This window comes from Trichosurus vulpecula, chromosome 8 (assembly GCF_011100635.1).
Source record: "Trichosurus vulpecula isolate mTriVul1 chromosome 8, mTriVul1.pri, whole genome shotgun sequence".
Classification (NCBI taxonomy): domain Eukaryota; kingdom Metazoa; phylum Chordata; class Mammalia; order Diprotodontia; family Phalangeridae; genus Trichosurus; species Trichosurus vulpecula.
In genome coordinates, this window is record NC_050580.1 from 74,507,395 (window position 1) to 74,795,752 (window position 288,358).

Here is a 288,358-nt window from a genome sequence, read left to right on the forward strand (position 1 = left end):
TTAAACAGGAAGATCTTAGAGAACAAGGACATTGTCTTCCTTTGAATCCTAGCAGAGCTAAAATGACTTTTGTTAAGTATTTTTTTTTAAATCCAGAGACAAGCAGTTCCATTTTGTTCTATGTTTCCAGATTCCTTGACTCTGCTGGAGGACCAGGTGGAGAAAAGTGCTGGCATCTCCCACCTAGAACAAGAGGGCTTCCCTGATCAGTCCAAGAAAAAGTCTGTTGTGCTTCACCAGACATAAGGTTATCACTACCACGTGGAAAGGATGGGACATGGCAGAGCCCAAGATTAGCCCTGGATGAGTGGCCCGGCTGGCTGGCTGTTTGTGGAAAGTAACTGTCTGATGATATGATGTGAGAGGGACGCAATGATGCCTGAAACTCCATGTTAGATATTCCCTCTTTTGGGTTCATGTAGTTCTTTCCAGCTCAGTCCTACGCCGAATTCCCCCATCTCCCAGACCTGGCTGCTTCCAAACGCCTCAGCCAATCCCTCACTCAGTTTTAAGGGATGACTCCGCCTTTCCTTGCCCTCCAGATCTGACCTCGATAAATTCTCGGCATCCTGTTGCAAGAGCCTGACCTAGAGCCTGAGCTAACTCCTCCTCCGGTCCGAAGGAAAAAGGGTACACAACAAACGAAAACTTTACCCAAATATGGTTGGGCGGTGGAGAAGGATCAGAGGAGAAGGGTCCAAAGTCTCCCCCCGTCGCCCCTAGCAGGGATGCGTTGGGCTCCCTCCTTCAGACCATCTTTCGTGCCTTCTTGAAGGGCAATCCACAAAGTCGTGCTGCCCACAAGGCAATGCTCTCACTTGAGGGCCCCTCGAGGTTGGCGGCCCTGGCTCCTACGCTTCCCCAAGCCGAGGTGCCCGTGGAAGGGTAACCTGCCCCGTCCACCTGCGGCAGCCCTCTAGGGGTAGGGGCATTCCCATCCCCACCCCAGAGCGCGCAGAGACGTCTGCTGCCCATCCACCCTTCGTATTTGGAAAAGAAAAAAAAAAGTGACCTTTCCAAAGCCACCAGAGAAGGAAGCTGTGTCCACAAGGATGGGGGGGGGAGGGGGAGAGGATGCGGGGAAGTGTCCTTCTGACTTGCAGGCGCCAGGACTCGGAGGTCGCCTGGCCGATCCAGTCTCCGGCCACCGGACTTCCAACCTTTGTCCCTTCCCTCCCTCTCCCGCCTCGGGCCCCCCACGTTGGGGCGGCCAGAGGAGGAGCCGGACAACGGGGGCTCTCACCCAGACCCGGGAGAAGAGCCGCGCCACCAGGCCGGCTAATGCGCAGCAGCAGCGGGGACCGCGGCAAATTGGGGCTCACCCCCCACCTCCGGGTGACTGCAGGAGCCGACCTGAGCCTAGCGCTGGAGGCTGCCGGAGCTGGGGGCTGGGCAGGCGGGGAGATGGGGGCCTACGGAGTTGGGGGGGGCGTAGTCTGGGAGAGTGAAATTTACCTGGGTCACGTGGCCATTGACAATCTCTCGCAACGCTTGGCAGCGGCTGTCCCAGCAGAGCTCGCTTCTCTGGGTTCTCTCGGCGTCGTGGCGTCACAATGGGTCGCGTAGGAGGGCCCGCCCCTCCTCCTCTTCCATTAAGAGATGGGCGGGAAGGGGGCGATCTTCAGGGCAGGATGGACAAGGGAACCATCCCCAGGTGTGCTTGGCTAACTAAAGCGCGCGCACAGCTTCTGCATCCCTACGAGCCCTGTGGGTCTCACCTCCTAGCCAGTCTTAGAAGAGGCACGAGGCTTGGTTCCACTCCAGGTCCCTTTTCTCCTCTTCCCCAGGACCTAGCAAGATTATCCCCCTACCACCTTGGAGGCTTGACCCATTGTCGCCTGGTGCTTGAGGGTACATAGTCGTTTGCACCCTAGTCCGTGATGATCCACTGAGGCTGCCAGGTGACTCTAGAAGCTCCTTAGGAGGCCCTGTTGGTAACTCTCAAGCATTGAAAGAGCCTACATAGATGGGAAGCTTTGAGGGTGGGCCCAATATCAGACTATGTGGACCAGCCTAAGGAAAGTGCTAATTTTGTCCCCTCTGTGTTGGCTTCAAAGGATTTTTGTGGTTAAAAAAAAAAAGTCATTACCTGGTGATCAGATTTGTGGTGATGAGTTTTCTACCATGGTCCTTCAAAGTAGAAGCGGGGAGGGGTGAAATCGTGGAGCCTCCTTTTCCTGATCAGTAAGAATGGAGGTGGGAACAAACTAGATAACCTTTTTCATCCTTCACATCTCTAACTCTAATCCTATGATCCTTAAAGTAAAAGTGCACACACAGACTGGAGCACGCACACTCTTGCTGTCCAAGAAATTAGCTCTAACTATTCACTGGAAGGAAAAATATTGAAGTTGAAGCTTAAATCCTTTGGCAGCACAACAAGAAGACAGGACTTGAATGAAAAGACCTTGATGTTGGGAAAGACTGAAGTCAAAAGGAGAAGAGGACAACAGATAATGAGATGGTTGGATAGTGTCATGCAAACAATGAACATGAACTTATTCAGACTGGGAGGGATAGTGGAGGATAGAGGGGCCTGGAGTTCGGTGGTCCATGGGGTCACTAAGAGTTGGACATGAATGAATGAATAACGACAAAAAGCCTAGACAGATAGATCTATAGATTGATTGATCGATCAATAGATAGATAGAATATCAGACATCAGCCTATTAGGTTGTAAACTTAAGGCTTTCTGGAAAGAATGAAATGTATAATACATTCTTGACATAGGTGTACCCAGAAAAAGGTCTTTTTTTTTAAAGCATATCTCCTTTATTAGGTTTCTCTTCCCCAGCACCCACTAGGGAGGCATAAAGCAGGTTAGAAACAAGCTTTGTTGTCATTCAGTTGTGTTTCAGTCATGTCTGACTCTTTGTGACCTTGTTTGGGGTTTTCTTGGCAAAGATACTGGAGTGATCTGCCATTTCCTTCTCTAGCTCATTTTCCAAATAAGGCAACTGAGGCAAACAGGGATAAGTGATTTGCCCAGGGTCACACAGCTGCTAAGTATCTGAAGCCAGATTTGAACTTAGGAAGATGAATCTTCCTGACTCCAGGCCCAACCCTCTAACCACTGCACCACCCAGCTGCCCAGGAACAGGTTGGACGGCATTAAAAAGTCAACCCAGGTTTAAAATTTTGGCATGGAAACTTCAGAAAAGTGGATGAACTATACACATGGGAATTGGAGAGTTGACTGGTTCTATTCAGATGTTGTTAAATGGTGGTGGATGGAGAGAGATGAGAGAAGGGTGAAATCGATGATTTGGCTTATCCTCTGAGATGGAGAAAAATCCTTTGTTATACTTACTAGTGGCAAATGAAATTCATTCACAAACTTGCCACCAGACTCTTTGTTTTCCCTTCATATGCTTGTTCCAGAATTGGTTTTCTCTGATTCATTTTTATTTATTTGCAGCAACCACATTGCAACGCCTACTCAGAGAACAGCACAGGGATTCTCCAGACATTTGGAAGAATAGGAAATGTGGCAAACTAAAGCCTCAGTGCCATTCCTGGTAGTCTTTAGTGTCCACAAAGAGCTTTGAATCCCAACTGGGATGCTTCTTGGCTGTGTGACCCCAGGGCAAATCACTTAACTTGTCAGTCTGTTTCCTCACCTCTAAATGGATAGCACCTGGACTTGTGATTTCACTGATATGGGGAACTCCTGGGTGGGGAGTCCCCCTCTAGTGAAAGTCCGCACCTTTTCTGCAGCTTATCCTAGAGGGTGGTGGAGCGCCAAGAAGTAACTTGCCCAGGGTCACACAGCCAGTGTGTCTCACAGGTGAGAGATTTAACTCAACCAGATCTAACTAGCTCCTAGGTCAGTGCTCCATCCATTACACCTAATTGCTTCTCTTATGACTACCTCATCTATAGAATGGGAAGTATTAATGTATACTCTACCTATCAGACAGGCAAGTGATTTAAATATAAGCAATTATCCATTCTTTTCATCCAAGAAACCTGAACATTAGGATTATTCATTAGCCACTGAGAATTTGACTCCCATGTTATTTATGAGCGTAAGTAACTGAAATCAGACACTCTGGTAAATTCCAGTGCTGAGAGATAAGATTGCCCTCTTTCAGCCTGCAGGCTCCGGTGAGCAGATGGGTCTTAAAGGGATTTATCATCAAAGCCATCCCCCTCGGGAGAGAGTGTAGGAATCATTTAGATGACTCATAAGAGAGGATAAAGAAAGAATGAATCAGTAACAACTAGAAACATTTTCAAGAATGGTTCCTGTCAGGGAGTTTGGGGAAATTACTGAATAAAGCTGAAGGTTTAAAAGACATTCCCAGAAACAGCTAACAAATTACAATTCTTCCAGCTCTGGTCCTTTTCACATTTGGTCAAGATCATCATTATGGTGAACTCTTGGTATGGAAACTCTGCACAGATACAGATCAGTAATTCATTTGTAACGTACACACTTAGAAAATTACTTAGGGCACTCGGATATCATGACTTGCCCATGTTCAGACACCTGTTAGTGCCAGGATTTGAACTCGGGTCTTCCTGACTACTGAGTTTACTCACTATTCCACACTTATTTCCAAAGATGGCCTCAAGTGTCAGTCCCATGAAGACTGTGACAGAGTTACAGTTTATTTGACAAAAGAAACCTAACCCAGTGAATAGTGGGTCAACCTTGAAATAATAGAAGTCTTGGTTCAAGTCCTCCCTTTACAACGTGGTTACTGCTATCTTTGAGACTCTGGACAAGTCATTTAACCTTTCACTGCCCCAGACGACTCTCTAAGACTATAAGTTATTATTGAGTTGGTGTGTCCATTAGCAGAGGGAGTTTGGACAATGAGAGTTTCCTATACAGATGAAAATCACAGGTCCAAATTTTTTAAGAAGTTAACTAAAGCCTGATTTCATTTAGCCCTAGCTTCATTCTTTCAGGCAAAGCTGTAACTAAGAAATGGTGACCACAGCTTTGTCTCCAGGGCATCATATTCAGAAGGAATGATAGCACTTGTCCTTCCACAGGTAGAAACTACAGAACTTAGCCCTAGAAGCTTACATGACCTAAATTCAGGTGTTTAATTAGCTCAGGGCTCTAAGTGCAAATGAGGACCTGAAGAAATCTGATACTGTTATCTCAACATTGGACTACTATCTACCCATTGTCCTGGTGGGAATGAGAAGGCTAGAGAGGACAAGAAGGGCAGAAGTCATCATTTGGATCACATGATTTAGAAAATTTAATAAAAATCAAGATTCTCATATAAATAGGCCAGAAGTTCTCCGGGAAACTGCCTGGCTAGGTTTCAATAGTTAAAAAAAAATTCCGTTTTCCCGCAAATGTTCTTAATAATGGCAAAGAGAGAGAAAAAAAGCCCAGGAAACAGAATAAATGGATGAACTGCTGTTGTCTCCTGCAGGGAACGAGATGATGCTTTCTAAATTTAATTGATGCATCAGGTTAATTTTGCTGATTAAAACAGAACATTTGGGACAATTTAAAGTTTAGAGTATTTCATTTCTCTCATATACAAATGTCATCATAGCCTTTATTTTTTTTTTCATTTTAGATGGATGACCTGGTTTTAATTGATCATAGCCTTGAACCAACAGTTAAAGTGTGGTGTAGTGGGAAGAGCGCTGACCTTGAAATCAGAAAGCTTCAGCATCAGTTGGGACATATCACTTGACCCCTTGTAGGGCCTCAGTTCTCACTCATAAAATAGGATAATAATATTTGAGCCATCTACCTCCCAGGATTCTTGTGAGGAAAGTGTTACATGATGTTTATTACATTTGTGGTGGACAAGGGAAGACTGCAGGTAGGTAGGTGGTGCAGTAGATAGAGTCAGGACTCCAGCCTTAGACACTAATTAGCTGTGTGACCCTGGCAAGTCATTTAACTTATCTCTTCCTCAGTTTCTTCAATTTTAAGGTGGGGATAATAATACCACCTATGTCCCAGGGTTATTGTGATCCTCAAATGAGATATTTATAAAGAACTTAGCTACTACCTGGCACATAGTACACACAATAAATGCACATTTGTTTCCTTCCTTGTGGGAGGTGAGACATCTGTTTTCAAATATTCAAAGAGTTGTTACATAGAAGAGAAATTGCACATATTCTGTTTAGTCCAACAGGGAAGACAAGGGACAGACAATTGGAAGTTCTTGGGAGAGCAATTTTGACTTAATATAAGGAGATTTCCTAATGAGAGCTGTCCAAAAATATAAAAGGCTACCTTGTTAGATGTTGAATTCCCTCCAACTAGATGTATTTAAGCAGCAGCTGAATAAAAACTCATTTGTTAGGAATGTTGCAGACAGGATTCGTGCTTCAGGTCTAGAAACCAGACTAGGTCACCTATGAGGGCCTTTCCAATATGAAGATGCTGTGAACCTAATTCCTATCAATGATTTAAATGAAGGCAAAGAATAAGGCATACTTACCAAGTTTACTGATGACACAAAGATGGGAGGGAGAGGTAGAATGTTGGATCAAAGAGTCAAAACCCAGAAGATTTTCGATATGATAGAATGATGAGGTGAATCTAGTAGGATAAAATTTAGTAGAGATAAACATGAGGTCCCCCATTTGGGTTCAAAAATTAACCTCATCAGTCCAAGAAATGTGTATATGTGGGAGTGGCGGTGACAACAATTTGTGTGAAAAAGATAGGGTATTTTAATAAACAGTTCAATTTGAGGCAATATTATAATGCATCAAACATGGTATTAGGTATTAGGTTCTATTGAGGGGTAGAGCACCTAAAAAGTCTCCTAAAAATTAGAGCTTTGTCAGAGTAGAAAGTTAGTGTTGTGTGTCCTTCATTTTTTGAAGAGCACCAATGACATCCTGGGTAGTGTCTTGACTTGGATTTAAGTGAGGCAGAGTTGCACAAGTTATTAGCCTCACTCTCTCTTCCAGAGTCATCAAAGTCCAGTGGCAGGTGATGGCCCAGGTTACAGTGGATGACCTTGGCATCTTCCATGTCTGACCAAGCTCTAAGGGCACCATAGCACCTACTTCAGCCATCTTCATGATCATTGGGACAAATTGTTTTCATCTACTCATTCCACCAGGGAAGACTCCACATGCTTGGGGTAGACACCCCCCCAACTCACTGATGGGTTTCAGGCCTGTCAGTTACCCCCAACCTGGTTTAGCCCATCGGTTTTACTGGGCTGTGGCCACCAAGCATGCTACAGCTTCTTGGAGCCACAGGTGAGAGTTGAGTGAAAGATGGACACTAAAGGTGAATGAGCAGCCCTGAAAAGGGCTCAGCAAGCCCTCACACTAGAGGCGCTGGTCCTCCCTAAATACCTGATAGACCTCAGTGGGCTCCCTAAGGAAATAATAGATTATCTTTTACTGAAGAACTTCAAATGAAAGCTGGAAGCCCACTTGTTGAGGAATCCTTGACGGATGTGAATTGGAATAGATGGCCCCGGAGGGTTCTTTCAACTCTGAAATTCTGTGATTCTGTGATAGTTACTTGCTGCAGCCTCAGGGATGAATCCAACTCTCTCCAAATCCCAAAGCACTTCTCATATAAAGGCTCTCTTCTCCACTCCTTACCCTGAAAGCAAGCCTCTTTCTTACTTTCTCTAGGCACCATGTCCTATGAACATTTGTCACAGTCTCTCTCAGACCCTGAGATGGGCCTAGTCTTTTCCATGTCAGTTTCAATGAAAGAAACCATCCATCTTTGGGGCATGCATCCACCCTAGAGCTAACACAATTACCGCCTACAAAATAGAATTAGGTCAGGCGGTGGATGACAGCCACTTAGCTAGCTGTGTTCCTCAGTAGCTGACCCCTAGCTATGCCCCCTCCTGATTTCCCCTGGTGTGCCTGCCTTTTGCTTTCAACTCTATTAGGCCTCCCAGTGGCTGAAAAATACACATAATTCTTCTGCTACTAAAATGATGATAATATACAAAATGCTGCTAGAAGATGGTGGTGGGATTGTGCAGATACAGACCAAAACAATAGTCCCTTCTAAGCTGACACAGTGTGCCTGGGAAAAGAATGGGCAAAGCTTGGAATCTAAGGCTAATTAGCCTGTAAAGGAAACATAGCTTTCTTACTATTGCTTCTGGACTTCCAACTACAGAATCCTACTGTCTTCTTCCCTAACTAAGCAGCAGGGTGGTCCAGTGAATAGAGCACAGGGCCTGAAGTCAGCAAAACCTAAGTTCAAATGCAGCCTCAGATGCCTTCTAGTTCTGTGACCCTGAGCAAGTCATTTAACCTCTGTTTGCATCAAGTCCCACAACTATAAAACGACAATGATCAGAGCACCAATCTTCCAGGGTTGTGAGGATCAAATGAAAGAAAATTTATAGTATTTAGCACAGGGCCTGGCACACTTAATAAATGCTTGTTTCCTTCCTTGATGTTCCTTGTGACCTCTCTTTGGGTCACCTTAAGGCAGAGTAGTAGAAAAGTGGCCTGCACTTAAGAATCTGAAGACTGGCTACTTACTATGTGACCTTGGCCAAGTCTCTCATCCTCTTAGAGCTTTTTTCCTCATCTGTAAAATGGAGTAACTGCACTCTTGTTATCATGAAGCTGGGACCATCAAACAAGACAGTAAATGGGAGATATTCTGTAAATTGTCAAGGGATAAAGACTGGACCTATGATTTCATCAGTAATAGGGAGCTCCCTGTGAGGAATGTGCCCTATTAATCAGGTTGGCACCTTCTCTGCAAATTCTGGTGTTGGAGGGCTTCCTTAAAGCACTGAAAACCCGAGTGACTTGCCCAGGGTCATATAGCCAGTATATGTCAGAGACGGGACTTGAATCCAGGTATTTCTGACTTCAAGGTGGGGTCTCTATCCACTATTCCAAGCTGACTTTGTCAAGAGCTATAGAAATTTTAGCTGTTGTTATTTTGAATGACTCCATCCTCACCTTTTCTCCTCCAAGGATCCATCACCACCACATTGTCAAGACTTCTGTGCATAGGGAACTAAGAGCTTGCTTGTAGCTATTAGTATATCCTTCCCAGGAAATATACCTATCCTAGGAGATTTAGGATGGATACATTTTAAGCCCCTTATTATTTGAAAGCAAATAACCACACCACCCTCTTCCTCCAAAGGAAGGAAGTGTTCTCAATCTGTCCAACTTCTCCCATGTCTGTGTTTCCCGGCTCCCTTTGGAGGGTCCCTTTAATGAAGCTTTTGAAGCCACAGAGGCAGTGTCTGATTATAATTACTGAGAGGGGACTGGCTTTGCACTAATCAACATCATGTTGTGTCTCAAAGCTAAAGAGCTTTCAGATGCCAGGCCCCCACTGGGTCCTCTGGCAATTACTAGATAGCTTCCACTGTCAACTTTTGTTCTGATGCTGGAGGAGGTTGGGAGTGTTGGTCATTTATTTATTTATTTGTTTATTTTTGTATGTATTATGTATATACATATATGTGTGTGTGTTTGTTCATATATGTAGGCATTCATTCTCTTAATGGATGCCTTTGAAGCAGACTTTCTAGATCTCTTCTACCTATAAGGGAACATGCTTAGTTTTTAGTTTTTTGTTTGTTTTTGTTTTTTAATACTTTCACACCACATCAGGATTTCCCCCTTACCTCCTTGATAACTTTTGCTTAGCCTTTAGAAAAAGTAGATTAAAAATTGAGAGGCAGAATTCATAGATGCAATCAGGCAAGTTATGGGGGTCAAATGTAGTCAGATGTATCATCATGACTCCTTAGTTTTGTCACTCAAGAACAGCCATAAGGAAGAATAGACAGTATCATCACCCCAGGGCTGATGCTAAAAAAAAGACCCCTGACAATCTTAAAGCCTTGTTTGCTCTTTTTCTGAGTTGGCATCAGGTTGGTGGTGGTGGAAAGGAAGCATCAATTCACTTCAATCCAATGAACACCTATTATGTGCCAGGCATTTTGCAAGGCATCGAGGAATAGAGACAAAATCAATACATTCCGCACCTTCAAGAGCTTACACTCTCCTGGGAAGACATAACAGGAACACATGTATTAAAAATAAACATAAATACAAAGTAATTGGGGAGAGGGAAGCACTAACAATTGGAAGGTTGAGTAAATGCTTCTTGTAGGAGATGGCACTTCAGCTAAGCTTCAAAGGGAGGGAGGGTATCCAAGAGGTGAGGCTGAGGAGAGAAAGACATTGCAGGCTTGGGGTATGACCTATGAAAAAACAAAAAGAGTTAGGAGATGGAATGTCACAAAGGCCACTTTGGCTGGAACATAGAGTGAAGAAAAGTAATGTGGAGGAGTCCTATTTCTGATTGTTCAGGCTTTCTGAAATTTTTTTCTTTTCCACATTTCAGGAACATTCCCCTTGTTGGTCACCCACTTCCCGTACAAGTAGCAGTTCTAGTCACCCCCCACTCCCCACCCCAGCTCTAAAATCACAATTTCTGTGCTAGAAATGGGATATGATTATCAAAGGAGCTTTTAAAAATGAGAGATCCTAGGATTTAGAGTTGGAAAGGACCCTAGAGGTTACTGAGTCCAGTGCCCCCATTGTACAGAAGAGATGCCCAAAGAGAGCAAGTTATTTGCCCCATTTCACACAGGTAGTAAATAGCTTAGGCAGAAATTGAACCCAGGTTCTTGGGATCCCATCTAGTATTCTTTCCACTACATTAAGTCACCTTTGCCTATTAGTTTGCATGGTTGAAGTGGGGTCCTGCCAGCACTAAATCTCTTGAGGCTGAGTGGTAGCATAGAGAGTGATAGATATCTGAAAAATGAGGATATTGGGCTCAGTGATTTCTAAAGTCATTTCCAGCTCTAAATCTACAATTCTATGACTCTTTCCTGAACAAGAGGAACAAAAAGAGGGCACAAAAATTGGAGAGAAGTCAGGGAGCATAGGAAGAGAATGTTCTTTCACCTCTATGGGGGATAAGAATCACAGATCCCTCCTGTGTCCTTAGGAGTCAAATTGGCATTCATTTAGCAAGGCTTGCTCAGCCAGGATGGAATTTTCTATTCCTTTGAGGCTCAGATGGAAGCACATAGCAAAGATGGTGTGTAGCTTTCCTAGCAGACAGAACATCACTTCAAGGACAGAGATGAGATCACCCGCTAGACACATCCCAGGGGACTCTGCTGCTATGAGGGTGAAGTTGCAGGGTTAAGAGAAACATAAAGAAAGCTCAAGTGGAAACATTCCACTCTAGATTCAGAGGAAGCAAGACAGGAGGTTATTGTTGGCCAGTTTTCCAGACCTGCACTTCCTGGGAGGAAAATGATTATTAAACATCCTGGCTCCGATTAGGCCATAGGGCATCCATCAGATCAGCCACAAGTCTGGGTGCTCATTAACTTGCTTCAAACTTCTAATGTTAGGTCATCCCAGGCTCTTCTCCCTAACTCACTACTCTAGTGAATTTAGCAATTATGAATGAAAGTGCTACTTGGTCTGCCTGCCTCTTGCATGATGACAGAGATGAAGCTGAGAAACCCGGCTTCCTGGCATCTTATTAATCCTCATTTTTTCTTTAAAATATCTTCAGGCACAGTGGCTTAGAAGTTCCAACAATATAATTACCTCCCAGTATATAGAAGAGACAGGTGATTTCATGATGGGAACTGGGGAAGGTTTTTGTCTAGTACAGAAGTATGTGGGCTAGAGATGACTGTCTTACTGAAATAATCAATACCACTTTGATCTTATGTTGATGGATTTCATAAGGAAAAACTGGAGCATTAAAACATTCCCTGATGTAGGTTTTCAACAGAATTTTCTAATTGTTCAATTTGGGAGAAGAAAGTCTCCAACATATCCCCACCTATTGAATCAGGAGAGTAAGAAATATATCTAGACTCTGCCACAATTCAAAATGCTTCTCCAAAAAGACATCTAACTCAGAGTTGGCATGTGGCGCCGTGTTGATCTTTCAGGTAAAGCCTACAGTGCACAGCATTTTTCTGTTAAGCTCAGAATCCCAGCAATTTATGCTCTCAAATGAGGGCTTACATAGGAGCTGATAAACTGCTTTTATCAACCTGGTACCATTATTCTCTGGGTGACATAAAGACTCTTGTTGCACTCTGGAGGAGATTTCTATCCAAGCTAATACTGCCAACAAAAGGAATATTTAAAAGGAACAGATTCAAGCTGTCTTCCACCATGGCTAACTATGCAAAGTGTCAGTCCACAAATAGCACAAATAATTCCATCTTGAATGTCTATGCTTTGAAGAACGACGAGCATTTTCACCTTTGTTATACATATGTGAATTAGACAGAGGGCTGGATTTGGAGTCAGAAGATATGGGTTTGTGTTCCAGCTTTTACTCCTTCTAGCTATGTGATTATAGGTAAGGGGGTGTGCTGAAGTAGAAAGAGCACTAGATTTGGAATGAGAGGACTTAGTTCAAATCCCAGCTCTGTCACTTGTTACCTGTGTGGCCTTGGAGAAGTCAGTTCCTCTCTCTAGTCTTTTGTTTCCTCATTTGTAAACTGAGGAAGTTGAACTAGATGACTTCCATGGTCACTTCTAACTCTAGAACTACACAATGCCTGGCATAGAGGAAATACTTCTTAAATGCTTATTGAGTGCTCTATGATCCTATGACCTCTCAGCTTCAGTTGTCTCATTTGAAAGGTAGGGATGCTAATACTTCCATTGCCTACCTTATAGGGCTGATATGGGGAAAGCAGTTTGTCAGCCTTAAGGTACCATATATGGATGAGTTATGAGCTTACTTACCCACTGAAGGATGCATTTTTCTAAAATCATTCAAAGATGGAGTAAGGTAATAGTCTCCAAAAGAGACATGAACTGGGAATGACACAAGTGTATGTTTGTAATTGTCTGAGTGGATGATGTCATTGAATCCCAATCAATTTTCATGGTAAAATCTCACTACTATTATTTATTCAAAAGCTCATCTCTATTCTTCCTCTCCTCCCCCCTCTATCCTCTTCCCCTTCCCCCTCCTCCTCCCTTTCTCTCTCCCCCTCCTCCTCCTCCTCCTCCTTCTCTCTAAAGAATATATCATTGGCGTATTCCTTTTTCCAAAGTATTTTGCAGTGAGGCAGATAAGCAAGCAAGCAGCAGAGACAGCAATGGGCCCAGAGATCTTTTCTACACTGCACTTATGGGGGCTTCTAGCAAGAATAAATGTTGGGATCAAAGTGGGGTGGAAGTTGTTGTTCTGGGTACACACCTCTCTTACTTATATGTGCAGTAAAGTACAATTTAACGGTCAGGACCATGGACAGTTCACCTAGTGTTTTAACAGCTTGCTGCTTGTATTTAGAAAGCTCTATAAGGTTACAAAGCACTATTACATGTATTATTTCATTTGATAATCAAGACAGCTCTGTGAATTACATAGTGCAAGCATCATCATCATCATCATCATTGATATTGTTATTTTTGTTGTTGTTACCATCTGACAAAGAAGCTAAAGCTCAAAGAAGTTATGATGTATCCAAGAATGTACAACTAGTAACTAGCAAAGGTTGGATTAGAACCCAGGTCTATTGACTCCAATTCTGGGGCTCTTTTTATAGCACACAAACTCTTCATAATTCCATCTATTACAGCTGTGACTTTTCACTTCTGGATTTGCAACGACTAAGGACTCTGACTCTGACTTTGACACTCTCCCTCTCCCTCTCTCTCTCTTTCTCACTCTCTCTCTTTCTCTCTCTCTCTCTCTAAATATATATATGTATATACACATACTGTATGTATACATACATACATATATGCATGTATATGTGTGCACATATATATATATATCAAAAGGTATCATTGAATTCTCAAAAGGAGAACTTTAGTTCTCTTTAATTTAAATAAGAAAACTCCATAAAGCAATATTATAATAGGGTTTATATGTGCTACAGAAATCAATCAAATCACAGATCAAATACCCAAAAGGTTGGGAATCACTAGGCTCTATGTGTGTGCATGTGCGCATATGCATATAGCAAGTTCTCTTGGAAAGCCCAATGGATCTGGAATCAAACTATCTGGATTTGAAGCCTGGAGCTGCTATTTATTACTTTTATGATCATAGGAAGACCATTTGACTTCTTTGAGTCTCAGTTTCCTTAGCTATAAGTGAAGATGTTAGAGTACGTGATCACCACAGTCCTTTCTAAATTTCTAAATTCCATACACTCTCGATGTATACATTATATGTGTGAATCTGATGGATATTGAAAACATAGGATATACATACCAGAGGTGGTACACATGATGACTAAGTGGCATAGTCAGGACTATCCCTGGACAAAATTGTAAAACTGGGAACATTTATCTTTTGTCCCCTTAATGTCCTATCTGTGCACCCTTTTTCCTGCCTAAACTATTGATTAATATTATGGTATTAACTGATAGCTTACAGTGTCACCCCTTACAGAGCTATTTGCTTCTTTTAAAAACTGCTGGGGCTAGCCTTTGTTGAATGTATCTGACCACTTGTCATGCCATGGTGGCATCAACATCTCCCTTCCTTGTAACACACACACACACACACACACACACACACACACACACCTTTAGAGAGTGAATAAATGAAGATTTGGCACTGTCTCTTGAAGCTACTTGCTACAGTGAGGGAGAGATATACTGAAGAATTCACAGGATCTAGAGCTGGAAAGGATCTTAGAAATAATTGAGTCCAACCCTTTCATTTTATATGACTTATTCAAGGTCTCACTGGGAGAAAGGTAGCACTAAATTTGCTATACAACCCAAGGATAGAAGCCAGTTTTCTCCATCCAAAATATGGTTTGTTCCCTATTGCCTTAGCTATAGAGGTATATTTGAATAAAAATTGAAATGCAGGGCTGGGGAGTCAAAACCTAAAATGAGTCTCCCTTGTGCTACTGATTCTCTTTGAATATTTTCTTAGGAGCTCATTTTCCCCAAATGTAAAACAGAGCATAAAAACTTTGCATGCTTTGAGTAAGAAAAGGGTGCAATCTTCACATAAGTCACTATTTTCTATCATTGAGGAATAATTGCTTCTGATATGGATAGGTGGATGATGCAAGGTGGTTCTTTGCGCTGATGAATCATTGCCCCCTTTGCTGTGTTTTGAGAACACCATGACTTGCCTGTGTCTGCATTCTAATTTACAAGAGGCATGAGTCATCACGAAAGCAACCCAAGGAAGGAAAATAGCACCTTACAAATTATTAAAGAACCATAGCTCCTGGGGCAGAATCTAGTAGCACTGCCCTTCCTTCTGAAAGGGTAAGCTGATATCAATAGTCACATTAAAAAGGTGCTCTAAATCACTGTTGATTAGAGAAATACAATCAAAACAACTCTAAGGTACCACCTCACACCTTTCAGATTGGCTAACCTGACAGAAAAGGAAAATGATAAATGTTGGTGGGGATGTGGAAAAATTGGGACACTAGTGTACTATTGGTAGAATTGTGAACTGGTTCAGCTGTTCTGGAGAACAATTTGGAAGTAGGGCAATCAAATTGCGCATATGCTTTGACCCACCAATACCACTACTAGGTCTGTATCCAAAAGAGATCAGAGGAAAGGGAAAAGAACCTATTTGTACGAAATATTTGTAGCAGTTCTTTTCATGTTGGCAGAGAATTGGACATTGAGGGGATGCCTACCAATCAGGGAATGGCTGTACAAGTGGTGGGATATGATTATGATGGAATACTATTGTGCCATAAGAAATGATGAGTTTCAGAAGAACCTGGGAAGATGTATATAAACTAATGCAAAGTGAAGTAAGCAGGACCAGGAGAATATTGTACACAGTAATAGCAAAACTGTAATGATGATTAATTGTGAAAGACTTAGCTACCCTGATCAAGACAATGATCCAAGACAATTCCAACAGGATGGAAAATGCTATCCACCTCCAGAGAGAGGACTGATAAGCTCTGGGTGCAGATCGAAGCATACCTTTTTCACTTGCTTTTTTCCCCCAAACATGGCTAATGTGGAAATATGTTTTGCATAACCTTACATGTATAATCCATATCATATTGCTTGAAGAAGGGGCTGGAGGGAATCTGGAATTCAAAATTTCAAAAAATGAATATGAAAAATAAAATAAAAAGAAAGAGTAAGCTGAACTATAGACTCCCACGAATGGAAATTTAAGATCCAGCATTCAAAGGCAGCTAAGTGGTGCAATGGATAGAGTACCAGGCCTGAAGTCAGGAAGACTCATCTTCTTAAGTTCAAATCTGGCCTCAAACACTTACTAGCTGTATGACCCTGGGCAAGTCACTTATCCCTGTTTGCCTTGGTTTCCTCATCTGTAAAATAAGCTGGAGAAGGAAATGGCAAAACCATTCTGGTATTTTTGTCAAAACTCCAAATGGGGTCATGAAGAGTTAGATACAACCAAAACAACAGAATAACAACAATACAAAAAGTATGGCTGGCATATGTGCGTGGCAAAATTCTCCCTTCCTTAGGCTGAGGGACATAGGTACCTGTGTTAAAAGTGTGTTAAATGTTTTAAGTGTAAAGGTATATTGTGAATACTTGTATGAGGGTAAAATCAAGGGATAGATAATGATCAGGCTGGGGAGGAGAGGATCCTCGGGTCATACCCGGAGGCAGAATTTGAAGGGTGGGTGGGGGGAGTGATTTTGTGGAGGTAATTGAGGTGGTATGGGGCATGACAGGGGATAGGGAGAGCTGGATATACATTACCCAAGAAGTACTAATGAAAAGTGCACGGTCTGAGGGTACACTCATTTATTGAGAGAAGTCAAGATTCCTAGGCTGGTATCAGATTAAGGAGACCAACAGTAGCGAGAGCCAGAAACAAAACTGGTGTGTATACCCGGGATTAAACCAAAAAGGATCTAATTATTTAGAGATCAAAAGGAGTGGTGTTGCTATGACTCTGTGTGTGTGTGTGTGTGTGTGTGTGTGTGTGTGTGTGTGTGTTGGGAGTGGGGCTACTGGGGAGGCTTTAGACAGCAGCCCCAACCCTGGAACTGTAGGGTAGAGGAAGTAGTGTCCTAATTGGAGGAACTATAACCATAAGGGGGCCTAGAACAGAGATTCTGAAGTCCATGAACTTGGTTTTTTTATCTATGATTTTATCTAAATCTATGATACCATCATATGACAGGTTTCTCACGAAGGCATTTTTGCCTTTGATTTTACTAACTGTATTTCAGAATAAATGGCCTCCTTGATAATACTTTGCATTTTATTTTATGCATTAAAAAACATTATTCTGAGGCAAGGTCCCTAGGCTTCACCAGACTGCCAGAGAAATCCAGGATACAAAAAAAGTGAAAACCACTGGCCTAGAAAAAGAACCTGTGGACTCAAGGGGAGGGTGATGATAGATACCACCTGGAACTGTTTATTCAAGTAGTTTTGCTGTTCAGCCGTTTTCAGTCATCTCCAATGCTTTGTGACCCCATTTGGGGTTTTCTTGGCAAAGAGACTGGAGTAGTTTACCATTTCCTCCTCCAGCTCATCTTACAGATGAGGAGCAGAGGCAAACAGGGTTAACTGACTTGTCCAGGGTCACACAGCTAGTAAATGTCTGAGTCTAAATTTAAACTCAGGTCTTTCTCATCTAGCTGCTTCCAAAGCCACTGTGTCCCTGTAGTTTTACACAGGTTTAAAACATTAATGCCAATTTGTGCTTCTGAGATGCTTTGTTGACACCTCATTTTGCTCCCACATGCCATAATGAAATATGACTTTGAACCTGAACCAGCTGTATATGTGCTTGGCTACATGGGCCAGTAGGAAAGGAACCAGAGAGAATAGAGGAAAAAATATAAAATAACTGAGGCCTAGCCCTGGATATAAAAGTCCTGCTCTTCCCCTCTACCTGTGGTCCATAGCAGCACAGTAAGAATCCCAAGTTGTCTCCTCAGTGAGGAGGACCCCCTCCCCTCTACTTGCAATGTGTCTCCTTTCAGCTGCATATCCCTGCAGAGCCCCATCATATTATAAAACCATCAGACAGTTCAGCTAACCAGGAACTGATGGGGCTTCAGTAATAGAGATGCCTCCTACATCTCTCCCAGGTCACACTCACTTAGGCAATGACAATCTAACACAAGCTACTTGGAGCACAAAATAGAGAGTATAAAAATATAGGTTTGCTCCTCAAAGGCACCTGCTAGACATATAGCTAGCAGCTTCAGATGTCTTAATTAATGTCATACATAGAACTGAGACAGAGTGGAGAAGAGGGAGGATTTCAAAATGAGTATACAAACAGCATTTGTATTGTTTATTGAGATCCTTTCTTTCACAAAGCTAAAAGGCACAAGCACTTATTAAGTGTTTGCTGTGTGCCAGGCATTGTGCTAAGTACTGGGACACAAAGAATGGCTAAAAAAAAGAGAATAGAAATATACTGAAGCACACTTACTAGCCGTGTGACCTTGGGCAAGTCACTTAACCCCAATTGCCCTGCCTTCCCCTCTCCAAAAAAAATATACTGAAGTAAAAGCTTTTCACTAGAAAGGGGATAGACAGATATCCAGTGCTTTGGGGAAGAGAAGCTGATGAGTGGAAGAGAGGATCCAGGGATGGAAAGAAGCAGTTCAACAAAGAACATTGATGAAGCATGTGCTAAAGAGGCAGTGTGGTGTGGAAGATGGAGAGCCAATGTCAGAGTCAGAAGACTCAAGCCCTTATGATACATACTGCCTGTGTGACCCAAGGCAAGTCCCAGCCTCTCAGAACCTCCAGCAACTCTCTAAGACTCTAGTGGAAGAGCAGGTGCCACTTTGTACTGGTAGAGGAAGTTCCTCAGGGAGGACATTTCATCTCTACATGGATGAAATCAGAGGTCCCATTTAAAAAAAATCCCTGCGCTAAGCACTGGGGTTACAAAAGCAAAAAGAAACTCATCCCTCTCCTCATACATTCTGGTAGGATACAATATGTACACAATTCGTTCAGTCAAGAAACATTTATTAAACACCTACTATGTGCCGAGGACACAGTAGAGTCAGTGAGAATTGAAGAGATGACTGGCCTGGGCACCCTCCTTAAATGGAGGTGTTTGTTTTTTTGGAGGGGGGAAGGCAGGGCAATTAGGGTTAAGTGACTTGCCCAAGGTCGAGTATCTGAGGTCAGACTTGAACTCAGGTCCTCCTGACTCCAGGACCAGTCCTCTATTCACTGAGCCGCCTAGTTGCCCCTCAATGGAAGTGTTAGGAGATACTTTACCTTCCTGAGGATGAGGAATGAGGGATGAGGTCTATGTACCAAGCCTAGTCCACCTTGGAGGATGAGGAGGAATGGAGAAATCCAGAGGAGTGTTGCCAGGTGGGAAAAAGTAAAACCAGCAAATAGAAAGTATATATAAGAGATACAAAATGATTTTAAGAGAGAACTAGTGCTAATATCTGGCAGGGGCACTCGGAGGAAATTGACATCGGGTATCATGTAAAAAGTGGCTCCTCAGGCAGAGGTGAGAAGGGAATGCACACCTGACATTGGCAACTATTTGTACAAAGGTGTGCTGGTGGGAAATAAGAGTTTTATGTGTCATGTACTAGGAACAACTAGAAGGTTGGCTTGATTGCCAAGGAGAAAGCAGAGATGAAATAATACTGGAAATGGTGGAGGGAGCCAAATAACAGAGGATTCTAAATGCCAGACTGAAGAGGATATACTTTCTCCTAGAAGCAATATAGGAGAGAATTCTATCTAGACTCGGAGACATAATTCTCGAGGGATAATGCAGATCTCCCCCCAATTACCAGGGTCACCATTTTAACACATTAGATAACGAGGCTTCTTGGGTTATGTAGAAGCATGAACTATGCCCTTCGGAATAAAGAGGAGCAGGCTAAAAGTCCAGCCTCTGAGTTTGCTGGCAGCCCAGAGGGAGAGTCTAAGGCTTCAGTAGAAATAGTGTGGTTTGCCTTAGATGACAGCATCCTTCCTGGAGGTGAAAGATGCCAGTAAAGGATCATTTCATTTTACATTTTGTTTAAAGGCCCCCAAGAGACTTCAAATTAATTATTCTCTGACCAAATACATTAAGCAATTGGAAGCGACTGCTCTTTCCCTCTGCTTAATATTTAATTTTTTTGAAACATTATTTAGATACCTAAAGGATACTTCTGGGTGTTGGGTTGTTTTTTTTCTTTAAGCCAGAGAATATGCAACCCCCTGAAGTATTTTCCTTCCTTTGATTACTAACTACTTTAAAAATCAATCATGGAGGGGGATAAAAAGCAAGCAGAAGGCTCATTGTTCTGTTAAAGCTTTTTAATTAATGATTGTCAGGATTGCTTGAATTTGCAGCAGCCAATAGATCCTGACTCTGATCCCAGACCAGGGTTTGATTTACTCATCGCTATGGCTGACACAATCCCAAATGAATATTGAACCCACCCCTCATCTTTCATCTGGCAGGCAGGCACTAATGCCAGAGAGTCATATAAACAAAAAGTTGGAAAAATCCCCAGTGCTTTAAAGAAAGATGAGTGCAGACATCTCCTAGTCCTTTATGGCTGTTATTGATTTTTTTTAAAATAGGCTTATGTATATGGAATACAAGGGACTGAATGGATATCACATAAGACTCAACTTGCTGACATAAGTGGTTCCCACTTTTAGAAGCAACATGTTCCAGGAAACCACATCTTGAAATGATATCCTAGTTATGTATATAAGCTGCTGCTCATGGCCACTGGAACGCTAGGGTAGCCATTGAATGAGAAGGGGGAAAGGGAGAAGAAGTAAAATACAATATTTATTATGCAGTATTCAACGAGTAGGGCTTCCAAATGTGGAGTGGGGACTTCCCATATACTTTTCATTTAGAAACTCCCTATAGGTCTACACTACGGGCTTGCCTTAACTTCAGAAAACTGCGGATCTAGGATCTGATCAATGTGAGTGCTCTTTTTAACAATACTCCATCTACACCCTCTCAACTTTGATCACTACTGTCCCATAAATTTTCCCTAGGACAACAAGTGTAGATGTGTATTTTGAATACCCAAATGAGGATAAATCAAGGGACAGTTGAAACCAAGCTGGGGAAGAGAGGACAGTCACATCTAACATGTTGGATTTCTCATCATTGTGTGGACACCAAGGAAGTATAAGGGCTGTACCTAATTTATTCTTCACTTTCAACCCATTCTCTTCAGGATAAACATGCCCAGTGGACTCAAGGCCTTTCTCATCCTGGTTGCCATCCTCTGGACACTCACCAGCTTCTTAATGTACTCCTTGAAGCATGGCACCCAGAGCTGAACATAATATTCCAAATGAGGTCTGATGAGGGCAGAGTCCACTGGGATGGATCACCTTCTTGTTCCTGGAAGTTAGGCTCCTCCTACTGCAACCCAAGATCTCATTAGCTTTTTCAGCCACCATATTATACTGTGGATTCCACTAGAACCCTCAGCTCTTTTTCAGAAGAACCACTATCTCACCGTGCCTCTCTCATCTCATATATGTGAAGTAGATTTTCTGTACCCAAGTGTAAAACAACATTTATCACTATTAAAATTCATCTTATTAGATTCAGCCCAAATGCTCTAGCTTGTTAAGATTATTTTGGATGCTGATTCTCTCATCCACTATGTCAGTCATCCCTCCTAGGTTGTGTCACCTGTAAATGTCATGAGTTTACCATTTCTTCCATCATCAAAGTCATTGATAAAAGTGTTAAACTCGGGGCAGCTAGGTGGCACAGTGAGTACAGCACCGGCCCTGGAGTCAGGAGGACCTGAGTTCAAATCCGGCCTCAGACACTTGACACACTTACTAGCTGTGTGACCTTGGGCAAGTCACTTAACCCCAATTGCCCTACCTTTCCCCCTCAAAAAAAAGTGTTAAACTTATCTATAGGCATATGAAAAAATTCTCTCTATAAAAAATACTCTAAATAACTATTGATTAGAAAAATGTGAATTAAAACACTCTGAAGTACCACCTCACACCTATCAGATTGGTTAATATGACAGAAAAGGAAAATGACAAATGTTGAAGGGCAGGTGGAAAAATCGAGACACTGATGCATTGTTAGTGGAGTTGTGAACTGATCCAACCATTCTGGAGAACAATTTGGTACTATGCCCCAAAGGCCTACCCCCAAAGGCAAGCCCATAGTGTAGACCTATAGGGAGTTCCTAAATGAAAAGTATGTGGGTAGTGCCCACTCCACATTTGGAAGCCCTACTCATTGAATACTGCATAATAAATATTGTATTTTACTTCTTCTCCCCTTCCCCCTTCTCATTCAATAGCTACCCTAGTGTTCCAGTGGCCATGAGCAGCAGCTTATACCCATACTACCCACTAGTAGGTCTCTATCCCAAACAGATCAAAGGAAAAGGAAAAGGACCTATAAGTGCAAAAATATTTGGAAGCAGCTCATTTTGTAGAGGCAAAGAATTAGAAATTGAGGGGATGTCCATCAATTGGGGAATGGCAAAACAAGTTGTGGTATGTGATTATGATGGAATGCTATTGCGCTATAAGAAACGACAAGCAAAACGGTTTCAGAAAAACCTGGGAAGACTAATAGGTACTGATGCAAAGTGAAGTGAGCAGAACCAGGAGAACATTGTACACAGTAACAGAAATATTCTACAAGGATCAACTGCAAATGACTTAGCTATTCTGAGCAACACGATGATCTGAGACAATTCCAAAGGACTTATGATGAAAAATGATAAGCACATCTAGAGAAAGAACTGATGGAGTCTGAATGCAGATCAAAGCATTCTTTTTTACTTTCTTTATTTTTCTGGGGTGGTTTGTTTTTTTTTTTTTGGTCTATGTTTTCTTTTGTAACAAGGCTAATATGGAAATGTGCTTTGCATATCTTCACATGTGTAATTCATATCAATTAGCTTGCCTTCTCAAGGAGGGGGAGGAGCAGGAGGAAGGGAAAGAATTTTGAACTCAATTTTTTTAATTAATGTTAAAAAAATTTATACATAATTGAGAAAAAATAAATTAAGAAAAGAATGAAAAAAGTGTTAAACAACCCAAGGCCGAGCATAGATCCCTGGAGTTCTCCTCTGAAGGAAGCAGTTTGCTAGAGCTGGCTAGTACTAGCTTGAAAGAGCCTTTTGTGAGATTTTCAGCGTTAGCATTTGCACCTCAAAAAATCGGCAAATGCTACAAATCTAGGTTTGATTTGTGGTTTTCTTGATTGTCTAGAGTTAAGAAAGTGACAAAAAACAACAAAAAATCTTTTAAAAAGTGCTATGCATACTTTTTTTTTTCTCAGAGAATTGGTTGTTAAATACCTGCCAGCATGCCCCTAACTGGACTCCTCTTGACATGTTGACATTGAATTATTAACAAATATTCTTTGAGTCTGATCATCAAATCAGTTCTAAATCCATCTAGTTACATTATCAGGTAGTTTACATCTCTCCTCCACAAGAACAATATGAGACACTTTATCAAAAGCTTTGCTACAATTTGGATAGCCCTTATTCACAGCATTCCATCCTCCTTAACTAGGAAGTGAACTTGGTGTGGTGTGACCCATTGTCGATGAAGCTATGCTGAGGTCATTGCTACCCTTCATAAATATTCATTATCCAGGTCTTCAATAATCCACTCTAGAATTTTTCCAGGAATCAAAGTTAAGTTTTTTGCTTGACAGTTTGCAGACTGTACTTTCTTTTCTTGAAAATTGGGACATTTGCCCCTCTCTAGTTACACAGTATCTCTCCTGTTTTTCATGATCTTTGAGATATCACTGACAGTGACTCAGCCATAGCACCTAAGGATGTGCTTTATCTGTGTCAAGTGGCTTGAAGTCATTAAAGACGGCCAGATGTCCTCTTACTTATCTTGGGGATCAACTCAACGTTAGTCATTTCTGCAAACGTCATCCTTCTTGGCAAAGAAAAGAGAAGGAAAATAAAAACAGAGCAACACTGTTTTCTCTTATTGGCTATCCTAGTCCTTAACCATCCCAATCAAAATTACTATCCCTTCTTTGGTCTTCCTTTTTCTGTTTTTTGTTTTGTTTTGTTTTGGTTGTTTTTTTTGGAGGGGGGGAAGGCAGGGCAATTGAGATTAAGTGACTTGCCACGAGTCACACAGCTAGTAAGTGTCTGAGGTCACATCTGAACTCAGGTTTTCTTGACTCCAGGACTGGTGCTCTAGCCACTGCACCACTCGGCTGCTCCTTCCCTTCCATTTTCAAGACTCCTCTTGAATTGTATCTTCTCTGTATAGTTTTTCCTGACCGCTGGAATTTGCTGGCCTCTCTCCCCTCCGAATGCTTCCAAAATATCGTCTACATCACATTATTCAGCACAGCTTCGTGTGTCAGTGCAAGCTTATTATACAAGTTTCTTAAGGGCAGGAGCCACGTCTTATATTTCCATGTTTTCAACAACACCTAATAGTAATGCTAGGCACACAGTTGCCTTGGGTTTTTGTTGTTTTGTTTTTTGGACAGGACCTATGATTTCATTGTTCTGGGGAACTGGGGTGGGGGGAGGAAAGTGCTTTTGCAATTCAGACTGACAATGGCTCAGTGATTTATGGTGAGTTGCCTGGGGACCCTGAGACTTATTGAGGTCACACAGCCAGCTTGTGGCAGAGGTTGGGCTTGAAACCAAGTGTTTATGCCTCCAAGTTAGGCTAAGAAGCTCGCTCTCATCTGTGTACTAAGAGGCTAGCATATAGCACGTATTACATAAATTCCTACTGCCTGATTTTCCACGGTCTATCTTCAAACAAGTGCCGACTGAAAGCTTGTGTCCCCAGGACCCCTATAAGAATCTCAAAATCACCTGTTTCTCCAAAAGGCCTTTGCTTATGATCAATCTTTATGCTTTCTGCTCTCTCTAGGGACTTTTCCTTCTCTACTAGTCTCTACTCACTCAAGGTAGCAGCTGGAGCAAGCATGTGTCATTTGCCAATTTTAGCTTTCAGTGGAAGAACTGATCCCAGGCAGCACTCTTAATGAAAAATGAATGAAAGGGTGAGCTCTTATTATATTGGCTACTGTAGTCGCTGAGCCATAACATTTCATTCTTCAACAAAGGTCACTCCGATGCAAGGAGGCCACCAGCCTGCCTTCCACTGATCTCATCCAGCTGCCTTTGGAGCTGCCACCAGGTAGCAGCTGCTCAAGACCCCTTTGATGCGGGCTGAGCTGTGGAAGAAGAGGACTTCTTAGGCATTACAGAAACACTGAATATGCAAAGCAGGGAGCTAAACCTGTAAAGTTCATTAAGATAAATTCTGCACAATTATTCTATCAAACAAAACTTGGGGAGGGAGAGGGAGTGAAGTTTTGGGTTTTGGTTTTTTTTTTGCATTACTAATCCATAAGCATAGGATTTGCTGAATCAGTAAGAATGGGGAGCCAGAGAACCCAGGCAAGTGGGAAGATTAAAAGGTCATGAGTTGCATTAAATTCAGTAAACATTAAGTACCTGCTACTTGCCAGTCACTGTGCTAGGTCTATGAAGCACACAAAGACAAAAATGAAAGTTCCTACCTTCACTTGCATATAAATATAGACATAAGTTATGTGTGTATGCATATATGTATGTATAACATACACAAAATAAACGCAAAGTGATGAAAGGTAGTAGCAAGTGGGAGAATCATGAAAAGCCTCTTATAAAAGGTGACACTTTAAAAAAGCAAGGGATTCCAAAAGATGGGGAGAGGAGAAGGAAATCGTTCTAGATATGGGATACAGCCCGTGCAAAGGCATGTAGGTGGGATATGGAATATTGTCTACAAGAAACAAAATCAAGTGGACAACTTGGCTAAAGGTACAATGCATGTGAAATCATTCTGAAGATATTGGTTAGAGTCCCATTATAAAAGGCTTTAGATAACAGAGGAATTTGTTTTTTTTTTCCTTTTCCCTGAGGCAAAACTCAGACATTTAACATCTCGAGAATGGAAGTGACAAGAGGTGCTTTAGAAAATCCTCCTGTTAGTTGTGAGACTACATACAGAAAGACCAATGAGGAAGCTATTGTAATAGTCCGGATAAGAAATGATAAGGGCTAAGATGGTAGACATGGAGGTAGAGAGAAGGGATGCAAAAGATGTGTAAATGTAAAATCAACAAATGGGAAGCCAAATAGTAGAGCACTTTGGTTCAAATCCCTAACACTTATTACCTCTATGACCTTGGGCAAGTCATTTAACTTTCCTCATCTGTAAAATGTAGGAGTCGGAGTAAATGTCTTCTAAAGGCCCTTCTGATTCTACATTTATGATCCTATGAAGCCTTGACAACTGATTGGATATGGAAAGTGAAGGAAAAGGGAAGAGTTGAAAATGACTCCTAGTTGTGACTTAGAAGGATGACGATGTTATGGATGGAGACAGGAGAGACAGGAGGAGGGGTGGTTTTAGTAGGAGAAGAGAGAGTTCTATTTCAGGCATGTTGAGTTTGATGCCTGTGAGACAACTGAGTGATGTTAACGTGGAACTTGAGTCACAAAGTGAGTCAGCTATGTGTACATTTGGATGTAACCTTCATAGAGATAACTGGACCTTCTGGGGATGAGAAATGAAGTGTCCGGGCGAGAGAGGAACAGTCATATAGGTAGGAAGATGACCAGAAGAGAATATTGTCACAAAAACCTGAGGAGGAGAGACAGATTAACTAGGAGAAAGTAGTTGTCAATATTGTCAGATGCTCCAGAGTGGTCAAGGATGAGAACTCAGAAAAGGCCATTGGATTTAACAATTGAGGAATCACTGGCAACCTGGGAAGAGAGCAATTTTAATTGAATGGTTTGATTGGGAGCTCGACTGCAGGGGGTTGAAGAATGAGTGAGGTGAGGAAGTAGAGCCCAGCTTTTTCTAGGAGTTTGGCTGTGAAAGAAATAAAGGAAAACAAAGATGGCAGTTTAAAAGGAACATCCAAATGTGTTTGTAGGTGGCAGGGAAGGAGCCAGTAGAGACTGAAGATTAGAGGAGGGGCTGGGGGTTGGGGGGAGAATTCAATGTGGCAAACCCTGAGAAATGGCATTAAGGGCACAAGTAGGAGACTATGTTGAGAGGAAGGGGTGCTTTATGGGCATGGGGAGTAGTCAGTGGAAAGCCATGGAGATGGGAAGTAGAGCACAATGCACAAGGAACATTAAGGTCAATTTAAGTGGCCAGAAGTAGTGATAAGAGGACTAGTGTGTAATAAAGCCAGAATGGTTGATTAGGAACAGATTATAGGGGCTAAATTCCAAAGAGAGGATTATTTTAGTCTTTCAGTTAGTATTTAGTCCTGGAGGTGAAAAGAGCCAGAGGAGTTTATGTTGTGACATGATCAGATCCGCACCTGAAGGAAATCACTTTGTTTGGGGGATGGATTAGAGAAAATGAGGCAGGGAGGCCAAAAAAGAGGCTATTTCAATACAGTAGTTGTTCAGGTGAGATGGGATGAAGGCTTGAACTACGGGAGTAGTCACGGGCAGGGAAGGCATAGATTCAAGAACTGTAGTGGAGGTGGAAACAAGGAAAGTGAACGATTGACTATGTAGGGTGTAAAGCTGAACCACAGGATAATAAATTATTACACTCTCCTCAGGAGTAGTAGCTGTATTCTGGGCCTCGGTTCAGAACTGATTTGATTATCATCTCCCAAGCAGAAAAAGTAGGAGGCTGGGAAACCATCTTTGGCCCTATACTAGGCCTGGCTCCCCGGCAGAGGCAGGAATGGGAGAAAGGAAGAAACACAGGCCTTAAGGTGGTAAATGGGACAGACTGAGCATATACAATGACTCATCACCAAAATACTGGCAAGTAGTTTCCACAGGTTACCATAGAATATTTCAACACATCAGCTGACTGCTCTGAAGTAAGATAAGGCAAAAATCACCATAAATATGTCTTCTTACAAATTCAAGGACAGAACAAAAATAATTTTCTGGATATCAGAAGCAAATCTACAATTCATTTTACACAAATGTCTCAATACATACCAGAACATGAGACATTTGAATCTTATAAGCCCTAACCTAAGGAACTAAAAGAGGGACAATGAGAATTCCTACCCTATGTGTCTCCACCAGTTGCAAACAGAGAGGAATTGTATCTCAACTACTAGTATTAGTTTCAACCATATCTCAACTATGGAATTAGTTGTGTTACAGAACTGAAGCTTTCTATGATCTATTTCTCAGGCTAGTGGTTACAGTCTTCAAAATCAACAAGTGACACTTTCAGATTTACGACCAAACACACAGAAACCAGGCTTCGAAAAGCCTAACCTAAAAGTTAGGGTTATTCCTAAGTATTTTATCCATAAGGCATTTCGGCTCAGGCCCTTTGACTGAGGTCTACAGACAGCTTGTCTGAATCATTTTTTTTTAAATCCCTCTTCCCTCATGTGTATATCCGCTTTGCCCCACCAGAGCTGGTAGTTCCTCCTAGGACTACTGGATGGAGCTCAGGACGATCAGTTGGTGAAGCAATCCCTCAGATAAACGATGGGGAAGCAGACCTAGGACAGAAGGGCTTCAATTCAAACCCTTATTTTTTAAGTCCCTCTATTTAACAGGTAATTCTTTTTCCTTTTTAACATTTCTTCAGTGACTGAGCAGAGCACTCTTACACAACATCTGAGGTGACAAACCCATACAAACTTATGTATCAAGATTCCACCCCCATTCAATGCCCACGGCACCCTCCTTAAGCTTTAATCAAGAAATAAAGTAGCAGTAACAGTGTGATCAGAATGTCTTTATTGTCTTCCTATAAAAATCATGTAAACATTAGCATACAGACACCTCCGCCCATTCTCAAAATAAAAATGATGATGATGCATTAAGCAAGAATTTAGAAGAAACTGTCAGAAAAAAACCCAAACTCAGATGGATACAAATTGTTACTATTTGGCAAACTGTTAGTCTTTATGGCTTGACAGATACAGAAGTGTAGTGTGGGAGAGCCAAGAAAACTGGCACTAGAGTAGATGATACCAAAACTTTTTTTTTTTTTTTTGCAATTTGAGCTATTCTATTAATTGCTTCCTGTGACAATTAAAGTCTAACACAAAATAATTCATCTTGTTAGCACAGTGCCTGGCACATAGTGCTTAATAAATGTTTATTAACTATTGGCTACTGGTTTAAATTCCAGCCTTTCATCCTCAACCTTTTCCCTTCACTTAGCTGAAAGGCAGAATATGTATAATCAGCTTTGATATGGGACAAAATTCTGATCCCTTAAATTGTAGGACTGCCTTAGGAGATCATTGTTTTACCACAAAGACTTGAGATGGCTGGTGTCATGTATGCTGGTAAATGTTAACAGCCAGCTCTGGCAGGGTGAAGCAAATGTACACATGACATACTTTGAAGTTTAATCTGCATTATTTTCTCTATTGGCTTTAAGTCTAAACAACTAACAAAGCTCTGATCTGTAACATTTCCCAATTTTTAAAGCGTGAAGGCTCACAATGAAAATTTACCAACTGGCTCTCTGGATCAGTTAGTTTGCTCCAGCGGACCCTACATGAGCCTACAGAGATTGTTAGAGAGAAGAGGGGGAAAAACGTGGATGGGAACTTAGTGCATGTTAATTTTCCACCAAAAAAGTAATATTCATGAGAAGTATATGGGTCATAGAGAGAATTCTTCTTAAAGTTCTTGTCCAAACCACTAATCTGGCCTAGCTGTGCTACTGACATCATCTCAATGAAGAAGGGTTAAAAACACCCACTTTAAGATGTTGGAACCAATCCTATACATGCTCACTCATGAGTAATGAGCAATGCCAGGTGCTTAGTAAAGAATATGAATGTCATTTACTTTTCTGCCTTTTACTCTTTCCAGGAAGGTTAGGGTAGGAATTATATGATAGTCAAGTTTTGATTCATATTTAACTTTCCTTCTCCTCTGTCAACCCCTAAGAACTTTCTCAGAACTATGCATGTGATATATAGAAAAAATTCTGAATGGTTATAAAGACACTTCTTTATTCTCATTTATACAGAAAAAAAATTGTAGATCGACAATGAAAACCATTAGCTTTAGTTCAAATAGATAAAAGGATAATAAATATCTCACAGCAGAGATAGCAATTTTTCCTCCTCTGATTATTGAATACTCCAGTGAAAAGAGAAAACATTATTAGCTCAGGTACTTTCTGGATGAAGAATAACAAAGGTCTCAGTAGTCTCAATCTGGTGTGAATAGCCCATAGCGAAAGAAACTGATCATCTAATGATGATTGCTTCCTCTACCTCTTTCCCATATAAAAATTATTATTTTGTTAATTTCATGCCATCTGAATGTCCTATTATTACATCTGAGAAAAAGGAACTAGCTTGGAAAGAAGAGATGAAACTACTTATTTCCCTAGTTCAGCACCAAGAAGTGAGAATGAGGGCTACAGGTCTGGAAGACAATTATCTCTGGTAACCTTCACCTGGGTTTGTTAATTCCTACAGGATATTATGTACTGAAGCCCCTTTTGAACTGATTTGAAGAACAACAGTCTACTCAATATTGGAGCGGAGGTAAGAAAATAAAATTTAACTATGATTACTTGGCCAAATATATAAGAGGGATGAAAGGAAAGGAGAAAGATACTAACAACAGAAAAAAAAAGTGAATTTCAAGCCCTTGGCTAAGTTAGGGTGAAAATGAATAGCATCTTTGGCTGTTGGGATAAAAGCTACTACCAATCCCATGTGTACCAACAAATGCAAAATGTCATCATACTGACACCGAATAGTAATTGGCTCCATGAAAATACTCCTCCAGGTGAAAGATCACAAAAGAGCAGAGTTCAGGAAAGTAGACCCAGAATTGCCTCAGTGAGGAGTCTAACGACATTATAGCACAGATTTGATACCCTATGAAGAGAACTGGTTAACATGTGTTAACTACATTACTGCTCAAAAAAAAATTGGCTGAACTATCATATGGGATATTTCTATATAAAGAAAAATAAAACCAGGTCTGAGCTAATGGTCTATTTCTAATAATATTTCTAGTCCACATCTGTGATTTCATCAGAATGTGAAACTCCTGGTATGAAAATCTCCTGCACCGATGCAGATTAGGAACTCATCTGTAAATCTTATAGTCTTAGAGAATTGCCTGGGGGGCCGAACAGGGGAAAGCTTGTACAATATCAGTACAACAAAATTCTAGTAAAGCAAGGTCCAGGCAGTCCTAAGGAAGCAGTCAAAGAGCTTGAGCACCAGACTGAGATCAGTACATCCAGAGTCTGACCTGAGTTCTGCCACTAATTCACTAAGTGATTTTCAGCAAAGCTTAAAACCTCAATGGGCCTTGTCTCTTCATCTCTAAAGGGAGCATTTAACTAAGTCACAGCTGAGGCCCTTGCCAGTTCTAATATCTGGGGTTCATAAGTGCTTCCAAACAGAACTTGACCTGGACAACACTTCTACTAACTGATCACAAACCAGAGTTTTGACAGCCTGCTTATGTTTCAGAACTGCCTTGAAAACCTGGTCATATATTTTTCTGCTTAAATTGTGGATGTTAGAACAAGTCACTAATATAATCCTTCTCTCCAATGTCCAGAAGAATGGAGCCTTTCACAGGTGGTTTCCAGTTGTCTGTCCATCTAACTGTAGGTAAGAGGACAGAAGACAGAGTCCCTGATAAAGCCCAGTTTCATTTACCTTTTGTGGGCACAAATTAAACACACTGAAGTCCATAGAGAGAGGATAGCTTTTAAATGATACACCGTTGAAAATCTGTTAACTCTACATCCCCAAAACACCAGAGTGACTTCAATAAAGATAAATTACCTTCAAGTCCCAGATGCCAACCAACTTCCTGCTACATCCACTTCCTCATCCACCACTGACTGTATATATTGATCCTAGTTTTTTTAAAGTTTCAACACTTTCAAAACTATATTTGTTTCACACAGATCTCTTCCCTTCTTTTGTCTTTTCCTCCATCTCTGTAGGACTTCAAAAATATTATAAAGTGAAATGTGTTTTAAGAAAAAAGGGCAAGTTGATATAGGTGGTGCTTCATCAGCACAATCTGTTAAAACCATAATGATTTTTGTATTGAAGACATATTTAAATCCAGGACATTTTTACTGTGCTACATGTGTGGAAATACATATGTGTATGCGTGCATCTGTATCTGTATATATAAATGTGTATGTGCGTACACATACCCTTTATTTTTAAAAACTCAAATAATGCAGCCACATTAATCCTTGAGTTTGGGTTGGAGGAGAAAGTATTATTTGTGAACACAGTCAATAAAAAAACAACTACAAGGCTTTTAAACAGAACACCCAGGAATCACTGGTACTCACTTAGCTACAGAGGCAATTTGTGTGATTTACAGGCATCAAAAAAGAAAACTGAAGGATTAAGAATAACCTTTTATAGGTTTTCATAAGAAATCTGATGGACTGTGGAGCCTACAGAATATGGACTGAAATATGCTGAGTAGTAAGAAAAAACAGAAATAAAATTATACCTAACAATACCAGCTCTAAATCAGGATGAAGGTGTTTTAAATGGACAACCTGAAAAATCCCATCTCTCCAAAATGAGACAGCATACTGGATTACAAATGCAAGATTATATACACAATTATATTAAGTTAAGCCAGTTCATATATTACATCCAGCAATTCAAACAGCATATCGGAGGGATAGAAGAAGTGGGGGAAGAAAGGATCCACAATGACTGAGGAGTCCCATTCATTCCAATCCACGGAATCCTGTCCTTTTCCCATTGTGGTCAGTGGTATCTGCATAGGAGTCAATGATATTGTAAATGAAAGGATAAAGCTTAACATCTGGTCCTGAGCTTGAGCAGCTTTTGCATTCTTCATTGTAATACCGGAGCAGCAGCTTATAAACTTGCCCTAGAAAATAAAGAGTCAGACTATTTAACATAAAATAAAGGTAATAATGTACCGATTAAAAACCTACAAAAGTACTGCCCCCACCCCCATTTTCTGAAAATGTAAAGATCATATCCTACAATCTGGCTCTAAGAAATATATCTTTTTCACATGCCAGGAGAACAATCTTAATAAAACAAAATTTTTTAAAAACTCATTTGCCTTTATTTCACACCTTCAAGCGCATAAGTACACAAGCATGCATACATGGGCTTTTACTTGTGTGATAGATGCTAAGAGCAATAACACAGGCTGCCTGGCTGACTGACCATTCCCTAGTCATTCAGCTTCAGAATGTTGGAAAGCTTTTTGAATTAACCTGAATAAAAAAAAAAAACCAAACCAATCAACCCATCCATAAACAATGAGCATTCTGCTACACTCAGTAAGCATGACTCAGTTGATATCTATCTACATCTGGCTGATTTTTTCTATTAGTTTTGACAGATGTGAAAGGGGGAATAAATAGTCCCATCATGTTCAGGGCCTTTTACCAAGAATTAACCATACTACATTCACTCAATATGTCATGGACATAGAGAAAAAGTCATGCTGGTAAACTAAAACCCTGCAAACAAAACCCCCACACCAGAAATTTCACTTCTCCTCTCAATTTGTCTCCCTTTCCCAAATAAATTCTTTCTTTTCCTGCCTGTGATGTCCATCCAGGTTTAGCAAACAGCTCTTCTAAATAGAGAGACAAGATTACCATGTACTTACCAACTGTCTGTCCTCTTTCAGTAAGGAAGGTGTGCATACTATAAATGTCTCTCATCAATTCTGAATCCCCAAAGGTAAAATAAGCCACATCTCGTTCAGCTGCAGCCGCTGCCAATATCTGTATTAAGGCTTAAGCAGAGAAGACATAATACCGATCACAAATTCACAGTGTGACAACACATACCAAGGTACTTCTAACTTCTTTAAACCAGCTATGTTCCAGTTAGTAAACAACACTAGCTTAGATGTAAACCTCACTATGCAAATCACTTTAGATTATGAATTGTGCTGAATGGGAAAAAAAGATCTCTCAGTGTTGTGATTCTTCACATACTTTCTTTAAGAACACAAAAGCAGTGCAGTGTAGTGATCACTGGACTCAGAGTATGACCCTGACTCCTACACTGGTCAGCTGTGTGACCACGGGCAAGTGATTTAAACTGAGCCTCAGTAATGGGGATAGTTACATCAACTATAAAAATGTGCCTATCTCAGAGAGCTGTTGGGAACATCAATTAAGATAGCATATAAATCGTCTTACAAATATTCAATGCTATGGAAATGCCTGCTATCATTCATTATTAAGAGTATTTCATGGTACAAGGCAACAAATAAAAAGGTGCATTTCAGTGAAGAGGCTAAAACAACTGTCCCATTTTCTAAACTAAGTTATTCTCAAATATTTACTTTAAACTTAGCCACTGACCTTTACTGACAAGAAAACTGGGTTTTCAATGGATTTAGTGAAGAGGTATGGATATGCTCATTAGAGAAGTAAATCACTAAACTTGTAATGTATTCCCTTTTTTAAAAAAACAAAAAATTTTTACTAAAGACTTGATTTTATATTGCAAGCATTTTCCCCTCACTCTCTCAAGATAAGACATCTTGCACCAAAGAAACCAATTAATCAAAAAATATTCAACAAAGGACTATGTCTGAGAGCATCTAGACTGGTTTTTTCCAGGTAGTCTCCCATCTTTCTGATGTAAAAGAGGTAATATATTTCATTCTCTCTTCTCTGGGACCTTCCCTGGTTTTTCCATTACTCAAATTTCAAGTTCTTTTATTATCTCTTCATTTAACTTGTAAGCATTGCAGCCATTGTTTTCTTGGTCCCACTTGCTTTATTCTGCATCACAGTATGTTTTCTAGACCCAAGATCCTTTACAAAGTTAAACTCAAAGGAGCCTAATTAAAAACCCTCCACTAAAGTCCTCTGGCACCTTATTGTAACATGGAGGTGACTCTAGGTTTATGCCAGAAGAACACAAGTCCTGGCTGCTGAAAGACTGAGTCTCAGCCAGCCAAGTACTTGCTTAGATAATTTCAAATAAATTTCATTATCAACAGACTGACAGCAAAAGGATAAGCTTTTTCAGCTATAGCAGTTCACTAAGACCATCAGCTAACATCAACTGTGTCAAAAGAGGAAGCATCTACTCCAATAAAATCACTGATTCCTGAAGTAATTTAAAACTTTCAACATGGCTAGACACATGCCTTTGTCCTCAGGAAAGGGAAAAGAAATTTATACTACAACTATGATAAATATGTAATAGTTAAAAGATCTTTTAAAAAACAAACTTGGAAACAGAATATAATTCAATACACACCAGGTCAAGAAAGGAACCTTTGACATTTCATTATGATTACAATTCCAAATACTATCAAAGGATATGGTAAATTTCATCAATTAACATTTCTCAAGTATCTGCAATGTGTTGGATGCCATAACTAGAATTCATTAATCTCTTAAGTGTTGGAGTAATTTATCTCAAGAGAGATGATGTTTTAATTAAAACTACTTAACCAACTTATCTATTAAAGCTTCAGTAAACCCATTTTTAAAGGTGCCAAATTAAGCTAATTTGCATGCCAAAACTGAAGCTAATGAATCTCCATCGCCTGCAAACATGGCATATTATTTATTATCTTTTAATCAGAATGTGAAAATCTGACTAAATATGTGTCATTGATAAACAAAAGACCTTCATAGATCCAGCTCCCCAAGTCAGAGACAATTTTGAATTTCCAATTTTATAGGATCATGATTTAGAGCTGTGAGGGAATTTAGCAATCACCACCCCTTCCTCTCCACCTTTTTAAATATATGAGAAAATTAAGTCATAGGGAGAAGGAATGACTTGCCCAAGGTCACACAGCTGGGACTGAACCCAGATACTCTACTTTCAAAAGTATGATCTTTTCCACTGCGTATATCATGTGGATTCCCAATGTGTCATTCAGGAAAATAAGGAACTATCAAGAATGATCTAAATGGGTAAGATTAATTGCAGTCCGTTTCTACCAAGGTATGGCTCTAACAACAATAAGAACTCACATTTATATAGCACCCACGCCTATTACAAAGCGCTCACACGCAGCATCTCATCTGACCCTTACAACAACCCTATGAGGCAGTTTAGTGAATGAAAGCGCTTAACTTGGAGGCAGAAACACCTGAGTTCAAATCTTCAAAACTTAGCCACTTACTATCTGACCCTGGAAAGCTGTTTAATGTCTCTTGGCCTCAGTTCCCCCCCTCTGTAAAATGGAGATAACACTAGCACATCCTTCAGAGTTGTGAGGATCAGATGAGACACGGAGAACACTCTGTAAGTCTAAGAGTGCTATATAAATGTCAGCTAAAGTTAGTCCAAGTATCATTCTTACTTTACCGAGGAATAAAATAAGGCTTATACTAACAACTCATATTTGCAGATTACTTTAAGGTTTACGAAGAGCTTGCCTCGGTGTCTGAGATGTCTGGTGCAAGTATTGTTGTCTGTATTTTGTTTTACAGATGGGGAAAGTGAGGCTCAAAGAGATTCTGTGACTTGCTCACACAGCAGTGAAATGGCAGAGCTAGGATTTGGACTAAGGGGATCTAATGCCAAACCCAATACATTCTCCACTAGGCCAGCTCTGCACTGTGGGTCCTTACAGAAACACAGCCCAATGGTGACTGAGCTGGCTGGGGTGCTGGGAGCCAACCGAGCTTTAGAAGAAAATGATGAGAATACAAACTACGTGTATATGTATGTATATGTACATGTACACGTATATTCTCTTTCTGTATGTATATATACACATATATATATATACATATACAGAGAGTTAATCCATTGATACAGGTACACTCCAAACATATTCAAACTCTCCCATCAGCCATTTTCCAGCTTTAAAACAGTAATTTTACTCCCTTAAATGTATAAAAAATGTAAATAAAATGCTATCAGATTTTCAGAAAGAAAAATGACTATTCCAAAAATTTAATAATAATAATGGTTAAAAGAGTATTTTAAAACACAATAATGTCCCTCAGACTTTAATATCTAAAAAACCCCAAATCCCCACAGCTCTAGAGAACTGCGCCTGGACATTTAAATGAACTTTTCTGCTGCTCTAGTTGGGAATGAGAATAGATCTGCAATATAACAAAATGCTTGTGGTGTACGGACTGGGTCTAAGAAATGATATAAAAGCATCAGATTCTAACTTCAAGCATGTCTAAATGCCAAAGGAATTATTTAATTTAAACCGCAGGGAGTTGGGTTTTAATTTTCTTCTTGGCAGACATTTTGAGCCGTAAAAACAAAACAAAACAAAAAACAAGCGTACACGACTAATTAAAAACAACTTGATCTCTTCTTGCAATGAATGCACTCAAAGAATAATGAAACAATACAGGGAGGAAGATTAAAACAAGACTGTGCTTTAAGAATATCAGCATGTAGTAACTAATACAGAAAGTAAACTCTACCATACCCTAGAGTAGTTTTATAATGTATGATTACTTAAAGGATTCTTATGCACGCTGCCAGAGTCGAAGTGTAAGTTAAAAAAAAAAGCTGACTTCAAAGTTCCCAAAGATTGATTCTAGTTTAGTCTCAGATCTCACCTTTGGTGACCTCTCTAACCCCTCCAGGACTGAAGTGGATACATTACTTGAAGGTGACATCTGTAGACTGATAGATGCATACATAGATATATACATAAACACATGCACATAATTATGTGTGTGTGTGTATATGTATGTTTGTATATATATATATGTGTACACACACACACATATCTATATATACACATACATATATAATATCTCTCTCTGTTCCATGATCCTATACTATCTTTAATCTTCTACCTTTTTGACTATTCTTTCTTTTTAATCCCACTTTTATCCCTCCCATCAATTATTTTCAGGTGTCTCTCAAGGCTCAGTCAGTCCTTAATTCTCCACACTTCTTTTCTTTGTACATTCACTTTCCTGGACAAATTATACTCTCTTACAACTCCAACTCCCAACTGCCATCTCTATGATAGTGACTCCCAAATCTAAACTCTCAGACCCCATCTAAGAACTAGGTTACATACTGCCAACTATCTAGGATATTGCAATATGGATGTCTCATAATTACGACAAACTTAAAATGTTTAAAATTAAACTCTGGGCAGTCAAATGTCACTGTCCCATGAATTATGTGATGCTTATTTCCCATGTCTGTGCTTTAGCTCACAGTGGTCTCCTCCCAGCCCCCATCTAGAATGCTCGGGCTCCTTTCAGTCTGTCTTCAATGCCCAACTCAAACCTTACCTTCTTGATGTCAATAACTTATGATATCATATGATATCATGTCAGTTCTAGTCCACTCTACATAATTAGAACCTTGTTATAGAAGATCTCTAATTGTCATCACCATATATAAAACATACACACACACACACACACACACACACACACACACACACCTCGTAGATTATCTTGTTTATTGTTTCATGTATATATCTGTCTTCACCAACTAGATTAAGCAGGGCTCCCACTCCCTGCCCCCATCCCCAGTGCTTTGTATGATAGACCAAAAATACCTAATGCATGCTTTTTGTCTGAATAAAATAGGAAAAATATGTGATAGTACTTGGAAGGGCTACACAAACTCGGGTTCTCTACCAAGGAAGAGTGGAAAGAGTCTGCATTTAGAATCAAGGCCCCAAATTTTAATCTGGTCTCTGCCATTTATGACTTCTATGAAATTGGGCAAGGAATTTTATCACGCAGGTTCTGAGCTTACTCATCTATAAATTGAGAGGGTTGGACTAGATGATCTCCAATATCCTTTCCAATTCTAAAGCCCTATCTATAATAGGGAATGTTTTTTTATTTCAGAATCCCCCAGATCCTTTTTCAATCAGTCCTCCTCAACAACTTTTAGCCATGAGCTTCTCCTGCCAAATCTAAAGGCCCATAATAAAATATGTGAAGACATGATTTCCAAAATACACCAAAACCTTTTGGTGAGATAACTATGTTGTGGCAGTGCTACTCACGAGGAGAATTAGTACCGCCACGGGTCGTTCTCATGAGACAGTACTTCTTGTTAACTCTCAAGGAAAATCCAGGATACAGGATCAACCTAGAGAATCCGTCCTCCTCTACTTTCTCAAAGTCTTTCTGTTTCACTTGCCATGTAGTAGTTGAAATGGAATCATATTATAAGGCAGGGGAGTAAAACAAACAATTCTGTAACGCATTCATGGTTTTCCAACAAACAGCTGAAAGATATTTTTGAACTCAAATAATTTTTAATGTCTCTCTCTCCCTAGTCACTTATATTGCATTTGCTTACTAAAAAAGAATTCTGTAACTCTTGAGTCTATGCTGAAAGGCTACTCAACGTGACTGAATCAAACCCAGGTTATACATTCTCTTCTTCAGTATGTAATTCAAAATTAGGTTGTGTGTGATCAAGTCTGCAAGAACAACACGCCACCTTTCTCAATAATCAGACTCTCCTACATCTTGACACATTATTTGAGAAGCATGATTGAAACTGGAGGAGCTACTTTTGGTTGCTCTGTGTTTCTTTTTTAAAAAAAATTTTGTGGCCTTCCATAAAAAATTATATTTTAATAAACTTCCAACCTTCTTCCTGCTCCTCCAAATTAGAACTAAACTTTTTTAAAAGACTCAAAAACCTAGTTTTTAATTAATTTTTGCCAGTACCACAGGTTTAGATGCTACTGTAAACACATGCCTTGCACAAAAAGATATATACATGTTTGGAGCCATATTAACATGCAAAATACCAAACTGCCACCAAGCGGCACTAAATAAAATAGCTCAGTTCTGGGAAATCTCTTGATGCTAAAGAATCTGGTATCTTTAATTGACATGCTTAAAAGCAAATAGCTTCCTTTGGCTAGAACAATACTGAACATAAAGAATATGGTTTAAAAGTAGTATATGAATAATTTTCACAAATATGAAGGGACTCATAATCCCTAGGGAATAAAAGTAGTCCATTAGCTAAATACAGTCAGCATGCTGACTATTGAAAGTTTTATATATCAAATGAACAGTAAGCTATACTCATTTATAAGAATACTCAACTTATCAAATTATGATTCTAAATAAACTATCAAGCTAATAGATAATTGTCCTAAACAGCATTTTTCTTAGGGCTTAAAAAAAAATTTAAGATAGTAATTCTTAAGTAAATTTCAAGATATATTCTCCTAAAGTATATCTTGTCATTACCATATATAGTAATAAACTCCAGCTAACTATAGTGTCCTGAGTTCAAGTCACCTGAATGCTTCTAAACAGAATATAAGCACCCAATCTTTTTAGTGTGAATATGTCAAAATCTGCTTAAAGGAAGGTTCAGGCATATACATTCTAACTGTGAAGTGGGCAGGAGGACTACTTCTATCAGTGAACTTCTTTAACATATCTAAAAATCTATGATTTCATCAGTGTGAGTACTCTTTTCACTATTGCAAATTGCAGCTGCTTGATGGCTTAATTTCTAGAAAGCTTCATAAATCGCTACGTACTAAAAATATTATCCAATGGTGGCCAGTTTTCTGGTGAAGAGCTTCTCCAAATATATACAGGCTGATCCTCAGATGCCAGGCATACAGGTGTCAGTTGATGAGCCCATGTTCAAAGCCTACCCTGAACCTGCCAATGCTTGTGTTCCATGAGTTTACCCTTCAAGAGCCCACTAGGGCAACACCCACACTAGGACAAAGTCCTAGAGAAGGAATTCAGTGGAGGCTTTTGTGGGATAATATATCTAACAGTAGGAAGGAGAGAAATTGAAAAAGCAAAATATGCCAATTAATGAATAAATATTTATAGTATTTATAAATAATATTTATTGTAGAAAATAAAAAAGAAATATGAAACATAATTCTTACTGATGGGGAAATTAACACCCACAAGAATAAACAACACAAAAGTCTATTAATATTTTGAATTGAATACAGACTATAAATCCATCAAGAATTCATATATAGGGAAGACCAACAAGGGCTGGAAGTCAGACTGTTTCATGAAGGAGGCGGAACCTCAGGTGTGCCTTGGAGGATAGAGAGAATTTAGATAGGTGCAAGAAACAGATAAGAGCATTCCAGGCAAGGGGAACAAAAATAGAGACATATAGTCAGGAATAAGCATGGAACATGCAAGGGATAGTGAGGAACACATACTGGACAGAAGTTATGTGCTAAAAGGTATGTAGAGGGAAAGAGAAAGATGGATGACATGAGAGTGAGGGCTGGAAAGTAAAACAGAAGAGGTTAAGTTTGGGAATTGGAAATAATATATAAACTAGATAGACAGATAATAGGTAGCCCTTTGTTTGCAAAAAAGCTTCCATAAAAAGGTTTTTAGTAGTAACATGATGAAAGCAGTGTTTAAGGGAAACCAGTCGGACTACAATACAAAGGAGAGCTCAGATGGGCAAAAGACAGCTAAGAGCTTATTTACTAAGTGATGAAAGCCTTGACTAGAGTATTTGTAGAGAAAGAAGAGGAAAGGATGTGTATAAGGGACGCTGAGAAGGCAATTAGCAATTGATGAGTGACTACCTATTAAAGATTAAGGAGATGAATGTGTCAAAAGTTCCAATCTGACTTAAAAGGTGGTTATGATAACAAAATTTAGTTCTGAATTGAGATGTTAACTTATTCTTTTGAGCGTTATACCGTGGAGAGCAGCAATTAAGAATAAGATCCGGCACGGATATATAAAACTTCTTGAGCAGACAATCAAATATGGCCAGGCCCACGGCAGACCTAGATTTGGGGATTGATGACATAAACCTGGTCATCCATTTCACTTTGTGCAAAACAGAAAAAAGTGGCTGTCATAAAATCAATAAGCTTAGAGTAGAAAATAGGCTCCCTAAAACAAACTCAGAAGATAAAGAATGAATCAGACTGAAAATCAGGAATTACATTTTTTACTTCCAAAAGGTAAGCAAAATTACTATGTGTTTTTAAAATATTGCAAAACTTTAAAAATTATCAGTTAATACAAAATACAATTGTATGTGCAAGGATCACAGCATTTGGAGATGACAGATCGAGTTAAGGACCAAAATGATTACTGGGTATACACATCATTCAACCAGTTTGTAGCCAAAAGAGATATAGGTAAATCTCATTACAGTCAACATAACAAATGACTAAATAATGAGTGACACTAATTCCCCACTTCCTGGTAGACAATGCACATCCTATGAAAGATAACTTAAAAAAGAACCTGAGTTATCACGAGTCCTCTCTCCCTCTGGTCTCTATGTAATCAAACACTTTGTCACAGAACCTCAAAACCTAACACTCAGAAGGGGCCTGGCCTCAGAAGCTAGCTGGCCCATCCCAAGCTTGAACAAAAGTTCTTTCTACATTAGACCTGGTAAAATGTCACCCAGCTTTGGACAGAAAACCTCTGGTTATGGGAAAGCCCTTGCCTTTCGAGGCAGCCCAATCTACTCAGATTGTCAGGAAGTTGCTCCTGACATCAAGTCTAAATATGCAACTCCCACACGTGCTCCTAGTTCTGCAGTCTGAGGGATCCAGAACAAATGTAATGTTGCCTCCATAAGATGCCATTCAGAAGCACAGATACCTCTCGCATCCTCAGAAGAGTGAGCAAAGGCAAATGGAAATGTTTAGCCTGGAAAAAAAGAAAGTTTAGTGTGCCAAGGCAATGGCTGAATTTTCTAAGCAACAGCAGCCTGTACCAGCATTGTGAGGAGACCACTGAGAAAAGGTTGGCTTATTTTTAACATGGCCATGAGCATCAAACGTATTCAAAGGTTAGACAAGACAGTTTTCCTGCATCTTGGGGTCAGAACTACCTTGGGTATCTTAGATGATGAAGCAAGAAAGTAAGGAGAACCAGAATGGCTGGAGGTCAAGGAAAGGACAAAGAACAGTGTTAGAAGGCGGAGTAGTGAAGGAGAAAGCACTGGGTATGGAGTCAGGAAGTCTTGACCATGATACTGTGTTACTTAACCTTTCTCAGCCTCAGTTTCCTCATTTAGCACCTACCTCATAAGCCTGTAGTGATATTCAAATGAGATAATATGTATAATATATTAATACACATTGATAAGCTATTATATGTAGCCCTCTGCCAATTCTAAATTGCTATGAAAATGTCAGCTGCTATTATTAGGAGGGTTGAAGCATACAAAGATATGGAAGGATTAAAAGGTTCAGATCATATAAAAGAATCTCAGAATTCTGGTTCTTTTAACCTAGAACACTGTGAATGGTGATGGATTGTGTGGCTGAAGGGGGTGGAGCAAGTGACAGCCAGGGACTCAGCCATTCTGGTTGGTGGATGGATGACTGACTAATAGGGCTAATGAGATTTTTATCAGTATAACAAAAAAATGGATACACCAGGGAGTATGTAATAAATAGATATGCTTTTACACAAAGGACTATGTCCCCATTTATATATTTTTAAAAGATTATGCTAAAGTACAGAGCTCGATATATACAAGTATATATGCAACGCTCCTACTAAACAGCTTACTTTTTCCAGTCATTTGGAAAGTTTTAATATTGTGGTTTCTCTGCCTTAATGAAGGCCAGTGGAGGAGTACAAATACCAAAAACTCAATGTCTGACTTCCTGTACTATCTTTAGCAAGTCTCTTTTTCTTACTCAGTTGTCTCATTTGTATCATGACCTCCTTGAATAATCCAATTTCCTTTAAAAGAAGAGATACTGTATGATTTTGAAAGACTTCAGAATTCTAATCAAAGTAGTGACCAATCATGACTTTAAAATAAAAAGACTGAGTGTAAGTATACCTCACACTCGTCTGGGCCACAAGATGACAAAACAGAAGTACAGAATGAAACACACACTTTCATGCATTGTAAATGTATTGACTTGCTTTGCTTGACTATACCTATTTGTCACAAGATAAGGCTTCTAGATTTGTTTTGGGGTGGTTTTTTTGAGGGGATGAATTAATTGGTAATGATGTAAATACAAAAAAGGGGGGAAAAGAGCATCATTAAAGCATTTAAAAATACTCAGAAGAAAAATAAAAAGAAATTCACAACAAGAGGTAAAAGGGAAATTTTGTTATTAAAGTGTTAAAAGTTAACACAGACTATTAAAGAAACAAGCCATTAGAGCACAAGTTCACAGTTACACAACAAATCTTTTTTTGTTCTTTTTATTCATTGATAATGTCTAAATTCATAATAAAAAGGAAATATTGTGGGGATGAATTAACTTCTGGCTCAATCAACATATACACAAACCTATTATTCTATTCTCTTCACTCACCTTTTAATCTAGAATCACCCCCAAAGGCACCACATCCCCAGTTTCCTGTGGCCACTGCTGAAAGATTCTCAGAAGAAACTCCAGGTCGGAAGAAACCACAGTAAGCCTATAGAAAAACAAGAAATATATCGATATGTGAATGGATACATTTCTGATACGATGCTTTTGTAGTACTAAAAGTCATGCTTGTCGTTTGCTTTTTTTAACCTATTCATTATCTGAGGAAAGCTGAAAATGTAGTTCAAAGCAGAAATTCACTGAAATATATCAAGAATAAAAATACAAGCTTAAAAGTGAGAAGTTATTAGTTGTACTTTAGCTTCTGCCTTTGACTTGCCTTCATGAGAAGCAAAGCAAATGCTTGAACCATTATACACCCAGATTCCTCATGCTGAAAGAAATAAAAAAGAGTGGAAATGAATTGTAAATCCTACCAGCTACAACTCTGAGGTATCACCTCAGCTACACCTATCAGATTGGCTAATATGACAAAAATGGAAAATGATAAATGCTGGAGAGGATGTGGGAAAATCGGGACACTCATGTACTATTGATTGAGTTCTGAACTGATCCAACCATTCTAGAGAGCAATTTGGAACTATGCCCAAAGGGCTATAAAACTGTGCCTATACCCTTTCATTCAGCAAATATCAGACTGAGTCTGCATCCCAAAGAAAAGGGGAAAGGACCTACATGTGCAAAAAATATGTATAGAAACCCTTCTCATGATGGCAAAATACTGAAAACTGAGGAGATCCCCATCAACTGGGGAATGGCTCAACGAGCTGTGGAATATGAATGTAATAGAATACTATTGCGCAATAAGAAATAATAAACAGGTAGATTTCCAAAAACCTGGAAAGACTGTACAAACTGATGCAAAGTGAAATGAGCAGAACCAGGAAAGCAATATTCTCAGCAACATAATAATCCAAGACAAGTACAAAGGACTCATGAAGAAAAATGCTATCTACATCTGGATAAAGAACTGATGGACTCTGAATGAAGATTGAAGCATACTTTTTTCACTTAACTTTAGTCTTTTTCATGTTTTTTTTTTCCTTTTGATATGTTTCTCCTTTCACAATTGTGACTAATATGGAAATATGTTTTACATGACAGCACATGTATAAACTATATCGAACTGCCTACCATTTTAGGAAGAGGGGAGGGGAGAGAGGGAGAAAAATTTGGAACTTAAAATCTTGTAAAAATGAATGCTAAAAATTGTCTTGACATGTAATTGGGGGAAAATTATAATTTGAGTGGTTTCTTAAGAATTCTGATTAACAACAATATAACTTCCACTTACATAGTGCTTTTAGTTTTACAGAGCTTTCCTCACAACATCCTTGTGAGTTAGATAGTATAATTTTTATTATTCCCATTTTATAGGTGAAAAACTGAGGTTCAGTAAAGTTTAATGCCTGTTGCATCCTGGATTCAAATCCCCGTCCCTGGGACTCCCTGAATCTGGCAGTGTTCCCAGAGTGAGGGCTGATAATCACCCATGGGGTATATTAATATGGACAGCATTCCTGAACTAGAATTACCTCTAAGGTAGCTTCTGATGTTATGTCAATGTACTAACAGTAGGAAAATATAATATACCCCATAAATACTTATTAAACATTGACTATATTTTACATATAAGCAGAGTACAGCAGAGTTAACTGTTGGGCCTCAGAATTTCCAATTTCCACATCTTTATTCACAGGATAGTTGGACTTTCTGCCTCCTGGCATAAGTACTTTCTAAGACCATCAGACAATATTAAAAGGCTTAATGTTATAGTCAAGCAAATCTGCTCAGGGTTCTCTCCCGTGCCAAATAAAGCCTAAAATATAGGTTTCTGTACAACAGTAAATGAAGGAAGGAAAATGATCTGTGACAAATGTTCCCAGAGAAAAATCAAGGATAAAGAAAGATGCTTCTACAAAATCCACATATAGAAAAGTAGTAAATCACTCGGTGAAGTTTTTGCAAAGGTATAAAAATTTATTTAACACATTGTCTGGAGTGGATTAATAAACCTGTTCCTTCCACCCCCTTCTGGGCTGTAAATTCTGACAGATATTAATTATAATTTGGTACGACACCATTATTCAATGCTTGCAGTACAGAGCTTACACAAGAGTCCACAAATTACCTGCTCTATCAGATGTATGGGGCTTCAGAAAATCTCTCAGGTCACAAATATTGGAAAGCTCAATGTTTTAAGCAGGTTGCTGAGAAATAGCAGCGCCTGCCATTATGCCATGAGGATGAATACCAAACTTTTCCCACAGAGTGATAAGTGGTATTCTTTCAGGTCACAGCTACATATGACACTCAGTTTTCTATAACTCTGTTCAGATAACTAAAGGAGGAAGCCTTCACTCTTTTCAATTTCCTTTTAATACATATTTGAAGAGTATTTTTAAGAATGTTTAGGTTTTCACTGCCTTTAATGGTTTCTCTAAAGAGTCTGGATATCTTACTTGACCTGTGTTCAAAAACAATTGTGTGAAACCAAGCACAAAAATGGAGAATGTAGAAAACTTTGATCATTTAGGCACAATTAAATATATGCTAAAGTCACAACACCAAATATTCCTGAAAATAATTTAAGCTGTAACAGAAAAGGCATGCCATATGAACAACAATCTACAAAGACTAAGCATACAGGAACAGAATTTAGAATTATAACCAAGTAAAAGTTACAAAAGTGAATCAGACATGATTCAACTATATATGGAATCCTTATTGTATATCATGGTAATCAGACATAAGTGGCAAGCAGTTCATGTAAACTGACTATTCATACCAATACCTTTATACAGCCAAACAAAACCTATCTTAAGGAGAGGAAGAGCTCTAGACTCATAGATCAGGGCGCCCCTTGTTTCTTTTCTCCAGCACAGATGGCCCAAATGTTCTTTGGTACCACTGGCTGAAGCTTCTATCTACTTCTAACTCAGATAACCCAAATCAGGCCAAGATGGACATGGAGCTCCCCAATCACACTAAGCTTAGGGAAGATCAGTATCTTTGTAACAGTAATCATCTTTCTTCAGTGAAAAATGAAGATTAAACAGTATAGCCAAGGGTTGAGGCTCCAGAAAAGAAACAAAAAACAGAGTAGCAACTAACTTCTTCCTATAGCAGAGGAGGAAGCTAGTGGCTAAGTCCTTCTAGGGCCAGGGCCATATGCTTTCCTTTCTCCCCTATCCACACAGAGGGGATAAACTGAGTGCTAGATTTAAGGCAAGTAGTTCCATTAAGATGCCAAAATTTATTTGGGCTAACAAGCCAATGCCTAAAGATGGTTACAATAAAAACTAACCCAATCTTTCTTTTCCAGAGTAGTAAATGTCTTTTTAGCTATCTTTAACATCTACTTGAGATACACTAGAGAAGTGAATTTTGATAGCAAGAGAAAAGCTACAGGTAAGACATTATTTTGGAGCTTAGGGTACCAGTGGGAGGTTTGGGTGAGGGAGCAGTGTCAGGAACTTTAGGTATCAACAGTCAGAGCACTTCATACCTGGGACTGACTAAGAAGGCAGCCAGGAGCCCTAAGAGAAGCAAAAAAACAAAGGTAGGAAGGGGTAAAGGGAAGCAAGATGTAAAGCCAATGAAGGTAGAAAGAAGAAATGAGGAGTTAGAGAAGCAAAGAAGAAAAGGAAGTGGGCATGGAATACAGAAAGTAAGGTATAAAAAAGAAAAAGAAACTGAGGCATCAAACTATACAGGCTCCGAGATTATGCTCCATACAAGATATGTGTGGAAGAATATATTTTAGGTCAGATGTAGCGCCCAAAGTCCATAGTTCAGCAAAACTTTCAGCCTCTTCATACAATTCAGCAGGCTTATGCAGGTACCTTTAGCTGAAAAAGTCCCATAAGGAAAATCCACGAAATTTCTGGTAACAATTACATTAATGCCATATTAAAATTAGCAGTAGTACTATTTTAATTTTCAAAATTTAAGACTTCCTTTTTAGTGTTACCTAATACAATTTCCTTGTTGAATTTAAATTAACAAATAATATTGACTACCTAATTACTATATGCATTAGTACTGATTAACACTTGGTTTCTCCAGATTTTAACACCTTTTGATTTCTTGGCACAGGACTCCTAGATGAGGAAACTCCCTCTGCCAAGGCCATTTAGTATCTTTTCTGCAATTTAGTGTCACAGAATTTCCTTAAGCAGTTGTGCCAAACGCAAACAGAAAGAGGGACCACTAAAACGTATAAGATCCCTGTGGCAGCACAATTACTTAGAAAACCACATGTTACTATTACCTATGCTTCACTGCATTTTTTTTTATTTTTTTAAGTATTTCACGATTTCATTTTCATCTGGCTACACTCGAGAGTGTGATAGGTTGCAGGTAGCTTGTGGGCCACATATTCGATACCTCTGGCCTAGACTCTTGAGAGGTTAAGGGATTGGACAAGAGTCATGTGGTCAAAACCAGCTCTCTGTACTATACCAGCCTGCAAACAAAAATTCCAAAGTTTTTTTTTTTTTAAACTATTTGGGGAATAAAAAAATTCCTAAAAACAGTATCTTGGACTAATACTCCTGAAAACCTAAAAGACAAAAACATCAAGGAAACACCATCAGGGACTAAATCCTAGGCTCTTTAGAAGAACCAGCAGCCAGTATTGAACTGTTTGTGTTCCATACATTGGCTGAATATCTAATTCCTTTCTATGTTGCATACTGGCTAAATCCACCAGCTCTACAAACAACAGGAAAGGATGGAGATTCTCTTCAGGGATCTAGTGGATGGTCCCCTCTACAAGACCTGACAGTGAACATTCAGTAAGCCCAACAACTGGTTCATTCACGGGTTCCCTCTTCACAGGGATGGTTGTTTACAGTTTTACATGATGTATTCATACATCTTCCCAATCACAATACTGCTTCAGATTTCTATACAACTTATCAATGGTAGTATTAAATATTGTTTAATTGATTTTAGCTTGACAAAAAGAGATATTACTTCCTTTTTTAGAAAACTGCTCTATCTTAAATGCAGTTCTCCCATTCATACTAAATTAATTTTCTTCTGGTTTAAAGGAACTAAAATTGCACAAAAGCCATCTCTGAAATGATTGAGTACAGATTTTTCCTTTACATTTACATAATTTAATGACATGTGAAATCTATTTAATTCAGAACTGTCTTCATATGTGCTCAGCTGGATCACATAAACCTCCTGGAAGCCTATACTATCAGTGAGCAAAAGAAAATTCATCCACCTATCTTAATTTTAAAGAAATGCAGCTTTTATAGATGACAGAATACTTTAGGCTGATCTAAAAGGCACCAAGGTATATGGTTTAGTTTTCTAGTTAACCTGTCAATGAAATTTAATAAATAAGTTCATTACTTCTTTCTTTACCATCAGTGATAAAATGAGAAGAGCATTCTTGTACTAAAAAATTTTAGGCTAAATTAATGTTGACAGATCTATAGCACTTGTACAAAAAAAAAATGACCTTTAAAAATGCTATTTCTTTTCCTCATGAGAACACAATTCCTCATATTAAAAAAAAATGTATAACTCTTTTAAAGATTCCAAACTGCTCCCTGACACACACAAAAATGTCTTTTTAACATCAACACTCTCCCGGTGATGCTGTCTGGTTGCTAATCAAAGAATGAGATTCCAAATGGAAATGGAAATGAGAGTATGTAGTCTGCAACTTATTATCAATGATGATTTGTGTGTCAAAGACATGAACAAAGAAATATATGATTGGAAAAGGACTTAGGCTAGAAAGGTAATGAGAATGAAGGAGAAGAGGGACAGCTTGCGTGCTTCATGGGTACCCACGAAATGTTAAAAGATCAACAGGAGGATTCCAGCATGTTAAATAGATCCTCTACGGAGATTTCTGGGAAGACACGGACAAGAACGGTTCATAAGAGGAGGAGAAGCTTGGAATATGCGGCAGTAGAAGGAGCACTTTTATCAGTGAGAGCACAGATTTACTGAAGTATATGAAAATGTAACCAATAGGCCAAGAATATACTGAATTTTCTTAAGCAATTGTATCACTTAAGTCCAGAATTCATAAGCCATATGATAAATATATATTATAGATAAATACATCTTATCCCCATACTCAAAGAAGTTTCAGGAATGCTTTAAAGATGGCAACTATAATTACACCAATTTCATATTTATTTTCCCTTCGAAACACTTTCCCTTCAATCCCACCTATTCCACAAAATACTACAATCTTAAGGATTATGTGCCTTTCACACATGGGTGTATAATAAACAGTGCTTGGCTATAATTTAAAATGTGTCCCTTATCTCTAATTCTGAACTGCCTTCAAATTGTTACTTAGAAGCTGCTTGAGACAAAGGCTATCTTATACCAAAAAGTATTTTTCCTGCCATATAATTAGAATTACATTTATGGACCATAGTTATCATGCTGATGTAAACTGAATTCATGAATCCATTGATATTTCTGGCTGATCACTGCATTCTCATATGCACTCAAATTCTAGACACACAAAAATCAAAGAATAGGATTCTTCTCATTTTTGTCTTATTTTAAAATAAATAAAATACGAAAAAAAAAACCCATAAGATAAAAAAAGATCCACTGATAACTTTTTCGATAATGAAAGGTCATACTGGTTTGCAGATACTTTATACTGCTCAGGAACAGAACTATTTGGACAATAAAAGCAAGGAGAAGATTCACACGTCCACCTCTCGAGAATTTCTTACATGTTAAGACTGACAGCCTGTCTTCCAGGCTCAGGTTTCAAAGGGAGAGGACCTAGAACTAGATGATACTATATGAAATTGCAGAATTTAATTTGTGTTGTACTATTTTTAATGTGGAATTTTTGTAGGAGTGAAGGCCATCTGTAACACATCACATTAGCCTTTTAATTTTGAAGACAAGAATGCACATTCATTTTAAATATTTTTTGGACAGAAGGATGTTCTGGGAAGTCCTTCTGAAAGTCTAAACATTAAAAAGAAAGCAACATACTTTAAGTAGGTGTGGAAGCTTTGTAGCAACAAAAAAGGGTTCTCATATATAGTATATTCTCAGGACTAAGATACAGACCAATGTGCATAATCTAGCTATATCCCCAAATCCCTTCAATACCGTAAATGGATTAAGAGCTTTCCTGAATTTTTTAAAAATCAATTTGGCAGCTAATGTTATTGGAGACAGTGTCGACTAAGTACAACCTCAGATAAAATGTTCTTGTGGTAAAAGCCAGAAATGAGATGATGATGATGATGATGATATGTCTTCTCTTGAACATATCCACCAAGATGAACTTGTGACATAATTGCAGTGAAACAGACCCAGCCTGGTCACAGTCACAAAAGTCAGCCTGGAGAGACTAAACATATCAGTAGCCAAGCTAAATAAAGCCTCATGGCTTGGTATCTTAATCATTTTGTATAACTATATTCACTTACTAAGGAGAAAAAAAAGAGCTTGAAAAATCAGATCAATTTTTGGAGACCAAACACACTTATCTTCTGAGAAGCCAGTACAATACAGAGAAAAATAGAACAGGGGCTTGGTAATATCTAGAACCAGGGGGGTTGTACTTGGTATCTTACTTTAGAATGAAAAGTATAAAAGTTTCTAACACATTTTACGCTTTTGCCAACCAACAAAATGCAGTAAAACATTACAGGGAGCAGAATAAGTTGTACCAAAATATCATATGTTTGCTAAAATGCCAAGTTATAGAAGAAACATTAAGTAAGCTATCTAATCTGTCATACAATAATATTGGCTTTATTTTTCCTTTCAAAAATACTGACAGCACACATTTTAGAGAAAATGTCAACTAGGAAGGTTTGAAATAATTGTTTAAGGGCAGATTAGTTTATTTCTATGTGAATTAAAAACTGCTTGATTTTCTACAAATATACACACAGACATGGACATAATATCAAGCAATACCCTATCTGGCAAGCTCCTATTTTAATCACACAATTACAAAAAGGAAAGTACATTCTGTACAAGCTGACACCACCATTAAATCAGGAGGCCTGTTGGCAGACTTGTTGACACTGCAAGAATTCCCGGAAAGCATTAACTCCAGCATTAATAAAATAGCAGTAAGTAGATGGCGCCTCCTGGGTGATTTAAGAAATAAGGTTACTGGCCTTGTTTAGCTCCCGCTTGATTTTCTCAGGCACAAACTGATCGAGGTAGCGTCTGAAGTGAAGCGCATCAATAGCAACAATCTCTGTGCAGCGCCTCTGCCAGTCATCCCTGGGGTGAGGAGGAAAAGAAGCAGAGACAACACCTGAGTTAGGGTGCACAGGAGATAGACAGTATTTTTCTTCCAATTTACAAGAAATGATTTTTCTCTCCCTCACAACTACTCCCTGCTTCAAAAAAACTAAAACAAAATATTGGTAACAGATATGCACAATCATTGGCCAGGAAGGACCTGGCCACTACTAACAAGTACTCCTTTCTCCTATGCTAAGTTAATTCTTGGGTTCTTAGTAGTAGCCTTACAGCACTGGGTTTGTAACATTACTACCTATTGTAAAGAAAATTATTCTAAGAATACAAGTGTTATGCAAAACCATATAAATAATTCAGTATAATACTTTACCCCATGTGCTTATTTGCCATATTGACAACAAAAATGATAATGATAGCAACACAGATAGTAATATTCTGTATGTCAAGACCAGAAGGAACTAGTTAAGAAATTATTTTTAGAATCTTCTTAAAAACCTATATTCACATTATTTGCTGTATAGAATATTTGGTATATTAAACATATTTTATATATTGCATATATTTAAAATCTATTTAGCCACAGGCAAATCACTTAACCTCTCTGGACCTCAGTTCTGTGCTGCGTCAAATGAAGGGGTGTGTCAAAATGCTGTGTCAAATTAGACAGTCTCTAATGTCTCCTCTAGTTCTGAATCCTATGGGTTTACTTCTCATACTGGATGTAAAGTTGCCTGGTTTGTAATTACATCACAAATAACATTTAATATTTAAAAGAATGTAAATCTAAATAATAATATAATTTTACAAAACTACATCTAATAAAACAGTTGGTGCAGTCGTATATACAGTAGAACCAACCCAAGACACTATATTACAAATGAGACCATGGCCCAGATGGGCTATATTTGACTTAACTATCAATGCTACCACACTGATTCCTCTTTCACATACACACAAAAAGATGCTGGCAGTTCTGTCAATACTACATAAAAATCTAACTCCAGTAAAATGGCATAAAGTATCCAACACTGATTTTGAGAGAGAATGGGATAAAAACAAGTCCACTAGGTCTTGGTCATCAAATAGTATGTGATTTTGGGGCAAATACTTCTCAGTATTCTCCACAAGGAAATATGAAATAACTGAGAAGTAGCCAGTTTCATAGGAGAGTTCTGATGATTAACAAGCTGGCAAAGCACTTTGATTGTTAAGAACATCTCTTCACCATTTTTAGGAATCTGAGATTGACAAGTAGTTAACTATACTTAGATGTTTATATTCCTCCTGTATTAATAATAAGGATAGGTTCTTTCTTGTTAAAAGTCTTTGTTTAATTTATTATCTTCCCTGCTTTTCCTCCCCTTCACTGGAAGATGAGACATTCTGTCTTTACATCTAGGTTGAAATATGAAAGATTAAAATACATAGATATGCAAATAAAGAAGCCTATGAGGCTAAGAATGCCATGGGAAAAGTTTCATATTTATTTCCTTCATTCTCTGTCAACTATGAAACCACCACACATAAATTAAGAAATGTATAGCAAGACTTACATTTCACTCTTATCATCATGGCTTCGGGCCCAACGATATGTTTCTGCATAGCCTATGTATTCACTGTACTGTTCAGTACCTGAAATAATTAATTTGTTATTATACTTACATATGATTTTCTAATACCTGCTCTTCCTATTTCTTTTTTTTTTTTAAAAGGCTGCTCAAAGTTTATTAGTTTCTGTTGAGTACAAAGTGAACAAATTACTGAGGTTGCTGAAAAGCACATAGGTGATTCAGATAGTAAAAAAAAACAAATAATAACAGTGTGGCTTCTTTTACTCGTTTTTTGGTGTTTTCCTTTTTTAAAAAAAAACCACACACACAACACAACTACTTCTACACTTAAGCAACCTATCTATTCTAAGGGAATAGGTGGGAGAGGGAAGGGGGGGAGAGGAGGGGGAAATGGGCTCTGATGCCTAGCACACTTCAGAAGCAAGGGAGCAGCAAGGAGGGTGCTGCTGCTCATGCAGAAGGCCCAGTGTTGGTCTTGCTGGGCTCGCTGACATGCCGCTTCCTCATGGCCTCCTGAGCCAGGTCACAGGTGATCGTGCCATGAGCAACCTGGAAAGTTCCTGAGTGCTCTGGGGATTCCAATACAGTTGTCATGAATGGATGACTCGACTTCCCGAAGAAGAAGCTTGCCCACCAGTGGCCTGGGTCTGATTTGGGAAGACCAGGATGGTGGGTGATCACTTCCCCAGAGTACTCAGCACTTCCACAGGAGCTGTTGCTGGAAGTGGAACCCAGACACCTTCGGTAGTAGTCATGGGTTGCTACAAGTGAACCGCTGGACGGGATTGCTGCCATGTTGCTTGTTCTTCTTATGATGATGTAAACCTTAGTGGCGGCTCCCGAGCAGCCCCTGTCAGGCAGTGGGCTGCGGTGGACGATCACGGGTGACCTGGCTCGGGGGAAGGGGGCGCTAAGCCACAGAGCCCATTTGTAAAGGAGATTACGGGAGGATACTCCACGGCAACGAAAATGCGAGAGTTCTTTGGGTTTGCTCTTCCTATTTCTTAAGGGAGTTTGGTTAATAAACTTATTCCTTCTTCCTGGATATTTTTCACAGGCAAAAGCAAATTTTAAAAGAAAACCAGATCTTTATACACAGTCTTCTTTACCCTTAAAGACAAATAAATATAAAGAAAAGAAACAAACACACCAAAACACTTCTGCTCATATTACCTATATAAATAAAGGGCACAATGGTTTACATTGCTTATTCAACAAAGATGAAAATTCACTATCTTGAAACTCCTTCCTGTTGATAAGGAACAGCAAGCAAGACATTCTTTTATAAGTACATTTCTCCTACTTTAATTGTAGAACCTGAAGATTTGAAAAATAAATTTTATACAAATACATTTTTTTGCTAAAACAAAAAAAGCTAATTATTAACTCTGGGAGCTGTCTATCAATAGGCAAAGTACTTTAAGAAGCTTTTGAAACGCCAAGAATTCATCACATGAGAGAGGACAGGGAAGGAATAACACGAAATAGTACAAATTAACATTCATTTAATTAGAACTATCACCAGACCCTCCTACAATAATATACTGAAAAATAATTAACTTGGAATAGGGTTAGAGGCACAGATGTATTGCTATTTAACTAAAAAAATTGTGCTGTTTGTTCTAGCTCCTATGGATAACTCAAAAATCACTAGACTTTTCAAGATAAAATTAGAATGCACTATAGCCTGCACCAGTGAAAAGCTGAAAACTCTAAACAAGAGTCATTTTGACAAAATATTTTCCTATGCTATCTATCTATCTATTTTAAACAGAAGATAAGAAATAAAGGCAACAGTAAAAGTCACAGAGGAAGTCTGAAGATATTTGAGCCCAACTGGCTTTCCACACACCATGTGGAAAGAGAGTGAAATCTCCTGGGTGCCTAGGATACTTTTATTAAATTAGTGTTCACAGCACCCTGAAAACCTGAACAAGGTCCCTTCTCATCTAGAGGGTCAAGGTGCAGTAAAAGGAAACATTTATGGCAAAGACATTTTTGAAAGATGTAGGAAAACATTGTATCCAACAACAAAGGGACAAATAAAAGAGAAAGGACTAAAAAGATAATTCTGACATGTTACCCACTGGAACCAAGATAAAAGACCAAACATTTTGTTTTTCTTAGGTTCAGGTTAACTCAATACTTGTTTGATTAGAACTCCTTGACATGCCTTTCAATACATAGGTTAATGGCGGTTAAGTAATAGGATGACTGCTGTGATAATCAAGGTCATCTTGGGAGTCTAGCAAAGTGGAATCTGGACTTGATATCTCTAGAGTTTTCAGTCTGCAAAGCACACTGCCTCATAGAGGTGAACTTGCATTTTGTTTAGGTCACATAAAGAGCTTAAGAATTTCTGACAAGTTCTCATACTCCTGACCAAGAAAAGAACTTTATTAGACAGACTTAATAGGCAAAAAGGGTTAGGAGGGAACTGTTCTTACCCCCTGAGCTAAAGAAAACAAGTTGTAAGATTTTATGATTTTTTTTTTACTGAATTGACAGCATTTTTAATTAACACAGAAAACTCACTTTGCACTCCTTGATGCTTCCAATTTCTCTAAATTTATTAGCAAAAAGTTAAAGTTGCAGAAGATATTTGTCTCCCTTTGTGAGTTTCTGAGAAATAATTCCACTGTCCAGATTAAGAATCAAGAACCAAATGGGATAAAATCCTGGGGCACTGTTCCACATTTCTGTCTGGTGTTCAACAAATCACTTAGCTGTTCTATATTCCTTAGATTCTACCTTCAGGAAAATGTTTTCTAGTCAGAATTTCAAACAGTGAAAATTAATACTTGCCAAATTCTTAAAAATTAAAAACACGGTCCAAAACACTACAAATTATCATTTCTGTGTCTCATTTAGGATCCAATTTTGTTTTTTCCTTACTGAAGAAAATATTATTAGATTTATTTCCTAGTGATGTGAGAAATAAAAAAATACGAACACATAAATATTCCTGAGCTAAATAAATTAAATTCTTTGACTCCCTACTTAAGCACTTTTCAAATTATGCAGACTGTCCATTACATACTAGCTACTCTCAAGTTGCTTAAAATTCAAATTTATTGATGAAGTGAAAATGTGCGGGGAGGGGTGGGGGGGAGCGGTAAGAGCTGAGACAAGAAAGGGCCCTGAATGACCTTGCTAGAAGCTTTTTCTAGGCTTACATGATTAAGGAAGAAGTTTCACAGCTAACAAGACGAGCTTTTTCCTCTGAAGAGGCACCTTAAAGATCATCAGAAACCTAGAAATAAGGAATTATACTATGGGTGAGTTTTTTTCCATGCAGCCCACAGGAACTGTTAGGAAGGAAGAAGTATTCTCACTTTCTATTATGACAGAAAATGGGGTTCATAATAAACAGAGGAAAAAAAAAATGTACTGAGAAATACAGAAAAAAATCCACACAAAAAAGTTTTGCCTTATGCGAAAATTATTAACTTTTACTAGTAAAATTTATGTTGATAATGATGATAAAAGCTCTCATGTCTTTGAGTCAAGGTTTTAATATAAGATAAGAAAACACTGCCCAAAAATGGTGAGAAAAATGAGGGATTTGGGTCAAGAAACCTGAGAGGCTGATCTCCTACCTTGTTTTGATTTAGATCATTTTATGCTATTTGACATTGCCAAGATTTTAGAAATAAGCTGATATGAAAGAAACATAATTCAAACATTCATGGAACAATGAAATAGGATATTTTCAAATGAACAAAGTGCCACTTTGATTATTATTAAAATCATCATTTTTTGGTATGTGTATGGGTCAGAGAGAGAGAGAGAGAGGGGAGGGGAAGGAGGGAGGAAGGTACAGGAAGAAGAAAATCAGAGTTGGGAGAGAAAGGAGAAGCAGGAAGGAAAAGCGAGGGGGAGAGGAAGAGAGAGAAGAACCTTTCTGCTATTAATTATTGTAATAAAAAAGAGTGAGTGCCAAAGTAATAATACTGGTCACATTCAGGAGCAGTAAGTGTGTTCAAGTAGTTTCTCTGGCAGTTTTGCTGAAATAGTGTGGAATTTTGTGCTTTCTGGGACTGTCTGTTCTATCAGCAGGCAGCCAGTCCATTAAGTGATCAGCATTTTACTTGACTTAAAAAGCCTTAAGGTATCCAGAGTACCTGATTTATATGCTAACAAGGTAGAAACAAAAGAATACCCAACAGGGTGCAACTCAAGACCTGATGGCACTTGAGCAACTAGGCAGATATTGCAGAAGGGAATATGGGAGGAAGGAAAAGTTCTGTGGGTACAATCACTTGAAAGGACCTACACATATATCCACCTATTGCTCCCCTACTCTTCATCACACAAAAACGATGTGAAGTTTGAGCCCTTTTCTCTAAATCAGTGTTTTCCAACTGTTAATGCTCACGGTTATCCTAAGGAGAAACCCGAGCAAATAAGATAATAGCAAATAAAAGAAAATCACACACAAGAGACCATAAAAAAAAATCCTTGGTATCTCTGAACATCCACCTCACGTCTCTGTAAAAGGATAACATTGTCTGGATGAAAGCACTTGCCTGTTTGCATGACCTGTTTCATATTCATTAAAAAGCCTGATGCCAACCAGATGCTCCACAATGATGTCAAATTTAATTTATTTCCAATTTCTCAGACTCTTCTACAAATTCAAGCAGCACAGTCACAGCCATTAGCCCACTGAGTCAAGATACATCATTGAAGGAATGCAATTGATCAGGCAGATAGATTGTGGCACATGGTTAAGACTCTCCTAAGCAGCGAGATGGCTGAAAGCCAGAGATCAAATATGGATGATGAAATGGCCATTTCCATTAAGGGAACATCACATCCCAGATATTAATTAGGCGGCCCTATAATAAAGTAAAGTGGATTTGAAAAAAAATGTGCTGAGTAAAAAGTCACCCTGGCATGTCCTTAGCTAGCAGTGCCAAGATCTCAGAAGGTAAGCATCTTAGCAGTTCTGCAAATCTACTATTTGTTTAATAAAACCATAGGTAAAACAGAAACCTAACAGAACTCCCCAGAGACCCCTTTTAGTATATGTAATGGCGGTCAAGTTCAACTCATCTTCAAAATGTGGAAACATTTTTAATTATTTCTTAAAACATTAATAGGAGAAATCATATCTTTGGCAAAATTATTACCGGAAGACACTCCCTGTCATTCTAAGACTTTTGTTACATACCTACACCAAATGAAATGACACAGAAAAACCTAAGTTATGTCTGTACATACATAGTTAACATTTTACCCACAAATCCATTAATATATGAATATACATTTATGTTCCCTTTATGGAAATCTTCTCTTCTAATGCCTCATTATAATGCTATGTTCTTGGAGCATATTTTAACAGTGTGCAGGCTCCGCTAGGTCCTACAAATCTAGAAAGAATTCACATGTGGGCCTCAAGATCTACTGTAAGCTTAAGCATTCAAGGCCAAGCATAGCTACTTCTGGACAGATTCATCACCAAAAGGTTGGCTGCAAGGTGATGAACTTTTCGGCCACTGCAATTCATGAAAACCACGTAAGGGCTGAAGGGCTTATGTATGAGTGACACAAACAAAACCACAGATTCATGAAGTATAAATTCACCTTCAACTGTAATTAAAACCTGAAAAAGTTTGGTCTCCAGGTGAAATCCATGGATAATGAAATGCTGTAATAATGAAAATATCCATGTAAACAACAAGATTGGCATGACCCAGACACTAATTTTAAAAAAATGTTTGACACAAAAAAGTTTCTACTTGGCTAAAGCTTTCAGGTTGGTAGTTCTTTACATTCCTTGTAATAAGATATGCTAGAAATTCAAAGTATAAACATCAACTTCTTGATTTTCACTTTCTCTTCCTTTACACTTTCCTCCTTCTTACCTACATCATTCCAACTTATAGATAGGTAGAGCCCATATTATCCACACAAAATGGGCCATGAAGCCTAGGGGGCAGCCCAAATGTGGATAAGGAGAGGCTAAAGAAGCATGATTTAAGCCTAGGTAAACTTCTATTCTCCTCACCTAGACTATCTTTAATCCCAAGCAACGAACTTTGGTAAAGCTCTTTCAAGACACCATCTGCTAAGAGGCAAGACCTTACCAAAGTAAGAATAGCACTGGAGAAGAAAGATGTCCAGGAAATACAATGCAAATTCTAAGAACAGACCACTGTGACACTGGCCCTACTCTGACATTTCTTTCTAACCTTAGATAAGTCACTTCATTTTTCTTTGCTTCTCATACTATATGACAGGGTGTAATTAGGGTCGTACAAAAGATTTTACAGGAATGGAAGTAATAATTGAGGAATAATTTCATAGTGGTTACCAAAATGATATAGGGGGCTACCTTAGGATAAAACCCTTTGGGCAACAGGTATGTAAATAATTCCCCTGAAGGCCTAACTACAGATGGATCTGTGGCATAATATGGTCGTGGGAGTGCCATCTGTCAATATAAAATATTCCAAAGCCAATCCTCTAAGAGTGCAGGATTGGTTTTGCCTCAGACCTTCAGCTTTCTTCTTTGGAAACAGTTCCATTCATGCTCGGTGAAACTCTCCAGGGGATGGGCGGCCTCTCATAGTGCTTGGTGGAAATAACAATAAACTAATTTTTTTTCCCTAGGGCAATTGTTAAGCCTCCTAAATATAATCTGGTAAAATGGGATGGATTCCAGAAGAAATTGGAAAACTGCTTTTGTAGAAAACAGAAATATCAACTAATGGTGACTGATTACGGCTTTTACTTGAAGACTGTTTTTCACAATGCTCTTCAGTAAAAGGCTTTAAAATAGCTAGGGTGGATAGTAAGAAGTCTCTCAGGAACTCTTGAGTAATAAATGACTTTTGCTTGTCTTGTCAGATAGCAGTTACTCACTTTTTAGTAGATAATTCACCCTCTCCCCAAATTCTATGATACACTGACCATCTCCTTTGAAAAGAGGTTTAAATGGATAATAAAATATTATTTAAAATCACGGTATTAGATCATTTTTAGCCTTTGACCTAAAACATATACCTGGCTAAATGTTTTTGGCCCCCATAATTAAGTACAAATATATTATTATTCTTTTAAATATATGCTTTATTCTTTAACCAAGAAAAGATAAATACCTGAGTTTGGGGATAAGAGATGAAAAAAAACCCCATAACTGGCCTATCACTTGTGCCTCTTGAAGCTGCCAAATAAAACTGTACTTTTTCAAATATTGTAATTTTTATATATCTTTCAATATCACCTTGGAATAGTTACAAAATTAACTAGGTAATTAACACATTCACAGACTGATAACAGAACCTTCAAATATGTTACTCATTTCTTACAAGTGCATCAGGCAATTTACAAACATCCTATTACTAATTCTCAAACCCCCAAATATAACTAAACTATGTTACGCTCATTCTATAAATGGAAAAGTTCAGCAATGGGTTAATTGGAATGACTTATTCAAAGTTTGAAATAAATAAAGATTATAACAATTTGCAAAGCTCAAAAGTCTAAGGCTATGAATAAAGGATGAATAAGCCTCATACCAATGGCAGGCAGGGAGCAGTTACAAACTAGACTTTTATCTCTATTCTTTGTAGCAGGTCTTCATGAAAAGGGAAAAGCATCACATAAAGACTTTGCAGAGTCTGTCTAGCACTAACCTGTGATGATAAGACATTCATTGTGATCCAGCACCTCTGTGATGAGTCGTGATACAATCAATTCAGGGTTGATTAAAAATCTGATTTCTTCCTGTACCAGCCCTGCACTGGTTACACCCCCTCCAACAAAGCGATTAGCAAAATCCACCTATTAGGAATAATGCAGTTAGTTTTATATGTATATAATGGCCTCAAAATTCACATTAATAAAATAAGCTGCTTCTGAGGACCAATTTCCTTCTTATTCTCCATTAAAAAAAAACCCCAAAATTTCTAGACCATAAACTTGATCATGGAGGAAATATCAAGAAAGCAACAAATGAGGAAAGTTTTTTCCCAGAAGATTTAAATAAGCATATTCTCTTTCATTTTGATTAGTCAACTTACCTGTTCAGTTCTCAGATCTCAAACCATTATGGAGCTGAAAGCTAAGTTAAAATTCCAATCTATAATACAGCTTTATTATAAACCTGTATTTGGGCCCCAGGAACAATATATAAAGGGAGTACTTTAATTGGAAAGCTTTATTTCTGTAGGGGTTAAGTACAGGTATTTGTACTTTTATATCCATCTTTTTTCTCAATTTCCCTGTATATATGTTACACGACTTCCATAAATTACAGTGTTCTGTATCAAACACAGCAATCAAATGCCTCATTGTCTTACAGCACTTTCAACTCAGCTACTTCATGATTCTTCTGTAAGAAAACCTTATAAGAGGGATTTCTGCCTTTCCGAATGTAACCTAAGAAACCATGGTTTGAATGGATGCTACAAACTCTTAACCACCTCCCACCTTCAAAGAACCAAGAAACCATTAATAGTCAAAACAAAAACCAAATGTATTATTTTTTAAGGCAGTTCATAGCTCTTTCATGAGAATGATATTCAAAAACACCATGAACAAACCTGAGTTCTGTCCTTCTTCAAATTTAATCAAAGACAATTCTAGTTGTTGGTAGCATTAATAGATAGTTGGCATTTATATAATGCTTTAAGGTTTGCGAAGAGCTTTATAAATATTATCTCATTCTATCCTCCCAACAGCCTTAGGAGGAAGGTGTTGTTATCATTATCATCATCTCCACTTCAACTTGTCTTCACACAGAAGGTATAATTTTTTTTTCTATTGTATTGAGCAATTTAAAATAAAATTGGAATTTTAATTTTTTTTAAATAGTGGAACAAAACCTTGAATCTTTATTTTCAGAGGAAAAAAACTTGTTAAGGACAAACCAACTTAGCAACTGAGGAACAGCAAAAACACAGCCTTCTACCCTAAAGGGGGCATTAGAAGAGTACTGAAAAATAACTACGCATTCTTGTAGTCGTTCTAATTTTACACACACACACACACACACACACACGCACGCGCACACCATGCACATGTATTAGAATTTTTCCTCTAATGTTTTAAGTCATTGCTGAAAGGAAGATAAGTATCTAGCATTTATTGAACCTCCCCTTAAATATAAATTTGTACCAATCAACAAGTATTTATGGTTCGCTCACAAGATATCAGCTTTTCTATATATGACTAATATTCTATGACTATGACTACCTGGTGGGGACTAAATTTCACTTTTATTAGAAAAGGGTTCAGGACTGTCAGAAACAGAGAAAGTTTACAACCAAGCTGAGTATATTTTGGTATAAATTGACAAAAAAATTTTTAATATATACACCATTCATTCCTTGAGTAAAACAACATCATATCTAATTTTGCACAGAAACCACCACACTCAACACAATAGGTCTGATAGCAGTGATTTTTCTTGAAATGATTTTAAGATACTTTCTACTACTTATAAAAACTATATTAATATGAGGTTCTTCTTATTCAGGAATACGTACAGCACAAAAAATGTGAGTACTTCCATATGTTTAGTGAGCTATTTTCTAAGTCACTCTAAAGGAACCTGTTTAGTTTTTTAGCTTGTCAATTATACCTTAAGAACAAGAAAGGAGTGACAATATTGCTGAGAGGTTTTGTTATTGTCATTCAACTAAATGCAATTTATACAAAATACAAGGTGGTTTCTACCAGTGATGTATAAAACTCCCCTGCTCTCCTGGGGCATGGTGGGAGGGAGAACAATTAGCAGTGGTAAAAGCATTTAGGCCATTCTTTTAAACTACCTTCATTTCAGCTTAGGGTCTCACATGAGCTCCAAAGACTCATTCATCTTTAATAAATTCCAAGGAAAAGGGAAAAATCCCAACCCCAAATGTTAAATAATTCCTCTTTGAATTGTATTGCAATAAAAGGTCAGCATTCCTGGGGTCCTAATTTGCAGCTGCTTCACTTATTTCAAGTCAAATGCCTACCAAAGGAACCTCATACCCCTGAATATAACCCAACTCTCTTCTTTCGTCTTTTTATTACCTCTCAAATCAGGACCACCCCAGGCCATGCACCACATCTGCTGTGGCTGTACTTATCTGACCCTTTAATTAACTAGTTAAACTTTTTACCATCTTTAACTTTTGAATCCCTTTCCCCACTGCCCTATGGCTACTCATTCCTTTCCAAACTCCAACTCTGGACTACCCCCTTTATCCATCCACCTTCTCTACTTGCAGTATAGTAGTCACTTCTTTCATGAAGTGCAAACTCAGATAGGGGAAGTCATTGCAATCTGCTGCCCAAGTCCACTACAAATTAATGTTATCCAACCTCACCTAGGCCTTCACTGCTACTCATTAATCCTTCTACTCTTCACTGATGACTCTCTCGTGCTCCTCACAGCATCTACTTCAAACTTCGCTCTTCATGACATCTACATTACCCATCAGCGGGGACTCCTCTTTCAGGAGAAGACCTCATCTCAGCTTAACTAAGAAAACTGAAGCTTCTCCTTATTGAAATCACACTTCTAAGCACCTCAGCATCCTCCTCCTTGTCTTCACTGTCCCTTGCCAATGCCAACTCCTCTACTTAGGACTTTGATCTCACCCCCTCCTGCCTCCCTGGGAGCATATCAACTTTAATCATGCCCTCTTTAATTTTCATCCTCTTCATATCCATTGGGCTTCTTCCCTGTTGCCTTTAAACGTGTCCAGATCTCTCCTAGCCTTAAAATATCTCCCCTAGACCTTCAAAAACTATTAGCCTGTATCCTTTCTCCCTTTTAGATAAACAGCTGTCTCTATCGCCTTCACTCTCACCTCCCACTCACTCCCCAACTTCATGAAATCTAGCTTCCATCCCCAACACTTGACAGAAACTGCTCAAGTCACCACTAATCTCTTTACTAGTAAATTCAACCATCTGTTCTTTGTCCTCATCCTTCTTGACTTTTCTGTAGCTTTTAACACTACTGACCATTCCCTCCTTCTCTAAGTTCTCCTCCATGGTATTTAATAACACTGTTCTGTTGTGGTTTCTATTTCAATCCTTCTCAGTCCTTTACAAGCTCATCATCCATGTCCCACACCTTCTGTGTGACAGTTCTCCAGGGCTCCATTCTAGGTTCTCTTCTTTTCTCTCTCTAGATGATCTTGGCAATCTTTTCAGTTCCTGTGGATCCAATTATCGTCTCTTTGCAGCAGCCTACAAAATCTATAAATCTAGTCCTCCTCCCTCTTCTAAATCCTACACCACCAATTACATACTGCACATTCTACCTGCATGTTCCAAAAGTATTTCAAACTCAAAAAACAAAGAGGAAAAAAAAAAACTTAATTCACTATCTTCACCCTTAACCAAGTTTTCTCTTCCTTATTTCTCTGTTTAGGGCACTACCATTCTCCAATCACTCAAGGTGTGCAAATCCTAGGTTAACTGGGAGGCAGCATTAGACAGGGGACAGACACTAGACTTGAAGTGAGCAAGACCTGGGTTCAAATCCCTCCTCAGACACCTATCACCTGCTCTATGCCCCAGTTCCCTATTGTGTAAAATGATCGAGTTGAACTTGATAGTCTTTAAGGTCCCTTCCAGCTCCACATCTACAACCCTGCAATCCTCAATTCTTTTCTCGCTTATCCCCTCCCCCTGCTCAGTCCCCCTGTTTGGCATCTCTCACATCATTCCCCTTCCTCTTTACTCCTGTCACCTTCAGCTCAATCCCTTATCGCTTCTCCCCTCAGCTTCCCTGAACCCAGCTTTTCCCTTCTTGAATCCAAGCTCTATATGGCTACTAAATAAATATTCCTAAAACATAGGTCTGACCCTCTACTCTCCTGCTAAAGAAGATTCAATGGCTCCCCACTGCCTTTAGGATTAAATATAAACTCCTCTGCTTGACACTGGAAGTCCTTCATAATCTGGCTGCAGCTTATCTTTCCAAAGGTGATTCCATATCCTTCACCCCTCCCAATCTATACTCAAGTCACACTGGCCTCTTTGCTGTTCCCCAACAGAAGGTTCCATCTTCTACCTCTATGCTTCTGCATATACTGTACCCCCGAGCTTGGAACACTCTCTTCCTCACCTCCACTGTCCAGAATCCTTTCCTCCTGTTGAAAGGGCTTTCTTAGTCCCCCAGTTATCAGTGTCCTTCCCCAATCACTTTGGACGTGATTTATGTATATCTTTTAGGTCTTCTCTGGGAACGTGCTCTAGGCTCTAATACCATGTAAGCTCCTTGACGGGAGAGATGGCCTCACATTTGCTTCTGTACCCCAGTACCCGGTACAGTGCCTTGCACATGGCAGTCACTTAATAAATGCTTGTTGGCTGATTATAGCCTAAGAAAATGGTGGGAAAGAGTGATGTGTAAGGCAAATAATAATGAGCATCAACTTAGAATCAACAGTTAAATGTGGACTGTCAAGAAAGAAGGATAAGATACACGGGGAAATAAACATTTAAAAGAGGAACTCCTAAAAGATTCAATCACATCCCAAACATCAGCTCAGCCATCTAGGTGGTACAGTGCACAGAGCACCGAGGCTGGAATCAGGAAGATCTGAGTTCAAATCCAGACCAAATCACTTCCCAGCTTGTGACAGTGTATAACTGTTTGCTTCATTTTCTTCATCTGTAAAATGGGGTAATAAAAGTATGTAACTCTGAGGGTTGATATGAGAATCAAATGAGATAATAACTGTAAAGTGCTTAGCACAACGCCCAGCACATGTAAGCACTGTATAAATGTTACCTATGATTATAATCATTACAACTTCTAGCTGGGCAAAAGAAGAAGAAAAGATGATTAAAAACTGAACATGATTTCCCTCCTAGCAGCATATTAACTTAATTAATTCTAAAAGGCCATTCTAAAATAACCACAGTCTCATCATACCTTTTGAGAAAAAATACATAATAACTAGAAAAAGAACACAAAACAGTTAGGTCCCTTAATAAAACCATTAAGTAATGCTCAAATATCAATCTGTACTAGTCAGTAAAATTAAGCCAATATAAGACGACATCCACTTTCCCTCAAAAAAGCATGTCGTAAAATGTCAGCCATTTTGCTGTAAAATTGCACTATTTTACCAGTTTCTTTCATAACGCCGAACACTTATCAAGCATCTAAGAGAGTAGATTCTTGTTTTGGTAGGACTCGGACTAGGTGGCTCCAAAGGCCCTTCTAACTCTGAGATTCTGTGATAATGTTAATGTATGTTCTACTGGATGTGGGAAATAGAAGCCAAAACACATGCTCATCTCTCAATTGTGAGACTGTAAAAAGGTTACTACAAATGAAAAGTTCACCGATGTTGTCATAAAAATGATAAAGTACATGGAGAGTTTTGATTTGCAATTTTTCTTTCCCAAAGAAAAGACAATAACATAGTGGAAAGGAATAGGAATAATGACTGTGAAATAAACTAAATCAATGTCTCTAAAAAAAGAAAAAAGACACTGAGAAAAGTATGCTCACTGCCTCAAAATGAAATTACTGCTAGGCATGGGAGAGAGGTCCCCCTTATCAATCCGTTTTAGTTGACTGGCTCTCAGACCAAAACACAGCAGTAGGCAGCAGAGGAGCATCTCAATCTGGTCAACAGCTGGGGCAGAACAACTATGGAGAAAAAGGAAAAAGAAACCGCTTGCTGACAACTTGTCAAGATTATACCCTAGAAACTCCACTGCTGTCAGTCTACAATCAGCATCTGTCTGCACTGAGAGGCAGAGGCTACCCAGATCTTGGGGTTTTCTGTCAAAGGTTTTTTCTGAATAGGCACAGATGAGAAACACAGAGGGTGATCTGGCCAGTATCAACATTACAAAGGCTGTCAAAATGACTCATTTTGTTGTTTCTATTCAGTCATTATGCTTCACAAACTGAAAATCAACTCTGGGTATATAGAAAAGAGGGCAAAATTTCTTCTCTCTCTGAAGTGTGCCAAAAGACAGGGACTCAGACCCATTGCTGTTATTATTCACGTACCTGTAGCATGCCTTGTCCATTTCCTTCTATGGTACCTTCATAAGTTACGTGTAACCGAGTTAATTTTTTCTCACACCTACAATTAAAAAGATTTTCCTTTAAGTCTGTGGAAGAACTTTTCACTAAATGCAAAGGGCCTACTACCATGTTTTTGTCTTTTTTTTAAAACAAGTCAAATGGTATGTGAGGAGAGATTCAATAAATTCCACGTGATTTTCTCAGTGGTTCTCTTTTCATTAGTTTGTTAATTATATTTTTGTTTTTGGTGAAAATGAAGGCCACAGAAATTCTGATCTACTGTATTCTTTTATTCATAAGGTTGTTAAATTGACTTACTGCCTTTAAGTCATCCAGAAAACATAATCATTCTCCCCTTTCATAAAGAACAGTCACTGACATGTTTACCTAGGGTGAATTTAAATTAAAACCAAAGAAGTTTGAATTCAGCCACGTGTTAAATATTATTTTTCTGTTTTCTATTTCTTCAGAAAACTATGAGTTATGATGAAGAGAAATAGACTACCTTAGCACAGGATATTAAAAAGCCAAACTACTGTAATGATTAAGGGAGGAGTGGTGTAGTAAAAAGAGTAGTAGAATCACAGATCTAGAGCTGTAAGGACCTTAGAGAGCATCTAGTCCACCCCATTCATTTTACATAGGAGGAAACGAAAACTCAGCAAGGATAAAGGACTTGCCCAAAGTCACTCAAGTGGTGAGTAGCAGAGACAGGACTTGAGCTCATTTCCCGTGGCTCCAGAGTCATGCCCTTCCCAGTATACCTTGGGGCCTCCTATGTTATGAATCAGAAAGCCTGGATCTATACCTCTGCTATGCTACTTATTACACATATAATCTTCACCTCTGAGATTCTATTTTCTCATCTGTAAAATGAGAAGATTAAACTAAATTATCTCTGAGTTCCTTTCTAGTTCTAAATCCTATCTTTTGATACATGAGAACCAATTCCTACCTATCATTCAAAGTTCAACCGAAATGCTAACACCTCCACAAAGGTTTCCCTGATTCTCTCCTTCTGTGATCCAAGTCAGTAATGACTCTTACTCCCAACTTAGACCACACCCTGGGGCATGATGGTTAATATTTAACAATCAGCTTTCCCCAACTTTTTTAAAAACCATGTACAAGACACATCTTTAAGTTTAATATGCATATTAACATTTTTTCCATTACTTTCTTAGTCTAGACATCAACAAAACAATAAACCAAGGTGATTTGTAACATTTGTCAATTTCTAAGGTGTAAATGTTCACACTGAAAATTTAACAATCAACTCTTGTGAGCTGGTATGAGCCGGTTCTGGCACACCCCTGATTATCTAACACTTTTTTTGGCCTCATTTATGTACTTACAATGTACTACTTTATACTACAGCCATCTATATATGTCATACTCCCAACTAGACTGTAAGCTCCATGATGTCAGGATCTATCTTAACTAAGTCTCAAATCTCTCTCAGAATCGAACATAATGCCTTGCATAGCAGGTACAAAAGAAATGTCTGATGACTTGAACTGCTGAATGAAAAACGACTAATAACATTTTCAAAGTCACATAGAAAGCTATAGGATGGGGATATGGAGAGCAGACAGTCATTACTGAATATCATTGCTCTGTTTCCTCTTTGGTTTCAATGAGCATAGAATACATGCACAAGATACCCTCTATCCAGTCAACTAAGACCTTGTGATACACAATGGACAAATAAGACCAATAGATATGAGGTCACTGGAATATTAATTCCAGCTGTATCACCAATTTTCAATGGCTGGGGTTTATAAGCCCCAAAACTGTGACTTTGACAAATATCACATGGTATAGTAGTAAGAGAGATGGAACTGGAGTTTGCGAATCAAGGTTCGAATTCTAGCTCTTACATTTACTACCAATTCTCCTAAAATCTCAAGGCTTCAGTTTTCTGACCTGTAAAATAAGGGGGCTGGATCAGATAATCTCTAGGTTTCCTTATAGCTCCAAATCCATGATCCTATGTTTGTCTGAGGGGCCCCAATTATTGGCACCTCTCTCCTCACTTCCTCACTTGATCTTGTCCCACCTACCACCTTCTTGATCATCTACTTCTTATGTTTAAAAGGGAAAAAGGTTTACACTTGGTTAGCAGCTACAAGCTCATTCACCCCTCTGCCCTACTCCATTAACAGTCAACACTTGCTCCATGACACTTGCAAGGGAATGCCAACCTTGATTCAGCATATTGAGAAGCCTTTTAATCTCTCTATGCCTTATTTATAAATGGGATACAGTGCTGAAGAGGCCAATTAACAAAAAAAAATTTTTTTCAAAAATATACCAAGTTAAATCTTCTATTACGAAGTAGAGAGAGGTCTATTAGTCCAGAAGGAAATCTTAGAAGATTTGCCCAATGGCAAACTGAGTAAACGTGCTCTCAGAGGAAAGTTTTCTAGTATTTCTGCCACACTGATACCAGCTATCCTGACCCATTTCTGGCATGTCTATCTTTCCTCTCCTCCTCTGCCACTAGATAGTAAGGAAGGAGACAGTGGACCCTTCTTGCCTCTTTACATTTCAGTACTATCTGGGTGACAGTAACAGACAAGTTACTTAATAGGAACAGAGGCTCCCCCATGTCTCTAATTAGTCTGTGCTAATTTGTTATTTCTTAATAAGCCTCTATTTTAACTTTATATTAAGACAGCAGAATTTAACTTAAAAGTAAAAATACTGGCTATTTAACAAATATTCTATTTCAAAAATTCCATATTTTTTATGCTACCCTTAACTGAGTCCTTCTCTAGAAATATGTATAATTTAGATAAATAAAAATTATATCTATACACACATACACACACACACACGAGAATATAAATACGAATGATGTACAGCATTCACAGGTAAACTGCTCTATGTATCTTTACAATAGGCAGGGTTAAAAAAATCATCACTATGAATTGATTTCTTTGAATTAATATACAAATCAAAATGTCAAACATTTATTGGGTATGTAGGACTCGCAAAGTCCTATACTATATATACTCTTTAACCAAGCTTTGAAAATGAAATGTTTAGGCATGTTTCAATAAGCAGGCTGATTTTCATGTTATAGAACTTTTCCAATCATTTCAACAATAATAATACTGTACATCTGTGAAACACTTCACTACATTCATTGATTGTTGTTTTTATAACTTAGAACAATGCCTGGCACATAGTAGGCACTGAATAAATGCTTACTGATACATTAATTGACTATTCTTCTCATCTTAGAGATGAAAAACCAAATTCACATGATCAGAGAAGCACAAGCTGACCCGAGGGAACCTCAAGATCACATGGTTCAACTCCATTTTCCAAATGAAAAAATTGAGGTTCAGAGAAGGTTAACTGATATGTTTAACATCACAGTGACCTAGCATGGGACAGCAAAGATTCAAACTCAGATCCTCAGAGTCAAGCCTCAGTACTCTCTCCACTGTATCACAACCCTCTAAGAAAATACTTCCACCGTAACTTGTAATAGTAAGACCCACTTTGGAGGGCTGGGCTCATTTCTGGTAATGACATTTAAGAAATGACACTGATTAAATAATGAACATCAAAGGAAATGAAGAATCTCGAACTGCTGCATTAACTTGGGATAGTTAGTCTAGAGAAAGCAAGGGGCAGGATCACAGAGCAGTCACCCAACCTTTGAAGGGCCATTAACCAGATGAACAATTCATATTTATACAAGACCCAGTGAGAAAGTTAGTACAAGTATTATGCCCATTTTGTAGATGAAGAAATGATATCGTAGACAGCTTGAATGTGTCTTGCCCAGGGACACAAAGCCATTATGCTTGACCTTAAACTAGAACTCAGGTCTCTCCTAATTCTAAGTGCCACACTCCATCTATTACACCAGTAATGTCAGACTCAAACAGAAATGGATCTGGGCAGCATATTGACTTAGGAAACCATAAATTAACATCTATGCTGCATTATATTCTTGTTTATTTTGTTAAACATTTCTCAGTTAGGAGGAAGGTGGGGGTGTTCTAGGCAGCGTCTGACACCTCTGCACTACATCGGGCTGCCTGCCAATGGATTTGATTTATTTAGAGTTACTGCAGAGAACAAAATGAGGAAGAGGCTCAAGGTAAATACAGATGGACTTCAGGCAAATACAGCTATTAGAGTTCTAATAGAGAAGAGCCACACTGAGCCTTTTAGAACACTGTGTACAAAGAAGTTTCTAACAATTATAGAGCTATCACAAAATGGCATGGCCTGTTTAATCAGGTGTGTATCTATAGTGTGTGTGTGTGTGTGTGTGTGTGTGTGTGTGTGTGTGTGTGTGATTAAAAGAATGAGAAGTAACAAGGCATAACAGAGATACAGTTGGCCTTGAAGTCAGGAAGACCTGGGTTTAAGCCCTGATTCTGAAACAGTGGTTTTGTGGTATACCAATAAAAGTCACATGTCAGTCCCTATTCCTACACATGAAATGAGCTGCCTTACAAAGTATGTACATAAACACCATCAGTCAATCAATAAGCATTTATTAAGTGAATAATCAAACATTTATTAAGTCTACCATGTGACAGGCACTGTGCTATGTGCTTACTAAGGTGCTAGGAACACAAAGAAAGGCAAGAACATTCCCTGACCTCAAGGAGCACAAAAACTAATAGAGCAGCTTCTGTGTCTGCCTGTCTCTGTCTCTCCCCACATATGTATGTATATATGTATACACATACATAATATATGTATATTCATGTGTATATACACACACATATCTGTATAACATACCTAGGTAGGGCAGTAGATAGGGAGCTGGGAGTAGAATCAGTGAAGAGCTGAGTTCAAATCCAACTTCTGACATTTAGTAGCTGTGTGACAAGTAGCAAGTCATTTAATCTGTCTCAAATGGCTCAATTGTAAAATGTGGATTATTAGGGATTAAAGGGATGTTGTGAGTATCCAATGAGATATTTGTAAAGAAATCAGAATAGTGTCTGACACATAGTAGGTGTTTAATAAATTCCTGTTCCTTCCTATATATGCACATGTGCATATATGCATATACATGTGTAATGAGCTCCTTATCAATAGAAGCATTCAAGAAGAGACTGGAAGCTATTTGTCAGGGATGTAAGAGGATCTGTGCATTCAGTTGAAGACTCCATTAGATATTCTCTAACGTCTTTTCAAACCCTGACTATCATTCTAAAATGCCTTACTTATTTTACCCAGCCTGTCTTTTCCTGTAAGGTTGTTAAATATTTCCTCCACTTTATTAATCACTTCAACTACTCAACCACGGCTGAGCTAGTGCTCTCTTTCAAACAAACCTCAGTGTCACCACCTACTGGCAAGAAGATTCAGGTGTCCCATCCTAATGTAGCTGCCCTTCTCAAGCAGCTGCTACTAGAAGCAATTTCCTTTCATCACACAATTCCAAGCAGTATAAATGAGGGCAATTCCAGTGACATAATGAAAAGCTAATTTTACAACGTAAACTTCAATTAATATCAATAGGTAATAGTATACTACATAAACCAAAAGCATTGGCATAGGCATAATGGTGACAACTACAGGACTAGGTACAATAGTAAGCTTTGGGCCCAATAATACTTGTAAATTTAATGCCTATAGAGATTTACATATTATAGACATTAAGATAACAGCACTAGAGATATTCTTTATCATTAATGAAAGCTTTAAAATTTTGGTTTATTCACATCTCCGTGTGTGTGTGTGTGTGTGTGTGTGTGTGTGTGTGTGTATATCACTATATTTTGTAATATTTCTTTTAAATGATTCTTACTCTCCAAATACAAATGCGCCTTAGAACGCATGCAGCAAGCCCCTACCCTTAGCTCCATTCCATATAGGTGGCCTCAGAATTTTAAATAGAAATTTGTTCCAGAGATAGAACTAAAACCAACAGGTGAGAGAAGTTACAGGGCATTACTTGGTGGCTCAAAAGAAGAAAAAAGAATAATTAGAACTGTCCAACAATGGAATGTGCTGCCTAATGAGAAAATGAGCTCAGTGCTGTTTGAGGTGTTCAAGCATAGGTATGATGGCTATCTTCCAGAGAAGTTAAAAAAGGGAATCCTCTGTCTTTCCCTCTATGCTCCCACCCCAAGAGTGTAAGCTCCTTGACAGGGATGGTTTTTAATTGTGTCTTTATAGTATGAGTGTCTAAAGGTGCTTAATAAATGCTTCTGGAATTGAAATAAAAATAGTGGGTAAAAGGCTAAAGTGATAATCTTCCAAATCTAATGTCATAACCAAATTAACACATTTATTCTGCTAGGCAATCTGGGACAATCAAACATGAGTCAGACAGGTCCTTGTTTTTAAGGCTCCTACAGTCTAGTACAGGAGACAACATTTACATATTTGTAAATATATAAATCAAGGCTGAATGACCTAAATGCACAATAGCACCAGAGAGCTATGGATGTTTAGAGGAGGGAGATAACACTTCTGATCAGAGAATTATGGAAAGTTTATAGAGGACAAGGCACCTAAGTCAGGCCTTGAGGTAGAAAGAGATAGGAATTTGAAGAGAAAGAAGGGAGAGTTTATATTCCATTTGGAAATAATCATGTGAGCAAAGGTAGAGAAGTATTAAATTATGAGGCATTTTCAGAAATGGTGAACAATTTAATTTAGCTGTATGTGAAGAGGAATTTTGAGAGAAGTCTGAAAAGAAATGTTAGGGTCAGATAACAGAAGATCTTGAACACAAGACTGAACAATCAAACTTAAGGAAATGGAAAGCCAAGGTATTTTAGCAAGGAAGTGACATGGTCAAAGTTCTGCTTTAGGAAGACTGACCTGAGAACAATATGGGGGATACAGTAGTAGGTAGAAATAGTAATGTAAGCAATAGTCCAGGAAAGAGGCAATCAGGCCTAAATTTGGGTTGTGGCACTAGAAATTGTTAGGAGGTGAAAGATAGTACCACTGTCAGAAATTGGAACCCAAGTGGATTAAGGTTTGGATGTGGGTGGGGAGGAGGGGAAGTAAAGAGACCTTGTAGCTATAAAATTCTATGATTCTATGACAAGAAATTTTTTAGTCCATATGCTAAATAGTGATGCTATTGATAGACATAGGCAATATTCTTTACCTTTCCCATTCTGGAAAATCTTGAAGACTCTGTCTTGTAAATGTCACCAAGCCAGTAGGTTCTATAAAAGCAACAGAAGAAAATGCACATATATAAACACACCACAAGTTTCAACTTGAAGAAGTTTGTTCTTCAGATCATGAGTAGGCTTAACAATGATTATGGATCTGACCAAGGAAGCCAACAACCACAGAAATAACATATGCTCTTCCCTTTAAAATACTGTCATTTTGAAACCCTTGCCTTCTAAAATTCCCTTCCACACTATAAACTATCTACAAAAATACCACACAAAATAAATAATCTATAAATAAAATTAAGCAAAAAGAAGTCCTAACAATAGGGTTTGGTTACTAATAGTATTTGGATTTTCAAATTAAATTTTATACTAAGTTACAGTTTTTAAAGGATGCTTTTGGGTCAAGGCAGATAAATCAAAAGTTAAAACATGTGCAGTCCTAATGGCTGAACAGGAATGCTGATGTACATCAAGAGATTTGTGAGAAGAAAGAAAAAGGATCCAACAACTTCACAGGGAAGAAATAAAAGAAGCATTACTAATCCAGTAAATGCTATTTTACAAGAGATGCCCCCTTTGGTTTTAAGAAGTCATTTCTGAAAAATCAAGCGATAACCACAAATATATCATCTAGACTAAAAGTAGTTAAGTTGATTCAAAGAATGGAATGAATAAGCCCCACCATTTCTAGTTATCTTCTGCATAATTTTTTTTAAAAATCTTTTATACAATGAGACATGTCAGAAGCTATTAACTATAATGGAGTTTACAGTTATATGCCCCAATAAGGGCTCGCTAATTATTGCATTCCTAGTAAACTTTCTCAAAATTTAAAAATTCTCAATCACAAGCAACAATATCTCAATAGTCACACACTGAAGTTGCACTGGAAAATTCAATTTATGAACAGAGCTAAAAAAATGTTTTGTTTTTTTTTTTAGAAACAAACACTGTCATTCCTTTTCTAGATGAATGGATAAGCTTTAAATATTTATATCTACAAAAAGGAAAGTAGGCAATCCAACTTGTCAATCCCTGGATAAACAGCCTTTTTAGATACTAATATTGTTCTATCATCTATCTTCCTTGTCACTTAATGGACAGATAAGAAATAATAAGTTGCAACTTCCTATATTAATACTAAGACAAAGAGAAATTCATAGCTATATATAAAACTAGCAGAGGGACAAATAAGTCCAAAGAAAGTCAGGAAGAGCGGGCCTATGGACAAAGTCACTGATGAAAGTCTTAACAGAGACCACATAGTATCAAGCTAATACAAAAGACACAATTTCCTCTAAGAAATATAGTATTTTATTTAATCAACTATTCCAGTTTTAAAAATCACTACATATATTACTAGATTATAAATTTTTAAATAATTAGAACATAATATACAACATTAAAAGTACAATGAAAAAAAAATAATCTTTGATATTTAGAAGGTACTTCTGGATCTTTTCATATCTCAGATTCATATCTCAGATAACAAGCATTTAGTGGACAAAGTAATGGATTTTAATTCTAGCACTACCAATTACTCCCTGTGAGACCCTGGAAAGTTACAATCTCTCCCTCACAAGCTAGCTTATGTGGGGATCAAATAAAATAATTTATGAAAAAACTTTAATTACTGTTTTTGTTGTTCAGTCATTTCAATCGTGTTCAATTCTTCGTGACTCTATTTAGGATTTTCTAGGCAAGGATACTGGAATGGTTTGTATTTCCTTCTCCAGCTCATTTTCCAGATGAGGAAACAGAGGTAAACAGGGTTAAGTGACTTGCCCAGGGTCACACAGCTAGAAAGTGTCTGAGGCCAGATTTGAACACAGGAAGCTGAGTCTTCCTGACTCCAGGTCCAGCCCTCTATCCACTGCACCACCTAGCTGCCCTTTAAATACGATTCAATGCTATAAAAAGGTAGGAAATTATCAGTGTGTAGCTATCCAAATTACCTATTAACAGAGAACTCTAGTTAAGAGGAAAAAAGTTTTTAACATAAAGCACTGCTTTAAAAAAAAGTATTAATAGTGTTGCCTAATTGGCAAACTAGGATACAAAATTTTGATCCAATTGTTCTAAACCCTGCTCTATATACCATACAATCTTCCTACTCTCATCACCCTGTTTTCTCCTTATAGTTGCATGATATTGAGAACAAATGTTTCAGACTACAGTTTCTACAAGAGATAATGAAAAGCCCTAAGAATTAAACATCTAATTTCAAAATCCACAAATTTCTAAGGATGAAATTAGTTCCATATAATTAAATTCTGAATAGTGAAAACAAGCTAGTTGGTAGGGTTTGCTTGTGAAAGATTTCAAATTCTACTGTCCTAGAAAAAGAATTTTTTGTATTTTCTCCAAATTACTTGAAATGTTTAGAACTAATAGTTCCTTTAGTAAAGACCGTAATTTGCTCCATTTTTCTAAATTTAGAACTGTTTAGTTATAGGAACAGGGTTTATTTTACTCAGATTGAGAAAAGCAGAAAAATACCCACTTTTCTCAAAGAGACAGGGATGGACCTGTGATTTCAATGATATGGAAGATTACCAGGTGAAGAACCTCTCTCTCTACCAAGGCAGATCAATACCTTCACCGCAATTTACAGTCTCAGATTCCTAGAGCACTTGATTAACTAAGGAATTTGTCTGGGGTCACACAAACCAGTGTAAGGCCAGAGATGGGTTTTGTTTTTTTTAATTCAATATGATTTTATTTTCAGGTGTGAATTCTCTTCTCTTACCCTCCCCTCCCCGCAAGGGAGAAACAATAAAAACAAAATCTATTACAAATATATCTAGTCAAGCAAAACAAATGCCTACATTAGCCATGTCCAAAAACAAAAAATGAAAAACAAGCCTCAATCTGAACTCAAGTCTATCACCTCTATCAGGAGATGGGAAGCATGTTTCATTATGAGTCTTTTGGAAATATGGTTGTTCACTGTGGTGATCAAAATTCCTAAGGCTTTAGGAGTTGATTGTCCTTACAATGTTGTTTGTTATTATATAAATCGTTCTCCTGGTTTTGCTCACTTCCCTTTGGAAGAATTCATACGAGTCTTCCCAGGTTTCTCTAAAGCCATCCACTTCATCATTTATTACAGCATACCAGTATTCCAACACATTCATAATACCATAACTCATTCAGCCATTAGCCAACTGATGGACACCCCCTTAATTTCTAATTCTTTGCCACTACAAAAAAAACTGCTATAAGTATTTTTGTACATATGGATCCTTATCCTCATTCACTGAAAGGAAAAGATTTTTCTAACAAAATGATATTTTACTTAGTTCTGTCATCTTTAAACCCGCATATGGTTACGTATCTCTTGCTATTTACTTCATTTCGTATAGATGATACCATTTACAATGATAAATACAAAAATGTGTCAAAGTAGCTTACAGATTTCAGGGCAATCATATAAATCCTACCATTAATTCCCTTCAGAAACAAGTGAATAATCAGCCTTGGCAATATATGCAGGTATTAAATATAAAGGACCCACAACAACAGGCGAAAAAACACTAAAAGAAGGATAATTTAACACTACAGCTTCAAAATGACTCAATGAAAAGGTAAGCCTATGCATAGGCATTATGGAGCACGTCTATAATCTAGCTTTCTCTACCCTTCTCTATCAGTCCAGGTTATCCTGACACACCCTTAAGAGAAACCTGATCACTAGCAGGTAAGCTTTCACCTCAAAATTTCTCATAAGAAAATACCACAACAGAAGCAGCTAGGTGGCACAATGAATAGAGTACCAGCCCTGGAGTCAGAAGGACCTGAGTTCAAATCTAGCCTCAGACACTTGACACTAGCTGTGTGACCTTGAACAAGTTACTTAACCCCAAGTGCCTTATCTTCCCCCCTCAAGAAAAAACCACCAGAATAATTTATTTTTATCAACAATTACTAATTATCATTATGAAAATCAGCATTTACTACCACTTTAAGTGGTCCAAGGTCATACTCCTTAAAAAGTCATCCTTTTTGAAAGGGAAAAGATATATCATCAGGTGTACATTGAAACATTGCACCAATTACCATATTAAACATACACCCAACAACAACAGTAATCGACCAATTTGGGGGAAACTTATTTTTTCCTAAAAGTAAATAAATAATATCCTGCCATTCTAAAATGTAAACACTCAGGACTATATGACAGTGTAGAATGTTCAGCAGAGAAGTCAGACTTGGAAACACAGAGGAAGGAGGGGAAATCTTTTAAAAATCCAAAACATTCACACTTATAATCAATATCTTTACAACAAGATTCTAAAAAGTCAGTAACTGCAAACTTAAACATGAATTTCTCGAAATTCAGCAATTTTCCTGAGCACTCTCTCCACATCTGGTCTCACTGAACTTTTGTGAGACAATAACACTTGTTAGTCACTACCCTGCAGAAAACAGGAATCTATTTTCTGGCTTTACCCTCATATCCTCCAACACTTCCATCCCAGGAAGTCCCAACCATACCAAGTGTAAATTTTGTGCTACATCACTGATAGGAAGATGCTACTAACATGTTTTGGCAAAAATCTTGCTACCTCTCCTCTCCCCTTCTCTGCCCCTGCAAGTGTCTGTGGTGAACAGAAGATGTTTGTTTCCTCACTTTCTCCTGGACCCTCTGAAGTCCTAGAGTGTTCTAACCCTTACCCTCACCCTCTTCATCCAGCTTCCATCTATAACATGGATCTTGCAAACACCTCAGCCCCAGAAATAGGTGCAAATGTTCACCTACTATTCCCCTATTTGCTTTCCCTGCCTCCCCCATGCCTGAGTTAAATCCAGGTTGTTTGAGAACTCCAAGCTATGAGGGCTGATTCGTTCCCATGCCCAGACCAATGAAAAGCTCCCCACCTTCATCCCATTTGGGTGACAGACAATATCCAGACCCTAGAATTTTAGGATTCTTGCAGCTAAGGAGGAGACTTAACAAAGATACCCTTTCCACACCAATTAGCCTTCTCTTGCTCCAAGGACTCATTGCCAAATCCGGAAAGCCCACTACAAAAGTAAGAACCAAAAGCCATGTGAACATTTCAATCTATGACAATGAGTTCTCAAGACCTACCTAGACAGCTTCCAGGTGCAGTCCCTGAAGCATCTCCCTACAAGTGAGAAACCCAAAGAACAAGACAAAAGCCAAGGTCTTTGAGTAGGAGAATCCCAAGGACAACCTCCTAATATTCTCCAAGTAACTTCCTTCTTCTTCAGATTTGGTGATATGGTGGGGAGAACTTTTGAGATTTACAGTGAAGCCCTACCTCTGAGGATCTAGGTCTCGGATGCAGGCAGTTATTGGAAATTTGAAAGGAGAAAAGCTCCGTTTCCTTTGTTTTGCAGCATTAGGACAAAGGATGCCTGCATGCACAGGCTCCTCCAACTTGTGTGGGGGCCAATGAGGAAAACAACTGAGGCTTAAATTGAGTCTACGACAATTATAAACCACACTATGGTCTTAGATAAGTCAGAGATGGGGGAAAGTGTGGCCTATATTCAGACAATAAGGTCTATGTACAAATAAAGACACTCAAAGATAAAAATCCAATTAATATTTTAATTATTTCTGGCATTTTTTACTTTGTTTTTTTTCTTTTTTACATTAAAGCATCCTCACATATCATTCTCTGTCTTAATTCACCAGCCCCTTTCACTGAAAAGGCCATGCAAGAATAAAATCAATTTACTTTTCTCTGTGACTTTTCTAAAGTAGCAGAAGAGGGTTTTAAGCTTCTCAGGCTTCCTCGTTGATCTTCCTTCAAACAATCTGAAAGAGACAACAAAAAGAACCCTAGATTAAAGACACTTGACTGGTGGAGGCAATACTGAATGTATCACCCAAAAAAAGGTAAGAGGAAAATCTTCACATAGGCCTCTTTACCCTCTTATAACATAAAACTGGAAAACTAGTATATTCTAAGTAGAAACTGGAAAGGCTGGACATCAACTATAACCCAAGTATATGGAAAACTGATCAGCTCACAAAGTAGTTTTTCCCAAATGTATATCCCAAACGCAACATGCTTTAAAGAAAACTTCATGTGTGTCTCTCCAAAGTCAATTAAGGATACTAAGTATCATTATGAATGACAATTTTCCCCTATGAAGGGCAAGCTGTATTTACATTTCCTAATACCATGAGTCCTTCAAACTGATCAAAACAAATGTCCTCTCTACACTTTGCAATTAAATTGTCTTGGAGCAAAATGTTCACATCTGGATTTTTTTTATGTGGCAAGTAACAGTGTCTTGAACTATACTGCTCTTGGTAATTAAGCAAATGTATTTTTTACATGGTAACCAAAACATATCGTGGCATCTAGCTTCCAGCAACCTGGACTTGTACTACTTAATTTGGTTTCCCTCAAAATGACATGGCATTGTTATTGCTAATACATAATGCAATTTGTCCAGAGGAAATAGCAGTGGGAGCTTTGGAAGCAATACGCCCTGAGTATATAGTTCACTAAGTGATGCCTAATACAAGAATAGCCTGTTGGGCTTAAGTTCATGTTTTTGAAAAACATTTTAAAAATCTACTGAGGGTCACTGGCGATAAAACTGATGTGATGGCATCCATTTGCTTCCAAGTTGTGCATCCTGAATTTAAAATCAGAAATGCTCCAGGTAAAGTCTACTTTTTAGGGCTGAAATAAGTTATTTTTCATAGTTAGAAAAGCAGGCTTATATAATTTCAAAAGAAATGAGATAATTCCATAAGGAAATCCTGTTTAGCCAATGAAATGAATTAGGAAAAAGGGGAGGAACGAGGAGGAGGGAAAGACAGCAATGATGCCTCCCCACATAATCATTAAGGTCATGTCTGAGAAAATAGCTAATGTGAATATCTAACTAAACAATAGTAGAGAAAATACACAAAATTAGTAAATAAAGCCTGATTTTTAAAATTAATAGATTAAGCCATCCCAGATATCCTTTTTATTTAAATAATTTAACTTTTCCAAAAAGTATTTCTGTGGTAATTTTAACAGCCTAAAATAATTAATTCTTCTAAAATTCTCTACTGCTTTATCTACTCCAAGAATCTGGTTGATTGCTAAAGAAGTTATTTCACTGAATAGGTTTGGATTTGACTTCTCACTCTGTAACATCAGAATAGCCGACAAATATCAGAGTTTTCAATAAATCACGTTAGTATTTAAAAAGTAAAGTAGCAGCACAGTAGTTTAATTGAACATCTACAAAATGAATGACAATGTACTGAATGGTTATACCAGGATCTATTCTAATCTTTTTTTCCATTTTTCCTATATAATAGGATAAATAGGGTCAGATTTAAAAGTCAGCTACCCAGTTTTCCTCACCAAAGGAACTGTGGTATATAATTACAGAGAGAAAAGCAGCTGTTGCATTAAGCAGCATAAACCGCTACTCTCCCAAAACTTTTAAAATTCTCTTAAAAACAGTAAATTCACAATATCAAAGTTTTTAAAACGCATGTATTCTCCACATGGGGCTTGGTATTTTCTATGTCTACACAGACAAACTAATAATTTCAGGAGGCTCTAAGACAATAAATGTATCACTATGGCAATAAAGACTCTCCTGGCAGTTACTGCCATCCTTTACAAATGATGACCACTATTTACTTTGCAGGTCTATTCCTGATTGAGGTAAATTAGAGAGCTTTTCAATTTATTCTGCTTATTGCTTTTCATAAGCCTAATTTCAAGCCTAGACATAACTTAATCTTCATTCTCTTCCTGATTGGCCTTCTATCCCCCAATCCACAGGGAGAACTGTAGGATCATAATTTTAGAGGTGGAAGCAACCTCAGATACCATCAATTTGAACTCCTTCATTTAAAAGATGAGGAAACTGAGGCAGGAAGTGGTTAAGGAACTTGAGCAGGGACACATAGCTAGTAAGTATTTGAGGTAGAATTTGAATTCAAGTCTTCTTAACTCTAAGTCAAAGACATTGAAAAATTCAGTTTATTTTATTTATAGTACATCATCTTAAACAGCAGAACTAAGACTGTTGCTGTGGGTTTTTTTAAAGTATATCCTGCTTATCTATTTAAATTTGCCTAATGAGCCTAATCATACAACAAAATAAAAACAATGACCAAAAAACAAAATATTTTGTGAAGCAGATAGGCTCAGCACAGAGGTGCACATCCATCAACACTGATAGTCCTTTTGCATCACGAGGTCAATCTGGAAGATGTGACTAACAGTTAAGGGTCAACATACATTCTACAAGGAGTTATTTAGCACCTACTATGTGCTAAGTATTGTGCTCAGCACAAAGGATACAAATACAATGGAATAATCTCTAAAGGAGCCTAGTTAAGCACGTGAATAGGAAAGGTTAAACAATTTCACTTTCCTAGCAGAAGCTTATTCTAAGCAAACCTTCTTTACTCTAAAAGGAACACAGGGTCATGTCCCTATTAAGTGGAACTATCCTTCTGACTCAGAGACACACTCACACTGAACAAAGCAATTCCCTCAGAGGAATATATAAAGTTAATGAAATATGATTCTTGGCCCCAAATCATGCATTAAAAAGTTAAGGATTCATTCTGTTAAAGTGTATTGTAAATCAAGTACAAACACAACCACCTCCCTTTTAAGTGGAAATAATTGATAAAATTCAACTTTAAATTTTCATCCAGGAAGTCACTCTTTCTCTTATAAGATGTTCTGCCAAATGGCCTGGCCAGGATTTCAATCCAAAACAGAGGCTGAGAGATGTAAAAGCCGCCCAGGGCAGACCACTGCAGCAACCCACAATTTATCTTTGCCCCTCTAGGTTCCAAGCAATCTCAGCAGCGTCAATGCTAATCAAATTGGAAGCCTGTCTATGGATGTTTAAGCATTCTGGGACACTGAAAGGCAGGCAGAGGAGAAGGTCAGGCGTATTTAACATAACTAAGCAGGGCTGTAAGAGCACTATAATAAATAAAAGAAGGACTTATTCAATTTATTGACGTCAGTACCTAACCACATACTCTTACTGCTTTATTTGATTCAGACAACTCATCTCCCACATGGTTAATGGAAGGAAAAATCTTTTACATGCCACAAAAATATAACTATGAGTAGTAACCAAGCCAAAAAATGATGCTAAATGTAAATGTTACATCCAACAAGTATTGGGAAGGGGTTGTACTTCAATAGTACATGACTACAAATATTCAAAGTCACCAATCTGTTCTCATACTAAATAATCCAAAATAAAATAGAAAAAAAAATTGATACTGAATCGGTCATAATATTAAATCTGTAATTTCAGCTTTAGTTAGTTAAATGAAAATGAGGAAGATTTGCTGTTTTCAGAAGATGACGGAAGGAAGGAAATCTTCATTTTACCACTGACGAAACTGAGGCCCAGAGATTTGCCTAGTATTACACAGCCAGTAAATGTCTGAGGAAAGATTTCAAAACAGGTATTTCTCACTCCAAATACAATGCTTTACCCACAATACACTGTCTCTGTTTTTCTTGCACTATGTTGGCACATTTTTGCTCCTGAGCAATCAGGTTTACCCAGAGTACAAGAAAAAACAGAAAACAAAGATACTATTCTGTTTGTAGGAATATCTGTTTCCTTCTGAAGTAATATCTCTTGGAAGCATGCAATTTGAAAATAAGCCTATAGCATTAATCAGAACAGGATTCATTTAAGATAATTTACTTTCTTCTTAAAAAAAAAAAAAAGATCAAATCAAGGGTCATACTCTTTTAAAACCCTATCTACACTTCAGTAAATAATCTAGTTTTCATTTTAGTAAATTTTAGCCAGTTTAGCTCAGCTACCTGAACTCTTTCAGTATTTGTTTAAACTCAGGTATTCATTTGACCTTTTATCATCTAATTATGCTCAAAATAAAATAAACCATATATCAAAGACTCTCCACATTTCTAAATCTTTAGCATGAAAATTTGAGGAAAACTGAGAACACCAGCACCACGATTTCAGTGAATATCACAGAAGAAGAATGTCTTTTTAATAGTTAGTTACAAAGTGGTCATACGATCAAAAGGAAGGTAAATAGTGTTATCCTGGTTCCTTCCCCCAAAACATGCCATAAATATCCTTAGTTAACATGCCATGCTGAGTAGCAGATTGTTTATGCACAAATCAGGCAACAGGCATATCCCAGCAAACACAAACCCTCTTTTAAAGAAGGTACTTTCATCCTTCTAATTCATATTCCCATCATTAAGAAAATGTTACAGTTCCTCCCCTTGAACCTTCCCACTGAGCTTTCATTTAGATTCACCAAGCTTATGTCTTAGAATAAATTTCAAAGGCACAATTAGAATGTCCAATTAAAAAAATCAAGAGCACATTACAAAATGTAGATTCCACTTGTCTTAAAAATCTAAAGCACTTTAAAATGGCATTAGAAAAGTGGTATCATTAATATAAGCACTGGTATATTGCAGCAGAGTTTTCTGTACAAGGGGCTGCCAGATGTTGCAGTTCCTTGTGAAGAAAAGGCCCCTCTCCTTTCTCTGCAGCAGTGATGCCAAGCAGAAAATTGCACTCATTGATGGGACCTCCATTCACCACAGGTCACTGAATGCTTTTTAGTTATCATGCATGCTTAATGCAAAATTGATAGAAAGAAAAAGGTAAGGGAAAAGAAAGCACAATAATTGTGAGATCTGAGGACTTGAAACAAACTTGAAAAAAAGATGAAAGAGGAAAATATGAACTAATTCTCATAACTTTAAACGTGAATGGATCAAATGATCGAAAAAAACAAAAAAGTAACATGCTGGATAAGAAAACAAAATCCTATACTCTGTTGCTTACAAGAAACACATTTAAAAAACAAAAACATACACAAAATAAAACTAAGTGGATGGAAAAAATTTACTATGCATCAAATGAATCCCCCAAAAGCACAAGTTGCAATTGTCCTATCTGGCAAAGCAAAAGCAAACATTCAAATAATAAAAAGGGATAAAGAAGGAAATTATATTATGCTGAAAGGAAGCACAAACCACAAACTGATAGTAATAATAAATTTATATGTACCAAATGCCTTAGCATACAAATTCATAAAGGTAACATTAGAGCTACAAGAAGACTCAGACAGTTACACAATAGTGATAGGAGACTTAGATATCCCTCTTTCAATTTTGGATAAGTCTAACAGAAAGACAAACAAAAGGGAAAATATGGAACTGAACAAAATGCCGGGGAAAGTTGAGTTAAGATTTATATCACTATCTAACTGGTTCAAGTGTGTGTGTGTGTGTGTGTGTGTGTGTGTGTGTGTGTGTGTGTGTGTGTGTGTACCTATCTATCAGCACCCCATGGAACTTTTATAAAAACTGACCATGTACAAGAGCACATAAATATTGCAAATAAACATGAAAAGGCAGAAATAGTCACATCCTTATAGACCATAATTCAATAAAAAGAGTAAGCAGTTCATGGAGCACAAAAAAAAAAAAATAAAAATGGTACAAAGCTAAGGAGATTTAACAATGTAATCTGAAATAATGAGTGGGTCAAAGAACAAATCATAGAAATAATAGCAATGTAAAAGAAAATTATAATGATGAAACAAGATCTCAAAATTTCTGGGATGCAGCTAAACCAGTCCTCAGGGGGCAAAATCATATCCTTACAAACACACATCAACAAGACTGAAAAAGAAAGGGTTAATGAACTGAGTATGTATTTTTAAAAATCAGAAAAGTCAACAAATAAACCTAAGATAAGTACAAAAGAGGAAATGTTAAAAATCAGGAGGAAAACAGATAAATTGGAAACAAAAAGACCCCACAGAAATCATAAAACCAAAAGCTAGTCCTCTGAAAAGACCACTGCAACTGATAAACTCTCAGGGCACCTAGGTGGTGCAGTTGACAGAGTGCCAACCCTGGAGATAGGAAGGCTCTTTTTTATGAGTTCAAATCTAGTCTCAGCCACTTAGCTGTGTGATCCTAGACAAGTCACTTAACCCTGTTCTCCTCAGTTCCTCATTTGTAAAATGAGCTGGAGAAGGGAATGGCAAACAGTCCAATATCTTTGCCAAGAAAACTCCAAATGGTTTAGTCTCTGTTTCTTTCACAGAATGACTTACATGAAAATGTGTTTTACATGACTACATATACATAACCTATGTCAAATTGCTTGCCTTCTCAATGAGGGGGGGAAAGGAAAGGAGGAAGACAATTTGGAACTCAAAATTTGAAGGAAAAAAAATATTAAAATTGTTTTAATAGGAAATTGAGAAAAAATAAAACATTAAGATTTAAAAAAAAGAAAAGAAAACCCCAAATAGGGTCACAAAGAGTTGGACACAGCTGAAAAAACAACTCAACCAAAATAACAAATTCTGGTTAAAAAGAAGAGAACAGAAAATCAAATAAATAACATAGCAAGCAAGCAAGGTAAAATCACTGCAAAACCAGAAGAAATAAAAGGAATAATCAGAATGTATTAGCACAATAATAAACTTTAAAAAAAATAATAAGGGCACAAAAGAAATAGGAGTATCTTTAAAAATATGAAATACCCAAACTATCGGAAGACTAGACAGGTATCTGAAATAATCTGATATCAGAAAAAGAAACAAATCTAGCTATAAAGAAATTACCATATCTAACTCAAATTCAACATAAGGATAATTGAATTTATTATCTTTCTTTTAAACCTACCTTTTCAAAAATTCTCTATTTCTATGGAGGGTACCACCATCCTTTAAAGTCAAAGATGCTTTCGACCTACACTATTCACTCCAGTATCATTAACCATCACCCCCCTATGCAATGAGTTGTCCAAGTCTTGTCAAGTCTACCCCCTCAAAATCTCTTATCTCAATCCCCTTCTCTCTACTCATACCACTAATACCTTAATCTATGCCATCCTTCATTACCTCTCATCTTGACTTTTAACAGTCTCTTAATTGTCTTCCTGCATCCAGAGTTTTCTCTTTCCAAATCAATCTCCACAAATTGTTCTTCTTAAAATGCAGGTCTAACTATGACTCTTAGCTGCTCAAGAAACTTTACTGGCTCCCCACTGTCTTTAGGAGAAAATATAAACCCCTCTGACCAGCATTAAAAAGCGCTTTAAGATCCATTTAAAGCCTTTTCCCCCTCAGGCTGACTACATATGACTCATACTCTATATTCTTGCCTAATTGGTCTATCTGCTGTTTCCAATATACAATATTCCATTTCCCACCTTTGTGACTTGTTCAGACTGTCCCCCATGCCTAAAATGTTTTTCTTTCTCATCTAATCTACCTCTTGGAACCCCCAGTTCCTTTCAAAGAAAAGCTCAAATGCCACCTCCTGTAAAAGGTCTTCTCTGACTCTCCCAGTTGCTAGTGCCCTCCCCCTCACACAAATCACTGCATATTTATTTTGTATAGAACCCATGTTTTGTGAACATGGTATATCCCCTTATACAATATAAGCCCTTTGAGGTAAGGGGCTATTTTGTTTTTAATCTTTGAATTCCTAGTACCTGGTAGAGCACCTATCACTTAATACTTACTGACTGATTTATCAGAAAGGATCTCAGAGAACACTCAGTCCAAACTATCTCTGAACAAGAATCCCAACTTACAAATAGTCAATAAGAGATAGTCATTGAACTTTTGCTTGAAATTTTAATTGATGGGAAGCCATTACCTCCCATAATAATTCATTCCCACCTTGGGTCGCTCTACCTGCTACTCAAATAGTAGCAATAAATAGCGTAATTCTATTTCTTTGCAATTTTCATCTATTACTCCCAGTTCCACCACCTAGGGCTAAAGAGATTAAGTTTAATCCATTTTCCAAACAACTGCATTTCAAATACTCGAAACCACCTATCAGGCAGAGTTGCAGTGGACAGAGCAATGTACTTGAGGTCAAGAAGACCAGAATTCAAATCAAGTCTCAAATATTAGCTGTGTGACCCTAGGCAAGTCATTTAACCACTCTCTGCCTCAGTTTCCTCATTAGTAAACTAGGGATAATAACAGCACTTATCTCCTGGGGTTGTTATGAGGATAAAATGAGATACTTATAAAGAGCTTTGCAAACATTATTACTTATCATATCCCTCCCTAAGTCTTTTCTTCCCCAGGCTAAACAACCCTAGTTCTTTCAAAAGATCTTCATACGGTATTATCTCAAGGCCCTTCATCATACTGGCTGCTTTCCAGCTTATTGACATTCTTCTCTAAACAGAAACTCTGAACTGAACACAATACTCCAAATGTGGTCTGACATGAAGAGAGTACAGTAGGATTATCATCCCCTTTGTCCTGGGCACTATTCTGCTCTTACTGTGGCCTATGATTACATTAGTTTTTTTAGTTACTAGATAACACTGCCGGCTTCTAATGAGCTTTTCAATAAAAATGCCCAGATATTTTTCATACAAACTCCTGCCTAGTAATGAAACGAATTTTTGAACCTACAGAAAAAAACTTTTTCATTTGTCTCTATTCAAATTCATCTTATTAAATCAAGGTCAAGGCTCTAGTTTGTCAATATCTTATTGAACCCCTAACTTTATCATCCAGTGTGTCAGCTATTCCTTCTAGCCTTGTGTCATCTGCAAATTTAATAAATGTGCCAAATATGCCTTTATCGAATTCAGTGGTTAAAAATAGTAAACAACACAAGGCCAAGCATAATATCCTGTGACTCTTTACCAGAAACCTTCTCCAAATAGATATCAAGCCACTAACAACTATTTGGTTTTGTTCTCGTTGTTCAGTCATTTTAGTCATGCATGACTCTTCATGACCCCATCTAGGGTTTTCTTGGCAGAGATACTGGAGTGGTTTATTGTTTTCTTCTCCAGGTCATTTTACATACAAGGAAACTGAGGCAAATAGAGTTAAATGACTTACCCAGGGTCACACAGTGTCTGAGGTGAGATCTGAACTTAGGAAGATATCTTCCTGACTCCAGGCTTGACACTTTATCCACTGTGGCACCTAGCTGCCTCTAATTTTTTGCATTTTACAAACTGCCTTTACAAATATTATCTCCTTTTAGCCAAACAGTGCCTTAGTATACATTGTTGTTGTTCAACTACTTGTTGGGTCTAGCCATTAAATCAGGTCTGAATCTAGGACCTCCCCCTCCAAATTCAGAACTATTTCAACTACATCCTACTGCCTCTTAATAATAACCGATATTTATTTAGCACTTTAAAGTTCATAAAGCGCTTTACATACATTATCTCATTTAATCCTTACAAACCTGTGAAATTAAGTACTATGATATTATCTTCTTCATTTTATAGATAATGAAACTGAGAGAAGAGAAGGAAAGTGACTTTTAAGATTATGACCAAGGTCTTCTTAACACTGAGTGACTACAGCATGAAAGGCTGCCATGACATGCATAAAATACTATCAATCAGTCAACAGGGACAAATTAAGAGCTTACTTATTATCAAGTCCTGTGCTAAGTACAAGGGCATACAAAGAAAAACAAAAACATAGCCCCTGCTTTCAGAGAGCCCACAATCTAATCTTGTACATACAAACGACTATGTTCATACAAATACTGATGCCATTGATAAAAACCCTACACAAAAATTTAAATAGCTCAATTCTATGGTTTACAAATACATATTTTATAACAATGAGTTTTCCTCATTTTTTTTCCAGTATTTTTTTGGGTCTCCTTTAGCAAGTCATTGACTTGTTTTTCATGGTTTTCTCACATCATTCTCATTTCTCTTCCCAATTTTTCTTCTACTTCTCTAACTTGCTTTTCCAAATCCTTTTTGAGCTCTTCCATGGCCTGAGACCAGTTCATGTTTTTCTTGGAGGCTTTTGATGTAGGCTCTTTGACTTTGTTAACTTCTTCTGGCTGTATGTTTTGGTCTTCTTTGTCACCAAAAAAAGATTCCAAAGTCTGAGACTGAATCTGAGTCTGTTTTGGCTGCCTGGCCATGTTCCCAGCCAACTACTTGACCCTTGAGTTTTTCAGCAGGATATGACTGCTTGTAGGTAAAGAGTACTTTGTTCCAAGCTTGAGGGGATGCGCCGTTGATTTCAGAGCTATTTCTATACAGCCAGCTCTGCCATACCAGCACTCCTCCTTCCTCAAGAACTGCCAACCTGGACCTGATGCAAATCTTAAGCAGGCTCTTCACTCCTGCTCTGATACGCCACTTAATTCCTCCCACCAGATGGGCCTGGGGCCAGAAGCAACTGCAGCTGTAGTTCTGTAGCTGCACCACCCCCGCTGCCCCGGCGGAGAGGCTGAACCGGGAACTCTTTTCCCTCTGTCCCAGCAGCTTTTCCCACTAACCTTCTCCTTTGTCTTTCGTGTTTGTGGGTTGAGAAGTCTGATAACTGCCACAGCTCACTGATTCAGGGCGCTAGGGCCTGTTCCGCCCGGCTCCTGGTCTGATTGGTCCTGCCGCCACCCATGCTGGGCTCTGCTCCCCTCCGCTCTGTGCACAATAGACCTCATCCAGCGACCATCCAGGCTCTCCTGGGCTGGATCCCTGCTTCCATCTGCTATTTTGTGGGTTCTGCAGTTCTAGAATTTGTTCAGAGCCATTTTTTATAGGTTTTTGGAGGGACCTGGCGGGAAGCTCACGCAAGTCCCTGCTTTCCAGCCGCCATCTTCTCCAATACACCTTTGTGGATTGAGTTTTCCTAATTATATTAATGCAAATTCAGCATGTAACCTGAAATATTTCTGAATCTAAAAGCATTTATAAATCAAAACAGAGCTATTTCCATTCCCAATTTATAGGTAAGCAAGGGATAGCAGCATTTAGGACTAACTACCAGATAGCCACAAACTGCTAATGCATTTAAAATATCTCCTGTCATAAGGACACTAACTATGCCAAGCGACACATTTGGGAGGCTAAAAAAAACCATAAATCATATGCTCTTGACCTTTTGGAAAAACTGTCTTTGGTTAGATAAAGTAGATTGATGGCCTTGTCAAATCTGGGTAGGAAAACACAGGAAAACAATCTTTTATTAACTATCTAATATGCAAAATATGTCGTTATATTTTAGCACTTCAAGTTGTTCCTTTTCCCACTTGTTCTAACCCTTTCTGACAGCAGATCTAAAATATTTTGATTTTAGAAGTGTTTAAGTCTAAGCTTAAAATTCATGCATTATAAAATTTAAGTAAATGATAGCAAAATGGGAGAAAAAAATTTTGTTTTGAGTTGTTACAGAAGTGATTTTCATAATATTACTTAAATGACATCAATTGAGGAAATTCCAGCAAGGCTTTGCCTAAGGGTAAAAATAAATCCTACAGCTTTGCTTTCAAGGGTAAGTATACTGTCTAGCACCACCCACAACAGGCTAAGAACAAAATTTCTGGATTAATATTTCTATGACCTTGAACAGATTTGTACATCAATTTCTCCCTCAGTGAGATCATATAGAAAATATTGCCCATTAAATGGTTAAGAAAATTAATGAGTTACAATATCTAAGTTTAGAAGTATGAATCCTGAAACACATTTATTTGATGGGGGAGTGGGGAAGATTAAGAAAGGGGTAATAGGAGAAGCACAGATGAAGTAGTCTGGGAATTAATAGTGATTTTCTAAGTGAAGTTCCAATTTCTTTTTAAAGATACTCTACTGATTTAGGGCATTTCAGAAACACTATCTGAAACTTTGAAGCTGCCTCCCCCTGAGGGCCATTTTGTGAGGAAGTATTTTCTTAAACTATTTAAAATATCCCCATTTCTTCTAAAAACTAAACTTTTGAAGTGTCCAAAAGGAATAATTAACTACACAGTAAACTCTCCTTTCAGTATTTTGTTCTTAAAAATTACATACAAGGCATGACTATAAAGACATGATACACTCTGAAGGCTACTCATAGGACCATCTTATTGTTTCATACTCAAGCTCTGAAAGCAATGACCAATCTTGCTCTCTTTTTCATATGCTTTCAGAACTTAATTTCTAATCTATTCCAATATACTCTAGGATTACTCGATAATTTTAAAATCAAAAGAATCTGTATTCAGCCACTGGCATCAATATGTCCCTTCCACCCCTCTCCATGCTTTCATTAAACACTTATTTAGGAAACATACCTGTTGAAGTTAATGTCTGGGTAACTAGAATACTCAGATTTCATCTTAGCATTTCGGCGTGGAAATGTGCAAAAGAAAGCATTAGCTAAAAGACTAGCAATCTGCTCTTGTGACATTGTGATGGAGTGATTCATCTTCTGTTTCAGTAGAGGTATTGGCTGGCATAGCAAACAAAAACACACAAAAGAGAAGAGCAATAATTAGTTTAGCAATTTCAGAAACAGGAGTACAAAATTACATTTGCTAAATTAGGGTAGGACTAATTTAGGGCCACTCCTGGGTTCTTAAATCAGCAGCATCATTAAAATCTAGGACTATTTATCCTGGAAGATTGGAAAAATGTTCTCATTTAATGGATTGCAGATTTCTAATCAATAATAATAGTAGTGAAGAGAACACACAGCACTACTTATCAGTGAAAAACAAGACTGGTAAAGCAATAAAGATGAAACGCAACATTACACATGTCATTTGAAAAATCAAAACTGAAAACTAAACAGAAGAAAGGCAATACTGAGGTTAACAATTATAGTTTTGGTCTTGTGCCCACCTTGGCTAAAAAAAAAAACCTGATACAGAAATTCTAATAATAAGTACTATGAAATAAAATTATTATAATTTTGGAGAAAATGTCTTAGCCATAACATCTTAATAACTTTCTTACTCCAATCTAAACCAATATTTATTATGTACCTACTCTTTACTTCATGTAGGTAGTTTCTTATTTCACAGCTTCCCTTCCAAAAGGAATTTTTAGCAATAAGTACCATCAAACAGAATCATTTGTAATTTGTGATCAGATGGGACATTCCTAAAATGAGCAGAGTATCCTTAAAGGGAGGGAGACAGCACAGTGGCCAAAATGCTGAGCTAGGAGGACTAGAGGCAAATTATTTAAGTTCCATGATTCAGTTACCTTATCTGTAAAGTGTACCTGCCCTACCTATCTTACAGGGTCAGTGTTAAGGGTTAAGTGAGATAATGGTATTGTAGTTATAAATGAGAGGTAAATGTCAGGAAATCAGAAGCTAGCCATTTTTCACGGAAAACTCTCAGATTTAAAATATTTTTCTAACTGAGACAAAATCAAATTCTGTTGAACACACTTTTTCAGTATACTCTAGAAGAACCAAACACTCTACTTGGTACATTTTTACAACATTTCAAATATTTTAAAAATAGTAAATGAAAATTTTAAAGTATCACAGAATATCCAAAAGTAAAATTTGATTTATTCAACACTTATACACACACACACATACACACAAATTATCATGTGTAGAGCAGAGGTGTCAAATACACAGCACACAATACTAGTGTGTCCCCAGCAGATTAAAATGTAACTGGGAAATACTTAACAAAATAAATAAAAAATAGATAATCTAACATGTGGTTTTCTTAAGTCAATATGATGCCTGCAGGGATCCTTACACATGTTCAGTGGCCGTAGCTTGCATTTGAGTTTGGTACTACCACTGGTGTAAGGGGAGACAGCTAGCTTTGAAGTCAGGAAAATGTGAGTTCAAGTGTCACCTCTGAGAGGTACTGGCTGTGTGGTGCTAGGCAAGGCACTTAACCTCTCAGGGTTCCAGGCAACTCTTTAGGACTAGAAGTTGCAAAGAAGGTAGCAATCTGCACTGATAGAGCTTCCTCACTTGGGAGTTCCTTATGTGAAAGAAATCACAAGTCCTTTCCCCTATGTACTAAAATTATATTCATTAAAAGTGTTATCCCCTCTCCTTTCCACTAACTCTCAGCATTAAAAACACAGAATGTTGCTACATATCACACATAAAGGAGATACTACAAATAACAATGAATAACTTTCCTGGAATACAGATCCAAATCAATAACCAAAACTACATTTGAGAGAGAGAAGAAAGAAAAATGAAAGCTGCAATGTTATAACACAGAGTTTTCTTTTTAAACCACATGAAAAACATATTTGCATAATTAAAGCCTGCTAAAAGTAAAAAACATTAAAACTAGTTGTTTAAATATTTCAAAAGAAAAATTAAAAGAAGTAACTCAAAAGGCTAAAACAACATTTTTATCAAAATATCAATAACCTCCTCTCCTGGTAATCACCATTTCTAATAAGAGAAAAACAGATGCTTCTATTGATCTCTAATATATTAACCCCATTTTATAGCTTCTTAATCTGTTATAAAGTCAAATCTTAATTTAGAAAATATGACCAATATTCTAGCTTAAAATATATCTAGATATTCATTAAAAAAAAACATTTCCTTAGCAACAAACCTGAGTGAAAAGATGAAATTAGTACTCATAGGTTTAGGATTAAATGAGTTCAAAGATGGTTATTCTCTTCTCCTTCACAAATTACCTTTACTTTATAGGAAATACTAATCTTTTCTAGATTCAAAGGAAAATACCTCCACTAATCTTAGCATAGATTTTACAGCTTATGTATTTAGTGAGGTTTTTTTAAATGCCTATCCCATAAATAAAAATGAATCACAAAAATGTGATGACTATTGACGTGGACCATATAAGTCCCTCTAAAAGTTTCTGCCTATACCTTAACACTCTTCCATTTCTTCCCTTCTGAATTTAGCTTAAAGCACCATGATATAATAAATCTTTAACATTTAATGAGACTATATTATTTTTCTTGACAGAAGACATATTTTGGGAAAAGATACTTGGCTTTATAAAATATACTTCTCACTCTACACAGTAGGAATTAACTTGAGATATTTTTCCAATTAATAATGCCCGTCAAACAACAAAATAAATCTCAATTAGGTTTAGATGCTACGAAATCATGCATTTTACCTTACTTTTTAACCAGGTGCCTTCCCTTAGGTTATGATCTAAAATTAGCTTATCTTAGAGTATTTTAGTATTATTATGTAAAACAAGAAAAATTTTCTACCTCAAGAGAGATTGGGAGGGATTAACTAATTGATACTGTAAGGCATTATCTTTTTAATGATACAATGTATACCCTCAGCTTTGTAGTATTTGACCCTGAATGACAATAACAGTCCCCTAAAACATACAATACCTGTGTTGCAAAATTTTGCATGAAAAGCACTTTAGAAAGTACACATCAACAAAAACAACAAAGAGAGAAAAACGTAAGATATACTCAAAAGTCTTCTACATTGGAAAACTGTAAACAGCTTAATAAGTTTCTGCTATATCAAATTATATTCTAAATAAACCATTCCACGGCATAAAAAGGGGCACATTTCTCATCATAGTTTTCTTCTTACTTGAGAGCAAATATACTTATTTAGCTGGTAAGAGAACAAGAAGCAAACAGAAGCAAACTCAATTCAAAATCCTCTTAACTGATATTCCATAAAGCTCAGACCAGAAGAGGTGAGAGAGGGAAAAACAAAAAGAGAAGAAGAAAATTAAACACATTGATCTGCAAGGCAGGAAAAAGGACTCACATTAATCATCTTTCAAAGTAGTAAAGCATTGCAACCAAGCCAGAAAACCTGTTAAGAGGTATTCAGTCAGGATGTTATCCAATACACTGGTTTATGTTGCTTGTTTACACTAGTTTAAAAGTCAAATGTTTTAAATCCATCAGTATGTTTTGGAAAAAAGTCAAGTCATTCGATGCTAAAAAAAAAATTAGAGATTGATCCTGAGTAAACAGGCTTCTGACAGCTTAAACTGAAGCTCAAAAATTGAATACTGCATATGTACTATTACATATGCCTTTTCTCATCAATTACTGATTATGAAAGAACAATTTTGCAAGAAACATTTCCTCCATTATCCTTTTGAACTCAGTTATAGGAAATGAATCTATTTGTAAGGAATTCCAAGCCACTCAAGCCTAGATTAACAGCCTGCATCTACTCACCTGAGTACAAATATCTGGCAGACAAAGGGCTAATTTCACCATATCAGGCAGGATGGACTGACATAAATGTTGGGCCTCTGCTTCTTCAAGGACCTACAAACCAAGAAGGAGACTTTATCAGGTCAGGATCAACCAAAACCAAAAGTTCTGCGATTATTACACAAAACTCTAAAGATGACTCTTTCCTTTTCACAGACATACTAAACACTCTAATACTGTTTTAGCTTTGTCTTTGCATGCCCAGCACCTGGAGAGGAAGGGAAAGGAATAAGTATTTATGTGGCACCTACAGCTATATAAATGCCAAGCACTGTGCTTAGTATTTTACAAATATCTCATTTGATCCTCACAACAACCTTGCAAAGTAGGTCCTATTAGGATCCCCATTTTACCATTGAGAAAAATGAGGCAAACAGAAGTTAAGTGACATGGCCAGAATCACATAGTGTCTGAGGCCCAATATGAACTTAGGTCTTCCTGATTCAAGGTCCAGCGCACTGGGCCCATCCAGCACAGTGCCTCAGGAGCAATGTGGAAAACATATCCTCAACATCTCCATCATTGACACTGGAAATCTTTCTTTGACTCTCTTTCAATCACTTGAGTACTGAGTTTTGACTATTCTAGCTCTACACATCTCTTGCATGGAAAGATTTACACGAACTGATGCAAAGTTAAGAGACAATAAGACAACATATACAATGACTATAATTCTATAATATAATACTACAATACTGTAAACACAAAGGACCACGAAGAAAAATCAAAAGTTAATGAGAAATTATAAAGAACAAGAATGGTTCAAAAGAAGAGATATGAGTAAGTACTTCCCATCCCACTCCTTTGCAGAGGTGGGAGGTCCACAAGTGTAGTATACTGCACACATTTACAGAATTTTTCAATGTAGTAATCACTTATACTGATTTTTTTCCTCTTTTTTTTTGCCTTTAAAAAATTTGTTATAAGAGATGACTCTCTAGGAGGAAGAGGGATCCTGAGGGAAATTATGATGATGTAAGACAACAAACATCAATTAAAAATTTATTTTTTACATATGGGAAATATATTAATACTTTTATTAAATATATTCAAACATTTTCAACCTCAAGACATTTTATCTTAGATGTTGAACAAGCTATCAATTTCTTTCACTTTTCTCATTTGGGTACCTTTTCTTGTCTTTTCCAACTGACATACAAGTAGTTGTGGCTTGGCTTTGCAGGATGTCACAAGCTACACACTATCATTTATCTAGTGACACATTACAGTGCTGGACTTTTTCAGGGCCATCAATATTTCAACTATCTGTTGAATGCCACATTTAAAAAGTAAATGATAACCACAAAGCACCCCTCTCTGGAAACAGAATGACAGCCAGTAAAGAAATATTCATGTCTAAGGGTGATATGAATTATCTTTAAAATGCCAATCAAATCTTCTGTCTTCTGACCTAACAGGAGCATCTGCCTTCAACTGCTAAATATTTTTAAAAATTATTTTTAAATCAGTGTGCGACTGTGTAAAAAAACTAAAAGCAAAGTATTTCACAAACTGCAGTAGGTAAGCTACTTTGGGAGCAAAGATCCCAGTTAATGTTACAAGAAAATGAGAATTTCTTTACAAAGAGAGGCTTCAGTAAGTACTTCCAAAAGTGATGATCTAAAATACCATCATTATAAAGTAGCATTCTCCATGTAATAAAGAAAGGATAACCTGAATAACAAGTTAAATGACATATATGCAGGATGATAATATCAGAAAGCTACAATGAAACATGATAAAAACTCAAGCAAGAACCAAAAAAAGAAAAAAAAACATACTAAAAAGCTAGAGAGTATGCTATAAGCAGACATTTACAGTATAACTCTTTGTTTTCTATTTTCAACTTATCTTGCAGTTTTAGGCCACCAAATGAATGACTGCCCCATATTTGGAGGTTAAGGGAAAAAAGGCATAAAAGGAATGTTTCTTTCAGACCTGATACAGTTTGTTTCCTAATCATATTACATTAGGGCCATTTTGGCTATTTTTCTTCCTAAACCTACAGAAGTTTACTTAGAAGAAACATCTCATTTAAAAAAATAAAAACTATTCAGTCTTTCTATTTCTCCCAACACAGTCATGGCTAACCTTGCATGAAGATGAGCTACCAGTTACAGCCACTTCACATAGAGAGGTGGAGATTCAACCTTCCCTCAGCAGATGGGAGACATGCACAATTTCATGTAAAACCCTTTTTTTTTTGTATTTGTCTAAGATATTAATAATGGTTTGTACCTCAAATGAGAATGAGAAAAGATAAACATTTATTTCCTAGAATGTTTAATGAACTGTAAATTATGTCTCAAGTACTAAAATCACATTCATAAGTCAAATCTATTGCTGGCAAAACCAGGAAACAGGTATCATCTCAGTTTTAACTGAAAAAACTCTGAGTTTTCTCCAAATTGAAGGAGGCTCATGTTTAAGTTAATTCAAATATTTATAAAATAACTATCCTTTAAATTTAAATAAGTTTAATCTAAAAAATCTAATCTAAAATATTCCTTTCAGAAATTTCTATCAAAAAGTGTGACCACTGGTAAAATGAAAAGAAAAATTAAATTTTAGAGGGAGGAAAAAACTGTAGCATTATATTTTGCAGGGAAAAAATACTTGGAAAATATCTGACATTTATCAAATGAGGGCTGACACTTGAAGAACAGAAGACAGCTTACAAGAAAACATGTTTAATTTTTTGAAAGCTCATGCAGGTTTTTGACAATCCAACCACAGAATGATTTCTCACATATATCACCCATAAGGATTGTAACTTCATTTGAAAATGTTTTTATTGTCTAGTGAGTTTTCAACAAACAGCTGCGGAAAAAATGTTGGTTTTCATATTTTTAAGTGGTAATGTCAGAAATGAAGAACAAGCAGTTATTCATAGCTCTAAAAGAAGATTCTCTGGATTTTCTCATATTATATCCCCCTTAAGGAAGAAGGAAGGTAAGAAATGAAGATGTAATTGGGAAGATAAGGTAAACAGACTCAGGATTTATGAAATGACAATACTGTTGATATACCAGGAAAAGGTTGTACTAATAAATTATACCAATTCTCTCTTTCTTTTCTTCTTCAAATAACTCTCGAGAACTTTCCCATGAATTTTCAGAGCATCACAAGGATGAGAAAAATTGATCAAAATGGTAATGGGTTATAATAAACAGAGATAAAAGAGACACACACAAGCTTTTCAAATGTATGCCCTTGCTTTTAAATGCAAAAAACTTTGATCATAATCACTGTTAATCTAAACTGTGACATGCAAATTAAGTGGAACAAAATAATATAAATTTGTTGACTTAAACACGTAGCTTTTTTTACATCTTTAAAAAACTTTTCATATACAGTATCTTCCTTTGGCTGCAACCACTGCTTTTATACAATTTAGCACTGATTCTGTTATGATTCCATACCCCTTCACCCTCAAAGGGAGAGGCAAGAGGCAGCAGACAAGAGTTACTTACCTCTCTTACAGAAAAAGGTTAAGTGATTTGCCCAGGGTCACACAACCAATATATGTCAGAGGCAAGGCTTGAACCCCATCTTCCTAACACTGAAGCTAGTTCCCTATCCATTACATCATACTACCTCTCATCATTTCTTAGATATGATTAACAATGCAAAATAGTCATCATAATAAGGAGGCCTGAAGATCCCAGAAACTGCCTCAGACAGCCAATAATCTCTTTGCCAACCAGAGAGACATGGCAACCAATGAGAGCACTAGCTTAAAGTACAAGGCAAAACATCAGTAAAACGTGGCAAAAACAACTGAGAAGAAAACAAGCCTTTAGAAAACCTGGCACAAGAGCCAGAATCAAAGACCTAGAGCTAAAGGAGATCTTAGAAGTCACAGAGTACAAATGAAAAAGCTGAGGCCCAGGAAAGTTGGCTGCTGAAAGTCACACAGGTAATAAGTATTAAAAGCTGAATTTGAACTGGGTCCTTTGACCACAGGGGGGCAGTGCTTTTGAAATGAAATAATATATCAGTATTTTTATAGTGATTTATTTTAGGCTATGATGATTCTGGAGCTCCCACATTTGAATTCTATCATCTGATGTACTATGTGAAAAAATGTCAATATCACTTAAGAAGATTAAGTCAGGACAAAGAGCTAGACCTCACCAAACACATATTTAAGGTTACACAATTTTAAATGTACTCAAGGCTCTATTTTCAAGATATCTCAAAAGAAAATGATCACTGATCATGCTTTATAGATAAATAAATCACGTCTAAGAAGACATCAGCAAACATTAACCTATATGGCTGCTTTCACATATCTCTGCGAATATCTGAGAATTATCAACTCACATACCTAGGATATGCTCAATGGAAACACACAGAAATAAAACAAGAGATCCCATTTTTACAGTGCCATAACTAACTGAGAGCAACAAAAAATTCTACATATATTGATGTGATTGTTTAAAGTATATAATCTTAGAAGAAGAAAAATGAACCTTAAAGGCTGTGCACAACAGAGCTCCTTCTAACTATGTTTTAAAATTATCAGGCTTGTGATAGATACAACTACAGAAATAACTTTGATACCAAGCTAAGTAGAAAACCAAAAATTGTTTGCAATTATTTGTTAAGTACCTACTATGTGTAAAGGATTACAACAAGCACACAATACGTACAGCATAAATATAAAGTTAATAAATTCAAATATATGCAAAGTAGTTAAAAGGTAGTACAGGAGGGAAGACAACTAAGGCTTCTCAACTAAAGTATTCTCTAATGTCATGGAAGATGCCACTCATAAAGCAATAGAATTGCTTATTCATGCTAAGGTCCTCCAAATGCTCCTATTCATAGATGACACAATATTAATTACACTGAGCCCTGGAAACAGCAAAGCCTCCATATTGTGAAATACACAAAAAGATTAAAAAGAAAATCCTTACAACTATCCACAGTGAAAAAATAATAAGTTAAATCAATTATCTACAAGCATTTATTATGAAAAATGTTCACTGTCCCAACTTTGTACAACAAAAGTAAGACAGGCAGATCAAGCTAATCCAACGATAAGTATTTTGGAGGAAATATCACAGGAGAGAAGAAATGTTTCCCTAAAACAGGAATGGAATCTGCAAACTACTAGCCAGTGAGCTAACTTGAATTCTTAGCAAGATCACAGAACATATAAAGTGATGGCTAGTAAACATCTAGAAGAAGAAGTGATCACAAAGCCGAGCATGGTCTCATAAAGAATATGGCATGCCATGCTAAATTTATGGGTTTTTTTTGATAGCGTTACAGCACTAAAAGATCAGAGGATAGGGGCAGGGGCAGGGACCTATGACCTATGAATTCCCTGATGGAGGGTAATTCCTGGGAGAAGAAACTACCTTTACCAATACAGGTACCTTCTCTACAAGTGACAGTCCCAGGCGGCAGCAGAAAGCACTACAGAACTGTGACCTGCCACCAGAGGCACACAGCCACTATCACTATGTGTCAAAGGTGACACTTTTCCTATACATATTCTTTACAGGCAAATGGCTAATTTAGCCAGACTGCTCCAGGAACTCTTCTTCCTTTGAATTTTCCTTCCTCCACCAATGGCTAATAGCAAAAGCAAGGAAAAAGGTAAGAAAGTAAGCTTCCACCTTACTACCCCCACATCCCCAGATCCCACTGCCAAGGATAGCAAAGGAGAATGAAAAGAAGGGAAATATTAAAAAACCATTCCTCTTTTTTGCCTAGCTCTGGGCAGCCACCATACATCCAGAACTAGGAGGAATGGGGAAGAAACAATGTTCTTCCACACTTCCCCATTCCATCCTCACACACACCCTTTTCCTCAGTCTTCTGAAACTCCTTATTCAGGCCATGGGATCTACAACTACATCCATGAGTTTAGAACTGGAGGGGGAGTAAATCCCCATTCCTGCTGCCAAGGTTATATTGAGGGTTAGATGACAAACTGTTGTGTTGTCTACGTATGTGTGTCGCATACTTTCAGACTATAATACAGTATAACATAATATAGTATACGTTATATATAGTGTGATATGACAGTCAAAAAAAAAGCTATTGTAATCCTGGGCTACATAAAGAGACACAGTTTCTGGAATAAGGATGTGAAAGACCCATTGCATTCTGTCCTAGACAAATGATATCTGAAGAATTAGGTCCAGTTCTGGAAATCATAATTTAGGAAGGGCACTGATAAACTGTAGAGCATCTGGAGGAGGGTAACCAGATGATAAAAGACCTCAAACTGAAGGAAAGAGTATGTATCCTGGAGAAGACTTAGGAGGGAAATGATAGCTATCCTCAAGTATCTGAGGAGCTATCATGCCGAAGGGGCATTAAACTTGTTCTATTTTTAACCCTAGCAGATAGAATAAGGAATGATAGGTAGAAGTTTCAAATACAAAAATTTAGGCTTGATATCAGAAAAAAAAAAAAACCTTCCTAACAATTAGCGGTATCTCAAAGAGGAATGGACCCCCTTGAGAAATAGTGAATTCTCAGCCATTGGAGGATTTAAAGTAAAGGCTGATCTATGTCAGGTATGTCAGAAGGGGACTCTTGCCTCAGTATGGAACGAACTAGATGGCCATAGAGGTCTCTTCCAAATCTGAAATGCGGTGATTCTGATTCACGGATTTAAATAATTTTTTCTTTGCTTTTGTGGGATGGTCCGGTAATAACCACCACTTGCAACATTTTATGTACATGTTTATATGAAAATTGTTCAAAATTCTAAAAAGGGAGCTAAAAAATAAATTCTGGAATCCCAGTTTGTGAATAAGAAACTAATGGTTTCTGTTCTGCTTAAAGCTGTATTTATTAAAAGAGGTATTTCCTAAGCTATCTTCCAAGTCAATCTGAAAACTAGTAACATGGTCTTCCATCAAATAGTCTGCTTTACTTGCCTACACTTACTTCCCACTATTTCCAAACATAAACTCTATTCCTGTTAAGCCAGTTCTCTTTCTAGTTACCTACATATACCACATATAATTCACACTTATCTACCTTTGACCTGCTTTGCTCCTCCTACTTGGGGTGATTTTTCCATTCCTCTTTACCAAGGAATATCTTATGTATCCCTTTCATTTTCTCTTTGAAGACGTCCCTGGTCATCCCCAAGACAAAAATACCTTTCCCTTCTTTCAGCTGCCAATGATACTTATACTCTATTCCACACAACTCACCAGCATTTGATTACATATAGTTCCAATTGTTCTTTGATGTCTTATGTGTTCTGATTGTCCAATTACAATGCAAGCTATTTGAATACCATAAGCTCTCATATTTACATTCCTCTTGTCACAGCATCAAATACAACATAAAGTACACACAGATACCTATTGCTTTGACATGATTAGCTTTATATTTAATACTTCAAGAGAAGCATTAATTTCTCCAGACCCACCAGGGTATTATTTGTTAAATAAATGTCAAAATTTTTGATGCACATAGAACTATGCTAAGCACCAGATCAAGTTGTCCTGATATATTTGCCCCAATTGCTTACATTCTAACAAAGGACAACATGGCCTAGACACACACTTAAGAGGAACATTAGGATAGACATATAGACATTAAAGCATCATGCTGCTGCTTAAAAGAGAAACCTCCTCCAAAACAATCATGATCTCTAAATTGCTCCTTCCTGAGGCAGAAGAAAAGATAAACTGGTCTTCTTCAAGTTCCCAGTCTACATCCAGTGAGTGGAGATCACAAATGGAGTAACAGCTGGGTGATTACAACTGTAAATATTACAAAATGTTAGGCTAGAATCAGAACATCTAAAACAGAGTAGGATAAAATCAAAATAATTCCAAAACAAATGAAGTATAACAAATTGGGAGACAAATAACCTGGCCTACCAAACATAATTCAGTAAATTTGATTGAGGAATAGTCCTTAACCTGCCAACAGCCAACTAGCCAATATGAATGGACGATTCATGCTAGGTGGCCTTAACTATTTATTTTATATGTAATTTTTTTGGGAGAGGCAGGCATGTAAAATAGTTTGCAAGCTGAGTAGTTACTTTTAAAGCTAACTTCCCATGGCCTACCTATTTAAGTTTGAATTTTATGATTACAAAGGTTTTAGGTTGGTTTTTTTTTTTAAAGAAAGAATCATCCAATCAACTAAGCTTAAAAAAATTACTGATATTTTTATTAACATTCATCGAATCTCTTTCCATCTTGATTTAACAGAACTTCTGTATACATGCCAAATGTTTCACTCTTTAATAATAAAATAAATACAATATTCTTGTTGCAAAATAGGAAATGTTACATCCACACCATTTTTACCCCACCTCCACATCCACTCTCAAAAGAGAATTTATTTCTCAACATCATTAATCTGAATTACTACCGGCTAGTAACCTGATTAGTAATCTGAATTAGAATTTTAGGTAATAATCCTACACTGGCACTGGTTATTGAAATGATCTAAGACAAGAGTTCTTAACCTTTTTTTATGTCTTGATCTTCACTGACAGTCTTTTGAAGTCTATAGGAATCTTACTTAGAATAATGTTTTGACCACATTAAATAAAATACAGAGGATTACAAAGAAAACAAAAGATAAATAAAAATAAAGACATATGTTTTTCCCATCCAAGTTCCTGTACCCTTTGAAATCCATCCATGAACCCTAGGTCAAAAATTGATCACTTACTGGGTCTTTTCCATCAGTGAATTATGTGTTATTTTATAAACATATAATTCTATCCATCAATCACTCTTGTAAATCAACACCAAAGCAAAATGTCATTACACACAAACCAAATGATATTTTCCATTCCTTAAAGACACACTATCATCCATCTTGACTTCTGCAGACAGGAAAAACACAACATGAGATTACAGAGTAAATGCTAACCATAATACAACTTTTCCTGTCTTAGTAGCAACATAGATTTAACCTGTTTTGACAGAAATCACCCTAATCTTTTATTAGTTTACATTTTTTAAATGACATTTGAAATTCTTCTTTCTCCATTTGAAATGTAACTTAGAAATGCATTCAAAGAGTGCTTCTTGGGTAAAATAATGTAGAGGCTTACGTTGGAGATACTGTGGGTTTGGTTACATAATAAAGCAAATATAGAAATAATGCAGGTCACATTAATTTTTTTGTTTCCCAGTACATGTAAGACTTATGTTTACACTATACCATAGCCTATTAAATGTGCAATAGCGCTGTCTAAAGAGACAACGTATGTATCTTTAAAAAATACTTTATTGCTAAAAAATGCTAACTATCATCTGAGCTTTCATCAGGTCATATTCTTTTTGTTGGTGGAGGGTCTTGCCTCAGTGGGGATAGCTGCTGACCCATCAGGGCAGTGGTTGCTAAAGGCTGGGGTGGCTGTAGCAGTTTCTTAAAATAAGACAACAATGAAATTGGCCAGAACGATTGATTCTTCATTTCACTTGAACGCTTAGAGGCCAGTATAGAGTTATTAACTGGCCTAATTTCAATATTGTTGTCTCAAGGAAAAGGGATACCTAAGAAGAGGGAAAGAAGAAGGGGAATAGCCTGTCAGTGGGGCAGTCAGAAGACACACAATATTTATTAAATTCGCAGTCTTATATGGATATGGTTTGTGGCACCTCAAAAGAACTGCAAAAGTAACATCAAAGATCCCCATCACAAATATAATAATGATAATAATAATAATGAAAAAGTTTAAAATACTACAGGAACTGCCAAAATGTGAAAAAGGTATTATGTGAACACATGCTGTCAGAAAAATAGCACCAATATACTCGCTGGATTCAGGATTGCCATAAACCTTCAATTTATAAAAAAACAAACAAACAAAAACAACACAATATCTACAAAATGCAATAAAGCAAAGTGCAATAAAACAAGGTATGCCTGTATTCTAGACAATATCCATACAGATTTCAATACGTGCAAAGAATGTCTATTAACTAATATGTATATGCCACTATGTGCTAATATGTAGATTATCCCATAAATTATACCTTAAGTAAATTTCTACTTCAGTCTGAAAAATCACTCTCTTAATGAGAAAGAATAATGTCATGAGCCTTGGATATAATTGGAGTGCTAATGTAAATGCATGCAGAAGCACAGGAAAGTCACTGGATATCTCTGGACCCAGAGTCATTCAGTTGTAAAATGTGGTGCTCAGTCTATATCAGGAGTTCTGAACCTTTTGTGCATCATGAACTCTTGTGGCAGGCTGGTCAAGTCTAGTGATCACTACAAACTGCTGAATACTTTCAAAATTAAAAGAAATGCTAAATTTCAGTGAGAGGTTAGTGCAAATAAAGATGTAATTTTTTTTCCTCATACAAGTCTGCAGACCCTCTGAAATTTAACCACAGATAGACTAGAGCCCCCAGGTTAAGAAACCCTAGAATAGATGAGTCTAAGACTCATTCAAGTTCAAAAAATTCTATACTAGAGATTAAGGGTGAAATTGAAAACCATTGTCCCAGATGGTTTCATGGCACCCCCTTGTGGCAAACTGTTGAAGAAAAATGATACAAAAAAATTCTAATACTACAAGCATTAGTAAATGAAAGTAATCGCTCAGAGAATGTGGAGTTAAAAGACCCTTAACCAACTCATCCAACTCCCCCATATCCACCATACATAAAGAAACTGAAGCCCAGAGTAATTTAATGGTATACCATATGGTTACAAGGCTAGTAAACGCCCAAGGCAAGACCTGAAATGATGTCTCCTGGCTTTCCAGCTAGAACTACACCATACTGCCTTTTTAAGTACAGACAGACACACAAACACACAGTCACACACACACACTTTTCGCATTTCAAGCTATATTCAATAAAAAATCCAGTAAAACAAGAAAATTTGAATAATCCCCTGGAATTAAATATAACAGGATTTTGACCTTTATTCTGCTAAAAGACATGATTGCTTTTTGTAAATTAAATCAGGTCTAAAATTAAAGATTGTTGAAAAATGTTTAGAAGGTCCCTACTGAAATTCTTTTGGGTTCTGTAATCTATCTGGAGCTACATGGTACAGAGTGCCAGGCCTGGAGTTAGGAAGACTCTTCTTCCTGAGTCCAAATCTGGTGTCAGACACTAGCTGTGTGACCCCAAGCAAGTCACTTGCCTCAGTTTCCTCATCTATAAAATAAGCTAGAGAAGTAAATGACAAACCACTCCAGTATGTTTGCCAAGAAAACCCCAAATGGGGTCACAAAGAGTTGGACATGGCTTTAACAAACAAGTAACAATAACAACAGAAGGTTGGGGCATGCCTGAAGCATAAGACTCTGTAATGTTCCACCAATGATAATAGGTACAAAGCTCAGAATTCTAACTAATCTCTGTGGGTGTGATGCTGGGCCCTGGAGCACAGGGTGAATAGTTAGGAGTCCAGGGACTTAGTAAACTGAAACAGGAAAAGTAGATCCAGCCTCTACATCACATCTAACTAGAATGATAGAGTAAACCATCTGTTCTTCGCTTTGGAATTAGAAGTGGTTTTGAAAATTCTTAATTCCTGGCAGTGGTAAAAATGCTTCTTAGGAGAGAAAACACTTTATTATAACATTAGCAGCAACAACAACATTAATTGCTAGCACCAAGAGAACACTGTATACAAGAACAGCAATGCTGTTCAAAGAAGAACTGTTAATGATTGAGTTATTCTAAGTATTAAAAATACTCAAATTAACTACAAAGGACCTATGAAGGAAGAGGCTGTCCACCTCCAGAGAAGAACTGATAAACAGAACTATGAATAGTAAGGTTGTACAGATATCTACACTTCTATATGTTTATCTGTGTCAAACAGTGGCCTGCTCTGGTGAGGACTGGGAAGGGAGGCAGTAAGGGAGACAGTTTGGAATTTAAAATATAACAAAAAATAAATTTAAAAAAAATAGCTACCACTTATATAGAGCTTTCTGGTTTTTTGAGGCACTTTATAAATATTATCTCATTTGATTCTTAGAACGATTCTGGCAGGTAAGTGCTATTATTATTCCCATTTTACAGAAGAGGAAACTGAGGCAGGAAGAAGTTAGATGACTTGCCCAGGGTCAAACAGCTACTAGTGTGTAAGGCCAAATTTGAACTCAGGTCTTCCTGACTCTAAGTCTAGCGTTCTATCCATTGCACCACCCAGCAGCCTCTAGTGAGGAAACAACGCTGTGAGGTAAGGACTTATTTTATGGATGAAGAAACTGAAGCTCGGAGAAATTAGGGACTTGCCTATGTCTACTGTGCTAATAAGTTCCAAAGGCGGGATTTGAACTTAGGTCTTCTTGACTCCACACACAGCACTCTACTGAGTACACCCACTACCTCTCAAGAAAAACTAATGAGACCAAAAAAACTAAATAGGTCCATTATCACCTTGAAACAAAAATTTATGTGAACAGGTCCCATGAGCAGCGTTACAACTACATCTCTAGATCTTCAGAAATGAATGGGTAAAAGAGAAGTTAAGTTTTTATTGTTGGTGACTAAGTGACAAGTGCCCTTTTACTATTTTTTAGTATGACAGACACAAAGATTAGTTAACTAAGATAAAGAAACACAAAGACTAATTAACTGCATCATAGGCAACCAGACTTGAAGCTCACTAACTCCCATTTCTTGTTTTAAAGAAATTTTGGTAAGATAAATTAGTATTTTAGATTCTTTTAAAGGCTTATTTGAAAGACAATATTTTAAAAGACATTCTTTTCTTTTTCCACTTTATCTTTCGGGTCACTAGGTGGCACAGTGATCAACCCAAGGTCGTGAGGATCAAATGAGACAATATTTGTAAAGCACTTAGCATGGTGCCTGGCACACAATAGGCATTTAATAAATGCTTGTGTCCTTCCTTCCCTATGAAACTCTAATGAGATACTGCAAATAAAGCACTATGCAATTCTACAGTGCTATGCAAATGTTTGTTAAAATTATTATTTTCTTGGAGTGTATGTATGCCCATCACACAGAGAAAAGAGAAAGTCATGGTTGTGAAAATCAGCTTTGAAGCCAGGAAGACCTGGGCAAACCACTCAAGCTCTCCACGCTCCAGGTAACTTTCTAAAGCTCTAAGTGTCAGAGAAGATGCTGACCTGCTTTAGTCAAGGGAATTCCACAGGTCAACAAAAACACATTCAGTCTCTATCCATTTATAAACAAACATATACCTACACACAAGCACTGTAGAAAATAAAATAATAAGACAGATCTAACATCTGTAAAAATTCAAATAACCAAAGTGAGAAATAGAGCAGTTTTAACCTAAGGTGTTTGATTTTTATTCTCAAAAGACTCACCTCAATACTGCTTCAAAACTACTCTAAATTCCGCAAAAGGTAAACAAAAGTATTTGTTTGTTTTAAATAAGGTAGGCAACATGGGTATAGTGAAGTAAATAGAATTAAGAAACCTAGGCTTAAATCATCTCAGACAAGCAACTTAACCTCTAAGAGACCAACTTCCTCACCTATAAAATAACATGATTACCTGTTCTCATGGGGTTATTGGGATCAAAACATTTTGAAAACCTCAAACTAATATAAAAATGTGACTTGTTAATGTTCTTATGTGGGAACTGTATACCAAGAGCAAATACAAAATCATTCAGCAAGGTTGTGCTTTAAAACATGGCACATATCAAAAACTGCATGTCAATGATTTTAAAAATGGGATGAAATGCTAAAAGAAGCTCCATCATTAGAGGGGTTCCAAAGTAGACTTGCTATCATTCATTTTTCACAACAGATTTTTAGATAATAAAATAAATACTGCAAAAGGTTATATAAAAGGATGGCTTTCATCTACTTTTTTGTCCAAATGAGCACAAGAAAAGGTCAACATATAAAACCTCTATGTGCCAACATTAATTTTATTAGAATTCCGGGGGTACCGCTTTAAAAATACTTGTTTACATTCAACAACTTCATTTGAGAGGAAGGTGTAAACAGCAAGATAGGAAGCTTTCAGATAACTTTTCCCAGATAAGTCACTGCAATGATATAAGCTATTCAATGTTTCAGTGACATGATCTCACTATTTCAATAATACAATCAAAGATAAATGACTAGAGAATTTCTGAGAGCAATACATGTTCTTCCATGTTTCCACACATAGAATAATATGTTGTTTAGTAAATATTTTGGTTTCCAAAAAAAATTTTAAAGGTTAATAATACATCACCTGTCGTATACTTATTCTAGTTCTTAGTTTTATAGAGTTTTGGAACATTCAAGCTGAAAAAGACCTAAGAAATACCTGCATTCAACCCTGATGAAGACAGTTCATGACTATGAACCCCAAATCTTGGGAACAGCAATGCTTCCTGGCAACTGTTCCTACAGGTGTTATAGCAACAACTACTGAAGACCCAGAAAAGAAAGTTCTCACCACCGAAGATCTAGATGTTGTCAATAGTTCAATAAATCAAAGACTGATATATAATTTTCATCAGTGGAAATGACATTTAAGAAGAACCATTGCCATTTGCTTTTGCCTCTACACCCAAAGTCCCATGGGACCTTCCCATCTGACTTAGAACCGCAACCTTACTAGGAGAGCTCCTTGAGAGTCTTACTTTTCACAGTGCTTTGCACAGAGTAAGAACTTAGTAAAAGCTTTATTCATTCTTCCATCCCAACCCCTTATTACCAAAATGAAGAAACTGAAGCTAACAATGGTGGAATCACATGGCCAAGATCAAACAGGTGAGTTAGTAACAGAGACTGATCAAGCAGAACCCTGGGCACACACATCTAAGCACTCTTTTACCTACATCCTACTGGATCTTTTTATATCCCTAGCTTGGAAACATCAACACCAGACTTAAGACTCTCTCTCTCTCTCATCATTAGGTAAAATGCAAGAATGAAAATCCTTTGTATGTGCTTATTATACTCTATTTTTCCTGTCAACCACCAGTGCTTAAAAAAATTTGTCATAAAGATCAACTTTATTCTTAAAAGCATTCATAGTGTAAACTTACTTGGAGAATTTAAATAGTTCATTACATTGAATAATTTTCCATTTCAATTCAATAACATTCTGCTAATACAGGAATTTAACAAATTACTTATAAAAAAACAAAGTTGCATCAACTCTAAAGTATCAAAAACATATTAAGACAACACTATTCAAAATACTTCAAATGCACTTAAAATGCCATTCTTCTTTCTCTAATATAATGGGAATTTGTGTTATCTTCCTGTGGAAAACTGCAGTATTAAAAGTATTGATTAATTTAGAATATAAATTATAGCAAATGTTTTAGATTTAATTTAATGGAACACTACACAGGAGGGCAATAAAACAGCATATTCATTCCTGGTGCTTCCAACAGCTGGCAGGGAGGAAGGCTAACATTAGCACTTAAGATCCAAGGAGTGCTAAATAAGAGCCACTTCAACTTAGCGACACTTTTGCAGTTTTAATTTCCGAATAAAAAATTTTCAAATTACATTTTGGCATATTCAGTGCTTTTAACCTCTGAAAAAATAATTAAATCACTGATTATATTCCTGACCTCCATCCAAATGAGTATGTTAACATATAAAAATTCTGCTGACCTTAACCTTGAGAATATCATGGGTAAATGTGATTGGTACTTATAAATTCAAAATAAACGATAGGTAATCTTAAATAGCTTGGTGTTTTAAAAGGCTACGGAATCCATCACACAAATCAAAGTGCAACAAAAGTAAAGCTTTTCAGAACACTAACCAATATCAAAATAAACTTCATTCCAAAATTAGATGAACAGTAGCATACTAGATTTGACATTTATCTGAAATTTTCTTTATTCTATTTATTGGGGTGTTGAAGTAATAAACTGCTGTGCTAATGGGCAAAATTTAAGAGCAATTAAAAGAGAAGTAAGCACTTGCACTCCAGCAGGTGGTCACACATAACACTAAATAGTCACCAGAAGAGACTATTTAGGAACTTAAAAAAAACCTAACCAAACAGTTGCCCTCTTCAAACCAAATCTGTTTTCTTCTTCAAGTCCCACTTGGATGAAATTTTTTGAAAGACTGTTTAATCATCATGTGATTCAAAGACATATGCAAATGAAAAGAAGGGCTTCTTTTCACTAATTCTACCTAACAATAATGTTCTCTTGTGCTGTAAATCGTCAGCATTTGGTTCTAATCATCTAGAAATCAAATGCAAGAAACAAATGAAGCTGAATCAAATATTCCAAGTCTTTTCTTATTCTATCTCCTACCTTTGATATAAAAGAAATTCTAATAATCTCTTCATTTTTAGGCAGGATAACCTATCATTATTGGGTAAAAGGTGAAAAATAGTCAATATGCAATGACCAGGAAATATGTAGCTCAATCTCTACAGAAACAATGCCTTTCATCTCCACAGAGTTATAAAATAGTATAAGCATCACAGTAATTCACTCACATCTGCTCTTTTCACTAAACTTGTCAAAATTTCCTGTACCTTTACTCATAGAGGAATGCATCAATCGTTTCTGGACAAGGTCACCATACTAAGGGAAAAGGCAACCATGTTCTGAGCATTCTTGATTAAGGAGAGAAAAGATGATTGCTTTAACTCACAGGAAGGTTTCAGTAATATCTTAATCAGTGGCATGTTTTACTGCCACTTCAGAGTATCAAATTAAATATGATCTTCCCAGAAAAGTAAATCACAATATTCAATTTTGGCCTGGAAGATAACAAAAATGCAAATAGACCACCTGCATTTTTCTTATGTTCTGATGACTTTAGTAAATATGGAAAGGAAAAAAATTAATAAATTATTTTTAAAAAACAATAAACAGAAAATCTCAAGGCCAAATCTTGAAACTTTCTGTAGCATCAAAAACAAGACCTTTGGAGATTTACCATGAAAACATATTTTCTTCAAAACTTGAATTATGTATTTTATGCCCACCTTTCAGCATCACACATGCCAAAAGCTCAATAAACCAGACCCAAAATTACTGATACTACAAAGATGATAGATTAGTCTGGATTTTACAAGTGCTACTATAAAAATGGACCTTGACTTTTGATGCTTAAAGGTCAATTAAGACAATCAAAGCAAGCAGGAGAGATATTAAAATGCATTAATCTGCCAACATCAGGATGAAAGACAACCAGTGGAAAACCTAGTTATTGCACCCTTGACACAGTCTGACATCTGCCAGGGTGTAGCAAGTGATTACAGTACCAACACATAAGATAAGAGAAAATATTTACTTCAAATGTTTTGAATTACATAATGCTTTCTGTGACACTTTCATTCTTCAGTATTGCAAAAGTTCAAATTTATGTTTAATATTATTTACATACATGCTCAATGATCTTTTCTATAAAATGGTTTACATATTTATATTAATTTTTAAATGATACATTCAAAAGATATTGGTCTAACTGTTCACTCTAAAAAACCAAAATGAAGACATATAATTGTATAGATTATAATACAAAGATGGACAAGAAGTCCACTGAGTTAGTCCATCAAGTGTACAGGATAATAGCAGCTCATTTACATAGCACTTTAAGGTTTGCAAAACACTTAGCATACATTATCAACATGTTACACACCAGTATGTATAACTCTTTTGACAGGACGTACAGATGGACAACAATCTAGGACAAGAATTAAATGGAAAAACTCTGTTGTAGGTTTGGGAAAGTGTGCACCATTTTTATGATCCCAAACTGCTTGTTCCCACAAAAGGTCATCTTTTTATACCATTGATTCTTCCAATGATGCTGCAACATTACAAATCATACACCATCATCTCAGAATTAAAATTACAAGTGCCCTATTTCTATGTATTACTAACAAAGCCCAACAGCAAGAGACAAAAAGAGAAATCCCATTTAAAGTTCCTGTAGAAAATAAAAATATTTGGGAGTCTATCTGCCAAGACAAACCCACAAACTATATGAATACAATTACAAAACACTTTTCACACAAATAAAAACCAGATCGAAATAACTGGAAAAATAGCAATTGCTCATGGGTAGGCTCAGCTAATATAATACAAATGACAATTCTGCCAAAATTAATTTATTTAGTGCCATACCAATCAAACTACCAAAAAATTATTTTATAGAGCTAGAAAAAATAATAACAAAATTCGTTTGGAAGAACAAAAGGTTCAGAATATCAAGGGAATTACTGAGAAGAAATGCAAGGGAAGGTGGCCTAGCCACACCAGATCTTAAATTGTATTATAAGGCAGCAATCATCAAAACTACTTGGTGCTGGCTAAGAAACAGAGTGATAGACCAGTGGAATAGGTTAGGTACACAAGACACAATAGTCAACGACTATAGTAATCTGGTGTTTGATAAACCCAAAGACTCCAGTTTCTGGGATAAGAATTCACTACTTAGCAACAACTGCTGGGAAAACTGGAAAACAGTATGGCAGAAACTAGGCATAGACCAACATCTTACTCCATATACCAAGATAAAGTCAAAATGGCTACATGATTTAATATAAAAGCTGATACTATAAGCAAATTAGGAGAGTAAGGAATAGTTTACCTGTCAGATTTATGGAGAACAGAAGAATTTATGACCAAACGAGATAGAGGACATTATGAAATGGAAAATGGATAATTTTGATTACGTTAAATTGAAAAGTTTTTGCACAAAGCCAATGCAACTAAGATTAGAAGGGAAGCAGAAAGGTGGGAAACAATTTTTACAACCAACATCTCTGATAAAGGCCTCATTTCTCAAATATATAGAGAACTGAGTGAAATCTATAAAAATACAAGTAATTCCCCAATTGATAAATGGTCAAAGGATATGAACAGGCAATTTTCAGATAAAGAAATTAGAGCTATCTATAGTCATATAAAAAAGATGCTCTAAATCACTACTGAATAGAGAAATGCAAATCAAAGCAACTCTGAAGTACTACATCACCCTTGTCAGATTGGCTAACATAACAAAACAGCGAAATGATAAATGTTGGAGAAGATGTGGGAAAATTGGAACACTAATGCACTATTGGTGGAGTGGTGAACTGATCCAACCATTCTGAAGAGCAATTTGGAACTATGCGCAAAGGGCTATAAAACTGTGCATACCCTTTGACCCAGCAATACCACTTCTAGGTCTATATCCCAAAGCCATCATAAAAATGGGAAAAGGACCCATATGTACAAAAATATTTATAGTGGCTCTTTCTGTGGTGTCAAAGAATTGGAAAATTGAGGGGATACCCATCAATTGGGGAATGGCTGAACAAGCTGTGGTATATGAACATAAGGAATACTATTGCTCCATAAGAAATGATGAGCAGGCAGATTTCAAAAACACCTGAAAAGACTTACATGAACTGATGCTGAGTGAAGTGAGCACAACCAGGAGAACATTGTACATGGTAACAGCAACACTGTGTGATAACTAACTTTAATAGACCTAGCTCTTCTCAGAAATGCGAGGATCTAAGGCAACTCCAAAAGACTCATGATGGAAAATCCCATCCACATCTACAAAAAGAACTAGGAAGTCTGAATGAAGATTGAAGCATACTATTTGCTCTCTTTTTCTGTTTCTTCTTTCTTGTGGTTTCTCCCATTGATTCTAATTCTTCTTTACAAAATGACTAATGGGAAAATATGTTTAATATGAACGTATATATATAGCCTATATCAGATTGCACACCATTTTGGGGAGTGGGGAGAGCAAGAAGGGGGAGAAAATTGAGAACTCAAAATCTTATGGAAGAGAATTTTAAAAACTAAAACTGGATAGAGATAGATAAATAGATAGATAGATATAGTTTTTTTTTTAATTACAAGTGCCCCAAAGGGAAACTTAAAAAAAAAAAGAGGTGGTTACAAGGAGGCTGAAGAATATAATCAACATGACTTGCATAAAAAAGATGGGAAAGCCAGATAGGTTGCTAGAGCAAAGGACAGTAGGTGGTCAATCTGAGTACTACGCTGCACTCACAGAATATCAAAAGGACCATAGGAAAATCCTTAGGGCATTGGGTAGATCCTGTATGAAGGATTTCTAGAAAGATGTAAACAAAAACCACAAAAGGTACTGTAACCTCCACCAGTAGAACGAGATCATGAATCCACTGATGTATCAAAGTCTGGTTAAAAAAAAAATAAAGTAACATAAAAATCTTCAATTAAGAGAACTTAACTCATTTAAAGTTAAGACCTCATGAAGATTCCAGTAGTCTCCACTCTGAACTCCTAAGCTTTGCCACTGATAAATATACCTGTTCCTAGAAAAAAAATTAATGCCACTAAAGTTAGAAAGACTGATGACATCCAAATATGTCAAAAGTCTCACCACAGTAGCCATGAGTGATGACTTATTCCTCCAACACAATCCTCAACAGCCACCTTAGCAATGATTTGCAGGGAAGACCTCATGCATGCATTGTGAAAGAAAAGACATAAAATATTGTTTCAAAGGTTAAAAAAGAAATTTATATTTTGCAAATGTTCTCCTGGCTAATGAAAACAATCATGAAAGAAACCCACAGGGCAAAAACTTTAAGTCACTTTAAAATATATATCCCTATTTTTTGCTTTTCATAATATATAATTATTAAGTATAAAATATTATAACTAATCCAATTTGGGCCACTTTAAATTGCCATCTTTGCTTCATTTTAGAATACCTTTACTCCTTCTCTAAGGAGCCTGAGAAGACAAACTGGTAATCTACATAGTGATATCACAGAAAAAATCCTAAACTCTTAACATAAGGAAACATCATTCTCCCAACTACAGCATGGTATAACAAAAACCATAACAGACTTGGAGTCAGAGAATTTGGATTCAAATCCTAGCTATGGGAGGACCTGTGTAACTAAGAGCAAAGCATTGAAGCTTTCTGGGTTTCACATGTAAAATGAGAGGGCTGGGCTAGATGATATATAAAGCCCCTTTCAGCTCAAGAACCTACAATTTTAGGATGTTGGGATCTTCCAAAAGTTCAGAATGCATTAGCTGTAAATATAGTGTATATTTAAATGTTTATTAAATAAACAAATGCACAATGGAATTAATACAACTATCTGGATTCATGACTGCTTAATATTTTTAGTATATAAGATTTATCTTAATTTACAGTTATACAAAGAAATGAAGAAAAATATTAATTTGCAGTAGTATGCCAAACAAGATGTCATTACTGAATGAGCAAGTCAGTGATTTGATCAAATAGGACAGCTGAAAATGATGGAACATAGAAGAAGCAAATTGTGACTATTTTCATAATTTTTTTTGGTGTTTTTTGGAGGGGGCAGGGCAATTGGGGTTCAGTGACTTGCCCAAGGTCACACAGCTAGTACATGTGTCAAGTATCTGAGGCCACATTTCAACTCACGTCCTACTGACTCTAGGGCCTGTGCTCTACTCACTGCGCCACCTAGCTGCCCCAAATCGAGACTATTTTCAACTGTTTACAATGATTACTATACTCCAAATATACTCTACCTTATCCCAGAAGTCGACCAAAGCTGTAAAGTCCCATTTCTTGGCATAAGCAACATTATATTTCAATATAGCATCCTATGGAAAAAGCATAAAAAAAATCTAAGTCACTGATTGGGGTAGAGAATACTTATACAATTAATATATCTACTAAGAGATTATCTACTTGATGGATTATCATCTAGAAATGTCTTAGTTCTACACAAGTTTCCCCCATCACCTACCTATCATACATCATACATCAATAGATATACACAGAAAAAATACACATTCATTTTAAAATGAGCCTATCACAAATGGAATCATCTGTGGGTTGGCAGAGAAAGGAGAATGGGACAGGAAAATATATAACATATTCAATCCCAATAATTTTTCAGTTGCATATTTGGTATTTCCTGTTCAATTTCTGCCATATGTCAAAGAGTCTAAGTAAGGAATTTTTTATATCTGAGATTTCACCCCAAATCCAGCAAATTGATAAAGATGATAAGAGATAGTAATAGTCAATGTTGGAAGTGTTGTAGAAAAACTAGAATACCAGTGCCTTGTTGGTAGAGATGTGAATTAATAGAATTCTAGAAAGCAATCTGGATTGATGCAAACAAAGTAACTAAACTGTCTGTATACTTTGACCTAGAGATTCCACGGTTAAGCATATACCACAAAGAGATCACTGACAAAAAGACCCGAAGTATTTAAGGCAGTTTTTATGGCAGCAAAGAACTGAAAATGTGGATGCCCATCAACTGGGTAATGGCTAAACGAACTGTGGTACATGAATGTAATGGATTATTACTGTGTGGTAAGAAACAACGAATTTAATTAATACAGAGAAAACACAGAAGACTAACATGAACTAATGCAAACTAAAATAAAAGGAAGCATGAAAACAATATGCATAATCACTACAACAATGTAAATGGAAAGAACTGCCACACAAAAACCAAAAACAAAAGTTGCAAAATTATAAAAAATAAAACTTGGCCTCAAAGAAGAGCTATGGGAAGACACTTCCCCCTATTTCTTTGCAGAGATGGAGAGAGAGACACTGCTTATGCTGTCAAAATTTTTCAATTTCTTCATTGGTTTTATTCATTTTTCTTTAAAATTTGTTTGAAAATTAAATATGCCTGTGACAAATGGAAATAGGAGAATTAATCAGCTGGGAAGAGGAGAGTGGAACAAGGAAATATATAATGTATTCAGTACCAAAAAATAATTTTTCATTTACCTAGCATTTGGTACTTTCTGTTCAACTACTGCCCTCTGTCAGAGTCTAATCAAAGAATTTGTTACATCTAAGCTTTAACCTCACATTCAGCAAATTTGCAAAGACAAAAGATGGGTATGAAGGGCTACTGGTAGTCAGGCAACTACTGATGAACATGTGAACTGGTCGGGAAAGCAATCTGGAATTACATTAATGATGGGCGAAAAGCCATAGATACCACTACTAGAAAGCCATACTAAAAGGAAGAAATTTCCCAAATACATCAAAATAATTGTAGCAGTATTCTTTGTGGCCGTAAAGAATAGGAAGCAAAGTAGATGTCCATAAATTGTGGAATAGATAAATGAAGGTTAAATAATATAACAGAATAATATCACACCAGAAAGAATTCATAGAAGCATGTGAGACTCACAAGAACTGATATGAAATAAATAAATAGGATGAGGAAACCAATATACACAATGATAATGATGAAAATGGAAAGAACAAAAATAAAAAGAAACTAAATGTTATTTAATTGTAAAGGATGAGGCTACCTCTGAAAGAGATGAGAAAATGAATTTCCTTCCCTTCTTTGCAAAGGTAGGGGGTTATGGATATCATACAGTGGCTATGATGTCATGTCATGTTAGCTAGTTTCGCTGAATTGCTTTCTGCCTCCTCCTCTCTTTTTTTATGCTTTGTTACAAGGAATTCACTTGGTTGGCAGGGGAGAAAGATTCAGAAATGATGATCTAAAATGTTATTTTTTTAACATTTAGATTTTTTTATTTTTAGTTTACAACATTTAATTTTACATGTTATTGAGTTTCAAATTTTCCTCCCTTCCCTCCCCTCCCCCCGCAGACAGCATGCAGTCCGATGTAGATTCTACATAGACCTTCGCATTAAACTTATTTACACAATAGTCAAGTTGCAAAGAAGAATTATGACAGATGGAATGAATCATGAGAGAGAAGAAACAAAAACAAAAAAAAAAGAACAAATAGTTTGCCTCAATCTGCATCCAGACTCCACAGTTCTTTCTCTGGATGTAGCTAGCTTTTTCCATCATGAGTCCTTTGAAGCTGCCCTTGAGACCTGCATTGCTGAGAGCCAAGTCTACCAAAGTTAGTCATCACAGAATCAGTATGTCTGTGGTTGTGTATAGTGTTCTCCTGGATCTGCTCCTCTCAGTCAGCATCAGATCACGTAGGTCTTTCCAGGTTATTATGAAGTCCATATCTTCCCCATTTCTTACAGCACAATAGTATTCCATTACATTCATATACCACAACTTGTTCAGCCATTCCCCAATTGATTTTTTTTAATTTAGGAGTTGTTTATAGTTTTGTTTTTGGATAAACCATTTTCAGGCCAAAATAAATTTATATTAAGGAGTATTTAATTTACTTTAAGGCCCCCCAGCACATTGGACAAATTCCCAGTGGCAAATATGGGAAGATATGGACAACAGTTCCAGAGGATGAACAGAAATAGCTAGGTTACAATATGCATGATCTGACAATACAACTGAATCAATGAGATCAAAATTCTATTTGTAACAGATGACTATGCCATCTACTGGTGTACTTATTTAACAATTTAGAAAGACAACTGGCTGAGTCTGTTCTAGTCTATATAATTCTTGCATATAGCCTCCAATTTCCTCCTTATTAAGTATCTTATTTTCTACCATACTGCTCTATAATTTTCCCAGCAGTGTTTGTCAAACACTGAGTCCATTTCACAATAGCTGGGGTCTTTGTGTGTAGTGAACACTAGGATATTAGATGCATTTTCCTCTGCGTATTATATTCCTAATCTGTTCTGCTGATCAATCTTTCTGTTTCTTAATCAGTACTGAAGTGTTTTAATAACTGCTTTGCAGTATAGTTTGAGACCTAGCACTGTTAGACCCCCTTTGCTCCACTTCCTTTCATTACAGTTATCCCTTCCACATAGCAACTTTTCCCATCGCAGTTTTCACATACTGAGGGTTGACATAACAAACTAAACGGAAATCTGGAGGAAGTTTTGTGGGAAGCCGCAGACGACATAGCGAAGGCCAGCAGACAACACAGCGAAAATTTAAAAATTCAGAAATATATAAAATGTATGTCTAGTTTTGTATAATAGCAAAATATTTTGTCTTTTAGTAATTTCTTCTCCTCTGGTATGAAGGCAGGGCCAAAAAATTTTACGCAGATATTTCAGACTGCAGAGATACTACACTCCTAAACCCCACAATGCAGAAAAGACAATGACTTTTTTTCCCCCTCCATATGAGTTTCATTTTTTTTCTAGTTCTATAAAGTAATCTTTTGGTATTTTGACTGGCATGATACTAAATAAGTAAATTAATTTAGGTAATGCTGTCACTTTTATTACACTGATTTAAAATTTTTGCATCAAAGTTCATTAGAGATAGTAGTCTACACTTTTCTTTTTCTATTTTTATTCACTCTGGTTTGTGTATTAAGACCACATCTGTTGCACAGAAGGAATTTGGTAGAATCACTTCTTTTGCTATTTTTGCAAACAATTTATGTAATATTAGAATTAACTGTTCTTTCAATGTCTGACAGAATTCACTTGTGAATCTATGTGGTCCTAGTTTTATTTTCTCTTGTAAGTTCATTTGTGGCTTGCCCAATTATTTGGTTATGAATTTTTCTCCTATCCACAGATCAGACAGATAATTTTTTTTCCACATTTCTCTAATATGACATGAGTGACCTTTCCTATCTCAGTCAAATACCCATTTGGAACTTATATTTGTATAAGTGTGAGGTGTTGGTCTATAAATTTCTTTCATATTGCCAGACAATTTTCTCATCAGTTTTTTGAAAAATAGTGATCTTGAGGGGGCAGAGCCAAGACGGCAGAGTGAAAGCAGGGATATGCCAAGCACACTCACAAATTCTTTCAGATACCTCTTGAGGAGTGAATCTGAATAGACTTGAGAGAGGCAGAATCCACTAGGAGACAGTGTGACATCTCCAAGCCAGCAAAGTCCAGAAAGAGACAGATTTGTTTCACTGAGCTGGGTGAGCGCTGAGCGCACAGAACTACCCTCAACCATAGCAGAGCACCATACCCAAACAGGAGCAGGCCTAGCCCCCAGGTTGCAGTAGTAATCCCCAGGCCTCACGGCACAGGACTGGAGACTGTTGGAGCTAGGTGAGTCAGAAGCACAGAGTCTGCAGCAGCAGCACCAACTACTCCTGGAGCTATCAAGCCCACAGTCTAAAGGTTTGAAATTCACCTTATTGAACCTCCGGGAGCCATGATGACCAAGTAAACTCTAAGAACTCTCATTCCTCCCTCACTGACCTTGAGTAACCCAGTGAATACTGCCCTAAGAGAAACCCTAGAATACAGGAGCCAGAAGTGGGGGTGCAGTAGTCTTTTAGCTCAGAAAGCTAGGGAGACCCCCTCTTGCAGTGATGGAAGGAGACCAGTAAAGGAAGGGAAGCATTCCAGAAAGCCCCACCTTAGCAGACCAGTGGGAATTCCTGAGCCCCATGGGGGGGGGAAGGTGGAGCCAGCAAGCGCCAACACCAGGACCCCAGGCATGCCTTCCCATAGCCAGGGGAATTGGCAGACACCAGCACAGACCGACAACCTGTGCTATATAACACAGCCCTAGGGGAAGAGGAGACTTCCAACAGCCAGACCACCCCTCCCCCACACCTCACACTGTGAGCTTCATTATAACCCTAGGGAAACTCAGAAAGACTTCACTGGGCCTCAATCCTTGACATATACCAGTCAGCTCTAGCTCAGCACCAGGTGAGCTGCAGCAGTATACAGCTTCTAGCTGACAAAACCAGAGGCCACAGCACACAAAGCCAGTAACCAGGCCCCTAGGTACCAACACGAGAAGCTTGGGACAGAGCCCCCTGGGCCCCAGAAGCTGAGATCTACTTTAAAAGCCAGGAAAAGGGCAACCACCATGAAGAAGCAAGCTAGAAAAGTAAAAAAGACCATGGAATAATATTATGGGGACAGAGAAGGTCAAAATATGAATTCAGAAGAGGACAGATTGACACTATACCTACATCTGAAACCTCAAAGGGGAATATGATGTGGTCTCAAGCCCAAAAAGCTCCTGGAAGAGCTCAAAACTTCCTGGAAGAGCTCAAAGAGGATTTTAAAAGCCAAATTAGAGAGGTAAAAGAAAAATTACAGAATCTATTAGGAGAAAATAAATCCTTGAAAAGTAAAATTGGCCAAATGGAAAGAGAGATGCAGAAACTATCTGAAGAAAATAATTTGTTAAAAATTAGAACTGGTAAAGTAGTCAGGAGGACCTGAGTTCAAATCCAACCTCAGACACTTGACACATGTACTAGCTGTGTGACCTTGGGCAAGTCACTTAACCCTTATTACCCTGCCCCCCAAAAAATTGGAACTGGGCAAGCAAAAGCTAATGACTCTATGAGGCATCAAGAATCAGTCGAACAAAATCTAAATAATGAAAAAATAAAAGAAAATATAAAATATCTCATTGGAAAAACAACTGACCTGGAAAATAGATCCAGGAGAGACAATCTAAGAATTACTGGTCTTCCAGGAAGCCATGATGAAAAAAAGAGCCTGGATAGTATCTTCCAAGAAATCATCAAGGAAAACTGTGCTGAGGTCCTAGAACCAGAGGGTAAAATAGTCATCAAAAGAATCTACAGATCACCCCCTGAAAAAGATCCCAAATTGAAAACTCCAAGGAGTATTGTAGCCAAATTCCAGAATTACCAGATCGAGGAGAAAATACAGCAAGCAGTCAGAAAGAAACAATTCAAATATCGTGGAACTACAGTCAGGATCACACAGGACTTTGCAGCTTCTACGTTAAAAGATCAGAGGGACTGGAATATGATATTCTGAAAGGCAAAGGAGCTTGAACTACAACCAAAGATCAACTATCCAGTCAAACTGAGCATGGTCTTTCAGATAAGGAGATGGACGTTAAATGAAATAAGGGAATTTCCTGACCTTCCTAATGAAAAGGCCAGAGCTCAATGGAAAATTTGGTCTTCAAATAAAAGACTCAAGAGAGGCACAGAAAGGTAAACAGGGAAAAAAAAAAAAAGAAAATGAAAAAACTCATTATTCAACAAAGGCAAATTGTTTACATCCCTATATGGGAGGATGATATTTGTTTATTTTGAGAATGGTATAGTTAGTAGGATATCTAAAAGGAATATACATAGATAGAGGGCATGGGTATAAATTTACTGATGTGATGATAAAAAAACTTAATTAAGGGATGAAAAAGGATTGTAATGAGAGAAGAGGTAAGGAGGAGGCAGAAAAGGGTAAATTACATCACATGAAGACACACACAGACATATACTAGAGGGAAAGAAGGGAGGGAAAAGAGCAGTGTGTGAGCTTTACTTTCATCAGATTTGGTTCAAAGAGGAAATAACATATTCTGTTAAGTATAGAAATCAAACTTGCCCTACAGGCAGTAAGAGAAGAAAGGGGAAAGAAAATGGATGGAGGTGGTTAGACAGAAGTGAAGAAGTAGTAAGGGAAAAGGGTAAGACGGGGGGGGGTGAAGGTGAAAGGGAGGGAATATGGAGGGAGGCAGTGGTCAAAAGCAAAACTCTTTTGAGAAGGGGGAGGCAGAATGGAAAAATAAAAACATAAATGGGAGGTGGGAGGGAAATAGGATGAAAAAAAGACACACACAGTAATCATAACTGTAAATGTGAATGGGATGAACTCTCACATAAAATGGAGGCAGAGAGCAGAATGAATTAAAAAGCAAAATCCTACAAAATGCTGTTTACAAGAAACACATTTGAAACAGGGGAATACACACAGGGTAAAGGTAAAAGGCTGGAGTAGAATATATTATGCTTCAGCTGAAGTAAAAAAAGCAGGGGTAGAAATCCTAATCTCAGATAAAGCAAAAGCAAAGATAGATCTAATTAAAGGAGATAAGGAAGGAAACTAAAGCCTGCTAAAAGGCACCATAGACAATGAACTAATATCATTACTTAACATATATGGACCAAGTGGTATAGCATCCAAATTCTTAGAGAAGTTAAGGAGGGAGTTACAGGAAAAAATAGATACCAAACTATACTAGTGGGGGACCTCAACCTCCCCCTCTCTGAACTTGGTAAATCTAACCTCAAAATAAAGAAGAAAAAAGTTAAGGAGGTGAAGAGAATTTTAGAAAAGGTAGATACGATAGACCTCTAGAGAAAAGTGAATGGGGATAGAAAGGAATATACTTTTTTCTCAGCGGTACATAGCACATTCATACAAATTGAGCATATACTAGAGCATAAAAACCTCACAATCCAGTGCAGAAAGGCAAAAATAGTCAATGTATCCTTTTCTGATCATGATGCAATAAAAATTATTTGTAATAAAGGACCATGGAAAGATAGACTAAGAATGAATTGGAAACTAAATAATCTAATCCTAAAGAATGAGTGGGTCAAAGAACAAATCACAGAAACAATCAATAACTTCATTCAAGGGAATGACAATAATGAGACAACATACCAAAACTTATGGGACGTAGAAAAAGCAGTTTTTAGGGGAAGTTCTCTATCGCTGAACGCTAACATGAATAAAATAGAGAAAAAGGAGATCAACGAATTGGGCATGCAACTGAAAAAGCTATAAAAAGAACAAACTGAAAATCCCCAATTAAATACCAAATTAGAAATACTGAAAACCAAAGCAGAGATTAATAAAACTAAAATCAAGAAAACTATTGAACTAATAAATAAAACTAAGAGCTGGTTTTATAAAAAAAAAAAAAAAAACAATAAAATTGATAAACCTTTGGTCAATTTGAGTAAAAAAAGGAAGAAAACCAAATTACCAATATCAAAAATGAAAAGGGTGAATTTACCTCCAATGAAGAGGATATTAAAACAATAATTAGAAATTATTTTGCCCAAATGTATGCCTATAAATTTGATAATCTTAGAGAAATGGATAAATATCTACAAAAATGAAAATTGCCTAGATTAACAAAAGAGGAAGTCAGATACCTAAATAACTCTATCTCAGAAAAAGAAATTGAGCAAGCCATCAATGAAATCCCTAGGAAAAAATCTCAGGGCCAGATGGATTTACATGTGAATTCTATCAAACATTTCAAGAACAATTAATTCCCATACTTTATAGAATACTTGGAAAAATAGGCAAAGAAGGAATCCTACCAAATTTTTTTATGACAGAAATATGGCACCTAAACCAGGAAGAGTCAAAACAGAGGAGAAAAAAAAAGAAAGAAAGAAAATTATAGACCAATTTCCCTAACGAATATTGATGCGAAAATTTTAAATAAAATATTAGCGAAAAGATTACAGCAATTTATTAGGGGAATAGTACACTATGACCAGGTAGGATTTATTCCAGGAATGCAAGGCTGGTTCAATATTAGGAAAACTATCACCATAATTGATCATATCAACAACAAAACTAGAAGAAACTACATGATTACCTCCGTAGATGCAGAAAGAGCTTTTGACATGCCTATTAAAAACACTAGAAAGCACAGGAATAAACAGAGTCTGCCTTAAAATCATAAGTAGCATCTACCTAACACCACCAGCAAGATTTCTTTTAACTTTTTAAAACAAAGCAGGGGGAAGGGGGAGAGAATCCTACAGATGTGAAATGCTCAATAACTTTCACTGAATCATTGTAATATTAGTTTTACTTTGTTACTCTACTTGTTACAAGATACCTCCCATAGAGCAGGAGTAATCTACAACTCCTAAAACCTGTTATCATTTGGGCAGTTAGGAGTATACATAGATAGAGGGCATGGGTATGAGTTGAATATGATGAAATGGTATCTAAAAGAAAAAGTAAGAGGTGAGAAAGAGGAATGCACTGGGAGAATGGGAAAGAGAGAGATAGAATGGGATAAAATATCTGACATGAAAGAGGTGCACAAGAACTTTTACAGTGGAAGGAGAGATAAGGGAGATAGGAGAGTGCTTGAACCATACTCTGATCAGAACTGGCTCAAAGAGGAAATAACATACACACTCAGTTGGATACAGACATTTATCTTATCCTACAGGAAAGTAGGAAGGGAAAGGGATAAAAGGGAGCCAGGAGTAATAGTGTTACACCGAAACTGAAGCCCACCATTAATCCCCTTTATATTCTTGTCTTTGTCTCTGCCCTATACCCTGAAATGGCTTGAAACAGCTTAAGGCATAATTCTGGATGTTACCCAAGGCTAGTCCCCTGACCGCCCCTTTCCTTATGATTCAGCATTCTGTGTATTCTCTCTACATCAGCATTATGTGCAAGGATCAGTTGCTAGGGTAAGGCATAAAGTTTATTTTAAGGAAACCCCCCCACCTAGTTACCAAGTAGCCCCACACTCTAGGTTATAGTGCAGCTACTCTGCTGACCACGCTAGGTTTTCCCCACTCAGACCATAGATTAAGTAGGGGTTACTTTCTGGGGAATTCCACTTCATACCCTCCACCCTGAGTCACAGGATGGTTGCGCTCCTGAAGGCCACCCATTCTAGGAAGCGGACCACTCTGTGTCACAGGATGGTCGCGCCCCTGAGTCTAACCATATTCCCAAATTAGCTCCAAATTGACAAGCTCAACTAATGGCTGATCTTTGCTTCTGTACAACATTGCTTCCGCTAGCGACCCTCCCTAACTATGTCATTGTGGTTTTTGCCTTTATAAGCCTGTAAGTCCCTCAATTTGGGACTGCCTGATTTGAGTATGTACTCTAGGTAGTCGCGTGCTTGGCCAACAAATCCACACCCTAAATTTACCTTGAACCCAGGTCTCGGCTCACTGTTATTTTCTACACAACAATAGAAGCGAGGGCAAATTGGGGGAGGCACTAATCAGAAGCAAAACACTTTTGAGGATGGACAGGGTGAAAAGAGAGAGACAGTAGGATAAACAGGGAAAACAGGATGGAGGGAATTACACAGTTAATAATCATCTACCAAAAAAATGTTACAGCAAATTTCTCTGATAAACGCCACATGTCTCAAAGGTATAGGGAACTGAATCAAATTTATAAAAATAAGACCCATTCCCCAATTGATAAATGGTCAAAAGATATGAATAGGCAGTTTTCAGAGGACATAATCAACACTATCAGTAGCCATGTCAAAAAATGTTCTAAATCACTATTTATAAGAAAAATGCAAATTAAAACAACTCTGAAGTACTATCCCACACCTATCAGCTGGGCTAATATGACAGAAAAGGAAAATGACAAATGGTGGAGGGAATATGAGAAAACTAAGACATTTAATGCACTGGAGCTGAGAACTGATTCAACCATTCTGTAGAGCAATTTGGACTACGCCCAAAGGGCTATAAAACCATGTATACCCTTTGACCCAGCAATACCACTACTAGGTCTGTTTCCCAAAGAGATAAAAAACAAAAAGGAAAGGGAACTATCTGCACAAAAAAAAATTATAGCAGCTCTTTCTGCAGGGGCAAAGAATCGGAAATTGAGGGGATGTCCATCAATTGGGGAATGGCTGAACAAGTTATGGTATCTGATTGTGATGGAATGTTGAATTATAAGAAATGATGACCCAGGGGCGGGGGGGTAGTGGAGTCAAGATGGCGGCTGGAAAGCAGGGACTTGCATGAGCTCCCTGCCAGGTCCCTTCAAAAACCTATAAAAAATGGCTCTGAACAAATTCTAGAACTGCAGAACGCTCAAAATAGCAGAGGGAAGCAGGTCTCCAGCCCAGGACAGCCTGGATGGTCATTGGCTGAGGTCTATCGCACAGGGAGCTGGGAGTGAAGGAGAGCAGAGAGAAGCGGACCCCAGCGTGGGCAGGGGCAGGACCAACCGGACCAGGAGTCGGGCGGAACAGGCCCTAGCACGCTGAACTAGTGAACTGTGGCAGCTACCAGACCTCTAAACCCACAAACACCAAAGACAACAGAGAAGGTTAGTGTGAATAGCTGCAGGGACAGAGAAAAGGAGTTCCTGGTTCAGCCACCACCCCAGGGGCAGCAGAGGTGGTGCAGCTACAGAACTACAGCTGCAGTTGCTTCTGGCCCCAGGCCCACCTGGTGGGAGGAATTAAGTGGTGGATCAGAGCAGGAGTGCAGAGCCTGCTTAAGATTTGCATCAGGTCCAGGTTGGCAGTTCTTGGGGAAGGAGGAGTGCTGGTGTGGCACAGCTGGCTGTATAGAAATAGCTCTGAAAACAACAGCACATCCCCTCAAGCTTAGAACAAAGTTCTCTTTACTCTACAAGCAGTCATATCCTGCTGAAAAACTCAAGGGTCAAGTAAGTTGGCTGGGAACATGGCCAGGCATCCAAAAAGGACACAAATTCAGACTCAGACTTTGGAATCTTTTTTTGGTGACAAAGAAGACCAAAGCATACAGCCAGAAGAAGTTAACAAAGTCAAAGAGCCTACATCAAAAGCCTCCAAGAAAAACATGAACTGGTCTCAGGCCATGGAAGAGCTCAAAAAGGATTTGGAAAAGCAAGTTAGAGAAGTAGAGGAAAAATTGGGAATAGAAACAAAAATGATGCGAGAAAACCATGAAAAACAAGTCAAGGACTTGCTAAAGGAGACCCAAAAAAATACTGAAGGAAACAGCACCTTAAAAAATAGACTTAACTCAAATGGCAAAAGAGCTCCAAAAAGCCAATGAGGAGAAGAATGCCTTGAAAGGCAGAATTAGCCAAATGGAAAAGGAGGTCCTAAAAACCATGGAAGAAAATACTACCTTAAATAAATTAGATTGGAGCAAGTGGAAGCTAGTGACTTACCCCACAGGGTACCTTACCCCACAGGAAAGACGGAGGAAGAAGATAAAAAAGGGGGAATAATAGAAGGGAGGGCAGATGGGGGGGGGGAGGTAATTAAAAACAAATACTTTTGAAAAGGGACAGGGTCAAGGGAGAAAATTCAGTAAAGGGGGATAGGTTAGGAAGGAGCAAAATATAGTTGGTCTTTCACAACATGAGTATTGTGGAAGGGTTTTACATAATGATACGCATGTGGCCTATGTTGAATTGCTTGACTTCTTAGGGAGGGTGGGTGGGGACGGAAGAAGGAAGAGAATTTGGAACTCAAAGTTTTAAAAAGAGATGTTCAAAAACAAAACAAAAAGTTTTTGCATGCAATTAGGAAATAAGATACACAGGCAATGGGGGGTAAAAATTTATCTTGCCCTACAAGAAAGGAAGGGAAAAGGTGATGGGAGGGGAGTGGGGTGACAGAAGGGAGGGCTGACTGGTGAATGGAGCAACCAGAATATATGCCATCTTGGAGTGGATGGGAGGGCAGAAATGGGGAGAAAACTTGTAATCCAAACTCTTGTGAAAATCAAGCTGAAAACTAAATATATTAAATAAATTAAATAAATAAATTTAAAGAAAAAAAAAAAAAGAAAGAAATGATGACCAGGATACTCTCAGAAAAAACTGGTAAGACTTACATCCACTGATGCAAAGTGAAATGAGCACAACCAGGAGAACATTACACACAGTAACAGCAATATTGTATGATGAGCAACTATAAATGATTTAGCTTTTCTCAACAATACAATGATCGAAGACAATTCCAAAAGACGTATGATAAAAAAATGCTACTCATCTCAAGAAAAATGGATGATGGAGTCTAAATGCAGATCAAAGCATACTTTTTTTTACTTTATTTTTCTTGGGTTTTTTTTTTTGGTCTGTGTTTTCTTTCACACTATTGACAAGCTCTCACATTATAATTTCATTTAAAAGAACAGTAATCAAGGATAAGCATCACTGAAAATGGTTTGGCATTCCTCAAGAGCTCTCCTAGGAATCAGCAAAATTCAAAATAACAACAATAGCTAGCATTTATATAGCACCTACTATGTGCCAGGCACTGTGCTAAGCACTTTACATTATTTCATGTGATTCACACAACCATCCTAGGAAGTAGGTGCCGTTATTTAACCTCATTTTATAGTTAAGGAAACTTAGTTTGAGGAAATGGAATTACTAATCTATATTCAATCTACTCTCTTGGGCAATGGGGTTACTCACAAAAGAGTACATGAAAAATCTTTTTAAAATTATGACTTAGTATTCAAGGAGCTCTTTCCGCTCATAATCCATAAGGAATACTCTAGATTCAAAGAAGAAAGACTCCCAGTCTATGTAATTAGTGGCCATGTGATTTCTAAAAACAAAATGCTTTATTCAACCACTGAGGTCACTATCCTTCAAGTTCATACATATTTCTGGGTTTTCCACGAATCTGATTATCGCAACCTGATACTGAATCTTGTTGCATAATGAGTATTTTCATCATGCTCATTAACAGGAGTTTGGTTTTTTCCCATAGTTCCTTTAGTATACACAAGAAAATAAGTGGATTTCTTTGTTATACTGAATCTAAAAAGGAAGGAAGGATTTATTAAGCACCTACTGTGCCAAGTGAATTATACTAATTATTTAACTTTACAAATATCTCATCTGATCCTCACAAAGACCCTCTGAGATAGGCGCTATTATTTATCCACATTTCACAGTTTAGGAAATTGAGGCTGACAGAGGCTAAGTGATTTGCCCAGGGTCACACAAGTAGTGTCTAAGGCTAGATTCAAACACAGCCCTTTCTTGACTCCAGCCCAATGCTCTATCCACTGTGCTATCTAAACAATTAACATCTTTCTAATTTACCACAATGAGTCAAATTATTATTGGGGGAGGCAAGCCAGCTACATATGTCTTAAAACATAAAAATAACAATTATTATTATGTTCTGAAACTTTAATACAAGATTTTAAATGTATTTATGATATAGAAATAATCTTAATATAATGCCCAATACCTCAAAATCATAATGGCATAAGAATCCTGAGTAATAAAATTTTAAAACTATACTATGATGGAACATATTATTTTTCATTTCAAGGATGCATAATTTCATCAGTGCAGTCACTTACTTTTACTAACACAGTCTGCAACCCCTCTACAACTTAGTTAAAAAGTTTTATTGAGTGTCTGTGGCTAAAATATTTATCAACCTCAGTATAACATTCCGACTCTCTCTGAACTCAGCTTGTTTGGCCTTCTGACAACAAACATACATATGGTCTGCCCATCATCACTGGTCCCATGTTCAAAGTGCTCCCAGCTGGAAAGGATGTACCATATAGCTTGCACTCTGCTTGTATACCCTTCAAGAGAGTACAGCATCACAACCATGCCACACTGATGATCTAAAAGTAAGACTAGTGGAGATTCAATACTTTGGCATAAAATCATTTTTATGACAGAAAAACAATATATAATAATACATCAAGTTGTAAACTGCTTAAAGAAATATTAAAGGATATCTGGTAAAAAAAAAAAAGTTATAAAGACCAAGAGAAAAAATCCATGATAGTTTGACTCTTCTGTCTCAAAAAAATGACATCAGACTTAGGATAACACAATAAAATCTTGAAAGTCAAAGGAAGACTTAGAAGTCAAAGGATTTAGAGCTGGAAGCAATCTTAGACATCTTCCAGTTTAATCTCCTCATTTTACAGATCAATCAATAGACATTTGTTACATGTCTACTTTGTGCCAAGCACAGTGCTAGCTTTAGGGGATCCAAAGACAAAAAATAAAGAAGGTGGAGCTGGAGCAGTATCTTAAAGGAAGTAAATGCTATGATGCGGAGAGAGTCAATGCCAGGCATGGAGGATCCCCTGTGCAAAGATACCAAGACAGTAGATGTAGTGCCATGTGTGAGGATCAAAGAGAAAGCTAGTTTGGCTGTACCACAGAGTGCAGGAAAGAGATTTGTATTTTATCCTAGATTTGTATTTTATATCCTGATTTGTATTTTAACCTAAAAATAAGAGGAAGCCACTGGGGTTATTTAAATACAGCAATGAGGGGTTATATCTGTGTTTAAGGAAAATCCCTTTAGCAGCTATGCGAATGATGGTTTGGATTGGGGAGAAACCTGAGCCAGGGTAACCAATTAGGAGATTATTGCAATAGTAAATAGAAGAGGTAATAAGAGCCTGAATCTAAGACGGTGGCTGAGTGAATAGAGAGAAAGGGTTAGACACAAGAAATGTTGTGGAGGTAGAAATGGCAAGATATGGCAGATATTAAAGGAAACAAGGTCAGAGGTGAAATCATTACTCTACTACCATATAAGCAGCAGAGCTGGGATGTGAGCCAGGTTTTAGACTCACAATCTAGTGCTGTACTCACTGCGCCACCTAGCTTCCCCGTGCTGGCCTTTAACAGCCAAGCATCCTAGGGAACAGCTGGAAATTGTTTGAAGAGGTGAGTGACGTGGTCTTTTTGTTTTTTAAAGGAAGATCACTTTGACAATTGTGTGGGAAGATAAATTGGAGTGGGGAGAGACATGCAGCAAGGGGATCACATATCCAAGTTCTTCCAGTGATCTCTCATAGAATTTTCTACCTAATAAATTAGTCCCTCTACTATTTCTTCAACCATGTATTCTCAGCCTGAGCACTAATAGTAACAAAGAATTCATTAACTCAATACAGTAGTGTGTTCCATTGTTGGACAGTTTTGCTAGAAAATTTTTCCTTAGATTGAGAGGAAATCTGCCCCCTTGTAATTTCCACACTGATCCTAGTTCCACACCCTTGAGTCCATTCTTATTCCAAATGACAGCCCTTTAAATTATTCAAAGACAAGTGAAAGAATCCTGAATTTCTTCAGCAAATCATCCTTTGTCACAACTGCAAGGAACCTCACCTCAAAATATAAATCTGGCACCATTCTGTAATAATCAGACTCCCTCTGGACACACTCCAGTTGCTAATGTCTTTCTTAAAATGTGGTATCCAGAACTGAACACAAAACTCTAGGCATGTCCTAATAAAGAGAGCAGGACTCTCAATTCAAACTTATGCGAGGACACAAAGATCCAATAGAGACATTGCCTCAAGAAGCTAATAAATCAAGGTGTTCAAGGAGGGGAGAGGGACATGGAAAAATAAGTATGATACAGGGAAAAGTGTTATGAGTACAAAGAAATCAAAGCAGCCTGTTCATCTTTATCTATCCTCCTTGATTTTCAATACTACTATATAGTGATTAAAAGGATATACACCCAAAAATTGAAGGAGCATCACAAAGAATGAGTGATATATACCTGTAAGAACAATATTGAGAGCTACAAAAGACTTAGGATAGAAAAGGCTATACACATCCAGAGAAAGAATGATGGAATCTGAATGCAGACTGATGCAAACTATTGGCTCTCTCTTTTTTATTTTATCTTATTTTTGGTTTTATTACATCTTTCTCATGGTTCATTTCATTGGTTATAATTCTCCTTTACAACTTGATTATTGGGAAAATAAGTTTAATGTGAAGGTATATGTAGAACCTATATCAGATTACATGCTGTCTTGAGGGAAAAGCGGGAGAGGTGAGGGAGTGGGAGAAAATTTGGAACTCAAAAACTTTGGAACTGAGCGTTGCAAACTAAAAAAAAATTAAATAGTTTTTAAAAAAGAAACAGCCAGATTTAAAAAAAAAGAACAATATTGAGGAGTTAAGAACAACAGGAAAGAGAAACATCTGTGACTTAATGAATAGTGCAATATTAACATAGCACAGAGAGAAAGCAAGATATTCAATTTCCATTTGCTTTGTCTTTTTGGTCAAGTAGAAAAATATTCAGATTGAGAAGTATGGGACAAGAATAGGTAAGAAGGAATTCAAGTCCAAGGTGGGTGAGGCTATAGTAAGGAAGCTATAGCTGTTTCTGACAGGAATTCAAAGCAATCTGGCTTAGCTGAATTCTATGAGAGATCACTGGAAGAACTTGGATATGTGATCCCCTTGCTGCATGTCTCTCCCCACTCCAATTTATCTTCCCACACAATTGTCAAAGTGATTTTCCTTTAAAAAACAAAAAGACCACGTCACTCACCTCTTCAAACAACTTCCAGCTGTTCCCTAGGATGCTTGGCTTTTAAAAGCCAGCACGGGGCAGCCAGGTGGCACAGTGAGTACAGCACCAGCCCGGGAGTCAGGACAACCTGAGTTCAAATCCAGCCTCAGACACTTGACATACTTGCTAGCTGTGTGACTTTGGGCAAGTCACTTAACCCCAACTGCCCTGCCTTCCCCCTCCCAAACACAAACAAAAAAAAACTCCAAAAAGGCCATCACAACCTGGCTCCATGAATCTTTCCAGCTTTGTCATATATTACTACCCTTCCAGCACTTGATGATCTAACCAAACTGGCATTTTCACTGTTCCTCCCACACAACACCCCAGTTTACCTTTGTGCCTTAGCACTGACAGTCTCCTAGAATACCCTTTCTCCTCATCTCTTCCTCACAGTCTCCCTCATTCTTCAAGACACAGCTCCAGTACCATCTTCTATATGAAGCCCCAGCTGATTTTCCCAACTGCCAAGTTGTCCTGCTTCCCTAACTATACGTTGTGTTTACACTATATACATTTCTTCTGTATATACTTTGAGCTACTAATGCTACATACTGCACTAAGACTTTTGGGACACACTGGCCATCCATGTGGGCCCCCAACAAAACAGAAGCTCCTTTGAGGATAAGAATCATTTGCTTTTTGGTCTTTGTGTCCTTAGCATCTGGCATATAGTACACACTTAATGAGACCTTGTGGACTGATTAGCTAAGTTTGAAAAGGCATATCAGGATCAAGTCAGTGACCAAATAATTCATTTTTTTCAGCCAGAGATTCTTAAAGACTATCCACTAAGGTGTACAGAGGGTATGACATTCACCCACCCTGACAAAATCACAGGCCCCTGACTATCTTATCAAAAAACTAAGGGCTAACTATTTCCATCATTACGGTAAGATGATTGAGACGATAAAACTTCCTTTAGTTGATTTAAATTAGTAGCAGTGACAAAACTAATGCTTAAAGAAACACCCTTCATTTTGCTTCCTGAAATTAATCTAACTAAAATACTATTTAATAAATTATTCTTGTATCTTGAGTTCTTTGATAATTATCTCCATTATTCATGGAAACTGTTCTTTTAGACGTAGACTTTTAGATTCACCTCACATCCCTGCTCATTTTAAAAATAAAACCATAAAGCACAAAGTGTGGAGGATCTCAAGTCTTGAAAGTTAAAAGCCTGAGATGTGACCTGAGGCAAATACTTTAACGACCATTTCATTTTTCTCTCCCTATGCTTTCTGTCAAGGTAATGAAACAAACCCCTCCCTCCCCCCTGCCCCCCCCCCCCCCCCCCCGCCCCAAAAAGAGAACATCTAGGAAGAAGGAAGAGGCATTTCAGAGAAACAACTCTGGAAGTAAATGATGCTGTTACCTAAGTCACTAACAATGAGATACTAGGGAGCAGTGTACAACGTGTGCAGATAAAAGGTGAAGAGTAGTCACCAACAATTCCACTGAAGAAAAGAAGTATACACTGGATATACCTTCAAGTTCTGTGGACGGCTGAACTTGTTGAGGAGTGCTGTCTGAATGAGTTCCCACCGACTACCTGGTGTTCGTTCACCATTCTTTTAGGAAAAAAGAAACGGAGATTAATTAAAATGGATGCCCACATTCCATTACATCCCAGTTCTGAAAATTAGCCAAAGACATACAAAGACATAGCTTTCCTAGAAACACACACACGCACATACATACACAATTTTTATTCATAAGCATATCTAAAAATTTCACTTCCTTTTCTTACCTCATCTTCTACAGGGTACAAATTTTGTTCTGAGCAAGGCATTTTGACATGTTTATTATCCCATAAATCCCTATAATGTGTTGGAAAAGGTTTAGGGACTTCTCCAGCTTTCAAAAGATCTACCTATAACAAAGAGAATATGCATGATGTAATGTGTACAAACATTTATCTACACTTCACAAAATGACCTAAAGATACTCAAAAGTCAATACTAAACAATATAGAGCATGGCCTAAACTTATTTAACAAAAAAAAGTCTTAAAGCAGTTTAGTATTTTTATGTAAAACACATACACTTATAGAGGAAGTTGTTTTTAAATAAAAACCACTGTCAAGTACAGTGAAGAAATGAATCACAGAATCCTGGAGCTAATAGGGTTCTTAGAGGTAATTTAATCTAACCCCTCAACTTAATGCATTAATTTCGTCTACAACAATGGTATCAAACTCAAATAGAAACATACACAAGGGGTCCTTGTGGACCACATACAGACTCAGAAAACCACATACCAACATTATCTATCCACGTTCTGGTATTTTTATCTATTTTGTAAAATATTTCCCAATTACATCTTAATCTAATTCAGTGCAATGAACGTTTGACATCTCTGCTCTACAACATAACTGAAATGTACTTATACAGCCTAAAAGTGACAGAAGACTCACTACCTGACAAGAAGTGTAGTTCTGGAGATTTCAAAGAACTTTCTGAAAAGTCATCAACTAAACTAAAAGCTTATCAACAATGAAAGAACAAAAAAGTAAGTTTAAACAACATGTTCTATATAATTTCAAAGGAAAGAAAAGGAATTATCTGAGTTTTTAATATATCAGGTAATATGTTTCACACACTACATAATCTTCCAGATTCTTTCATTTCCAAACCTAAAAATATTTTATAACTTTAAAAAAGTACACCTATGTATAATTTGGTCATCACACGAGAATTAAAGTAACAGATGGGTATTACATGAACAAAGTATTATTTTACTTGGAGAATTAAACATAACATCAATAAAAACTACCTGGATTGTACAATCAAGTGTACAAGCAAGTGCCTCATTAATGGTACCATAATTTTACAGGTAACCTATTTAATGACTGTTAATGCTCCTAATGAGAACTAAAAGTAACCATACTAGATTTTACAAAATACTTTCTGAATAAATTTTTGGCTTTTTTTTTAACCTAAGGAAAAAATAATGAATGTAATTGCATTATATCATAATATCATGCATGGCAAAAGGAATCTAAGGGAGGACACTCAGTTCAGCTTTGCTAAAAATATATTTAAATTAAGAGTTTCTACTTTTTCTTCTCTAAATTCAAAAGTTCAAGTTGAGGTGATAATCATCTTGCTTTTTTTTTTTTAAAGCTGCCATTTTTATCATCACATGTAGTACTTAACTGGTGACTTCTACAGCCTGATACAGTTATAACAAGAAAGACTACTTATGCATTGGTGTAATTTAACAATCAGGATATGGCTTAAACTATTTTAATAAGCTCTCTGGAGTTATCTCCCATTACAAGCAAGGTGACACACCCGAACAGTTACTGTATGATTGACAGAGTGTCTCAGGTGAGGAAGACGAACTCCACACAAAGGCATTCTTCTCAATTCCTCGATAGGAGTTCCAAGCCATTTCTTATCTGGGGAAACCTGAGGTGGAATGTACTTGGGGATCTTCCTGTCTGGTCTTTGGTGTTTGAATTCACACTGTTCCTTTCTAAAATCAAGAAAAACAAATTGTCATGACTTACTTCAAAAAATTCTACAGATGAGCAAATATAATCTGTGGGTCCAGAAACAAACTCCAAAATTTAATCTGTATCAAATAATTACCTGGAATAGTTCAAAAAGGTAGTTGTTTGTTTATGGTGTCAGGGACAGGAGAAAACAAATGCTAAAAATCCTTTTTACATGTAATTGGGGAAAAAATAATTCTCCCCCCCGCTGCCAAACACAAAAAGGTAGTTGAGAATATCTGGACTGGGCAACTGCAACCTCCATATACAGAACCAAAAGAAGAAAAGAAGCCCTAAAGATTATCTGCCCTTCCCCCCAACTAACAACTCCCTTTCTTCATCAATAATCCTTTTTCTCTCCAACAAATGTGCAGCAAAAGCCAAGCTGAAGTTCATACTAGAATGAATGTAGTGATAGGTAAAGTTGACGAAACTCTAGCCATGGCAAGCTCTGGGCAAGTCACTTAACCCTGTTTGCCTCAGTTTCCAGTCATCTGTAAAATGAGTTAGAGAAGGAAATGGCAAACCACTCTAGTATCTTTGCAAAGAAAACTCCAAATGAGGTCATGAGTTGTGCACGACTGAAATAACTGAACAACAAAGACCACAAGTTGTTGAAATACGTCCCAATTTAATGAAGCCATACTTTATACTTATGTCCAGAAGCAAAACACATGTCTCATACCAAAAATATATGTTTTACACAAGGGACTGCTAAATAGAAGTAACCCCCTCCAGGGAACAGCAAAATCTGAATATTTAGTCAAATCATAGTATTACATATTTAAAACTTAGAAGGGATCTTGGAGGTCATTGAATCTAACCCCATCTTTTTGTAAATAAGTTAACTGAGGTTGAGAGTAGTTAAGTGACTTGGCCAGGGTCATACAGTTACTAATTGCCCAAGGCTGGATTTGAATTTAGGTCATCCTGACTCCAGGTCCAGGATTCTATCTACTATGATGTCAATAGTATCAAACTCAAATAGAAACACCCAGCTGTAACACATTACCATGGCACTGGGTCCAGATGCTATCTAATGAGGAAGACACTCTCACTCAGTCACACACACACATTCACACACACACACTGCAGAGCTAGCTCAGGGTATGGAAGGCTCTGAAAGAAAGTGTGAGAGAGTAGAGGTATTACACCATCTACCAAACTGAAGGTCTACACAGCCACTGTGCTGACCTCATTGTTGTATGCCTATGAAACCTGGACAGTATACCAGTACCATGCCAGGAAATGGAATTGCTTCCATTTGAATTGTCTTAGGAAGATTCTGAAGATCACCTTGCAAGATAAGGTACCTGACACTGAGATCCTTTCTTGAGCTGAACTGCCAAGCATTCAAACTCTACTGCAGAGAGGGCAACTCTGATAGGCTGGCCACGTTGATCAAATGCCAAACATACACTTGCCTAAAAGACTATTTTATGGAGAACTCCCACAAGGTAAGCACTCACACGGAGGTCAGAAAGCGAAACAAGGACACTCTCATGGTCTCTCTGAAGAACTTTGGGATCAATTGTGAGCATGGGAGACAGTGGCATAGGACTACCCAGCATGGCATGCCCACATCAAAGAAGGTTCTGTGCTCTATGAGCAAAGCAGAATTACAGTAGCTCAAACAAAACATGAGATGCACAAATTTAGAGCCATCTCCACTCCAAATGTTCATACGAACTATTTGTACCTGCCCACTGGTAGAGCCTTCCAACCTCACATTGGTCTGATTGTCCCCAGTCAGACACACCATACAATGATATCATTTTGGTCCTCTTCGAAAATGAAAGATAACAACAAACCAGCCTCCCAGATCTCCTTCAGTAACTCTAAGTTATATGAATTTTAGAGCATAGGTTTAAAAACTAAAATACATAAAGTTGAAAAATACCTAATTTGGTGAGTAGGATTAACTTTTTCAAACAAATCAGCATTTAAGTCTACATAGGATGTTATTTAATTTCTAAGTCTCTTAATTTACATGAAAAATAGAAGGAAATAAATAATATTGAGAAAAATCTAACTTCCAAGATGAATTCATTTAATATTTTGTTTCTTGATTTGAGAATTTAAATTTGGTACTCTATATTTAATAGAGCTTACCTAGAAGACAGCCGTTTCTCTGTTTCAACGTAACAGTTTTGTTTGCCTCACTTATGAAATTACAAAATGCCCTGCATATAATTCAGTCTGGCAACTAATACTTATTAAGTGCTTACTATATTCTAGACATTGAGCTAAGCTCTGAGGTTACAAAGAGTGGGAAAGGTTACCTTTTGTCCTCTCCTCTAGGCATTCTCATGAAGTGATCTGTTATTTTAGAATCCTTTCTCCCAAGTTGCTTGGGACCTTTGCATTCCACATTCAGACCAGAGATAGTAGGGGATTTGGTGTGTAAATGATCATTTCCAGCAGAACTCTCTACTCCTTCAAACTGAAGGCTCAATCCACTATCTTCACATACCCTAGTACACTGCTGTTTTTTACACTCAATTTTAGTCTCTCCTGCTTGAAATTTGGATGATTTATCTGCTGCTTTGGAGGAATTACCATCTTCTTGTTCATCAAAACATGGGCTTGTTTCTTCATCTGCTTCTGAATCCTGACAACTATTCTTAGAATTATCAACATCCATTGGGGACTCTGGTTCACTTTCTTTCTCAAAAGGAGGAGACTCTGCAAGACTTTCTTGTCTGCTCATCTTCACAACATTTTTCTGACCAGGTAAAATGTCACCACAACCAACATCTGACAGTGGACTCTCAGGAACAACATCTACCTCTTCCTGTTGACTATCTGCACTAGCATCATGGACAGGCTGGCAACACTTACTGGGCTGAAGGTTGCTTGAGGCCTCTCTTGGTTGTGTATCTTTCATAAGCTCCTTAGAATTTGTCATCTTTACAGGTGTCAATAAGAGCTGCCTATTATCTCTATTCTCTTCACAATCTATGTGAATTTGATCATCACTCTGGGGCAAGTGATCCACATTAGCATTTCTGAACTGATCTGCCACAAGAGTTACTTCCTGAGGTTCAGCTTCCAAAAGCTCCGTGTGTTTTCCTTCACTTTGAGACTTACAGGTACTGGAAGTCAGAGGATGGTTGAGATGCTTTGTACTTTTATCCACAGAGGTTTTAGCATGGCTCAGCTGAGAAACATTTTCTAGATTCTCCATGTTATGTTGGAAAAAGTTATCTTTCTGTATAGAACTCATCTTAGATCCTGCTGCTATGATGGTATCTTTACTCTGCAAACTACAGAGGAGAAAGACAACATAAACAAATTAAGTAAAACTTCTCACATGAAAATAATCAGTAGTATACAACTGAGTCAAAAAGGAACTCAACTTTTTACAATTTGTATTTTCACTCAGAAATTTAAACCAAGCAATTTCTAAATATTCAGCTATATGAAAATGCATAGTCTCTTAGTGATTCTACTTCTCCTTCTACTACTACTACTACTACTACTACTACTAGAAAAACCCTCAGGAATTCAGCACTTTGAATGTTGATGACACTACCATTTTTCTGGTCATCTACACTTGATGCTCCAGTCATGTTTAACTCCCCCTCAGTTAATTACCAAGTCCTATTCATTTTGCCTCTAGATTCTCAAGTCCTAATTTTCCACAGTAAAATTACCTTAACTTAAATCCTACCCTGAACTACTATAAGAGGATCCCAATTAAGCTCTTCGCCTCCAATCCATCCAAGTTACCCTTCCTGATGGATAACTCAGATCCTATCAATGCAATGCTTAAAAAATGTCAAGGGCTGTCCATTACACAAAGATGACTAAATTATCTAAATTCCTAACCCTCAAGGCTATTCACAGTATCCAGAACCAATCTACATTTCTAATCTAGTTTTACATATTCTCCGTGTACTTGAAGCAATTTGTTATTGCCCCAAACGAGTTACACTTTCTCAGCTCCATACCTTTGTCCATGTCAGAACAACTCTTCCATGCCCTCCTCCAATTTCCTTTTGAAATCCTATCTATCCTTCAAGACCCCAGTTCCTGATCTAAGCCTTCCCTCAAATGTAAACCACCATCTAGAAGTTTTCTCTCCCTCTTTTCTACTCTCACATTTTGTTTTTGCCAGTTTTGTGCAGTTGTTGTAGTCTAGGTTGTATTATAATTTTTTGTAAATATGACTCGTTTCCTCTATGCTCTTTACGAGTAAGATCCGTGTCTTACTGATACTTAGTAACTATTTGCTGAATGATGACTATTAAACAAATATTTATTGAGCACCTACTATATGCCTAGCCCTTCACTAATGACATATCAGACTTTAAGCATAAAGCCTGATCACAAGAAACTTACGACCTAATAGGGGAAAAACTTGACCAAAATTAGTAAATAAGTTTATAATCCAGTGCTAATTTACATAATACAACTAAATAGATTTGTAAGCTGCTTGAGGTAGAGACCATGTTTTACAAGAGGACAAAAAGAAGAAAGAATAGAAATAAGTATGTATTAAGTGCCTACTATGTACCAAGCACTTTGCTAAATGCTTTATAAGTATTATTTCATTTGAACCTGTACAACAATCCTGGGAGGTAGGTGCTATTAATATTCCCACTTTACAGTCAAGGAAAGCAGAAGTGAAGTCACTTGTCCAGTCACACAAGTGTCAGGGTCACATCTGAACTCAGATCTTCCTGACTCCAGGCCCAGGGTTCTATCCACTGCCCCAGTTAGCTGCCTCAAGGAAAATGGAAAAACCAATGTGGAATATAGCTGTCAAAAAAGTGTTGTGGAGAAAGTAGATTTAAAGTAGTTGTAAGGTATTCTTTGAAACTAGAATGATTTCCAGTCAGAATTATTAGTATTTAGATGGTAGAGAAGAAAAGAAAGGGCACTCCAGGGAGGAACAATTGCATGAACAATGACAAAAAGGTCTTGTTTTACAACATATATGCTCAATATATATTTATTCAGTATATGATTCTGTAAAACTCATTTATTTCACCTCTTTAGTGAAATTATTATACATAATAACATAATATACTATGTAATACATATATGATATTATATATCACATAATATATAAAATGGGGGAGGAGGAGAATGCGGGGCTTTTCATTTCTCTTTCTTCTTTCAAAATCCAGTCTCTTGAGATTTCTGACTGCCCCAAAATTTACCTCACCTAGACCACCTTATCTAGGTGGAATTCTTACCCCATCCAACTAGAAAACCTTACAAAGAGAATCTAATCTAGGTGAATTCCAGCCCATTTTGTTCTACCCAGATAGACTTGGATGGGGTAGATCCCTTTGTCTAGACTACCTGGAGATGGTCTGGGTAGAGGAATCAAAGTCAAGTTCTCCAGCTCTTTATTAGGATAGGTCCACCTCTCATTATAATATTCATTCTCTCATTAATTGTTAACCAATCATAGTTTCTTGTTGGGAACACTCATTCTTTCAAGGGTATATAAGCCTAAGCAGCCTCTATGATTCCTTTTTGATTCACAAGAGAAAGCCAAATGACCATTTTATCATCTGCTAGCCATAATTAATAAAATTATTAATTACCTAGACACGCCTCTTGAAATTTTCATGTCACATTAAGTAAAGATCTATTCCATAGTTTACAATAAAAAGCACATTACAATTCATACCTTTTTGACCCTGTCTTGAATCCTTTAGTGTCCACCCAAGTGGTAATTGTCTTTTGTTTGAAAACTAGAGAAAAAAAAAAGTTAGACGTTAATTTATATACCTCACAACTGGCCTAAGTCATAGTTCATGTTATCAGTAGTTGCAAATTTGCTTCCAAGATCATGATGTAAAATCAAGTGAGCTGAACCTGGAATCGGTAGAAACCTCAGTTCAAGTCCTGACTGGCAACAGCTGTTCGACTATAAGTAAGTCATCTAATCTTTCTGAACTTCAGCTTTGCCATGTGTAAAATGGATATAGTCATAACTGAGTACTTAACAGAGTTGCTGAAAAGATCAAGTGAGATAACATCAGGAGAGAAAAGTTCTCTTCATGGAAATTTGATGACAGATGCTATACGGCCATTCAATATTTTAAGATTGGTAGTATCATTGCTTACTTTACATCCTGTCATTTGGCAAGCTACAAAAAAAAAGGTAGTTTAAGATTTAATTCAATCCAATAAACATTAATAAGGCAACAACTATGAGCAAGGTGCTGTGCTAAGTACTGGAGATTACTCTTGGTCCAGATCTGTAACTGTAACGGTACAGGAAACTCCTAGTGTTGAAACTCCTTTCACAATCACAGTTCTAATCCTCCCCTGTCTTTGAGAGTGGCCTGGAACACTGAGAGATTAAGTGACTTGCCTGTGGTCACACAGCGAATATGTGATGGAGATAGAACCTGAACCCAGGTCTTCTGGAATAAATAATACAGAATGCAACTTTAAAAAATATATGCTTTCCCTTACCTCATCTACATATACAGAATAACTTCTCCTTAAAAAAAAAAAAAAGTACCGTGTATCTAAAGGTAATTTCAAGCCACGAAGAAATCTCAAGCTCTTCCCTATATAAAGGTCTGATCATTGTTTCATTTAGTTTCACATTTCCAACTACAACGAAAAGCTCCCAGCCCTGTGGAAACAGTGATTGCTTCACTTTGTCTTCCCACCAACGAGCGAAGTCTCAGAGGCCAAACAATTTATAGAGAATAAGGAGCAGGCAATATACTTGAACTAGCCTTATTATAATAACTCAATCTTAGCGTTATTCTTTCCTTGGGGTTTCACATGATACACAGTAAATTTCAACGACACAAAAGTTGCAACAAAAGTTCCTAGAGCTAGACGTCAAAGCAAAACGTCAGCTAGATGTATCTCCCCAATCTAAAAGCATTATCCTCAGGAGACCAAAATCTCAGATTTCTCCCCTCCCAAATATGAGAACAAAAAGGGTCTTTTCCTCTTAAATCTGTCTAGTAAAATCACAGAAATCTCATCCTTTCCCTTGAGACAATCTTTCAGCATTAAGAAATGACATCATCCACCGTAAAGAAAAAGGGACGGCTGAGAACAGGGCAGGAGGGCGACTCTACCCCGGGAAACGTTCCGCCTTCGCTCCCCTAAAAAAGCCACAAGCACCGAGTTCTCGAGGCACGGAGCCAAGGCCCGGTGCAAAACGTCAGACGCACACAGAGCCACTGCGGTGTCGGGATGCAGTGGGAGAGGGAACCAGCCTCGGTGCCGAGAGGACGGGAAAGTGGGAAAGAAAGGGACGGGGCGAAGAGCACCCACCTTTGTTCCCCAACTTGCCGCTCGAGCTGACGCTGTGCGGTGACGCTGCTGGTCCCGGGGAGCCGGCGGCTGGGGACGACGGCGGCCTCTGCCACAGAGCAGACAGGATGGCCTGCCCCGGGACGACCTGAGGGGCCGACAGCTGCCTCTGTTCTCCGGGCTGGCTCAGGGGATCGGGGGCTGAGGGCGGCGGCGATTTCGGGGCGCCGCAGCGGGCTCGCTTCCTGCAGGGCTTGCAGCCGGGGCCCGCACTCATGCTGGGGTCCCGCGGCGCGCAGCCCCCGGGCCGGCCCGGGCGGAGAGCCTCATTCACCGGCCCGGAGAGGGGCGACGGCAGGTGGGGGCGGGCGGCCGGCTCTCCCACACCGCACCATGCCCTCTCCTGCGCCTGTGTCCTCGCACCCGCTTCTTCTCTCCGAAAGGACTCTCTCTGCCCGCGCAGGGCAACCGAGGGCTCGGCGCTTCTCCTTCTCTCCCCCCCACCCCGAAGCCCTTCCCCGTCCCCTCTGAAGAAGCACCTGCGGCGCCTTCGGATGCCTTCACTTTTCCGCCTCCGGAAGTGCTGCCGTCAAGTATTTCCGGATTTCGCGCCGTGCACCGTCGCAAAGCGGAAGTTAGCCGCTTGACGGTCACTGGGCGCCCCGGAAGGTCACCGCGTGAAGGAGGCGGTGGCGGCAGTGGCAGCTACAGTAGCGGTACCGGCGGCGCTTTCAGCAGCGGCCGGGGAGGGGTGAGACCGTCGCGGTCAGGGTCCGCGCGGGGACGCGGACTAACGGCCGCCGGAAGGGCCCCGGCCTGAAGCGGAGACCTCGAGCAGTGGACTGAAAGGAAGGAGCGGGGCCATGGAGGGCAGCGGAGGCAACACTAACAGGAGCGCAGGAGGCCTGGCGGGATTTTTCGGCGGGAGCAGCTCCGGGATGAGCTACTCGAACGCTGATCTGGCCGGAGTTCCCCGTGAGTATCTGTTCAAGGGCCCTCCCCGAACCTCTTCCTCACCTCCCAGCTGATCTTGCCCCTCCCTCCTCGCCGCGGGGGTCCGGCAGCTTTCTTCCGCTTCAGCTGGGGGCAGGGTGGCAGGCCCGGTCAGAGTGCCTGGCCCCTTTTTTTTATTCGCCCCACCCTATAAGGGATTTAGGGGATGGCATTTGGATATTCACTAAGCTGAGCTTGTCCCCCATCTTCTGGGAATGAATGAGAGGTGTGGGAAGGATGTCGGAAACAAGTGAAGGGCTCGTGTTGGGACCCCAGTGTCAGATTCTCCCTGAACCCGCTTCTTCCTCCAAAATCACGTAGGAAGGAGCTGCAGATCCTTTGACCGGACACCAAGGGGATCAGTGTCCATTCAGTCCAGCAGGCGACTATTGAGTACCTGCCCTCAAGAAGCTTAGGTTCCGTTTCATTAAGAGAAACCAGCCACATACCAAGACGAGGAACTTAAAGTTACCTTAGTGTGAGCTCAGTGTCAAAGGGAGTGATACGGCCAATGAGCCATGTAGGAGCTTGAAAGGAAGCGTGTTATGGAAGTCAGAGTTTGAGGGTCAGAAAGGAGGGCTTACGTAAGTGGTGGTGGTGGTGAGAGGAATGACCTACATTTGTCCTTTCAGTCTTGGGATCCTATACAGTTTTTCCAGAGGGGTAGGCAGCTTTGGAACTTTGAGCTGAAAAAAGGTGAAGGTGGACTGAGAGAGGGTCTTCACAATACGATAATTTAATAATTTGCCTTTCTAGAAGGCTCCTCTTCCCAAGAACTCAATTCAGCAAACTCCTGCTAGGGGCAGGAATTCAGTGTTCTTTTAGAGATGGTGAAACTGGGGCAAAAGGAAATTCTGTCACTTTACCACAGTATCTCTGACCGGGGTTGGCCAGCTTCTTGGGGGAGGTAAAGATCATGAATAACACTGTCCAGTCTCAGATTGTTGATTTGATTAGATTATGGGTAAGAAAAATTAGTTGAGGCTTACTTAACCTTTGGAGGATCCCATGTACCAAGAGCCAGGTTCCTCTAAAGGTGAATTTTGTGTTGGTATCCTTTTCTTCTGCGATCCTAAGAATTTATTATAATTTATTAATAATTCCTCGTTCAATTTGCCTTTTCTCCACCTTTGTCCTAGAATTATTTACCTTCCTGAGAAATCCCTCTACATAGAAATTACAGTATTACTAAAATTAATTTACACATTTAGTATTATATGACTCATATTACCTGTTGGATACTTTATTAAATTAGACCAAAAAAAGATCTAGAATATAAAGGAAAATAATGAGGGAAAAGTACAAATGAAGGAAGCGTAGCATTAACCAAACCTTAAACTGTATTTCAAAATAGTAGTCATCACAACTACATGATTTTCATTTAAAAGATTAAAATAGACCAGTGGAACAGACTCCATAAACAAAAAACAAAATCAATTAAAATCATCCCAGTGTTCGATAAACTCAAGAACATAAATTACTTGTGGAAAGATTCCCTTTTTGGCAAGAACTGTTGAAAAACTGGAAGGTAGTTTAATAGCAATTAGGTTTAGACCAGTGATTTATTCTGTATGTCACAATGAAATCAAGATAAATGTGTGATCTGAAGATAGAAAGTCATATCATCTAAAAATTAAAGTACTAGATTAAGTACATTTCACAACTGTGTCTGGAGGAGAGTGCCTAACCAAACAAGGGATAAAGTATGTCATTAAAGACAAAACAGATCATTTTGACCATGTAAAAGCATGAGTAAAATAAAAAGAAAGAGTAGGGAAAAATATTGGCATCAGCTATAAGCCCAGGTTTATTTGTTTTAACATAAAATTTTCTATGACACTGGGAAATTCACTTAACCTTTCATAGCCATGGAAATTCTCTAAAACAGGGATTCCTACTTTTTTTGGGTCCAGAACTCCTTTAGCAGTCTGGTGAAACCTATGGAGCCTTTCTTAGAATGTTTTTAAATGCATGCATTAAAATATATAAGATTACAGAGGAAATCAATTATATTGAAATAGAGGTATCAAAATATTCTTTAAAACAAAGTTCACAGGCCCCAGATCAAGAAAACCTGTGCTCTGATTATAAGTTGCAGAGTGCCAACCTACAGCAATAAAATCTCAAGTCCAATCTCTATCCCAAACGCTAATGAAAGTCTGATATCCAAGATTTATAGGGAATTGATACCAATATTTTAACACAAAGATGGTTCCTCTTAGATTAGTAGTTAGTGGATATGCACTGTTTTCAAAGGAAAAATTGCATATTATAAATGGTCATATGCAAATATGCTCCAAATCACTAATGGTAAAAGAATGCGAATGGTTTTATGTCACACTCTGCAAGCTGTCAAAAGATGGCTAAAAATGGGAACCATTAGTGCTGGGAGGACTGTGAGGAGATAGGCACACTACTACGCTGTTGGTGGAACTGTGAAAAGTTACTGACCTATTTCTTCAACCCAGCGTTCCCATTGCTGAATTTATACCTCAAGAAACTCAAAAGCAAGGGTCCAATGTATACCAATATATCCTTAACAGCATTCTTTGTAGTAGCAAAGATCTAGAATCAAAATGGGTTCCCACCAGTATGTGTATGTGAGATCAATTTGAAGACTTGAGACTGACGCTGGAAGATTGTAATGAACTGATCCTAAGTAGAAAGAGCAAAGCCCAAGGGACAGTGTACGCGATTACTAGCATGTAAATGAAAATATAGCTACAAGGAATTTTAATTTTGATAATTGAAGACCCTATAATGGTTGCAGAGAACAAATAATAAAATATAGCCCCGAGCTCATAGCATAGAGGCAGGAGACTTCAAAGATAAAATGTTCTCTGCATTGTCAAGTTTTATTACTATCTGATATTTATGCTTAGTAGTTACTTGGGTGGGCTGGGGGAGCATGGCCTGGGCTAGTAGATTACTCCCAAGAAATAACTGATATAAAAACAAACTGTATCAAAATACTTTTTAAAAGAAAAAATAAATGCTTCTGTGCAGCTAAAACCAAACCTAGTTAAAATTCTACCTTTTGAATATTAAAAAGGAATAGCTCATTAACTCAAAGCTACTTTTCCTCCCAAGAATTGGCTTATTTTATACCTGTTTCACTTTGCTGCTTCTGTATAATATAAAATATGGTACAGTACAAAGACTTATAAAAATCTGTTTTCTCTCTAGTTACTGGTATGAGTCCTCTCTCTCCTTATTTAAATGTGGATCCCAGATATCTTATACAGGTAAGATTGAGTCTAAACATTTTGTGATTATTCTAGAATTCTGCCTGATTTTATTATATCCTAATTAACCTTTTAAAAATCTAGTATGTTGCATCGGAAAAAAAGATCTGGAGTTAAAGGACATGGGGGTGCTTCTGGCTGTGCTATTTCCTACTTTTGTGGCCTTTGTCAAGTTTTTTAACACAATTTGTTCATCTGTAGAGTAGGGGGTTTGGAAGAGATAACCTTATCCAACTCTTTTCCAACTGTGAATCTGTCATGCTATAAAATATGGTCTTGGGATATTTACTCCATAGTGACTTATGAAATAACTGTTGATGAAACAACTAGAATGGCATAAATGTCAGATTTCATTATCTGACAGCTGTCTTTGAATGAGTTTAAAATTTTAACCAAGAATTATTGGGAATTTTACAAAACAATCTGAATTTATTGAACAAAACAAAAGAACATTCCTATATTTTAAGTGTGTAATAAATTTCCCATATCACTGTCAAAGCTGTCCTGCTTATCTATGTTTTTTTCTTAACTTTCTCCTCTTAAGCTCATTTTTAAAAATGCTCCAATGACCCTTTTTGGGGAAGAGGTGGCAATATTATTACTAGCTTCCTTTTTCTCCCCTCCCCCTTCCAAATTAAGAAAGAAAAACACAAACCTTCTAACAAGCATAGTCAAGCAAAAGCAATGCATGTTTGCCATCTCTGAAAACATGTGTCCCGTTCTGTATCTTAAGTCTATCACCCCTACATTAGGAGGTGGTTAAACAGTTTTCTGCAATAATAGACTGGTCATTACTTTGATCAGAGTTCTTAAGTCTTTTAAAGTTATTTTGCCTTATAACATGGTTGGTGTATAAATTTTTCTCTTTGTTCTGCTCTCTTCCCTCTATCAGTTCATACATAGTCTTCCTAGGTTTCTCTGTTTCTCTTCAGTCTGACTAGCAGCTACTGTGGCTGTGTAAAACTAATAACACCAGCATACAGAAGGGCTCCTAACACAGGTTCTTTGATCTGCTTTACTAAGGAAAGCAACTTTAAGGAGTTAACAATCTCAGTTTAATCAAACATACATTATCATTCACTTAGTTGCAGGAGGAAAAGCCAGTACCCTGAACTTAAGAGCAATATACTAACAAATTACAGAGACAATATAAACAGACCAAATCACAATACATAGTTACCAAAGAACCAGTGGGTCTGGGTTAGCAAAGCTGGGGGCCAGTTACAGTGTCTTGTCCAGAGTCACACTCCACTCTTCCAGTGAGTGAGAGCCCCCAAACCAAACACCTGGGTTTCTTCAAAGCCAGGGGGGGCTCCTTAAGGGCTACCCAGAGTCTCCACACCGACACTTTTCCAATGAGTGAGAGCCCCAAAAGTCAAACACCAATCTTGGATCTTTTATACCCTTCCCAGGGCCCTGGGTCACTTGATTACCTCAGTGCTGAGGAGCACTCAAACAAAGAAGAGTGAAAAATCCTATTTTGCTAGCCATTACATTTGAAAGGCGAGATTCATCAAAGGTACTTAATTACCTCAGCATTCCAAGAGAAGACTACAAAAAGTCCTGCCCTGATTACCTTAACATTGTCTTAGGACTGAGAAACACTTCAAGGCAAAATATCCCATTTTACCTGCCCCATCCAAACAAAGGCCAGAATCATTAAGAGAACAGCAAAAAGCCCCACCTTAGTTACTGATACACTCCGAAATCTAATAATCCTTGGTTAATTCACTGCTTAGAATCTTTAGCTTCCTATCTATTCCTAATTATTTAGATGATGAATTTTAGCATTTTTTCTTTCTACTTTTTTGACCTGCAAGGTGAGGCCCAAAAAAAAACCAGGGTATTTGGAGAGCAACCCCAACTGAAGGGCCAGAGGGGGAATAGAGGGAGGGCGGTGACACTTACATACCTTCCAGATCTGGCTGGAGAAGAACTTGAGGTTAGCAGTTGTTCCTGGTCAGGGAACTATGCTTTTAGGGGTGCTCGAGACCCCAAAATACCAGCATGCTGGGTCCTGCTCAAAAGAATTCGACTCAAGCTTTCTCACAGCCAAAGAGAGAAAAAGTTTATTACAGATTCGCCCTAATGGGTTGCCTTAAGAAATCTCACCCGTTGTGATGCTCATTTTCACAAGCAGGCCAGATTCCATCTGAGGTAGATGGAATGTGAGCACCTTCGTGGAGGCAAGATGAAACTTATATAAAGGAAGATTGTGGGAGGGATCTAGGTTGGTCCTGGGGTGATGGGAGGAGGGAATTAGGGAGGGTGTTAAGGAGGAGCTTGATGGGACTGGGATCAGATCAGACTCTAGGAACCAAGGGAATGGATTAAGGGTGAGAAGTCCCTGAAGGCTACCTGGAAATAATAGACAATGTAGCCTTAAGCTAGTTTAAGGGTGACAGATTTGGGCATAGACCCTTGGACAAGATCAAGGGTGGAAACTAGCCAGACAATGGGGAGCTAGGCTAGCTTAGAGTAACCTAACCTAGAGATTTGGGCCTAACAATAATGAAAGGCTTATGGCCTCAGGCAGACACCTCATCTAGTGGGAAGATTCAAGGGAGTTGAGGGGGCTTCCACAGGTTTCGATAAAAAGTTGATTTTCTCAGTAAATTCATAATATTGGTTTGGGAGAAGATTTTGTTTTTCTTTTTGGTTTTATGGGGGGAAATGCCAAAGATTCTGATTATTTTGACTCCTTATTTATCTGGCTGCTACGAGGAACAAAATACATACATCTGTATAAGTGGAGTTTGCAGTTAACTGATCCCCCTTTCTTTTACTTACAAAACTCTTTTCTTTTAGATTTTGAAGCGTTTTATATGGAACTCTTGCTTTAAAAAGTAATATTTTCTGCAAAATAGTTTCACACTATTGAAGGACATTGATAAGCCTGGGAGCCTCCAGAGAAAAACAGTCATGTTGTTAAAGAGTCTCTTGAGTCCAAGTGATAGAAAGATAAGTTGGAGGAAGTGGGGGTGTTTGGCCTGGAGAAGAGGGAGTGGTAGCTTGGAGGGCTGTCAAGTAGAAGAAGCATTACATTTTGTTCTTTTTGTCTCCAGAGGCCAGAACTGAGAGGAGAAATTTCAGAGAGGCAGCTTTAGGGTGTTAGGCTTGATGTCAGAAAAACTTGCTAAGAATCAGTGATCCATATGTGGATTGTGTTGCCTTGGGAGTGAGTCAAGCAGAGGTTCCATGGCCTTATTCTTGACTCCTTGTTCTTATGATAATTCTGTGAACATAACTTTATCTTAATGACCACCCTGAATGTCAGTGGTGGTTTGATGTTACAATATCATGGTGTCCTCGAGGCCTTTGGAGTAGATAGGGCCCTTTGCCCCTGTGCTTAAATGACTTTGGATTAAAGGATTTTCATGGTCTTGGCTCTGCTTTTTTCAGCTTTAAAGCATTGTGTATAATATGTGCATACGGGTCTCTCAATAAGTATTTGTTGAATGAACAAATAAAAGGAAATCTTTGTGTTTTTGTGTCTCCTGCAGCTTCAAGTATGGCGCTTTGCACACAATATTTTTTGTTGTCTTTTTCCTCGTTGTCAGTTTTTCCTAGCAATTGCTTCTCAATACTTCAAGGCTTCTTGCATCTAATGACATTAATAGCAACAATAATAAATGACATTTCGGTAGTGATTTTAAGTTTATAGGCCACTTTAAGTCGATTATCTCATTTCATCATCATAAAAACCATATAAAGTATTATAATCCCCATTTTAGAGATAAGAAAACAGCCTCAGACTGGTTAAATAACTGACTTGGACTAGTAGAGGTCAGAGGCAGAATTTGAACTCAGGTTTCGCCTGACTCTTATGTTCTTTCCACAGCACTTCCATAACCCCATTCTGATTTGCTCTTTCTGTTCTATGGGCTGACCAGATTACTCACAGTTCTAACAAGCCAGGTTAAGGAAGGTTGACTAGATTGTAAGATTGGTTGTAGAGTAAATTCTTTTTTTCTGAATGTATTGATATAATTTGTTACATTGCTTTCACTTATTTGCCATTCCACTTCAGAATAGAACCCTCCTTATAACAAGTATCATTAAGCAAAACAGTAAATTGGATGTGTCTCTCCTCTCCTAAGCTTTGTTACAAGTATTTTGCTTCACTTCATTCAGCCTTCCATGCAGTTGAAGTTATCAGAAATCTGACCTCAACACAAGTGGGTTATTTCTGTAATAGGATTTAGTTTAATTAAAATTTCATTTTCATATCTCCAGAGGCAGAATAAAATTTGTTTTCATTATTACCTTTTAGGACACAGATGAATTTATTTTACCCACTGGAGCCAATAAAACACGGGGCAGGTTTGAATTGGCATTTTTTACCATTGGAGGATGCTGTATAACAGGTAGATATACATCTCCTTCCTTGATTGTTTTATATTTTAGGACAGAAAGGTGTGCAGTACATGGTGATTAGGTTGGGAGGGTATTTATAAAGAAAATTTGGTGAATTTTTCTTCTGACAGTATAATGTAATTTTTAAAAGTGATTGTATTTTCTGTAAAAGACATATATTCAAGGTCATCGGTTTTGGGGTTGTTTTGACTGTTACAGGTTTTGAGGTGGTAGCATTAATTCTGGATTCTTTGTACAAAAATTGTTAATATTGTGGTTCTTTAAGGAGCTGCATTTGGAGCAGTGAATGGTTTGAGGCTGGGATTGAAAGAAACACGAAAGATGTCCTGGTCTAAGCCAAGAAATGTACAGTAAGTCTTGTTTGATGTCATTATACCTAAAGACTTGAACTTTGTTTGGATTTTTCTCTGTGTGTATTCAGAACTTCGGTAGGGTTGGTTTAAAAAGTCATTTATACTTGGCATAAGTTCAACCAGCAGGGGGCAGTAAATATCTTAAGTTTTGTTAGTACTTGTGTTAACACCCTGAAACTTTCTGAAGATCAGATCCTTGAAAGTAATCTTTGCTTTCACAACATGTTACAAATATGACTCTTTCCTTTTTATTCAGATATTAATTTAACAGACTGCTTTGTTTGGGGGGGATATCATTTACCTGAAATTAAAGATGTGAAAGTATCTTAAATGTGTTATATTAAAAGCAAAATAGTATATTGTGGTAGATTTGCCACCTAACGTGCAACCTTAAATTTCAACTTTACCACAGGTAACTTTGATTGTCTTTGTCAATACTTTGTCTAAATTCCAAAACCTCATGATAGAAAATTCTGTCCGCATCCAGAGAATGAACTGAAAGCAGCCCAAGGCATAGTTTTCACTTATTTTTTTGTGGCTTTCCCCTTTTGTGTTTCTTCTTTCACAGAATGACTAATGTGGAAATATGTTTCCATGATCGCACATCTACAGCCTGTACATATTGCTTGCCATCTTGAGGAGGGAAGGAAGAAAGGGAAAAAAATTTGGAACGCAAAATCTTATAAAAATAAATGTTGAAAACTGTCTTTACATGTAACTGGAAAGAATAAAATGCTATTTGCCCCCCAAAAAATACTTTTGTCTACCACTTTTAAAAACTTTACAATTTACAAATCAATGAAAACAAACTGGCTTTCATTTGAACATGTGATAATCATAAATGTGTTGTTTTGCTATCACATGGTAGTCTTGTGAGGTCCAGTGGTAGTCAGCTGTCCAGGACATTGCCATTCCTGTGATAGTGTTACACTACTGGTAGATTAATAGACTGTCCTCTTGACCTGGTTGCCACCTTCACTGTTCTAGTGATTCCTGGTATCAGAGCAGAGAGAAGGGCGCCATGCTTCCTTGAGAGTATACTGAGCAGACATTTTGACTATTCAGTGTTAGTGTGGAAGCAGACATAAATTATTACAAAATGTATCCATACTTTTGATGGCTTTTTTTACTTCAAGTTGACCACTCATATCTTCGTCCTACATTATAATATAAAAAAGTAATTCAGGCTAGGTTCTGATAATGGTAATAGATGATAAACAATTTGCATGAGTCAGTTTTAAAAATACATGCCATCCTTGCTTTAGTGACCATATAGTCAAGGACTAAGAGTCTACAGTTCTTATAGAGGCTTCCCTCAATTCCTGGGTAGGCTGAATGTTGATGATGTCTGACATAGTTACTTTAAATGCCAATGGAAGACCTTCTTTAATACCTATGATTGAATTTAGACATTAGTTTTCAAAAATAAAATTGTCAGAATCAGATCCATGTGTTTCAGAGTCCTAATGGATCTGGTTTTTGAATTCTCTAAAATAAATGATGAACTTAAACAATAATACTTGTTCTCTTTTTCCTAATAGGATTTTGAATATGGTAACTAGGCAAGGAGCACTATGGGCTAACACTCTGGGCTCTCTGGGTAAGTAGAAGTGTTCTGTGGTAACAACAAATTAGATAATGTAAGCCTCATTTCAAGTTTAAGAATGACCAGATTTTAGTACAGTAGTGCAAGTAAAGTGCTGCACATGTTTGCTCTCTTGCTCTCTCACTCAACTCTCTCACACACACATATACATACATACACTCTCACTCTATATGCATTTTCTGAGGGAAAAGTCAGTAATTGCATAATGAAAATAATTTTAAGTATCACCTTCAGCTCTGCCTTATTTATCCATTTGTTTGCTACTTGTTTTAATAGATAATTCTGACATTTTCCCTGTGTGAGCAGAAAATCAATTGGTCAGTCAGTAAACATTTTTTAAATGCCTACTGTCTTCCAGGCATTGTGCTAAGCACTGGGAATACAAAGAAAGGCAAAAGACAGTCCTTGCTCTCAAGGAGCAATACAGTCCAATAGAAGAGACAGTATGTAAACAAATATATAGCAAGCAAGCTATATACAGGATAAATAGGAAGTAGTTAAAAGGCATTGGGAAAGGCTTCTTGTAGAAGATGTAATTTTAGTGGGGACTTAAGGAAGTCAGGGAAATCAGCAGGCAGAGTCTGAGAGAGTGAGTGAGTGTCCCAGCATGAAGGACAGCCAGTGAAAATGCCCAAAAGCTAAAGAAGGAAACTGAAGTCATAGCCCACATTAATAAATGAAGTCATTTCAAACCAGAAAGGTTCTTCATGTTAAGAAGAGTTCAAGGTCCTATTGTGAGATGTGATCCATTAATCAAGCCTTGCCTCTGTGTTTTCCTAGCGTGTTCTGTTTACCAGATTAGATTGCACTGGCATGTTGCCTACTGACAAGGACTAAACATTGTAAGAAAACAATTCCTTTATAGATTACCAAGAATTTGACACTTAGGTAGGTTGGAGTGAATGATAATGGTGATTAATCATTGATGCTTACATGCCTATGTGAAAGCCTCAAAATCCTTTGGTTTTGGTAGCATCTAGTGAGCTTTTCTATTAGCATAAAGAAAAATATAGGAATAAAGGGATATATACAGTTATTATTAATGGATTAATGAGAATACTTAAGGATATACTATTAATAGAGATATGTGATTCTTTTATAGTAGATAAGAATATTTTAGAAAAATGTTTCATGCCCAAAGAGATACCATGTTTCCAGAATCATCCTTTGGAAAGTGTTAAGAAAACAAATGAAGACATCATTTGAGCTTCGAAAGTTGTAAAGAAGTACAATTGCTCTGATATTTCCTTGTTCATTTCATTCCATTCCCAGCTTTGCTCTATAGCGCATTTGGTGTTATCATAGAAAAAACACGAGGTGCAGAAGATGACATCAATACAGTAGCAGCTGGAACCATGACAGGAATGTTGTATAAATGTACAGGTAGGTCCTGACTTCAGTTTCAGGGTTGAAATTGACATTTAGTTTAATGAGTGTTTGATGTAAAGCTGTCTGCTGTTTTCAGGAAGCAAATTGTATGATCATTGCAGTAAACTTCAGGCTTTAGCCTATTAATGGAACAAAAGAGGATATGAGATTCTCATTCCCTCACACCCTATGTGATTGGCACAGCTGATTGTTGGCCTAACACTGTTTGTTCAGTCCTTTGCTGGATCTGTGTTCCATCAGTGTAGTTACTGCTCCCTCTAAGTCCATTCAAGAGCTTACTTTGTACCAACTGTTGTGGCAAAGCTCTGGGAATAAGCCAAGATAGTTCCTGCCCTCAGGCAGTTTCCATTCTACTTGGGAAAGATGAACACATAAAAGAAAACTATTGGGGGAGATGAGGGCAGGGGCAAAAAAGGAGAGGCTAGGCCACCAAAGGAGGGTATTTCCAAAGTGTGAAATCCAGAAACGGAGTAAGCTTCTAGAGTTTTCTGGAACATTGTAAAGAAAATCTGAATGTGTCAGCAGGGCATCCTGAAGAGGAATATAGTGATCTCCGGTGATGCTGATACATCCCCTCCCACGGCATGCCAGGCCATCCCTTGCAATAGTTTTCATTTACATTTCTTCATGTAAAGCACTTAGCACAAGGCCTGGTACATAGTGCTCTACAAAAGCTACCATGAATCAGAATGGAGTACGTGTCCTTGAGTCTGAGTTTGTTTTGACACTGGCTGCCATAGGCCTCAACTTGGCAAGGAGGCCAAATGCTTTCTCATTGAGGTGGTTTCTAATGTGTTTGCTCCTTCATCCATTTTCTCACCACCAGCTTGTTTAAGTTAAATTGGAGTTATTTTAATTATACACTATATTTTTTCTCATTTTTATTCCTCTAGTCTTGTATTATTTGCTCTTTGGTCTAACTATACAAATAACTTAATCTAGACTGGCTCTGTATCATTAAGAAATCATTTCCTGTCAAAACATGATCAGTTAAGTTCCTTATGTTATTTGTGTTCACTAAGTCAAACACTTTCCAATTCTTTTTTTGAAGAAAATAGTCATGCTGTGTAGATGGCATGAAATTTTTACATTTCTTGTTTTTTTTTCTTACTCCTGAATCATATTTTCCAGCTTATTTTATCTTCCTTCCCAATGCCCACCCTTGCTTTGAAATCATCAAATTGCAAAGTATATGTTGATTTAATTTGGAGTTTTATTAAATTTTTCATAAAAATTCTCTACGTCTCATCCACTGTTTCAGGTGTTGATAAGTGAGCTGGTACATTATATTACAGGTGTTTATCCTGAGCCTTGAGGTATGAGATGAGCCAGTGTCCCATGAAATGATGTTTATTGTTGCCTCTGGACTCAGAATAATGCCAGCTCTATGAGCATTCTTTTTATTTATCTGTAAAACTAGAGTAATAGAAAATGCAAAACTATAGCCATGGACAATTCAGAATTGCTAAGCTTTTCAGCAATCCACACACATGTGAAATTTTAGGTTTCTTTTTTATAATATTCATAAATCACTATCTTTTTTGGGAGCACCTGTGATTAACAAAAGTGTACGTTAACACAAAGCACATTTTTAAAACTAATATTTCTGACTTACAGTTTGGCTCAGTTCTTGGACACAAGATTGGGTAACTGTTAGCAGGCCATCAAAGACTTATGCCTGTAAAAGTGTTATGGCGCAGAGATTGACTTTCTCTGTTCAGTCTGCCCATTTTGTCAGCATTATTGATGACCACCAGCACTGGTGTTGGAAAGTACTTCTGTAAATAAATGATAAACTGTTGACACTTGTTCTGTCAACATTTAGTGCATTATGTTTAGTGATCTAATAAAGTAATGGCAGCATTTTGAATAACATCATGAGAAAATACAGAGCTATGGTATTCTAATTAAAAGGTAACACAACCACAGGTTGTGGTTTTCCTGTGGTATTGAAGTACAAATTAAAATGATGGCTTGGGAAGTTCAGAAATTCTACAATGGCTCTAATAGCTGCTGTTGCTGCTACTGCTAGTAGCCGCTTACCATAGTACTACTGCTATGAAACACTCCTAGGTAAAGTGTAAAACCAAAGTAATTTCAGACCTTAACTATGAATCTCAGAATTATGGGTAGGCTGTTTCAGGAAGTCTGTCAACAGTGGAGTGGAACCAATAGCTTTCACTGATAAGTTGGGCCAAGAATTAGGCTGTGTGATAATCTGCAAATTTTGTATATTTCAGCAGTAGCCTGTTAACCCTGAAAAGTACATAATAGATTAGCATAATAGGACTTTTTGTCAAGATGGGTTGGGAGTGAGCACATGGCAACACTTCCATGAATACACCCAAGAAGTCCCATGTAGGAATAAGAGAGGAGACCTATAAGAAGTCCAGAAAAGAGGGAAGGAGCTCCTTAGTGCTTTAATGGTTGGGTGTATGGTTGGATATGGGTATAACAGATATCTAGCTTCTCAACTAACCTTTATACAAGACACCATCCCACCCCAGGGTAGGATCTGGGCACTTGGATGCTGGTCCAAAGTTTCGCATCTGATCGGAGATACTAATTGTCGTGATGTGTTTTTCTTGAAAAGTTTCCATAGTATTTAGTTTTCCCTTTTTCTGTCATTTCCTTCAACTGTAGATATGCTGTAATCTCTAACCTGGGCCACAAGGCCAAAACGTAATAAAAACAAAGATTTATTTTGACATAGGAATTTTAATTAAAAGCCAAGTGAAGGTTAATTGTAGTCAATGCCTTTTTTGTTTAACTTATCTTCTTTCCTTGAAAGCCATAACATTGAATGAATCATTGGGATTAGTGTTATTAGTGAGGGATAATAAAATATAGGTTGTTTAGATTAAGAAGGAACTTTAATGATTCACATTCAAGGTAATTATTTTAAAATTACTCCGTGTAATGCATAGAGCTAGAAGAGATATTAAAGTAACGTTTCTGTCCTCAAAAACAGCCTCAAGAATAGTTACAAAATGTAGACTAGCTAAAATAATACAACTAATAAAAATGCAAGTGCTTTGACATCACATGAGTAACCATATCAGTGGGAAAGTCTGGGAAGGCTATATTGAAGTCAATTGTAATTGAGCTAGATCTGAGTTGTTTGTGGGATGTCTTGGATTGGTCAGTCAGCAAGCATTTATTAAGCTCCTTTGTACCAAGCACTGGGCTGGACCCGAGAAATACAAATACAAAGAATGAAACAATCCTTCCTCCCAAAAAGCTTAAATTGTAATGAAGACAAGTAGTAGATAAAGAATAAGCATAAGGAGACCAAATACAGAGTTGTTAAATGGAAAGGTACAGGCATGTGGGGGATCAGGAGATGTTTTATGTTATAAGGTGATGATTGAGCTTGATCTAGAAGGAAGAAAGGAATTCTGTGAGGCAAAAGGAAGAGGAGAGGACATGAGAGACGGCCAGGACAGAAGCATAGAGATGAAAAATAAAGTGTGGTGTGTGCCAGATGGAACAAAGGACAGTTTGGCTGCTTCCGGTTGTGGGAGGAAGAGTGACGTCCAGTGAGGCCAGAAAGATAGGATGGGCCAGGTTGTAAGGGACATTAAAAGCTTAACAAGAGGAATTTATATTTTATACTGCAGGCAATCTGACCAAAAGCGTTTATTAACTTTACTGAGTGCCAAACACTGTGACAGGTATACAGAGAAAGGCAAAAATAGTCCCTGTCCTCAAGGAGCTCCCATTCTAATGGGGGCAACAACATGCAAACAGCTACATACACACAAAGAAATATAGCAGACAAAGCAGAGGTCCTTGCAAAGGGAAGGCACTAGCTTAAGAAGCACTGAGAAAGGCTTGGTGCAGAAGGTAGGATTTGAGCTGAAATTTGGAAAGAAGCCAGGAGATAAAGATGAGAAAGGAGAGCATTCTAGGCATAGAGGATAGCCAATGAAAATGACAGAATCAGAAGATGGATGCCTTGTTTGAAAAACAGCAAGGAAGCCTGTGTAACTGCATCACAGATAGGGGAGAGTATTGGAAGATCAAGGTTATGAAGGCTTTAAGAACCTTTTTGTATTGTATCTTGGAGGAAATAGGGAGCCACTGGAATTTTTTGGGGGTGGGGATGGGGGAAAAGACCTCAGGTTACATGGTCAGACCTGTACTTTAGATCACTTGGATAGCTGAGTGGGTATCTGGACTGGAGGGAGACCAAGAAGACGTATGTTTAATATAGTTCAGGCATAGAGGTGTTCTGCAACAAGGTGTCCCCTTTCTTCCTCAGTTCAGTACCTGGCTCATAGTCTTTCCCTCCTCCCCAAGAGTATGCACTCATACTGGGGACTCCAACATACTTATTGATACTCCCTCAATGACCCTAACTTTCTAGTTCCTCAGCTTATTTCCAGTTGCCTGCTCTTCCACCCCACCTCAGCTACATACAAAGGTGGTCCTGTGCAATAGTTTGTAGGCTCTTGAATTTTTAAATTCCCTCATCTGATCACAATCTGTTGTCATTCAACTTCTCCCTCTATGTTGCAACCCCAAACCTCGTTCTTCATCTTTATAGTGACCTCCACTCTCTAGACCCTAGCTATACTCCTTCCTTTTGCATCTTGATCCCATGGTGAGCCATTTCAACTCCACACTGTCCTCTTCTTTTAAGTCCTTTGCCCCATTATTCTGTTAAAGATCTTGCCCTGCCAAATACCAGCCTTAGATTACTCTCACTATTTGCTGCCTTCACTCCTTACATGCTGCTCAATGAATCTGGAGAAAAATCACAAAATCTTGCTGACTGGATCCACTATAAATTTGTTACATGATGTCAATTGGGCCTTCACTGTGGCAAGGCAATCCTTTCTTTTATAACTCTGTAATGAACTGTTCACCGTAGCGGCTTTTCCAAACCCTTTCATCCATCCTCAAACCTCCCATGGCTCTCTCCCCCACACTCTCAAGCTGAAGACTTTGCCACATATTTCACTGAAAATATTGAGGCCATTTGCTGAGACCTCTCTTTTATCTCATCCCTTATTACTTATATGTCAGATTGATCTTCCTAAAGTACAGGTCTGACCGTGTCACCCTCCTGCCCCATAAATCCCAGTAACTCCCTACTGCCACTACAACCAAATAAAAAATCCTCTGTTTGGCATTCAAAACCCTTCACAATCCAGGCCCCTCCTGCCTTACCCCCAGGTACTCACTGATCAGTGACACTGGCCTCCTAGCTTTTTCTCACACAAGACACTCCTGACTGGGCATTTTCACCCACTGACCCTAGTGCCTGGAATTCTCTCCCTCTTCTCTTCCTCTTGGCTCCCTCAGGCTTCACCTAAAATCCCACTTTCTACAAGAAGCTTTTTCTAATTACCCCTTAATGCTAGTACCTTCTGACTAAGACTGTCTCCATTTTAAGATTTGTATGTATGTGTGTATCTTGTTTGTACATGGTTGTTGTCTCCCCCATTGTCTGTAAGCTCCTTGAGAGCAAGGACTGTTTTACTTTGTATCCCCAGAGCTTAGCACAGTGCCTAGAATTTAGCCCCTAATAAATACTTATTGACTGACCGATGGAAAAGCACCCAGAACACATCCTTGGAGGATACACTGACTTGGATGAAGATACAGCAGAGGAGATTGAGAAGCACATAGGTAGGGAGGGAACCAAGAGAGAACAGAGAGACAAGTATCCAGGAAGAAGAAAGTGTTCAACTATGCCAAAGGCTGCGGAGAAGTCAGAAAAGTTGAGGATTAAGAAAAAGCCATTAGATTTGGCAATTAAAAGATCATTGATAACTTTGGAATGAATAATTTCAGTTGAATGTTGAGGTCAAAAGCCTCCTGAAACCTAAAAATGAGGGTGAATGGTTGTAGTCAAACTTCTCAAGGAGTTGAGCCACAAAAGAGAGGAGATAATGTGGATTGATACCTTGCAGGGATAGACAGATAAGTGAAGAGTTTTTAGAATGGGGGAGACTTGGGCATGTTGGTAGGTAGCGGGGAAGTAGCCAGCAGACTGGGAAAGATTAAACATGAGTGAGAGATTGAGGATAAGGGGAACAGTCTACTGGGGAAGATGAGATGGAATGAGGTTGCTTGTGAGACAGGGGTCAAGGAGGAAATAAAGGGTTAGGCACTTGAGTGCTGTGGGATTGGGACCCTGTCCCTTTTTAAAAGTGTTTGCTTTTGATTACCTCCTCCCTCATCTGCCCTCCCTTCTGTCATTCCCCCCCTTTTTTTTATCCCCTTCCTCTTACTTTCCTGTGGAGTAAGATACCCAATTGAGTGTGTATGCTATTCCTTCCTCAAGTTGAATCCAATAAGAACAAGATTCACTCATTCCCCTTCACCTGCCCCCCTTCCCTTTCCACAGAACTGCTTTTTATTGCCACTATTATGTGAGGTAATTTACCCCATTCTATCTCTCCCTTTCTCCCTCTCAATATATTCCTCTCTCACCCATTAAATTTATTTCATTTTTTTAGATATCATCCCTTCATATTCACCTCACCCTGTGCCCTCTGTCTATATATTCCCTTCAACTACCCTAATACTGAGAAAGGTCTCATGAATTATACACATCATCTTTCCATGTAGGAATGTAAACAAAACAGTTCAACTTTAGTAAGTCCCTTGTGATTCCTCTTTCTTGTTTACCTTTTCATGCTTCTCTTGATTCTTGTGTTTGAAAGTCAAATTTTCTGTTCAGCTCTGGTCTTTTCATTGAGAAAGCTTTAAAGTCCTCTATTTTATTGAAAGTCCATATTTTGCTTTGGGGCATGATACTCAGTTTTGCTGGGCAGGTGATTCTTGGTTTTAATCCTAGCTCCTTTGATCTCCAGAATATCATAGCCCTTCAATCCTTTAATGTAGAAGCTGCTAGATCTTGTGTTATTCTGATTATATTCCCACAATATTCAAATTGCTTCTTTCTGGCTGCTTGTAATATTTTCTCCTTGACCTGGAAACTCTGGAATTATGTTGACAATATTCCTAGGAGTTTTCTTTTTGGGATCTGGCGATTGGTGAATTCTTTCAATTTCTGTTTTACCCTCTGGTTCAAGAATATCAGGGCAGTTTTCCTTGATAATTTCTTGAAAGATGATATCTAGGTTCTTTTTTTGATCATGGCTTTCTCTGCAGAGATATTATTAAACCCATGGGAGCTAAAAAGGTTACTAGGAGAGAAATTATAGGAGGTGTGAAACAGAACCTTGGGATACACACACAGTTTGGGGATTAGGAGACATGTAAAGGTATTAGAGAACACTTTCCCAGAAAGACGTTAAAGTTGAGAAACAGAGAGAAAGAATGATTGAGGCTGCAAGCTGCTAAAGAGGAATGGGAGTTTGGGTGGAGGGTGGATTAGGAGCAAGTGTGCATGTAGAGGAGTCGGCCTTGGCAAAGAGAAGGGCCACCCTATGGCCAAAGAACTGGGGGGAAAGGAGGTATAAATAGAAGCTGGTGACAAGTTTTGAAATGAAGAGATAGGAAAAGCAACAGTTCAAGTCAAGTGACTTCAAATTTCTCTATGGAGGGGGGTGAAATTAGAAGACTATTGCAAGAGTCTAGGCAAGTGGCAATGAATGCTTGTGACGGTAGGAGTGGACACGAGATATTTCAGAAATGTAATTGACAGCTCGGTTGGATTATGAAGTTAAGAAGGATGAGTTAGATCAGGGCTGTCCAACCTTAGGTTATCTTAGGTCCACGTTAAAATAAAATAATTATTCGAGGGCCGCACCCAGAATAAAAAATATCAATACAACCAGCTAAGGCGTGAAGCGCGAAAGCAAACACAAAACAACAAAGCAGCAGCACAACAGTATAAAGGTTGCATGCCGACTACTCTGTGCATTGTACAGACGGAACGCATCCCACAGGTAAATTACGTGTGATATGTTCCATCCTTAGTACTTAAATGCTTAAAAACACCAAAGAAAATTAACATTGAGATTATTTGTGATGGAATTTAAAAATCTAATACGCATTCCATGTGAATTATTATTTTATTTTTTCACTCGTGAAAATTAAAACCCACAGGCAGGCCGCATAAAATCGCACCGCAGCCCTCATGCAGCCCATGGGCCGTATTTTGGACATCCCTAAGTTAGATGACTCAGTTTAGAGAATTGGTGACAAAGAGAATGGTAGGAGGGAAGAACAGGATTCTGTGGGAAATGATGAGCATGTTGAGTAGAAAGGGCCTTCCGGACAGCTGGGTAGAGATGTCTAGTTTGTAGTTAAAATGAGCCTGAGGGGTCGAGATCTAGGTGTAGACTGGAATCTACCACATAGGAATTAAGGGCATCAATATGTGGGAGAGAGGAACCAAAGAAGTAGATGTAGGAGGACCATGAGATTGTGAGGTTAAAAACATTAAGTAAAAATTATATAAGAGGTGAGTGGTCAGCAATATAAGTCAACAAACACTTATCTAATGTCTGCTATGTGCGTGGCATGGAGAAATGTAATAAGCCTTATCCTGTACAAGCTGTGTTCTACTTGGAGAAGAGATGAAGTTTTATAACATGTATGCAGCTAAGCATGGTAAAAGAAAATTGAGGAGGGGGAGAACAGCAGCACCTGGAAGGATCAGGGAAGGTTTCATGGAGGAGATAGCTCTGTAGCTGAACCTGGAAGGGACTCTTGTTCAAGAGCCAGCCTAGCTACATTTAGAAAGGCGCATCACAAAAAGGTTGGCCAGTTGTTGATGCTGACTTGACCTCATTGATTCATGAAATAGTGTATAAAGGCGTGGAAAGGTTACAGCAACCATAGGGTGGAGAAGGAATTCAGACGACATCACACTTAGGAAGGTCCAGCTGCACTGAAACAGGACAGAAGAGCCTCCTGGATCATGGTTAGCTTATGAGGACTTTTCTTCTCTAAACCGGCCTTTTCCGATGTTACCAGCTCTTTTTCTGCCAAAGAATTGGTACACTTTGACTGATTGTTTTATTTTCCTGTTGGAAATTTCATAAGCACAAAGTTGAATAATACAGCTTTTCTTCTAATGTCTCAGATTTTAACTGTCTTTGAAGGGGATTTTAATTGGGGTGGGACAGTGAGTAGGAATCAGCTGTTCCTATAATAGTAAGAGGCTTACTCCTTAAATAACAAAATATGACTGAAAAGCCTGTTTCCATAGAGCACTATTAATGCACCCTCTGAAGCAGCTAGGATCAGAATGACTTGATGCTTAAATCCAAGGTAAACTGCCTGTTTGCCTTCCTGCCGCACCTAATACTCAAGTTCCTGTTTATCTTTGGCTTAGATTTGTTAGAACACACATAAGGTCATTTGCAAAGCCAAAAATGCATAATGTTTGTGTGTTGAAAATATTGTGAGCCAAAGTAAGCCAGGACGAAATTATTAATTGAATCTCAATGTCCATACTAAAAATCACTTCCTGCTATCTAGACATCATTTGGTGTAAGAAATACACATTTTTAACCTAACTTATATTCCCAAAACAGGTCATTTCTCCTCTTGTGGGAGTATGTCTCAGATTAGATGCATTTTTATAAATCTGACATGGCATCTTGACATAAAATATTGGATTATTGCTTTTAAGAAAGCAGATATTGTATCTTCTCACCTTGTGAATATATGTAACACATCTTACAAAAATGTTAGTCTTATTCCCAAATGTAAAGCATAACAAAATAATATTATAGCATTCTAATGCCATAAAGTATGACTTAAAGATGGAAGTTCAATATGCCAATTAAAGGGTACAAAAGTAAGATATAGGGCAAGAAAGATGTATCGTTAGCATTTCCAAAAATCTGTTTTGCACATGGGATTGCCATGTTTCTCAAGTGATAGAAGCAGCTTAGTGAGCTCTCTAAGGTGGAAGGTCATTTTATCTCATAAAGTTTAAATAATTTTTCATGTTTATTCTGCTTCTAAGAATTTAATTTATAAACTGTCAAGAGAAAATGACCTTAGAAATCATCTAGTCTGACCCCTTTGTTTTACAGATGAGGAAACTGAGGTTCCAAGAGGCAGCTAGGTGGCACAGTGAATGTGGCCTCAGATACTTATCAGTTGTGTGACCCTGGGCAAGTTATTTAACTCGTGTTTGCCTCAGTTTCCCCATCTGTAAAATAGGGATAATAATGGCACTTACCTCCCTCCCAGGGTTGTTGTAAGGATCAAATGAGATAATACTCATGAGGAGCTTAGCACAGTGCCTGGCACATAGTAAGTGCTGTGTACATTTTAGCTGCTATTACTATCATTGTTAGCATTAAAGTTAAGGTTACAGGTGTTAGTTGGCAGGTATGGGACTCACACACATTTCCTTACTACTGATCCAATCTTGTTTCAGTTGTGCCACTGGCATCTACCTAATGGTGGGATGTATTAGTAACTTAACCAGCCAGTTATTGGTTGGCTCTGAAGTAGAAGAAAATAAAAGTATCTTGTTACGGTGAGGTCGTTAGGCAGGATTTAAGTTTGGAAAGATTTTGCTATTACATTATGAATGTATATTCTCTGAATCCATGATTTTTTGAGTATGTATACACTCTCCCCTGACACAGATCACAGTCCCAGTACATTTGGTAGACAGAGTGGTATGACAAAAGGATTCACCACCCTGCAGCCAGTGTGGCAGTGAGTCTTACTAAAGCAAGCATTATTGGGAGACAGGTGTTTTCTAGTCCTTGATCTGAGATTTCCCGGCTTAGTCGGCCTGGCCAGAGCTTTCACTCCCCTAAATCACCCCCACACCCTGATGAAGTGTCAGAGTAGGATGTTAATGGAAGGAATGAATATATAGACACATGTGTGGAAATAAACTCCTGGAGTTGTGTAAGGGCCTACAGTTATCCATTCCCCATACCAAGTATGACTGTCAATAATCAAGTGATTCAGTAAACATATGACCTTGTTCGTTTGCATCATTCATAGTGCCGCTTAGTAGCCTAAGTGAGTATTGGTGGCAATCTATTTACGTTACAACATCCAGAATACTAAGTTGGGTTTTGTTATGTGGTTTTGAAAGGAGCTACTGCTGTTGTTCTGGATGTGGTTTTTTGGCTTTTGAGTAGGATTACTTACCACTTACAGTTCTGAGCAATCTGCCCTGAAACCTCTGGTTGAAATCCTGACGGTTTAACAGATGTGGCTTTTGATGTAACAGAGAAAGAATCCTTTACATTCCAAATGGGTGCTGTTACTTCAAGATGTTCCTTACAGTTTTGTGGGAAATAACCTGCCTACATTAAAGCACACTCATACTTTCTTAAAGGGGCAAGAATTAGGAGTGATTTCATAAATGGAAATAGATTACCCTGTGCATGAGATTGACAGGAGGAAACCTTATTCCTTCCTGAGTGAGACTTAGGTTTCTAAAATATCCAAGTCCAGAGAAATAATCTTTGAAAACAAATTTACTATTACCCTCAGAGCTAGCCCTGAGGGTATGTTAATGTCCAGGTTGTTTTTGCTCAGAGGAGATTGACATTTGGAGTCCTGCCATGTGCAGTTGCTTCAAGTATGAGGCAGTTGTACTTGTACACAGACCTAAATGTAGCTTGTTGTTAAACAGTTGTCATTGGAGCTAGGCTGCATCATGAGATTTTTAACGGTTTCCAGAGGGGAAGTTGCTGTTGATTTCCCACAAATCTTCAGAATACAGAATGAAGATGCTGATGCTTTTAAGCCAAGTTGTTGAAGGGTTTATTCCCCACTTTAAATGTCTGTGGGTTGTGACACAGGGGAGGGACACAGCAACAGTCTCTGCCTTGTCTTGTCAAGCTTTCAAGCAGATGAGTTTGGTACTGAGTGAAGGGCTCCAGGAAATGAAATCAGAAAAGCTTGGGCCTTTAAAGCACAAGCCAGGTGCTTGCCTGCTTCCAAGAGTTTTCCACCATATGTATCCAGGACTATAGTTTGTATTGCATGTGGCGTGTGAAATCATTCAGTGCACAATCCATTGTTACAGCCTCTTAGGCTAAACTTTTTCTTTTCTGCTTCCAAAGAAATAGCTTTATTGATCTGAGCTTAGTTGTGTTCACTTACCATAAAGTATAGCAAGCTTTCCAGGGGATAAGTTATGTTTAAAGGGGAAACTTAAACTTCTTTAATAAGCGACAAGCCTCAATGCTTTACAAACATCTTGGATCCTATTGCACATAAGAAAGCACTGAAATATATTTTTCCTCATTGCTCCACTACATGCCTGCCCTTATACAAGCTTCCCAACACATTTGCTATACTTTGGCTGTTTTTTTTATTGTTTCCATTAATTTTTTAAAAATTCCCACAAAGATCAAGGAGAATAACATCCTTTGGTAAAGATCAAAGTCCAACTCTTATGCAAACCATAATTACTTTATTATTTGTGCAGATTCTGTTTAGGCCTGTGGCCAGACTTAAAGACTAATCCACTTTAGTCATTCTGGTTAAGGTTCCGGGAATTCAGTCTTATTATTAAGTGTTTATTTACAAGCTAAAGGATCTACAGTACTGCCCTTTTTGGTTTTTCTTAGCTCCAAGTAGTTTTCACTTGCACAGTTCCATACAGATGACTTAGAACTAGGGTCTAATGAATAAACTACTTCTTATTAGTTCCATTTCATATATCTAAATGGCTTTACTTCCAGGTTCTCCAGCTTATTGCCCCTTTACAAAGTAATTTAAATTTACACACATTTCCAGTGATCCTAGCCTTTTTTTTTATTGGTTTGCAAAGTTAAAGGTACACCAAGTAAATCCTTCTTAAATTAATAAAACCATTTTAGGGTAGACAAGCTGGAATGTGCATATATGATTCTTCAATATTTATCATTTTTCAGTGGCATGGAGAGGATCCTAGCAAATGTACCCACCAAGCTTACACTCTATAACAAGGCTGTCTGAAATGCGGCCTGCAGTGCGATGCAGCCTACTTACAAGCATAGAAATTTACATAAATGCCTTAGTAAAGGAAGCCATGCTACCTCAGAGCTCTCACAAAAATGGCAAATCGAAATATATTGCCTGTTGTTTCAATAAAAACCTAAAGCTGGACAGCCCTGCTCTATATAACATAAAGAAAGGGTTCAGGTTTGGGGGAGAATGTCTTCATACTTTAATAGACTGATTTGCTTTTCACTTGCCACTTCTTCTAGCTCTTAATGGTTAGTTTCCTGATCCTACCTGCAAATTTGAAAGCTGTTGAAAATTGGATCCTGTAGCTTCTGCAGAGAGAGCGATAGTGAAGAAATTTAGGCTATCTAAGGAGAGCTGAGGCAGGTTGGTTATCAGAAGCTAGCAGAACCAGGGTGAATGCTGGAGGGAGTGGTCCTTTCATCTATCTAATATATCCAGCTGTGAGTGCAACCTTTCTAGAAGTGGGCTATGTGCTTTGAAATATTTTAAAATTATATCTTAGAAATTAATATCCAGGCTATCAATAGCCATATGAAAAAAAGTGTTCTAAATCACTACTAATTAGAGAAATGAAAATTAAAGCAACTTTGAGATTCTACCTCACACCCATAAGATTGGTGAAATTAACAAAAGGAAAGTGACAAATGATAGAGGGGTGGTGGGTGAACAGGTATATTAATGCACTGTTAGTGGAGCTGCAAACAGGTCCAGCCATTCTGGAAAGCAGTGGGAACTCTGCCCCCAAAGTTATGAAACTGTACCTACCCTATGACCCAGCAATACCACTATACCCCAAACAGATCAAAGAAAAAGGAGACCTGTATGTAAAAAATATTCATAGCAGCTCTTTTTTGTGGTGGCAAAGAACTGGAATAAAAGCAGCATTGTAAAGGTAACTTTGAAAGACCTAAGAACTCTATCAACACAATGACCAGCCACTGTTCCAACAGACTCATGAGGAAACATGCTGCTCACCTCTGGACAGAAGGGTGATGGACTCAGGGTTCAATCGAGACATGTTATTTGGACATAGCTGATAACAGAAATTTCTTTTGCTTAGTAGAAGGGTTTTAGTTTTTTTCTTTTTCCATGGTGGGGTAAGTGTGGGTGAGGAGAGGGTTGACTTTTGTTAATGGGGGTGTGGGAGGGGGTTTTGTTTTTTAAAGAAAACATTCTGTAAGTAGTCCTATGTGAAAATTCCAGAAACTCTTGGATGTAAAATACTGTTGTACCACATCAGTGTCCTTTAAGCTGTATACATGAATGTGTTGCAGAATGTTCTAAAGTACATTGCTCTGAAAAAATTAGGCTGCCAACTTGAACCACTGTTTCAAAAATCAGTAATTTTATCCACATGGATGTGTTTGGTCCCTCTTTTGACACAGATTGCAACCCTTCTGTGACTTTAGTAAATAGCCTTTACAAGCTCTCCTGCTGCCCTCCCCCCCAAAAAAAATTCCACTAAACTGGAGCAAACCTATTGAATCTGTAAATGTAGCAAGGCTCATCCTCTGCCCATGCTGGAAACCTTTCAGGCTTTTCAGGACCTGCCCAAGCTTGAGCTCCATAGGCATAGCCACTGAGAACTCTGGGTCACCTCCACTTTAAACAGAATTAAGATTTCATCGTAGGGGTTTTAACCAGATCAGAGAAGTTTTAACTGTAAGCATATTCTTGACCTCAGGATATTTTATATCATAAAGTTACTTAGTAAGATTTCTTTGCTGAGATGTGTAAAATTTTATTGTATTGCTTTTTCAAATGAAATAGCTCTTCATAACTCATCTTCCCCAATTCCTCTTATTAGTTAAGGTGCCTTTTCCTTATGCGTTTTGGAGTCTTGTCCTTTGGGTGTTTTGCAAGTAGCACAATGTGAAAAGGCCTCTGAAAATACTAATTGGGTTATAATTGTCAGGCTCATGTTAGCAGTGTTGGGGAAAAAATGACTTGCGAATCTTGCAAGCCTAATCCATTATAGAGCTTCTGGTGTCACCAAAATTTGATTATACACAACTACTATGAAACTAGATTATCCCCCACTGAAGTCCTCAGGTTTACGCAGCAGATAAGGTAAAAGCAATCTTTGTAAGTGCTACCCTAAAGAGCATGCTCTCATCCTATACTATTGCTGACACTCAAGTAAATGAAATTGGATTGCTCAAAATGAGGGTCAATGGAAAAATATCACAGAAACCTTTTAAAGGGTAATAGTTGTCTCTCTCTTCAGTTTTTGTTACCTTCTCAGACTTAACTGTGGTCATCTTTTCAAGGTTCCCTGGGGGGCGGAGGGATATAGCTGTTACTCTGCTACTAATCTGTTTCTTTTACTGTTTTCTTTCAGGTGGTCTTCGTGGAATAGCAAGAGGTGGTCTTACAGGACTGACCCTTACTAGCCTGTATGCCTTGTATAACAACTGGGAGCACATGAAAGGTTCCATGACACAACAGTCACTTTAGAGCTTATACTGAGAACTGAATGGATAGAGGACACACATCAAAAGTTCTCCGGGTTGATTTGTAAAATCAATTTGGGGTAATATTCTGATCTACCTACATTTAGTATGAAAAAAATAACAGGATCTTTTGTACTGTCATGAAGATCACTGGCACAGTTTACCAGGACTGGCACTTCTTCTAGCCAATAGTGTTGGAGCCAAAAGCATCTGATGCCTCATTAAGTGAGTAGCACTGTCATCATTTTCTCCTTTGAGAACTTTCTGCTGCATGTCCACTCTCCACTACCCCTGAATTTTTGAAATAAAGACTTGTTCCCAGATTCAAGTCACGTAATTGTCAACATCATACCCACCAGGTTACTTCATTTAATGATTTATTGTGAACTATAATACACTGCTTTATTCCCAATAAAGAGTGTTCCTAGAACCAAAAGCCGTAACATCAGAATAAAGATGCGTACCATTTTAAAGCGTCTGTCACAGCTAAGGCTCAGTAAGTAGGATTTTGCAGTTAATATTTTATTGGTTCATGTTGTAATATGTGGAAATATCAGAATAAAGAACTTAAGTATTTAGGAGACATATAATTAATCTTCCCTTCTGGGAGCTACATCGCTTAACTTATAAGTTTTAATCAGCATGTGCAAAGTAATTTAAAATAAGACAAACTTTACAGATACACAAGACAATTATGGTGGTTATGCTTTTAATGAGGATCATCAGCAATTGTATAAAATGGCATTACTGCGAACAATGTTTTACAGACTCAATAGTATCTTAGTATAGTATAGAGGAATAAGTGAGTAACACAGTAAAGTCTACAAAGTTTCTAAGAGCCTAAGATTAAGTTAATTTAAAGGATCTAGAATCGGCTGCACCAAACAGCTATCATTCAATTTGTTCTCAATGAGGTTGAGTCTGGGTAGGACTAAGTAACATTTGTAGAGATACTGATACAAATTTAGACACAGCATAAAATAATTACTAGAGTGGTCCAGAGCACTCTCAGGAAGCCTGTGACGACCTAGAGGTCCCCTAACCCAGTTTGAGGCTAAGGATTTCCAAAAATTCAAATTCAAAGAGGGAAGAAAGAGACTTTAAAAGTTCCCTATTGAGAAAATGTAAAAATAGCACAAATCTTTGTTATTAGGACAGAGCCTGATTTAGGGACATTTGAGGGAATGTTTCACAAATTTTTTCATAAATAAATGCCCCAAGGCACAAGTAGTCAAGACAATCTACTAAGATGTTTTATGGACTTAAACCAAAATTATCCTTGTTATGATAGCCAGCATTTCATTTGCTCATAGTTGAAATGGTTATATCTATAGTGCTGCAGTACAAGATCTTCCAACTACACAGGATGCACCAACGGTCCCTACGTATAAATGTTCAAGTATATAATGGAGCCAATAGTATTTCATGGCAAGCACTGAGCACACTGTATTCTCATTCTATTAATCAGCTAATTTTGACAGGCTATTAAAATACTTTCAACTCCAAGAAAAATCACACAGTGAGATGCAATTAATCTCATTACATACTGTCCACAGTATACATTGTGCTCTGTCCAATTAAGATAACCAGACAGCCCAATAACCTGTAGAGGTTTCCAATTTTTCACAACAGGAAGAAAACTGGAACAGAGCTAACAATGAGGCTAAAAGCCATTATACTTTTTAGTTTCTGCACTAATGAGTATACCCTTTAAAAAGCTAGACACTTCAATATACTGGCAAAATTAGTTTATACATGGGATATAACAGAAAAACTACATGCCAGAAAAAGAATAATTGATGACCACTAAGACAGGATCCAAGAGAAATAATTAGAAATAATCTGCAGAAAGGGCAATCAATACTTTTGGTTAAGAAAGCTGCACTTGGATATTAAGAAAAATGACTTCATTTGGAAATTTCATTGTATGCTTTCCAAGACAACCCAAATGGCAGATGCAGAGGTCTTTGTAAAGGGTAGGCACCCTGATGCAGCACTTACTAGTTCAAAATGTGTGTACTCTTCACAAGTGGGCTTTTCTTAGGTTAACTCAGTTAATAGGTCATTGCTTAATCTCACTATTTCAAAATTTGGCAGAAAAGAAACAACACAATACTAGTAAGACCCAGAAACACAATGATTCAGCAAGCTGCAGTTCATGGATGTGCGGTGATCAGCAGAAAGATTCCTTGGTTTCTATTTGTTTCCTCATATCTGGGAGGGGGGAAAATAGTTCAAATTACTCAAACTTCACTTCTATGCTTACTTTATCACATACTTTTTCTCATACTACCAGAATAGCAGATAGCTAATGTCTTCTTAAGTGTTAATGTACACATCCTTTGTGTAATAGGTCCATTACAGAAGCCCAGGGAAGATAACACGCCCAAGATAACACAGTCTAAAAACAACCCAAGTCTTTTTTATCTATTCGAATACTGATGGTCTCAGCTTTCTTGACTCATAGTAGCAAAAGTCACAAATTGAAGGCATTCCCCACCAACACACACAAAAAAAGTTCTACAATCTCCGCCATGTTTTTTAAAAAGTTGGATTAGATGATCACTGAGGATCCTTTCTAGCTTTAAATCTAGAAGCCTATGAAACTAACCAGGTCCATATTACCAAATCATATAGTAGAACTGTTACCTATCAGAGGCTCAGTGCCTGGAGTGAGGAAGACATGAGTTTATATAGCCTCAGACACTAGCTGTGTGACCCTGGGCACACTTCAGCCAGTTTGCCTCTGTTCCCTCATGTCAAGTGAGCTGGAGAAGGAATGGCGAGCCACTCCAGTATCTTTGCCAAGAAAACCTCAAATGAGGTCACAAAGAAATGGGCACAGTTGAACAACAACCTAATCAGAGGGATAGATTGTGAGACTGCTCTGGGTGGAGTTCAGTCTGTTCCTGTAACCACAAATTTAAAGCAATAATAAATCTTAAAAGGATTAACAGATTAAATCTGTCAGAGGATGTTTTCAACAAATAAAAGTGTCAGCAAATGGGATTATATCAAAATTAGAGGTTAAAATACTGGAGTAATTAAACCATCCTGAAAGATCATCTTGACAGTTTGTTAGCTGTTTGTATGGCAAAAGCAAGTGACTGAACGTAAAATCATAATTTATCTTTGGAACAGTTGCAAATAAACACAGCAAGCTGATTTATCAGCTTGCAGTTTTCAGCCATTAATGATAACATTCACATTTGTGGAGACCTACCTGGACAGGGGTTCGATACAACCACTTGTCTTTATCAACTTTAAGCTGCATACAGGCAAAAAGATCACAAACTGCTGGCAGGCCATAGCAGTCCTGGGGAAAGGCATGTTCTTCATGTAGGGGTGAATTTAGGAATGCTTCCTGTATGAATGAGAGGTTACTATTGAAAAACTGAGAAATAGAAGGCTGAAATAAACTCTCAATCACTTGTCCTATTTAGGTAGGACAAACACATTAATGACTGTCCAACCAGCCTTTCTTTAAATCAGAAATAACAATTAACAAAATGAACTGCCTTTATTTCTTCCAAACATTTTAGAATGTAGGGATTGCTCAAGGAAATAGCAGCCAAATGAGGAAAACCTATGGTAACCCAAAGAGAATAATCTAAATCAAAGACACTACCAGTACAGTTACTCTTCCATTAACAATATGCCACACTTGTTAGCTAGGTGCGTGACTGATAAGGAACAAGTCACATTATCCTGACATAAAAATGTAAATTATAATAGCATTTGTGCAACTTATCTTACAAGGTGCTGAACTGAAGGGCTTTAACAACCCTTAAAGTGGTATGAAAATGTGAATTATTACTCAATGCCATTGATGTATTTGAAAAACTAGTATTAAAAAACATTCTAAAAGCAGTGTCTTAGACCATCCTATCAGTGTTAATCAAGCCTTGCTCACCTGGGCCTTCTTTCGAAGTAACCACTTATCTTCCCCAGGGGGCCGGCTAGAGCTTCCCATATTCTTTGAAGGTAGTATCCAATCAGCTGCATTAATTGGGTGATGCCAAATGGTCATGGGGTTAGGATGCACTTGCTTGATTGGTGAAAACCCCTCCTGACTAGCTTTGTCATCTGAACTGGTTATTTCCCGTGCTCTTAATTCTTTGGGTTTTGTTTTGGCAAGCCAATCTGACAAGGGGCTGTCCAGCAAAATTTTGAGGGGTTCAGGAATTGTACAAGGAGTTGGCTTTGGTGTCTTAGCCTGTTCATCTGCCTCTTCCCTAGAGGGACAGAGCCACATATTCAAGGAGGGTTTCAGCTTCACTGGCTCAGGTTTCAGAACTGGCAGCTGGTCCATCGGGACACCATTTTTATCCTTCCCTTCCTTCTTCAGGAGCCACTTACACAAGGCCTCCTTCTCACACTGGTCTTCACATACACACTCTGAAAAGCTGGTGCAAGGCTCATTAGCTTTGCATACCTCCTCAACTTTAAAAGGAACCTGAAGATGCTGGACAATCCGATTTTCAGTTGATGTGGGGGAAGGGGGTGATGGTCTCTTCCCTTCCAGGTGCTCATTCAGGCACTTCAGATTTCCCAAATTTTCAATCTCTACACCTGTGGGCTGGTTGCCCTGACAATTAGTGCAGGAACCAGACTTGAGAAGCCAATCATTTGTATTATAATCTTCCTTGAAAAGTTGGAAAAGCTTTGATTTCTCATCTCTTTCAAAGCTGCCATTCTCAGGCCCAGGAGAGGTAACCAGCCAATCAGAAAGATCCATTTCTTCTTGCTCAGGGAGCTCTAGGTCAGCCCCTTTTTCTATTTCTGTAGAGAAGGAGCTATTTCGCCTTTGGGGGCTTCTTTTCTCAGAAGTATCTGCTTGTGGAGCCAGTTTTCCAAGCCCTTGAAGTTGCCCCAGATGTTACTGATATTAAAGTTGCAGGTTTGGGAAGGACCCTATCCAGAAAGCACAATGTTAACATTTCTTGCTACAACTAGCACAATTCTTAGTTTTACGTACATTATAAAAAGGATGTTGAATTGTTTACAATTTTCTATTCTCTAAATTAACTGATGACCACTGTTAAAAATATTTGTTCTGATCTTTAGCATTTAAAGCATATTCTAACTTTATCAACCTTTACATAAACAGTTCACCACTAAATTATTCTATTCATCACAATTAATCTTTTACAAAGTAATTACATACACATACATACACACAAGTACCTGGCTGCTTGTCAAAGTTTGCTTTTTGTTAAGCCAGTCCTGGGGGTTGGTGCTGGGTACAAAAGGAGACTGATGAGTTGAGGCCGGTTTGCTTCTAAGGAGCCAATCACGAAGTGGTATAAATGAAGGGCGGAATGATGGTTTCTGCCAATCAGATGACATACTGCTTAATTACATTCATTAGGCCATTCCCACTTCATCCCAACAGATAAGAGTTTGCGCAATGGAAAATGAGTTAGAAGTAAAGATGCAGACCCAATCTGTCTTCCACTAGCAAATGATAGGGCCCTGGGGAACACAAACTTCCCTGAGGCAAAGAGAGTCTTCCAAAGAGTCTTCCAGCTCTATGCTCTAATGGTAAATACAGCAGAAAAGTAAGTTGAAGCCAGATTGTAGAAGGCTTTAAATACCAAGTTAAGCAATTTATATTTTATACTAAAAACAACAGGAACTCCAGAAATGTTTGAGCATGGAAATCTTACTGCCAGACCTAGATCTCACAATCATTTTTGGCAGCTGTGTTTAAGACAAAGACTAATTAGAAAGTCATTATAATAGTCTAGGCAAGAGTTATGAGGACCTGAACTACGATAGTGGCTGAGCAGAAATAATGAGGAAAGACATACATAAAAAATGGGATGGGGATGACTGGGGAAGGGAAAAAGAGAATAATTATTTATACCACACCTACTAGGTAGGTGCCAGACACTGGGCTAAGTGCTTTAAAAAATCTTATTTGATCCTCACAACAACCACGTGAGGGGGGTGCTGTTATCCCCATTTTAAAGTGGAGGAAACTAAGGCAAACAGATAAAATGATCTACCCAGGGTCATACAGGTAGTAAATGCCAGCAACTAAATTTGAACTTGAGTCTTCTTGACTCCAGTCCCAGTGGTCCTCTCCACTGTGCCACCCAGGAGAGGCAGATGTGTTTATATTGGGAGGGGGGAGTGATGAATTTGAGGTAATGATGAGGCAATGTCTACCCCATCAACCAAAATGTCAAACGGTACAACAGTCATTATTAAGCATGTGCCAGGAATTTGGTGGAAGCATCCAAGAAGACTGGCATAACCAAAATCCCACAAGCAAGTCTGGACTCAAACTAAAATTTAAGCTTAAGTAGCCAATTCAGATACAGTAAGAGCTGCACACTTACCTGCTCCTGCTTGGGAAGAGAAGCCCTTCTCTCTACAGGTGGCCCAAGACTGGGTGAAGTGGCACAAGTCATCAGGTGCTCAGGGATTTGCTTAAAGGCAAACAGTCATCCTTTTTATCACACCACAAAATTTCAAATTCTGAAACCCCCTCAAATCATATGGTGCACCCCTATCCTTTTCATTTCGTTTGCTAGATTTTTGTTATTTGGAGGTTTTTTTGTTTCTTATTATGATTTTGCTTGTGCTTTCTTTGGTTCTGGTTCTTGTTTGAATGCTTATAATATATACTGATAAAGGTTTTAGATTCATTTATCAATTGAAAGAAAAAAAAGAAAAATCCCAATCTTAAAAGTAAAGCAAACCCAAAGACAAGAAAACTAAATGTTTCATTTAAAATGGAAATGAAATACAACATGGGCTCTGGTCCTGTATTCCTGCTACAAAGAGGCTTTTGACCTTGAACAAGTCACCTCCCCTCTCTAGCCCATTTGGCTCATTCCTAAAATGAAATCAGGGGAAAGTTCTCTTAGGGTCCCTTCCCACTTTCATGATCTATAAATTTCCAATATAGTACAGGTACAATTCTCAAAACTAATTCAGCTATGCATAGCCTACTTCAGCAAGACAAGTCCCACTGTCTATTGGTAAAAGAATACAACTCTCACTCTTAGCAGCAAATGCCTTTGTGCCAAAATTTATGTCTGATTCATGATAAAATATCGATTCAGTCCTTAGATAGAAAGAGAGAGTGCCATATGAAGAGCAAAATCTAAAAGCTAGGTCACATGAATGATTCTAACAGCACTTTAAGAATCCATTTCCATGAGGTAAAATAAGTGACCCCTAAAGCTTTTCACTTATTTGGGATGTTGGTGCGATATAACTAACAAAAATAAATAGAATTTAAAAGGAGGGCCAACACCAAAGCTATAAACAAATTGTCACAAAAACCATCAAACTGTAGCTTGAACAAAACCTGTGATACCATTAGGCGTACCAACTAGGGATAAATCCATAAATAGCTCAGATGCTCTTATCACAAACATTAGAGGTACCTACCATGGTTTTGAGAGAGCCAAATGTAGTGATGGTCTGACGGAGTGAAGCTGTATCAGCCTCAAACAGGAGGACAGTTGAATCTTCAGGTTTGAGGGTCAAGCTACCCAGCCTAGAAATAAACTTCTTTTTTAATCATTAAGAACCAGAAAAACTTTTCCATCACTTCCAGACCATTCATTTCCACTTTATAAAAAAAAATTTACGAGCCACCTTTCAACTTATTATATAATCTTGTACTTAAAAAAAAAAAAAGAAGGAAGACATAACTGTTTAACATACTACCAGTAGTCACATAAAATGTGCTGAGTAGAAAAATCTCAATTGCACAAGGTTAAGAAAATTAAGACAAAGCAACAGCTAAAACTTCTCTTTTCTAAAATACACAAGTAAAAAACTATAATTCAGGACATCATTCAAAGGTTATTTACCTCTCCAGGCACACAGAAACTTGATTGGCTAGATCTTTGCTACGGGTACATTCCAACTGATGAATAAGACAATTGAATTGTCCCAGTAACTATAAGAAAAGTAAACATCATGACTTTAATCCTAGTGAAAATATATTACGTATCCAAGGTAAAAAGATATTTAAGTTTCAACTTGTATTTGAGATCTATTGATCGACAGCTACATATGCATACATCATGTAAATATATATTAATATATAAACATTTTACAATAGGGAAAATTATATGGCAGTGTATAGTGGTACAAAGAATAACAGACTGAGAATAAGGAGACCTGGATTCTAGACCCAGCCCTGCTACTGTGTGGCCTTGGGTTCATTAACACACTTCTATCAGCTTTGGTTTCCACATCAAAAAAATAATAAGAAAACTGGATAGACAATCCCCCAGTTCCTTTGCAGTTCTAATAGTCTATGGTTATAAACAAAGAGTTATGAGCCCATCTTACCCAGTAGAGTTGTTGGGCTTGCTGCTGAAGTGTTTCTTCTTTAAGCTGATAGATGAGATCTACCTGCTCATACAGCCACACCTCACGGCTGCGCAGACATTCTAGGTGACGGCTTATACAGCTGTGAATCTGAGCTTTAACCTAAGAGAGATACAGGAGTTCCATTAGATCTCATACAGCAAAAATCCTAGTTCAAATTGAATTTCATCTAAATACCAGAACAAAATCTTTGTAATTTAAGTTTCCAGGGACATGACTAACCCCTAAAACTTTACCAGTATTGCCCGTAGAATTTTTTATACCATTTGTACCATTATATTTACTTTTGCAATTTTTTTTAAAGCACCTTAGAGTCAATAGCAAATGAAAAGTCAATAAAAGGAGTCTTACAACAGTAACCCAATCGTAAATAATAATTATTATATCTAAGTAATTTTAGACATTATAATTACAATTATCCATGGAATGAGTCAGGGTCTAGCAGTTATCTCACTACCAATACCCACAGAAAAAGGAGTCATTCATAGTGAGGACTGTTTAATCAGACATGCTACCACATGTCAATATCTGAAGATGATTGATATGACAGCTTAAACAAGATTAATATCAAAATACAACAAGAAAATTATGTGAGTGATTCAAAGGGTCTAAATTTGAAATTCCAAGAAGACAAAACTAAACATTTTTATATTATCTATTAGTCTGCATGGATGTTACCACTTTTCAAACACATGCAGACAATACTTTCCTTCTTTCCTTCAGAAGTCCTTTGTTCAGTAGGATGCATTCTTTGACTTGTCTTTTGTTATATTCCACAATACAGAAACCCTGTAGAGCTACTGAATAAATGCTTCTTAAAATAAACTAAATTTCTGCAGTGGAAGTAGATTCTAGTTGCCCCAGAACTAAATTTGTCAAGACAGCTGAACAGAATTAAGAATACAAAGCAGAGGTGAAATGGTGAAACTAAGTAATCCATACAGGCAACCCTATGAACTTGGCTTCTCAGTCACTAGCATGATACTCAAGTAACTGTACTGATATCTCCAACGAGGATGGATACATTCACAAACTTCATACTTCTCTCAAGTTGTCTTTAATGTGCTGTTCAGCTCTGAGAACACCACCAATGGCATGCTCCAACTCCTTCCGGGCTTCACAGCACCTGGACAGGGGCTCTTTATTGCTGGAACTGCCACTCTGGTCCTGTGATATATTCATGATGAACCCTATTCCTTTAAAAAAAAAAAAACAACAAAGCACAGGTGTAGTAAGGTGAACATTAATGCTCCTCCTTAAATGTACCATTTTAGTCATCTCAACTATTAAAAATTTACTGATTTTCATCATTTCCCATCTAGCTCTCAAATTCTATAAATTTTTGTTATACCTCATGTCAATGGACATTTGGGAAAAGTGTAAGTTATGATTTCCTGGAATCTACAGAGCAACTTCTCTCAAATTTAAACAATTTCACATATTAATTCTAGTGCAATATATTTATGAATTTATGTAGGATCGTATGTGTTCCAATTTTGTAAATTCAAACATTTATTAAATACCTAGTGATAATGTGTATGGCACTGAGGAGACAAAAATGAACTGACAATCCATGTCCTCAAGGAGCTTAAAATCTACTAGGAAGAATTCAATGTGTACCAAAAGCAGCAAAATACAAGGCAGAGTATATTAAAGGCAGAGGGATAAGAAAGAAATACAAGCAAAACAATACAAAAAGGCATTAATAAAAAAAGTTGAAACTTCAAAATTCAGGTTTGAAAAAAATGAAATGTAGACTTGAGACAAATTGTGGAAGGCTTTTTTTTTTAAGTCAGCCTAATATATACTCTGAAGAAGTTTCATATGCAACCTTTCTGTTGTTCTTTGTATACTGAAATAGTTGTCTGCTGATGATTAAGTTCATAATAAAAAAAAAATTTAAAACACTGAAGACAGAATCAGCAAAACTTGGCAACTCTAGGCTCTGAGAAGGCTAGGTTAGAATTATCTCAAGGTCGCTTCAAGTTTTAAAATTCTACCAACTAAAAATTCTATGATTCCAAAAAAGCTGTTAGGACGCCTTAAAGGGTTAGCCCAACTGCCATCTTACAAATGAGCTATAAAAATGATTACATAATCTAGGAAGTCAACTTGTTACTAGTAACACAAGACCACTTTGGGGCCCCAAGAAGCTGGTTCTCTGTATATGAAGCTAGGAGTTATGTAAGTTTAAGGAACAGCACAGGATGAGCACATAAAGCAAATCACTCTAAATTAAACCAAGTAAATTGAGACTTAAAAAAAATACCACATCTAAAATATACCAGTGTAAGTTGTATCACATAACTATAGGCTGCTGACTTGGATTAACACCAAATTTTCCCTTGCGTGAACCTAGTTTAAGTAAGATTTCCATCCAGTCCTGTAAGTGGCAAAACAACAAAATCATAGTCTAACCTTCATTATATTTTTTTCATTATTTAAATATTTTATCATGACGGTGGTATTAATCTTTTTCTTCATTCTATGATGGAACCATATAATCTTGAAGCCAAAATGTAGGCACTATACAATCACAGGATGAAAAAATAAGAACCAATGCAGGCAAAACATTCTTTTATTTATGAAAGCAATAAATGGGGACACTTGATATTATTCAAAGGTCTCTTAGAAATAAGGTCTTCAAATAGGCCTTTGTCATCTCATTAACTCCCTGGGAGTAATTAGACTCAGTTCAGAGGAATATCCCAAGGTTTGAAAGCCAACTTTTTCTTTCTACTCCAGATTTACAAATGTGCATCTCCACCACTATTTTAAAACAAATGTTTAAGCCAATTTGAAAACTTCCCAGGCTGTTATATTTCTGTCTGCATCTTTGCAGGTTAAAAAGCAAAGTACAATTCAACAAGCATTTACTAAGCGCCTACTACACGCACAGCACTAAAAGAAGTACGAGGGAACCAAAGATGAAAAAACAGAGCTCCCGTCCTCAAGGATTTACAATGTAATGAGTAAATGTACCATACACATAATAGGTATGACACAATGTAGAGTAATGTAAGTAATGTAGTAAAGAGTAAAGAGTATAATGAAAATAAAAATGCTCCAGGAAAATTTGATGAAGGAAGATCACACTGGACTATAACATTAGGAAAGACTTCATCAAGTATGGTTTCATCAAGACTGTGGAAGATCTCAACAGGTAAATGAGAAGGAAATGCATCCTGTGCAAACATAGGGGAGTATAAACCATGAAGAAAAGCTTGGATGGAACACAGAGTGCATTTAAAGGAACAGACTGTGGAAGGTCTTCAATGCCAGGCTAAGGAGTTGCCTTTTATACTCTTCAGCTATAAGGAATGAGGGAAGGTTTGTAGGCAGGTGAATGAATGACAAGGTCAATCCAGGGAGCACAAAGAAGCATGGTTTGTTAATATATAAATGATGTACTAGGGAGAGAGAGCCAGGGAGATTCGTTAAGGTCATCACAATGGTACATGTTAACATGTCTAATGCTGGTTCAAGCATAATGGCTATTATGGAGGTAGGCGCAAAAGGATTTGCTAAGTAGAAGCAAAATAAGAAAAGTAATTGATACTGTTCACCTTCACATTTTTTCAAAGAACTCTAAAACCATTTATGACTAACTTAAAGAACATTTTGCACAACTTCACTTACAGTTAGAAGGTAGTGAAAGGAAACACAAGGCAAAGGGTTTAAAACTCTGATCTTTCTTTTGGATATAAAGATTCTGAAAATCCCTTCATGCCCTGTACTTTCCCACCCAGAAGTGAGAAATATATGAAAAACAATTGGATAAATTCAATGAAACGTCCAAATCTACTTTAGGAAGGAAAAATAACAGATTTATTCTCAATGACATAGAAAAACTTTTTCTCCCCACAAAGAAGTTTCCACTCGCAATTCAGTGGTAGGATTTATTTTTTTAAAACACATCTGAAAGGAAATGAAACTCAGCTGAAAGAGCAAAAAAACATTAGAGATTTTTATTTGTGATGTTTTGGGAAGAGCAAGAGACCTGTCTAATTCCAGCTTTATGATTAACTGGGTGACAATGAACAAGTATTTAAGACCCTATCACCTCAGTTTTCTCACATGTAAAATGGTACCTGTCTATGTCAAAGAGTGCTTTAATACTGTTGAGAGTAGCATTTTAGTGAATATAAAGTCCTTGAGATTAGGGATTGTTTCATTCTTTATGCTGGTATCAACAGCACCAGTACAGTGCCTGGCACATAGTAGGCACCTAATAAATGCTTACTGATTGAGGTCACCCCAGGGAATGGGACAGTAGATATAGGAAAAGCTTAAGTACAAAAGACCCTGAAATATTCAAATGAGATCCTAAATGTAAAGCCCCTTGTAAATCTTAAAGGGCTATAAAAACTTGAGTGACTTATTACTCAAGCTGCAGGTTTTTTCCCAAAGCAGTGACTACTCTGAGTACCAAAGGGTACAGAGTTGTTGAAGAGAAAGGAGATTTCCAAGTAGTAGTTTAGTGTGTGTTGCTGATTCCATATATATTACTCCCTGGTGGACTAATTATTGGCAGGGAGATATGGAGTTAAAAGTAAAGCACGCCTACCAGAGACTCATTTGGGCTAAGAGGCTCAGGTTAAAATAAAAATGACTACAGAAAAGATTAAGCCTGTTGTTCACTCATTCCTTGGTAAGAATTAACTTCACTACTAAAGATTTTCAGTCTGATCCTCATTGTACTTCAGTTTTTTTAAATCCTGGTGACATCAAGGTCAGAATTATAAACTAGATCAGAAATCACTATCTAATACTTATCACTCTTACAAAGAAAAAATAATTCAAACCACTTTCAAAATTATCTATTTAATGACCAATAACCATAATTTTTCAGGTGTTTCATTCCTCCCATACAATTTTATCAAAAATCCTTTAGAAAACAGCCTTGCTAATAATGATATGTTTAGACTGATAAGAATGTAGTTAGGAACAAGATTACCAAACAGGAAACTTAAGGGGGCTTTTTGACTCAACTCTGCCCCAAATTAGCCAAAAGATATTGCGCAAGTTATTTACGTGGGAGGAGGGAAGAGTCCTATTTCTTCACATGTGAAAAAAGAAGACTGGACTAGAACAAAGGTTTTTAATGTAGGATCCATGAACTCCTACTTCAGTAGACCCCTGAATGTCTGGGTTTGTTGTTTTTTTACTACTTTGATGACTGTCAGTCAATATAATTGGTTTCTTTATTTTGGTAAAAATAAAATCAAAACTGGTATTTTATTTTATCCACTTAAAAATATTCTAAGAAAGCCTCCATAAGACTTCAACAGACTGCCAAAAAAGTCTGTAACAGAAAAAATGTTAAGAATTCCTGAGATGCCCAGATCTCAAAATGTCAGATTTCAAATTAAAAAAAAAAAACTATGAGTTTTACTCCTTTCTTAGAATCTTAATCTACTTTTGAAAACATTTGAAAACTTTCTATAAGATAAATATATACTTGAAATTTTAAAAAACTCAATCCCAATTGTTAATGTAAATCTGATTTTCCTAATTTATTAGCAGTACAAATACCTCAACTGAACAAAGACAAATGAGTCAGTTTTTGGAACAATTGTTGAATTTAAAAAACAAGAGGTATAATGAGATTTCTGGATTCATGTGTAAATGTTCATATTTCTTGGTATTTAGCAAGTTCAAAATAACAAAAAAAAATTTAAGCAAATATTTCATTTGCAAAACTGGAAAATAGCAATCGTTAGATTTCTTAAAGTGTTTAAATTTACCTTGAAAAGGTTCTTTTTCACTTGAGGTTATCTTCCTTCCGACTGTTCGATCTTCTGAAAAGAAAAAAGTGACACAATCCTTAATTAAATAACTACTACCCTTTTCAATTATTTAAAAAAACTTGCTTCCTTAGCTCACTATAGGCAATCAATATGGATTACATATGTACAGCACAAATAAATATGCATATGTTAGTGCTAGATTTACATATGTAAGCCAAGCACTTGAAATTCTTAAACCTAGACTTAAGTGACAGCAAACTTTTGTGGCCCCGTGCCACGTAATGCTTTTCTATTTCAAGTCACAAAATGATTCATTCAACTTTCTAGGCTTCCAAGGACACTGTCTAGTAGTATTGCACACTTAAGATTCCCTTCTGCCCCGTAGTTTGTGACATGTCAGTTCACGGCCCCTTCCTAAATAAAATGCTCCTCTTTCAATGTGACAATGTGACAACCTGCAGCTACCAGGCGCTGTCTGGCTCTCTGCCGCCCGTACGGACAACCAGCCTACGCCATTTAAAGTCCTAGCTTCGGTGTCATCTGCATCCACAGACCCGAATAATACGAACTCATGCCACTCCTTCTCCTCCTCCTCTCCTTCCTGCCCCTTGGGTGTCCCAGTGCAGACCGCCTGCATACCGTTCGTGCCTGACCGCCACCAATCGGGCCAGGCTCTCCTCCTAGCCAGAGAGGAAGCCAAGGAAACAACAAAGCCTGCAGCACACAATTTAGCAGTTGCGGCTACGGGAGCGAAAATTTATCCCGGAGCTAAGCCAGCATTCTGCCCCGCCCCTCCCTGTCACCTGACTCCTGCGTCAGCAGGCCGCCACTGCCCGAGCTGCAGCTTGCACGTCCGCAGCGGCTCCGGGGACTGGGCCCCCACCCCCACCCCCGCAGGGCGAGGCCGCCTCGCAAGCCCTGCTGGGTAAAGACTGGGAGCAGGCCCAGGTGGTCCGGGTATGCGGGGCAGGGCGGGGAGGCGCGCTCGCAGCCTTGGTGTGCGGGCCGACCACAGACGGCCTCTCCAGCCTTAAACGCTAGGCTGCTTTTCGGAGCGGCCCAGCAGCTCTCCTGGAGTGCAGCGGGGGCCGAGGCCAGGGCGCGCCGACGACAGCACCCCCACCCCCGGATCCGGCCCCTCTCCGATGCCCCAGTGCCCGCAGCTCGGACACACTGCCTCGGCTGCATCGGCATTGTGTGGCTGCCCACCTGTAAGAGATAGGCAGGCCGGAGGGAGGGGGAGGGGCGCGCAAGGAGCAGGCGTCTGCAGCCGAGACCCCGGTCCACCGGGGGGGGCAAGCGGGGCAGGCTCTCTACCCGTATGTGTGTGTGCACACACGTACACACACATGCATGCATATACATAGACTTGTGTATAGAGATGAAAGCTATCTAGGGCTGTGTGTAGATACACAGATATCTACAGATACGAATCCTTGAGAGCAGAAACTGTTTTTAGCCTTGCTCTGAATCCCGCGCCCAGCACAGTGCCTGGCACAAGGTTAAGTGCCTAATAAATGCTGACCGTCATATGAACTACAGGTTTATTCTGTCCCAAATGTCCGAACGAAGACTAGTAGCCATAGTTGATATAATGGATAAAGCACTGGACTGAAACTCGGAAAAAGTGAATTCTAGTGCCATCTCTGCCCCTATCTCCTCCTACCAAAAATAACGTAAAAACAGTTTCTAGGGATTGATTACAAGGTATACACCAACTGAAAGTATTTTTACTATTTAATTAGGAATCTGATCAGCTAAATGAAAATAATTCAAAATTCACACCAATTTCTAGATTAAATGGCTCACAAACAAAGCCGGAAAATATTTTGTCCTGGCTCTTTCCATGGAAAACTCTCTCATGTTAGAGCTATGGGAATAATGCTTTTCTCTTGAAAGATGTTTATTCTAAACAACAAAGATCTAGGACATAACTTAAACTGTGAAAACTGTATCCACTGTAAAAATCCTCCAAAGCCATTCATACAGATACTGAACCTATCTAAAATTTAGAGCAAAGAATAAAAAGAACCTGGAAATCACTTTGCCTCGAATTATCAAACAGTACCTTTTCTGAGGACTTACTAAAATAGATCAAATACCAACAGAGTCCAAGGTCACATTTAGTAGAATGTCTGTCAGGCATTTCAAACTCCATTGATTTTAAGATTAGATAAAAAAACTGACTCTGTATGTAGAAGGGGGTGAAGACATATCTTTGCCCCCACTTTTAAAATAATAAGGTGGATTACACTAAAACTGAGTTAAATGTTCATTTAATCCAAAAAAGTATGTTAAAATTAATTTAAATTATACAAGTAACTAAGCTGTTCACACATTGTCACTCAGTGATCCCAATATTGAGCATATACCTCAAGAAAGAATTAACCGGTCTCTGCCTTCAAGAAGCTTACATTTTATAAGGCAAATAACCCGGACATATATAAGTACACATAACATAAACACTGGCAATGGGGGTGGTGGGACTACCAGCTGATGGGATCAAGACTTGAGCTAACCTCTGTAGAGACCTAGGACTCTAGAGGTGGGAAGGTAGGGTATCCTAAGCAGAGGCAGTCTGAGCAAAGGCCCAGGGATGGAAGATGGAACTAAGAATATGTGAAAAGGTCTAATATGCAATAAGCCTGGAAAGGGAAGTTGGAACCAAATTACAAAAGGCTCAAAATGCCAAAGAGTTTTTATTTGATGCTGCAAATAACAGGGAGCCACTGGAGCTTGCTGAGCAGGGAAGTGATATGGTGCTTTGAGAAAAATCACTTTGGCAAGTAGGACAGACTGGAGGGTAAAAAGATTTGAGACAAGGAGACCAATTATGAGGCTATTAAAATTGCCAGGATTCAAGGTAAGGAGAACCAGAGCTAAAGTGACAGCCCTCTCTCCAGAGGAGACAAATTCCAGATCTAATGGGGGATGAGCAGTTAAGGATGACTCCAAGGTTTCAAACTTAGGTGACTAGAAGGATAGTGGTACTCTTGACAGAAAAAGAAAAGTCTAGATGAGAGGTGAGTTTTGGGAAGATAAGAAGTTGTTTTGGACAAACTGAGTTCTATACCGCAACAGAAAAAGAATACATAGAACATGCAGACTGACAAAATGTGTGTTTTGGTGACAAAAAGGAATTAGCTAAGAAAAAAAAAAAGAAACGAGTATGAAAAGAAACTTTTCTTTAAGTTTATAATGCCCTAACAAGAGACCCATTAGGTAAGACAAGCTTCTTCATTATTGTCAGAATCTCTTAACTGTACTATGCTGTTTACAAGTAACAATATCTTTTTAAGTAAAAATCATAAACTCATAGAATGTCAGAAGTGGAAGGCACTTTACAAATCATCTTGCTTAACTTCCTCATTTGGCAAATATGATAGTGTGGCTCAGAGAAGTAAAAGCTCAGTGTCATACTGAGAGTGAATTATACAGTTGAGTCTAGAACCTACATCTTCTGATCCTTGGGGACTCTTTCCAGTACATCATGGTATATCATAAAGCAAAAATCATTTCAACAAAAACTACTGTACATGTAATAAAGTGTTTCCCTAGGTCTTTATGACTTTAATTCTACAATGCACAATTAAAATATTCTTAATAATACAGTCGATGAAGGTAATATAAATATCCTAAGTTCTTGACCAGAAGATTTGATGGTTCTTCACAAATTACTTCAAATGGCTAAGAAGAAATCTTCAGTGACTGATTTCTTTGCTTCCTAGAACTCTTCTGGTCTATTAATCTACTTTGTTCCTATGTAATGAAATAAAGATAAAAATTCATTTCAACAAATCCAATAAAGCCCTTCTTTCTGCTTTAAAAATGTATAGGACTGGGGAGGATTCTGGGGAGATGGTGAAGTAGGTCAGAAAATTTCAAGCTCTCAAGATTTCCCCCACAGAAGAGTTAAAATAGCACCTTAGGGCAAACAAGGTGTGGGTAGAGACAAAGAAAAACAGGGGCACAACCCGGTTTTTCCACCGACAGTTTGAGATCTGAAGAGAAACCCCCAAGATTAGGTTTGATCCCCGCTGAGAAGTAAAACACCTCCAGGCTAGGTGCCATTTTAACAACAAACCGGGAAGCCTTTTAAACAACTAGCCGCAAGCCCCAGGGTTAGTTGGTGGGAGAGGCTGCCTCAGTCCCAGGCACTGGAACATTTCACCCCAGGAGTAGTGAGGGGAGTTGTGAGTTTGAGCCCAGGAAGACTGCAGGAACCTCTGCTGACAAGGAACACCGGACTCAGCTGCGCTCCGAGGAGCAGTGGGGGCGAGAACGAACCAGCACACGTCCAGTAAGTGCAGAAGCAGTGCAGCAGAAAGCCCCTGGCTGTGGGCACTTACAGAAGGTTGGAGTTTTGGCTTTGGTTCCAGCCTAGAGGAGAGAACTAAAGTTCTGGGGCAAGACGCACCAGTTCCCATACCCCAGGGCTAGAGGTGATTACAAAAAGCAAATTATTACTACAAAAAAAAAATGCACAGGCAAAGGAGAAAGAACCCAACAATAGAATCCTATTACGGGAATGGAGATGACCCGGGGTTCATCTTCAGATGAGGATATTGAAGTAAAGAAACCCCCAAAGAGCAACGTCAAATGGTCACTTGCCCAAAAAGAATTTATAGAAGATCTTTAAAAAGACTTTAAAAATCAAATGACAGAGATGGAGGAAAAACTAAAAAAAATAAAAATAATCCAAGAAAAACAAGAAGGTTATGAAAGGAAAATTAACCAATTAGAAAAGGAGATCCAGAATCTCAAGGAGGAAAATGACACCTTGAAAATTAGAATTGGGCGAAGTGAAACCAGTGAAATTATAAGAGATGGAGAAATAATTAAACAAAACATGAATAATGAAAATATAGAAAAGTGAAACATAAGAAAAAACACAGATTTGGAGAATGGATCAGGAAGAGAAAATACAAAAATAATTGGAGTAACTGCAAGTCATGATCAAAAACAGAATCTTGATACAATAATACAAGAAATAATTAAAGAAAATTGTCCTGAAGCATTAGAACAAGGCAGGGAAGAAGAAACCGAAAAAATCCATCGCACACCACTTAAAAGATATCCTATGATTCCGGAACCACCAGCTCAAGGATAAAATATTAAAACCATCAAGATTAAAACAATTTAAATATGATGGTGCCACAGTTAGAATTACACAAGACCTAGCATCAGAGACATTAAAGGACCACAGGTCTTGGAACACAATATATTGAAGAGCAAAAGACCTACTCCGGCCGAAAATATCATACCCTTCAAATTTCAATACTATATTGAATGGAAAAAAAAACGGACATTTGACAAACCCTCAAACTTTCAAGACTTTGTTAAAAAAAAAATCCTCAACTTAATAGAAGATTCTACATACAAGAAGCATGAGAAACATAAGGTACACACCAAAGACTGACTATAAGGGATTCGTAAGAACAGATTGCTTACCTTTTATATAACATAAAATGTAAAATGTTTGTCTAACATTCTTATTAATAATTGTGAGCTCACAAGAAAGAGGAGGATAAACCTGACTATGATATGAATTTAAAAAGTAAAACCATTTAGAAACAACTACAAATAGTAACTATTTTATACAAAAGAGATTCAAGAAGAAAGGATACGGAGGATTTAGATGGGGAGGAGGGCTGGTAGTTCTGGTAACCTACTTTCATTGGGAATGGGTTTAAGAGGGAACAATACATATATATATAAATATGTGTGTGTGTGTGTGTGTGTATTTATTAGAGTATAAAAGTCTTCTAAATTTAAAAGAAATAAAATGGTAGGGGTATAGTGAGGGGGATAAGGACAAGGGAGGTATTTTTAGAGGGGAGAATGAGGGAATAGGTAAAGGGAGTTTAGATTAATGGGAATGGGGGGATAGGGGAGGGATATTTAGAAGGGGGAAGGCAAGTAACAGGAAGGCAATGTAGCAGGTAGAAGTAAAGCAGAGGAGGCAGGAAGGATAGGAAACAAAAGATATGTACAAACATAAAAAACAAAAATCAGGAGTAGATTATGTTTGGGAAAATATGTCTATATATGCATGAATATATGTATATGTGTATGCATATATCTGTATGTCTATGTATATATCAAGGAATATCTAAATTATATTGTAGCGGGGAGGGGGGGAAAAATAAAGTTAAAAAGTGCACAGCAGAGAACAAAAGAAAACACAAGGAAGCAAAGAATAGATGGACAATTCTCAACACAAGGTGTATTATTTATCATACAGGCTTTCTTGAAATGAAAATTTATTGTTACATATTTTGAATCCTTGCCTATGTTCTGCTATGCACATGACATGCTTTTTTTTCTTTCTTGCTTTATATTTAAGTATCAATATTTAAGTTTATGATATATTTTTGTTTCTTTTTTTATTTTGTATTTGTGTTCCGGTAAAATAAAAAACCAGTTTTAAAAAATGTATAGGACTGTGGGTGGTGTTTTTATTTCTCTCTACATTTACATGGTCAAGTGTTTCACGTTAATCCTATTTCCCCTATTCTACTGTAAACAATACAAAGGCAATATAATATGTCCTTAAAGTTATGATACATACTTTTCCTACTTAAGTAATGTCAAGAAATAAAACCTAGCAGTTCTCAAGTCCCACCAAATCTAGATAATAACCTTTACTAAAATAGAAACTATCTCCAAGAACTATAGCATAGGCTTCACACGGACCTGCTTAATTCAGTATTTTTAAGTCCTAATAAAATAAACTTTTAAGTCGTATAGAAAGCCCAACCTGTCAATAAAAGTTCTGTAAGCATAAAAACAAAAACATAGGCCTGTCTTCAGAGTTAAACATGACAACCTTATCAAATTTAATAAAAGAAAATATGGGACTGTTATTAGAGCAATCATTTTAACAATCTATTCCCCCCCTTCCCAATTTTAAAATGGCAAAACTTCTAAGGGTTTCCTTTCCCCATAAAAATAGGCAACTGTTAAATTGTACCTTCAAAATACTAGTTGCCTAGCTATGATGTTAAAATGTAACTTAAAATGTATCCAAGATGGAATCATTAACTGAGTGACTTAGTCTCTTAACTGTAACTAGACATAGTAATGCAAAAAGCTCTTTATTTCATCAATTATTCACCAGCTTTAAATGCCACTTAATTCAGTAGAGTAATAAGTGAAATCAGGGATCTAAAAATTTCTAAACTCAAAATGGGAGGGGCTAAAAATAAACTATAAACATGACCAACCCAGTCAATTAGTTTTTAGCAAAATGCCATTTGCTTAATATTTGACAACTCAGAATAGGCCACGTTTTAAGGGACTTTAGGTGGGCAGACAAATGAAATATAAAGAAGTCTTCCAAAATTAATTCCATTGTTTACTAGCCTACAGTAGATCTGACTGATTAGACAATTCAAAGACTAACCATGATATTGAAAGATAATCTCCAGAAATAAAAAGCAACTTAGCTTTAACATTCTATGAGTGCTATCATTACTAGATATAAATATAATTCCATTCAACAAACATTAATTAAGCATTTACTACTAACACAGTGTTATTATAAGAGCTTGAGAAGATACAAAATTAAATAAAACATCCCTTACAGACCTTATGTGTGTTGGGGTGGGGAGTGGGGGCATCAAGAGAGAATACAATATACTGTATACTCAAATAGCTAGAATACAAAATAAATCAATATATAAGAGGACAAAGTTCTATGTGAAATTTGAAAAAGCAGAGATCACTTCTGATTAGGGAGGGAGGTAGAATTTAGGGGAGATGAGGGTATTCTAGGCATACAAAACTATGTGAACAAAAAAGCATTCAGAGGAAAGTGTTTAATTACTTTGAATAGTACAGGAATGTTATGGGATTCATATAGTTTAAGTGGTGTGCAGTATGTACAAAACTGAGAAGTCCTCTCAGATAAAGCTGGAAAGGTGGAACAGATGGTGGAAGCCCTTGAGTATCAGCCTAAACATGGATTTTATTCATTAAGTTGTGAAAGGTTTAGACCAGAAGTCTGACAAGATCAGACCTGTATAAGGACAATTAATATGATCCAAAAAATCACAATGCTTTCTCTATTCACTTTCTTCATTATCTAACCTGGCTTAGCTGCTCTCCAAGTTAAAAACAGAAGCTGTTGATCCTGCTAAACTAGGTTTCTAATTTTAAGCTTATGAAAGAAAGACTATCAGGCAACCTCTGGTTAATTTTCAAAGAAAAGGTTTTCACATTTTTAAAATGCATCCTCCCTCAAACATATTTAATTATGAAAATAAGGACTGCACGTGAGATTTTACGGGTATAGGGAACCCTCCAGGGAGGAAACACTCTACCGTGCAGGTTGACACCTTATCTTTAACTTAGAGTCTTAGTTGTCTAGAGCACTGAGAGGTTAAGTGACTTCCCAAGGATCACATAACCAGCATATGACAGTAGCAGGACTTGAACCCAAGTCTTTCTGGCTTTAAGATCAGCACTGTATAGTCACTAAGCCACAGCAGCTTGTCAATTTGGAAAGATAAGAAGAAAGCCTTATATTGTAGCTGTATTAATTTAGACAAACAAAAAGGTATAGTTAGCCTAGATGTGAAGGGGAAGACGTGAAGCAGAAGACCAACTGGAAGGGTATTCCAATAATCTAAGTGAGAGATGGTGGGCCTCTGAATCAACCGTGACTGTGTGAGTAAAGAAATAAGGCCAGATGTAAAAGATGTGAAGGCAGAAACGGCAAGATGGGCCAACTAAACTGGTTATGTGGGGTGAGCAGCTAAGGATTAGGATGTGACTATAGGTCTGGGAGACTAGAAAAAGGTGGTGCCCTCGGCAGAAAAAGAGAAGTTTGGAAGCGGAGGAATAGGGGGTGTCCCAAAAGTCTGAGAGCCGTTTTAAGCTTTACCAACTTAGAGCCGCACTGACTTTTAGGACATCCTGTATAACGAACGCTACCATGGCCAGGGGAAGCGTGAGCTGCCTCCAGGACGTCCAATCTGAAATGACTAATAGGCTGAAGCTCAGGGCAGTCTTGGCTGGGTCTCTAGATCTGCGTGATCCTTAAACGCAGGGGAGCTAACACCCCGGCCCGGGATTCCTATCTATGGTACAGACGCACCCTCCCCATCTCTGCTCAGATGCTCCCCACCCTTCCACGTCTTCCCTTCCTGCCCCACTGCCCATCTCTCCCTCCTGGACCCTTGGCAAGGTCTACCTGACATCACTCTCCCTTGTGCGCAAACGCGGTGGGGAAGGGGCTGCGGTCGTGCCGAGCTCAGCAAGCCCAGAGCGCTCACAGCGCGCCTGGGCCCGGCCTCGGCCTCATAACCCCCTAGGCCTTCGCAAAGGGCCCGGCGGCTCCCCGCATGCTGCGCCCCCCGCCCCCGGGAAGCCAGAACACGCTCCCCGACCTCGCGCCCGGGCCATGCCGCTTTCGAGAACGCAGCGGGTTCCGGCCTCGGGGGACGAGGGCCGAGGCCTGGCCGGGCTGGAGGCGGACAAACGCAGGCCAGTCTGCAGTTCGCAACGGGAAGATCACGCCTGGAGGAATGGCCGGCCGAGGCCCCGGTCTGCCTCCTCCCTCCGACCCTCCCTCGCCACCGCTCGAACGGCCCCGCACCAATGCGGCACCTGTGTGGTGTGTGCGTGTGCGAACCCCGACCGCTCTTACCCGCTCCTCCCCGGCGCCCCCGGCCACTCCCGCACCGTGCGCTGAATCCCCTAGCCGGCCCGCAGCTCACAACAAGCAACGAGACTGACAGCAGGATCAGAGAGTGGATCTCGCGAGAGCAGCATATTCGGTGTCCCCACCTCCAGGCTGGCTTTAACTACTCTCGCGAGATCTCCTCCCCAAGGCGGAGAGAAGGTCTCGGCCGCCCTCTACAGGCGGAATGACGGGACGTGCCTGGGGCGGAGCTTGACTCGCAGCTGGCACGTGTCAAGTTCACCCAGCCCTGAGCGCTTGTGCAGCTGCGGCTCTGCCCCATGCAGCATGGATGTATACATCATTGGAGTCCGTGGGGTGCTCAGGGGGGACCAGCACCGCCGGCGGCAGGGCTTGCTGAGCCCTTTTCAGGGCTGCTCATCCACCTTTGCTGTCCACCTCTCACCCACCTGTGGCTCCAAGAAGCTGGAGCTTGTATAGCAGCCACAGCCCCGTAAAACCAATGGGCTAAACCAGGCTGAGGGTAACAGACAGCCCTCCAACCCCTACTACCCCAACCATGCAAAAACTTCCCCCAGAGGAATGGGCAGATGAGAACCATTTGTACCAACAGCCATGAAGGTGGCTGAAGCAAGGCACTGTAGAACCCTTAGAGCTTGGTCAAACATGGAAGACGCCAAGGTCATCCACTGCATCCCAGGCTGTCATTCTGCCTTCATCTTGCCACTGGACTTTAATGACTGGAAGAGAGAGTGAAGCTGATGACAAAAAAGTCAAGGTATCACCTTGTAACGTCACTGGTCCATTTAGGAAAGCAAGATGCTGCTGAAGGGGTAGGGGTGTGTGTGGTGTGTGGCGTGTGTGTGTGTGTGTGTGTGTGTGTGTGTGTGTGTGTGTGTATACAAAGGCAGGGTTCAAATTCATTTCACATTTATAGCGATACTGAGGCAGGAAGAAGAAAACTCATATAGGCTATAGGCCAGAATCCTGGGAAAATTTGTGACAATACTTTTTTATGTTTGTCCCTCTGCTTGTAGTGAGAAGAGCACTACAATTTTAGTACCAATTTTGCCACTTGTTCCCTTGGACAAGTGAAGAATTCCAGGTGCTTCCAGTCTGTATTGCCTGCATAGTAGAAGATGGGTAACTGTGGGTTCATTTGAGGCAGAGAGGTTCAGTGGAAAGAAGGCTGGATTACAAGACCTCTTCAAATCCAGATTTTTATACCCATCACCACCAGAGTAACATTAGGCTGGTCATTTAAACTCCCTGGGCCTCAGTTTCATCTATCAAAAGAAAGGGTTGAACTAGACCTCTGTCAAGATATTAGGAGACACCCTGTTTTCCAGAGCCAAGGCCCAGCAAGCAAGCTGTACCTTGAGCTTGGCATAGCAGCAATCCTTTGCGCTCACCTTCTGGAACTGATGGTTCCTGAGCTTGAGCAAGCACCAACAAGCCTAGACATGAAGCCCCTCCATGAACAGACTTTTTGTCACTAGACAACCTTGCTTCACTGTTGCTACACTATACTGTTTGACTGTTTGTCTAGCCACAGTATATAAATCAAGGTTCAGCTACACTAAAGAAGGTCTCCTCACTAGAGACAGGGCCCTGGCACATGTGTCCAATCTGCCTCCTTGCCTGCAAGCCTCTTCCCTCACTTTGAAATTAAAACTTCTATTTGATTCCTGAATCTCCTGTCTCTATCCTGCTCTGTTTGGCTCTTGACATCCACAGGTTAGAGACCAATTTGGTCCCGTTGACACCTCTAAAAGCCCTTCTAACTCCAGAGGCTAGATATGCAAAAAATCTCCCAGAAGTTCCTACCAGATATATAAGAAATGTTTTGTTTCTCTAAAATAAATACATCCCCATTATCGTTCCTGTAAATAAGGTGAGTACCCTGATCATCTAGAATTAGCAAAGAAATCAGGATCAAAAGAAAGGAGGGCTGAAGCTGAGGTGTGAGGAATGGGGGGAAAATAATGTGTTTGGCTAAATTACATTAGGAAAACCCCTCCCCCACAAAGGGTGGGGTAGGGTCAGATGACCTTAAAATAGAAGGTCTATGTAGTTCTAATAGAACTACAACTATTCTTGTAGTTCAGTCACATACAATTCTTCCCGATCCCGTTTGGGGTTTTCTTGGCAAAGATATTTAGATATTGGTTTGCCTTTCTTCCTCCAGCTCATTTTATAGATGAGGAAACTGAGGCAAACAGGGTAAAGTGACTTGCCCAGGGTCACACAGGTAGGAAGTATCTGAGGCCAGATAAGGGAATATGAAAATCCAAGCCAATATTTCACTTGGCAAAGCCATCTCTAAGTGCTTTGACTCCAGTCACTCGGGAAACTACAGCTCCATCCAGTTCTCCTTCCTCTGCTACCCACTTTCTTCCAACAACTTTTCCTTGATTCCTAGAATTCATAATGCACAAAAGTATCAGAGACCAGAGCAGAGAGGTAAACATTGTTACATAAGTTAAAAAAGCTGCCGGAAAGTAGACTTTCCACCAGGTACTTGGTGTAATAAGATGTAGATATGTGAACTAATGCCCAAAATCTGAAATTTAAAGACATGCTACTAATTGGTGGAAATGGAGTAAAGATGTGTGGGTTCTAGTGTCCAGAAAGAAATTCACCTGGAAAGTTCTCCAAGTTAAAGAAAGAAATTTGTTGGGGTGATGCACCCAAGTGGGCCCTGCTGCCACGTGGGAGAGACAGAGCATAGGGGGCCAGCTCTGTTCCCCTATGGGAGGCAGAGCAATTGGCCAGCTTAGCTGTACGGTCTTAAATACAATTTTATAGAATGGGGGGGAAGGGAACAAGAAAATGGGAGGAGGGGCAAGCATAGCTCTGGAATGCCTGGAATATCAGGTAGTCTGGAGGTACCTTTGTATGTATCTGTGTGACAGATAAGCAAGAAGAACAAGAAAGGAGAGAGTTAAGAGTTGTTCTGGAATGTCAGGCAATTGGGGGTGCTTTGTGAAAGCACACAGGTAAGTCCCTAGTGGGGGGCTTCAATGCATAGTCTTCTTTGATCACTTTTCTGGCTGCATCTTATCTCATGTCTCACATCCTGCAACCTGCTTACTCCATCTGCCTTGAGCACTACTATCTACCTCATCTCATCAGCAGCACCCAGACTAAAGGCCCAGGGCCCCTGATTTCCCATCCACAAGTTGTATTCCCAAGACATTCTTTTTTAGGAGGCATCCTTGTTAAATATCCAAGCCTCAATGAAACTTTTAAAAAATTAGAACAGAAACAGATCATATACTTTTCACAGGTATGGATAGGACATGTACTCTTAACCAAAAAATGGATAGAGGCGTTGGAAAAGAAAAAAATAAATAATTTTGATTATATAACATTGAAAAGCTTTTCCACAAATAAAATTAACATTTTGGATAAGAAGTGAAACAGTCAAGTAGGGAAAAAATCATGTTATCAAATATTTCTGATAAGGGTGTGTATTGTTAACCTGAATTCAAGACAAAACAGCCAATTAGGAAAATTATGGTCTCCATTAGGGGCAGGTTAGGGTGCCACACAACAAGTGCGGGGATCCAAGGGAGAGGCAGGGGAACAGGATTATTACAGGGTACAAAAGCAGAGAGAGGGGGTACAATTGTCAGAATGGTCTCACAGTTTTTCCAGGTAAGTTGTTTTGCATAATAAGCAAAAATCCGTAGAGAAAGCTTGGGAATCAGGGAGGGTTTTGGACATTTACAAAGTAATCAAGGGCTGAGTGTCGATGTCTGCTCAGCCCCAGGCAATTCATTGGCCTGGGAATGGAGACCAAGTCAGCTCAGTCAACTACATAATCAACAAAATTGATAAGCTATTCCCCAAAAGACAAATGGTCAAAGGATATGAACAAACAGTTCTCCAAAAAAAAAAATTAGCAAACTATTAAGAACTATATGAAGAATGCTCATCAAAATAATCCTGAGGTTTCACCTCACACCCAGCAAAATAACAAAAATAGAATGCCAGCGGCGTGAGCTTAGGTCATCATTTTACAGCTGCTCCACTCCCGCTGGACACAGGGGGCAGCGAACGCGCGATTCCCGAAACCCGAGCCTCTCGGACAGGATTTACGGGGAGATCTCTGGAAACATGGCCATTGAACATGTTAATGGGAATGGTACTGAAGAGCCCATGGATACTCCTTCTGCAGTTACCCATTCAGAGCACACTTCCAGACATTGTTTGATGCCGGTTTACCACAGAAAGCTGCTGTAAAACTAGATGAAATTTAGGTTGCAGGTTTAGTTGCACAGTAGATGAAAGAGCTATTGAAGCTCTAAAAGAATTTAATGAAGATGGTGCATTGGCAGTACTTCAACAGTTTAAAGACAGTTATCTCTCACATGTTCAGAACAAAAGTGCCTTTTTATGCAGGATCATGAAGACATACAGGCAGAGAGAAAAACAGGGGGCCAAAGAGGTCGATTCTAGCAAAGCACCAGATGAGGCAAAAATTAAGGCACTCTTGTAAAGGACAAGCTATGTGACCACTGGACAGAGGAAATATGGAGGACCTCCTCAAGATTCAGTACATTCAGGACAACAGTCTTCTGTTGGCACAGAAATAACTGTGGGAAAGATTGCAAGAGCTAAGATCTATTTGAAGATGAACTTCTATTATTTGAAAAAGCTTGACCTATTTGGGATCTGACTTAATGATGGATCCCCTGACTGATCTGAATAGAGGATATGCTTTTGTAACTTTCCCTACAAAAGAAGCAGCTCAAGAGGCTGTTAAACTGTATAAAAATCATGAAGTTCACTCTGGAAAACACATTGCAGTTTGTATCTCAGTTGTAAATAATAGACTTTTTCTTGGGTCTATTCCCAAGAGAAAAACAAAGGAACAGATTCTTGAAGAATTTAGCAAAGTAACAGAAGGCCTTACAGATGTCATCTTGTACCAACTGGATGATAAGGAAAAGAACAGAAGTTTTTGTTTCCTTGAGTATGAAGAACACAAAACTGCTGCTCAGGCTAGGCATAGGTTAATTAGTGGCAAAGTGAAAGTCTGGGGAAATGCGGGTACAGTCAAATGTGCTGACCCTATAGAAGATCCAGATCCTGAAGTCATGGCAAAGGTGAAAGTGCTATTTGTACACAACCTTGCCAATACTGTAACAGAAGAGATTTTAGAAAAAGCATTTACTCAGTTTGGGAAACTGGAATGAGTGAAGAAACTAAAGGATTATGCATTCATTCATTTTGATGAGCTGGTGCTGTAAAGGCAATGGAAGAAATGTATGGTAAAGACTTAGAGAAAATATTGAAATTGTTTTTGCTGAGCCACTAGATCAAAAAAAGAAAGACTGTAAAGCTCAGAGGCAAGCAGCTAAAAATCAAATGTATGATGATTACTACTATCATGGTCCACCTCACATGCCCCCTCCAAGGAGAGGTTGAGGCCGTGGAGGTAGAGGTGGTTATGGATATCCTCCAGATCATTATGGATATGAAGACTATTATGATTATTATGGATATGATTACCATAACTATCATGGTGGATATGAAGATCCATACTATGGTTATGAAGATTTTCAAGTTGGAGCTAGAGGAACGGGTGGTAGAGGAGCAAGGGGTGCTGCTCCATCCAGAGGTCACAGGGCTGCTCCTCCCGGTGGCAGAGCCAGTTATTCACAGAGAGGTGGTCCTGGATCAGCAAGAGGCATTCGTGGTATGAGAGGAGTTGCCCAACGACAAAGAGGCCGAGGGCAGGGAAAAGGGGTTGAGGCCGGTCCTGTTACAATGAAGACTGACTTATTATGTGGGATTACACTAGAAGCTTGCAGTGGAGTAGTGGTAAGGAAATCAAGCAACCTGAAGTATCTCGGCTGTATAGGAGCATATTCTATTGCAGAAGACCTTCCTTCCTATGAAGATCATGGAATCAAATATGGGACATTGAACTAATACATGGACTTTGATATGAATTTCTTTAACAGTTTTCTCTGCAGTGCAAGTTATTAAAAACAAAGCTACTCTATCTTCCCAACGTGTTCCAACAAAATCTTTCATAACTTCCAGCATGGTATCTTAATAAAGAATAAAGTTTTCTTTAAAAAAAGTAATAAAGATAACAAATGGGAATAGTAAATGTAGGAGGGATTGTTGTTGGGGTTATGAATTAGTACAATCCGTTCCAATCCAGAATTATGCAAATAAATTGACTTAAAAAGTCCATACCATTTGAAATAAGCTATAGACCCCTGCGGGTGTGCACACACACACACATAAATACATGCTCATTCCCTCTCTCTTATCTAATCACCATAGTTAGCATTTCTAGAACATTAAATAATAGTGGTGACAATGCATGTTTTTTGCTTTATCCTCAATCTCATTGGAAACTCTTCTAGTATTTCTACATTACAAATAATATTAGCTCTAGTTTTCAGATAGTTACTATTTACAGTATTATCAAATGTGATATCATATAAAGGTACTTTGTACCTGAAAGTTGTTATGTAAATAAATGTATGTTATTAATATTCTAGGGGCAGCTAGGTGGTATAGTATATACCATGCCAGACCTGAAGTCTGGAAGACCTGAGTTCAAATCTGGCCTCAGACACTTTCTAGTTATGTCACTCTAGGCAAGTCACCTAACTTCTGTTTATCTCAGTTTACTCATCAATAAAGTGGGAATAAGGATAGCATCTACCCCCCAGGATTGTTGTGGAGCTCAGATGACATCATAATTGCAGGGTGCTTAGCACAGTGCCTGGCGCATGATAAGCACTATATAAATGCAAGTACCGTATATTGGATTTGAATGTGATTAAAATGGTTGAAAACTGTTAAATATTCAATTGGGTATATTTTGCTTTAAAGTGGATTAAAAACTTATTTGGGGGGAGTCAGGGTGGGGAAGTAGCAAAGACCTCTTAAGTTTCTCTTATCCGTGAAATTTTTAGGACTTTCTATTCTGGAGGGGATCTTATCACTCCTGCTGACTTCGTGTCAATGTCAAAATGCTAAAGTAATGAAGTTTGAGAAACTAAGACCACTCCCAGTCCAAGCAGGGAAACTTACAAGTTTGCTTACCATAAATCATGAGCTTTATCTGATAAATTATTTGGCTATCACTTAGGAAAATCAGGAAATTGTACCTGTTAATAAATAGTACTATTGAAGCTCCATCTTGGAGGCGACTTAGTAACAATAGACCCTAGATCCAAAGATTTAATTTTTGCTTCAGGAGTCAGTAGGCAATACAGAATTGGAGGCTTACCGTAGTCAGAATTTTTCCGGGGTTTTGAATCAACTATCGGGTATTAACTTGTATGTGTGAAACTCTAGAATGTGGTTATTCTTAATTTATAAATGAAGGATAAATAAGATGTTCTTTTGTGTGCTTATTGTGAACTGTTATTGCAATAAAATTAGAAAAATAACAATAACTTAGCCCTAAGCTATGATTGGTACAATCTTGATTTTGAGGGTAAAATCTCTTGGGACTATAATTTGATATTGTTCTGAGTTTTAAATTTCAGGTATGGTTGTCTGAATTGTCATCAAGCCAATAGTCCACCATTCAAAGGAATATCATGTGCTGCCCAAAGGGAGTTGTGGCAAGTAAAAATTTTCAAGAGGCAGAGTTTCTGGGTAAATTATAATCAATTTTATCAACCACTGCTTTAGCAGCATTATCTAGAGAATCGCTACAAGTGACCTGCCACCTGGCCATGATCAAGGAAAAACCTCCACAAACCTGCCCACATCCAGACATGAGATGCACAGAAAGTGTTTGTCAGACTCCTGAAGATCATGGATGTTGCCAGAGGACTTAACACCCTTAAAGCTAAAGCTACATTGAGTTTCTTTTTTCACCCTATTGTAATTTTGCTTATTTTATTAGTTCTCTGTGTGTTATGGACCGTTACCCATTTTGTAAGCTGCTTATCATTTCTACTTGGACTGATACCAATTTGGGAACCAAGGCCCCTTGCACTCAAGGTTGCCGGTCGTGGTTTGCCCGTGGTATGTATGCAGAAGCCCATCACGTGGACTCTAGCTGCCTTTCTTATTTAACTCTTTACTGTGACAAAATGGGGGAGAAAAGTGGGTAGCCTTACTTTCTAAACACCTGCAAATTGATTTTATTGCCCCTGCCATTTGAACACCTGCAGAATGACTTTGTCGAACAGCCAAAATCTACGGGCTACAGATATATTTTGGGGTGTGGGTAGAAGATTTCCCAGATCTACCCAGATGCCACCAAGGTTGCTGAGGGAATGACTTGGATACAACAGTCCCAGGTGAATCCTGCCATGGTTGACCTTAGCCCAGCAGAGAAAGCAGCCCCTGATTGGCCCCTGAAAAAGGACCCCAAGACCAATCAATAGTCTTTGGCCACTTGTTTGTTTGACACTTATAATTAGGACCCAGTCCATCACATGTTATCTACCATGCATTTGATTTGTTATTTGCACTTTATATTCCATTTTGCATCCTTGGGATTATGGAAACAGGAGCCCAGTACTTATATGTATCTGATCCAGCATGCTAGTCATGCCCCTAACTGGACCAGCTGCTAGATATGTGCTCATGCTCCTTGTCCTTAGGGGAAGAGATGCCCCTGGTGGGCCTGCGGTCAGATTGTTTTGCAATCAATGAGGCTAACCTAGATACAAACCAAACCAAATTGTACTGCCATAAGCTTAGTCCTCCCACTCATTCACTTTTTGTTTTGGTTTGGTTTTTTTGTGGGTTTTTTTTTGGCTGGGCAATTGGGGTTAAATGACTTGCCCAAGGTCACACAGCTAGTACATGTGTCAAGCGTCTGAGGCCGGATTTGAACTCAGGTCCTCCTGACTGCAGGGCCGGTGCTCTACTCACTGCGTCACCTAGCTGCCCCGATTCATTCACTTTTAATTGGGAAGAGATCATTGACTTTTCACAGTTCTCACCCACTTTGAGCTTAAGACATATCATCAGACCACTAGTTTTATGCTATGAGTGAAATGGGACACAAGGTCAGGAAATGAGATGGTAAATGGGATGTAATTATACCCTATCCCTGAAATGAAACATGACTATTCAGGATGGAAAGGGCCTTCTGAGAATTTTTCTTGAGCCAGCAGGCTTGGCACACATAACCAGATTCTTTAGGATAGCCCCACAGGGATTTTATTTCCTATGTAACAAAAAAGGGTTTTACTGGCTCTCCTCAAATTGGATGGGCAGGTGTGGTTTTGGGCGGGTACTTCTGGCCTCTGACCCACAACTACCCTGCCTCTTAACACACACTTGTGAAGCAAGCATGCAGTCATCCAAGCATGCTACACTTTCCCCTTTAGTGAGACTGAATGTACCTTTTCCATCCTATTAGCTATGTATGTGACTAAATGCAGTCTGGTGCTCCAGAATAAAAGGAACAAAATTTTGCAAGTATTTGTTAATGAAAGCATAGATGCTGTGGAGGACTTTAATACTGAGGTCCACATGCTTGGAGCTGTGGCCTCACAAAACAGGCTGGCTCTAGGTTTCCTCCTGGCAGTGAGGGGAGGGGTGGGTACTCTCATAGGTCAGGAATGCTATACCTGGGTTCTCGACAACTTCATTGACATCCATACCCATATGGACTCAGTTCAGAATTCCTGGAACAAGTTCTAGGTGTAGGATGGGAAGGAACCCTGGTCCCCATGGGAATGTCGAACCTCTTTGCTCCCAAATCTCTCATGGCGGAAATATCTGTTTGTGGGTTTTCTCTTAGGGATTATGTGTAACTTGTGTTTACAATGCCTTCCTTGGTGCAAAGAATTGATTCCTAGAACAATTCCCACATTGCCAGCAGCAGAGATTCAGATGGTGCAGTTGAGCAAAGAGGAGACATATAGGTCTGATTGCGGTGCTGTATCATGAGTATGGTTAACACCAAAGGGGGATTATTGTGCAAAATCAGCCACCACTGCAGGCAAAGTGATCTCTTGACCTTTAGACTCTAAGGACAAGGCAGCTAGCCTGCTTGAAATGGCAGAGCACAAAAGTGCTAATTCCATCTCCCTGTGATGCTGTAACGAGGGAAGCCAGGTGCTAAGGTAGCACTAATCCCACCTCCTCGTTGAAACGTGTACTAATTAGGATTGTCTTGCCCTTCCATGGAAGCTGTTTACTCTTGTCTATAAAATCAGAGTGCAGGTTGAATTCCAGGCAGGCCTTCCTCCAACTGCAAGCTGCCTTGGTGTGCTAATAAACTCTTTTGTCTTATTTCCAGAAGTTTGCCTTATTAGACCAGGCTGAGGCCTGAACCAAGACTTTTTTTTCAAACAACCCACCCGTATACCATCCCTTTGGACTCAGGAGAAGAAAAAATCACGGATTCTGGTGGCCTCAATCCATGTTCTATAGGAAGCAGTCCTGGTGAAGACACTGGGCTTGTTCTCAGCTTGGCATCCAACAGGCCCAAAACTAGCTATGCCATGGACTTCCCACTCATTCCTTCCCATCTGGCAAAGCAAGGGGCCCCCTGAGTCTCCCTGGAAAATACCAATGAGAGAGTTCAATTAGGAGAGCATTGACTGACCCATTAAGAGGCTAGCTACACAAGGCACTGTCCAAGTCCATCTCTTTTGGGTGCCAGGGATAAAGGCTATCTCTAAGGGGTGCAGGACTTAGGGATATAGCATAGTACAGCTAGCAAATCAGCCAGTATATTCACCACCCTTATACCCATACCCAGATGAAAGGAGTTTACATTGAATCCCAAGGGAATTAATGAGACTATTAGGGTGGGGAACCTACAGCCTTGAGGCCACATGTGACCCTCTAGGTCCTCAAGTGTGGCCAGGCCTTTGACTGAATCAAAAAGTGGCCTAGGTGATAGTAAGAAAATGTACAAGCTCATTTATGAAGATTAACCTTTTTTTTTTTTTTTTTAAAGAATTGGGAAGGAGCCTCCTTTCCCAACTCGTAGAGGAACTGACTAATCCCTGGGTTCCACCAATATGTGGCAGAGAGAGCTGGGAAGTGGACAGAGAGCCCAAAGAACAAGGCCCAAGATATCATCGTATTTACCATAACCCCTGGAAAAACTGGAAACCTAGGGCCTTAGAACAAAGCCTAGTAATAATATAAGTGAACCTGCATGTTCCCAAAAAAGTTGGATGGAGGTTGAATTTTGACACATTGAATCCAATTTTAAAAGAAGGAGGAGATGCCATGAAGTAAGCAGAACCAAGTGAATAGTTTAAATAATGATCATAATAAGTTAAACAGTACTGGAAGATGTCAGAACTCTGATTAATGCGGTGACTAATCATGAGCTCAGAGGACTGCCAAGGGAAGAATGTCTCCTAGCTCTTGATAGGTGCAGAGTGAAACACATCTTTCAGGCATTTCCCTAGGCTCAGGATTTGGAAGAAGTGAAATTGGGTACCAATATGAGGTCTGAAAAGATGTCTCTACTTCCCTGCTACCTCCTTACCTGGCATGCAGCAGGAGACCCCTGGAGATCTCCAAAGCCCACACATAACATAGTTGGGTTTACTTTGTCTCCCCAGACCTTTTCCTGTTGACAGGTAGTGAAATCCATGATAGGCAGCTGGGCTTGGTTCAGAACATTAGACAAAGTGGAGTTCTCCTCCCCACCTGACAAAAAAGAGACATATTCATGGCAGCCTCACTTGCCCCACAGATTATCTAGTTTTAGAAAGCCCTTTTGAATGAGAATAAGCACTAACAGCTTTTCTACCACAGCCTGTTGGTTATAGAGGGGTGTGGGCAGGGATGAGTTGAGGCAGGAAAAACCACTCCCATGGATCTAATTAGCATCTCCACACTGATGATTTTCAAATCGACTGGTCCTGCCCCTATCTCTTTCCTCACCTCCAATTCACATCTCCAACTGAAGTCCAGTAGAGACCTTAAACTCAATATATCCAAAACAGAACTCAGTATCTTTCCCCCTAAACTCTCCCTAAGTCCATGGAGGGCAACACCATCCTCCCATTCCCCAGGGCTCACAACCTAGGAGTCATCCTGGATTCTTCACTATCTCTCACCCTTCCTATATCTCTTATGTCCCATATCCATAATAAGCTGTTGCCAAGACCTGTGAATTTCACCTCTGCAACATCTCTCTTCTGACACTACTACCACCCTGGAACAGGCCCTCATCATCTCAGACCTGGCCTATTGTAATGACAACCTGCTTGTGGGTCTACCTGTCTCAAGTCTTTCCCCATTTCAATCCGTTCTCCATTTAGCCAGCAAAGTTATTTTCCTAAAATTCAGGTCTGATGATGTCATTCCCTGCTCTTCTCTGGCTCTCCTTCTACTCAATAAACTCCAATAGATTCCTCTTGCCTCCAGGAACAAATACAAAATGCTCTGTTCGGCACTCAAAACCTTTTATAAACTAGCCCTCTCCTACCTTTCCAATCTTTTTATCGCTTACTTCCAGACAGATATTTTTTGATACAATGACATTGGCCTCCTAGCTGTTCCAAGAACAAGACCCTCCATCTCCTGGTTCTTGGCATTTTCCCTGGCTGCCCTCCTTGTCTGAAATGCTTTCCTTCCTCTGTTCCCATCTACTGGCTTCCTTTAAATCCCAACTAAAATCCCACTTTCTACAGGAGGCCTTCCCCAATCCCTCTTAATTCCAGTGTGTTCCCTCAATATGTAATTACTTCATATACATGCTATTTATATAGCTTGCTTTGTGTATATCTGTTTGAATGTTGTCTCCCCCATTAGATTGTAAACTTCTTGAAGGCTTTTGCCTCTTCTGTATTCCCGATGCTTAGCATAGTGCCTGGAACATAGTAGGTATTTAATAAGTGTCTCTGATAGGTCAGGAAAGATATAGATGGCCTCCTCTTACCGGTGTATTACCTTGGGTCCCTCCCCAGCCAGTGACCCAGCAGAGCTGGCCAGGCCTGAGGCCAGGGCCTCCAGAGGTAGGTAGACATGCATAGTGCACAAAGGGACTACTGGGGATGTCGTGAACAGTCCGGACCAGGGCAATATCGTCGTTCAGCTGGTCGAGGTGTGGGTAGTGGAAGCGCTCATGCCGGTATATTCGTTTCACTCGGTGCACCCTCTGTGTTGCCTCTGTTTGGTTGAGCCGGTGTTTGCCCAACACAATGCGCCAGTTGGCAACATCATCCATCTTCCCCCTAGGATGGGGTTACAGGATCAGCCCTGGCCATGACCAGTACTGGGAGTGGGTGAGGACCCATGGTCACATGGAGGGGGAGCTGTAGTGACCATGCTGTGGGGAATGAGGTGGAGGACAAGGAGGGGCTGTCTCAGGGTAATATGGAAGAAATCCCCAGTGGATCCACCCATTTCACCCTCCCTGATGCAAGGAGATTTGGATATTCTCCCATTCTGAGCCCACAGATAAGGAAGAAGCCCTCTTTTTAGGTTTTATGGATGTTTAAGGTTTAAGCAGCTGCCTAGTTGTGAGAGGTGCTGGTAAGGACCATCCTTGCCCGCAAGTGTCTCCCCAACCTAAGGACTCAGGGATCTAGAAAATCCGCCATTGAAGACACTCCTTCAGTTAAGCATAACCTTTTCTGTATTCCTCTTTTAAAATGCAAAACACACCTGGGAGGGTTGGTAACCTCACAGAATTTACCACATCAGAGGGATTCTAGAGACACCTCCTGTCCCTAATTCAGAGGTGCTAATCATGCATCTAACTATAGCCTGCTAGGAGAGTTCTGCCCTTGCAGTCAGAAGACCTAAGTTTAGAGATTTTGCTTCTGCAGCTTCTTACTCTGTGACCACGGGCAAGTCATTTAGCCTTCTTTGGGACTCAGTTTCACTGTCTATAAAATAAATGGATCTGATTAGATGATTATTAAGACCTCTTCTGGCTTTAAATCCTAGGATGCCTAAGCTTCTGACTTGATTTTATGACTCCCAATCTAACCTCCTCAGTTTAGGGAAGTAGGGACCTCCCCATTTTTTCTTTCTTTCCCTACCCATCCCCCTGCCCACAAGAAACACCCACTTACCCAGAAAAGCAGTGAGCTGCAGTAAGGACCCAGCTGGGATGGATCAGGGTCCCCCCACAGACATGGACAAACCTGTGGCTCCCTTGGACCCGAGCCTGAGAGTGAGGAGAGGAGAGAGGATGTCCCAACATGTTTGGGCCAACATAGGACACTATTTTCATAGGGTGTTGAAACATTTTGTGTGTCAAGAGTCCATGGTGAGCCTCCCTCCCCTTAACCAATAATGTCTACAAGAACATGAAGGCATAGGTGCTAGAGGGAAGAACTAAAGTCAGGGGAAAGGGGAGGAAGGGAGGAGAATGAAAGAGGGGGAAAAGGAGAAATTAAAAGTACTCTAGGAAAATTTGAAGAGGGTGTGTGTGCCCAAAAGCCAAGTTCCTGTAAACAAAATTAAATCAAATATTTGTGCATCAAATTCTATTTTAAGTGCACTATTTCACTTTCTATGACCTCTGGAACTTACCCAAATACATGCTTTTGAAAAAAAAATCCTGATGCTATTTATGAGTCTCCATTTTTATTTTTAATTTTATTTGACACATGAAGAAACCCTGCAGTGAGCTCCTCTGCGATGAGAAGCATCTTTCCTTAAACCCATCTTTTAGGTAAATTTAGATTTTCTTCTTCTCAGTTTGCTTAATGTCATAGCTCACCAGTATCCTCATAAAAGGTGGGTGAGTATGGGGTTTCAACAGATAGCTAGTAGTTGGTGTTGATTAATACTTCCTTTCTCCAAATAACAAAATTTTATGCTTCTACCATGAGTCTAACCCCACAGAGTTCAAGTTCCTATGTGAGTCAGGGACAGGAAAGGCAACAAATATCCATACAGCTGCTGTAAGGTCAGGGAGGGAGCTTGGTCACACCTTCGGGTGACCAACTCAAGACATTAGTTACTAATGGGGAAATAGCCCTTTGTCCTTCCTTCCTCGAGGGTGGTGCTGACCAGGGTTAAGAAGGTGGGAGTTGGGGTCCTAGGACAAAGCTCTCCTTGTGAGTCACCCCTGAAGGAAAGCACCCAGGCCCCATCTCTATCCGAAGCCCTGTGCCCTCTACCCATAACCCTTCCCTGAGCTAGTGTCCCAGGGAATAGTCGTACCTGCATGGACACCTGCCAAGGCCATGAGTGAGGTCTGGCCTCACTACCCTGGATGATCCTCTCAGCAGAGCTGGAGTGGTGGAATGGGGCCACACCACAGTCCTGGGGCCAGTCTGGAAGGAGGAGGGACAGGACACTGCAGTGGCCTCACCACCCCAGGTGGGAGGAGCCCCTTCCCCAATGCTTATCTCATCGAGGCTCCAAGGAGTGAAGGAACACTTGAGATTACTACTTAAGGAACAGCCACGGAGTTCAGGATGAAATGGCAAATTTTCTGTTGCTCTGGGAACCCATACTGCCAGATTCCTAGCTCCCTCACCTCTCCCTCACCCACAGGACTCTGGAGTTGTTCCTGGCCAGAACTTGCAGTAACTGCTCCCCACCCCCTACCTCTCACCTATTTCACCCCTCCTCTTCCATTCCCTGTAAGCTGTTACGGAAGTTAAGGCCTTGCCTGGTTGTCAGGGACAGCTTGCAATCGTCCTTCATGGGAAGCTCACTGTCCAAGACTTAGGACAACAGTTCCATTGTGCAGGAATGGACCTGGCCAGGCCCCTAGGCTCCTCTCTTCAATCACCATCTGTGGGACTCTGAGGTTCAATGCCAGCCCATAGTTACAGGGAGATCAAGGCCTTCACTCACCCAAGGTCTGGTGCCCAGTGAATGCCACTGCACTGGCTAGTGATAGCAAGGCAAGAAAGAGCAGCGGAGCCAGGAAATTCATGTCCAGACATGGCCTTGGTCTATGGAAAGTGTAGGCTGGAGAATTTATATCCTGCTTCCCTGGGGCTGAGGCCTCTGGTTCTGATGAAATGGCTGGAACAATACATGACGAATGCCAGCTCGGGCCTGGATGCTTCTGCCTGGGGCCAGCAGTTCTGCCACAGCAACAAGGCACACAAGCAGGCAGGCTTGGCCATCAGCAGTTTTGCCCAGAGAAAGGACCAATAGAATAGAAAGTAACAGCCCAGCCTCCCCCCATCCCACCCTCTCTCTACCCCTCACAGGTAGGGAGCCTTTGGAAATTTGGTTCTTGCTTCCTTCTGTGGTGAAGAACTCCAGAACCAAGAGACATGGGATGCAGGAATCACTGAATCTTGAGTTGCCTAACACCTTAGGCAAAGCTGCCTCTATTAGGAGGCAACTGGTGGTACAATGGATGGAGCATTGGGCCTGGAGTCAGTTAGACCCGAGTTCAAATCCAAACTCAAACACTTGCTGTAATCCTGGGTGAGTCACTTCCCCTCCATTTGTCTCCATTTCCCCATGCGTAAAACAGGGATAATAATAGCACCTACCTCCCAGGATTGTAATGGGGATAAAATGAGATAATATTTGTAAAGCATTTAGCACCATGCCAATGTTAGCTATTACTATGGCTAACACAAATGCTGCTTACTACGATTTATCTTGTTCCGTGATGTGCCACATGTCTTGTCCAGCCCCAGTAGGGCTCAGCGACCTACTGAAATCTATCATTGTGTCTTACATTTACACAGGACTCTATCATCACCATGTTTTTGCTGAGTATTTATTGTGTTGGACACTTTAAAAAAATTTGTATTGCTATCTTTTTGTTTTTATATCACTTCTATTTTCCCAATGTTTGCGCCTCCTTCCCTCTCCCAGAGAGCCATTCCTTGTGCTGGTTATTTTTAAAGCATTTTCACATAAATTAAGTAATTTGCTTCACAGCAGGTATTACCACTTAAATCAGAGGTGTCCAACATGCTCCCTCCCCTGCCCTCCTGCCCCAGCTACCTGTGACCCACAATACTCCAGAGTGTCCAGATTAAAATGTAGTTGGAAAATATTTAACAGAATGAATCAAAATACAATACAACATAGGTAATGTTAATTTGTGATTTTCTAAGTCAACATATGGTCCAGCAGAGGTACATTTCTATTTGACTTTGACCCCATTGATTTAATGGTTAACAGACCAGAGGTTGGAGAAATTGTTCCATAGGATAATGGAAAGAATGTTGAACAAAGAGGCAGAAGACCTGGGTTCTGATCTCAGATCTGCAACTAACTTGCCAAATGGCCTTAGCTCACTTCTTTCCTCTGGGTCTCCATTTCCTCTAAAGGGTTTAGACCATGAAATTTAGGGCTGAGAGCCTAAAGGTAACTAAGAAGCAGACTAAAGATTCAAATACAGGCCATCTGGTAAAAGCTTTGTCTGTACAGTCAAAAGACCTGGGTTTAAATTCTACCTCTGACATTTACTACATAGATGACCTTGGGGTGGACCAGATGGCTTCCAAGGTCTCTTCTGGCTCTAAATCTATAATTCTTTGACTACAAGTTCAGTTTTCTGGAAGACAGTATGGAATGTGGATCTGGAATAAATAGATCTGGGTTCATATTTCACTCATGTGATCTTGGGCCAGTCACTAAGGCTCTTCCTGAGCCTTAGTATTTTCATCTCCAAAATGGGAATAATACTGTGTACCCTCACATGGTTGTTGTGAGGAAAATTCTCCATAAACTTCAAAATGCTACATATTCTACATAAATTTCAAAATGCTATGTATTCTATATTCTATAATAATAGAAAGAGGTCACTATGGTCTTCTTTCTAACTCTATGATTCTAAGACTTACCCAAGGTCACCCAGCTGTTCAGCGATACATTTTGAAGTAAAATCCATGTCTCCAGATTCTAAGCCCTGTGAGGCTTTTTTGCTACTAGCCTACAAGACCTTCTTGAATCAAACTGAGCATCTCAGTGCAAACATAGTTGAGGGGTGTGTGTGTGTGTGTGTGTGTGTGTGTGTATGAGAAAAAGTGGTTTCCTCATTTTACAGATAGAGAAACTGAGGCCCAGGGAATTTATCTAATTCAGCTACTCCCACCCAAACACAGGAAGCTATAGAAGCTGAATCTCGACAGTTGCCTCAACTTAGTGATAGAAGATTGGGGATTGGGAGGAGCTTATCCTGGGACTATATATATATATATATATATATATATATATATATATATACATATATCTTGGACCATCCTTTCCCATCATAACCTGATAAGTAGCCACCTAATGCACCATGCAGTAGGTGGCTACTTACCAGGTAGGATTTAAAGAGTCCAAAAAAGCCAGGCCTTAATCAATATGTCTCCTCTATTTATGCCTGAAATTCTATCATTTAGTAAATCACTCATTTGAGGTAAGCCCGGAGAGGACAAAGAATACTCCCAAAGGGTTGGAGGCTGGGACATTAGAAAAGAGGACATTGAAAGTGAGCAGCTGGCTAAAAAGGTGGTGTTTGTTAGAGAATGAGATTTGGCATTCTGCACCTCAGTATAGAAATAGGAATGATGAATTCCTGGCAAGAGATAGATATGCCTCTGCTGCATTCCCTGCTTCTGAGAGCCAGGAAGAAGTATTTTCCCAGAGGCTTGCAAACAAGAGGCCTGTTTAAAGGAAGATAAGAGAGAAAAATATCCAGATACAATTGTGAGCCAGGTACCATTACAAAGCAGATCCAGCATAGGAAAGATGGGGTAGCTAAGTGGCACAGTGGATAGAGTGCTGGACCTGGAGTCAAAAAGACTCATCTTCCTGTGTTCAAATCTGGCCTCAGACACTTATTAGCTGTGTGACCCTGGGCAACTCACTTCACCCTGTTTGCCTCAGTTGCCTCATCTGTCAAATGAGCTGGAGAAGGAAATGGCAAACCACTCCAGTATCTTTGCGAAGAAAACCGCAAATGGGGACACAAAGAGCTGGACATACCTGAAAATGACTTCACAACAACAATTCTGAATGATAAGGAAGGAACTGGTCGGTGAAGTAGAAATGGCTCGAGTATTGGGAGAATACCTTTCAGGCCAAGTCTGATATGATGTATACCCTAGACTTTAGCAAATCAAACTTCACAGGCCTCGATAGGCTCCTGTGGCTAGATTCCCTATAAGGGAAGACAGCTCAAGAGCAAAGGCTCTCAAGAACAAAACTCTGCTGATGCAAACAAATCATCCTGATGAGGAAGCAAGGGAGAGGGAAGGCCACGCGAAGCCCAGGCTGAATGCACATGGAGCCAGCTCATAAGCTCGACATGTTCAAAGATACATACAAAACTTAGAAGTGAGAGCAGGGGAAGGTAGAAGGGACCATGCTAAGTGCTATACAAATATCATCTCATCTAACCCTCACAACACCCCTGCAAGGTGGGTGCTGTTATTATCCGCGTTTTACAGTTGGGGAAACTGAGACAAGGAGAGGTGAAGGAACTTGTCCAGGTATGGCAAGTTATCCGAGGATAGTTTTAAACTCAGGTCTTCCTGATTCTAGGCCCTGTGCTCTATCTGCTGGTGCCACCTGGCTGCCTTAAGTAGGTGACTCAAGACGAATTCAAAAAGTGATCTCTTTTAATAATAACAGTGAGTACAAAGTCCAGAATAAGCTAACTTCTAACAAAAAGATCTTTTAAAATTATCTTAGGGGGAGAAGTCAGAATGATGAATCTATTTTGCTTCGGCCTTCTTTTTCAAGGATAATCATCTTTTTTTTTCCTGGCTTGAAGGATAGAGAAATAGTCCTCAGGGAATGGAAACCTGAGATAAGGGAGGCCATCACTGAGTTCAAGTCACCAGACCCAGCAAAAATTCCACATGCGGTTGTTGAACTGCTTTTTGTCAGTAAGATGTAAGGAATCTTGGAGAGTGGAACAAAGGCCATAGGGCCAAAGATGAGAAAATATTGTCCCATTTTTCCCCAAAAGGGAAGAAAGTTGATAGTCTACACTCTACACCATCAAGTTTGACAGACCAGGGGGCTTCACATCAAATCCTGACAATATTCAAGAATGGCTTGTTAAATGGATGGTGGAGGAAGAGCATGTCAGGGAAGGATCTTAAACCCCCAAGCTGGAGGGAGAGGGCAGCCAGAAACCCCTCATGCATTGGGGGCTGGGGTATGTGATACAAGCAGCTGTCAGGTGTTAGCTTTGCCAAGGATCTCAATAAACTATACACCCACTCCTTGCTGGTTATTACTTTTGATGAGAGATGGGAGGGAGGGGAAAGGCATGGGGCAAATGTTTTCAACAAGGAATAGTCCATGTTTCAGTGGAAAGAACTTTTGATTTAGGATAAAAATTTCAAATCTCAGCCGTGCTAAGAAGCTGTTTTGTATTTTGCCACACAGTCAAAAGTGCTTTGTTGAATCTGATCCCCACTCAGAAGCTATAAAGATGCCTGCTGGGTTGGAAGACTGTGGAACTAGTTTCAGAGATGGGGCTGCCTTCTCTTTCCAAAGTAGCAAGAGAATTGTTAGAATAAAGGCCCCTTCATTGTTTTACATGATTGCACTTCTACAAACTACATTAGATCGCTTACCATCTCAGGGATGGGGAGGGGAAGGAGAGAGGGATAGAATTTGGAACTCAAAACTTAAAAAAATGTTTTAACATCAATTAGGGGGAAAATACTATTTTAAAAAAAGATAAATAAAGGCCCCTCTAAGACCAATTGGGCCATACCTGCATCTTGAGAGAGCTGGAGGTATTGTCCAGACATAAAGCCCTATTGAGCAGGCCCGTCCCATGAGGAGCCCCTGAAAAGCCTACCATGTTTCCAGACAACCTGGCTATTTTTCTGTTTATGAGGTTTCAATTATAGGATACTAGAATTCACTCTTAAGTCATTGCTAAAAAAATCATCTGATACTTGTGAGATTATTGTGAATGAGATAACAGATGTAAGGTCCTTTGCAGACCTTAAAGCTCTTATAAATGATAACTATTACTGTTGTTGGTACCTGAGTCCTAGGACTTGCAGTCTGTACAGATGTGAAAAACAAGTAATCCATGTTTTCTGAAGTGGAAGAAAGACAAAAAACACAGAAAGATCAAGATGAATGCAAAGAGACAAAGGGGAAAAACGAACAGATGGAGCCAGAGGGACAGGTCTAGAGAGACACAAAGAGAGAGGGCCAGTCACAAAGAGCTTTCTCATCTGAGACTGCCTTTTAGGCAAAGGTTCTTAAACTTTTTTGCATGTCACAGGCCTCTTCTCAGAACAATAGTTTTAAATATACAAAATAAAATACTTTAGATTATAAGGAAACCAATTATACTGAAATACAGTTTTCAAAATATTTTTTAAACATAATTCCACACATCCCAGGTTAACAATCCTTTGCTGTTGTCCCTGCCCATTGTTGACAAAGGAATGAATCTCAAATGGTCCAGGGCCTTTTCCATGAAGCAGAGCTCTGTTTAAAGTTCTCCAAAAGGAAAAGGGATTGAAATCATTCTGGGCAGAAGGCAGGACTAGAAAGCAGATAGATATTCTTCCTCAGCACCTTGGGCCACAAGCAGAGAGGCTCCTATTCTCTGGCACAGTTCCAGTGAAGTTATACTTGGTCTTGGTGGGAAAACCTAGCCAAAGGATGAAGTCAGCTCCCCAAGGACCAGTCATGAGGATGATGTTCAGATGGGATGTTTCCAAGTGACCAAAGAAGAAACAACAAGTAACATTACACCCTTAGGACAGACACAGGTAAAACTTGCCAATTTACTTAGTGAATTCCTTAACTTGGTTCTACATCTTAAGTACTCTGTCTAAAGGGTCTGTTTGGGCTGTTCTTCCTGCCTGATATGGGTCTCTGAAGCTTACACAAAAATTTCCATGCCTATAATATTCCTCCGGGTCTTGAGAGCTTGAGTTTCAGGAATGCTAGGTATGGGTAAAGGTAAAACGGGTGGATTATTATCTCTTCATCCATAAGCCATTGCATTTTTTGTCCCTGGGAAAAAGTATCTCCACGGGGATGAGTATCTGCACCCCACAATGATCTGAATACAAGAGAATTTGAGTTAAGAAGCAGCATGGCATCCAAGCACAAAGTTGTCCAACAGGCAGCACTCCTCAGTGTGACCTAAACCAGATTAAAATGTAGTTCCCATCTGATTTTCATGTGGTGTATTAATTTTAAAAAAAGAAATATAAACATGTGTGATTTTCTAATATGTGGGCTGCCAGGATCCCTATGTACAGTTTAGTGGCACCATTTCTATTTCAGTTGGACACCACTAGGATAATGGGTAGGACAGTGGACTTAGAGTCAGGAGGACCTTGTAAGAACCCTGCCTCAGACACTTACTAGGGGTGTGACTCTGGGAAAGTCAACCTCCATATGCCTCAGTTTCCTTCTCTGCAAAATGGGGATATGCATTGGACTTGATGGCTCCTAAAGACCCTTCTTGTTCTAAACCTATCATCGACAGTTGATTCCCAGAATATGCTCCTGGAGAAAGGAAAAAAGAATAAAGGGTGGGGGCAATCACTTATTACTTACGTGGCATTTTACACATTAATTCAAATGTGACCTCTGACTGGAGGATGTACCTACGCCCTAGGATATACCCAGGTTGGGAAATCCTAGAGCCCATGATAGAAGAAGAGATGCAGCAGGGGATGGGGAGAGAGAAGAGAAATGAAGGAAATTTTTTTTTCATTTACATTATTGTGGTCAATGTTATATGTTGTTTCCCTGGCTTACTTCAATCTGCATCAGTTCTTATAATCTTCCTCTGAACTCTTTATTAGGAATGAATGAACAAAGCATTTATTAAGTGCTTACTTTATGACAAAGCACTGTGCTAAGCCCTGAGGGATACAAACAGAAAAGTAAGACAGCTTCTGCTCTCAAGGAACTCATATTCTAACTGGGAAGACAACACACACACACACACACACACACATATATATATATATATATATATAGATAGATACACACACACACACATACATACATACATAATGTTTCATATAAAGAAAAGATGGGATATTTGGCATTGTCAAAAATGTACCCGAAATATGTATGTGCGCATATATGTGCACACACACATGTACACAAAAGACATCAATAAGACTTAATAGAAATGAGAAAGAAAAGGGGAAGAAATGTAGGGATAACTATGTAGCTATTTCCCTTACCTAGCTAGGACTTGGTTTCTCAGCATGGGTATTTCTAAAGTGATTTTTGCTTTCCCTTCAGATAACTCCCAGCATTCCAAGTGCTTAGATACTTAAATCCAGAAGTAAAAGAATCTATTGTACCATCTGTCTAACTTAGTCCTTGCCTCATATATAGAAAGCACTGAAAGAAAATTAATTTTAATTGAAGTAGGTCCAGCTTCTTGCATCAGTTATATCATTGGGAACTTTGGGAGAGAATGAATATTCCAAGTTAAAAGTTCATATAAGGAAAAGATGGGACATTTGGCATAGCACGTACCCCAGGCTTTAAGAAAGATTTTTAAATGCTGAAGGAAAAGGTAAGGAATTACCTCAAAGCCAAAGCTTCCAAAAGAGCTTAGGATGGATTAAATGTTCTAAAAAATTAAGCTCCTACCATACAACCATGAATAATCTCAATGATCAAGAAAGGGGCCAGCTGTCTAATGAAACTTCACAGAGAGTTCACTGATACCTCTCTATTTTAAAAGGACATTTAAAAAAAATGTGCTAATGGGCACATGCCAAGGAAGCATAGAAGCATGTGGCCCATAGGGCCAGGAAATCCAAAGCCCAGAATGAGCTGAGGCTTGTTAAAAAGAAAAAAAAAGTCTAAAGCGCACAAAATGAGCCTCCAAAAGGAGTATGGTCTTTCTCACCCCAACACCCCTGCTTTCACTAGGCCAGTTACTCTACTAAGTAGATCCAGGCCATGCATCTAGAACTTTCTTTACTAGATAAATTATTATTTCCCTTCTTCTTTGTTCCTGTCCTCAAGAAAGAAGTATCTCTTCTATCCGAGGTAAATCACTCTACCAATCCTCTATTTCCCTTTTTAAAATAAACTTGACAAAAATAAACATGACTATTTCTATATACAAAGAACAGAATGAGGATTATATATGAAACTGTGAATCTGTTATGTACAGCCATATTTTAAAAACACCCATTAAATTTAGCACATTGACCCACATTCTTGATCCCATCCTCCCCTAAGAACCTACTGTCTCAATTATCACCTCCTCATTTTGTATCTTCAGTCTCTTCCTTCCCCATGGCTCCTGCCCCTCAAGCCTACAATCATGCTCAGGTCCCTCTCTCCCTCGTCTGAAAACTCCTTCCCCTTCTATCCTCTCCCTGTCCTAGCTACCTTTGTCTTTTTCTATTTTCTTTTGCAATTAAGCTTCAGAAAAGAATAGTGAGTATTCAGTGCCTCCACTTTTTTCCGCGCATCCTCTCCTTAAGAATCTGGCTTCAGGATCCACTTCCTTGAAGGTCTATATCAATAATTACAACAGCCTTCTCTTCAGTCATTCTCCTGGGCCTGACACCGATGAACACCTTCTCCCTCTGCTTCCATGATGCTGTACTCTTTACTTCTCTGACCACTCTTTTTCTGATTGCTAGCTCCTCTTACTTAGGAAATTAATATGAGGAATTTAGAGAAACATGGGAAGACTTGTATGAACTGACAGAGAAGCAAACAAGCACAAATAACTACAATAACGTAAATAAAAAAGACACAAAAAGTACACTTACTCTGAATGAATGCAAAGACCACCATTGAATACAGACTCAGGAAAACTGTGGATGGCCCATGTAGCATGTGAACAGACATAGTAACTGAACTGGCCAGTTTAACTTGATTGTTTACTTTGTTAAAACTGACGGGGTAGGAGTGGGGAAAGGGAGGGCATATAGGTACATTTATTGTGACATAAGTAAAAAGAGACATTAAAAGGTGGGCAGGATATTAAATTGCCCTAAAGATAGCTAAAACCTAACCGGAGTGAAGATATAATGCCCAATGGGGAACAGTTGAGATATGGTGCCTGGTAGAAAACAAGCTGAATAGAGAACATCACCATGACACACCACCATATTGGTGGATGGGCAGCATTAGAGGTATGTGTTACTTCTTCACATCTGTGCTCTAGCCACAAAAATCCCATTTGTGTGCTTCAACCTGTGAGTGTTTTGGCAACATACACATCCCCAGTGGTATATTATTCATATTTACGCTTTCCCCTGAGAGTATGATTATTTGTGGGAGAGTGAGGTCAAGGTTTATATCTGGAATGTTCTGCTATAATTGTCATTATTATGCTATTTCATTAAATGTCTTTGCTTTGAACTAAATGCACCTTCTGCACGACTACTAAAAGTAAACACACTGGTGGGCACCCTATAAGCTATAGTTTTGAAAGGATTCTGACCTACAAAGTATCTAAAACCTGGAGTAGCTTTCTGGGGCGGGGGAGGGGGTGTCTCAGGGTAAGGGATCCCTCGTATTATGTAACTGTTAAACAATGGAATAGGTTGTCTTGCAAAGTAGTGAGTTGCATCAATTTTTAAATTCCTAACCATTTCTCAAAGATACTATAGAGAAGATTCAGCTAGATGACTTCCAATATCCTTTCTAAATCTAAGACAGTGAGATTCTCTACAACAAAGGACTGGATTCATTATAACCAAAATAAATTAACAAATAAAAAATCTCCAGATGGTTCCTTTCCCAGCCCTGTAAAAGCTTTCTTACCCCATCTTTCTCCAAGCCCACAGTTTCACTAGTGCAACTGAATTAGGAGGCATGGGGGACCTATTTCCCATTTCCCACTGTCTCCCTGAATTCTGATATTTAAAAAACCCTCATCTTCTAATCTAACCTGGCTTCTGACTTATGCTTATGCAGATCCCTTTTGGGGCCATCCCTTTCCCTCCAACAATGGGAGAGGGCTTTCCCTTGTCCCCTCACCCCCACCCCATGAGTGACACAACCCCTACTCCTAGGTATGTGAATGAAATGAACCACTATCTTGGTAAAGTTTTGGAAGCTGCCTTCTTATTCATGTTGATTTAAAAAAACACACACAATCATAAGGGAACCCAAAAAGTCATGTTATAAAATAAAGTCACAACCGAAGGATTGAACTAGTGACATTGTAAACATTAAACCACAGCAGGTGTCAGACTTGTGGCTGAATTGGACAAACATATCTTCTTGCCCCAATTTAGTCATTAAGCCCACATTTGATAACTGAGTTGCTGGACTTTAAATAATTAATTCAGTTAGTTTGAGCTTAGAGATAACTAGGACAACACTTTGGGCTCAATCCCCATAGGGGCCAGTTAACTTTGCACAGAAAAAATAGTAAGAACCCTTGGTTTCCTGACTAGAGGCTGAGATATTAACACTGGCCAGAGACTGATACCGTACCCTAAACCCAGCCATAAATTTACAATACTCCCACCCTAACTATATATAAATTGATCTCTAATCCCAGCCTAATCCCTTAAGACCAACAACAGACGGAGCTCCTAATTGTAGCCAAAGATTGATCCCCTAACCTTGGCCACAGACTGACTCCTTAACCTTTAATACAAATTGACCTCCCCCACCCCCCACCCCTGGAGTCAGCCCGTATCTTAAATCTAGCCACAGAGTGACATTCCTCTGTCAACTCTGGTCCTAGATTGAGTCTCAATCCCAGTCCAAAACCCTAAATACAGAATGAGTTAGGAGCTAACTCCTATGACCAAGCCTCTAGTCCTGACCATAGACTGACTCGCTAACCATGGCTATAAACTGAATCCCGGCTCTCAGTCCCTTAGTCCTGGCCATAGCCTTAGGAGAGGGAGCATGGTATAGTGAAGAGTGTTGGATTTGGAGCCAGGAAGACCTCAGTTCAAATCCTACCTCAGACACTTACCAGCTGTTTGGCAAAATGAGAACAGTTGGACTAATTGGCCTATTGGGGCCCTTCCAGCTCTAAATCTATGCTCCTATAATTTAAAGTTAGCTACAAACTGAGCCCTGCCTATTACCCTCCACAGACCTTTGCTAGCCAAACACTGAGCATGAATCTGGGTCATAGACTGATCCCAACCACTCCCACCTCCAACCTAGCCACAGATTTAGCCCTAACCTTGATCCATGGACACAACCTGACCTCCTTGCTCCAACCAAGACCGAGCCCCTCACCATGGCCACAGACTGGGCTTCAGTCCTGGCCATGGACTGACCCCAAGCTCTGACTCCTTGCAGCTGCTCCCAGGGGAGAACAAGAAGAAAATGCGGGCAGCTCAGCACAAGCCTGCATCAACTTCTGGAGCTCTAATTTAGTAATGTCATCTTTGTACACCAAGGGCGGCACATTTTTCATGTTGCTACAATATCACATGCACACCGATACACTTAAATAGCAGAAGGGACAACAACCTTACGGAGGAGAGAGGGAAAAGCATCAGAGGAAGCAGCATGAGCACATTTTGTATCACTGGGTGGTATTAGCCCTTTCATTAACATTTCATTTTTGGAATGAAAACAAACACGATGCATACGCTTATGCGCGTGCACACACACACACACACACACACACCTCGAAACTAAGGCGCTAAGCAGCATGGGCCAGTGCAAAAAGGACACAGATTGGGTTCACTTTGGTACCAGAATACTATGGTGGTTTCTTTCTTTCTTTAAAAAAAAATGTCAAGAGCAACCAGGAGAACCCAAGGCTCAGGCTCAGATCTTTCCCCCAAACAAAGGGAAATGTTAGCATTAGTTTCTCCACTAGATCCAATTTTCCTGGTTTAAAAATGACGAGAATGCAGGCAGATACTGGCATCCATCCGTATTCCATGATCCACAGGGAAGATCCAGAAAGGCCTCGTGGGCCCGCTTGAAAACATGACAATCCACTCATGTGCCAGGATCATTGGAGATGCTTTACAACACATGTGCTGACCCTGAAGCTCCTCTTGTGAGCATGTTACATGGGACCAGATCCTGTCCCACATTCATTAACGTGGGCCATGCAATGTCAAAAAAAAAAAAACCCAAAACAACCAACCTCACTGGCACTCTCGTCATCATTAAAAAGGCAACAGCTGGGTGTCTTGCAGTTCGCTATGCAAGAGCCTGGGCTACTGGCTGAGTTTCTGTGGGGAACTCCAAAAGTGACAGGATGACACCCCACATCCTTGAACTTGGGAGGATAAAGAGAAGGGCTCCTCCCCTGAATGTAAGCTGCATTTATACGCTATAATTTTCTAAAATCATGACAATGTGGTCACACTGATGAAAGGTGGGACTTTCTAAGCACCCCAGCACCTTTGTCTCTCTCCCTTTCCCATCAAACTTGTTCTCAGAAAAGGAGCTGACAAACTTATTGATACCAAGGTGTGTGCAGTCACACAAGGCTTAATATGTGACACCCCTTCTCCAGGGGGCATTCGCAGTTTAACAGATGCCAGAAAGCCTTAAACTAAAGGGATGATGCTCTAATCATGGAATTTCAGGCAGCTTGACAAATATTGTGGCGGCAGAGGTCCTTTCTTGGTGTCCCTGAAACCAAACCATGTGATTTACTGATGCCTCTGAAATCAGACATCACTAACTGTCCTGCCTGTTCATGAAGCTAGCCCCAGGCACAGGGCACATATATTGCAATTAAACGTTTTCTGAAGCAGGCCTTTCCTTTGGAAACAGTCCATTCTACCTGCAGTGAAGAAATAACTCAGACCTAACAGAAGTCCCCGAGCAACTTAGTCATTCATTAACTGAGCAATGACGGAAAGGCAATCACTATCAGGTGGAGGGAGGACATGGGGAGGGCTCACATTTGGTATTGAGGTTTCATAAGACTACAGCATTAGGTCTGAAATGAGGTTAACCAATGTAACACTGAAAAACAAAAAGCGCTTCGAAGGTAAACTTTGAAAGTTAGTCCCTAGTAAGAAGAGATGCAGTAAATAGATTCCTCCCTTTAAAAACCCAGAAACACTCCTCAGTGCTTATGGCACCTTAATAGATGAGCTGGAGTCTTGCTCCAGCACAGGAAGGCAGAGATGGGTGATGAGTCAACAGGCAGAGATTTTTCAATGGCAGTCAACTGACAATTTCCACCTCTTTTCCATTTCCTCCCACTTGGGTCTACTGGGAGTGTTGCTAATTAAGTGACTGCTTCAAACATTTCTTATCCATACAGCTGGCATCCCAATCCCAGAGGGCTTTGCAATGATTTTTTTTTCCTGAATAATGCATCTTCTATAGTAGAGGGAACCAGCCTTTCCCAGAAAGTCCCAGGGTAGAAACGAAAGGGCATCTTCATTATTCCACTGCAGTACTCGAATGGACACAGCAGCTAGGACGTCTCAGGGACTGGATCATGGTTCGAAAGGGCCTTCTTTTCCCCTCCTTAGTCAGGGCCTCCTCACCACCAGACTGGGTGCCCTCTTTTGAGGGAACCGTCTGGAACTGCTCAATCTGAATCTCCAGATGTTTCTGGATGGCCAGGCCCAGAACCTCTGGATCAACCGAAGCTCCATATACCTCCCAGGTCATTCCCTCTTCATCCCACCTGACCTCTCTCACTGGGGACTTAGGCTCCTCTCTGCTGACCTCCAAGTTCACCTCTGGGAACACATGAGGGGGCACCTGGTCTTTGAGCGGGGAGGGACTCGTGGCCACAGCCTTGCAGGCTGTCGATGGAGCTGTTTGTACCTCAGCATCCTTACAATGCAGAGAGGCCAATGGCCCCAATGCCAAGTCACCAGTGGAGGTCATGGTTGACACATCTTTGGTCTTGGTGATAGGGTCTGTAGCTAGTTGGCTTACTAGGAGTGTAGGACCTGCTGTAGATTCCTGCTGTGGGCACTGGTTTGGAGCATAACAATGAATGCAAACCGGGGCCTCATCCGCCAGTCTGCGGTATCTAACCAAGTGCTGGTTATGGAGGCCAGATTCACTCACAGATGATACCAGCTTGGGAAACGTCAGAATCTCTGATGTGGATAGGACATGGCAGCAACCAGGGACACCCATTTCATTCATGGGGCACAGCATCCCAGGGCCAACCTGGAGAGCTGGGATAGGCAGGGGGTGGCAGTAGGCAGACTGGGTATCACTTGTCCTCACAGAAGTTTCTGCTTGTCTAGCACAGTAGGGAGAAGAGGTGATATGTATGTGCCCAGGAACCATGGGCCCAGAGCATGGAGGAATGCTACCTTGGGTCCTTCCACCTGGATCTTGAATTGAGTCACTCCCACAGCTGTCTCCAGGGATCTGGACCTCTACCACAGTGGCAGGTAAGGTAACTACTGAATCTCCACCAATCCTAGCATCCTGTGGGACCAGATCACCTCCTACATTGTCAATTGAACCTTGAGGGTCAGGGAAAGGAGGCTGGTTGCCTGGGTCCGCATTGTCATGAGGCCCTAGGCCAGGCCTCTGCATGAACACATTCCTTGGAATGAGGTTGTTTCTTCCATCTGATGAGGAGCCCAGGGCAGAACAGCTAACACTAGCTTCCATGGGAACATTGAGGCTGAGATGCCTGCAGCCTGAGGCTAAGTCAGAGTGGCTTCGTTGCACTGCGACCCCTGGTACCCCCAAGCTTGAAGGTGACAATTCACTCTCTCCCATGGAGTACACATTTCCAACAGTGCTGCTCTTGGAGCGGAAGACTGAGCTCTTCCCTTGCCAGGGGCAGGGGGCTTGGTCTGGGCTCAAGACGTGGCTCCCTGCTCTCAATGTATTCTCCACTTCTCTTTCCACTGTGGCCCCAACACTGCTCTCTCCAGCCAGCTGGCTTGGATCACCCTCCCCAGCAGGACTCTGGCAGACTGTGCTACTGACACTCTTCCGGAGCTCCTGCCCATTGCCTGGTCTATCACCCAGTAGGCTGGAGGAGCTCTTGGAGAGGGGCTGACCGTGGAGAGTTGAGGCTGGGCGGCACTCTGGGTGAGAGTCGCTGGTGGCCATGGCCAATAGAGGCTTCCCTACAGGAAGAAGAGAGCACTTTTAGGGCCCTGGCAGAAAGTAAATGAGCATGATTCAGGTTCACCAATCCAGAAATTCAATTTAATTAAATTCATCAAGTCTATATTAAATGCCTAATATGATAAGCTCCTTGGAGGATACAAAGAAGTCTAAGATATTTTCTGACCTCCAGGAGCCCACCATTTGGCCGGGGAGATTAATGAAGGGAGGTCATGAGGTGTAATGGAAAGACCACCAGGATTCAAAAGATCTGGGCTTTATGCCTAGTTCTGGCCCACTTTAGGTAATTCACGTAACCTGAACCTCAGTTTCCATATATGCAAAATAGAAGTAATAATCAACACCCTGCCAATCTCACCAGTTTACTGTAAAGAACAAACAAAATTATTTCACAGACCTGGAGGATGGCAGAACAGGAGGGCATGCAACAGCTACTCTTGAATCTTGGGTGTTCCTTTGCTTACCAATCAGCCCTTGTAACTCGGATTTCAGTGACTCCTCACTGGAGGGAGTTAGGCTGGCATGGTGGAAATAGCACTGGACTGAATCAAGAGACCTGAGTTTTAGTCCTAACTCAATCAATATGAGGACTCATGCAAGTCCGTGACCCTCAATTTTCTTGTCTGCATAATGGAGGTAATGATGATCTTCCCATGGGCCTTGCAAAGTTATGAGCTTGAAATGAGATGGATGTGTGAAAGTACTTTCACAGAAGTAAGAATCACATACTCAAATTCAAATAATCCCTTAGACCTAACAACGGGTATGGAAGGTCTTGCTTAGTTTGCCATGATAGACCTCTCTCTTGGATTCCATTGGTTCTTTCTATTCCCTGAATCTGTTCTCATTCCCTCTCAGAATTCTCGGGGGGGGAATGGTTGGGGATGAAGAAGGTAACAGGGTGTTCTTTTGAGACCTGCCCTAAAGGAGATTTCATCACTGTCCTCCCCCTCAAAAAAAAACATGACACCAGCTTTGCAAAGGATAAGTTGGTTAAAAGTGGGTGTGGGCTTGTCAACTGTTGGGCTTTATCTAACAAAGTTTTAGGATTCTCTTCCAGCACCTTTAGGTGGGAGAGTCTAATGATTTTCATTCCCGTTGAGCAAGGATGGACTCTGGAAAATGAGACACTCTACATGGACATGGTTCCTGCCTTCTAGAAGCCAACCATCTCAACCCCATTTTTGAGCCATTGGTGAGTGGGTATAGGATCAATTGCCCTCCTCCAAAGCATTGCCCATGCAAACAAGATCTACCTACTTACCTTCTGGGATTTTTTTAAAAATGCACAGGTCACCTAGGTTCTCCCTTTTGGTCTCATCTTTTCACTTATTGAGGCAGAAACAGCTCAGGGAAACTTCAGATTGTCTTCTGTAAACATGAGAGAAAGAGAGAGCAGCTCAGCCTGGGAGGGAGAAAAAATGAGGGAAGAATGAGCCAAGAAACATAAAGATCCACAAAGTAAGAAAGTCAAGGTTAAGGAATTAGGATTCAGAGTTTAAAGCGAACAGATTTCACCCAACAGAAAGTCCAGGCCCACGACCATAGTTCCCTTTAGTAAATCAGCGATGTATTAACCAACAAGCATTTACTAAGTAGGTACAATATGCCATGTCCTGTGTTGGGCTGTGGGGATACAAAAAAAAAAGAAACAGAAAGAGAGAGATGGAGAAAGGGAGGGAGGGAGACAGAGAAAAAAAGAGAGAAGGAAGGAGGGAGGGAGGTGGGGGGGAAAGAAGGAAGGAAAGAAGCTTCCCTAATAGAGTTTATATTCTATCAAGGGAAACAATGTATACACATATAAAAGAATACAAAGTATTTTCAAAGTGAGTACAAGGGAATTGTAAGAGGAGGAAGATTCTATCAATCAACATTTATTAAGTGTGCCAGGAACAGCTAAGTACTAGAATCTGGGGGCATCAGGAAGGCAGATTCCACTCGATGAGGCTGAGCTCTGAAGGGAGGTAGGGATTCTAAGAGGTGGAGATAAGGAGGGAAAGCATTCCAGGGATGGCGACAAGCTTGTTCAAAGGCACAAGGTGGGAGCTGAAATGCTTTACAATTCCCTGCAAAAAAAAAAAGTATATATCTACTTTCAACATACAAGTTTGGCTCCTCATATCTTCCCATTTGAACTGTAAGATTCCTTTTCTCCCTAGTCTATTTATAACTTCCCACCTGCCCCCCAAATTTGGTATACTGCAATGGATCTGGTAGTGCCCAATGCATATCTGTAGGCTTCTAAGAACCCTCTGACCACTTTCTAAAGTTTATATACTCAAACCAGCTATAGTCTTCGGACTAGATTGCTGCGGACAACCTGGGCAACAGAGAGCTTCCTCTGTAACCTAAGTCAGGCTGAGAAATCAATAAAATTACTGCTTCTGATAGTTACTAAGATGTTCTCAAAGCAAACAAAACCAAACACATCCTGACACGTGGAGTATGAGTGTGCTCAGAATTGTTAGGCAAACAGAAAAGGGATTAGAATGATGTGGAATTCACTGAATGCAGGATGCTTTTCCCTCTGTCTCTAGCTTCCTTCAAGAAACAGTTGAGGGGACACTTAGGCCATGAGGTCTTTCCTAATTCCCAGGTAGTTAGTGATCTCTCTCCTTCCTGAAACTTTACTTTGTATACCTTGGAATATAGTTTGTATTTTCTTGTCGCCAGTAGGAACCAAAGCCCCTTGAAGGTAGAGACTGGTTTTTTGGGTTTTTTTTTTTTTGTCTTCGTATCACCAGACCTGGCTCCATGCCAGGGCACAGAATAGCTGCTTAACACGTGTTTGCTGAATTGAAATTCACTCATTTCACAGAACTGATTTAGCTGAAACTAATTTATCTCCAACAAAATGATTGACTTGTGATGAAAGATAGTAACCTATTTGATGTTCTACTTAATGGAGCAAGCAAATCCACACCCTTCACTAGGGTTCTGCCTCCTCCCACTTTTGTTTTTTAAACCAGACACTTCTGCCAGGTTTTCAGGGACTGGAGCTAGGGGTAGTCAGTGATAAAAGACAGGGGCTGCCAAATGTACCTGTGGCTTACTTTGCTGTCTGATGCTATGACTACTGGGTCACATCTGCTCCCAGAAATGGCTGCTTTCAAATCCACCTGGCTCCATTTCTGCTTGCCTGATTACTGGCCAAACTGCTTGGGAGTGTTAAGAACTTGGAAAATGTCCATCATTCCTCTAATATCGTTACCCACCTACCTTTCACAGGTATTCAAATACATACAACTTAGGAAGCTCTTGTTGGCCAAAAAAAAAAAAAGTTTTGCTGTTTACAAAGTGCTTTTTAAAAATTCAAGAAGCATTTATGAAGCATGAATTATGTGAAGCACATTGAATTGGGATATAATGATGAAATAATTTATAGTACATGCTCTCAGAGCATGTACTATACAACCTAACAGAAGAGAATAGAACATCTACACAAACAATAATACAAAGAAGACCATGATAATTATAAAGAGAAATCTAGACAAAATCTAAACAAAAATGCTACGAGACATTTGAGAATGAATAAATCACTTCCAGTTACAGGACCAGGGCTCAAGGCCATGTGAAGGAGGTGGCAACTTGAAAGAAAGAAGAGATTTCTGGGGAGAGGGAAGACCATTTTAGGCATAAGCAATGGCAGAGATTAGGGAGGGCAGACAAGAAACAAATGGTGAATAATCCTGTCTGGCAAGAATGTAGAATATGTGAAGACAAGTAGCAGGAGGGAAGCCCATAGAGTGTGTGAAATGCCAAGATAAGTAGTCTATGCTTTATTTAGTAAACAAGGGTGAGCCACTAAAGATTTCTGGGCTGAAGAATGGCCCTGTCCAAGCAGTCTATTGTTCATATGGGTAAAGGATAGATAGGAAGACCATAAAAGTAAAAGATGGATGGAAGCTATCACAACAGAGAGGTAAAAAGGGCCTGTGATAGTTTTAAGTAGGAAAGAAAGGAGGACACATAAGAAAGCAAAGACTGGAGGGTGGAGGTGGGGGGGGGCAGGTAGGACCAAGATGGTGGAATAAAGGCAGGGACTCACCTGAGCTCTCCTAAATTCCCATGTAAACTACTTTAAAATAACACCTTGAAACGAATGCAGAACCAACAAAAGGACAGGTTGAAACAATTTTCTAGCCCAAGACAACTTAGAAGGCTGGCAGGAAAGATTTGTCTCACTGGGATGAAAATGGAGCCCAGTCTAGCACAGGTATCCACATGACAAGCCAGCAGTATGCCTTGGGGGCAACTGAATTGGCTGGAGCTCTCAGCCCACATACAGTAAGGGGGTTGGACAACTAGTCAGAAGGAGATTACAGAGGACCCTTTGAGGGCACTGGGAGAAGGACTCTGTTGCACTCCCCATACTTAGTTCTGTGTTGCAGTTCCAGGGCAAGGAAGAACAATAGCATACCAGAGCTTGTGACCACAGTGGGAGCAGGAACCCTCATCACAGTGCCAGGGCAGAACAGAATGCTCACAGACCACAGCACTGGCCAAGAGAGCAGTGACCACACCTCTCCTTAGATCATACCATCTTAGAAGTACTGAAAACTTATAGATCCCTAGAACTAGCTCTGAAAACAGCCACACAAAAAAACCTGAAGCTTGGGATAGTGCCTCCTCCACTCTGGGAGCATAACTTTAGCATAAAATTAAGTCAAGAAATAGGCTAGAAAAATGAGCAAGTGACAAAAAAAAACCCAACAACAACAACAACAAACCTGACCATAGAAAATTACTGTGGCGAGGGAAATTCAAAGCATAAACCCAGAAGACAAGATGAAAATAGCTATATACAAAGCCTTAAAGAAAGCTGTGAATTGGTCTCATACCCAAAGAAAGAATTACTGAAAAAGCTCAAAAAGGATTTTAAAAATTAAATAGGTAGAGGAAAAGTTGGGAAAAGAAATGAGAGCAATACAAGAAAATCATGAAGAAAAGAGTCAAAAGGTTGAAAAAGGAGAAAATAACACCTACAGAACTCCTTAAAAAGTACCATCAGTCAAATGGAAAAAGAGGTACAAAATTTCACTGAAGAAAGTAACTCCTTAAAAAGTAGAATTGGGCAAGTGGAAGCTGATGATTCCATGAGACATTAAAAAACCATAAAACAAAATCAAAAGAATGAAAAAAAATAGAATATGTGAACTAACTCATTAGAAAAACAACTGATCTGGAAAATGGATCAAGGAGAGAGAATTTAGAAATTATTGTACTACCTGAAAGCTGTGATTAAAAAAAAAAGCCTAGGCATTATATTTGAAGAAACTGTCAAAGAAACCTGTCCTGATGTCCTAGAACCAGAGGATAAAATAGAAATTGAAAGAATCCACTGATCACCTCCTGAAAGAGATCCCAAAATGCAAACTCCCAGGAACATATAGTCAAATTCCTAAGTTCCCAGGTCAAGAAGAAAATATTGCAAGGAGCTGGGAAGAAATATTTCAAAAACTGTGGAGCCACAGTCAAGATAACACAAGATTTAGCAGCTTCTATATTAAAGGACCAGAGGCTTTAGAATATGATATTCCAGGGGGCAAAGGAGCCAGGATTACAACCAAGAACCATCTATCCAGCAAAACTGAATATAATCCTTCAGGAGAAAAAAAATGGATATTTAATCAGATAGAGGACTTGGAAGCATTCCTGATGAAAAGACCACAGCCCAACAGAAAATCTGACTTCCAAGTACAAAACTCAAGAGAAGCATAAAAAGATAAAACAGGAAAGAGAAATCAAAAGGGTTTCAATAAGGTTAAACTGTTTCAATTCCTACATGGGAAGATGATAATTGTAACTCCTAAGAACTTTACCATTATTAGGGCAGATAGAAGAATTAGATTTAGACAGAGAACACCTAGATGCATCCAGCCAGAAGGAAATAGGGAATGTGATTGGAAAGAAGATGGTAGGATGTACCACTGACAGAAAGAGAAAAGTTAGAAGGAACAAATTAGGATTTGGTGGGAAAGGGCAGAAGGAAGAGGAGCTCAGTTTTATACACAGGGTCCATGGCTTAGCTGGAAAGGACCCCTTCAATTTGCTGAATTTAAGGTGTTGGAAGGACTTCAAGATGGAGGTATCCATTAGAGAACTGAAAGTGTAGGACTAGGGCCACAGGGCATAAAATGGTATATTTTAAAGCTTTAAAATGCAAATTCAACATTTATTCCACCAGCAAGAGATAGAAGCAAGAGATGATAAATGAAACCATAGAAATGGATGAGATGGTCAGAGGAGGATTTAGAGATAGGAACTAAGGACTGAGCCTTGGGAGGTAACAACACTTTTTTAAGAGCCATACAAGAATGAGTAAACTAGTAAAAAGAGATGTTTAAACGCAATCATAAAAGAACCATCAGAATGCTGTCACATTGGGATCTCACAGATTGAATGTTCCGGAGGCATCTTGAACCTAAGAAGTCCAAGCCAAACTCCCCTCCTCCCAATCCTCAATTTCCCAACTTTCCCATTACTCTTGAGGGTACCCCCATCCCTCCCAGTCACCAGGCTGGTAACCTCTCTGTGACCCTCCACTTCTCCTTCCCACCTACCCCACATATCCATTCTGTATCATCAAATCTGGTTTCTACCTTCACAGCATCTCTCAGCTCACACAGTTACCACTCTGGTGCAGCCTCATATTACTTCTCGTATGGAATTCTAGCCTTGTTTTCTGACCTCAAGTTTGTCACCCACCTTAGTCCATCCTCCACTAAGCTGAAAAAATGATTTTCCTAAAGTCTGACCATGTCACCCACGGCCCCCTTCCCCAACTCGATAAATTCTAGTGCCTCACTAGTTTAGCTCTAGTTACTTCCAGGATCAACTGTCAAATCCTCTGTTGGCATTTAAAGCCCTTTACATCTTTACCCCTTCCTACCTTTCCAGGTTCCTTACACCTTACTCCCTCCATGCACTCTGCCATTCCTCACAACACCCTGTTCATTTGAACTGGATGACTTACTCCAAGCTTCCCTGGCTTCCTTTCAGACAGCTCAAACTCCCACTTTCTGTAGCAAGTCTTTCCTAGACTCCTTTCCTCCCCACCCCCCCCACCCCCAGTGCCTTCCCTTTGAGACTGCCTTCCATTTACACTGTATGTCTTAGATGTATGTAGTTATCTGACACACACCCACACTGTCAATTGCTTACTGGACATTTCAAACTGGATGTCCTAGAAACATCTTAAACTCACCATGTCCAAAAGCATTATCTTTCCCTCCGAACCCTCCCATTCCAAATTTCTTTTTTCTGTTGGTGACAACACCATCCTTCCAGTCCATCATGTTCATAACCTCAGCATTGTTCTCCAGTCCTCACGTTCTCTCACCCTATGTATCTAGTCAGTTGCCAGATCGTGTCTGATCCATTTTCTTTACTCATACAGCTGTCTTCTTAGTTCTGGCCCTCATCACTCTCACCTAAATTATTTCAAATGCCCCCTAATTGGTTCCCTTGCCTCAAGTCTCTCCCCATTACAGCTGATTCTTATATACTGCTGTCAATATAGTTTTCCTTAAGTGCCGATCTGACCATGTGACTCCATTCAACCAACTCCAGTGGTACCCTATTGCCTCTAGGATAAAATATATACTCCTCTGTTTAGATTTTAAAGCCATATATGATCTGACCCCAACCTACCTTTCCAGCTTCAAAGGACACTTCTTCCCTTCCCCAGATACTGTGCTAAGCATCAGAGGCACAAATCTGCAATCCAGCCAACTTGGCCTTCTCTGTTGCTCAAACGAACTCCTCCTCCCATCTTTCTACTGTCCATCCCTCAAGCGTGGAACATACTCCTTCCTTACCTCCACCTCATAATGTCCCTTTCTTCCTTTGAAACACAGCTCAAGCACCATTTTCTGAAGGAAGGCTTTCCTGATCCCCACAGTTGCTACCACCTTCCCTCCCAAACTACCTTGTGTTTCCTTTGTACACATTTGTATTTCTTCACTTTGTACTTATGATATATATATATATATATATTTTTTATCAAATGAGACAATATTTGTAAAGCAATTAGCACAGCACTTGGCACATAGGCACTATAAATGCTTCTTCTCCCTTCCCCCCATATGAACACTTCTTGTCTCCCCATTAGAAGGTAAGCTCTTTGGCAAATGGTAATAGTTTCATTCTTTATACTTGTATTTCTAGCACCCAGCACACTACCTGGCATATACCAGGAACTGAATACTTGTAGGTTGATATTTGTTAAACTGAACTGATACTAAGTCTTGAGAATCCCAGATCAAAGTTCTAGGAGTCACCCTGTCCCAAAGGACAAGGTGCCATGACTTTTTTATCTAAAGAGATTAGCTAATAGCTGGGATTTACACAAAGGTATTCAGCCGGCTTTACCTCTTGCCCTATATCTGAGCTCTGTGTTAGAATTTCTGACCAACTGGTCAGTATGGCTTTTAATTTATTTATAAGTTTTATAGGGGGAGAAGTTTGCTAGAACTGCTTTCTTAATTGTATTTAAGCCTATTAGTATAATGGAGACCTGAAAAAAAATCCAAGTTAAGGATCTTTGCCCAAGAATTACACTATAAATGTCCTTTTTGCTCCACTAAGAAAAGAAATTCATGCTTAGAAAGTAGATGTAATGAATCAGCATTAAGTAAGTAAAAAGAGGATTAGGGGTAGAGAACCTGAGCTCTAGTTTTGGCCCTGCCACTCACTTGCTGTGTGACCCTGGATAAATCACTTAACCTTCCTCAGCCTTACTTTTCTACCCTGTGAAATGATAGGGTTGGATCTCAGAAACCATCTGGTCAAATTAGGGGTGAATCTTATGGACAAAAAGTTATTCATGAGCTGGTATGATGGTCAAAATCAAAATGATACATTTTTAAATGTATTCATTTAAAGTCTTATACTTGAGTTAAAAAATAAAATGCCCAAATACAAAATAAGAGAGACTTGGCTAGACAGTGGTCCAGTCATACAGCAAATAAGCATTTACTAAGTGATCATTTGCCAGGCATTGTGCTAAGCACCAGGGGTTCAAAGAAAGGGAAAAAAAAACCACAGTCCTTTCCCTCAAAAATCTCACATTCTAATGGTCTAATAGAGGGGAGAGGAGACAAACACGAAAATAACTTGATACACAGAACAGATGGAAGGCACTAACAGCCTGGGGGGACCAGGAAAGACCTTCTGCAGAAGGCGGGATTTGAGTTGAATCTTGAAGGAAGCTAAAGAAGCTAAGAGGGTGAATGCTAGGGTAGCTGGAGTTAAGGAGGGGAAAGCCTCCTTGCTTTGTCCCAGCCTGTATCCAATGCCCAGAATGCATTTCCTTCTGCCTCTTAGAATGCCTTAGTTTCTTTCAAGTTTCAGCTCATATGTCACCTTCTGTCTTTGTCAAATCCCAAATTTGTTTTGCTTGGCTATACATGTTTTAAATGGTGTTTTGTTTTTCTTGCTTTCTCAATGGGGGAGTGGGAGGAGATGGAAGGCAAAGAATGCAGACGGACATAAAATTAAATTGAATTAAAAATAGAGAAGGTAGAGGTATTTAGTATTTCAAGGCTTGTCATGTGGAAATGAGAAGCTTACTCCCCTTGGGCCTTGAGGGTAAAACCCAAACCATGCTTCAAGTAGCAGCCTGATGACCATTTGATCAAGCTGGAAGGAACCTCAAAGTCCATCTACTCTAATCCACTCAGGAGCAAAGAGAGGCCTAGGAAAGTAAACTGACTTACCCAAAGCCACTCAGGTAGTGAGCATCCAAGGCAGGATTCAAACCCTCTGACTCCAGAGCCAAAGTTCTTTCCCCTGAACCAAATAGCCAGTTGATGGTAAAGAGGAGATTCATGTTTGAGCGAAGGGCTGGGCAACTTGGTTCCCCCCACTGTTAGTCCTTTCCCTGAGATTACCTTTTATCTGCTCTCTATATCTTATATGTACAGAGCTATTTGCATGTTTCCCTCATTGGACAGTCTCCTCGAGGGAAGAGACTGTGCTCTTGCCTTTTGTGGTATCGCTCTTTGCCTGGTACCAGAGACATGGTAAGCACTTGCTAAACACTTGTGACCCTGGATGAACTCTGATTCTAGGGACTTATGATTTTTTAAAATTCAATTTTATTTTCAGTTCTGAATTCTCTCCCCACCTCCACTTCCTCCTCCCCCATCCACTGAGAAAGAAAAACAAAACCCATTACAAATATGTAGAGTCAAGCAAACAAATGCATACATTAGCTGTGTGTGTGTGTCTGTGTGTGTCTGTGTGTATGCTCTCTAAATCCATCAGCTCTATCTGGAAGTGGATGGCATGTGTTTCACCATGAGTCCTTTGGAATTAAGACTGGTTGGTGTGTTGATAAAATTAGGAACCTATGATTTTATGGATAATGATCAACTAATTCCGGAGAGGCAAAGAACTTTGAAGACAGGTTCTGGCAAAAAGTAAAGTAATTGGACAATAGAGAGATATTACCCATTCTTTCCAAAAACATGAAGACAAAGCCTTCCTTAGTAAATAAGCTGCTAGTTTCTGTTTCCCAGGGAATTTGCAAAGGGCCCATCTCTTTGGGGAATTTAAATACATCAAGCCAAGTGAGTCCCTTGGGCCCTGATATTTCTCTCAGTCCCAAGTATTAAGTGTAGGACAGATCATTCAAGGCATTTGTAAAGCTAAAAGAGGTTAGGGAGATTATCTGAATTAGCACATTGTCACCATTTGGTCCAATTAACTCCAGAGAAGACATGGTCCCTTGATCCTTGGGGAGAGATGGGGGGGAGGCAAAAAAAAAGTAAGATGGGTAGTGTTACTATCTTGTCTTATTTAACTTTTTGTTTGTTAACTTTTTACATGGTTGTGCCTTACCTCCCCAAATGGTGAGCCCCTTAAGAATAGGGACCATGCTTTGCTCATCTTTGAAGCCTCAAGTAGCAGCCATAATAGTGCCTCGAACAATTTTACAGTTTTTACAGAAATATCCTGTGGACCAAGTTCAGGAATAAGGGAAATGACTATCTGTTGGCTTGCCCCAGTCGCTCCTGGACTATTCATATGTCCAGTAGGAAAACCCAAAGCAATGAATCTTTGCCTTTTGTTGAGGAAAAAGTCACTTGGATTTGTTGTCTCTTCCCAGAGTATTTCCCTAGCTCTTCTGCCCATATGACAAACATCATAAGGGCTCAATAAATATTTGTTGATTGATTACACCAAGCACAGCACTTTACACATAGTAGGCATTAGTAAATGTTTGTTCAATTGAACTGATGATGGCCTTACATGGGCAACAAGGCTGACCCCTTCCACAAATGTCTTTTCCCATCATCCTTTGGGGGTAGAAATGTTTGGGGTGGAAAAAAACCCAACCCAACCTCACTGAACTAGAATAGGGACTAATACCACTTTAACTCTTCCTACTGCTTCCCAATTTAAAACTCAGAATTGTGGGTTAAGATTCTGGAGTGTGAGTGGAAGTCATGCTATAGAGTGCTCCTTTGTGGAAAAGGGTTCCTACAACTCCTCTCTGCTGTGAGGTAGGTGCTCTTACGAACCCTAACCCATTTTACAAAGGAGGAAACTGAGGCATGGGGAGGTTAAGTGACTTGTCTAAGGTCATACAACTAATAAGTCCCTGATGTAGGAATTCCAACTCAGGGCTTCTTGACTCCAAGTCCTGGGCTCTATCCATTGGGACACATACGCAATCTAGTCTCAATGGGATTCTGGGCCAAGCTTCTTTGGCTCCCTGTCCCATTCAGCTGAGCCAGCTCTTCTTGGCAACGTGCTCCTCAAAGGGCCAAGTCTTCCATTTTTACTTTGGCAATTAATTACACTTAGTATTTCCTGGGAACAAATAAGTCATTTCTCCTTATACTGCTGGTATCAAGACACACAAACTCATCCATTCAGCTCTAATACAGATATCTATTCCCCCTCAAGCACCCATCCCCCAAATTACCCAGCCACCTCTCTGATGGTTTCTGCTGTGAGTGCAGGGTGGATTAACCCCTGAGTTTTAGCTATCAGGCAGGGCCCTCTGGCCACCTGAGAGTCAGAGGATTAAGTTAAGCACAATGTGGATCACTGATAGGAAAAGGAGAATGAGGTGATCGGAAGTCTAATCTAGAAGTTGAAGAGATCCTTAAAACAAAGATATCTTGGACAATTCAAAGGTAGACAGACAGCCACAAAGTGGAAATGGGAACTAGGAGTGGAGGGTGGGAGGGATTGTCAAAATTTACTAGACTAGAGCAGGAATTGTGTCTTCCCAGCTATTGCAGGCTGTGGGTCTCAGTGCTATCCATTTTTTTTTCCTGCTCTTACAATGAATGCAATCTTTCTCACCGGATTCTGAGTCAAAAACCTAGAGCATGAATACTAGCTGTACTATTTGTGTTACCTTAGGCAAACTGTTCCACCTCAGCCTCAGTTCTCTCATCAGCAAAACGAAGGGGGTCAGCCTTGATGGCCTCTAAAGGTCTCTTCCAGCTCTGAATCCTATAGTCTCATGATTAAGACTGAAATCTTACATCAGGAAAAAAAAAACGTTCAGCCTATTTATGAAATATGGTTACATTTTTATTCCCAAAGTTAAATGAATAATCTTCTGGCTTGACTCTAGATGCTAGTAAATGAAAGTATATTTATATTTTCCCTGTGAGTTCCTCTATTTACACAGGGGAGCTAGATTCAATAAACATTTTTATGTATTAATCAATACCTATAGTGTAGTCAACAAGCATTTATTAAGGGTCTTAATATGCCAGGCAGAGTGCTAAACAATGAGGCTACAAAGAAGGGCAAAAGACAGTCCCTGCTCTGGAAGAGCTCACAGTCCAATGGAGGAGACTACAGGCAAACAACTATATACAAACCAGACCTATACTGGACAAATTGGAGCTAATCAACAGAGAGAAGGCACTTGGCATGAAGGGGAATCAGGAAGGGCTTCTTGAAGAAGTGGATTTTAGCTGAGATTTGAAGGAAGCCAGGAACGGAGATGAGGAGAAAGAGATTTCAGGCATGGCATGGTAGCCAGTGAAAATAAAACAGAAGATACTAAACAATTAGCCTTGAAAATAGAAACATAAATAGAAGTACTATTTAGTAATTTACTTGTTAATCCCCTCCTGTAGATGCTGGTCATCATGAGGGCAAATCAATATGGTAGCTTCGACAGTGTGAAGTTGTATAAAAACGGTGGGCTTGAGGTTAGGATTGAATATGAATTCTAATACCGTGTCATAAGAAAGCCACTTATGTCTCTGAATCTCAGCCTCAATCATTTATAAAATAGGGATGATAAAACATGGACTACTTACCTTAAAAATCTGCTATGAGGAAAGTGCCACATAGACCTTTAAAAAAGGTATAGAAGTATGAGTTACTACCATTACTCTGGAAACCATCTGCCCATCCAAATTCAGCTAGAAGACAAGGAGCCTGTGGAAAATGCAGTGAAAGCCATCTAAGAGCAACAGCCTCATTCCATAATGCACAATTACTCTCTACTTGGCATTCTCACATTTTAACAATTTTGTGTGTGTGCCAAACCAGGCACGCACACACACATACACATATACACACACGCACGTGGGCATACAAACACACATGCATATAGATACAGATGTGTGTGTATTATCGGTACATATGTGTGTATGCATATGTATTATAGGTACATATATGTATATGTATGCACATATACACATATGCATATATATGTATTTTAAAGAATGTAATAGCTTAATTCACAATTAACATGACTTTGTTTCCAAGGTCAATACCCACTAACTCAGATTCAGCTCTAGTGGCCTAACTGGCAAGGCAGATTATCACTGCAAGTCCACAAAGCAATCTGTCGATGAATGTAAAAAGGCTCAAGCCATATTTATTTTTCAAAGGAAGCGGGGTCCTATCTATCTTGTTGGCAAAGTTGAAAAAGGAAGAACAGACCCTGCTCACTGGTGATACAGTATCCTAGACCATTCTCATTCAGTTTCTATCATGTGTCAGCCAGCCATAAAAGTGACAAGGGAATAAGGTCTCAGCCAAGGGACAGGGCTGTCAGCTTTTTCTTTCTTTTTTTTTTTAATGCTCCCTCACCCTTCCCCAAAATAACTTGGGCAGAGCTCTATTTATATCACCCAAGTGTAAAATGAAAACTGGTCCATTTGGGAGCAGAAAGCTGAAAGCCTGCAAACCCCACAGGCATTACTCTACACCCTTGCATTCTAGAACTCCCCAAATGAAAAGAAAGAGGAGATGCTGGAAGAATTCCAAGGCTTTTAACAACCTACTTAATGAAAACCCCCATTAGAATGCATGGCAAGAACCCACACCATTACAGAGCAGTCAGTTGCTGAATGTGCCAAAAAAAGAAGGTGGGGGTGGGGTGGGGAATAAATTGATCAATGCTGCCCCGCAGACCACAGCACTTATGTTTCAAAAATATATTTCCAAGGTCCTCTGGGAAATTAAAGACTACTCTTATCCTCTAGATAAGGGGATCTGAGCTCTGGATCTCAGTTCTGCCAACAAGGACTTCATTCTGTTTTCTTTTGCTTAACCCTCTGCTCCCTTTTTTAAGGGATTTTGGCCACCATAGGGACACAAGAGTGGAACCAGCCAGCACAGGATTTAGAATCAGAAGGCCCTGGTTTCAAGTCCTGACACTGACATTTCCCAGCTGTATGTTCTTAGACAAATCATTTCTCTGACATTGTGGTCCCTCACCCTTAAAGGGGGGGATCACAATTTTTGCCCTGCTTACCTCACAGGGTTGTTATGGAGCAAGTAAACCCCTAAGTGCTATGTAAAAGGGGGGAATTATCATATGAGGTGACTATGGCTAGCCCTATAAACTCTAACACAAAAAAATCAAACAGCAAGACTCCATGAGGTTCGGGGCACAGGTTTCCCTAACATAAACTTTCAGAGTGGCTCTGAATTGAACTTGTTCTGATTGGCCCCCAAAAGCAGAATTGTAAAGCACTTAGCACGGTGCCTGATACATAGTAAGGCTATATAAATGTTCGCTGTGTGGGCTCTTATAATTATTATTATAAACTAGGAGCAATGGGTGGAAAAGGTACAGAGGAAGGACCCCCCCCCCAACCCCTTAGAGTCCAGTTTCCAATCCCACCACTTAAGCTGACCACCTATGTGGCTATGGGGAAATCAGTGAACCTCTGTAGGCCTCATGGCCTCTGCGGCGTCTTTCTGCTCTAGGGGGACGATTCTATGATTTCACAGGGAAGCATATTTTTGCCAGATAGGAGCGGAAACAAAATTCTCCCTAATAATTTGAGCTATCCTTAAAATAAAACTGGGGCTGCACTGAGAGGCAGCGGGTCTTCAGACCATATTAATAGCTAACACCTTAGGATACAGCGTTAAGTTCCTAGTCAAGGACTGTTTTTCATTTAATCTTCATATGCCCAAAGTCTTGTACAAAGTAGGCGCTTAATAAATGTTAGCCAGATTGGGCTGGATTAGAGTGAATTAGTTTATCAGCTCAATTTCCCCTAAGAAGGGGAGGAGGCACCCATGGGGAGTCATGGGAACTGGAAGAAGTGGAAGGAGGTGGGGTCAGGCAGAGGGTGCTGAAGACCAACCGAGTTCACAATTTTCCCAAGGCCTGCAATCTCGGGCTTTCCTGCTCTGTCCTCTGACCCTGCTGTACAAACTGTGCCTTTCTTTAAAAATCAAAACAAACAAAAACCAATATTAAATCCCAGCCCCTAGGAGTGACAGAAAGAAAAAAAAATCCTTGTACTGATCACCCAGGTGGGGAAGAATGAAATCTCTGCTGAGTTGCAGCCATACCCACGCCAGCCAGGCAACACCTGATCTCGTTACTCCAGCAGAGCCTCGACCCACCTGGTCATTTTAAATAGACATCTAATTGTATCCATTTACCTTACCTTAGATAGGGCCAAATTAACCCCTAAATTAAATAGCCTAATAGCCATATTTCTCTCCCCTAAACTGCCACAAAACTGGTCTTTTAAAAAATAGATTTCAATGATTATTTTAGGGGAGTGAAATCCTATTTATACACTGATGTGATACTGATACCTCTTTGACAATACATCGTCAAGTTGGCAAAGTTCTTTCTCAATCCTTTTCAGGCTGTGACATGTATACATCAGGATGTGATGTGCTGGGGGCAGGCAGAGAGAGAGAGAGAGAAAGAGAGAGAGAGAGAGAGAGAGAGAGAGGGAGGGAGAAAGAATGTGTGTATGTGTGTGTGTGTGTGTGTGTGTGTGTGTGTGTGTGTGTGTGTTTGTGTACAAAACCAAGAGATCCTGGAGTTATTCTACCTGCTTTGTCCCTTTTAGAGTTTTCCATGGAAAATGCCATAGAATGTGAGCGCTGTAAGGGATCTTAGAGGTAGCCAGTATCTAAATCCTATGTGCACTCCTCCCTAACTCTTGTTTCCTGTGTAGTGGAAATATGGCTGAATTGAAAATCAGAAGGTCCAGGTCTGAATCCTGGTCTTCCTATCCATGTGATGTTGGGCAAGTCAATGTACATTTCCTCATCTGAAAAATGAGAAAATTGGATTGGATGAGTTTTAAGATCCTTTGCAGATCTAAATCCCATAGTCCCACTTAATGGATTCAGCCCCTCAGTTATACAGTGGCAGAGCAGGAGACTAGAACCCAGGCCTTCCAACTCCAAATCCAGTGCTCCATTCTAGAAGCTGGCCAAACCTTCTGGCCCATTGCTCAGGGCTTTACCCAGCCATCACATTTGGAAACTAAATCTTCATTCAAGGTTTAGAGCAGGAGTTTCAAAGACCCAAAGGAGTGAATTTTGGGGAGAAGATTAGGAACGGGGGTGGTCTCCACAAATTAAAAAGCTACTTACTCGGCCTTCAGCCTGATTGCCTTCCACTGACCAGCTATATACATAATATACACATACCTCGGATCCTCTTTAGATTGTAGCAATCTCTACCCTCTACCCAGCAGGAAGCAATCTGCAAAAGGAAAGATAAGACCTAGGAAATTATAATGCACCAAGGACACATTCCTGATTCTCCAAAGTGTAATTCATGAAACTAAGAATGGGGTCCCTGACCTCACATCAGATGTGCCCAGATTCCGGATACTATAAAAATGAAAGTAACATGAAGTTGAAAGTTTTGTGGGAAATCTTACATAAAAGTGTTATTTTCATATATCACCCTCCCCTGAGTCACAGATGATAAGATGAAAACCGGACTTCAGAGAAAACTGTGCCACAAAAACAGCAAAAATGCAAGACAGAAGTACAAATTTGAAGTGCACAGCAAAAAATACAACCGAATACCCTGCAATGGCACTTTCCTCCGAGCTCTACAAAGTGAAGGCAAGTAACCATCTCCCTGGAAGGAAAGGCATTTGAGGGGATGAGGGGGCTGCCACAAATCACAGCTCACGAGGAGAGCCCTGGAGACTCCAGGAACTTGCTGCTCTCTCCTGTCACTGACAGCTGTCCCCTCCATTTCCCCATCTCCCGCCCCCCCCCCCAAAGAACCCTCAGCGCCAGCAGAGCCCTGAGGGCCCAGCACAGAAGCCCAGAGACCAGGCAGCAGCTGCTTTTCTTTATGGGGGATTATTAATGCTCTGTTGCCACTTCCATATGGATGGCTGGGGAGGATTTGGGAGAGAAGAGAGGAAAGAAAGAGGGGAGAGGATGGTTTTCCAACAATCCTACATCAAAGCTGCTCCCTGCCCATCTGCAGGAGGTCACGAAGGCATGTGTGCACCTAGACCTACAGAAATCAGGGCACACACTTTTACACACAATGTGCAAACGCATGTAAACATATTGTACACAACACCGCGCGCGCGCACGCACACACACACGCACCCGCACATCTACACTCTTGGCACAGAGCGGGTCTCTAGAGATTCGGTTCTTTCAAGGCCTCAGAGAAACTCTGCTCTGGGCAAGGGGTTCACCCCGGGATGTTACTCCAGCACACATGCTCTCCTCCCAGCCCAGGCTGAGCACACACAGCTCATCCCTCCAAGCCGGCAGGGGGGTGGGGGATAGGTGAAAGGAGGGAAGGAGAGGAGGAAACCCAGAACTTCTCCAATCATCCACCCTCCTGCGCCCTTAAACCTAAATCCTGACCCTTAGGAGTGGGGCCGAGCTGCAGCGGCGGGCTGGGGTGGTGGTGGAGGTTTGCAACCTCTTCTCTGGATCTCCATCCCCCCCACCCCCGCCCCACCCGGGTCAGGAGCCAGTACCAGAGCCGGCCACAGCATCCCTCCCTCCCTCCCCAACGCCGGGCCAAGGGCGGGGACGCGCAGATATGGAGAGGGATCTGGGGACTGGGAATGCAGGACCCTCAGGTGTCCCACATCAGCCCCAGGGTCCCCCGATCCCCACGGACTCGGCTGAGGGAAGCCGAGGTCGTCCCTTTCTTCCCCTGCCCTCCTCGCCTCTTACCTCGCAGCCGGCGGGGAGGCGGAGACGGTAGCTCCTCCACAGGTGCCCGGGAGGCTGCAGCCCAGGCAAGATGGAGCGGGGGGCAGGGGGATGGAGAGGATGTGGGGGTGGAGGAGAAGAGAGGCTGAAGCTAATCCTGGAGCCCCAGACAGGGCCGCCCGCCGCCTCGCCGCCACCGCAACTCAGCCCTCCTGGGACTGAGCTGGGAGGTGGGGCTGGGCCTGGCCGGGCTGGCGACAGCGGAGGGCGGAGGGGAAGAGGAGGGGGCAGAGGAGAGGAGAGGGGCAAGAGGGGAGGAGGGGGCGGGGAGTCCGGCTTGGAGCCACCCACTGCTGCCTCACCTGGGGCCCCGCCCCCTGCCCGCTCTTCTCGCCTGGGGCCGCGAGCCCTGCCCTGTCCTGTGCCCGCCGCTGCCCCCTGCCCCCTTAGTCCCCTCTCCAGCAGTCCCGCCCCGCCTCCTTCCCTTCTTTCCCTGGCCTCGCTTTTCCCTGTCCATCACTGTCCCCTTCCCCTCCCCTCTTCCCTCCAGGTCCCCCTCCCCCTAGCCTCCTCTCTCCCTCCCTTCCCCTCCCAGCAGCCAGCTAATGCCAGAGCCCCCCAGCTCCAGGAGAGGGTCGGTGCGGACTGGACTCAGTACAAACCCCGCACCCTGACTCTCGGTGCTTCCTCTAAAAGATCTCAATCCGTGCTCGGTCCTCGTCCTCGTCCTCCCTGCTGGCCCTCCATCACCCAGTTCTGGGCCTTCCCAGGCGGTGGGACTCCAGCATCCCCAAAGGAGTTACACCCGCAGATAAACCCGGAAAGCAGCACTCCCTGATTGCCTGGGAAGCAGGGCGGGGTCTGTCACTCCCCAGACTGTTTGCAGCGAACCTGCTGCGGGTGGAACTGCCCACCCGCTGGGACCTTCCAGGTCTCGGGGCGAGGAAACCCGGCTGTCTCTGAGCTGCCAGGGCTTCTCCTTTGCTGGAAGGATAAAGACGATCATCAATTAATCAAGCAATGTTTACTCAGTGGTGCCCTGCCATCCACCAAGTATACGTAAGGGTGTGTGCTGCCCTGGCAAAATGCTCCAGGCAGAAAACCTGGGTTACTTATGGAAAAAGCCAAAGCAAGGCCTTGAACCCTTTGGGCACGCCCCTCTTTATTAAAAAAAAAAAGTAGAAAAGTGGCGAAAGATGAAATATGTTCTAGTGGAGGGGAGGGAGTACCCACACTGATGGGATCGCCGGAGACATATTGAAGTATATTTATTAGGCATCTGCGGTGTTAAAATATTAGTGTTAAAAGCCAGTGGTGGTGGGGGTGGGGGGTGTTTGGATGGGCATGAGGAGATATCATTAAGTATAAATCAACAAGTATTTATTAATCACTTATGTGCCAGGCACCGTGCTAAGCACAGATGATGTAACTACAGACATAAAGAAATACAATTCCCTGAATTAAAGGCTATTACATTTAGATGGGTGAGGACAACACAAAAAAAAGAACTAAAAAGGGGGAGGGGAGAAGGTACTTTCAGGGCAAAACAGCAAAGTCCAGAAAATAAAGGATGACTGGTCTAGACCCTTCCGTAAATGGAGTTTCCTGTAGGAACTGGGTCATGTAGGAACTCAGCAATGGGGGAAAATGGGAGCCGAAGGGGCAGAGGGAGAAGGCAGTTGAAGCCCACTGTAAATCTAAGAGGGGGCCTGCACTAGAGGAGCTAACACTCTAAAAGGAGGAAAAAGACAGGCACAAATATAAAGGCATATGGTAAACATCAAGTAAATTCAGAAAACAAGGGCACTGGGAGCGAAGGAGTTTTTCATGTGAGCTGGCAGACCAGGAAAGCTTTAAGGAAGAATGTAGAATGTGAGCTGAGGCTGGAAAGAGGACGAGAAATCAGAGAATAACTGATGTTTATAAAACGATTTTCCTCACAGTTACCTGTAGATGGTACAAAATGTTATTATCCCTAATTTTAAAAATTTGGTCCTCACCTGTGATTTGACTGGTATGAGGAACTCCCAGTGAGGAAATTCCGTGTACCAATGGTCATGTGCAGCTATTTTGCAATTTATAGTGTTGTCTCTGGCACTTGTCACTGTGTCACACAGGAGTCACTAGAACCAGGTCTTCCTAATCTTCTGATAGATTCTGCCAGTCCTTTCATCTCTATTTTACAGATGGGGAAACTGAGGTTCAGAGAGAGAAAGTGGTTTACCCACAGCTACACAGACCTACCTGATTTAAAGTCAGACCTTTTGGATTCAAACCTAGTATTCTTTCCACTACATCAGGCTGCATCAAAAGTTATAGTCCCCACCACCAAGAAGTTACAGTCAATAGGATCAGTCAGGGTTGTGCTGGTAAATGTTTAACAACTGGCTTTCTGGGGGGAGGGGGAAATGTAGCTAGGCCACATACTTTTAAGTTTAACTTGCATTATTAGCATTTTCTCTATCACCTTATTAAGTCTGATCAATCAACAAAACTAAATCAATTTCCAATGTATAAATGCTCATGCTGAAAATTTAACAATTAGTTCTCTCCATCCTGTATCAGCTGGCTCCAGCACATCATTGAACATTGGTACAGAGAGTTTCCTCTCTGGGCACTGTTGTCACTATATCACACAAGAGTCAGGAATTCTCTAATTCCTAGTCATCTTTCCACTCTCAAAGAAGTCCTGATTCCTGTGCGTCTGGGAGCACACGTGCCTTCATGACCTCCTGCAGTTGGGCAGGGAGCAGCTTTGGTGTAGGATTGTTGGAAAACCATCCTCTCCCCTCTTTCTTTCCTCTTTCCTTTCTTCTCTCCTAAATCCTCCCCAGCCATCCATATGGAAGTGGCAACAGAGCATTAATAATCCCCCATAAAGAAAAGCAGCTGCTGCCTGGTCCCTGGACTTCTCTGCTGGGCCCTCAGGGCTCTGCTGGCGCTGAGGGTTCTTTGGCGGGGGAGGTGGGGAAATGGAGGGGACAGCTGTCAGTGACAGGAGAGAGCAGCAAGTTCCTGGAGTCTCCAGGGCTCTCCTTGTGAGGTATGATTTATGGCAGCCCCCTTACTCCTTCAAATGCCTTTCCTTCCAGGGTCCAGGGAGATGGCTACTTGCCTTCACTTTGTAGAGCTCAGAGGAAAGTGCCATTGCAGGGTATTCGGTTGTATTTTTTGCTGCGCACTTCAAATTTGTACTTCTGTCTTGCATTTTTGCTCTTCTGAAGTCCAGTTTTCATCTTATCATCTGTGACTCAGGGGAGGGCAATATATGAAAATAACAATTTTGTGTAAGATTTCCCACAAAACTTTCAACTTTGTTTTTGCAGTATCAGGAAAGGCTTTTTGAAGGCGGGGATATTGAAGCTTCCCCTTGAAAGGAGCTAGAGAGTCCATGAAACAGAGATGAAGCAGGAGAGGCATGGAGAGACTGAGTTTCAGGCTTACCCTCACAAATAGTGGGTGGGACACAGATGATGATTCAGCAAAGGAGCATGAGAATGAGCCATCAGGCCAGAGGAGAATCAGGAGACAGCAATGTAACAAAACCCAGGGAGGACTGAGAAGGACTGAGTGCTCAACAGTATCAAACACTACTGGTTTGAAAGAGACTAAGGATTCTAAGGAGCAGTTGAGGAGAGAGTATATTCTTGACATGGGGAACCACTTTTGCAATGTCATGGAAAGAGAGCAGGAAGTAGGTCACTTTGGTTAGAACATAGAGTGTGAGAAGAGGTGTGATACAGTTATCAGTCTGGAGAGACAGGCTGTAGCCAGAACATGTTGAGGTTTAAAGGGCAAAGGATTTTTTTTTGTTTTTGTTTTTGTTTTTGTTTTTGTATTTTGTCTTGAAGGCGATAGGGAGGTATGAAAGCTTCTTGAGCAGTGATGGGCTTAGCACAGTACTAGTTCATGGTAGGCACTTAATAAATGTTTGTTGACTGAAGTAACCAAGCCAGACTTGTGCTTTAGGAATATCAGTCAGGCAACTGTATGGAGGATGGATGAGAGGTGGGAGATTAGAGACACAGAGACCAATTATGAAGCTATTGAAAGAGGTGATGAGGGCTTGAACTAAATGGTGAGAAGGGGATGTGTAAGAGATGTTGTTGAGGTAGAATCAGTAATATTTGTCAGCTGATTGAATATGGTAGGTAGGGAAAGGGAAGAGTTGAGGGTGACTCCAAAGTTTGCCAACATGAGTGCCCAGGAAGGATAGTGGTGCCCTGGAGAGCGACAGAGAATTTAGGAAGAAGGTTAGATTTTGAGAGAAAAGATATTGAGTATTATATGGATGTGTTGAGTTTGAGATGTCTAAAGAGAACTGAGTGGAGATGCTCAGCAGGCAGTTGGTGATTTGTAACTGTAACTCAGGAAAGGGATGAGAGCTAGATGTGTAAATGTGGGTGTCATCTGCATAAAGATTAAATTTGAACCCATGGGAGCTAGTGGGATCACCCAGAGAAACAGTATAGAGAAAGAAGAGAAGAAGGGCTAGGATATGGTCTTGGGGGGATGCAGGGGAGGTAGCCACCACTGTGTGGATGAGGAAAAAGTGACGATATAGTAAGGGAGATTGAAAAGGAGTGGTCAGATGGTCAGGAGGAGAAGCAAGAAAAGAGCAGTGTCATGAAATCCAAGGAAAGAAGGATGGTACGGGAGTAAAGGACGATTGAAAATGTTAAGTATTGTTAAGGGACCAAGCAGAATGAGGATGAAGAAAAGGCCATAGGATTTGGGAGTAGACAGCCGCTCCAGTGGAATGGTGGCTTTGGAAACTAGACCACAAGGTGTGGAGAAGGAAATGGACACAAATGTGTAGATGATTCTCTGTAGTTCTGGCTAGGAAAGAGAGTAGAAGAGATATCTTTAAGGAGCATCTGGGTGGAGGAAAGTTGGTTGTTTTTTTTAAGGAAAGAGGACAGTAAGAGAAATGGGCATGTTTGTAGGAACTGGGGGAAGAACAAATCATCAAAAATGAAAATGTTGACACCCTCTTATCCAGTGACTTCACTACTGGACACCAAAGAGATGAAGGACAGAAGGAGAAGTCCTATGTGTAGCAAAATATTCATAGCAGCCCCTTTTTAATTTTTTCCTATATCATTTTTAAAATTTATTTTCAGTTTTCAACATTCACTTTTATAAGGTTTTCCTTATAAATTTCCTATAAATTTTCCCTTTTCCTCCTTACCCCCTCCACAAAATGGCATGCAATCTGATATGGGTTGTACATGTCCAAACATATTAAACACATTTCTACATTAGTCATGTTGTGAAAAAAGAATCAGAACAAAAGGGGAAAACCATGAGAAAGAAAAAAAAAGAGAGAGAAAATAGTATGCTTCAATCTGCATTCAGACTCCATAGTTCTTTCTCTGGATGTGGAGAGCATTTCCATAGTCTTCAGGAATTGTCTTAGATTATTGTATTGCTAAGAAAAGCTAAGTCTATCAAAGTTGATCATCGCACAACGTTACACTTAATAGGTACAATGTTCTGCTGCTCACTTCACTCAGCATTAGTTCATGTAAGTCTTTCCAGGTTTTTCTGAAACCTGCCTCATAGCAGCCCTTTTTGGGGTAGCAAGAAACTGGAAACAAAGTGTATGCTCACTGATTGTGCTTAGCATTATGCCTGGCACTGAGTAGGCACTTAATCAGTGTTTATTGATTGGGAAATGATTGAACAATTTGTGGTAAGCTCTATAATATTATTGTGCTCTAAGAAACTTTGAATATGAGTTTGAGAAACATGGAAAGACTTGTATGAATTGATGTAGAAGAAAGAAAACAGACCTCAGAACAGTATACAGGCTACAGGCTACAGTAATGCAGATGAAAACCAGGCTAAAAGATGAGGATTCAGCTTAAATGCTGTGATCAGGCTTGGATCCAGGGGACAGATAATGAAACATCCCTCCTCTGAGTAAAGAAATGGTGTGTATGGGATCACAAGGTTGCATACAGTGCATACAGATATGGTTGCTGTGTCAGTTGATTTTGCTTACTGTTTCTTTTTGTTGCAAGGGAGGGTTCCATGGGGAGGAGAGAGGTATTGGGAAGGTATAAATATGGGTGAGGGCTGCATTAGTTTGGCAGCCCTGCCTTTTTGGATTACAGCCTCCACAGCAGTTAGATGACAAATCCATTGGATTCTTGGAGTACAAGGGGAAACCTCCTAATAATTTGAATTGTCCATAAGAGAATTGTTGTAAAAACAAAAGATGCCAATTTTTTAAAACAAAGAAAATGAATCTATTGGTTTCCATCCTCTTGCTGACATGGGGCTTCCTCTTCAGAATGAGAGACAAGTGAGCACCAAAAGTATCTCTTGTCCCTTCATTTCCCTGACTTATAAGGAGCTTCCACCCCAAGTCCTCAAGTAGTTGTATGTTAATTTCTTCATTGAATATCTTATTTGGCTGATTTTGACTTTATGTCCAAATAGGAGCCAGAGGCAGTCTCATTGGATATGCACTATTCCTTGCCCACACCAGTAAATATCTGTTGAATGAATGAATGAATAGGGAAATGGGTTCATGATATCACAGAATCTCAGAGATGGAAAATACTCTGGATGCCATCTGTCCCAGCCCATTCCTAAACAAGAAACCCCTCCACAACGTCCTTAATATATGGTCAATGAACCTTTGCTTAAAGACATCCAGTGAGGGGGAACTTGCTGCTTCTTGTAGCATTCTATTACTCCACTTTCGGACAACTTTAATTGTTACAAGATTCCACCACTCCCCCCCACTACTTACATCAGGTCTAAATTTGCCCCCTCAACTTCTACCCATCACTTACTTTTGCCCTTTGAGACCACGTAGAACAAGTTAAATCCCCCTTCCACAGTCTTTCATATACCTGAATATTGTCATGATCTCCCACTGCAGCCTTCTCTTCTCCAGATGAAAATAGTATTAATGTGATGGAAGATCTTCCCCATCCTCAGGTGGGCCTAGGTGGAAAAGCTTGATTATATCTTTCTTTGTAAGTAGGCCTAAAGCCCCTACTTACTAGGTGCTAAGCCATTGCGGGTGTGAAGCCCTCAGGACCCTAAGGGGAGTTGCTAAAAATAGAGCCAATGATATGTATTCTGAATTCTAGTCAATCATGAATTCTGCCAATCAGGGACCTGAGTTCTAGCCAATCAGATGCCGGCTAGGACGGTATAAAAGGAGAATGCAGAATTGAAGAGCAGCAGGACTGAGAGCAACAGAACTGATAAGAAGATATTGAGGCAGCAGACATCAAGAGGGCGATGAAGAGCAGACATTGAGAGAACCAGCAGAATTGCTGCAGAAGACAGTTTTGAGTGGAGAGTTAGGATTCATGAATGATTGTTTACAGGAAGGCCGTGGCGGGGCGGGGGAAGGTTACAGGATGACTCGGTTCCTTGCTATAATACTGTGTTATAATTTCCTTGTTACTACATTGAGGTAGGCTTACTGGTTTTGGAATATAATTGCTACTAAATCGAATTGGAGGTATTGGTTTTTGGCTTTGATCCTCTGGAGTCTAAATAAACGTTATACTTCCTCTGCCTTCTACATAGAGAGTTTTTCATACTTTGCAATTCTGAATCATTCAGGCATGTTCATGGTCATTCTTGAGGTCATGAATGTTGCCTTAATGATATAATGAAACACCTCCAATTCCTTCAACTTATGACACAAACGCAAAGCTCTCCACCATCCTGGTTGATCTCCCTCTGCAACTTAACTGTCCCCTTCCTAAATGATAGCTTTCAGAACTGAATACAATATTCCAAATGTATTTTAATCAGAGCAGAGTTGAGTGGAGATGTTAACTCCTTAGTCCTAGACATTATGGCTCTCTTAAAGCCTAAGCTTACATTAGTTTTTTGTTTTACAAACAGATACATCACATCACTGACTCATGTTGACTTTGCTGTCCATCAAAAACACGTAGATCTTCATCACTGCTGCTTAACCATATCTCTTCCATCTTGGACTTTTAAAGCATATTTTTTTTAACCAAAATGTAAAACTTTGCATTTATCTCTTCTTTCATCTTGTGTGATTCAGCACAATGTTCTAGCCTGATAGGATTTTTTTGAGTCCTGACTCATTTGATGAGTTGCCTTTCCCGCCCAGCTTTGTGTTATTTACAAATCTGATAAACATGATAAATAGATATAGGTATCTATCTATATCTACATAGATTAGATAGATGACTGATAGAGAGATAGATGGGAAGAAAGAGAGAGAGAGAGAGAGAGAGAGAGAGAGAGAGAGATCTCCGAGACATCGATCAAAATGACCAAAAGCACAGGGTCAAGCAGAGCTCTCAGGGACACTATGCTGAAGACTTCCAAATGAACATAAAACCATTACCTTCGGGTTGGGAGATTTAACCAGTTCTGAATCCCCTAATTATATTATAATCTGGCACACACCCTACCATCTCATCTAGCATGAGACAGTGACTAACCTTGACTCTAAAGGTATGATAGTGAAACATACCTCCCTCCTTTCCATGGAAAATTCTTTGGGTCCAGAATGAGGCATGAATTGTTAGATATTATGGATGTGTCATTGAGTTTTGCTTAGCTCTACTTCTTTGTTGCAGAGGGGGGTTCCTTTTTTGGAGGGTGTTATTTAAAAGTGACAACAATTTAAAAAAACCTAAAAGCATCAGTGAAACATTAATTTAAAAAAGTATAGCATGAGTGAGATTTTGTCAAACACTTTGCTAAAACCTAGACAAACTCTGCCTACAGCATTTCCCTGACCCACCAGGCTAGTCACTCTGTTTAAAAAAAAAGGCAAAGTACGATCAGTTAAGCTGGCACAACCCATTCTTGAAGAAGCTATGCTGGCTCTTTGTGATCACCACTTTACAATCTTTTCTTTCTTTTAATTATGAACTTGACAGACATCAACAGACATGAACATTTCCTTACACAAAGAACAAAAAAAATGAGAACTGCATATGATACTGTGAATCACTATTATGCATAACTTGTTTTTGAAAAAGGGAGAGCTAACATTTATAGGGTGCTTGGAAGTTTCAAAGTACTTTACATATGTTATCTCACTTGATTTAACCCAGTAGTTTCAACCTGGCCCTGCTTATCTCCATTGTCTTATGAACTTCCTTCATCTTTAGCCTATATTTTAAAAAATGTTTCGTTGATGCTATCCTTTTCTTTTCTTTTTCTTTTTTGGTTTTACTATCACTTCCCCATAGTTCTAGCTACACCCCCCCAAAAAAACCCAAAACAAAACCATAAAAGTTCTCCATTATTAACAAATGAGTATAGGTTAGCAAAATAAATTCATACATTGACTATCTCAAAATGTACATCTCATTCTATACCTATAGCCCATCACTTCTCTGCCAAGAGATGGAAAGCATGCCATATCATTAGTCTTCTAGTCATTGCATTTATCAGAGTTCTTAAGATTTACATAGTTTTTCTCCTTTACAACGAATGTTATAGTTGCATGAATTGTTCTTACAATTCTCATTTCTTATTACATTGGTATATACAAATCCTCTCCCATGCTGCTCTGAATTTGTCCCTTTCAGTCATTTCTCATTGCCCAATAATACTCCGTTATATTCACAGCAGTTTACTCAATTTATTCAATGATTCCTCAGTAGATGAATAGCTACTTTGTTACTAAATCTTTGCAACAAAAAATGTTTCTCTAAATATTTTTGTGGCTCTGGGTCCTGACCTCTGTCTTTGATCTCGTTGGGGTATATAGCAAGCAGTGGTACTGCAGGGTCAAAGGATATGCACAGTTTAACCACTTCCTTTTCAAGATGTTCACTAATCATCCCTTTAATAATAGTTTCTCGATTTTTGCCAAGACTTGAAGTTGAGTTCACTAGTTTACAATCCAGTTAGTAACCCATTTAATTTCCCCCCTTTCCCCTTTAAAATACCAAGATATTTGCTGTTCCCTAGTCCTGCAGTACTTCTTCCATCTGCCACATTGTTTTTTCTCCAAAGATCATTAGTATTGGCTCAGCGACTACATTTGCCAGATCTTTCAGTACCAGGGATCTAATTCATCAGGGCATAGTTACTTGAACCTACCTATCAAGGACAGGCAAGTGGTCCTTTACATCTCCTTTCTTAGCCTGGGCATCAGTGCCTTATTAGCCATTTTTGTTCCATCCATTGAAGTCCAGGAGCATTTTCCTTGGTATAAATGAAAACAGAAATCAAAGAGTAGTTAAGTAGTAGTGCCTTTTCTCTATTGTCTATTATTGTGGACCTTCTCATTTCATTCATCTTGCCCTTCTGTGATCTTCCTCTTTTCCCCAATATAGCTTTTAAAAAATTCCCTATTCCTTTTCATTGTCCTTGGATTTTCTTGTCAGCTTCCTCAACTCATTCTGAGTTTTAGTATTCCTGACACTGTTTTTGTATTCATCTAAACTTATCTGACTATGCTTTTATCTTTGAAATTCCTTTTAAAAATGTAAGCTGGTTGGTGAATTCTCGTGTTTGGTAGAACCAACATTTACTAAGACTGGAAAGTCCCTGCTATGTAGGTGAGACTAGTTTTTTCCTAAAATGGCAATGGAATGTCCTCAAGACTTAATTTGTCCAGGGGACTTCAAAGTAGCATCCCCTTCATCTAAGACATAAAAAGCCCTACATCCAGGGCCATCTATAGTTGCCCTGATCTACATTTCATCATTAGACCCAGATGGCTCTGAAGGAGAAAGTGAGGCAGGCAACTTTGCACAGCCCTCCTTCACTTAAATCCATTTCACTTGCGTGTCATGGCATCACCTCCCTGATGTCATGGTCCTCTTTGAGAACGAAGGACAAACAACAAACAAAACAAAAAGCCCAGTACAGGGTCCTGTAGGCACTCCTCAGGCTTGATCATGTTTAACAAACTCATTGCTGCACAGTGGGTCAATCACATCTGACCTGGTGAACTAAACTAATGTTCCTGAACATGAGGGTATTAGTAGGGAATAAGTAGGCTTTCACAATTGACATTCAATAATGGACTATTTCTTCAGCATTTCACAATTCACTGAAAGATGGAGAGAATATAAAGTTTTATTGGGTATATTGTTGGTTATGAAAAAGCAATTGATTTGGTAGAGCAAAAGGCCACCCTATTGATCCTTTTTCAGCAAGGTGTCTCTTACCCATTCATCAAAATCATTCAAGATTTCTTGAAAGTCAGAACAACAGCAGTAACCTTGTCCAACTATCTTCTGATCATAAATATTAGTTGAGGCAATAAAACAGGAAGCTATATGCTCACCAAAAGGGTTTGTTACTATAATGTAGGAATTGAAGAAGGATTTGACCTAGGGTGGAGCCAAGATGGCACCATAACAGGAAGAAGTACTGCAAGCTTTCACACCTCACTCCCAAATAAAACTTCATCTCCAAACAGATCCAGGAAATGCATCAGACTGAATTCTGACTGAGAAATCCAAAAAAAGTTAGAGGAAGTCATTTTTTTCATCCCTGATCAGACTAGAGAAAGACAGAGAGATCTGTAGACACTGAGGACAGGGTCTAGCCAGGGGCTCATGGATACAAGCATTCCAGCATGGGGTGAGGCTATTCACTGGGCAAAAGGAGGTCCCTGATCCAACCTTGTGCAGCATATAGAAACAGGTACCAACTGTTACCTCTATTGTTCACCATACAGTTCTGGGTCACAGATCCTTGGTAGACTAAGGAGAGGACCTTCATGAAAGCGGGACAGTTGTGAACAATGTGATTGTGGGACCTGGGCTGTATACCAAGCAGGAGTTCAGCAGCAGCAGTTGAATGGTCCAGACCCCAAGAGATCTGAGCTGTGTCTTAAATCTAGCCTTTAGCCCAGTGGCAGTGGGGAGTGTGGGTGGGGAAAGCCTTGAGGCCACATGTGGCCCTCTACGTCCTCAACTGTGGCCCTTTGACTGAATCTTAAGATTAAGATTCATCTTAAGATTGCAGAGAAGAATAATGAGGGCAAGGTATCCCAGACCAGATATAAGCCTACACTTTGGTCACTTTGAGCCAGCAGAACTTTTCAGTGGTGCCTGAGTATGACAGCAGTCTAATGTTGTTTAGACTCAAAGCCAAGTCAGAAATTTCCAGAGCTCAGACTGGGAGGCGGGAGGCAGCAACCAGACTTTGCCCTGGATCATACTGAAAGCTTGCAGGTCTCCAGCCTAAGCTGTCCCTGAGAGCCTGGAATGACATAACACTTCATATCCCAGAAAGGAGTAGCAGGAATAGCCCAGGCTTTCCCTCCAGAAGTATTTGAAAACTACTCCTTAACATTAAGTTCAAAATCAGAAAGTTGGCTGGAAGAATGAGCAAAGAAACAAAAAGAATCCCACCATCAAAAGCTGTTATGGTAACAGGAATGTTCAAGCAGCAAACCTAGAAGAAGAGAATGACTCCCAAACATCCATAAGCAAAATCCCCCAAAACAAAACAAAAATAAACAAAAATGCCACTCCATAGCTTGGGCATAATTTTAACCAGAATTCCTTTTAGACATGAAGTAAGAATTGTAAAAAGAATCCAAAAAGTTTTTATAAATGAAATGAGACCACTAGAGAAAACAATTGGAAAAGAAACTATAGTTATGGAAGAAAGAATTGTAAAGGGAATCAATAGCTTGGTCCAAGAGACACAAAACCTTTTTCAAGTAACAAACTCCCTGAAAATTAGAATGGACCAAATAGAAGTTGACTCCATGAGATATGAGACAAGAAATTTTAAAACAAAGTCAAAAAGACTGAAAAGAAGAAAGAAAATAAAGGGTTTCTTATAATAAAAACAACTGACCAGGAAAACAGATTGGGGGAAAACATAAGAATCACTGGTCTGCCTGTAGCCATGAACAACAACAAAAAGAGCCTAGACATCATATTTCAAGAAGTCATAAAATAAAACTTCTCAGATCTCTTAGAATCATCAAGACTTCATACACACATACATACATACACACACACACACACACACACACTATATATGTATCTGTGTGTGTACTCAGTCATTTCAATTGTGACTGACTGTGACCCCATCTGAGGTTTTCTTGGCAAACACATTCGACTGGTTTGTCATTTCCTTCTCCAGCTCATTTTATAGATGAGGAAACTGAGGCAAACAGGGTTGAGTGACTTGCCCAAGGTCACATAGCTAATAAGTTTCTTAGAGTGGATTTGAATTCAGGTCATGCTGACTCTTGGCCTGGTACTCTGTATATTCACCACTGTACCACCTACCTCACACACACACACACACACACACACGTATGTATGCATACACATAGGTATGCATATATACGTATATGCACATACATACACATATGTAGATATATGTATATATCTGAGACAGACTCATAGATAGATATAGATATAGATATAGATATGGATATGGATATGGATATGGATATGGATATGGATATAGATATAGACAATGAGTTGGGCCTAGAATTGAATAAGAAAAGGAGAGTGGACTGGATTGCCTTTAGGAAATTGTGGAGCAGCAGCCCTGGAGTCAGGAGGAACTGAGTTCAAATCAGCCTCAGATACTTGCTAGCTGTGTGACCCTGGGTAAGTCACTTAACTCTGTTTGCCTCAAAAAAAAAAAAGAAAAGAAAAAGGAAATTGTGAAGTTTTTTTGATGACATCAAAGTTCCTATAGGAACAAAGGTCCATTTTTTTCTCTCTCTCTTTTTCTTATTTAATATTTTATTTTCCCCCAATTACCTGTAAAAACAATTTTACATATTTTCAAATTTAGAGTTCCAAGCTCTCTTCCTTGCTCTCCTTCCCTCCCCACTGCCCCAGCCATTAAGAAGGCAAACAATTTGACATAGTTTATACATGTATAGTCATGCAAAACACATTTCCATGTAAGTCATTTTGTGAAAAAAAAACACGGACAAAAAAATCCAAAAACTTTAAAAAGTAAAGAAAAAGTATATTTCATCTGCATTCAGAATCTATCAGTTCTTTCTCTGGAGACACACAGCACCTTTCATCATAAGTCCTACAGAATTGTCTTGAATCATTGCATTGCTGAGAATAGCTAAGTTATTCATAGCAGATCATCATAAAATATTGCTGTTACTGTATACAGTGTTGCTGGTTCTGTTCCTTTCACTTTGCATCAGTTCATGAAAGTCTTTCCAGGTTTTTCCGAAAGCATCCTACTCATCATTTCTTACAGCACAACAGTATTCCATCGCAATCATATACAACAACTTCTTCAGTCATTCCCCAATTAATGGACATCCCCTCGATTTCCAATTCTTTGCCAGCACTAATAGAACTGCTACAAATATTTTTGTACACATAAGTCCTTTTTCTTTTTTTTTAAATCTCTTTGGGATACAGTCCTAGCAGTGGTATTACTTGGTTTCATAGCTCCATGGACATATTCCAAATTGCTCTCCAGAATGGTTGAATCAGTATACAACTTCACCAATAGTACATTAGCGTCTCAATTTTTATTAATATCAAACAAGGCATGAAACGAGGAGATATACACTCTCCAAACATGTTCACCACTGTCAGAGCAGGCACATAATCCACCCCATGTCAAAGAAAGTTTCCCTATACATTTTAAGGTCCTCCAGATGCTATTTACAGAGACACTGTGCTAATTATATCATGCCTTGGAACATTAGAGTGTTTCCTGGAACCACTCTGGGTAACAACTCAAAAGGCAACTGTACACATGAAGATCACTAAATGGTCAATATTGAAATCAGATTGATTATAGACTTTGCAGCCAAAGGGAGAGAAACTCTAGACAGTCACCTAAAACAAGACCTGGAGCTGATGGTGGCTTAGATCACGAGCTTCTTATTGCAAAATTCAGACTTAAACTGAAGACAGTAGGGGAAAGTATCAGACCATGTAGATAAGATCTAAATAGCACCCCTCATGAATATGAAGTGGAGGTAACGAATAGATTTAAGAGATTAGATCTGGTAGATAGAATGTCTGAAGAACTATGGATAGAGGTTCACAATACTGTACAGGAGGCAGCAGCAAAAAACATTCCAAAGAAAAAGAAGAGCAAGAAAGCACAATGGCTGTCTGATGAAGCTTTACAAATAGCTGTGGAAAGAAGGAAAGAGAAAGGGAAAGGAGAAAGGGAAAGCTATACCCAACTGACTGCAGAATTCTAGAGAATAGCAAGGAGAGATAAGGTTTTCTTAAATGAACAATGCAAAGAAATAGAAGAAAAGAATAGAATGGAAAAGAGAAGAGATCTCTTCAAGACAAAAATGGGTATGATGAAAGACCAAAATGGTAGGGACTTAACAGAAGTAGAAGAGATTAAGAAGAATAAGGTCAAAATGTTTACTTCTTATACATGTAAATATTAGTATTCTTAAAACTGTCATCATTACTAAGATAGTTTGAAAGAAAGTTTGGGGCTAAGTTATATATGATGGGGTAATTCTAAAAAACATAATTGGATAGGAAAAGGTAAAAAGGAGCAATAATCTGACAAAAATGGAGTGTGAAAAGAAGAACTGAGTGAGAGGAAGCAGATAGGGGTGGAAGGCTGGTAACGTTGGAACCTTACTCTCATCAGATGGGGGTTGAAGAGGAAACAACGTGTACATCTGAAGAGGGGTAGAAGTCTTCTGGAATTGTAGAGAGGTGAGACAACTGGCGGGACAGGTTAAGGGAGGGACTTGTGGAAGGCTATGTAGATTAAGATTTAGGAGGATGGAGAGGGAGAAGATAAGGAAGGGGCTTTTAGAAGGGAGTGTAGATTAAGGTTTAGAAGGGTGAGGGGAGAGGATAAGGGAAAGACTTTTAGAGGGCTGGGTAGAATAAGGAATAGGAGGGTAAGAGGAGAAAATAAGGTACCCAGGATAAGGTAAAAAGAGAGGTTGAGAAGTACAATAGTGAGTAAAAATAAGATGGAAGGTAATTCGTAAATAGTAATTATAACTTTGAATGTGAATGGGGTAAACTCACTCATAAAATGGAAATGGATAGCAGAATAGATTAAAAATCAGAATCCAACAATGTTATTTACAAGAAACACGTTTAAGGATGAGAGATACACACACAAGTAAAATGAAGGGTTGGAGTAGAATTTATTATGCTTCAGTTGATGCAAAAAAGGCAGGGGTAGCAACTATGATCTCAGACAAAGTTATGGCTAAAATAGATTTAATTAAAAGAGATAAACAGAGTAACTACATTTTGATAAAAGGTACCATACACAATAGAACAACATTAGTTAATTAATTAATTAATTACTAGAACAACATAAGCTTTAGGAACCAAATACTATAGCATCTAAATTTTTAAAAGAAAAGTTAAATAAATTACAGGTGAAGATATCTAGCAGTACTACAATAGTGGGGGACTTTAATCTTCCCCTCTCAGAACCAGACAAATCTAACTAAAAAATAAATAAGAGAGAAGTCAAGGAAGTGAAGAAAATTTTAGATAAATTAGATATGGTAGATATATGGAGAGAACTGAGTAAAAATAGAAATGAATAAACCTTTTTCTTAGCAGTTCATGGTACCTTTACGAAAATTAACCACATATTAGAAAATAAAAAATTTATAGTTAAAAGCAGAAAAGCAGAAATATTAAAAGTATCCCTTTTGGATCACAATGTAATAAAAATATAATAAGGGACAACAAAGATGCATATTAAAAACTAATTGGAGATTAAGTAACCTAATCTTAAAGAATGAGTGAGTTAAAGAACAAATCACAGAAATAATCAATAATTTTATTGATGAGAATGACAATAATGAGACAATATATCAAAACCTATGGGACATAGCAAAAGCAGTGATCAGAGGAAAATTTATATCTCTAAATGCTTACATCAATAAAGACCAATGGATTGAGTATGCAATTTAAAAAACTAGAGAAGGAACAAAATATAAATCCCTAATTAAACAGTAAATTGGAAATTCTAAAAATTAAAGATGAGATTAATAAAATTGAGTGTAAAAAAACCCAGCAAAATAATAAATGAAACTAGGAATTGGTTTTATGGGGAAAAAAAATAATAAAATAAACCATTGGGTAATTTGATCTTACAAAAAGAGAGATTAAAACCAAATCACTAGTTTTAAAAATGAAAAGGGTGAATAAATCATTAACAAAGATGAAATTAAAGCAATTATAAAGAGTTATTTTTCCAATTATAATGCCAATAAATTGAACAACTTAAGTGAAATGGATGAATATTTACAAAAATATAAATTGCCTACATTAGTGGAAGAGGAAATAGTGTATCAATTAGACCTATTTTAGAAAAAAAAATGAACAGGCCATAAATGAGCTTCCTAAGGAAAAAAGCACCAGCACCAGAGAGATTTATAAGTGAATTCTACCAAACATTTAAAGATCAACTAATTTCAATATTAAATAATAGGCAAAGAAGGGATCCTACCAAACTCCTTTTATGAAACAAAGATCATACCAATACTTAAGCCAGGAAGAGTAATAACAGAGAAAGAAAATTAGAAACCAATTTCATTAATGAATATGGATGCTAAAATCCTAAATAAAATGCTAGCTAAAAGATTATAACAATGTATTTCAAAGATTATACATCATGACCAAGGGGGATTTAAACCACGCAGGGATGGTTTAACATAAGGAAAACTATTAACATAATTGATTATATCAATAATAGAAGTTCTAAAATCATACAATTATATCAATAGATGCAGAAAAAGCTTTTGATAAAGTACAACACTCATTTCTATTAAAAACACATGAAAATATATGTGGATTTTTCCTCAAATTGATAAAAAGCATTTTTCTAAACCCATTAGCAAGCTTTTTTTGTAACGGGGATAAGCTAGAAGCCTTCCCAGTAAATCAAGTGAAACAAGGATGCCCACTGTCAACAATCTTAGTGGAAATCCTAAGCAATAGCAATAAGAGAAGAAAAAGGAATAGAAGGAATCAGAATAGGAAATGAGATAGTAAAACTATCTCTTTTTGTAGATGATATGATGATATACTCAGAAAACACCAAAAACTCAACTAAAAAGTTAATTACCTTGTATTTGACAAATGTAAAGACTTAAGATTTTGGGATAAGAATTCATTATTTGGTAAAAAAAAATTGTTGGGAAAATTGGAAAGCAATATGGCAGAAATTGGTCATAGGTCAATCTTTTACACAATTTACCAAGATAAGGTCAAAATTTATATATGACCTAGATATAAAGAGAGAGATTACAAGAAAATTTGAAGAACATGGAACATATTACTTAACAGACTTATGGCTAGGCAAACAATTTATGAATAAACAAGAGATGGAGTAAGGTATAAAAAGGATAATTTTGATTACATCAAATTAAAAAGGGTTTGTACAAATAAAACAAATGTAGCCAAGATGAGAATAAAAGCAGAAAATTTAGGAAAATTTTTATGAACAGTTTAGCAGATAAAGGTCTCATATCTTAAATAAAGAACTTTGTAAAATCTATAAGAATACAAGTCATTCCCCAATTGATAAATGTTCAAAGGATATGAACAGGCAGTTTTCCAATGAAGAAATCAAAACAATTTATAGACGTAAAAAATTCTCTGAATCATTATTGATTAGAGAAATTCAAATTGAAACAACCTTGAGATATCAACATATATCAGGCTGACTAAAATTATAGAAGGGGAAAGGGACAAATGTTGGAGGGGATGTGGAAAAATTGGAACACTAATTCATTGTCGGTGGAACTGTGAACTGATCCAACCATTTTGGAGAGCAATCTGGAATTATTCCCAAAGAGTTATAAAACTGTATATATCCTTTGACCCAGCAATACCACTATTATCCCAAGGTGATTAAAGAGAAAGGAAAAGAATCTATATGTTCTAAAATATTTATAGCAGCTCTCTTTGTGGTTGCAAAGAACTGGAAATTGAGGGAATGCCCATCCATTGGGGAATGGCTGAACAAGTTGTGGTATGTGATTGTGATGAATACTGCTGTGCTGTAAGAAATGATGAGCTGTTTGATTTTAGAAAATATGGAAGGACTTTCATGAAATAAGGAAGAGTGGAATGAGTAGAACCAAGAGAACACTGTATACAGTAACAGCAATATTGTTTTAAGAACAATTTTGAGTGAATAAGTCATTTTGAATATTATATTTTGAATATATTTTGAATATTATAAATGCCCAAATTAACCATAAAGGACATATGCATCCAGAGAAAGAAGTGATAAACAGAAGTATATATAGAATGATTTTATGTATATGTATACATATATGTGTGTGTGTGTGTATGCACATATGCACATACACATATTTGTGTCTAATGGTAGCCATTTCTAGGGCAGGAGGAGGGGAAGAAGAAATTTATATGATAACTTTATTATATATTTAAAAGGAATAGCAAGTTGTACATAATAGATTTGCAGTTTCATGTACGACCATCTTTTTTCTATTATACTATGTTATGGAATTGCTTGTTTTATTCCATAAATTAAAAAGAAAATAAATAAACATTAAAAAAAGGAGAGGTGGCAAGAATGTACAGCAGACCTATACAAGAAAGATCTTAATATCATTGATAACCACAGCAGTATGGCTATTGATTGAGAGCCAGACATCCTGGAGAATGGAGTCAAATGGGCCTTAGGAAACATTTGCCAACAATAAGGCTAGTGGAAGTAATGGAAATCCAGCTCAGCTATTTAAAATCCTAAAAGATGATGTCATTAAACTGCTGCGCTCAATATACCAGCAAATTTGGAAAACTCAATAGTGGCCACTAGGTTGGAAAAGATCAGTTTCCATCCCAATCCTAAAGAAGGACAATCCTTTTATTTTATTTTATTTTTTATTTTATTTTTTTAAATTTTTTTAAAAATTTATTTATTTAGTTTTAGTTTACCACACACAGTTCTACATAATTTTGAGTTCCAGATTTTCTCCCCTCCCTCCCCCCTCCCTTCCCAAGACGGCATGGAATCTCATATAACTACCATGTATAACTTCGCGTTGAATTAATTTATACACTAGTCACGTTGTGGAGAAGAATTATGACCAATGGAATGAATCATGAGAAAGAAGAAACACAACCAAAAAAAAAACCCAAAACCAAAAGAGAAGCAAAAAAGGCAAGCGTGTAGTACGCCTCAATCTGTATTCAAACTTCACAGTTCTTTCTCTGGATGAAGATAGCATTCTCCATCGTGAGTCCCCTGGAGTTGTCCTTGCATGTTAGGTTGCTGAGAAGAGCGAAGTATGTCAGGGTTGGTCCTCGCGGAATCCATATATCTGTGGCTGTGCACAACGTTCTCCTGGCTCTGCTCCGCTCACTCAGCATTATGTCGTGTAGGTTTTTCCAGGTTGTTACGAAGTCTGCATCATCCCCATTTCTTATGGCACAATAGTATTCCATCACCTTCATATACCACAGCTTGTTCAGCCATTCCCCAATTGATGGGCATCCCTTTGATTTCCAATTCTTGGCTACCACAAAAAGAGCTGCTATAAATATCCTTGTACATATGGGTCCTTTTCCCGCTTGTGTGATTTCTTTGGGATACAACCCTAGAAGTGGTATTGCTGGGTCAAAGGGTATGAACATTTCTATAGCCAAAGAAGGACAATCCTAAAGAAGAACAATATCAGAAAATTGCCCTCATTTCACATGACAGCAAAGTTATGCTTAAGATTCTGCCAGCTAGGCTTCAGTCATGTGTGAACTGAGAATTAACAGAAGAGCAAGCTAGTTTTTGAAGAGGCAGAGGAACTAAAGACCAAATTGCCAACCTTCATTGGATTATGGACAAAGGAAGAGAGTTCCAGAAAAAACATCTACATCTGCTTCATTGACTACACTTAATAAACCTTTGACTGTGTGGATCAAAACAAAATGGACAAACTTTAGAGCTTTTTTATCAGTACATCCATTTGAGACTGAACTCATCATCTTCCTTCCTAAATCTGTTCTTCCTCCTAACTTCCCTATTTCTGTCGAGGGCACAACCATCCTTCTAGTCACCTAGTTTCATAATCTCCTAAGTATTGTTGACTCTTCTCTCTCTCTAACTCCTTATATGATTAGCTGCCAAATTATATAATCACAGAATTTCAGAGCTAGAAGAGGTCTCAGTGGCTAATGCAGATGGACAATGAGCTGGGTGGGCCCAGTACTTTACCCAAGGAGGAGAGCGGACTGGGTTTCTTTTGGAAAATTGTGGATGACTTTAAATGACCCCAAACTTTCCCCCAAAACAAAGGTCCATTTTTTTAACACCAGTATTCTTTTCTCTGTTATGTAAGTCAAGACTTTGGTTACCCACGAATTCAAGTTTTTGATTGCTTAAGAGACAATGGAGGTGAATATGAACAGACTTTACAAAGGAATTAGAGGAATTAGACAGGCAAGATAGTATGAAGGATGTCATTAGAAAAATGTACAAATAACCCCCACCCCTCAAAAGATGACCTAGTCATTTAGTGAGAATGAAGGACAACTCATGGTCATCCCATATGCTCCATTAGTATTCTTGAAATGTCAGGAGAACTCAAGAAAGCGTCCCAGCATGCTGGGTCAAACCTGTCCCCCAATTGTGGCAAATTCAAAGGACAATGTGGATGAGAACTACACTGGATTGGCAGCCCTGCCCTGCTGGATTATAACTTACACAGCATAATTCCATTGTGTTCTTGGCACATAGGGAGAAAGCTCCTAACAATCTGAACTGTCCAAAAGTGAATTGGGTTGTCTTAGGAAATATTAAGTTCCTCCTAATTAGAGGTCTTCATGTAAAGTCTGGATGACCACTTGTTAGACACGCCACAGGGGGATTCTCTTTCAGGTATGGGTTAGACTATGTAGCCACCAAGACCTCTTCCAACTCTGAAATTCCGTGATTCTATAACTTGTCAGCTTATCAGATATGAGGAGTTAGAGGGAAAGAAGAGTCAAAAATACTTATGAGATCATGAAACTAGGTGACTAGATGGATGGCTGTGCGCTCAAGAGAAATAGGGAAGTTAGGAGGAAGAACAGATTTCAGGAAAAGGAGGATGAGCTCAGCTTTGGACTGGTTGAGTTTGAGATGCTAACAAGATAGTCAGGAGAAAATATGTACAGGGTGGTTGGAGATGCAGGATTGGAATTCAGGAGAGAGATTAGGATTGGCCACATAGAGTGTGTGTGTCGCAGTGTGTGTGATCATAATAATGCTTAGCATTTATATATTTCTTCAAGGTTCACAAAGCACTTTGCATGTATTATCCCATTTTATCCTCCAAAATAACCTTGGGAGGAAGGTGCTATTATTATCCCCATTTTAACGATAAGGAAAATGAAGCAGATCAGAGGCTGAATGACTTGCCCAGGGTCATAAAACTAGTCAGTGTCTGAGGGAGGATTTGAACTCAGATCTTCCTGAACAACAGTCTAACACTCTCTCCACTGTGCACTTTAGCCCCCTAGGATCATTTCTATAGGAGTGATAATGGAAAGTCCTGGGAGCTGAGATCACCAAGTGAAGTGAGAAGGAAGAAGAGTGGGCCTAGTACAGTCTTTGGGAGATACCTATGCTTAGGAGGCAGGAGGTGGGTGATAATCCAGCAAAGGAGCCACCAGATAGTTAAAGAGGAAAAATGTACAGCAATAGGTCATGAAAGCCAAGGGAAGAGAGAGTATGCAGTTGGAAGGTGGGGGGTGGGGGCAGGGTGAAAAAATTGTGAGAAAAGGTCACTGATTTAGTTGTTTTTGTTCAGTCATGTCCAACTCCTCTTGACGCCATTTGGGGTTTTCTTGGCAAAGATACTGGAGTAGTTTGCCATTTCCTTCTCCAGCTCCTTTTACAGATGAGGAAACTGAGGCAAAGGGGGGCAAGTGACTTGCCCAGGGTAAATCAGTCCCTCAACACCCTCATAACTGTACTGCCTCCAGCATGGATCTCCTCTCTATTCAATCCAACCCAACATCTTTTCCTGTCTCTCTTTTCTTTGATGCCTTTAGTCCTTCCTCTATAAGCTCTTGAGAGACTGGGATGTTAGGGTTCAAATCTGGTGATTCCATTAACCTTGATGAAGATGTTTGTTATGATGATTTTTTGCATATCATTTCCCTTTTTCTTCTGTTTCTAATCCCTTTTTTTCCATTTTCATCCTTAAATAACCTTGGAAGAATTTCATTTAGCTAGCTAACTAGCAAAGTTTGATATGTCACTGTCAAGATTGATATGATTCTAAGGTCATGAGACAAGGCTCCCGTATTTAGAGTACTAACAGTCAAATTAAAGTTTGTTGATGGTCTAAAAGCGATGTGACTCAGCACCCACTGCCCAGCCTGCTGGCACTGTTATTGCAGAAGTGCAAGGGGACTGCAAAGCAATGACAGACATTTCATGGTTTTCTATAGGGAAAAAAATTTGTCACCAAGTGACCAGCCTGCTGGTGATATATCTTTCCATCATTAGCTATGGTGATCCTTGGAAAACAGATTCAGTCTGTTCACAGGGGCATATTCTCTATCATGTGGAAGACAAATTAAATTTGTTTTGCTTTACCCTACAAGGCTGGAGTAGGAGCAGTGGATGGGATTGCCTGGAGATATATGTTGGCTCCTTTGTAAGAAAAAAATTCCTAATAAATATAGCTATCCGAATAGGAGAACTAGTTTTGGGGGTGATGGTTTCTCTATCTTCAGAGGTCTTTAAGAAGAGCAGAGAATGGGTAGTCCCTTGTGGGACTGGTGTAGAGATTCCCACTTAGTTACGCATTGGATGGTCTAGGGGAGAAAGTATCATACAATGAAAAGGGCAATGAATTTGGAGTCAGAGCCATAGATTTTGCCAAACTGCCATAGGAGTCCATGAACCCCCAAAAGGCTAAGAATCCGTGGGCTAAAAGGAGATTTCTTTTTCTCTCTCACAAGACAAACACCTACTTCCCTGAACCCTCCTCCTGAACCAGCTTCGCTGTCTCTGTGCCAAAGTTGAGGAGCTCCTGAGTACCCCCGGACAGCAGTCACAGGTGTTTGTTCTGTAACTCGTTTGTTCCTGGCAAGCTGCCTGTATCACACCCCTTAGCAGATTCCTCTCCAAGGTGGAGTCATGAGCCCAAAGGGCCTCTCAGGCCAAAGGTGAGTGTGGGCAGCAGGGGGCGCCTGAACACTGCTGATGGACAGCTCTCTTCTTCTGCCTTTTTCCCCAAGCCCTACCTCCCCAAGAAAACAGGTCTAGGGAGAGAAGTAGAGAAGCTAAAAATCATCCAGTTTCCCAGCTGTCCCTGCTTAGAGATGATTACAGCCCTGCTCCCGCCAACCTTCAGATGGCTCAGCCTCAAGAGTTCAATCAAAACATTTTAAAAATTTATATTTTATTTTTTCCGATTATATGTGAAAACAACTAGCATTCACTTTAAAAATTTTGAATTCCAAGTTCTCTCCCTCCCTCCCCTCCCCCCTTCTTGAGAAGGAAAGCAATTTGACATAGATTATACATGTACAGTCTTGAAAAACATAGTTCCAAATTAGCTATTCAACAGCTTAATCTAAAGAAATAGGTTTCCCTTTTATAGGATGCTTTCTGGCTGATGCCTCTGTGCTGTTGGGCAAATCTCTTCATGTCCCTCCTTTCTTCATTTGTCAAAGAATGCCTCAGAAGTATAAAATACAATGAAAATGCAAATTACAGGGATAGAAGGTCTAAATCTGGGATATGTGAATTTAGATGGAAGATTTTATATATATAAAATCTTTATTTTCACTAACCTCTAACTGAAATTTGTCATTTTCTTCAATTATGCATGTGAGCAGCCAATTATTCTGAGAAGGGGTCCAATGGCTTTACTAGACAGCCAAAGGGCTCTATGACACAAAAGAGGTTAAGAATAATAAATAACTAGTACTTATATAGTACTTTAAAGTCTGCACTATCAAATGAAATAATATGTTGCAGTGCTTTGCAATTTATTTCTTGAGGCTGCTAGGCAGTATAATAGATAGAGCTCCAGACTTGGAGTCAGGAAGACCTCAGTTCAAATTCTGCCTTAAATACTTAGTAGCTGTGTGAGTCCCTTAAACTTTGTCTGCCTCAGTTTCTTTATCTGTAAAATGGGGATAATAATGGTACCATTATCCCTTCCACATCACAACAGGTTGGCATAAGAAATTAAGTGGGAATTTTTAGGGAGTTTTGCAGAAGTCGCGGACAACATGCTAAGGCCAGTAGATGACACAGAAAAAGTTTAAAAACTCGGAAATGCATAAAATACATGTATAGCCTTGAAAAATATCAACATATCTTATCTCTTAATACCATAATAATTCAGACTTCTTCTCTGGTATGAAGCAAAGGCCAAAAAATTTTATGTGGATTTTCCAGATCACAGCAATGCCTCGTCCCTACCCTCATGCCCACCACCCGCAGATGTGGGAGGGATAACTATCCCTAACTCCTAGGGTTGTTATGAGAATAAAATGAGATAATATTTGTAAGGTGTTTTGCAAACTTTAAAGTACTATATATTATTATTGTTATTATGAGGGTCTTAATGCTTGCGACCTCCATTCCTTTCTGAGAGGGTGACTGAGCCATAGAGTCTGAGGACTCTCATGCTGAGGAAAGCAGGTCACACTAATTGAATTAAGATCTTCAAGAGTTCCTCTTTTTGTGGCAAAGAATTGCAAAGTGAGGGGATGCCCATGAATTGGGGAATGGCTGAACAAGTTGTGGTATACGAATGTAATGGAATACTATTGTGCTATAAGAAATGATGAGCAGGCAGATTTCAGAAAAACCTGGAAAGACTTACATGAACTGAGGCTGAATGAAGTAAGCAGAACCAGAAGAACATTGTATACAGTAACAGCAACATTGTGTGATGATCATCTATGAAAGACCTAGCTCTTCTCAGCAATACAATGATCTAAGACAATTCCAAAAGACTCATGATGGAAAATGATATCCACAGCCAGAGAAAGAACTATGGAGGCTGAATGCAGATCGAAGCATACTATTCTCTCTTTTTTTGTTGTTTTGTTTTTCTTTCTCGTGGTTCAGTTCTTCCTTTTTTGTTCTGATTCTTCTTTCGCAACATGACTAACATGGAAATATGTTTAATATGATTGTACATGTATAGCCTATATCAGATTGTTTGCCCTCTTGGGGAAGGGGGTGGGAAGAGTGGGAGAAAAAATTTGGAACTCAAAATCTATAAAAGTGAATGGTGAAAACCAGCTTTACATGTAATTGGAAAAAAATACTATTAAGAGAAAAAAAAGATCTTCAAGAGCTGAAACATAGAGTAGACAAGGTAAGCAGCCCTTTTTAAAGGAAACCTAAAAGGGGTCCTCTTTAATATGACTTTTGAATAGATGATGGCTCATTGACACTGATGATGTCATGTTGATTGGTCCAGAGGAGGGCATAATGGTGCGGGCCCTAGAACAAATGACCTTCCATAGGAGAGTTGAGAGGTAAGAGATCAACACACAAAAAAAATTCAGGGTCTGGTCTGTACAATTAAATTTCAAGGACATTTTTAATGCACATAAGTGCATTTATGGCACATAGATCTTTGGTTTGTGAGACAAAAGTTGCATATGTTCTAAAACAAAGAATGCTTGAAGCCTGTAGGTGCCATGCTAAAAAATAATATCAGTGTTAGGTTGCTCTTAGTCAAGACAAGCATTTAAATGCTTACTTTGTGCTAGGCACTGTGCTAAGCACATATCCAAGGTAGATTTGGGGGGAAAGTACAGAACAATGGAGGGGTGGGGGTAAACATGAATCAACAGCCTGCTCCCTGTAACTAAACACCCCAGTGCTCTATTGCTACCTCATTGGCTTAGGCTGTGGACACACTAGAAGCCAGAATGTCACAGAAACTCAAGGACTGGGTTTTCTCGATAGGAAAGGACAGAAATTTGACATCAGCCCTGAACTAATCTTCCTATTATCTCAGGTTCATCAACTCCCTAGTTATCTGTAATCATGACAGGACGAAGTAAATGATTATCAGCTTGATCACATAGAAATAAAAGGATAAAAAATGAGTCAAACCAAGGAGGACCCCTGGAAATTGAGGAGGGAATAATCTTAGGTGAGAAACTTTCTGTTATTAGGGGAAGACAGTATTAGAATGCTGGAACAACTCATGTATAGCCAAATTCTGTTACACACAATACATTATATTATATTACATTATATTATATTATATTGTGATGTTATATGTTATATACATCACATCACATCAAATCATATCATATCATATTCTATCATATTATATTATATTAAAAGTTTCTTTTCGCTGGACAAAACTAGCTCCACTTTTCCTGGTGAGCTCAGTCCTCTTTTTTTCCCTCTTCTTGGGCAATTCCATTTGTTCCTTCAACTAGCATCTCTATGCACTTAGGTCCCAAGTTTATATCTCTAATCCTGACCTCTGGGCATCAAGGTGGAACAATGGATTGAGGGCTGGGCCTAGAGTCAGGAAGATCTGGATTCAAATCTGGCCTCAGACATTTACTAGCTATGTGACCCCAGGCATGTCACTTAACTCTGTTTGCCTCAGTTTCTTCATCTGTATAATGAGCTGGAGAAGGAAATGGCAAACCACTCCACTATCTTTGCCAAGAAAACTCCAAATAGGGTCATGACTTAACAACAACAATCTTGATTTCTATCATGTATTTGTGGGTATTTTTGTACTTACATATAAGTTTTAACCTCCTAGACTATAAGTTCCATGAGGACAAAGAACATCACTAAACTTTGTATTTCACCTTGCATAGCACTCTTCATACAGAGGAGGGGCTAAGGAATGTTTGTTAAATTGAATTAAAAATTGAACTTTGAGTTAGCTACAATAAGCTTTTCATATGACTATATGTAGGTTTGATTTCTTCTTTGAAAAACTGCCTGTTCATATCCTCTGACCATTTATCAACTGGGCAATGACTCATATTCTTATAAATTTGACAAAGCTCTTTATGTATTTGAGATATGTGGCCTTTATCTGAGAAGCTGAACTTCCCCCCTCCCCAATTTTCTGCTTTCCTTCTAATAATCTTGGCTACATTGGTTTTAATTGTACAAAATCTTTTTAATTTAATGTGATCAGAATTATCCATTTTATATTTTGCATTATTCTCTATCTCTTGTTTATTCTTAAATTCTTCACCTATCCATAAGTCTGGTTTTCTACTTTTCTTATGATATCTCCTTTATATCAAAGTCATGTATCTATTTTGACTTTTCTTGGTAAATGGTGTAAGATATTGATCTACAGGGTTTTCCTAAAGTCTGGACACATAGGTAAAATGCATATTTTCAAGAAATGAAATAATGAAATTTTCAATAACATTTTATTTAATTGGAATATTAACAAGTAACATCTTCAATATGATTTCCATCATGTGTGATGCAAAGGTTGATGCGGTTTGCAAGATTCACATGAACTCAATGCAATAACTCCACGTTGCCATCAGTTTTAGCACATTCACTCTTTATGCATTCCATCAAGTGTGGTGCATCTGTGATTTTCATTGAGTACACCTTCTCCTTTAGCATACCCCAGAAAAAGAAGTCAAGGGGGCTAAGGTCTGTTAATTTTCCAAATATTTCAAAATATGCATTTTTTTCCATGTGTCCAGACTTTAGGGACACCCTGTATAACCAATTTCTGCCAGACTGTTTTCCAGTTTTCCCAACAATTTTACCAAATACTGTATTCTTATCCCAATGATAGAAGGGGAAATGACAAGTGTTGAAAGGGATGTGGAAAAATTGGGGCATTAATTCACTGTTGATGGAACTGTGAGCTGATCCAACCATTTTGGAGAGCAATCTGGAATTATAACCAAAGAGTTATAAAACTGTGTATATCCTTTGACCCAGCAATACCACTATCAGGTCTGTTTCCTAAGGTAATGAGGGGGAAAGGAAAAGAACCTATATGTTCTAAAATATTTGTAGCAGTTCTCTTTATGGTGGCAAAGAACTGGAAATTGAGGGGATACCCATCAAATGGGGGATGACTGAACAAGGTCTGGTATATGACTGTGACGGAATACTACTGTGCTGTAAGAAATGATGAGCAGGCTGATTTCAGAAAACCATGGAAAGACTTGCAGGAAATAATGAAAAGTGAAGTGAGCAGAACCAAGAGAACACTGTACACAGTAACAGCAATATTGTTCAAAGAATAATTGTGAACAACCAAGTTATTCTGAGTACTATAAATACTCAAATCAACTATAAAGGAACTATGAAGGAAGATGCTATCCACCTTCAGAAAAAGAAGTGATAAATAGAAGTATGTATAGTATGGTTTTGCATATATTTATAAATCTGTGTCAAAAGGTGACCATCTCTACTGGACAGTAGAGAGGGAGAGAGGGAGAGAGTTTGGAATGTAAAATATAACAAAAATAAATTAATGTAATTTAAAAATAAATTCTCTTTAGTACAATTTTTTTCAGTTCTGAGGATAAAATTACAAAATTTTAGTATTAGAATAATTTTAGACCTTGGAATTACAAATCTTCCATTTTGTAGATAGGACAACTGAGGCCCAAAGGAGACTTCAACATCAGCCTTCTCTCTAATAAACCACATTGGCTTTCACGTCAACTGACCAAACAGTGTGGTAGAGAAAAAGCAATCTGTTTTTACCTGGGAAGAGTTCCCTGCACTTCCTCAGGGTTACTTGAATTTTCTTTAGTATTGCCTTAGTTTGGGGAACAGAAACCTGAAAGAGGTACTGTGTGCTTAAAGGCATTGATGTCCATCATTATATTGATGATGTCATGTTGGTTGGGCTAGATGAGGACATGGACAGTGGCACAGACCATAGACTGAGTGTCCTCTCATATAAGAGTCGATGGGTAGGAGATAAATGCTAAAAAAAATTTGAGGTCCAGCCTGTTCCATCCATCCATCCATCCACCCATCCATCCATCCAGATACCGAACAGAAAGGACTCAGTTGACTCTCAATCCAGTCCATCAAAAGCTACTGAAACTTTCTTCCTCATAGTCTACAAAGGACACTTGAAGGCTTATTGGATTCTTCAGGCTCTAGAGAACCCATATTCCACATCTGGACATTGTGATTGCCTCATGTACCAAGTCATTAGTGATTCTGTCCCTTTTGAGGACAGCCAAGAATAGGATATAAAGTGGGCCATCCAGCAGTCTCTCCTCCTAGGTCCCTATGATCCTATGGAACTTCTGATTTTGGAAATCTCTGTCCATAAGGATAGCCAGATTAAACATTAGGTTTCTGGAGCTATAAACTCCCTAAAGCATCTACTTGTATCACATTTGAAATGAGCTTTCTGACCAATTTCTGCTTCCCTTCTAATCTTGGTTGTATTGGCTTTGCTTGTGCAAAAACTCTTTAATTTAATGTATTCAAAATTATCCACTTTGCATTTCATTATGTACTATCTCTTGTTTGATCATAAATTCTTCCTTTCTCCATAGATCTGACAGGTAAACTATTCCTTGCTCTCGTAATCTGCTTATAGTTTCACCCTTTGTGTCTAAATCATGTACCCATTTTGACTTTATCTTGGTATGGAGTGTAAGATGTTGGTCTATGCCTGGTTTATGCCATGCTGTTTTCCAATTTTCCCAGCAGTTTTTCTTAAATAGTGAGTTCTTATCCTAGAAGCTGGAGCCTTTGGGTTTATCCAACAGTAGATTACTATAGTCATTGACTACTATATCTAAGGGACTCTAAGTTCCTTTTAATTGATAGACTTTCTCTTCCCTAGACCCCCCACCCTCCAGGACTGGTTCAGACAACTTCTTCCTAGAAAAGGTTCAGAAGGGGAAGAGGTAGAATTGACGGGATTTTCTTTCTAATGTCATGGGGGAGGTGAAATTGTCTTTCCATCATCACAGTTCATCTGGAACAAAGAGATCCTGTAGGTGACTTGGTGGTAATCTTGAGGCCCTGGATGAGAGTGAGGGGGCATCTTCATCCAGCCACTGTAAGAGGACAACCTCTCAAGGGTCAAGGATTTGCTATCTTCCCTGATTGGCCTCTGTAACAACAATGCTACTTGCCACTACTGTGGCTGTGTAAGGAGGGCTACTAGCACAGGTTCTTTGATCTGCTTTTCTAAGGAAAGCAACTTTAAGGAGTTAACAATCTTACTTTAATTAAACATACATATATCATTTACTTAGTTCAGGGGAAAAAGTCAGCACCCTGAATTTCAGAGCAAATACAAAGAAAAATTACAAGCAGAAATTATATAAACAGGGGCAGCCAGGTGGTACAATAAGTAGAGCATGGGCCCTGGAGTTGGGAGGACCTGTTCAAATCCGGCCTCAGACACTTGACACACTTACTAGCTGCGTGACCTTGGGCAAGTCACTTAACCCCAATTGCCCTGCCTTCCCCACTCCAACCCCCCCCCCCAAAGAAATGATATAAACAGAGCAAAATAACACAAATCAACAGACAGGCTTCTAGCTGTCTGACCAAGACATTATATATGCACATAAATGTATGGTTACCAGAGAGAGAAGCACCAACAATCTCGGTTTTTCAAAGCTGGGGGGCTCCTTAACAGTTACCTAGAATCTCGTCTGGTCAAACCATACAACATTCTTCCAGTGAGTAAGCCCCAAAGCAAAATGCTAACCTCCAAGTATATATACCCTTCTTAAGACCCAAAGGCTTCATACCTAATCAGCAAAAGGGTATGGGCCTGGGGCTTCACACCCAGTTAGCAAAAGGGTATGGGCCTTCCTACAAACAAAGGCAAGGCTCAATCAAAGGCACTTGGTTGCCTTAGTGCTAAGAAGCACTCCAAAAGAAAAAAAAAGTGAAAAGTCCCACTTTGCTTGCCATTTCAGTCTCCTCTTCAGAGGGAGATTTTGGCTGATAGGCCAAAGAACACCAAACCAGTTAATCAATAAGCATTTATTAAGCACCTACTATGTGTTGTATTCAATGTATTAAATGCTGGAGATACAAAGAAAGGCAGTCTAATGGGGAACACAACATGCAAACAACTATGTACAAAAAAAATGCAAACAGGATAAATCACAAATAATCTCAGAGGGAAAGTACTAAGATTAAGGGCTAGGAAAGTCCTTAATTTCTAGGTGAAGGCGAAGCTTTAGTTTAAACTTGAAGGAAAACTAGAAAGTCATGAGTCAGAGATGAAGAGACAGAGTTCCACACACTTAAGAGCCAGGGAAAATGCCAGGAGTGTGAGAGGGGATGTCTTTTTTTTCAATCAACAAACATTTATTTTTATTTTTCCCACTTAATAGTATTTCATTTTTTCCAATTACTTGCAAAGACAGTTTTCAACATTCACTTTTTTTCAGTTCCAAATTTTTTCTTCCTCCCTTTCTTCTCTCCCCGCTCCCCAAAATGGCAAACAATCTGATATAGGCTACATATGTACAATCATATTAAACACATTAGTCATGTTGTGAAAGAAGAATCAGAACAAAAGGGAAAAACCACAAGAAAGAAAAAACAAAAAAAGTAAAAATAGTATGCTTTGATCTGCATTCGGACTCCATAGTTCTTTGTCTGGATGTGTGTAGCATTTTCTATCATGAGTCTTGGAATTGTTTAAGATTATTGCATTGCTCAGAAGAGCTAAGTCTAACAAAGTTGGTCATCTCACAATGTTGCTGTTACTGTGTACAATGTTTTCCTAATTCTGCTCACTTCACTCAGCATCAGTTCATGTAAGTCTTCCCAGGTTTTTCTGAAATCTGAATTTCTTATAGCACAATAGTATTCCATTACATTTATATGACACAACTTGTTCAGCCATTCCCCAATTGACGGGCTTTGGGAGTGGAGGTGTCTTGTGCAAGGAACTGTGTCTCTGGATTCCTCTGGAGGAGAATGAGATGTAAGAAGACTGACCAGGTAAGAAGGGGTCAGGTTCCAAAGAGCTTTAAAAGCCAAACAGAGTGCTTTGTTTTTGATCCTGGTTGTAATTGGGATAATAAGTGGATGAAGATAAATGGTGAATCTCAGTATCAACCTAGTTCCTAGAACGGGTTTATGACCTGTTAGCTACTTCACTATAGATGACCCAGTCCCATGATGGGGTTTGGGAGGTGCTATGGTCCTGACATCCCTCCTGTTGTCCTGTTTCATTTTTGCTATTTGACATTAAGAGGCCTATGGTGAACTGCCCCTGCTATTATGCTATTATAATTTCTCTCAATGACATCATCTCCCATGGATTTAATTCTCACCTCTGCAAGCGGCTCCTAGATCTATCTATCTATCTATCTATCTATCTATCTATCTATCTATCCATAGTCTCCTTCCTGATTTCCAGTCCCTCATGGCCATCTGCCTAATGGACATTTCAAACTGCCCCCGTAAACATCTCCAACTCAGAATTCTGCAAATAGAACTTAGCCTTTTCTTCGCCCAGATCTACCCCTCTTTTGAATTTCCCATTCTTGGTTGAAGGCAAAGACTTCAAAACCTCCCATGTTTACAACTACACAGCTCACCTCACACATCTGATCGGCTGCCAGATAATACTACTAATAATGATAGCTAACATTTACATAGCACATATAGCATTATTTATATAATTCATATAGCACTTAGGGGGCACTTACAATGTGCCAGATACTGTGAGTGCTTTAAGATTATTAATTATCTCAGTTGATCCCCACAACAACCTTGTAAGGTAGGTGCTATTAATATCCCCACTTTATAGATGAGGAAACTGATGGTGCCCATGGCACCAATGTTGTTACTTCTCCTCGACCAATGCTTCTAGCATTTGTCTCCTTCTGCTTCCTCATGCAGGCAGATTCCCAGGTTAGTTTACATCACCTTTTGCCAGGACTATGGCAGTAACTTCTTAATTGGTCTCCTTGCCTCATTTTCCTGGTCTAATCCATCTTCTACTCAGCCGTAATCATGTTATTCCTAAAATATAGGTCTGATCGTGCTACTCCCCTGCTTAAAAAAACTTCAATGTCTCCCTATCGCCCCTAGTATAAAATATAAATACCTCTGTATCTGCTTGGCATATAGTGTTTAATAAATGCTTTTTCATTAATTCTACATGGCATTTAAAACCCTTCTCAATTTGGCCCCAACCAATCTTTCCATCCTCATAATACATAGCTTTTCTCCTTGCACCTAGGGAACAGCCACACTGGCCTTCTCTTTGTTCCTCCAACAAAGAAACTTGGCTGTTCCTCCTGTTCGGAGGGCACTTCCTCTTCAACCAGGCTTTTTAAAATCCTTTGTTTCCTTCAAAACTATCTCAAGTGCCATCTTCTTGATCCCCTCAGCTGCTAGTGGTGCTGAGGGAGGACCTAGAAACCAGGGAAGGTCTTGTGCAGAAAGTGGTATCTGAGCTGAGATTTGAAGAAAATTAGGCATCTGAAGAGGTAGAAAAGATGGGAAGAAGGTGCATTCCAGGTAAAGGTACTGGGATGAGAAATGGAATGTTATGTGCAAGGGCCCTTCTTCCCCAGAGCCAACTCTTGGGTTCTAGCAAAGGAAAATGAGGACAAATGAAACAATTTTCTATGAAGATGTGGGAAACACTTAAAATCTGGCCCTGACTCAAGGTTAACAATGACAAGGAATTGTGGTTAGCACCCAATTTAAAAATGTGCCATAACCACCCACTCCCTCATCCCAGTACCCACTGAAGGGCATTGAGTCAACACAGGCTCAGACAGGATTCCACTTAATGAAAACAGTCTTTGTGGATTAGCTTTGAAGTTTCTCCGAAGGCTTCCTGTTTCTAGCTCACAGCAATCTCTGAAAAGCTGAAGGAAAACTAGAAACATTAACAGATGAAGTTTCTATTTTCAACAAATGAGAGAAAATCACATCATGAAAAACAAAAAAAATTTTTAAAGGGAGGGATGAGAAAAAATAAAGGAAAGGTAAGATTGCAAGATGCACCCCTTAATAAGGAAGTCCAAGATTTTAAAACCTAGTTATTGCTGCAGGTCATTAATAATTCAATAACACTGATGATTCACAAGAAAGGCCACTTTCAATTAACCTTAAGTATCAGCCCTAGTCTGAGGAAATGTTATTTCATGTCACTGGGTGGAATGGCTCTGACTGAGAAGCATTTAAAAAGACAGTCTCCATCAGCTTTGACCTAAACCATGCTGCTTCTGGGCTGTAAAATGAGACAGTGGGGTGTAGAGGGATGAGGGCTGGACTTGGATTCTATAGGAACCTGGGTTTGAATCCTTTCTAAGGATTCAAGCTTTTAAAGCCTCAGTTTCTCTATCTATAAAAACCTCAGTTTCCCCATCTGTAAAATGAAGCTGATAGCTGCCTCACAGAGTTATTGGAAAACTTGAATGAGATGATGTCTATATAGCCCTTCATAAACTTTAAAGTGTTACAGATATATCAGCTATTATTAAATCTATGCCTGATCAAAAAAAAAAAGGGAAGGGTGTGGGAAGAGTCACCAATTATTGACTCAAATGTTGGAGATTTTGTTGAATTTGCACCAGTCTATTACCCACCCACTTCCCTGCTAAGAATGTAGGTGACCCCAGTACCCAGGGTGAGAGGGAAAGCTATATAGGAGCCCCCCCCCCAGTAGGGGAGGACCAGGGATCCAAGCCCTCAGGCCAACACACAGAGCCTGAGGCCTAGGTGTGGACAAGCTTTGTCCTTAGCCAAATTGTGAAATAAGATGGAAAGTATTTTTGACCATTTCTCAGTTTCCTCTCTTGGATCCCCCCACCTCCAGTGACTGGTATCTATTCCCCCTAGCTCCCACATGCCCAGTCTTCTCAGATTACTCTCCTGGTTGCCCTCTCCCTTATTCCTCCATTCCAAGGTTTCTCTTCTCCCAGGTGGCCCCAGTTCTGAAGTTACCACTTTTCTCCTTTCTTTCCTTCTCCTTTTCTTTCACATCTACCCCAGGAAAAAGTCCTATTACCTCATAGAACATCAGAAGTGAAAAGAATCTCATTCAGTCTAACCCACACTTAAACTGAAATCTCTTCCTTAGATAAAAGACCTCTAATGAGGAGGAACCCACTATTTCCCAGGGCAGCCTTGGTAAAGAAAGTGGGAGGTGGGAGGGGGAGAAGGAAAGAAGAAAAAGGAGGGGAACGTGTGAAATCGACAATCCAAGGTTCAGCTCTCACCCTATCGTGCTCCCTTCTCTGACTTGTCTCGTGGCAGCTCCCAAGAGCTCTTGTAAATAAAGGATTTCATCATTCCCTGAAGGGTCACGTCAAAGGATTGGTGGTCACAGGGCTGAGTGAGCTTAATCAAGCACAAATATCAATCTTAATGCCAAAGTAGAATGCAGAGAAATGTGAAGAAGGAAATGGTCCTTGTGTAAATGGTCTTTGGTCAAGTTTTCCTTTCTGAAGGTCACTGTTGGGAAGTCACAGGGGACGGGGACAACAAAACAAGACTCAAAACACATTCTTCAGATAAAGGAGTCAGCTCCAGAATTAAGGGATCACATGTATGATATAGTCAGCCTGACATAGTAGTTAGAAGGCTTGATTTGGATTCAAGTCTTGCCCTGGACAATACTAGTATGTATAAAGTCATTTAACTTCTCAATGCCCCAGGTCTTTCCTATTCCCTCTCATGTCCCCCCATCACCAGCTTCCTCTGAGACTGCCTTCCATTTATACTGCATATACACACACACACACACACATATTTTGCATGTACTTAGTTATTTACATGTTGTATCCCCCATTAGAACATTAGTTCCTTGAGGACAGAGTCCATGTTTCTGGTTTTCACATAGTAGTGGAAAGCCTTCATAAATGCTGGTTGACCAACCAATTGACTCTAGGCAACTTTCTCAGATTATAAACTAGAGATGACTTGTTGATTTGCATTAGCGGAGGAAGTTTGAATACCTTACATATATTAAATTAGAGGTCTGGTCCAAAATTAATTATATCTCATATAACTGACTGAAAGGTGCAGAGAATATGAGGTCTCCCTTGACTGATAATCTAATCATTACAAAATAGAATTTGACTCAGTAAAGCAGCTCAGAGACTCAATGATTCTGTTCCAGCAAGGTTTCTCCCACATCATTGTTAAAAACCTACAAGATTCTGTGATGGGGTGTAAAATGGGTACATTTTGATTAGGTTAAATTTAAAAAGTTTTGTACAAATAAAACAAATGTAGCCAAGATTGGAAGGAAAGCAGAAAATTGGGGAAAAAATTTTATAGACAGTTTCTCAGATAAAGGTCTCATATTTCAAATACTTAAGGAACTTTGTCAAATTTATAAAAATATGAGTCATTCTCAAGATAATAAACGGTGAAAGGATATGAACCGGCAGTTTTTTTAATGAAGAAATCAAAACTATATATAGTCATATGAAAAATGCTCTAAATCACTATTGATTAGAGAAATATACATTAAAACAATTTTGAGATATCATCTTATGCCTATCACACTGGCTAAAATGATAGAAGGGGAAAACAACAAATGTTAGAGGGGATATGGAAAAATTGGGACACTAATTCACTGTTGGTGGAACTGTAAACTGATCCAGCCATTTTGGAGAGCAATCTGGAATTATACCCAAAGAGTTATGAAATTATGTATACCTTTTGACCCAGCAATATCATTAATAGGTCAGTTTCCCAAGGTGATTAGGGAAAAAAAAGAATCTATGTGTTCTAAAATATTTGTAGCAGCTCTCTTTGTGGTGGCAAAGAACTGGAAACTGAGGGGATACCCATCAACTGGAGAATGGCTAAACAAGTTGTGGTGTATGATTGTGATGGAATACTACTGTGCTGTAAGAAATGATGAGCAGGCTGATTTCAGAAAACCATGGAAAGACTTGCAGGAAATAATGAAAAGTGGAGTGAGCAGAACCAAGAGAACATTGTATACAGTAACAGCAATATTGTTTTAAGAATAATTTTGAATGACTGAGTCATTTTGTGTATTATAAATACTCAAATCAACTCCAAAGGATCTATGAAGGAAGATGCTATCTACGTTCACAGAAAGAATGGATAAATAGAAGTATGTCTATTAGTATGGTTTTACATATATACATATTTGAATCTAATGGTAGCCTTCTCTAGGGCAGGATGGGGAGGGAGGGAGAAAAAACGTGCATAGCAGAGAACAAAAGAAAACTTGGAAGCACAGAAAAGCAGGGTAGCTTTGAAAACAATGTGTAGTATTTATTACACAGCATTTTTAAAAAGTGAAGAGTGTGAAAAGAAAATTCATGGTTTTATATATTGAATCCTCTTTTTATGTTGCGCTAAGTACATGGAACTGGTGTTTTTTTGTCTTTTTGTATTTAGGCTCAAAATGAATTAAAAAAGAAAGACTCTGTGATGAGTAGAGCCATAAAGAAAATTTTGTCTTAATTATCCTCTAAATGATAAAATTGTAATGTCTAGGGAACGTTAAGTAAGGCCATTTGGCTAGACAGTAAAATACATGAGGTAGGGGGATGGAAAAGCATGGAAAAGCTGGAGCTAGACTGGGAAAAGCTTTAAATTTCAGATGAGCTAGAATTTCATCCTAGAGGCAATAGAGAGCCAACAGAAGCTTCTTGAAGAGGGGAGTGACGTAGTCAGACCTCAGTTTCCATCTACTCAGGTCATTGAAGAGGGTGACAGAGGAATCTTTACAACGGGAAGGAACCAAGCTATGCCTGAGGGACCCATGGTTTCTCTTCTTTTCCCTTTTCTCCCCTCTCCTCTGATCAGGAGAAAGAAAGCGAGCCTAAGCCTGAGCTGGGGGAGGTGTGGCTCTCACTCATGCCAAGATGGCACTATTGGGTGTTACCAAATTAAACGTGAATGTACAGAAGTGGGAGGTTCTTTTGTAGTTTTGAGTAAGATCACACTGAAAGCACTTGATTTCGCAAAGAAAATGCTGAACTTCACAGTAGTGCAGTAACTAGATTTGCCATCATTCATGCTAAAGATTCCCTCCATCAGCCTCTCTTTTGATTTTTTCCTTCTTTCCTGACTTCCCTCTGTAGGTGGGGTGTCAACATCAGAGAAACTTCTTTAGTCAATTCCTCGACTAGTAATTCTGTAGATCCTAAGATCTGGAGTTGTAAGGTGCATTAGGGAACACCTAGACCAATGCCTTCATTTTACAGCTGAGGAAGCTTTGTGGCCCAGAGAGTTGAAGAGGCTTGCCCCAAGCACACATGTAAACAGCAGAACTAGGATTTGAACACAGGTCTTCTGACTCCAAATACAAGGCTTTTCCCACTGTACCTTGCAGCTTCTAGTCTTTTCTTCTTTTCTAGATAAAAAGATAAGTCATAGCTCACCATTCCAGAAGCTCATAATTTTTTAGTTGGAAGTGACTTCAGAGGGCTTGTAGCCCAATTTGCATTTAAACAAAAACACCCACTACCCAATGTACCCAACAAATGATAATCTAGTCTTTGCTTGAAGACCTCCAGTTAAGGACAACTCACTACCTCCCAAGGTAGCCCATGTCACTTTTGGATCGTTCCCTTTTCCCTTACATTTCTCTCCTGGCCATTTCCCATACTTCTGAGCCTAGATGACATTAAACAGGCTCTTCAGAGTACTGGGAGGAAAGTTCTGTCTCAACTGAGTGATTCTTGAGCTACACAACCTCAATCCATTCAGAGAAGCAACTTTCTGAGATGTCAGGCCATTGTCCACAGCTTGGATGGATGATTGAGATATCTGGGAGATACGCTTCTTAGGGATTCAAGATAATCTTGGATTGCTGACCTCCCTCATAGATGATGTCATCAGGAGACATAGAACTATTAGAGTCTGGTTGTTGCCTAATCCTTCCCTCCCTCCCCTGATTGAGCCTGGGTAACCTCACAGGCCTCTGGGATGGACCCAAATTCCTTTTGAAGGTCCTAGATACTGTCACTTTCAGTTTTCCCACCTGCCACTTGGAGTAATAACTCCAGTGCTTTCCCCAACTGATTGAAGTGTCATAAGAAAGGATGAGCTCACGCTTGGACTAAAGTCTTCTCCAAAATAACCTCTATATTAAAACCAGTACAATCAGCGACTAGGATCATCACTCAAACACTGGAGACAACAGTAATGTCTCATAGGGAAGATGGCCAAGGTGATACCGACATGGTAAGACAATTAAATTGCTCTATGCAGATTTAAAGCTGGAGAACTGTATTAGAGGGAGCAGAAACAAGTGAGGAATGTTCTTTTCTTCTAGTTTTATCTCATATATTTGTATGAGGGCTTGTACATCATGGTGACAGGTCTCTCTAAGAGTGCCAAGTAATAAAAAGACAGAACAACCTTATTACATACAATGTCCTAAAGTGACAATCTTCCCTACCTTCCGTCCCTCAGGGACTGTCATGAATTAGGATTATAGGGTTTAGAGCTGAAAGGGACCTTGGAGATCATCCAGTCTACTCTCCTTATTCTTACACATGAAGAAACCAAAGCCCATAGAGAAGAGCAAGAATGCTATTTAAATACCAGATATAGGATGTGTCTTCTAGATTATAAATCAGAATTTCTGAAGAAACTCAAATTCCTTTCCTTCAGACTTCCAGTAGTTTACAATGTCTAGGGCCATATCTTGCTATTATTGTTCAATACCAGGTCATATTGGAGGCCAGGCCACAAAGATAGTGGAACTCTTGTCTTGCTCCATCAACATGGCTTCCCACAAGGGTCATCTGCAACGGGAAACCCAAGAACAGAACAGCTGCTACGCAGATCCCGATAATGAAACAAAAACAAACAAACAAAAAATATCCCTTCGGCTCTCTATTACCTCTAGTATCAAATTCAAACTCCTCTGCTTACCATTTAGAGCCGCATACAAAAAGACTCCAGCCTCTCTCTTCAGGCTGATGACACAATAATCCTCCTTCCCTCAATCTATATTCTGGCCAAACTGGCCAATTTGGTGTTCCTAGTCCGTGACATCCCATTTCCTATCTCTGTGCCTGGAATATTCTCTCATCTTCATCTTTTGAAACTCCTAGCTGTCTTCCAAGCTTATCTCAGACGTCCCCTGCTTCAAGAGGGGACATCAGTCTTTCCTGATTCCCCCAGTTTTTAGTAGCTGCCCCCATAATTTTGTATTTATTTAGCATATATCTGTATTTATTCACCTGTGTACATGTTGCATTCTGACTCTAGAATGTAAGCTCCTTAGGGGTAAGACTTGTTTCATCTTTATCTTTGTATTTCCAGTGTCTGTGAAATAGTACTTTTTAAAAAATTAATTTATTTGTTTTTATTTTTCAACATTCACTTGCATAAGTTTTAAATTTTTCCCCCTTCCTCTCCCCATTCCCTCCCCAAAATGGCATGCAATCTGATATGGGCTCTACACATACATTCCCATTAAATACATTTTCACATTAGTCATGTTGCATATAAGAATTATAACGAATGGAAGAAACCATGAGAAAGAAAAAATAAAACAAAACAAAAAAGAAATAGTCTGCTTTGTTCTGCATTCTATCTCTGTAGTTCTTTCTCTGGATAGCATTTTCCTCTGACATAGTACTTAAGAAATGCTTATTGTATTGAATTGATTTGGCTGGGATTTCTTCATTGCCCTTAATCTCTTTTGTCATTTTTTTCCCTAATTGGGAGTTTCCACTGGCTCTTCTGTGCTCCCTGATCACTAGGCTGCATTTTACAATTCCTTAATAATGCTCCCCATCTAAACCACAAAGGGATTTTCAGCTATGATGTGTTCCTGAATAGTAACATTAAGGTGTGTTTTCATCTTTCTTTTTTAGGTTCTCAAGAAATCT

At 39.1% G+C, this 288,358-nt stretch overlaps 6 protein-coding genes, 1 non-coding gene and 1 pseudogene across 7 annotated transcripts; 3 read left to right on the top strand and 5 right to left on the bottom strand.

Annotated features, from left to right (window-relative positions):
* Positions 1-28,617: 28,617 nt before the first annotated feature.
* PARG (poly(ADP-ribose) glycohydrolase) lies at positions 28,618-146,929 on the bottom strand. Its single transcript, XM_036734737.1, has 18 exons — positions 146,375-146,929; positions 144,756-144,819; positions 141,391-142,374; positions 138,906-139,089; positions 137,360-137,482; positions 137,097-137,180; positions 118,466-118,540; positions 96,995-97,087; positions 93,148-93,305; positions 80,794-80,873; positions 75,064-75,124; positions 67,938-68,013; positions 61,594-61,741; positions 53,933-54,011; positions 52,289-52,397; positions 44,127-44,232; positions 33,525-33,653; positions 28,618-32,765 (listed from the first exon to the last, which is right to left on the bottom strand). Exons 1-18 carry the CDS (start codon positions 146,628-146,630, stop codon positions 32,599-32,601), a joined length of 2,976 nt encoding a protein of 991 aa, XP_036590632.1. The 5' UTR covers positions 146,631-146,929; the 3' UTR covers positions 28,618-32,598.
* On the bottom strand, positions 54,350-54,842 carry LOC118828250 (pancreatic progenitor cell differentiation and proliferation factor-like). Its single transcript, XM_036734738.1, has one exon. The coding sequence runs from the start codon at positions 54,743-54,745 to the stop codon at positions 54,401-54,403; it is 345 nt and encodes a 114-aa protein (XP_036590633.1). The 5' UTR covers positions 54,746-54,842; the 3' UTR covers positions 54,350-54,400.
* A 37-nt stretch (positions 146,930-146,966) lies between the features above and the next one.
* Positions 146,967-174,226, top strand: TIMM23B (translocase of inner mitochondrial membrane 23 homolog B). Its single transcript, XM_036737096.1, has 7 exons — positions 146,967-147,328; positions 150,533-150,591; positions 154,865-154,958; positions 155,234-155,318; positions 156,863-156,921; positions 158,200-158,310; positions 173,528-174,226. Exons 1-7 carry the CDS (start codon positions 147,217-147,219, stop codon positions 173,641-173,643), a joined length of 636 nt encoding a protein of 211 aa, XP_036592991.1. The 5' UTR covers positions 146,967-147,216; the 3' UTR covers positions 173,644-174,226.
* Positions 156,200-156,408, top strand: LOC118830380. Its single transcript, XR_005009026.1, has one exon. It is a non-coding gene; the product is annotated as a small nucleolar RNA SNORA74 (small nucleolar RNA).
* Positions 174,227-174,331: 105 nt separating the features above from the next.
* NCOA4 (nuclear receptor coactivator 4) lies at positions 174,332-188,493 on the bottom strand. The gene is given in 12 exon segments (XM_036737095.1): positions 174,332-175,853; positions 176,863-177,003; positions 177,553-178,467; positions 178,470-178,553; positions 178,827-178,970; positions 179,987-180,076; positions 181,047-181,155; positions 181,475-181,563; positions 181,962-182,102; positions 183,042-183,196; positions 187,748-187,801; positions 188,390-188,493. Coding segments are annotated over 10 exon segments (1,860 nt in total). The 5' UTR covers positions 183,183-183,196; positions 187,748-187,801; positions 188,390-188,493; the 3' UTR covers positions 174,332-175,847.
* A 13,010-nt stretch (positions 188,494-201,503) lies between these two features.
* On the top strand, positions 201,504-203,339 carry LOC118829550 (annotated as a pseudogene).
* Positions 203,340-207,712: 4,373 nt separating this feature from the next.
* Positions 207,713-213,219, bottom strand: LOC118827911 (chymotrypsin-like elastase family member 2A). The gene is made up of 6 exons (XM_036734262.1): positions 213,138-213,219; positions 212,499-212,608; positions 211,397-211,566; positions 210,267-210,550; positions 208,855-209,018; positions 207,713-207,907 (listed from the first exon to the last, which is right to left on the bottom strand). The coding sequence occupies exons 1-6, from the start codon at positions 213,217-213,219 to the stop codon at positions 207,728-207,730; spliced, it is 990 nt and encodes a 329-aa protein (XP_036590157.1). The 3' UTR covers positions 207,713-207,727.
* Positions 213,220-226,190: 12,971 nt separating this feature from the next.
* On the bottom strand, positions 226,191-229,548 carry GPRIN2 (G protein regulated inducer of neurite outgrowth 2). The gene is made up of 2 exons (XM_036736061.1): positions 229,504-229,548; positions 226,191-228,238 (listed from the first exon to the last, which is right to left on the bottom strand). The coding sequence occupies exon 2, from the start codon at positions 228,219-228,221 to the stop codon at positions 226,569-226,571; it is 1,653 nt and encodes a 550-aa protein (XP_036591956.1). The 5' UTR covers positions 228,222-228,238; positions 229,504-229,548; the 3' UTR covers positions 226,191-226,568.
* Positions 229,549-288,358: the final 58,810 nt, after the last annotated feature.

What these genes read in the sequence shown, in the direction of transcription:
- LOC118828250 (XM_036734738.1), bottom strand. Translation starts at nt 54,745, where the DNA reads ATGGCAGCAATCCCGTCCAGCGGTTCACTTGTAGCAACCCATGACTAC.
- PARG (XM_036734737.1), bottom strand. Translation starts at nt 146,630, where the DNA reads ATGAGTGCGGGCCCCGGCTGCAAGCCCTGCAGGAAGCGAGCCCGCTGC. An exon ending in ATCATACAGTAACTGTTCGG is followed by an intron (nt 137,483 to 138,905) that starts GTGTGTCACCTT and finishes TCTTTGTTATAG; the next exon opens with GTAGATCTTTTGAAAGCTGG. An exon ending in CATGATGATAAGAGTGAAAT is followed by an intron (nt 52,398 to 53,932) that starts GTAAGTCTTGCT and finishes TCCTCACCCCAG; the next exon opens with GGATGACTGGCAGAGGCGCT.
- TIMM23B (XM_036737096.1), top strand. Translation starts at nt 147,217, where the DNA reads ATGGAGGGCAGCGGAGGCAACACTAACAGGAGCGCAGGAGGCCTGGCG. An exon ending in TGGAGGATGCTGTATAACAG is followed by an intron (nt 154,959 to 155,233) that starts GTAGATATACAT and finishes TGGTTCTTTAAG; the next exon opens with GAGCTGCATTTGGAGCAGTG. An exon ending in AATGTTGTATAAATGTACAG is followed by an intron (nt 158,311 to 173,527) that starts GTAGGTCCTGAC and finishes GTTTTCTTTCAG; the next exon opens with GTGGTCTTCGTGGAATAGCA.
- LOC118827911 (XM_036734262.1), bottom strand. Translation starts at nt 213,219, where the DNA reads ATGAATTTCCTGGCTCCGCTGCTCTTTCTTGCCTTGCTATCACTAGCC. An exon ending in GCAGCTCACTGCTTTTCTGG is followed by an intron (nt 210,551 to 211,396) that starts GTAAGTGGGTGT and finishes ACCCCATCCTAG; the next exon opens with GGGGAAGATGGATGATGTTG. An exon ending in TGGCTGGGGAGGGACCCAAG is followed by an intron (nt 209,019 to 210,266) that starts GTAATACACCGG and finishes CTTTTTTGTCAG; the next exon opens with GTGGGGAGGAGAACTCCACT.
- GPRIN2 (XM_036736061.1), bottom strand. Translation starts at nt 228,221, where the DNA reads ATGGCCACCAGCGACTCTCACCCAGAGTGCCGCCCAGCCTCAACTCTC.